The sequence below is a fragment of the Pyrus communis genome, chromosome 7 (genome assembly GCF_963583255.1).
Source record: "Pyrus communis chromosome 7, drPyrComm1.1, whole genome shotgun sequence".
Taxonomy (NCBI): domain Eukaryota; kingdom Viridiplantae; phylum Streptophyta; class Magnoliopsida; order Rosales; family Rosaceae; genus Pyrus; species Pyrus communis.
The window spans coordinates 5,444,452-5,696,011 of record NC_084809.1 but is presented as its reverse complement, the minus strand read 5'-3'; the positions used below and the strand labels follow the sequence as shown (position 1 = coordinate 5,696,011).

At 37.5% G+C, this 251,560-nt stretch overlaps 30 protein-coding genes, 1 long non-coding RNA gene and 6 other non-coding genes across 45 annotated transcripts; 23 read left to right on the top strand and 14 right to left on the bottom strand.

Annotated features, from left to right (window-relative positions):
* Positions 1-16,600: 16,600 nt before the first annotated feature.
* LOC137738677 (vascular-related unknown protein 1) lies at positions 16,601-17,723 on the top strand. The gene is made up of 3 exons (XM_068478150.1): positions 16,601-17,140; positions 17,264-17,335; positions 17,435-17,723. The coding sequence occupies exons 1-3, from the start codon at positions 16,757-16,759 to the stop codon at positions 17,570-17,572; spliced, it is 594 nt and encodes a 197-aa protein (XP_068334251.1). The 5' UTR covers positions 16,601-16,756; the 3' UTR covers positions 17,573-17,723.
* A 9,827-nt stretch (positions 17,724-27,550) lies between these two features.
* Positions 27,551-33,620, top strand: LOC137739942 (syntaxin-132-like). Of its 2 annotated transcripts, none has more exons than XM_068479699.1 (13): positions 27,551-27,933; positions 28,830-28,943; positions 29,203-29,259; positions 29,449-29,497; positions 29,791-29,879; positions 29,977-30,050; positions 30,149-30,191; positions 30,275-30,335; positions 30,458-30,483; positions 30,575-30,652; positions 30,754-30,834; positions 30,910-30,975; positions 33,279-33,620. In XM_068479699.1, exons 1-13 carry the CDS (start codon positions 27,916-27,918, stop codon positions 33,438-33,440), a joined length of 918 nt encoding a protein of 305 aa, XP_068335800.1. In that variant the 5' UTR covers positions 27,551-27,915; the 3' UTR covers positions 33,441-33,620. The 2 variants fall into 2 exon arrangements, with proteins under 2 accessions (XP_068335800.1, XP_068335799.1); XM_068479698.1 differs by lacking the exon at positions 33,279-33,620 and adding an exon at positions 31,084-31,519 and having other exon boundaries at positions 27,568-27,933.
* An 828-nt stretch (positions 33,621-34,448) lies between these two features.
* LOC137738800 (isocitrate lyase) lies at positions 34,449-37,185 on the bottom strand. Its single transcript, XM_068478272.1, has 3 exons — positions 37,156-37,185; positions 34,834-36,436; positions 34,449-34,543 (listed from the first exon to the last, which is right to left on the bottom strand). Exons 1-3 carry the CDS (start codon positions 37,183-37,185, stop codon positions 34,449-34,451), a joined length of 1,728 nt encoding a protein of 575 aa, XP_068334373.1.
* A 21,628-nt stretch (positions 37,186-58,813) lies between these two features.
* On the bottom strand, positions 58,814-60,661 carry LOC137739413 (uncharacterized). The gene is made up of 3 exons (XM_068478981.1): positions 60,415-60,661; positions 59,940-60,024; positions 58,814-59,133 (listed from the first exon to the last, which is right to left on the bottom strand). Exons 1-3 carry the CDS (start codon positions 60,650-60,652, stop codon positions 59,046-59,048), a joined length of 411 nt encoding a protein of 136 aa, XP_068335082.1. The 5' UTR covers positions 60,653-60,661; the 3' UTR covers positions 58,814-59,045.
* An 18,331-nt stretch (positions 60,662-78,992) lies between these two features.
* Positions 78,993-81,934, top strand: LOC137740921 (APO protein 4, mitochondrial). The gene is given in 5 exon segments (XM_068480726.1): positions 78,993-79,060; positions 79,229-80,177; positions 80,515-80,607; positions 80,609-81,275; positions 81,277-81,934. Coding segments are annotated over 4 exon segments (1,065 nt in total). The 5' UTR covers positions 78,993-79,060; positions 79,229-79,923; the 3' UTR covers positions 81,328-81,934.
* Positions 81,935-83,220: 1,286 nt separating this feature from the next.
* LOC137738791 (peroxidase 27-like) lies at positions 83,221-84,824 on the top strand. The gene is made up of 4 exons (XM_068478264.1): positions 83,221-83,442; positions 83,618-83,806; positions 84,147-84,312; positions 84,418-84,824. The coding sequence occupies exons 1-4, from the start codon at positions 83,221-83,223 to the stop codon at positions 84,822-84,824; spliced, it is 984 nt and encodes a 327-aa protein (XP_068334365.1).
* Positions 84,825-89,305: 4,481 nt separating this feature from the next.
* Positions 89,306-90,773, top strand: LOC137738828 (peroxidase 3). Its single transcript, XM_068478300.1, has 4 exons — positions 89,306-89,515; positions 89,619-89,810; positions 89,903-90,065; positions 90,358-90,773. The coding sequence occupies exons 1-4, from the start codon at positions 89,306-89,308 to the stop codon at positions 90,771-90,773; spliced, it is 981 nt and encodes a 326-aa protein (XP_068334401.1).
* A 908-nt stretch (positions 90,774-91,681) lies between these two features.
* Positions 91,682-91,780, top strand: LOC137741232 (small nucleolar RNA Z157/R69/R10). The gene has a single exon (XR_011069260.1). It is a non-coding gene; the product is annotated as a small nucleolar RNA Z157/R69/R10 (small nucleolar RNA).
* Positions 91,781-91,973: 193 nt separating this feature from the next.
* Positions 91,974-92,061, top strand: LOC137741234 (small nucleolar RNA R11/Z151). The gene has a single exon (XR_011069262.1). It is a non-coding gene; the product is annotated as a small nucleolar RNA R11/Z151 (small nucleolar RNA).
* Positions 92,062-92,148: 87 nt separating this feature from the next.
* LOC137741235 (small nucleolar RNA Z152/R70/R12) lies at positions 92,149-92,262 on the top strand. Its single transcript, XR_011069263.1, has one exon. It is a non-coding gene; the product is annotated as a small nucleolar RNA Z152/R70/R12 (small nucleolar RNA).
* A 90-nt stretch (positions 92,263-92,352) lies between these two features.
* Positions 92,353-92,476, top strand: LOC137741243 (small nucleolar RNA snoR80). The gene has a single exon (XR_011069270.1). It is a non-coding gene; the product is annotated as a small nucleolar RNA snoR80 (small nucleolar RNA).
* A 404-nt stretch (positions 92,477-92,880) lies between these two features.
* LOC137738735 (uncharacterized) lies at positions 92,881-96,189 on the bottom strand. Its single transcript, XM_068478210.1, has 9 exons — positions 95,592-96,189; positions 95,425-95,472; positions 95,245-95,304; positions 95,086-95,169; positions 94,885-94,989; positions 94,256-94,369; positions 94,056-94,156; positions 93,568-93,679; positions 92,881-93,297 (listed from the first exon to the last, which is right to left on the bottom strand). Exons 1-9 carry the CDS (start codon positions 96,048-96,050, stop codon positions 93,166-93,168), a joined length of 1,215 nt encoding a protein of 404 aa, XP_068334311.1. The 5' UTR covers positions 96,051-96,189; the 3' UTR covers positions 92,881-93,165.
* On the top strand, positions 96,158-101,429 carry LOC137738733 (zinc finger CCCH domain-containing protein 13). 2 transcript variants are annotated; one of them, XM_068478209.1, is made up of 11 exons: positions 96,158-96,353; positions 97,721-97,831; positions 98,061-98,094; positions 98,345-98,468; positions 98,575-98,631; positions 99,146-99,243; positions 99,357-99,428; positions 99,540-99,754; positions 100,151-100,347; positions 100,674-100,883; positions 101,082-101,429. In XM_068478209.1, exons 1-11 carry the CDS (start codon positions 96,158-96,160, stop codon positions 101,124-101,126), a joined length of 1,359 nt encoding a protein of 452 aa, XP_068334310.1. In that variant the 3' UTR covers positions 101,127-101,429. The 2 variants fall into 2 exon arrangements, with proteins under 2 accessions (XP_068334310.1, XP_068334309.1); XM_068478208.1 differs by having other exon boundaries at positions 98,345-98,474.
* A 164-nt stretch (positions 101,430-101,593) lies between these two features.
* Positions 101,594-105,658, bottom strand: LOC137738732 (histone-lysine N-methyltransferase ATXR2). Its single transcript, XM_068478207.1, has 14 exons — positions 105,375-105,658; positions 105,222-105,307; positions 104,639-104,952; positions 104,373-104,485; positions 104,239-104,270; positions 103,779-103,924; positions 103,478-103,565; positions 103,187-103,235; positions 103,036-103,090; positions 102,785-102,854; positions 102,638-102,707; positions 102,144-102,220; positions 101,945-102,001; positions 101,594-101,837 (listed from the first exon to the last, which is right to left on the bottom strand). Exons 1-14 carry the CDS (start codon positions 105,538-105,540, stop codon positions 101,727-101,729), a joined length of 1,434 nt encoding a protein of 477 aa, XP_068334308.1. The 5' UTR covers positions 105,541-105,658; the 3' UTR covers positions 101,594-101,726.
* Positions 105,659-106,769: 1,111 nt separating this feature from the next.
* On the bottom strand, positions 106,770-110,350 carry LOC137739191 (peroxisome biogenesis protein 22). The gene is made up of 8 exons (XM_068478738.1): positions 110,102-110,350; positions 109,144-109,377; positions 109,006-109,053; positions 108,689-108,745; positions 108,485-108,586; positions 108,231-108,296; positions 107,303-107,404; positions 106,770-107,175 (listed from the first exon to the last, which is right to left on the bottom strand). Exons 1-8 carry the CDS (start codon positions 110,204-110,206, stop codon positions 107,071-107,073), a joined length of 819 nt encoding a protein of 272 aa, XP_068334839.1. The 5' UTR covers positions 110,207-110,350; the 3' UTR covers positions 106,770-107,070.
* Positions 110,351-112,648: 2,298 nt separating this feature from the next.
* LOC137740849 (cyclin-U1-1) lies at positions 112,649-113,913 on the bottom strand. Its single transcript, XM_068480656.1, has 2 exons — positions 113,399-113,913; positions 112,649-113,102 (listed from the first exon to the last, which is right to left on the bottom strand). The coding sequence occupies exons 1-2, from the start codon at positions 113,797-113,799 to the stop codon at positions 112,790-112,792; spliced, it is 714 nt and encodes a 237-aa protein (XP_068336757.1). The 5' UTR covers positions 113,800-113,913; the 3' UTR covers positions 112,649-112,789.
* A 307-nt stretch (positions 113,914-114,220) lies between these two features.
* Positions 114,221-120,169, bottom strand: LOC137740848 (uncharacterized). 3 transcript variants are annotated; one of them, XM_068480653.1, is made up of 14 exons: positions 120,030-120,169; positions 118,975-119,106; positions 118,715-118,848; positions 118,367-118,405; positions 118,138-118,230; positions 117,928-118,044; positions 117,387-117,482; positions 116,985-117,098; positions 116,699-116,752; positions 116,419-116,466; positions 115,640-115,790; positions 115,107-115,272; positions 114,782-114,851; positions 114,221-114,690 (listed from the first exon to the last, which is right to left on the bottom strand). In XM_068480653.1, exons 2-14 carry the CDS (start codon positions 119,054-119,056, stop codon positions 114,433-114,435), a joined length of 1,422 nt encoding a protein of 473 aa, XP_068336754.1. In that variant the 5' UTR covers positions 119,057-119,106; positions 120,030-120,169; the 3' UTR covers positions 114,221-114,432. The 3 variants fall into 3 exon arrangements, with proteins under 3 accessions (XP_068336754.1, XP_068336755.1, XP_068336756.1); XM_068480654.1 differs by having other exon boundaries at positions 119,002-119,106; XM_068480655.1 differs by lacking the exon at positions 118,975-119,106 and having other exon boundaries at positions 120,030-120,165.
* Positions 120,170-125,453: 5,284 nt separating this feature from the next.
* Positions 125,454-128,323, top strand: LOC137738787 (putative zinc finger protein CONSTANS-LIKE 11). The gene is made up of 4 exons (XM_068478261.1): positions 125,454-126,137; positions 126,868-127,098; positions 127,759-128,096; positions 128,197-128,323. Exons 1-4 carry the CDS (start codon positions 125,454-125,456, stop codon positions 128,321-128,323), a joined length of 1,380 nt encoding a protein of 459 aa, XP_068334362.1.
* A 6,804-nt stretch (positions 128,324-135,127) lies between these two features.
* Positions 135,128-139,061, top strand: LOC137740175 (uncharacterized). Of its 3 annotated transcripts, XM_068479994.1 has the most exons (5): positions 135,128-136,072; positions 136,782-137,315; positions 137,412-137,615; positions 137,939-138,089; positions 138,171-139,061. In XM_068479994.1, exons 1-3 carry the CDS (start codon positions 135,266-135,268, stop codon positions 137,520-137,522), a joined length of 1,452 nt encoding a protein of 483 aa, XP_068336095.1. In that variant the 5' UTR covers positions 135,128-135,265; the 3' UTR covers positions 137,523-137,615; positions 137,939-138,089; positions 138,171-139,061. The 3 variants fall into 3 exon arrangements, with proteins under 3 accessions (XP_068336095.1, XP_068336097.1, XP_068336094.1); XM_068479996.1 differs by having other exon boundaries at positions 137,019-137,315; positions 137,939-139,061; XM_068479993.1 differs by having other exon boundaries at positions 137,939-139,061.
* Positions 139,062-139,339: 278 nt separating this feature from the next.
* LOC137741047 (uncharacterized) lies at positions 139,340-141,570 on the top strand. Its single transcript, XM_068480853.1, has 3 exons — positions 139,340-140,619; positions 140,758-141,288; positions 141,396-141,570. The coding sequence occupies exons 1-3, from the start codon at positions 139,831-139,833 to the stop codon at positions 141,507-141,509; spliced, it is 1,434 nt and encodes a 477-aa protein (XP_068336954.1). The 5' UTR covers positions 139,340-139,830; the 3' UTR covers positions 141,510-141,570.
* A 5,334-nt stretch (positions 141,571-146,904) lies between these two features.
* Positions 146,905-149,910, top strand: LOC137738933 (cysteine-rich receptor-like protein kinase 10). The gene is made up of 7 exons (XM_068478397.1): positions 146,905-147,715; positions 148,113-148,235; positions 148,433-148,572; positions 148,659-148,869; positions 148,978-149,215; positions 149,302-149,443; positions 149,581-149,910. The coding sequence occupies exons 1-7, from the start codon at positions 146,905-146,907 to the stop codon at positions 149,908-149,910; spliced, it is 1,995 nt and encodes a 664-aa protein (XP_068334498.1).
* A 16,157-nt stretch (positions 149,911-166,067) lies between these two features.
* LOC137738775 (uclacyanin 1-like) lies at positions 166,068-167,169 on the top strand. Its single transcript, XM_068478247.1, has 2 exons — positions 166,068-166,264; positions 166,483-167,169. The coding sequence occupies exons 1-2, from the start codon at positions 166,096-166,098 to the stop codon at positions 167,034-167,036; spliced, it is 723 nt and encodes a 240-aa protein (XP_068334348.1). The 5' UTR covers positions 166,068-166,095; the 3' UTR covers positions 167,037-167,169.
* Positions 167,170-168,588: 1,419 nt separating this feature from the next.
* LOC137740413 (extensin-like) lies at positions 168,589-169,275 on the bottom strand. The gene has a single exon (XM_068480291.1). The coding sequence runs from the start codon at positions 169,273-169,275 to the stop codon at positions 168,589-168,591; it is 687 nt and encodes a 228-aa protein (XP_068336392.1).
* Positions 169,276-172,056: 2,781 nt separating this feature from the next.
* Positions 172,057-175,902, top strand: LOC137739667 (beta-amylase-like). 2 transcript variants are annotated; one of them, XM_068479329.1, is made up of 8 exons: positions 172,057-172,464; positions 173,103-173,171; positions 173,286-173,684; positions 173,915-174,079; positions 174,174-174,437; positions 174,528-174,737; positions 175,108-175,347; positions 175,428-175,902. In XM_068479329.1, the coding sequence occupies exons 1-8, from the start codon at positions 172,231-172,233 to the stop codon at positions 175,641-175,643; spliced, it is 1,797 nt and encodes a 598-aa protein (XP_068335430.1). In that variant the 5' UTR covers positions 172,057-172,230; the 3' UTR covers positions 175,644-175,902. The 2 variants fall into 2 exon arrangements, with proteins under 2 accessions (XP_068335430.1, XP_068335429.1); XM_068479328.1 differs by lacking the exon at positions 172,057-172,464 and having other exon boundaries at positions 172,939-173,171.
* On the bottom strand, positions 175,740-177,925 carry LOC137739666 (putative pentatricopeptide repeat-containing protein At3g11460, mitochondrial). Its single transcript, XM_068479327.1, has one exon. It carries the CDS (start codon positions 177,923-177,925, stop codon positions 175,796-175,798), a length of 2,130 nt encoding a protein of 709 aa, XP_068335428.1. The 3' UTR covers positions 175,740-175,795.
* Positions 177,926-178,141: 216 nt separating this feature from the next.
* TRNAA-AGC (transfer RNA alanine (anticodon AGC)) lies at positions 178,142-178,214 on the bottom strand. The gene has a single exon. It is a non-coding gene; the product is annotated as a tRNA-Ala (tRNA).
* A 1,107-nt stretch (positions 178,215-179,321) lies between these two features.
* Positions 179,322-184,146, top strand: LOC137738726 (formin-like protein 3). Its single transcript, XM_068478201.1, has 6 exons — positions 179,322-179,939; positions 180,707-181,472; positions 181,561-182,020; positions 182,109-182,311; positions 182,684-182,919; positions 183,029-184,146. Exons 1-6 carry the CDS (start codon positions 179,781-179,783, stop codon positions 183,893-183,895), a joined length of 2,691 nt encoding a protein of 896 aa, XP_068334302.1. The 5' UTR covers positions 179,322-179,780; the 3' UTR covers positions 183,896-184,146.
* A 1,213-nt stretch (positions 184,147-185,359) lies between these two features.
* Positions 185,360-186,887, top strand: LOC137740081 (STOREKEEPER protein-like). Its single transcript, XM_068479881.1, has one exon. The coding sequence runs from the start codon at positions 185,419-185,421 to the stop codon at positions 186,610-186,612; it is 1,194 nt and encodes a 397-aa protein (XP_068335982.1). The 5' UTR covers positions 185,360-185,418; the 3' UTR covers positions 186,613-186,887.
* A 3,134-nt stretch (positions 186,888-190,021) lies between these two features.
* Positions 190,022-191,531, top strand: LOC137739649 (STOREKEEPER protein-like). The gene has a single exon (XM_068479295.1). The coding sequence runs from the start codon at positions 190,083-190,085 to the stop codon at positions 191,274-191,276; it is 1,194 nt and encodes a 397-aa protein (XP_068335396.1). The 5' UTR covers positions 190,022-190,082; the 3' UTR covers positions 191,277-191,531.
* Positions 191,532-194,576: 3,045 nt separating this feature from the next.
* On the bottom strand, positions 194,577-195,777 carry LOC137741061 (protein VASCULATURE COMPLEXITY AND CONNECTIVITY-like). Its single transcript, XM_068480866.1, has 3 exons — positions 195,295-195,777; positions 194,964-195,169; positions 194,577-194,845 (listed from the first exon to the last, which is right to left on the bottom strand). Exons 1-3 carry the CDS (start codon positions 195,391-195,393, stop codon positions 194,668-194,670), a joined length of 483 nt encoding a protein of 160 aa, XP_068336967.1. The 5' UTR covers positions 195,394-195,777; the 3' UTR covers positions 194,577-194,667.
* Positions 195,778-197,370: 1,593 nt separating this feature from the next.
* On the bottom strand, positions 197,371-208,735 carry LOC137738844 (histone-lysine N-methyltransferase ATXR3-like). The gene is made up of 20 exons (XM_068478317.1): positions 208,554-208,735; positions 205,717-208,372; positions 205,491-205,547; positions 204,141-205,322; positions 203,599-203,972; positions 202,957-203,514; positions 202,688-202,788; positions 201,505-202,555; positions 201,322-201,393; positions 200,993-201,103; positions 200,809-200,909; positions 200,145-200,244; positions 199,948-200,043; positions 199,598-199,765; positions 199,379-199,504; positions 199,236-199,289; positions 198,514-198,761; positions 198,311-198,419; positions 197,916-198,218; positions 197,371-197,827 (listed from the first exon to the last, which is right to left on the bottom strand). Exons 2-20 carry the CDS (start codon positions 208,241-208,243, stop codon positions 197,651-197,653), a joined length of 7,515 nt encoding a protein of 2,504 aa, XP_068334418.1. The 5' UTR covers positions 208,244-208,372; positions 208,554-208,735; the 3' UTR covers positions 197,371-197,650.
* Positions 208,736-213,687: 4,952 nt separating this feature from the next.
* Positions 213,688-214,418, bottom strand: LOC137740254 (uncharacterized). Its single transcript, XR_011069153.1, has 2 exons — positions 214,068-214,418; positions 213,688-213,925 (listed from the first exon to the last, which is right to left on the bottom strand). It is a non-coding gene; the product is annotated as an uncharacterized lncRNA (long non-coding RNA).
* Positions 214,419-225,729: 11,311 nt separating this feature from the next.
* On the top strand, positions 225,730-227,288 carry LOC137738852 (scarecrow-like protein 32). The gene has a single exon (XM_068478326.1). It carries the CDS (start codon positions 225,823-225,825, stop codon positions 227,152-227,154), a length of 1,332 nt encoding a protein of 443 aa, XP_068334427.1. The 5' UTR covers positions 225,730-225,822; the 3' UTR covers positions 227,155-227,288.
* Positions 227,289-228,415: 1,127 nt separating this feature from the next.
* On the bottom strand, positions 228,416-228,508 carry TRNAY-GUA (transfer RNA tyrosine (anticodon GUA)). Its single transcript has 2 exons — positions 228,472-228,508; positions 228,416-228,451 (listed from the first exon to the last, which is right to left on the bottom strand). It is a non-coding gene; the product is annotated as a tRNA-Tyr (tRNA).
* A 2,489-nt stretch (positions 228,509-230,997) lies between these two features.
* Positions 230,998-234,426, top strand: LOC137740987 (BTB/POZ domain-containing protein At3g22104-like). The gene is made up of 3 exons (XM_068480796.1): positions 230,998-231,489; positions 232,486-233,604; positions 233,762-234,426. Exons 1-3 carry the CDS (start codon positions 231,427-231,429, stop codon positions 234,221-234,223), a joined length of 1,644 nt encoding a protein of 547 aa, XP_068336897.1. The 5' UTR covers positions 230,998-231,426; the 3' UTR covers positions 234,224-234,426.
* Positions 234,427-237,184: 2,758 nt separating this feature from the next.
* LOC137740100 (geranylgeranyl transferase type-2 subunit beta 1-like) lies at positions 237,185-241,208 on the top strand. Of its 2 annotated transcripts, none has more exons than XM_068479909.1 (10): positions 237,185-237,452; positions 238,573-238,635; positions 238,724-238,874; positions 238,993-239,109; positions 239,303-239,369; positions 239,512-239,660; positions 240,136-240,272; positions 240,370-240,468; positions 240,586-240,661; positions 240,974-241,208. In XM_068479909.1, the coding sequence occupies exons 2-10, from the start codon at positions 238,582-238,584 to the stop codon at positions 241,066-241,068; spliced, it is 945 nt and encodes a 314-aa protein (XP_068336010.1). In that variant the 5' UTR covers positions 237,185-237,452; positions 238,573-238,581; the 3' UTR covers positions 241,069-241,208. The 2 variants fall into 2 exon arrangements, with proteins under 2 accessions (XP_068336010.1, XP_068336009.1); XM_068479908.1 differs by having other exon boundaries at positions 238,556-238,635.
* A 5,543-nt stretch (positions 241,209-246,751) lies between these two features.
* Positions 246,752-249,409, top strand: LOC137738871 (xyloglucan endotransglucosylase protein 6-like). The gene is made up of 4 exons (XM_068478343.1): positions 246,752-247,017; positions 247,440-247,540; positions 247,705-247,898; positions 248,787-249,409. Exons 1-4 carry the CDS (start codon positions 246,843-246,845, stop codon positions 249,205-249,207), a joined length of 891 nt encoding a protein of 296 aa, XP_068334444.1. The 5' UTR covers positions 246,752-246,842; the 3' UTR covers positions 249,208-249,409.
* Positions 249,410-251,560: the final 2,151 nt, after the last annotated feature.

Sequence of the window (251,560 nt, the reverse complement as noted above, 5' to 3'; positions counted from 1 at the left end):
CAAAAGGGATACAAGTGCTTCAATCCAGTCACTAAGAAGTGCATAGTTTCAAGAGATGTGAAGTTTGAAGAAGACTATCCCTATTTTACAAGTCAGGGGGAGGATTTAGTTGACATGTTCCCACTCCCTCAAAACTTTAATTATCCGATGTTGGAAAATAGATCAGTCATTGTAAGTCCAGATTGTGAAGAAGTTCAAACTGACCAAATTACTGCCAGTGAGAGTGAAGACGAGTTCTACTCTGATCATTCTCCGCCCTCTACAGAGTCTCAGGTGATTAAAAGAAATCCTCCTCGAATCAGAAAACCTCCAGTCAGGTTACAGGACTATGTTACATATGCCTCACGACATCCAATCAATGAATGTATCAGCTTTAGTAAGTTCTCAACATCTCATGCTACATTTCTCAGTGAAATTGATAAGCACTATGAACCAAGAAGCTTTCAAGAAGCATTTCTTCTCCCACAATGGAACCAAGCCATGAAAGAAGAGCTTCGTGCACTGGAAGAGAATTGCACCTGGAGCCTAGTTCACCTACCACCAGGAAAGAAGGCTGTTGGAAGTCGTTGGATTTACAAGACTAAATTCAAAGCTGATGGATCTATCGAGAGACACAAGGCTAGACTTGTTGCTCGAGGTTTCACCCAAACCTTTGGTGTAGATTATAAGGAAACATTTGCACCGGTGGCCAAGATGAACTCAGTCAGGGTTTTACTGTCAGTTGCAATCAATTGTGGGTGGTCACTCTACCAAATGGACGTGAAGAATGCTTTCCTTCACGGCGAGCTGCAGGAAGAAGTGTATATGCAACCTCCTCCAGGCTATGATGGTATTAAAGGCAACATGGTTTGTAAATTGCACAAGGCAATATACGGATTGAAACAATCACCAAGAGCTTGGTATGCCAAGCTCAGTTCTGTTCTGGAAAAGGCTGGATTCATGCGAAGTAATGCTGATTCTTCGCTATTTGTAAGAACTGGCACCAGGGGGAAGTTGGTGGTCCTCATCTATGTTGATGATCTTATCATCACTGGAGATAATACCGTGGAGATTGAGGCACTAAAACTCTCACTACATCAAGTTTTCGCTATCAAAGATTTGGGAAGGTTAAAGTATTTTTTGGGGATCGAAATGGCAACATCTTCAAAAGGACTGTTTCTACATCAACGGAAATATGTATTGGACCTCCTTCAAGAAGCAAAAATGCTTGACTGCAAGCCTGCTATCACTCCCGTTGATTGTAAACTGAAGCTCAGCATAGATGGAGAAGCCATGCATGATGTAAGCTACTATCAACGATTAGTAGGCAAGCTCATATACCTTACTATCACTCGTCCAGATATCACATATGCAGTGAGCTTGGCTAGTCAGTTCATGCACTCTCCCACTGTTGATCACCTTAACCTTGTTAAGAGAATCCTTCGTTATCTTAAGGGTTCAATTGGGCAAGGAATTACAATGCATAACAATCAGTCCACTGTCATTAGTGGCTACACAGATGCAGACTGGGCAGGTAATGCAATTGATAGGAAATCAATCACAGGCTATTGTACATTTGTTGGTGGAAACCTTGTCACATGGAAGAGTAAGAAGCAACAGGTAATTGCTCGTTCCAGCGCAGAGGCTGAGTATCGAGCCATGGCAGCCACTGCTTGTGAACTCATTTGGCTTAAAGGGCTTCTTTCAGACTTAGGGTTTCCTAGTTCTACCCCTATGACGCTTATGTGTGATAATCAGGCAGCCATGCACATTGCTGCCAATCCTGTGTTCCATGAAAGAACCAAACATATTGAAGTGGATTGTCATTTCATCAGAGCTCAAGTTCAAACGCAAATCATCCGGACCATGTTCACACGAAGCCATGATCAACTAGCAGATCTTTTTACAAAGGCACTAGCATCATCTCAGTTTCATCGGTTATTGGGCAAGCTTGGCTCAGTGAACCTCCTCGATCCAGCTTGAGGGGGAGTGTTGAAAATAATGAGTTCCTTGATTTAAGGAATGTTTTATTCCTTGATTTAAGGAATGTTTTATTCCTTGTTTTATTCCATGTTTTACTCCTTGTTTTACTCCTTGTTTTATTCCTTGTTTTAAGGGGAATGTTTTTTTGTTTTTTCTTAGTCTCCTTCCTCATATATACCCGAACCATTGTACATTGTACATATGAAATATACATCACAAATTAAAGCTATAATTTCTATACATTCATAAAATGAGATCCAAACCAACTCAACGGAATCCAAAGAATAAGGGTTTTGGACCAACTCAATAGAACCAGACACAAACTCCATAGAATTCTAGACCAACTCACTGGAATCCACCGAATATATGGTTCTAGACCAACTCAACAAAACATAAAAGAACTAGGATTCCAAACCAACTCAATGGAATCCATCGAATATAGATTTCCGGACCAACTCAACAAAATCCCTGCAATGTGTATGGTCCCCTAATGCAGATTAACCAAGCAAAAGCTTATGCATACATAATATAGTGTGGTCCCCCAGTACGGATTAACCAAGCAAAACCATACCATACAACAATAGGTAGGCAGTGATCACCCATCGTGGATTTACCATGATCACCCCAATGCGATTAACCATGCATAACCATAGGCTTATTGATAATAGTGTGTCTTCCAGATGCGGATTAACCAGGCAGCACCATATGCATACATATGATATGATGGTCCCCCAATACAAATTATAACTAAACAGGATCATCCATGTACCATTATGCTACATGATACAGTCTCATTATAACACATCATGTATCATAATTATAATATGGTCTTCGGCTTAGCTCCTCATACTAGCAATCACACATTATCATCTACTCTCATCTAGAAGCCCAATAAACACGTATATTCTGGTAAGGTGCCACTTACACAGAAACCAAGGTGCACATACCTATGATGGAGCACTAACCAACATAGGTCCACTAGGCTCTATTAGATCTCTAGTAATGCTAACTTTAGCATTTAAGAATGATTCGGAACACGTTGACCAAAAGTTAACCCTCGATCAAAGTTGTTCCCACTAAAGTCAACCACCCTAATTATTCTAATTTGGAAGATCCGTAAATTAAATTTATGATCCACAAGTCACTAAGAATATCTCATCAAACGGACAACAAAGCCGAAGTAAGGGCATCAAATTTGGCCTAGGAACACAAGATCAAGTCGCTGACCATGCGCCACCGCACGTGGCATAAACTTCGCTGGATTCTGGCCAGCACCAAATTGACCCAAAATACACCAACATGTAGATCATGGAGAGTGGAGTAAGACTTATAATTACGTCGGAGTCTAGAAATGGTCGGAAGACGGCGAAAAATGTTGTCAAGCCTTTGACAAGATACATCAATTGGATATATCTAACAATTGTATGCACCGATCCAGCAAGCTTTGTCTCATTCAACATTTGTATCAGTAGGTGAACCATGCTCGTGAAAAATGTCGGTAGATATATTTGCTCTAGTCGGCATAGAATGTACACAATATATTCGATCGCCATGTCACCTACGTCTAACTTTTACAATGTTTTAGCACATAGTTACACTTTGCCCGACGATCCTTATAGTTTTACCGACGAAATGGTACGTCTGGAAAGGTCACATAAACCAACGAATGAAATTTTCGTTGGGCAAGAGAGGGCATAATACACGCCAATTTTTCCTTGGGACCAAAACTTTGCCCTTTGAAATTGTTTCATCGCCTAAAGCCTTTGAAAAAAAACCTAAACGTTGACCGATTTTACCCAACCATTTTTTTCGTAGAGTAAAGTTACTTTGCCCGATGAAATTTGGTTCGTTTGACAAACTTCATCAGACAAATTGGTAATTTCTGGTTTGACCATGTCATATTAATCGACCCTTTCAGTTTTACAAATTCATTAGAAAAACATTAAAAAAATGCTCATTAACGGCTTGCTTTCTGAATTCAAACACGGTCTCACTTAATCCTTTCAAATTCCAATAATTCATTCAACTCTTTGAAAATCAATTCGATCAGAGTTTAAGTGAGACCCTGTTAAGAGTATCCAATGATTGTAAATGTGCCAAACAGCACTAATTAGATTAGAGGATTCGTTTGTAACTAGCTAATTATGAGATGTTAGTACTAGTGTTGGTTGATATTAGTTTTGGCATATCTGTTACTAAGACATTCGATTGTAATCACTCCTTCTCTCTTTTGAATGAAATCAGTTTCTTATTCTCTCTAGAATTCCTCTGTTGTTTTCCTACTTTCTGCATCTCATATTGCTTTCTTAACAGACCTGAGTTGAATTTGAGGGTGTATAGATGTAATTAAACATAAAAAATGACTCGAACATATAAACCGGCTTAACATGATACAGTCTTGCTCATAAACCAATGAATAATAATGAGCGCACTTATCACATTCTTGTGTAGTTCATATATTTCTTTCATTCAACAACAGTTGTCCCTGTATATAGGAACTAAGTACAAACTAGAGCCAACTCATCATATGCCCATATTCTATATATGAATTTTCAACACTACGTCCTATGTTATCAAGTACTTCTGGCAAAACAAAAAAAACAAATCATTCTTAATATGTATAAAGTAGTACTATGTTTAATTTTGTATTTTAAATTGGTGCCGTTAAGTTCTTAATTTAAAAGTATATTTGATCTCAATAATGAAATAGATCCTAAATTCGAGTTACTCACTAATTAGAAAACAAGGAAAACAATAGATGCCTGTAGCAGCATGTTATCATCAACTTGATGTAATCTCATGAATTAACTAGCTAGAGTTTGACTGCATTGCATATATATGTGACATGTGAGAACATCCTTTAAAGTGAAGGTTGGCGCATGGCAGTGTAAAACTCTTACATATGTGGGTAGAGCAGAAGGAGTTTTACTAGCTAGCTGGTGATTTCCATCGAATTTATACAGAGTACCCCCTCCCTCAAACAAACACAAACACAAACACTTTCTCTCTGCCTCTGCAAAATCGTCTTTCGCATTAAATTAGAAACTGAACCACGCAGGGCCTGCATGACAATTAGCATTTACTACGTTCATGCCTATCTTGCATATCCCCTTCGATTTCACATAATTTACCAACCATTTATCTCTCCACCTTATCCATATGTTGTATCCCATCCCAATCCCAATCCCTTTAAAATAAAATTAGCATTTTTTAACCATTTACCATAGCAAATTGTCATAACAATTACCACATGTATACATGTAACAAAAAATTAAGTCAATATACACCCGTAAATAAAAAGCTTCTTTTTGGTGCTGCTCGCAATGCCTATTATTGGTGGCCTACAGTTTCATATTTTGCTTCTACCCCTCAAGCCGTGACATTTCTTTTCGTCTTGTTTTTCATTATCATTAAAAAAATTTATATTTGGTTCTAGTTGCAAACCAAGACCCCGCTCGTAGAACAAGGATTGTCTGTCCTCCTGTGCCCTCCTATTTGTGTGGTTACGGTTAAGCAACGTCAACATTTTATATTACTATTTATTTTTGTCTTATTATCTCTATAAAAAAAAATGATATAAGATGTTGACGTGGCTTAACCATGATCACACAAAACAGGAGGGCACAGGAGGGTACCGGAAGTGGGAGGGCAGACAATCCTTGTCCCCGCTCGTATCTCTTTGTTTTTTATTTAAATAAAATTTCGGAGATATGGAGGATAGGAGGGTCATTTTATCGGAAAGTTTGTCATTTCTAATCGCTTTGAGTACGAAAGAAGTAGCCTACTTTTGTAGCTGATGACTAAATCTCAGGTCTTTGTTCTTTCTAAATACTTTGTGTGTGTTAGAGGGCTAGGCTATTTTTTTAGTTCGATGACTAAGCCTTATGAGTAGTTAAACTTGCCAAATCTTCCATCATCCTCATTAAAAAAAATTCTATTATTTGGAAAATGAATTCATAATTAATTAACAATAACACTCAACTTGCTATTGTTATGAATGAAGTACCGGTAATTTATCCAAATTTTCAACTTCTCCATAGTTGTGTAGATCTGTAAAACATTGATGGCAACGTTTCCCATCCAACATCATTAGGGTTTACCTGTGTGTTTCGGTGGCCTCGAAACAGTGGCCCTCGAAGTTTGAACCAAAGTCAAACGCTGCGTTCCATTCAATACAAAATTAGAAACAGAGTGTCATCAGCCAGTCGCAACAACCACCATACTGGGGCTGGTGGGGAGGTTAGCAGGTCCCGCGGTTGAGTGTGTTCATATTTCACAGAACTGCAAGTCAAATGCCAGTGATTGGAATTCGAAAAAATAGACTCTTTCTCTTAATATAGATCATCTCTCATGTGGACTGAACCAGACCTAGCATTGTTTTCCTTTTCCTCTTTAATTTTTGGTATACATGAATTGATTTAAAATACACTTTATTTTTCTTGTGGTATGAAATTTGCTAAATGGTGGTTGTAAAATATTAGTTTTATAGGGAAAAAAATTAATGTGACAAATGACTATCCTGCTACTTGAAAATGATTTGTCATATATGTATAGCTTGTAGAAATAAATTTCGATTTAAGCATGCAATCACGGTTCCTTGCATATGATTAATATTTATGCCGTCCATGATTAATCGGGGTAATCACGAGCCGATTTGAATCGGTAAAATGATACCAAACCAGTTACTACGTAGAATATAACTATTTCGTTTTTTTTTTTACATATAATAAATGAATATTTTTTTTTAAAAGGGGGACAATTGGTGGCAAGTCACGGTTATCTATCTCTTCTAGGGGTCGGAAGACTCACAGAGGCATTTCAACCTCCCCTTGGTGACAAATCTGGTTTCCACACCAACAGTGGGTTTCAAACCCGAGATCTCCAGTTTTTATATTTAAAGAAAATAAATATGTTTATTAAGTCAGTTAATATGTATGTTTTTGTCAAAAAAAAAAAAATTAAAATCAAACCAAACCAAACTATTGTTGAGCGGTTTGGTTTAGCTGATTGGGACCTAATTAATCCCAATACCTTTTTATTTTGCAATTTTTCTTGTTAGTTATCCGAATTCTATAGCTTGACAAAAAGCATCATTTTATAATTTCTATATAACATCCTAAAAATCGTTATTACCTCAAAAGAAAATTAAGCGAGTATAGTGAGTACTCACTAGTGAGTACCGAAGTTTTATCCAATTTCAATTTGGTAGACAATTTATGGAGGGTCAAAACTACAACCAAGTTGAACTAATACGATGTGGTAAAAAAAATCGAATCAAACTACTTCTACAAATTCACCAATTAATCAATCTCTTTTGTTTCGTTTGGTATAGAGGATTGGATTGGATTGGAAATGATAAGTCATCTAATCCTACAATTGTGGGAGAGGATTAAATAAGTCTACAAAATACCAAATAAAAGGTATTTTGTAATTGTAGGTAGATGATCAGTCATATTTTTCATTGAGAGAGGATTAGACATGAAGAATAATTTCTAGCTTATAATCCTCCGTTTGTGGGAGGATTGAACTGGATAATCTTTTTTTTTTTTTTGAACAATTCATCTCTTACATCCAAAATTTTCATTTCTTCTAATCCAGACTTCTATACGGAGGCCTTAGTGCAATATTCAAGTGGATTAAATTAGACATCCCAAAGAGTGATTTGCCCCAAATTGTGTGGAATAAAGTGTATTTGGCTCTTACAATTATGAACATTTCCTTCGTGTTATTTTCTAGTTGAAAAGTTGGTTTTTTTTCCTCTTTTTGATTTTGGAAGTAAAAGTTTACAATACTAAAATTTGTAATTTCGTACCATTTCTTCTTCTATTACTACTGCCACGATCACTCTATTTCGCAGTGACAGTATTATACTACCGTATTAGACTAGAGATTAAGGATATAACTAATTAATTACATTATCATTCTCTTTGGTTTTTGACCAACCGAACCAATCTACATCAAGGCAACCTTATCATGGAATGGTGACATCTTGTTTTTCACAAGGAAATTGGTCCACGTTGTTGTTCTCTCCTCATCGGACGATCTAGGTGCTACCAAGTCTATTTCATCTGCACCCCCCCCCACCCCCCCCCCCCCCCCCCCCCAAGATCAATCATAAATTTTCCTTGGTTCTTGAGAAATTCCATTTTAAAGCTTCCTTTAAACCTCATAAACAATATGGTGGTTTAGTGTAAACGAAGCCATAGAGGAAATAATAGCTCAAGCATCTCTTTCACCCCTCCTTTTCTTTTCTTAACTCTTAGAAATCAACAACAACATTCCAAGAATGCAAAGAAACTCATGAGTTGAGGATACATGTTAGGGAAACCATATTTTGTAAACCACATATAAATCACTTCTTAATAGAGGTAGAGTCCATAACACAAGTAGGTCCATTTCTATTAGAGAGATGGCATTAATGTGGTCTCCTTGGGACTTTTTATTATGGAAACAACAATTTTGTAGAATGTGATATGAAAAAAAATAAAAACAAATTTTTTTAAATGTCATATGAACTTATACACCTTTTTTAATTTGTCATATAAATTAAAATTTTAAGGGATTTGTCATATCAAGTTTCTAAATTTATCATTAATTTGTTAAATCATCCTAACTCCATTAAGTTTTTCATCCAAAATAAGCCACGTCCCTTGCATAGGACTTGGTTTCATGGTTATTTTAGACTTTTTAACTCCCCACACCCTTTCAAGATGATTCCAGACATTTTCAACTCCTTTTTTTTAAGAATGGGTGGACTGCGTTGAATTCTCAAAGCTCGCAATTAGTTAAACTTCATGTTAGTGAGCCTAATACACTTTTTAGTAGTTCACCATAAGTTTTTGAAATGATCACTACATGTTTTTTTACTAGCCAAAATTTTTGAGGTCGTACCAAAGAGAAATAACTTGTGAAAAGGAGGTCAAATATCAAAAACCAATTTATTCCTACACCTCCTAGTGTAACTATATCCTTGTGTACAAATTTTAAAAAAAAAAATTGTGAAAATGAGGTCAAAAGTCCGCAATAACCTTGCACACAAGTTATGTGCAATGCATGTGACTTATTTTGGATGAAGTTGAGATGACAAATCACTTAAAATTTTAACGTATATGACAAACTGAAAAATGTGTATAAGTTTATACGACATTTAAAAAAAATTCCAAAGAAAGAATAATTTGATTGCATAGAAACTATTAAATTACGTATATAAATTAAGTTGCTCAGCAGGAGCAAATTATATCTAAAATTTGAAATTCTCCAATTCCAGTATAACAACCCAAACACATAGTGGACAGTATAATATCCAACATGGTGTTTAGGATCTAAAGATAACTCGTACATGCCATTCTAATTATTAAAGGTAATATTATATACCAAGTTAATAAATCGTACATCATTGTCATACGCGTATACAAAGATTAGTATCCACATATTGTCGTTTCAATAATTTGATCTTATTTAATCATTCAAATTTTCTTCATATAAGAATTTTCGTTTCTACAAATAAATTATATAATTAGATTATATGTATTCATCTACCACAAACGTTATTTTCAACTTTCTTGAAGCTGATACAGCTCCCAAACTACCATATATTATGGCATCGGATTGTGTTCAATACTATTGCGCCTTTAAAAACAAAACACAAAAGGAAACTAACTAAATAGAGACGAAAATAATTGGACATATTTTAGTAGTCTACATCTGTAAGGCCACTTAATTCTTTGAAATTGTTTGATTTTAATAATTTTGCATAATCCACAAGGACCACTGCCATACAGAACAAAGATGGGATTTTAGATAACTAACTAATTTATGTATCACATGATTGTGCCCATTTACAATACCTTTATGGCGATAAGAAGAAACAAACTAAAAACTGTGATGCAATCATACCAAGTCCTGCCCATGCAAGATGTTGCGTGGTGCCATTTGCAACCACGGTGTCACTGTTTACGCGAAAATATTATATGAACTTTCATGTTTTGGAACTTCTTTTAACTCTCCTCTTTTGCAGCCTATCTTGTAATCAATAATTTCATGTGGTTCTTCTCTTATTTAATTAGGCAGTGTCTTTCCAATCCATTAAAACTAGTTTATTTTTCGTGGCCATCGACATGATATGATTATATGATCTCGTGATGCTTAATTTGGTGGCCCAATTGAAGTCTCAAACATCTGTTTATCTAAGATGACAACAAATTCCAATGTATTTATTCCCAGGCAAAAAGACATTCTATTGTGCGTAATTATGTATCTTGGTCTAATGGATTTGTGATAAATTAATCAAATGAATTTTGGATTCACTCCAAAAATTTTATTTTAAATTCCGTGTATTTTCTTTCTAATTATAAAAAGTTAGGAGTGCAAATAAGATTTTTGAAGTGTCAATAATAATTTCATTTTGGATAAAAGATAAATAAACTTAATAATAAGATTAATTAATAATCAATAATACTAGAATCATCAAATTTGTTTATCAAATATTTGTTAATGTTAATACAACTAAATAGGAATGAGGAATTCTTTTTTCTCGAGAGATAAACTGATTTATTAATGATCAAATATGGACACATAAACACCAGCAATAGAATATGAAAGAGAGGAAATCAGCTTAGGTATTGATCGAGTTTAGATGAAAGTGCTTTATATCACTAAAAACACGCTCATATAAAATTGAGTAATGTGTGATTTAGGTCCTGAATATTACTTTACTGAAAATTAAATTTTTAGATTTTTTTTTAATACAAGTCAGCTTATTAAAACTTTTTTTTTAGTAGTTTCCAATACTATAAGATTTGAAGTTTTCATATTCATTTCTTGTCAAATTAACTCACATGACTTGTATGTGATACACTTTAAATGGTAGATTGTCAGTTTTAATTAATGAGTTTAAAGATTTATTTTTTTTCAAAAACAAATAGTGTATAGAGTTAATTTTGGAAAGTAAATTGGTAGTTTCACAACCTTGTGTATAGAGTTAACTTTGGAAGGTAAATTGGTAGTTTCAGAACCTATATGCATTATTAAGGGACATATAAGCAAGAAAATGGCGGTGTTACTTGCTAATGTGTGTCACGTAACTTATATTGATGAAAAATTGGATAAAATAGCATCGAATATAATAGTAAGGATGATATTTATAGTCCATAATAAGTTTAAGAACTTAATTTTCATTTGAGTATTAATTCAAGGACCAAATCCACGGGTTCCTCTACATATTTGGATGCTCAAAGATTGTAGTTCTAGTGACATATATTTGTTTTCATTCAGTTTGATAATTTTACGAATCAACTTTTTGTACACTAATAACAGTCATTATTTGTTATTAACTATGGTCCTTGGTCATGCTATTATTATGTAACATTAGATGTGAACTTTGACGATTAATTATATTGTAACTTTACATTTCGATATTGGTTCACTTTATGTTGGAACGCCACTAAACGAGAAATGGAACCGGAAAATAAATATGTTATATTTTTTTTTTTCAGAATTTGGATTATATAAATGTGATATATGTTATTCTGTTCGATTCAAATTAAATGTATTATATATGGTCGAATGGTATTCTCTCTATTTAAAAATAACAGGTATTAGGTTTGATTTTCGTGAATGACGAGTTTCGTACTAATTTAATATAGTTATCATATTGTGTGACTTAAACTAAATCTTGAACCCCTTAATGTATACATTATATCAAAATATTAAACCAATTTTTTTTTTTTTTACAAATAACTAAAACAACATTATTCCTCATCCATAACAAAAAGTGAAAACAGGTTGCATGCTATGAAGCAAATAGGAATGCTTGATTCATAGACACTAAAACAACATTATTCCTCATCCATAACAAAAAAGGAAAACAAGTTGCATGCTATGAAGCAAATAGGAAAGCTTGATTCATAAATTTGTGTTGTGCCTATCATGATATATGTACCACAATATTCAACCCAGTCACCACATGGCAAAGTCCTGCAAAGAAACCACGTCCATTACTTGTAGGCCATGCTGATCTCAGAGCCATACCCCATTCATATCTGTCTTGGCCCTTTGATGGCGTCTTCTGTAGCTGTCATGCACCTGGGGGCAAAGGCAAGTAGTTGGCTTTTCTCTCTTTAGTGATCGTTCGACCCCAAAAGATGATGATCATTATAGTGGAGTAAAAACCAAACAAGAACACTGCCTTTCATGGCAAAGACAAGTGAGAAGGACTTATATGGTATGAGTATACTATCACCGTAATGTCATGTGTTAATAATACATATGTGGAAAATTCTCTTCACATAACGTTGTATCGTTGACACATTTCAAAGACTATGTAAATATGCCATGTAAGTTGCTCTCTTTCCAAGTTTCTTATTGAATTGATGAGGTCAAAGTAAGAAAGCTTCAGCACACTCCCTTCCTTCTGCCATGGTCTTTGGCCCCTTTAATACTTAAGAGTCTATATATAGCAGTCCACTAGCGCAATTGAAAGTTTCAAGTCTATAGCATCAAATAAGCCGCCTAATTAATTAGTTGATCAAGTCAAACCTAGATATATATACTTTCATAATTTGCAGAACCTATCGATCACCATGAATAAGAAAAGCCAAACTTAGTTTTTAGCCATTTTTTCTTGTTGGTTCAAATTAAGTTCATACCTAATAAAGGATTAGATGTATTATGTAATTGGGTCCCTTTAGCAATATTTCAGAGTCTTACAGTTATTGACATTGATCTCAAGGTCTTGTGAATTAAAGAGCTAGAGTGGCGGCAAGAGTTTCTCACAAACTCGAGTTTACATATTATATATTTTGCTTCATTAATTTAGTGTTACATACTATAAGGTGGACCAAGTGAAAATAACTAAGTATTTGATGAAGACGAATATTTGGATGCTCTTCTTTGCATATGTATGATTAGCATTAACTATGCTGGGAATCCCATGTTATAAATATTATGTTATTTTTTTCATGGGGCTTTTACATTTATGTGCCCATAGAGCGACATATATCCCACCACCCCTCTCGATCGATCAGTATAATAAAGGGCATTGAGCTAGCAAGCCAAGAAAATAAGATCGTACATACGTAGATGTATAGAGCTTTCTTGTGTTCAGATTGATTTCCCATACCTATTCATTTTGACATCATTTTCTCATATATACACCTTAGGCGTGACATGTACCCATAAAGGCATAAATCATGCTATGATATACATTGTAAAAGGGATGTAAAACTGAAGAATAGTAGTTCGAATTATGTAAACTCAACTCGATGATGAGTGAGTGTTCATTCATTTATATAGAATTACTATTGATAAGGTTGTTACACTTGAAAGATAAATACAAACATTTGAAAATATACACAGAACTATTTGAAACTATTTCTTTGACCAGATAAGAGAGTTGTGAGGGTGATGGGTACTGTGTTGTTAGACATCACAGAAGATGTTTGAGATGAAGCCAAACTCTTCTGTTGTAGATTGCAGCAGGAAGATTCAATTTGAATTGGTGACGTGGACTAAGGTTTAGGGTTTTCTAAATTATTTGAAATAGTCTTATCGCATTGGTGAATGGATTTCCGATGAGTAATAAAGGCGAGAAAATCCACAACAAAATTAGCTTCTTGAAAAACGTACAAGAGAAGCTAGCTAAATGTTTGCATTTTCTTTGTTTCCATGCATGTCATGCAGTCTTGCAGAGATTTAATGTTGTTTAACTCGTACAGTTGTAATGAAAGCTTGGAGAGAAAAAAAAAATTATTGATCAAGATATGGGCGTCAACACTCAACAAACCAATATGAATGTGTCTACTTAAACATATTCACTAATATACTTTGTTTATTCTTCTAGTAACACACATTTTTAAATTTCGTGAATATTAAAAAACTGAACCAAGATCAGTTTCGATGTTCCTGATATCTCTAGCAATGCATGTGCATGGCATGCACCTCAGTACTTCAAAAAGAAATAGAATATGCTGAAGTTGCGAAGGTTAATCAATGGGGCTTGGGATGTATTGTCTTACCAACATTAAACTATATTGACCTTTAATGTTTGAATGTTTTTTTTCATTGAAATATGGCATTCTTGGTGGATAAGATTACATTGACATCTCACTTTTATGTCCTCAGGTTGTAGGTCGAGAGACGGACATTTCAATCCCAACACTTTCAACTTTTCCAACCCAAAAGAAAAAGACACTTTAACTTTAGTCGAGAAAGGTATTCGTGCAAATTTTTTTTTTTTTCATCAGATAGATCTTTGCACAATTCGTAAAAGCAAATGCAGGCCTAGAATATATTTGCACAATGATAACCACACATTATTAATTTTTTGTTTTCTACGCACCTCTTTTTATTTATGATTACCGGATTGAATCAATTAAACGAAAACAATGAATATAATTAAACATGAATGTATAAGAGAAAGAAAAAAAAGGTGTAATTATCTTTTTGCCTTTGAAGATGGGCAAATATTAATTATTCCTAACCCTACTTGAACAGCTTCCATAACCCGAAATAAAACCTTTGAATTTGAGATTGGGCCTGGGCCTATGCCTTGAGCCATGGGTGTTGGTATAAAATTTTGGTGGGCCAAAATAATTGGGTGCACCTGGTAATCTGAGGTCGGTGCAACCCTGCAGCAAGAATCAAAACTAGAATTGAACATAAAGGCCTACACTTTTGTGCCAACCCTAAATATGATGTATAGTCGTCGTTGCGCGGATGACTAGTATGGATGTTAGTCTTTAAGTCTCTAATGACACAAAACCCATTCCATTTTTTTGTTTGTCACTAAATAATCAAACATTCATGCATAACCGTACTGGATGTGGGAAAATGTTGTAAATGATGCTTTAGCTAAATTGGGTTTAGAGAGACATTTGGATTCGTAGCTTTTGGAGGAGCCTCCGAATGTTTGTGTCCAATTATTCATGACGAGGGAATAGGCCCGCACTCAATCCAGATTGTTACATGTTTGTCATGAAGAATTTTGATTTTGTCCGTATTATCCATACATGATGGAGGAAGATTGAAACATATTATATCACATATGCAATTGAAAGTGATCCTCTTATGTGAACATATACCAGTTGAACCAAAATTATTTTTTGTCCTAATCAAAATGGCATTTCACTATTTTATTTTATTTTATTTTTGGGTTGGGTTTTAAATAATCAAGTTTAAAGGTGATCACAACTTTGACAGAGTCATATATCATTATAGGTATGTCATATATGTTTGATGGAATTCAAGTCTTTTATTCAATAATCGCTGACCAGGAAAACACTGGCCAAGTTAAAAAACTTTCCTAACCTATAACCAGCTGGTGAATTGAAAAGTATATACAAATTGGTTATCGTATGGTCACCGGTGTTGAACAGAATTGGTATTTTCCAATCACACACTGGCTCAGAATTTGATGAGTTTGTGTGAAATGAGTCAAATGACCAATCACTGGTGTTTGTCTAGGATAACTTCATTTGGATTGTAAGCTTGACTCAAAATTCCAACCTGGGATTTGAAATAGGGTTTGAAGCTCAATCTCTCATACCCTGAATTAAGGCTTCTGTTCCCACTAAGAGAAATTTCCTCTCCTTGACCCCCAAAGTAGCATCATTTTACCGTACAAGCGTTATAATTGGAATGAGATAGTTTATCTTAGAGATTATCACTATTCTAAAAATCACCGCCTAGGCCCTGCCTAAGCGCTAGGCTGCTAGCTACCGTCCTGATTATTGCCTAGGTGTTTGAAAATTAAGAAAGGGCGCCTAGACCGCCTAAGCATCCACCTAGACACCTGCCTAGGTTGCTACTCACTTAGATAGAAAGTAGATAACTTTCCTTTTGCATTTTATTGTTTCCAATAAATTGTAAGAGACTTATTGAACACTTAAATAAACTCACATTATATGTTTGCTCTCCATATTTTCATTATGTTCCAATACTTTATAATATATATGTCATTCTATTTTCTAGTTTACGATGAAATTATATATATTTTAAGTATAAACAGACGTTTATTTACACGAAATACAATAGATTTACTTAAATCCGCCTAGCTTGCCTAGGTGCCCGCCTAGGTGCTAGGCTCCAATCCGTCGCCCGACTAGCGCCTAACATCTTTTAGAACCTTATATTCAGATGATGATAAAGAAAATAAACAATTCAGGTTATGACTTTTGTATGATAAAATAATATCACATTATAGGGCAAGCAAGACTTTCATATTATTAAGGAGCATGAAAGGGTCGTAACTAAAATAAAGCATATACTTATAAAATCTTGATTCAGCCAATGTAGCCTGCAGTCCAAGTTTTGAGATGTTAGTTGGCCAGTGATTCATTAATTGGGATTAGTTGAAACCCATGATGCCACAAGAAGTCATACAAAGAAAAAGTTGGTTACCATATACCGGTGAGAAATGTGAAAATCCAATTTGATCACAACCAGAACGGTCAACTCCTCCCCCCTCTCATATAGTTTGTACTTCTCTCTGCACGTTCTCTCTTATATGTCTCTCTTCATCTCTCCCTATTTCTATCCCCGTTTCTCACCCTTGGTTTTATGTTGCAACTTCTGGTTTTTATAACTTTCTCAACTCTCTCTCCCCACACACACCACCCCCCCCCCCCCCCCCCCCCCCCCCAACAACCTAACCCCGCCCCACTCTAAGATTCTGTATTATAGTTTCTACTTTTTCCTCATTCTTTTAATCATCTCTTTCAGTTATATATAAATCTCTCTTTTTAGAATCAAAAGGCCCTCATCAGGCAGCATAAACCTATCAGCTGCCCTCTCTGTCATGGAGAAGTCTTGCAATTCATCGTTGATCAAAGCTATTCCTTCAAAAGAAACCACATACTCATGCACAGAGGAGGAGAGTGGTTGGACTGCTTACTTTGAAGACTTCTCGAACAACAATAATAAAAGAAAAGAAGAACAAGAACAAGAAGAACAAGAAGGAGGAGGAGCGCAAAGTTTTGGCTACACCTCTTCTTTGGTTTCTGATGCTGCTTCTGGTGCTGCATGGAAATTAGCTTCCCACAACAATCAAAGCAATGCAGGCTCTATTGGGGTACCACCCAATAATTTTCCCAGGAAATTAAGCTTCAAGAAAACAAGAACCAAAAAGATTTCTGGTGATGATTTGGAGGACACTGCTAGTTCTCCTGTTAATAGTCCCAAGGTCCCTTTTTTATTTAGAGCCACACATACAAATTAATTGTTCCCTTTTTCTTTTCTTTTTCCAATTTTTGTTAGTTCTTGGGAATTGACTGTTCTTTTGTGGTCTTATTGTTTTTTATATTAGATTGGTGATTTGAGACCAGTTGATATAAATCCCAGAAAGATAGACGATCATCATATGAATATGAATTCTTTGGTACAATTCTTTTTCTTTCCCTTAATATTTCTTCTATTAATTCTCTCTTGAAAGGAGATTAATTATAATCATTTTGGTTTGGTTCTGATGGTTTTGTAGGGTAATGAGGGGACTACTGTAGAACATTTTGCAGAGATAGAACAGGCACATGATGAAAAAAGTAGTGATTGTACGGACTTAAAGAACAAAGGGTTCTGCTTGGTTCCCATGTCCTGGTTGGTGAACTATATTGGTTAATTTCACGTTTTGCAATGAAGAATCTCACCTTTACCTCTCTGCTAGTTGATGCTTCTTCCGTAACTTCCTGTATAAAGGAAATATCTGTCCATTAGTGTGTGTGTATTGTGTATATGGTTCTTGTAAGATATGTGATCATTCTCTCTCTCTCTCTCTCTCTCTCTCTCTCTCTCTCTCTCTCTCTCTATATATATATATATATATATATCTGTGTGTGTGTGTGTGTGTGTGTGTAACTTCTTCTGTAGTCCAAATGTTTCCCAGATCAATCTTCCATGATGTATATACACTCACATGAACTATATATGGTTATCTCATTGACAATATATAGTACTACACTAGAATTTATGCATAGATAAATCTTACCATAGTAAATAACTGTAAAATGCTTTTTGGCTAGTCTTATGTTGCTTGAATAAATCTAGTAGCTAAGGCAGGTAAACAGTTTTATTAATTAACTTGAAAAATATGTCTCAGACTGGAGGTTTTCCCTTGATGCATCTTAATATCCAGCAACCAAATTTATATATATGACGTAAAACGTATTTATCCTTTGGAAGTTGCCCTCAAAAGTAAACCCCAAATTCAGCCGTTTAATTATCAAAGTAATAAAAGTAGTACAGGAAAGCGATTGTGGTTTATTAACACAGTCATCCAAAAAGGCCGGCCTTTTGAGCCCCCTTTGCTAAATTGCTTCTCATCGACTAATCCACTCCCATATATAGATATAGTTACAAAAATAAAATATGATATTTTTTTCGTTCATTGGTACAAAAGACATTACTATTCTAAAAGTCATATTGAGAAAAATAGAAAGGTTAAAACTCGGGACCAGTAGATTAAAGAAAAGTGCCCTATCAACCAAACAAAACACTACACCACTTGCAAATAAAATATGAAGAAAGGGCATGAGAATATATACATGCAAAGAGCATAAGAATATCGCAACTAAACCCTAAAGGATGTTAGTTCCTAGTACGCTCGAAAAAAGCATTAAAAATAGCTAAAAATAATTAAATACAAAGAGGAAAAGTAGATTGATAGGGTTATATATTAATTCATCTCCAACCTCTTTCAGGCCAATTCATGTATAAAAATACTTAGAAACGGCTGCAATACAAGACCCCTCCATGTGCACGAGCACTAAAAGCAGGTGAGAAGGCATTCGTATATAAGATCTAGCTTGCGTAGTTTTGTTTAGAAACAATATTCACAACAGCTACCTATCTGCTTCCTTTGTGTTTTTCGCAAAGGGGTATCTGAATGAAACCTCATTGATATACGTACGCATTGTGGATTTATTCTTTGAATGTCTAAAAATTAGTGATTGTCTAATATATATGGCGTTGGGTTTTTTTTTTTTTTTTTTTTTGCGAGAGATCCGAAGTTTAGTATGGATGTAACTTTATGCATATAATCATCTCATTCTCTGACAGCTTAAAATTCGGGGTCACGAATGAATTGCGTAATGCTATTTGTATTAGATAAGAAAATATATGGTGGATATGATGGAAAGTATTTCTTTTTGTTTTCTCATCAACCAAACGACGCATTATTGAATATCGATAGCTTTCTTTATCAACAAGAATGCCATAAGTGGGTATTAAGCGACACTTTTAGATATAGACTATAGGAATGCTTGTCACTCTAGTCTAGGAAAAGGTTCGTGGTGCATATACGTCAACTTTTCTTGTTGGCGAAGCATATACGTCAACTTGTTATAAGTGCTTTAGCATAGGATAATAAGGTTCTTGATGCGTTTGTCAACTTAATCATAATGCATAATACTTTCTCTACTGACTATGTACACACCTGGATCACTGTTATTTAATTAAACTAGTTTTTCGTGGTCATAACACAAAAAGAATTCACGCATATAAAGTTGATATATATATATATATATATATATGTTTAGATAATTGTAAGACTCATTGGACGAAAACTTGTGAGAATGTGAGGATAAAGTTCCAAATTGGTGAGGGACCAAACCATGCAAGGACTTATTATAAGAGTTGGGCTACTTCCCATATTTCCAATTGGTTTTATGGGGAAACCTCAACTTTCTTCATGGTATCAAAGCAGGTTGTCTTGCATGTGAAGTGAAACGGCCACACATGCTCCACGTTACCGGTTGTCCACGTGTTCACCATAAGTGAGGGGACGTGTTGAGAATGAATCCAACATTGATGGGAGGAGGAACCTTACATGGGCTTATTATTAAGTTAAGCTACTCCCCATATTGCTAATTAGTTTTACGGTGGAACCTTAACTTTTTCAAAAAATAACTAGTAAGGCTACATGAATTGGAAGAACCATGCATGTATAAATAAACTAGATATACAATGTATTTAAATTCACTTCAGATATAATGTAATATTTTGAATGACTAGCTAGGTGCATTGTAAGACATGATAATAATTCAATTAAACAATTTGATGGTTTTAGAGATTAGCAAAATTATATTTTTAAAAATTGGGTAAGGTAGGTATTCTTTTCTTAATTAGAATTTCAATAATAAAAAAATAAAATAAATAAAAAATAAAACTTCAAGCTCTTTCGATAGTTCTACCACGCATGATGGCAATGCTACACCATATATACTACATGAATATTAAAACGCGAAAAAAAAAAATATTACAAAACGAAGTGGCAACAAAAGACCCTAATCAGGGAAATATACTTTAATTCGTCATCCATAGTTGAAGAAGTTTATAGGCCACATATAGGAGGAATATTGTGGATGATGTGCAATGCTCTCCTTCACACCATATATATGGCCTACCAATGTATAAAATTATGTACATAATTTATATACAACTACCTATAATTTAATTTGTGCGCATGTGTGGCCCTGCCCTTGGCATATTCACCTCTAATATATTCAAATTGAAGAAAATTGAGGTTTCACCAAAAACTAATTGGCAATATAGAGAGTAGTCCAACCTCTTAAGCCTTTGCAAGGTTTTTCATTTCACCAATGTGAGACTCTTTTACCTCACATTCTCATACAAATCCATCATATAATTAATTGCGGACTTCACACTTGTGATTTTTTGTTACAAAAATAAAATAAAATAATTTAAACTAAGTTCATCTGAATTACAGAAAAATAGATTCAAATTTAAATGCATAAGTGAGTGCATGCTATTTGAGCAAACTTGGCTAACACCCAGTTTTCAATCACATGTGATTAATTTAGCTATGTGTGTATAAAGTTTACCAAGTCATAATTATGAATATGCTACCGAGTGCCTAGGTGCTACTTTACGATCTTGTTCTCCAATCTCTCAAAGACACGAAAGATCAAAGCATAGTGCTTTGCTATAAATTAGTGGATAATTGGATTAGACAAATAATTATGGATTTTGGGAACCCTCTAATATTTTCATTTGTTTACATTTAATTGCAGCCAAATCATCACAGATTTACAGTAGGGAATGGGCTAAGCGTCCAATCCAAAAGACAATTTATCTTCATTTTGTGTATCAACACTTTTTGGCGAACCATTCTGGGTTTAATTGAATTGATTAGCATGCAAATCAAAGTTAGGTAATCAATCACATAGTACTTAACGACCACTAATAATGTGATTTCAACTTGTGGAGTGGTAGATTAAAGGTCTAATTCAGTTTATCAATCACTGTCGGCTTAAGAGGATGACTTGCATGCATATATGCCTTCTAAAAGACTTATTCTTTCACCACTTTGGATTGCCATTTTCACTCTTTTATCTAGAAGGATGGTTTTCAGAGTTTGCCTGCACATAGACGTAGTTATCCATTAATTGCAAAGTGTTGTTCAAGTAGGTTTCTTTTTCAACTCATGCATATGCAAATCCCTTAGCTAGTATAGGGTCATGCTCGTAAAGTCTCGTCTTCATGGCTGTTGATGTTTTTGAATTCATGTGCTTAAAGCTTTTTGCCTTGACTCTTTTGGGTTAATATTATTATTTTTGTTCTTTGAGCGTCAAGGGTTCCTTATTTATTTCTGGTGCGTTAGTTAGTTGTGATGTTTTTATTCATGCAGGTGCTTTTGGATGCACATTATTGGAGAAGATTCAAATGCATGCTCTCCAATTATATATGTGAAATTTTCTCTATTTGTTAAATTCGAATTTCATGTAATATATGCTACGATTAGAAAAAGAAAAATGGGAAGAGACGGATGAAGGGTAAAGCATAAAAAGCGAATATATATAAATATAGGGAAGTATTATTGTCATTCCAAAAATCTTATTCTACACTCCTCATAAATGTATTTTTCTTTTCTAATATAAAAAGTTTGAAGTGTATAATGAGATTTTTGGAATGCTAAAACAATTCCCTAAATATAAACACTTCCTCAATCTTCTCATTCTTTTTCTTTCTGTCATATTTTTCATGATTTTTTGTTTGTTTAGTATTTGAAGGAGGAGATTCCACTTTTGAACATCTTCTAATAATATAGATATTTACAATATATCTTCCTAGCGTTAGAATGACTTGGTGCAGCTCCCACTATATTTTGATAAAAGGTTCCATATTTAAAATCTCACATTAAAAATATGTATGATTTACTGAAGTAGATATGTCAAAATACCAGCAATATTCTTGTCTAAACTACACTAAGGAGAGAGGAAGGGTTTAAACTAAGAATGTGATGAGTTAAAAAAAGAAAAATTATAACTATTAGGATAATTCACCACTTGTTAAGTTGCCGAAATGTTTAATGAAGTGTTATGTATTGACATGCGTAGGTTAACTCTTTCTTCCTTTCTTCCCTTCCTTCTTTTGGGTCAGCAATTTAATTAGATTATCCCATATCAGAGCAATGTAACTGTGTGACTAAAGAAGGAATGCAAATATTAGAAGAACAATCTTATTTAATAACGATGAAAATACTTTACAACATTAATGCTAGGTAAATCAAAATTTTAAACCAAATTATAAACTAAATGATATGTCATCAATAAGAAATAAGCATGTTAATCAACACTTAAATAATAATTCAATCATCAACAACTACATCATTTGATTTATAATTTCTTTTTTTTTTAAATTTGGCCTCCCTTAAAAAAACATTACCCCTTTACAAAAGCAACAATTTATTCTATGGAAGAACGAGATGTTGTATGACAAAGACCAACATATAAGATGGTTATTCCTTTTCTGTACCGCGTGATTTTAGGGCATGTCTAATTGTCTATTGTCTTTTGATGTATGTATGGTCAAAGACTATTAAAAGAAGAAGAACAATTCTATTTCAAAAAACAAGCAGGACCCACCCCGTGCTGAAGTTTATCATTCATTGAATTAAAGAGGCAATTAGCCATGTGCTACCATGCCTTGTCAAATTTTTCGTCCATATATTCAATTGATCATTTCACCTAAGTGTGACTTGTAATTTGGTCTTTGCATTAGAAAACATATATATGATTCCAAAACCTAATATGGTAAATACATTACCCGTGATGAGAAAATAATGATGGCCATTTAGGTCCCGTGACAAAATATAAAGAGAAATCAAGATACGTTGAAGAAAGAAATGAAAAAAAATAAGTTCAACTTGAAGGTAGAATAAGAGTTCGTTGAGAAGTGTTTTTAAATAACTGAAAACACTTTTAGAAAGCAAAAAAATTTGATCCTTAGTAAAAATGTAAGTTAATCTTGAAAAAGTACTTGAAGTGCTTCCTGCAAAACTGGTGCTTCTTGAATGAAGCACTTCAAGTGCTTTTGGAACCTAAAAATATTTGCTCTAAAAGAGTTTTCAGTCATTTAAAAGCAATTCTCAAGCAAGCCCTAACTTATAAATGAAACTTATCATATTCAGTTTACTTCCAAAATAAGACGATTAGAAGGGTGAAATTTCCTCCATGTCTAATTCCCTTCTAATTCTTCCAAATAAATAATTCATTTTTACCTTCAATACACCTTGAATATTATGATTTATCTATTTTAATCCGATCCTAAACACCAACGAAGCATTTTTTTTTCTTCTCAACATGAGAATGAAAAAAATGCAACCTTCATTTTTTTGGAGTGTATGATTTCGTATATTCCTCGTGAATGTAATAGTGTGGCTCATTGCCTCGCTAAATTAAGTTTGATAGGAGGTGCTTCAGTTAGTTGGTTTGAAGAACCCCCTGATGCTATCAGGGCACTTCTCAACCATGATATGTATGCTCCTTAAGTTTTCTTCAATAAAATTATCATATTTATTTCAAAAATTGTCCGAATGATCTACTTTTCATTTCTCACAAACCAAACATTGAATAGCTAGAAAAATTTCCCTTTGTCGGGCCTAAAACAACCATTCTATTGTAAGCTAATATTAAACTAGAATATTTGTGAGCATATAATCTGATTACCTAATTTCGTATCTTTGCAACCATATAACTAATACTAATATTTGCGTTTCTGTATAAATAAGTGTAAACTGTAGTCTACATTCATTCATTTTCCACTCAATAATTAAGCCATAATTAAAGAATATTAATTGTACTTATGACGTGATGATTCGTGAATAAGAGCAATGTAGATCGCAGGTGAGGTTCTTCCACCTCATAAGCAATTATATATTTCAATATATATGTCATTAGTCAACAACCTAAGCTATATAACATGTAAGTTTTCCGTTATTTTCTTGATTTAAAAACAAGAAATCTAGTAGTACAACGAATTTTAAAGCTTCATGTTACGGAACGCCGGCGTTAATTAAAAAAGGACAAGAGAAAATGTTGTATTTGTTATTAGAACCTGCGTCAGACCTAGAACAAAATTGGACACTGCTTGTGAGATTATATATTTTTGTTAAGCTTCTGACTTGTCAAGTTGTTCTGTCGATCCAGTAGATTTTGTTTAAGCTTCAGACTCTTGGTGGTGGCACTTTATAACGGCGTCCTGATGACTTTACTGTAGTTCTTCTTTGTTGACGTTTAACCTCGTCGTTAACCAGCACCCAAAAAAAGAACAAAAAAAAAAAACACTCTAACAAGATACGAATCTCTTGATGTCTGTCGTTAGCGTCCACGTGTAGTTACTTCTCTCCTCAGACCTTTTGGTGGTTTTGCTAGAAATTTCTAAATCTATGATTCGAAAGGTACTTATCATCCGATAGAATATGAAGTTCCAACAAATCCAATTCATAGGTGCCACACTTTTAAGGTATTGTTGGAGCCAAATATGCATACCATAGAGAACACAAGAGTTACGCAAGTTTGGCTGCTTGCGAGAAAGCAAACAATAATGATCAATCTCAGCAAAGTTAGTAGAAATTGCTTATTTTTTTAGAGTACAGTAGGATGTGGTATTATTGTTGGTCCGTTTGAACAACTTAATCTGATCAAAGATGTTGAGTTCATGATATAAGGTACATGTATTTCAATCCTCCCCAAAGTACAGCAGCATGTGGTGGCATCGCTGGTTCATTTAGCATCAGAATGTGGTGGCATCGCTAGTTCGTTTAAGTAACTTAATCCAATCAGAGATATTGAGTTTATGACCGAACTTCTGAGGTACGCCCATTCCGATCAGTCTTACTCTGGCTCTAAAAAATAATGATTATGAAGAAGTTGAGGTTTCACTAAAAACCAAGGCAATATGAAGAGTAGCTCAACCTCTTATAAGTTCTTAATAAGTTTTTCCTTTCACCGATGTGAAACTTTTTTACCTTCACATTCTCACATGTTCTATAGGTATATTTTAAGCTTTAAAAGTGATGATAAAAGTTGAAGTTGGGATGGTTTTGTTGGATATCTCAAGGAAGAAGGAGAAGTTCATGCATGTTTTATCATCTACCTTAAATACATTCACATAGATTACGGAATCTCAGGCTTTGCTTGGTGCAATTTATCTCGTCGGTCAAACATTTTTCTTGTTAAAATTAACTAGCAACTTTGTTTATTTAATTTTGATGAATGCCATCAAACTTGCGCGTCTTCAGCAAATACATCACTTCATTACATCCACAAAGTGAAATAGTAAAGAGTTTGTAACAACATTACGTAATTGCTAAATCCTCAAAAAACATATGGTAAATAAATTGTCGAATATCATCATTGATGAATTTATATACCACTCATTTAAGTGACAAATTAAGGTACTCCTTTATCCAAACGGTCAAATTTTGCTACACCAATCTATAGATGATCTCATTTATTATGGTCTAATCATATTCTTTTTTATCACTTATAAAGTATTTATTTAGAAATTCCAACCAATCCAAGGCATCGATTTCGGGTTCTTTTGGCTTCAAGAGGGTGAGTGAAATTGTTGTGAGGACAAAAAAAAACTATGATTGCAGTTACACCACAGCAGATTTTGAGGCCTCTGCGACGTTTTTTTGTTTCTGTATTCTTGATTTATCTGCCAGGTTAGTCTAGTTGGTTTTTTTTTTTTTTTTTTTAGCTGTCATGCTTGGTTTTGTGAGAAAATGGAGGCTTAGTAAGCTTAGATTACCGGCTTAATTTCGATTTCTATTGGGAAATGATGATTAGAGGCAATGGAGATCATAATATTGATTAAAATCATATGTAGGAGGTAAGCATAGGGAAGGGTTGTGTTAAAGTTCTTGTACAAATGCTGGATTTTGTTTCCTTGTAGGAAATGAAAGATGAATGCCAAATCTGGTTCTCTCTGACTGTGACAGTCTAGGAGGCCTATAAACTAAACTAAAAGCATTTGGTATGATTTGGGCCAGGCTTTATGTAATAAGAAGTGTGGTTAAAACCAACAAGGCCCAAACCCAAAATATTGATAACTCATAAGTCATAATACTTCTTGTTCCCATGGGATTTGGAGTCGAGCTGGTGTAATTTAGTAACTGCAAATCATAAGCATTTTGAGGTAGCCTGTATGTTAATTTAGGCCGTTTTGGTTCCCATTTTTCTGGAGAGTTTGATCCGACTTGTAATTCAAATTCCTATGAAAATTAAAAGAAAGTACGATATTCATTAGAAAAATAAAAATATGTATAAAGAGTAGGCTGTATATTTATTGTGACATTGTGTTTGAGTTTTTAGCTCGATTGAATAAAAATAGTATCGTGCACTAGTGTGTTACATAATCACATGATCCTCCTCTAATAATAATTAGGAAACATATCAGGGGTTCATGATCCCCAATGCATCGTTGGGTATTACTTGCGAAATTGAGTAATTTACTTTCTTTATCTGCAAATCATGCTCTTACACAAACAGAACATCTCTTAAGGAAACCCCCTCATCAAAAAAAAAAAAAAAAAAGTGTCACTTAATACTACGGTTAGTTGTAGTCCTTTTCACTTGTAAGTAAGAAGTTTTAGATTCAATTATCGTCAAGAGCGAATTTGACCCACATTATTGCTATCTCATTATAAAACTAAGCTCACCGTCTTCCCCACCGTCTTCCCCTAATGTAAATAATATCGTTTATTAAAAAAAATATACCAATAGCACTAGTAATAGATGGGTACAGAAGTTATGTGATAGTGATTCATGGTACGAATTTGATATATGTACCATGAACGATAAAATAAGCAATGAATAATCTTGTTAAAAAAAGAAGAAGATAATCTTGTTGATTAGTTAGGAATAAGGCGTTTAAAATTAAAAAAAAAAACTTACCATAAACAATTCTCCTACAGCCAAGACTATAAAATAATAAATACTAAATATCAAATACAAATGGTTGACATGTAAAAATATTTATTATAAAAGTTTGACGTGAAAAAAATTAAAGACCTTGATAACAAATAAAAATTAATAAAGTTTGAGTAAATAAACATTAGTGATTAACGACGGAACCTGTTCTCTCTTTCTCTTGGATCAAAACCTTTCAATCAATTTCTCAAAAAATAAAGATTTTTTTTGGTAACCTAGTCAAAAGAACATTTAAAGTACAAATAAATTGGTATTTAAGGGTAACTATCTTTCATGTGCGAGCAATAATCTTCACTAATTAAGCTAGAAAGAAAAGGTTCTTTCTCTTTCTTTTACTGTATTTTGGTTTTCTTAATTTTCTGGAACCCATCTGTTGTCGGAAGAGATGACCAATCCTCAAAGATCACGCAGCTCACCAACATAAACAATGTAATATTAAACAAAATTATAAATAATAAACAACGTAAAATATTTGCTAAAACTGTTGTTTGGAATTTGTATGTAACGCCCCTTTCGTGTAATCGAGTGGGCTGTTATTTGCCTGTCCGTCACTTTTTGTTTTGCATCTTCCTTTCTTTCCTTCTATTTATTTTTTCATATTTCGCCGGCCAACCATCAAAGCCAACGACTTCATCACTCCTCCTACAGCTCTTTCTCTCTCATCCACCATCTCCCAACTTTACTCTCTCTCCCCCTCTCTCTGTCCGGCCATCTGATTTTGTACAAGATGAACGACCTGCTTACGGTAATTGGGTTTTCAGTAAATTATTGATTAAATTGTTTGGTGGCTGTTTTTGAAGTGACAGTTTAGTTTGCAGTCTCTTGGATTTGTAATTCAATTGCACAAGTTAGTAGATTTGATAAATGTTGTGAATTTGGTATGTGAATTCGGGGTTTTTGTGATTTGCTCTAGAACAAGGTTGATGCTTTTTGGATTGGATTGGTACCCTTTTTACTGGTGATTGACTAATGACTACCTGACAATCTTTATCTGAGATTTTTATGTGAATTTTAAGTTTTTGGAGAATACCCACTTGTAATTTGAGACGAATTTTCAAATGGATGAATCAGATATCACATCAGATTTGAGTTTGACTGACTCAAGGGGGGAAATTCTGTGATAAAAACGAAAATAGTCTGATTTTTTGGAGAATACCCACTTGTAGTTTGAGACGAATTTTCAAATGGATGAATCAGATATCACATCAGATTTGAGTTTGACTGACTGAAAGGGGAAATTCTGTGATAAAAACGAAAATAGTCTGAGTTTTCAGACTCAATCTGATTGTCTTGCGTTGAATCCAGTGGTCTCAAAAATTCGGAAGTCTTTGATGTTTGAATATGTTGTTCCGAAGTTTAGTTAGCAACTGAACAGAGAGTTTGCTGAATTTTATCACAAAGACTGCATATTCACTGCATTTTTGTTAACTATGCTAATAACATTGATGTCAGATCGTTTGTCAAACAGTACCATTGACATAAAAACCATCTGCACCTGAATTTCTAAGTATTTTGAATTGAATTTGTGGTCGGTTAATGTGTAACTACGTTGCCTCTTCCTTCGAATGATTAGGAGAAAATTAATGTTTATTTCAGCCAGTTGTGTTCAGTGCTTATATTGTGTACTATGCTATGCTTTAGGATTCATTTGTTGGTGAAGCAAGAGCTCAGACTTCTGGAACAGATGATATTGAAATGGGAAGGCCAGTTCCACATAGCTATTCCGATGCAGGGATGGACACTTTCAATAAGCAGGTCTTTTCCTATCCACAAAGTTCCATTTGATTGCAGACTGCTTTGCAAATTGGAAATGCAACCCATATAATCTATTTGGGATTTAAATAATTTAGATATAGAAGAAAGAAATCCCTTATCGGACACATTCGTTATGTTTCTTCTTACCGTTAGCTATTGGATTATATGGCATTTGCTTTTTTGTTTACCTTTTCTTTTCATTTTCGTCAATGCTTAATCAGTTGCTTTGTCCTGATCTCTTTTGTTTTTTTGAATTTAGATACAAGAGATTGAGAAACAGGTGGATAAGCTCTCCGGGCTTCTTAAAAAACTTAAGGTATGCATACGTGTCGTGTCATTCATTGCTATGTTGAGTTTGTATAGACGTGCTTCTACATTTTAATTTTCCTGGAATTGGGGTCTATTTATCATTTATCTGAATTTGATTGGCACTGGGTGAATGTTTCTGGTCTAGGATTTTCTCTAACAGTTAACTAGAAACTTACTGTTGAAAATTTTCCTATAGGATGCAAACGAGGAGTCGAAGTCTGTTACAAAAGCATCTGCCATGAAAGGTATAAGCTATTTTCCAACTCAGTCATAGTTTCAAAAGCTTGTGCCTAAAAGTGAAATTTCGTGAGTATTTTTGTGTTACAAAAAGTTGACAGTAAATAAGCTTGTAGTCAGCATGGATTAATTTGCTAGGTACAAGAAGTTAAACTGTAAAAGTGACAAGTTTTAAGCAGACTTGCCAACTGCTTGGAACTTGGAGAAATCCCTTGCTAACTGTTTCATGGTGCATTATGCTTTCTGATTTGTTATTCTCTGCTCTGTCTGCTATACGTTAAGACCGTTATCCTTTTTTCAGCAATCAAAAAGCGGATGGAAAAAGATATTGATGAAGTAGGAAAGATTGCACGTGGTGTCAAAGCGAAACTAGAAGCAATTAGCAAAGATGTAATATTTTAATAATTCTTTCTTTGATATGCCAACTTCATCTAATATAAGTTAGGTGTTTTTGGTTTTGCTAATGACTCCCTTATCCTTTCCCCAGAACTTAGCCAACCGACAAAAACCTGGATGTGAGAAGGGAACAGGTGTTGACAGATCGCGGATGAACATGACAAAGTTAGTAGAGTGCTTATATTTTGTGTAGAGTATTTAATTTTGTATGTTGGATTGATGGTCGAGCAAGTTGACATATAGGCTACTTTTCTGTTTGGCAGTTCATTGACAAAAAAGTTTAGGGAGATAATGATCGAGTTTCAGGTATGTGTATATAAATTCTGCTTGTTACCCTTGGACTCATTTATCCCGACCCATTTTTCGCTCATCAATGTTTTATGTTTCAGACCCTCAGACAACGAATCCAAGATGAATATCGTGAGGTTGTGGAGAGAAGAGTCATTACAGGTTAGCATGCCTTTTCAACACAAACAAGTAGAACTTACAAACTACATATTAAGACAATGTGTTATAGTTCTATCTTCGTATTCCTTATTGAGTGATCATATCTTTACACATTACACTTGCAGTTACAGGAACCAGACCAGATGAAGAGGTGAGCTGGGTTTCTAATTACCGAATTTGAGCTTCAAAATTATATTAATTTGAATGTGTTCCTAATCCGCCTAATATGGTGACTGTATTAGACAATTGACAACCTGATAGAAACTGGAAATAGTGAGCAAATATTCCAAAAGGCAGTTCAAGAACAGGGACGAGGACAGGTATACTTCTCTTGGGTTTTGTTATATTTGATTTTGAGATTCCTTCCACTTTGGAAAAATTTGTGAGAATTATATCAGGTACTCTGAACCTCTGATTACAGGTACTAAATACGTTGGAAGAAATTCAAGAGAGGCATGACACCGTTAAGGAAATTGAGAAAAAGCTACTTGACTTGCATCAGGTATGTGTGCCTTAACATGAGGTTTTGTCCGTCTACTTGAGAAACTAAACCTTCTAATATGTTTTAAATTTTCAGATCTACCTCGATATGGCAGTCTTGGTCGATGCTCAAGGAGAGATTTTAGACAATATCGAATCTCAGGTTTTCTACTTTTGCATCCTTGAACATATGTTCGGTCATGCATATATGCTCGCTGCGTGTGTAATTGTGTATTGCTTTGTGTTGTGTGTTGATGGGAATCTTATCCAGGTTACGAATGCAGTCGATCATGTTCAATCTGGGAACACTGCGCTTCAAAAAGCAAAGAAACTCCAGAAGAACTCCCGAAAATGGATGTGCATTGCAATCATTATTCTCTTAATAATAGTAGCTATTATAGTCGCTACCGTCCTCAAACCATGGAAAAGTGGCTAAGGGTGCTTGAGTTTGCCCTTGTCTCTTCACCGTGTAATATTGACGGGTTGGTTGGGAGGACCGAGGAGAGTGTCTTTACTTCTTTGGTTGCGATTTTTCGGTGTGCTTTCCTCATCTTCCTTGGCTATAAATGTTTTATCTTTGTGTGTGTATTCTTGTGAAGCTTTGGTTTATTGATGGTGGTGTGTCTGCATTTCAGACTGCGAATTGAAAACGATTGTAAACTTGTCCTGCGGCAAAGCATTATAATTTCTCTTGATTTTATTGACAATTTGACGCTTTAAAAAGATTCACCCTTTGTTTCTTTTACATTTTCAAATGTGACAAATAGTAGGATGCTTAATAAAAACATATAATCAATTAATTTTTTGTCCTCACGTGACATATAAAAAAATGAATTTGTTTTTTATAGTTATATTATTTTAAAATGTTAATTTTAGTTTAATCTAATCTATCTTTAACATATGAAAAAATGAATTTATTTTCTATAGTTATATTATTTTAAAATGTTAATATTAGTTTAATCTAATCTATCTTTAACTAAGTTTTTTATATTAATAATCTATCTTCATCTAAGTTATTCTTACAGGCAATTTTCAAAACTTGTTTTTATATATATATTTTTTTTATATTAAATTGTGCACGTATTTATCTTATATGCCAGTCTGCCACTTTCTACTTCATCCCTTTCGTGAATCAAAACCAAAAATTGATTCCATATGATTATTCTTCAAAAAGGTTGTTGGTAACCCTTTTGTCTCCTAGTCTTTTGCAAAAATGGCCTCCTTATTCTTGGGGTGTGGGATGAAGATAATGGCAATGGAGTCCAAGCCTAGTTTTCACCACTTCGAAAATTGCAATCAAATCCATGCAACCTAAACCTAATGCAAAGTGACATCTTTCAACAAATGAGTTTTTGTATGAGCCGGTTATATATAATGTTTTTCTCATAGCGTGCATTTAGGTTTCATTGCGAATTAGTGAGATTTACTTTCAATCGGGCAGGTTGTGAGAGAGAAGTTATATATAATCGACGAATTTGACCACCTTTGTTCTAAGTTCTATCCTAAACGTTGTCTATTATACCTTAGCACAACAATTATTGTACTCTTTTTGTTTTTCCTCTCATTCAAAGAGAACCAGTCTATAGTTTATGTCCATATATACGATGGTTAAAGTTTTTTAGGGTGGTTTTAAACTAACTATGATTACTTTTCATAATTTGATTTCTATTTATGCTCGTTTGAGTTGAACTGACAAAGTGAAGAATTTTTGTACATCTTGGTTGCACACATGTGCATATACCACTATGTTAATGTTCTGTTACTCGACAATCTAATGTGCTATGTTGTCATAATATTTATCATGCGCTCATCTTCCTAATTATTTGTTATATTGATTGTGTAACAAGAAAAACCTAAAGTTCTCTTAGCATCAAATACAACTTAGGTAGATTATATGTATATTTCATTATTTGTTCATTTATGACATCAGTTGAATTATGGTGGTTACGTATTGGTAACTTGGGTTGGGTTGGGCTCATAATTCACCAATAGGGCTTGTTAGACCTTGGATTAGTTGCCTTTCATCAAACAGGTCCAACTTACTCATCATCATTGTGATTCGGTTGTATAGTACGAATACGTATTCAATACGAATACCTATTTGGTTGTATAATACGAATACCTAGAAATATTACCATCATGGTCTATTGAGTGGTGTAGCACCACTTTAAGGACCTATACATTACAGATCTGATTGATTTAATACACTATATGATGGCTTATTTGTAAACATACATATTTAATATTTAATACGTGTTTGTACTCTGAAAAAACCACATCAGCTTTGGTTAGTACAAAAATGTAGTCAATGAGATCTAGAAATACAATCGAATAATTCCCTTGGCATAGACTATTGAAAAACACATTTTTTCTTTTTCTTTTTCTTTTTTTTTTTTTTTTTGTGTTTTTTGGTTGGAAAATGGAAAACACATTGATCAGTTGGTATTATCTCTATTTGGTACACAGGTGACAAATGCAGTGGACCATGTACAATCAGGGAATGTTGCCCTACAAACTGCAAAGAGCTTGCAGAAGAAGTCAAGAAAATGCATGATGATTTCCATAATCTTGCTCTTGATTATTGCATTGATCATCGTACTCTCTATTCTCAAGCCATGGAAGAAGTAATCAGCAGTGCAAAGGTTGATAATCTTATCTTCCATCACATGTATATCACTCTATCATTAATCTTAAATTCTTAATAATTACAAGGTGCATGTTATTACATTTTCCGTTTTTTATTCTTTTTACTTTTTGTTTGGGAGGGCAAGATGAATTGATTTCCTGTATTTTATGTATAAAGCACAATATTCAGAAACAATGCAATATGGTATATTGGCATTTGGCATGAAATTTTTGCCTCCAATGTTGTTTCCCTTCATCATAATTCTCTTAATTATTTGTACTTCAAAACAGGAGAACAACTTCATTAATTAATCGATTTCAGGAAATTCAGGCAGGATTATCAAATGCACAATTACGGTTCAATAAGGAGCTGCTTACTCTTGTGGTAAGTAATGAATTTTATCTCTGTCAGCAAAGAAAAGAAATGGAAAATGGTTAATAAAGACAATGAGGCTGTCAAATGTTGAAAAAAGTTCACGGACTCTCTAAAATGTACGTGTCCAACATGCTTTGGGCGGTGTCCAAAAGCATCGTGTCTATGCCTGTGTTGAACACTTAATATCCTATAAAATTGAAGTGTCCATGCAACATAAAGAACGATAGACAATTATAAGTAAATTATGAGAAATAAGAACATAAGATTCATCATTTTTCTTTTACCCAGTATATCTCAGAAGCCGTTTATTGATCATAGCTGATTCTTTTGGGGAATTAGGGTTTATGGTTTATGCAAAAACTTGGACAAAGAAAATGAAGAAACATAGGATTAATAGGAATGGAATGATATATTTCAAACACAGGGAAGAATATCCCATAATACATTACACAAGAACAAGTTTGGTCCTCACATTTGAGACCAATAAAAGAAATACACTAGAATGCACTAGGTAGCAAAAACAAAAAATATACCCAGAAAGGCCAATCACCTGCATTATATGTTATTGCAGCACATTATTCTAAGTCTCTCTCTCTCTCTCTCTCTCTCTCTCTCTCTCTCTCTCTCTCTCTCTCTTACAGTCTTGCCTTGGCAATCACAACATTGCCTTCACTCAGATCAGTTGTTCCTGGCCTGGTCCATGATTCTTTGAATTGCTCTTCAGTCACTCCTGAAAATGTAAAATGAAACAATTTTGGTCAAGTATAAGTTACCAATAACATTTTCAATGTACTAAGAGAATCCGATTATAGGACAGATTTAGGTTAGGCCAGTTAGTTAGGGTAGTATGTCCGACTAGATTAAATGTATATGTCTCACCGCAGTGGAATTTGAATTTGCATTTCCGGGTAGGGCATGTGTACATCCCATGCATTGTAGTTCGAATCCCTCTTCTCATGATTTAGGATAGTATATAAATTCGACTTGTCAAAAAGAAAACTAGAAATTATAATGACTTGCCTTTGCCCATAGCAGCAGTGGAAGAAATGCCTCCCTGGACAGTCTTGAGGTACCTATCATAGAAATTAGCACCAGACCATTTCTGATGAGCAAGTGTGTCAACTCCATTGTTCCTCTCCTCCCTCTGGATCCTCTCAACATAAGCCAGCATTCCCCTCCTCGCGTAGTCCCTCGCAAAAGTGTCGATCACAAGCGCATCAGCGTGGAAACCTGCCAGCGTGATAAACTGCCAGCAGTAGCCAAGCTTGGCGATCCTAGGAATAAAATCCACCATTTGCTGATCATTCATCCCAGATGCATCCCAGTTGAAAGATGGTGAAAGATTATAAGCCAACATGACTTCAGGCTGCCTATTCTTCACCCCCTCAGCAAATTGGGTGCACTCAACCATATCAGGGCTCGAAGTCTCCATCCAAATAATGTCTGCGTGATCAGCAAAAGCCCAGCCACGCACGACCGCTGCCATCAGAGACCCTTTGAACCTGTAGAACCCTTCTCTTGTTCGAGGCAAGTCCCAGTCCCAGAAAAGGTTCTTAAGCCCCAACTTCTCAGCAATTTCTCGCGCTTGCTCATTTGACAAACACTTTTCAGGACTAGAATAGCTCATCCATTCACTCAATCTCCTCCTATTTTCGTGTTCGCCAAGGTTCATGGCCTTGATTGCATCAGTGACACATTCAGAAAATGTCTTCAGCTGTGCCATTGAAGTCCAGTTGTCCTCAATGGCCTGCAGCTCAGCTCCTGTTTTGCCAGCAGCCATTGCTTCAGCCAAAAGGGTAGCCAAGCTCTTCCCTCTAAGATTCGGGTTAGAAGCCCCCAATATGAACTGATGATCCCTAGTGTCCACATTGGTCTGGATCAATGTAGCTGCAACCGCATCGGTTCTAGCCACCAATACAGTCTCAGTTCCCATAACATCAAATTGTAGCCTTGCAGCCACAAGTCTGTTAATATGTTCACTGACAGCAACAAGCACTTTCCCAGCCATGTGACCACATTTTTTTGTCACAGATGACTGGTCCTCAATGTGAACTCCAGCCGCGCCTCGCTCCACGAAAAGCTTGCAAAGCTTAACAGTTGCCGTGGTGCCACCAAAACCGGTGTCACCATCAGCAATGATTGGCTTCAAGTAATCAACATAAGGGGTTCTAGCCCTCTCCTCCCGGCTCATGCTCATCCTCGCCTCCTTTTGCTTGCGGTCGTGGTATTGTTGAGCAAAAAACAAATGCTCCACCTTGTTTGGGACGGTGTCATAAGGGTAGTCAGCAAGGTCGGGACCAGGCTCATTGGTGCTGGTGTGTGTGGACGAGCATTGCCAACCGGAGACGTAAATTGTGTCCAAGTGCTTGGCCATCATGGTGACCTGGACGGGGTCTAGGGCACCGAAAGTTCTTGAGGATGTGCCATTGGCTTGGTGATTTTTGAGAGTTCTCCACAGCTTTTTGGCCATTTCATTTGAGCCATAGCTTTGTCTTAGGGTGCCCCTTAGTGCCACAACGTCTCTAGCTGAGTATGGTCGTTTTGTGAGCTTGAACCTCTCTGAGCCCCACCATGCCTGCACCTCTGCGACTTCTGCCTCAAACCTTCCTTCTTCTTCCATTATCTGTATAAACAAGTCTCACCAGTTACAAACATGTGGAAACCAATTTGCATTCCGAACTTTTTAGCTCATTCTAATTGTAAATTCATTCATTTGTGTTCCAATATCTAGACTTAAAGTGCCGACCAAAATTTTATCCAGCGGTTCTTCAAAACAACATCAACTGCTTACATAATCATCATATAGAGAAATGTAAATTTAGGTACATAATCTTCCATAAAAGAAGGCTATACTTTTTACTTATTAGCAAATTCATCAACTTTTAAGAGTGCTAAGTTCCTCTTTAACCAATTTAACCCCTGTATCTTTCACTCAAATGGCAACTATGCCTTGTGAACTCGAGTGTTTCAATTTAAGTTTCTCTCCTTTTTAAACATAACATTGACCCTGATTAAAAGGTCTAGCTCTCGGCGCAGTGGAAAGGGAGTGAGACCTACGAACAATAATAGGTCTAACACCTAGACTCTGCTACTGTGAGAGCTCGTCAACATAGAAGTTTGTTTAGGTGACGAGGGATACATAACCTACGTCTAAAACTATGAACCAACAAATAAAAACTAGGCAAAACCAAGGACATGAACACGAATAAGTGTTTTAACACCATTATAATGTACTATAGAAATAGCTCAAACTTAGAAAATTCCTAGTAGAGACTCACAAGCAAAGACAACTACTAGAAAATTGGAGGAAATGAAATGGGATAAAGGTTGTTGATGGCCTACCATTGAAGGCACTGAGTAAGATGCGGCCATGGCTAGAACTTGTTTGGGTATATGAGCTTTGTTAAACAACTAGGAGAAGTTGAGGAAGCTCCTCCAAAGTCCCCTCTATTTATAACACCAGTGGGGAGGTAACAATTCTTGTGACATCGATAAAACTCTACCCTTGCGGATAAGAAAGAAACAAAAATCAAGAAATTTCCACTGTGCTTTCTCAAAATTAATTTCTAATTTTTATAATGTAATAAATATATTTCGTTGTTATCTTGCAGAAAAAAAGCGAAACTTGTCCCACGGGAGCTCTATTTGCAGGCACGTAGGGTGATAGCATGCACTTCTCTAACTATCCGGTGTCACCATGCTTAATTGTCTTGTTCTTCTAATTAGGAAATGATGTCACTATTTTTCATTACTTAAAATTAGGAATAACTGATTCTGTTTTTCTGTTATTATATTATTATTGTTTTGTTATTCAACAGCCTCTCAGATGTGCCTAGGCCACTCTTAATTAATCTTCAGTTTGCTTTCTGGTTTCTACAGATGAACTATATTGTTAGCTAGCTAGTCATTGTTTGTCTAATATCCTGTGTGTTTCTGGTTGTGTAATATGCTCAATGTAGACTATGGCATCAGGCACTAGCCACTATATATGGTAATATGGGATTTATCCATTTATGGTAAACAACTTGAGAAGCTAGGACTAGGGGTAATCATAATTTCCAAATAAACAAAACCACACAATGATTATGACAGTTGTTTATCGTTTATCGTGTTATAAACTATTGGCTTGTAAACTTGTTCTTAATAAGTAATTGTTTAAAATGGTATCATAATTTTTAAGGAATACGGAGTTGGATAACCATTCTTCACTTCTTTGTTGGTAATTTATACAACATGAAATTGATAAGATACATGATTTATTTACTTAAATGCTATTCTTAATTAGTTGCATGCGATCAGGGTAGAAATGAAATCACGAATTCTGCTAGCTACCAGAGTTAGTTTGTCGGTTTTGTCCTTCGAAAGCCTTTGTTCTACGGTTTTCTTTTTCTGGGTAATGAGTCTTTCTCTCCAAGTGTCAACCAACGTGTGACACAGTCACAAAGAAGTGACAGATGTAGAAAAAATATACACGGCGCCTGTAACATTACATACATGTGTCAGAAGAGAAAACTATTTGTCTTCTGTAATATTAGGTTGAACTTTCTCTTGTATTCTTCAGTTCTTTGGAATTAATCAATAATTATGTTTAATACCTTACCTCTTTGACTAGCTAAAAAGGGTTCTTGGGGATTAAGTAATTACATATAAAAAGATTGGGTAAAATGGGTTGCAAGTATTTGTTAGATTGGTGGTGATGATTATAAAAGAAGGGTACTTAAGATTTAGGGTTTCCACTTCCAAGGAGCTAGGTGAAAGTTGACAACCCTATCTCCTTAACTAGTTGGCAATTTTATCCTGGTTATTCTTATTCATATTGGACGCGCCACCACGATACTTTTAGATTCAAACTTGTTTCTTCCATGGATCATATTATTATTTACCTTCTCCTTTCGTTTTACACTTGAAAAGAATTATATTTGAACTCATAACCTTTCTCTACACTCATTTAAACTTTAAATATAGATTGTGTTTTTCAGCCCATTGCATAATTACAATTAAATACAGAGTAATGTTACACTTGCCATCTGGTTGTGCCATTATTTGTATCATTTCTCTAATAGAGATAGAGCTCACCAATATGTGGGTCCAATCTCTATTAGAAAGATGATACAAATGTTGGTACAAGTAAATGGTGTGAGTAACATTTTTTGTTAAATGCACGATACAATAACAATAAAACTCAGAGTAATGCTACAACTATACAACTATCACCTATTTGTACCATCTCTCTAATATAGTAGGGCCCCCAAATGCATATGGGTCCATCTCTATTAGATAAATATTACAAATAATGGTACAAAAATGTGCGAAGAGTAGCATTTTTGTAAAACTAAAACGCAATCTATATCATGCCTTCATTCTAGCTAAAGTCTTAATACGCTCTGACAGAGAAAAATAAGTTTTTTTATTTATTTATTTATTTTTATTTTTTTTGTTTTTGTGATGCATGGTGATTTTGAAGTTTTAAATCCTCCAACTAAGATATGACTCGTTCTTCGTTTGATTTCAATTTTAGGGTTTAAGAGTGTACTGCCTGCACAAAAAGACTTTGTTAGCCCATTGTATTTATGCGAAACAAAAGAAAAGAGAAAGGGATTTATGCCAATCACGTGTTTTTCTTTTATTTGATTTCAAGTTTTTTTAGAGTTTAGGAGTCTAAGATTGCAGCTATATGCGATTTATCATGAAGATGAACTGCACGCGTGCTTTTTTGTAAGGAAGCCATGCGATCTTCCACGATGTCTTTTGTTTTCTTGGGTAAAAGTTTTGATTTTTGTTGCAAAGACGGATTTTTTTGTTTTACGATAATTTGTTTATCAATGCATGGTAAATAAAATCGATAATTTCGAACAATTTGGTAGCAGTAGAACTGCTTAACCCAAACTATTTTACTATAGAATATATCCTTGTAAACAAAGAGTTCTGAATATTCAATTATATGACGAATAATTGGGAATCCAAAATTCACTTTTATTCCTTTTTGTTTCTACGGATGCATGTTTTGAAAAACTCAGAAGAGCCTTGTAAATGGGAGATTTCCTACAAAGATGGTAAACTTGTGTTAAATGCTTTCCTATGTGCATATGTTTTTGGAAAATATGTTTTTCCATCTTTAACTTTGCATAATTGAAGGAAGAAAAGAGCTGGTTTACTGTTGTATCTTCTTTTATTATCAATAATATGTTCATAATGTTTTCTCTGCAAGAAGAGAATGATAGCTTAGCTTACAAATCTTGAATCATTATGAATTTATACCCAAGGCTATAATTAGCTCTCTCTTCTTCTTTTTTTATTTTTATTTTTTAAATTTTAATAAAATTGTTCACTCTTGACGTGAAATTTCTCATAGTTTCTGATTTTGTTCTTTTAAACCATTGGGGAGATGAATCTTTGCTGACAATTATATATTGTCAACCTAATAACTTTAAAAGTTCAATGATATACATGCTTTTTTATTTTTTGGGTGGGTATAAAAAAAAATCGAATGTTGAATTGGGTACTTGTGTGGGTAGTTTAGGTAGTTAATTTGAGTTTAAAGAGAGGTTGATAGTTTATTAAACATAATAAGTGTAGAGAGTAAGCTAAGGGTAGAAAGAAAGTATGGTGGATTCAAATAAAATTTTCCTTTACATTATTACCATGTTGCACTAATAGGTTCTGAAAGTGAAATTCACATAAAGCCATATGTAAAACTAGATACAAGGAGTATAGCTAATGACCTCAAGGTCTATATATTTGATAACTATTTTGTTTTTAGTTTTCAGCTTTTGCATTTAATTTTTTTGAAAATCGAAAATTAGAATGTGAAAACTAATTTCTTGAATTTTCATAATTAGGCTTTCAATTTTTTATTTTGAGTTCATTTTTATTTAAATTGAAAATAGTTACCAAATAAATCTTGCAGTATTAAAAAAAATAAAAACTGAAAATGAAATAGTTATAAAACGGCATTAAAATATATGAGGTTACATGTCTAAAAACACGTAGTTATATAACTCAATATTCTTTTGGCAAACTTATATTGTCAGCTTTTTTATTTAAATTTTATTAACGACGAAAGTCAATATCCAATGTTGACTATCTATTTGGTAAAACAACATTTCTCCGCATAATTTGCTCAAAATTGGAAAGCCCGATCACTGATGAACAACTTGGAAAACTTTGTTGAGTAATGCTACACATGGCATAATTTTTATACTATATTTATACCACAATAGAAGTAAATCTATCAATATATGTAGGTCCTATTTTATTAGAGATATGACAAATATAGCATAAAAAATGTGAAAGGAGTAGATTTTTTAAAGAAAAACTAATGAAAATGACTTGAAAACTTTGAGTTTTAACGATAAAGACAAAATAAAAGATAAAATAAATAGTACCAGAATTGACTTTTTAATATAAAAATATGATTTTTTGTTAAAGTAAATAGTACCAGAAATTTTTCATTAAAGTCCTCATTTTTTAACTCTCCATACGTCATGCCCTACACATGCATTATTACACATATTGGTCTTATATAAAAACATAATCAACGTCCTAATATATAACATTACTAGTGGTCCATGGGGTGGCAAGTTGGCAATTATATGATGGTTAGTTTGGTGATGTGCGATAGAAAAGTAAGATTGGGACGATAACATATGTGCATGCATATACGTCATGGATATGGAGGGGATATATTTGCACCGTCCGAGTGACGAAGCACCAGATCAGGATATTGAACTGAGATAAACATATATTGTGAGGAAGAAAGGCTCCTTTGGGAATTGGGATTTGGCAAAGAAAAAAAAAAAATTTATAATTGTCACGATGAGGTAAGATAGAGATCGAGATGGGACTCAACTCATCAACTTATTTCCAGTGGTCCTCGATAGCCGCTGCTGCTAATCCTTGCAGGCGCCATGTTTTGGATTTTTAGCACTTCGAGGTGAATGAAACAAAGAACCTTCTTATCTCACATATCATTGGAATCCCTCATTCCCTCTTCCTTTTCCAATAGTTGCACCAATTCAATAATATTTTCTTTGAGAGGTTATATTTGTTTCGATATTGATCGATGCGAATTACAACTTGAATAGTGAAAAAAATGGTGCAAATAGTTTTATCCTGATACTGCATAAAGGAATAATTTTTATGTGGTCATACAAATTCGATCCTTATTTCACATTACAATAAGTTATAATTTCTTTAGAATCAAAAATTTATTTCTAGGATGTAAAGGTTAAAGGATATCCACATTAATGAAAAGAGAAACTTTACAAGGGCCTATAAGTGAATAATGTTAGGAAACCAACATGTTAATCAACACTTAAGTAGTAATCTAATCATCAACAACTAAGTCATATAGTTTAAAAAATGGTAAATTACAGTTTACCATCTCAGGTTTGGAATCAATTTCAACTCCTTACAACATCTTTAAAACATTTCACTTTCATACCTCAAGTACTATTTTATTTTAATATAATACATCCGTTACATTTTCCATCCATTGATCCGTTAAGTGCTGATGTGGCGGCCACATGTGTGCCACGTGGTTGCCAAATTTGTGCCATGTGGTAAGAAAAAAAATTTATTCATTTAAAATATTATAATAATTTACCCTAAAATATAAAAACAAACAAAAACAAATAGAAACCCACCTTCCCGCAGCCCCCACCTTGACCCACCTCCCTCTCCTCCGCTCTCTTCACCTCCCCTCCCTCTCCTCCACTCTCTTCACCTCCCATCCCATCCCACCCCACCCCCACCTCCCCCGCTACCATTACATTGCAAAAATACAATCCTAAATCAAATGTCAGAAAACCCTAATTCAAAATTTCCAGGCAAAATCCAATGTTTGCTACCCAGTTCACAGATCCCTCGAAAGAATAAATTTAACAACCATAACCCCAAAATTTGAGCACAAATCAGATAAAAAAAAAACCCACATCTGCAAGCTTCAAGCTTTAAAACCCAGCAACCAAAGGATCATGATTTCAAGCGGAGGTCAAGGAGGGTGATACGGCCTTGGCAGTCGCCGACGAGGAGGAGGAGGTGGGAGCTGGAAGGATTGGTGGAGAGGATATCGCGGCAAAGAGGGAGGGCTCGGTAGAGAGGAGATCGTGGCAAAAAGGGAGCAAAGAGGGACCCATGCCACTGTTGTTGATGCGTCTTCTCCAAAGAGGTTGGGGGGGAAAGGTTTTTGGGTTTGTTTGCGGGGGTGAAGGGGTTGTGGGGAGGTGGGATTCTCTGTGTGTGTGTGTGTGTTTTTTTTTTTTTTCTTTTTATTTTAGTGTAAATTATTATAATATTTTAAATGAATAAAAAAAAATTGCCACGTGGCACAAATGTGGCCGCCACGTTAGCACTTAACAGATCAATGGATAGAAAATGTAACAGATGTATTATATTGAAATAAAATAGTACTTGAGATATGAAAGTGAAATGTTTTAAAGATGTTGTAAGGAATTGAAATCAATCCCAAACCTGAGGTGGTAAAGTGTAATTTACCCTTTAAAAAATATGGCTTAAATAGATAGTCTCCTTAGCATTATTTTTTATTTTACGGTGGAATCTTAACTTTTATCACGGTATCAGAGTAGGTTGGTACACATGTGAGTCCAACGGTACACGTGCTTCACATCATCCAATTTGTGTTATGAACGTATATTGCCAATTGATTTTATGGTAGAGCTTCAACTTTCTTTAGTCTCCACATGGTAATAATTAGTTGTCAATAAGTCCAAAAATATGCACTTATTAAAAAAAAATTAAGATGAATAAAATATTTCTCCAAAGTTGTTTGAGACAATGATTTACTGTTACATACACTCGCTAGAAATTAGATGTCTTTCTTTTAATAATGTAACGTCTTGAAAATTGACGTGCTTAATTACTAATGTGGTTTCCATACAACTTTCATTGAGGACACCTACGTAAAAATATTTTATTTTATTTACATGTGATATTCTACACAATCTACACTAAAGAATAAGAGAAAGTCTGAACTCAAGACATTGAGCTAAAGAAGAAAGGCCTTAACGGATGTGTGTTTAAACTAACCTAAATAATAGATTAATTTAAACAACTCGCAAGCACACGATTCAATCGTAGTAAATATATTCAAATACAAGCAAAACAAATTCCTAAACAATTGATGACACGGACTAGAAAAGAATCCTTCTTGGCCTGGAGAACATGTCATATGACTTGTACTCCAATTTTGAGGTCATTCCACCTTTTGAAAGTTCTAAAAATATATGGGAAACATAGCTCTATGTCTTAGCTTTCCAAGCATAAATGCACATTGCTAGAAAAAAAATAAAAAAAGACTTCAAATCTTGATTCTCCAGAGCAGCACAATTCTTATGATAATTAATTTCCGCGAGATTAACTTGCAAAACTGGAACATTTGACTTCATGGAAAATTATGAAATTTGAACACAATGATCTTAAACCTCTTAGCTTTCTTCCCTGAAGTTACATAATGATAAGGTTCAAGTTAATAACAAGGAATGACGTGATTATTACTATAACAAGGTTGGTAGTTACATTGGACGTTCTATTACATTGTCAAAGTAGGTTTTTATACTTCAACGTGATTGAATCACCAAATGAATGTTTATTATACCAATTTTTATTACTGCGTAGACGTAAGTTATGACTAGGCAATGTTATAAACTTACACAACATCATAAATTCGTAATTGAATCATAACATGATATGAAGGTACAAGGTCTAAGATAATATTACACAATAATCGTCCAAGTTCCACTCTAAAGTTACACAATTATTCAAACGTTATATTTAATCCGACCAAATTATGTTGGAATGTCTATAGTAAGGTTTACCATTATGGTGTAGACGCTAAATTACCCTGCTAATTAGGATGTTCTTGCAGTACATTTTAACGAGGGTCAAGATGGCAGATTGGGGACGGCAGGTCCATGCGTGTTTGGGGTGATAGGTGGCTGCCAAACCCCATCCACTTTCCAGGTTTATACAGCGGACGCCGGATGATACGGATATCTCTGGTGTCCGCAACTTTATTATGGATGATTTCAGTTGGAATGTGGACCTCCTAAATTCGGTTCTCTCGAATGAGGAACTGGACCTCGTTCAATCTATTCCCTTGAGCAAGCGTCCAGTGGAGGATAAATTAGTTTGGCACTATGATAAGAATGGGCATTTCACCGTCAAACGTGTTTATCACATTGCTCGAAACTGGATTCTTCCGCCCTCTCTCGCCGCTTCCTCTTCGTCACCGAGTTGTCCATTTGGTGGTCTTTGGGATAAACTTTGGAAGGCCTGCATTCCACCTAAAGTAAAAATGATGGCCTGGAGACTAATATCTAATATCGTCCCTACAACAGCAAATTCAAATCGTAAACATATTCCCGTGGACCCTCATCGTATTCTGTGTAGGGCGGAGAATGAGTCTACGCGCCATCTTCTGTTGGAGTGTCCTTTTGCAAGAGCTGTATGGATTTCATCCCAATGGGTGCCTGCCAGTCGCCTCAGAATAATGAATCTGTCGTGGAATGGGCGTTACGGATGTCATAAAGTTTGAATCAAGCGAATTTTGATGGTATCCTGATGATGAGTGGGCTATATGGACTGAAAGGAACTCTAAGTTCTGGGGGAGGGGGAATCGTGAATCCTATACCCAACGTTGTAGCTTGTCGTGCTTTCAATTGGTGGCAGGAATATCTGAAGATTATGTCCAAGCCATCTGTTTCCAATCACCAGCTGATCATTTCTCGATGGTCTAGGCCCCCACTGGATTACCTCAAAATCAATGTGGGTGGGGCGTGGAACAAGAATTCTGAGGCTGGTAGTGCTGTGATTGTGCAACAAGGAACTTTGCTGATGTGTTCTCTCCCGTCCAGGTGGAGGCGTTGGCTACCCGTGCTAGGCTTGAGTTGGTGGTTCTCTAGATCATCTCAACTTTGAATGTGCCTTCTTTGGATTTGTCTCATGTCGGGCCAATCATTGAAAATGCAAAGTCTCTGCTTCATTTGACCTTTGGAGTTACTGCTTCCCACATCCGCCGCCAAGTCAATTCTATGGCTCATAGGTTAGCTTTCTTTGCCATCCATACGAGTGGCAAGTGTACTTGGTTTGATCACCCTCGAATCATTGTGTATGACCTTTTGGAAGAGTACCGTCTCTATTGTACAAGTTACCTTTTGGCCTTTAATGAAATACAAAATGTCGTCGTTTAATCAACAAAAAAAAAAAAATTCAAATTAAATGGTATCAATACCTTTTTTTATTTTATTATTAAGATACCGTAGACGAACACTTTTTTTTAAAGGGTTTTTTTTTTTTTTTTTTTAACTAACGATAACGTTAATGGGTTAAATTATTAGTTGTTAGGAAAGAGGAGGATCAGTAGAGATCAAACTGTACATTAAATATAAGTATTTTTCTTTTTTGTTACTAACGTAAAACGCCTTGCAAAAAATATAGTTTTGTTGTAGCCTATATTTAACTGGGAGGGGAAGGGGGGCTGGCGGCAGAGAGAGAGAGATGTGTTTGTAGTATTGTGTAAATGAATGTGTGTGTTATTCCCCCTAAGTAGTGCCTTTGTTTATAGTAATAAGAAAGAGAATAAATCATTCTCCTCCAATGAATACAAGTCCATATAGGAAAGAATAACTAGAATCAAATCCAATCTAGGATTTACACAATCATACTTTAACAAGAAGTTTACAACACTCCCCCTTGAGTATGTAAATACTCAAGTAGATTCGGCATCATGTAGTAGTTGAGGAAGTCGACTCATCGGCACTGATTATGGGAATAGGTTATTCTCAATGAGGTAGGAACTTGCATAAAGAAGTAAGTCTCACAAAAAACCCTATGGCTATGGTAAAAACCCGAGTAGGGACAAAATTCATAGTCTAAGGAAAAATGCATGAGTAATGCGAAGTCAAATGAAATGTCTACGAGACGTCATCAGGGATATGAACAATCCAAGGTGAGTGCCTTGTTAAAACCTAGTTAGGTAGCAAAAACCTAGTGGGAAAATGCTCATAATCGTAGGGAAAAATAGTACATTAAGATCAAGCAAGTATACTTCAAGATACTCCCCCTGAGTTTGACACAATTCCAAAGAGAACTAGCAATGTTACAACTCAAAAAGTTTACACATACTAATTCCTTGAACAAGCTTCTGAACATCGCTTTCGGTAGTGATTTGATGAAGAGATCGGCCAGACTGTCTTGTGAATGGATTTGCGTAACTTCAATCTTCTGATGCTTTTGTTGTTAATGTGAGAAGAAAAATTTCGGCGCAATGTCCTTGGTGTTGTCTCCTTTGATATAACCCTTCTTGAGTTGTTCGATGCATGTTGCACTATCTTCATATATCATCATCGGGACGTCAACGACAAGGTAAAAATTGCAGAAGCTTCGAATATGGCCCACAACTGCTCTCAACCAAAAGCATTCTTAAGTTGCTTCATGTAAGGCGAGAATTTCAACATGGTTAGACGAAGTGGCAACTAAGGTCTGTTTAGTTGACCTCCAAGAGATTACGGTGCCTCTAACGGTAAAGACCTAACCCATTTGAAAGCGCGCTTTGTGTGGATCAGATAAGTATCATGCGTTGGCATAACCAACAAGGCAAGAATCAACTCGAGATGAGGGGGTGCGGCATCACTTAAGGATCCGTAAGGATAAAACAAGCCCAAATCCGTAGTACCCTTAAGGTAACAGAATATGTCTTTAACACCAGTCCAGTGTCTACATGTTAGTGCATTACTGTATCTTGCCAAAAGATTAACAACGAAGGGGATGTCAAGTCTAGAGCATTAAGCTAAGTACAATAAAGTGTCTATCGCACTTAGATAAGGAACCTCAGGCTCCAAAATCTCTTCATCATCCTCCTTTGGACGAAAGGGATCTTGTTTTGCATTTAGCGAATGAACGACCATAGGAGTACTCGAAGGCTTCGCTTTATCCTCGTTAAAGCAGCACAACACTTTCTAGGTGTAGTTCGATTGATGTACTAAGATTTCATCTGAACGGTGCTCTATCTTGAGATCAAGACAGTATTGAGTCTTTCCTAGATCTTTCATCTCAAATTCTGACTTTAGGTGCGCGGTAGTTCTCACGAGCTCTTCAGGAGTTCTGATAAGGTTCATGTCATCGACATATACTACAACTATCGCAAAACTGGAATGTGACTTCTTACTGAACACACAAGGGCATAGTTCGTTGTTCACATATCCCTGACTAGTCAAATACTCACTTAGACGGTTATACCACATTCTTCCAGATTGCTTCAAACCGTAAAGTGAACGCCTCAGCCGAATTGAGAGAGTGTTCCGAGGTTTGGAAATATTTGATCCAATCAATGTAAATCCTTCGGGGACTTTCATATAAATTTTCGTATCAAGATCCCCATAAAGATACGTAATTACTACGTCCATCATCTGCATACTCAGTTTTTCGGAAACTACTAAACTGATAAAGTAGCGAAAAGTAATCACATCCATAACGGATGAAGAAGTTTTGTCATAGTGAATCCTAGACGTTGTGAGAAGCCTTGCGCAACAAGACGAGCTTTGTAACGCACAATTTTGTTCTTCTCATTACGCTTCCGAATGAAAACCCACTTGTAGTCAACGGGATTCACATGTGGAGGAGTAGGAGTTACAGGTCCAAACACCTTACATTTCGCAAGTGAATCGAGTTCGACTTGGATTGCTTATTTTCAGTTTGACCAATCTGTTCTACGTCGACATTCATCAACGAAACAGGGTTCAATGTCATCGATCAACATGATCTCAATAGTTACTGCATATGCTAATGCATCCTCGACAATCATCTCATTTCTACACCAAACATCATCTAAGCTAGCATAATAAACCGAAATCTCAAGATTCTCAAGGGGTGGATTTGTCTCTTTAAGGACGCTTCCATAATCTAAAATTTCCTCATACAGTTAGATAGAATGAGTATGCAACGGTCGGATTTATGTTGGGCTATTCAGGTGCTTGTGCCGTGGGTTTCCTCTTCCGGGAGTGTGAATCATTTGAACCAAGAGGTCTGCCACGCTTATGTGTAGGGGCAAATGATTGGTTAGCCGCTAATGTATATGGATCGCCAAAGTTGGTGTCTCAGGCTTCCAGGAGGGAAATAAGTGGTACATTTGGTACATCTATCTTTGCAGGCACATTCGCAGCTGAAATATGTGATATTGTCACTCGCGCTAAATCGGTGAAAACATTTGGCATGCTTTGAGCTATGCTCTGAAGATCTAATATGCGATGCACTTCAGTTTCAGATTGAGCAGTGCGGGGATCTAAATGAGACAAAGTGGGAGTCGTCCACAATAATTCGCATCGTTTATCAGGAACGTTAACGTTTTTATCTCCCCTAACAACGGGAAAACTATTTCATAGAAGTGACAACCCACAAAACGAGCGGTAAACAGATCGTCTGTCAAAGGTTTTAAGTAACGAATGATCGAAGGAGAATCATATCTGACATAGATTCTCATCCTTCGTTGAGGCCCTATTTTTTTATGTAAGGGCGGTGAAATTGGCACATAGACCGCACAACTAAAAACACGCAGTTGCGATATGTCAGGTTTGTATCTGATAACCAATTGAATGACGCTATATGATTGGGTCGCAACAGGCCTCAAGCAGACCAACATGGTTGCGTGCAATATTGCATGGCTCTAAGCAGCGATCGAAAACTTGGTACGTATGACCAACGATCGAGCAATCATTTGTAAACGCTTAATGAATGCCTCTGCCAGGCCGTTTTGGGTGAGAACATGAGGTATTGGATGTTCAACTTCAACACCAACCAACATGCAATAGTCATCAGAAGTTTTAGATGTGAATTCTCCAGCATTATCCCATCAAATAGATTTGATCGGATAATCAAGGTGGTAAGCCCTGAGCTTGATAACTTGAGCCAACAATTTGGAGAATGCAGCGTTCCTTATGGACAACAAGCACACGTGTAACCAATGTGTGGAGACGTCAACCAAAACCATAAAATATCTAAATGGTCCGCAAAGAGGGTGAATCGGTTCACAAATGTCCCCCTAAATCCTTTGTAGAAAAATAGGAGGATTTGAGTGAATCTTGTCATAAGAAGGCTTAATAATAAGTTTTCCCATGGAGTAGGTTTGACATGTGATTCCTTGAATCGAACCTAAACTCCAGGTTAGTAGATGCATGTGTGTGATGATTTGAGGATACGACGCATCACTATTCGTCCAAGGTGTCCCAAACGATCATGCCAAATTGTAATTTCGTGCGTGATCCGAGAGGTAGGCCTGCCACATAATGGCTTTCTATGGGGCGTATGGTCGTAGCATACAAACCACTCGAGATACACTTCATCTTCTCTAGAATACGCTTCTAGCCATATTTGTATGAAGTTATGCACATAAATTCAACTCCATTTTCTACATAGGTTTCAGCGTGGTAATTATTATCTCTAATGTCCTTCTCAACAACGTTTTTCCGGAACGCGGAGAATGAAGTGTCTCATCAATGGTCAAAATGGTACCATTGGACAACATTATATGTGCATTACCGTATCCTTCGATCAAGTTGGATGGGCATGAGAGGTTTGTCAGAAATGCATTTTTAGGTATAAAGTTAGTGAAATAGATGCGTTCATGCAAAACGATGTGTGTGGTTGCATGTCTGCCAGACAACTAGCTTCCCCACTAGTCATACCTAGAATGAAAATTAATTTAAATCGATCACATGTATAAAAGTTCTAAAAACAAATATCCATTCAAAATAATTTTAAGTATTCAAGGACAGTAATTAATTAAAAACTTAATATCCAAAAAACAAATCACCAACAAATAATCCAAACATAAAGGAAAATTGTTCAAAATTAACCAAAAATACAAGGGGGGCCGATGGAATTCGGCCCCATTGTCTAAATTTCAACTAGAAAAATAGTTTACGTCTAAGATTCTAATCTTCCATAGGTGTGGTATCCTCCTGAAAGTTAGAAACCTTCATTTTTGTACTCTATGGTTGATACACTTGCACAAAGTTTGATTCAAACTTCTTACGACGAAAATGATATTCAGCTACAACCTTATGGGGAGCTCGACAAACACGGGACCAATGGTCCTTTGAACCATAGCGATATCACATATCCACATCCATGGTTTCAGGTGTTTTGCCCTTATTCTTGAAGTTTGGGCCTTATGACCGAGGTTAGGGCGCTTATGGGTTTTGTTTCCTCCCTTAGGTGGGCATTGGCTCTGTTAACCTTGATGGGGTGACTTCTGGCCGCCCCTACCACTCTTATTATGGCATTTTGGGCTCTTGTTTGTGTTATAATGTGCTTCAGGCGCAACAGTCGCCCCAGTAGGTTGAACTTGATGATTTTTCATCAACAGCTGATTTTGCTTTTCAGTGAGAAGTAAAACAGAGATCAAATTAGAAAACTTGGTGAACTTCTGAGCTCTATATTGTGGCAGGACAATATTAGTAGCAAAGAAGGCCGAATAGGTCTTCTCCAAAAGATCTATTCGATCAAAGTTTCGTTACAAAACTTAAGAAGTGATCGGATTCGCTAAACTTTAGAATTATATACATTCATAGACTTAAAGTCTTGGAAGCGCAAATATTGCCAGTCATGCCTTGCTTCAGTGAAGAAGATGTCCTTTTGGTGATCAAAAAGATCAGCCAAAGTGACCCATATTGCTTATGAATCTTCCTCAGCAAGGTACTCAGTTTGCAGTGCGTCATGAATAGGTCTTCTAATGAAGATCATAACAGTGGCTTTCTCAGCTTCGCCAACCAGGTTGTCCATCTCATCTTCAATGGCGGGATGCAAATTCTTTGCAGTGAGGTAGAGCTTCACATCTTGGACCCACTTGAGGTGGTTTCTTCAAGAGACCTCCCAAGCAGTGAAGTCAAGATTGTTCAAATTCGATATGTTCTTATCACAAAATAGATGGACAAGATGTGGTTAGTGTAATGGAGAAAAAATCAATCCATTTACATAGGAGTAGGACATTCATGTTCTAATAAACATGTATTGGTTTAAATTCGCATGAAAAAATTTGGGTTTTCATGGGTGATGATTTTAAGGAAAACTTCAGGTTTTCAAACAAGGCATGATTCTAGAAACTTCAAGTTTCGAAATAATTATGAACTTTAGGTTCATATGTTCTTGCAGGCAAATGCAAACATATACAAGAATATGCAACAAGAAAATATGCAAATAAAACTTCAGGTCTATAATAATTGAATTGATTATTTGGACTTCGGGCCAAATTTAAGGTGTGGGTGAAGAATTATAAAACCTATGGGGTCTAAAATAATTAGGCAATTAGATTCGGGGCAAAAAATAAGGGGCCAAAGGCCACATGTGGGCTAAGTAGGTTGATACTGTGCAGCCCTGGCCCAAAAATTAGGTTGGGTATAAAATGGGCCGAGTCATCAGAAGAAGCTGCATACTTTTCTAGGCTGTAGGAGCAGGCCCAACTTTTTGGGCGAAGTCTCCGTGAAGGGCACACATCAAATGCAGTAGGGACACGGAGACACCCAACCCAATTGGGCTGGTGTCACGAGTAGGTCAAGAGGAATTAACAATTGGGCTGGTTTCGCAGGCCCAAATATATTTTTTTGGCTGATAAGCCGAGAAGGGTTCAGGCCCAAAAGGTCGTGGGTCAGACTGAACACAAATCCTAGCCGTGCTGGGTGTGCGCATCGGAGAAGATGCCCGATGCCACCGCTTCTGGAGGTCGTGTCTGGGTTGTTAGGACTCGAGGCGAGTCATGGTGATCGTTGACGACCACGGTGGTGAACAGAGATGGTTTAATCTCAACGTTTCAACAACCAAACCCTAGAAAAATTTGGACAATCACACTTATAGGAAAGAATAATTATAATCAAATCTAATCTAGGATTTAGACAATCGCACTTAAATAAGAAGTTTACAACAAATTTATTATTCAACTGATATATCATAGTTATTTTCTTTTCATCGGAAATGCTTTCAAGTCTTATGACTTTGACTTTGAGCTACAATTGGGTCGCAAGAAGAATTATATTCTTTGGTTGGTGATACATGGGCCATTTATGAAAGTGTCACATCATGATGATGGCAATCGTGTGTGCCCTGGCTTGTTAGCCCAATCAACTTCAGAAAGATGTAACACTTCTATTGAGGGGCCAAGCCCTAGTCCATCACGTTAGGCCCAGAACAATTAAACATTTAATAAGATATTGTCCGTTTATGTTTATTGAATTTCAATTACGAAATATATTGAAGATAAAGGTGAATGACATTTTATTCTATTTTAAAAGATTAGAAGAGTCATACATGAAAGAAATATATCATATTAATCGTTATTGGGGATTGGAAGGTTTAAGTTTTTTGAATGAGTAATTCATATTCAACCTTTAAGTTGAATAAAATTTCTTTATTTCTTTGTTAAAAGTATCTTTCTTTTTTAAAGAAACTTTGGTGTATGAAATAATTTTATTTATATGGCAAAAAAAAAAAAGTTACACTATCACGAATGATATAAATATTACCCCTCAGTATTAAAAAAAACAATAAGTACATAAAAAAGGGGGACTTAAATTTTACCCCTTGAAATGCAACAACAAAAACGCATAAAAAGAGGGGGGACATGTTACTTAGTACTACAGTCTAGTTGTGCTCCCCTTCACTTGTAAGTGAGACGTCATAGGTTCGATTCTCGTCAAAAAAAAAATTTGAACCACATTATAGTTAGCCCATTCTTGCACCCCTTTAGTGTAGATAATATCATTTGTTAAAAAAATAAAAATAAAAAAAATAAAAAAAAAGGGAGGGGTCATGGGGGACATAAACAAAAAAGAAAGCCAAACATGAGAATTTCTTTTTTAGAACAAACGATAGAATCTACACTAAATGGGTTAGGGGAGTGAGCTAAGTCTTACAATGGGCTTGTCATAATAATGTGGTTCAACTTCGCCTTTGATGAGAATCGAACTTAAGATCTCTGACTTATAAGTGAAGAGGAATATCACTAGATTGTAGTACTAAGTGACAGGCAAACATGAAACTTAATCCCTCTAAAATAAAACCTAAAAGATGATAAGAAAGAGAGACAAACTTGTAAACGGGATACCCAAAGCATCATTGTGCAGAAAAGGGAAAGTCGCCAAGAGTAGAGCCACATGCCAAATATTCATTTAACCTACCTTAATCATAATAATAAATATTATTATATCTAATCCAATAATATCAAACCAGCCCATAATGCATGATTACTGATTAGTTATTTGGGAGTGATTAGTTTTCTCTCCTAGATAGTTGTGCATGTTACTGTTGTGATTTTAATTGTGAATTGGGAGTGTTTATTTAATAAAATGATCTCGGAATATTTGATTTATAAGAGTAGCTCCACTGTATTCAATAGCTCGGTGGACCGGCTGTTGCTCCAACCCAATTGCCCCAGCTAGTGGCTCCAGCTCATGCGAGCAATGGGGCTCAAGGAAGGCTCGAGCGAAAGGCCAGGCGCGAGCTAAATTTTCCAATAAATCTGCGGTTCTAAAACCACAACATATAGGATCAAATTCGATCGGCATCAAATAAATCAAACAAGAAATTAAAATAAAAAAAATGAATCGTCAGATTGAACTCACTATTCGAGATTTATGGCTGGGACTTAGAACGAGTCGCGAGAAATTGGGAAGAAATTCTAGTCCCAGCGAGCAATTGCCGCTATGCGTGATATCTTTGCTGGAGAGACGTAGAGAGAAGGGAAGTGGAAGAGAAAGACGAAGATTGGGGAAGAAGGAGAAACCGAGGAGGGAGGGAATGAAAACAGAGAAGATGAGAGATGATGATGGTGGAATGAGGGGGAAAAGGGAGAGAGAGAGAGAGAGAGAGAGAGAGAGAGAGAGGGGGGGGTCAAATAAGGAGAAAAAATGAAAGGCTGATAGGGATGTTTGATGGATTAAGTGAGGAAAAAATACTAATATTTTATTACTAATTACAGGGTTATTCAGTACAGGGGTAGAGATGCAAAAAGCAATTACTGTTCATTAAAAACAATTATTGTTCATTAGGTAAATTAAATAGTGAATAACCCTATGGAGCCTTAAACATGATGGAACTACTCTAAAAATAACCGAATTTATTTTGAAACAGATCGCTAATCTACACTCAATACATATTTATTATAATCTGTAGGATCTAATATATTTTATATAGTCCATCAACTCAATCCAATCCAAATTTCAAAGCAGGTTGGCCATCTCTTCAAAAGTATACATCCATTGATTCCCACGATTTCCATGCTTTCTCGCATGCTTTTTTTTTTTTTTAGGAAAATTAATAAAAAAAGTTTGAAAATTTTAAATTTGAACAATAAGGATAAAATAGGATAAAGTAAATAATACAGGATTGACTTTTTAATGTAAAAATATGATTTTTCATTAAAGTAAACAATACCGGGAATTTTTTGTTAAAATTATCTTTTTTCTTCCTATCGATTTGCTTCATCTTAATTTAGCTAACGGTCTTCGGGCCATGCAGATCATGCATTATATAAAATAGGGAAAATTAATGAAAAATTCTTAAAAATTTAGTTTTAATGAAAATGAAAAAAATAAAGGTGTAAGTGAATAGTATCATGAGTGACTTTTTAAAGTAAAAATATCTTTAATGTTAAAAGTGAATAGTCCAAAAATGTTTCAGATTTCCTATAAAATATGATGAGATGAGAATATAAAATAAGGAATCCATACAGTAATATATCAGGCCAAAAAGTATATGATTTAGCATTAGTGTGTAATTTCGTTTAGTCACTGAGCATAAAAGGTGTATTGCCTTTTGCTTGGTCTTTCTTCTCTTTGGAACACTTTGTTTGACCATAAGGTGAGAAATTTAACGAAAAGTTTTCGAGTTTATTTTAACGAAAAATCATATTTTTACATTAAAAAATCAATCTTGATACTATTCACTTTATCCTTTATTTTGTCTTTATCGTTAAAACTCAAAGTTTTCAAACTTTTTTCATTAGTTTTTCTTTATTTTTATTCAAAGTTCTCAAACTTTTTTCTTTAATTTTCCTTGATTTTTATTCAAAGTTCTCAAACTTTTTTCTTTAATTTTCCTTGATTTTTATTCAAAGTTCTCAAACTTATTAAATTAGTTTTCCTTGATTTTTATCTTGGATCATGATAATGCTCGACAGCTTGGGTTCAGGTTCCACTTCTCCTATAAAATAATAACAAAGAGATGGACTTACTAGAAATTTCACACTTCGATTTCTGCATCTTTTCTAACAGTACTAAACAAAAAAATATTTGACTAATTACACGTAACGAATCGTGTCTTTATGCATATAAATCACAATATATTTTCATATGTGTGAAACCTGTAATTTTTGTAATTTTTAATAAATTACTTTTAAATATGTATTAGACTATAATTTATACGTATAGAATAACTTCTTATTGTGAGGAACCATACAGTGTTTCTATACATTAAAGCCCTCAATAATTAATTTAATTGTTGTAAAGAGTTTTCGAACACTAAAATGTGTCTCTAAATGTTTAGTTTTCTAACACTTTCTTCCCCAGTTTTAAGTTGAACATGGCATGTGGGAACCTAAACATCTGGCTGTCACCATGTGGACAATATCACATAAAGTAGAGTGATCTAATCTAAATATAATAATTAATAGCATCTCCAAAAAAGTTGTTAAATTCACTTTTTAACTAAATATGCAGAGCTAGACAGAATTTCTTTGATCCAAGAGAGTTGCTGAACTCATTCTTCAAATTTATTACTTGTAGAGAGTTTCTAACCAAGTCTTCAAACATTCTTTTTATTATAATTAGCCTTTATGCATGCGCTCACGCGCGTGCAAAATGTATTTTTTGAATTACGATATGTTACGTGCGATTTACATGTTTTAAATGTATTTATTAATATAGATGGAAATGAATAATAAATACATTTAATAAAAATGATCTTTTAACTAATCAAAGCAACTGAATCCATATTAATAAAAACGGTCTTTCAATTTTCATCTACATTTTATTGAATTTACATTAAGATTGGAAAAAAATAATATTTAATAAACAACTAATTGCTAGTCCATTGTGAGGCTAAGCCCACTCCCTTCCCTTAGTATAGATAACATCGTTTGGTAAAAAAAAATGATTATTTGACAACTAATTGAATCACATTATTATGCGCATGCAAGAGATTTTTTTTTTTTTTTATATAACTGGCATTACCCATCTCTTAAGTGTTTAAAAACTGAGAAATAATATTTAATAAATAATCGCGTGCAAAAGACATTTTTTGAATCACAACGCACTAAGCACAACTTAGACATTTTAAATGTATTTATATGCGTGAATTGCTTCAATATTTTTTGATTTTGTTATTTTATTTTTTTATCACCGGCGCTACATGCCTTTTTAGATATTTTGAATACAACATTCATATTTTTTCTTATTTTTTATTATATTTTTCTTCCCCAGAGCACCATCAACTTTGTCAGTTATTTATTATTTTCTCTCTTCCTTTTCATTTTTTTATTATTTTCTCTCTCCCCATTTATATTTATATTATATGTTATAATGACCAAATTACCAACTTACCATTACATAATTTGATATATCATTTTGGGTAGGTTTTGACTTTTTTTGGCTAAGGGGCAGTTTGGTCCAATTATTTTTGTCAAAATAGATGACACCAAAATTTTTGTCTCATGCGTGACCCCAACTGGCAAATTCCATTGTTCATGACCCTGCTCTCCACTGTTCATCAGCCTTCCAGCTTTATATATAATAGATAATGAATCCCTATTAATTATTCAATAACAACAACAAAAATGGGACCAACTTGTTTCATATTAGATAGTATATAATATTAAAATTTGTAGAGTCTGTTGGAGAACAAAATTTGAAGTAGAAAATTTTACTCTTCAAATTGGTACGTAGGTCAGCGAACTTGTGGCTAAAGAGTTATATTTGTAGAAGCTGTTGGAGATGCTCTAAATAGAAAAGATTAATTTTGGGTCTATAACATGGAGAATTCAATTACTGCATTCATTCTCGGCCAAAGTATATCGTCCAAATTTTACTGTATGTCTCTGAAGGGACTCCTCAGCCAAATTGTATGATTTTGATCCTTGTAGTTTATGCTTAGACTTCATGAACTTCGGCTACGTGGATTAAAATCAAACTTTGGCCAAGAATGAACCAAACTTGAAATTGAAAATTAATTTGCATGATGAAGGTTAATTATACTTATTCACGCTTGGCAAATGTGGTGAAGATGAAATTGTCCTCCACCCAAATTCATAAATTGGAAATTTGGACCTACGTACTACCTAAAAATGCAAAAAGTTGAAGGTGAAAACTTTAAGGTTATTTTCATCTTCTTTTTCCTACGTTCAGGGCTTAACAGAGGAACTTTATAAGTTTCCAAAATTTGAAGATACAAATCAAGAAATTGAATTTCAATAATTTGTGGAAATACATCAATTGGTAGAACCGTTGATAAAAGAAAAAGATGCTACTGCCATGACTAGAGCCTTGGCAGACAGCTTAAAATTGAAAGAATCAGGACACAAAAAGCTAATATGGTTCGGCATGACCTCTACTGCAAATGAGAAGGATTAATTAATTAGTTACACCTGTGATACCGTACCACGATATATGCCACTATTCCGAGCTAGTAACTAGCAGACGGAACTCGGAACGGTAAATATATGACAGTGTGATTTATTTAAAATACCGTCACAATTACATCAAAGATACAGATAAATTCTCTAGTTGCAAAAACCATGCCTTCCTTGTGGTCCAAGATTTTGACTGGTGAGGAACAGGGAATATTCTGTTGGATTTTTTTTCAGAATGTGCGCAGGAATCATGAGTTTCCTCCACATGATAATGACAATATTTAATCTCAACTAAGTCAATACTCAGTTCTAAAATTAATAAAATCTGAGAGATTGAGCAGCTTAAACCAACCAAATTTACATAAACAGAAGTTAAAACTGAAAACCCAAACATCATTAAACCAATAACTATTGTACAGAGAGATGGGCACTTGCAGACCCCATTAGCTTCCTTGTTTAAGCAACTGGAAAAAACAACCCATGCATATTAAGTACACCCCAAACATTGTTAACCACACCCCCAAAATTTTCTGCTCTAATAGAGAGAGAGAGAGAGAGAGAGAGAGAGAGAGACACCATTGAACCATTCATTGTTTTTGGCACTTCATTCACTTGTCGAGTATCTTGAAGTCCAGTACTTTTCAATCTCCTCTGCTGATCTTCCGGGGATTCTGCCAGCAATCAGAGACCACCTAAGAAAAGAAAAGATAAGGAAAATCAGGACATTTTTTTTATATATATACAAGCGAAATGCTACCTAAATTCATCTAATTATGGAGAGGAGGATTTGATCTTATTGGGAGCCGAGGAGGAGCAAACTGCTCTAGCCAAGCCAAGTTGGTTAAAGGAAAGGCTAAATAGCTAAAATGATTATTGAGATTTGCATAACACATCATTTTGGTTCTGAAATTGAAAATCAGTAGAAATGGTTTTTGAGATTATCCACCATCCATCATTTTGGTCATTCCGTTATAAACTTCGTTAAATGTCTCGGAGCTCTTGGCCGGAAGTTTGGACAATTTTTAAAGCTTTGTAATTCAATTGTTTTTTAACCAAATTCAACCCATAATATATCAAAAATGAAGATAGGAAAGTGTAGAACAAGATTATTTTCCAGACCAGTGAACTTTGAGGCTATTTTTCAGCCATTTCTGGCAACCATTGGGTTTCCACATAGGTATAATCTTGTTCTACACTTTCCTATCTTCATTTTGATGTATTATGAGTCGAATTTGATTAAAAAACGATTGAGTTACGAAGCTTTGAAAATTGCCCAAACTTCGGGGCCAAAAACTCTGAGACACTTAACGAAGTTTTTAAGTGAATGACCAAAATGATGGATGGTGGACAATATCAGAGACCATTTCTATTGACTTTCAATCTCAAGAACCAAAGTGATGTGTTATGCAAATCTCAGAAACCATTTAGACTATTTAGCCTAAAGGAAATTATGAAAAAACTATACATAAAAAAGTTGATGAAGAAAATAACGGCTCACCTCTCACCAACCAGATTAAACATCCTAGTGATTAGAGTTTCCTCATCTTCTGAAAATTCAAGCTTAGAGTCTTGACTACTCTCCTCTGCAAAAATTTGTGATATATAATTAGGAAAGTGTTATTGGCACTCTAAAAATCTCATTCTACACACCTCACAAATGTATTTTTCTTTCTAAATATAGAAAATTTAGAGTATAAAATGAGAAATTTGAAGTGCCAATAACAATTCCCTATAATTAAGGTGCCTATGTGTGAGTAATTTGTCGAGAAAAACTAAATATACTATTTATAACATATAAAATTCAAAGAGAATATAAGATGTAAAACCAAAAACACAGATTTCAAAGGGTCACCCATAAAAGTATCAAGAACAAGTAGAAAATTGGACAACTAATTGAAATACATAATTTGGAATTGGAAAGTGAAGAAATGGAATATGATTGGAAAAATAACATGAAATTCTGAAAAGGGTACCTCTAGAATCCACAGAGTTGTCGTCAGAAGTGGAGTGGGAGTGATCCAAGTCAGCCATCGGAGTTGAAAATATGAAAAAAATTGGAGCCGCCAAAATTTCAACAACTAGGGGTTTATATATATGGGCGAATATATAGAAAAAAAAGCAAGCAGTGCAGGAAACTGTGTTTGAAATTGAAAGCAGTTGTCGAAGTCGTATAAATAGGAGGAAGAATCCTCGAAAGACAATGTTGTGCATGATGATGGATAGGATAGGTGAAGAATGGGAGGTGAGGTGAGAGAGGAAGACAAAGGGAAGAACGGTAGCTGGAGAGAGTGGTTTTTTTAAGTCCAACCTTTGACAGGTAGTTGAATACTTACCTGTTTGTTGGCATAGAATATTTTATGATTGAGAAAGCTTGGAGTATTTGTCCTCATACGTCTAAATCAGTGCACAGTGAAGCAGAAAACAATGGAGTGTGGGGCTCCAACCGTCCAATTCCAATTTTATCTAAAATGATTGAAATTTATATGATCAAAACACTCTAGGTCCCTTGATTTTAAGCATAGGTCTTTATATGTTGACTCTTCCAGGTTTGGGAAATTTAAAGGTGGAACTGCACAATGTACACATATGTACCATCACAGTGATCATAGAGATGTTTGGGGTGATCCACATGTGGTACAAAGAGTGTTCTTATAATCATGTGGTGGATCTAGTTATGTTCCGTCGAGGGCTGTGCATGGCACTCACATGTACACTTAACAGACTCCATCACACGAGTATGATATTTTATCAGAATGTCATTTTATGGTTTGAGAAGGTCATTTCATTGATATTTTTAGCCATGCATGTGAGCCTTACATGCAACTTTGTATATAGTTTAAATAAAAAATTCATTTTTTTATTAAAATTGGTAACGGACTCCATTAATGCACAAATTAAATAAATATTGTTAACCATTTTTTTCACATGGAGTTGATAACATAAAATTGTGAATTTGTACCAATGATGGATTCATAACTAAAGTGCTTCAAGGGGGGTAAGGTATATGTTTTCTTCCCTCTTTTCTAGTATTTTGTTTTTCTTGCTTTATGAGAGGTAATATTTTTGTACCGTCAAGGTTTTCTAAAAAATAAAATAAATAATAAATAATAAATTTGAAAAGAGAACAATATTGCCCATCAAACTTAATCCCTCAAAAATCACTTGGTTTTTTGGTTCTTTAATATGCAAGGTATGGTAATACTTTGGTATGAGAAACAATATTCTAGTGATTCCTTTGGAGCTAAGTGTTCGGTGAGAATTGTTATCTAGTGGATAAGCTTGGTTGTGTTTAGCAGTAATTAAGAAAATGCCAAATTAGGAAACAGAAATATCAATATAGTACGGCATCATGTTCGATGATATGGCCAATTAAAAATTGCGATGTCTGAACCATCCCTCTCAGCTTCTAATCTTCTTTTGTCGCCAGCCAAATACTTTTATACTGATGTCTACTGGAGAACTTGTACAAAACCCACGCGCCATTTGGAAAAGTTGTTAACACACTACAATTAGATGCATCTATTAGAAAATTAAATATAAAGCCTAATCTACAAATACTACGATTAGTTGCCACACGTGTATCAATTACCAACAATAAACTTAAGTCGACCCAACGATTATCAACCAAATGCGCCCAAAGGTTACATCAAAAAAAATTCCAATAGTACATATATGTAGCAAACCACAACATATGTGTCTGTTTGTCAAACAATTTATACATAACTACTTGACTTCTCGCCTTTTAGCCCTTATTGAGGACTTTTATTAAATAGCTCAAACTGCTATACTCGAAAAAAATCTATTTAACATTATAAGTTATTATAAATAACAGCATAATTAGTACTCAGTGTTATGTAAATCTGACACTGCGTGCACGTGTACTTGACTAACCCTATAAACATTTCTCAATTAATAATGTAGTAACATGATTGATAATAGTGTAGTGATAAGAATCATATGCTGGCATTACTTCATACTGCATTGTAATGCACGTGGTTAAGGTGGTGGTGTGCGGCGGATATCGAACAAGAAAGGAAAAGACTTATTGGACGGCCACAGTTGATCCGATTTTCATTTTTTTATACAATACTCTGAAGTCGACAGGCAATTACTTTTGATTGGATTTCATGAGAGGAGATTAGGGAGGGGGATTGTCATTTTGCAGGAATTAAAAAGTAGTATTATTATTTGACTAATTGAGAGGCACAGTCATATTAGCCAAGTAATTCAACTTATTTATTTGTAGTGGGATGAAATGAAAAACCCGATTATGGTAAGAGAAAGTTGAAATACTTTTGTAAATTTTTTCGGTTTTTAGAAAGTGAACTGTCACAGTGAAGTCATTAGTCGTCTTTTAAAAATAAATTAAAAAAGGAACATTAAAGATATTTAACATATAACAAGTGTTTACTAGTTCCATATAGATGATTTTTTTAGTAGATTAGTAAAGGGGATGAAAATATAATTAAGTTGATTAACATATAACAAGTGGTTCCCAGAATATAGATTGTAATCATTGCATTTTTAGTAGATTAGTAAAACAATAATTACAAGTTTTATTGTGACATTCAGTCCCAAGATTTATTGTATTTTATTTTCGATAGCAATGAAATTCCTAAAATGTCCTTGAGATGCAATGTTCACCTTCCACACAATTTTTCTCTCATTTTTCCACTCTTGATTTTCACCCCTCCAGTATATTTAATGGCAGAACTCTAGTGATGACAAGGACCTCTAGCAAAAGCTGATATCTAGGAAATATCCTAATGGTATAATTATTACTTTACTCTTATTCTATTTTATTTATACTCTAACATTATTTGTGTGATATAAGTTCAATTCCGCTCATATGCGCAGTCTTGTATTAGTCATTTTATATTTTAATTTATTCGCATTCCACATCATTACACTTTATTACTTCGTCACTTTTCAGATGTCGGTCATCACATCTCGATTCGGGTATTCAGATGGATATTCCTGATGCGGGTGTATCATTTATACAAAAACACATAAAAGTTAAATAGGTGAAATATCCTTAGCGAGCTGCTTGTCATGTCTAATTCATTATTAAGGAGCGAAAACATTTTTGTACTATTTCCCCCTTGATTAGTCTATCACGTTGTATTTTGAAACTACTTGACTTGTTATCCGCTTGATATTGAGATTGGATACAAATCATAGTGAAGTAAAACTTTCATTTAGACGCCTAACAAAGATAAAATTTAGATTTAGTTATCAAATTAACATTGTATCTATTCACCTCTTTGTTTTAAACTGTGAACTAAAACATATAGCTAAATAATTTCAATGCACTTGCAATTTATATTAAGTTTAAATTGATATTCCCTTGCCGGTATGAGCGAGTCATATTGCAAATGTGCTCATTCTTTACATCCGAGTTTAAATCCTTTTTCCTACCATTCAGATAAATATTAAAGTTGAATATCATCATAAAGGTTGGATAATTTATCATAAATGGTCTTTTAAATTGATCCTCAGCATCAAGTTGGTTCTTGAAATTAAAAATCAATCAATGTAATCTCTGAAAATAGGTGTCGCAAATCAATGTGGTCATTATATCATAATTCTGTTAAAAATTCCGTTAAGTGCTGATGTGGCACATAAATGGGTCTCATTTTTTTCACAAATGATCCTTGAAATTGACTTGTGACATCAAAATGGTCCCTGAAAATTGACATGCGACATCAAAATGGTTCATGAAATTGAAAATCAATCAATGTAGTCCTTTCGTCACAATGCTGTCAAAATTTTTGTTACGTGCTGATGTGACACATAAATAGATCACACAATTCTAATTAAATTTAAAAAATTACCAATTGGTTTAATAATTTAATAATTAATAAAAAGTTGTGAAACCCAAAAACCCAGTCCTGTAATCAACTCTGATCACAGTCCACATTCATCTACCTTATTCGTTGTCTATTCTATAAAAAAAATCTCAATACACCCATCTTTATACATTTCGACACCCTTCACCGAATTGAACCTGGATCGAGCTCACCTTTGGTGACAGCTTGGCTGATTGGCAATGACTTTTGGGACATCACAGTTAACATTTAGGTGATCAACATCCTCACAACCTTAATATTGAAGAACTTGTTTGACGCTTTCTTGGTGATCTGATGACTCAAAGAACGTGAGGTTTGCCATGAGATAATGAGGTTATAACCGATGACGTCTATTGTTGTTTGAAAACTATTTCCAAACCCCCTATTAGGCCTTGGTTAAGCCTTGTGCCTTTGAAAATTTATGAAAGGGATCTCTATACGGAGTAGGTGTGACATCCCGTCCCGGGATTATTAACACGTACGCGTGGAATTACAATTTTGCCCTAGTGTGTTTTTCGTCACGTTGTGGGGTTGTGTTGTGTGTTGTGGCATGTGTTGGGCCACACACACACCTGCACACTCTCTGCCCTTCCCTTTCCCTCTGTCTCTCTCTCCCGTGTCTCTCTTTCTCTCCCCCGAGCTTCCACTTCCCCTGTAAACGTACGGACACAAACCAAGGACCATTAAACCGTAGCAGATCGAGGAAACCAAGGGTGCAGTTGTGATCGTGAGGTCGAGGGGAGCACGAATATACCATTTTCAGGTAAGAACTTCGACGTTTTCACGTCGATATCGCGATGTCCGTTTTGAGCACTGTTCATGCAACATTAATTTACTTAGTTTTTGGACATTTGAAGCTTGTAGGTGTGTTGGTGAAGTCCTAAGGAGCGTCGGAGTAGCTCGTTGGACGAATTTGGACGTCGGGAAGGCCTGGTTCGAAGTTGGCCGGTTTTCGAGTTTTGAGACAGGTATGATCGCGTAACTTTTAGCCTTTAAAAGTGGTCCAACGTGATTCTACTAGTTTAGGGCTTTCTTTTGGTCCAAGAATCATAGAAAACGGTTGAGAAACGAGGGAGATTAGTGAGTTTAAACTTTTCCCAGTTTTCCGGCGACCGGAGTCCGGCGAGAGTCGATCGGAGAAGAAAGAGGAATATTCCGTTAGGTTTAACGGAATATTCCCAACGGCAGTGACGGCATCCGGTTAGATTTAACGGAATATTCCGTCAAACTGACGGAATATTCCTGACGGCGTCTGTTGACACCGTCAGTGTGCCTGGCACATGGCCGCGCGTGGGGGCGCGTAGGTCCGTGCCTGTGCTGGCGCGTGGGGGCGCGTGTGGGGTCCAAAAATTATTCTAAAAATATGGTTGTGATCCTGAGGGTGTGTAGAGCACGTTGGTATATTCATTTGTCCATTTTGAGCAATGTATGAGAAGTTATTACGAGAAACGGGTTATGTGCTTTAAAGTTAACGTTTTTATAGTTGTTTCGCATTTAGGTGACATGTACCCAGAGGACGAGCGTGCACACGCAAGACAGGGGGGCTACGACCCTTCTACATACCAGTGAGTGGGCTTTTGTTTTCCGTATATACCTATATACATTTATATTCCCAGAAATTGATTAAAAAGGGTTATTTACATTATGCCATGCACTTTATTATTATCGTTTACGCATCATTGCATGCATATTTAGTGGCATACATATACATATGCATATTGGGTGCTGTGGACGCAAAGGTAAGTGCCAGGTAAGTGACATTCACGTTTATGTTTCAGTAGTGGTTGAGGTGCCTAGAGAGCTCATAACCTGCATCCCCGGTGTTAGTGCTCCCGCCCAGAGTAGGGCACAGTCCTTCACGTGATGTTCACCTCCCGCACCACACGCTCAGCTTGGATCCAAGTTAGGTGCATAGGCCTGTCGTACAGACCACATTAGGTGGTTCCGACTCGTAGGTGACCCGCGATTAGTCGCACAGTCTTCACGTGATCGTAGCACTAGAGCGTATATATATGTATTACACCCAGGCCTGTCGTACAGACCACTTTAGGTGGTTCCGACTTGTGGGCAGGTTCAGTTTTAGAGTTGAGATTTGAGCTCTAGATGCAGCCGTACAGGTCACGTTAGGTGACTCCGGCTACCAGATGTTATGATGATGATATGAATTTATACCTGGGCACTTACATTCATATTGAGGTTTTGACATGGCATATTCTTGAGCATGATTAGCATACCCTTGAGCATGTTTGGCATATCTATATATACGTATATATGTTTATTTTTCTGGGAAGTATACAGGTTTTACGGCGAGGGGTTATAATGTATTTTGCTAAATGGTTTTCAAAGAGCTTTGTTTTTGCCCACTCACGCTTTTGTTTTGCGCCCCTCCAGGTTCTAGTTGCTTAGCCGTTGCGGTGGTTTCCTTTGAGGGCTTTCCGGCGTTCTGACAGACACTCCCCATTGTAGGGTCGCCTTCGGGCGTACTACTGTTATCGTTTTGTTTGGACTGCTTTAGACCTGCTCTGATTTTGTATATCACTTACTAGCACTTATTTTAGTACCTTGTATGCTAGTTTTGAATTATTCGTACTTTTATATTACTACTTTACTAGCTTCCGCACGTGCACATGGCTACGTCACCTTTGTGTGACGGCCAGCACGCTCCGACCTCGGTCGGGGTGTGTCAGTTTGGTATCAGAGCCTAGGTTTGGCAGTCCTGTGTACTTGTGAGTATTCTAATAACTTTGGTGTCTTCTGTCAGAACTATGCCGCCTCGTCGGGAACCCCGTCGCTCTTCTGAGCCTAGTTTCCCCGATATTACTCAGTTGGGGGAAGCGTTTGCTATAGCCCTTCAGGCAGTGATGCGCCCTCCCCAGAGGACTCCTCTGGAGACCATGTACAATCTGAAGTTGGATAAGTTTAAGGGCAGTGAGGGGCCCGAGAGCGCAGAGCGCTGGCTAGAACACATAGAGAAGACTTTCCGGGTGCTGCATAATCAGGGGAACTTGCCTATGGAGAGGTGGGTCGAGACGACCGCTTGGTTTCTAGATACGGAGTCGGCAGCTTGGTGGGAGCAGGAGCTTCGTAGGTTGACTCCGGATCAGAGGATTGATTGGAATGTTTTTACGGGGTTGTTTAGGAGATGGTATGTGCCCCCTGAGTATATTGACCGTAAGAAACAGGAGTTTTCCGAACTGAAACAGCGGAAGATGTCAGCGAATGAGTACTACCGTAAGTTTACGGACTTGTCCCGTTATCACCCTGATGTCGCTGGTAATCCGGCGGAGATGCTCCTTCTTTTCCGTCTGGGCACCAGGAAGAAGTGGCGTTCTATGGCGTCTACGGTCCACAGCGAGACTTACCGGGACTTCTATGAGATACTGTTGAGGATCGAGGACTCCGAGAATATGTCGAGCGATACTGATGAAGAGAAGGACAACAACCAGAAGAAGGATGACAAAGGCAAAGGTCAGGCATCGCTCGGGCCCCGTCAGACTCAGAACTTCAAGAGAGGTGGAGCTAGTTCTAGTTCTTCGAGTGGTGGCTTTAGTGCCACTGGACAGGGTCGTGGAGGTAGATTTGCTGGTGGCGCTAGAGGCCAGAGGCAGGGCGATGGTGGGCGAGGCAGAGCCCCAGTTTGTCGTAGGTGTAATAACCGGCATTTTGGTGAGTGTAGACGTGGTAGCAACGGTTGCTTCACATGTGGACAGGTGGGACATAGAGCGACGAATTGTCCCCAGGGTCAGCAGCAGCAGAAACCACAGCAGACCTTTATGCCGCCACCTGCACCACTTCAGCAGATTCAGGGTACTAGTAGCTACGGCCAGACGGGTCGAGGTGGTGCTTACCACTATCAGGGTGATGCTGTCCATTATGCTCCGGGGCAGTATCAGTACCCTCAGGATCCCTATCCCCAGGGTGGCTATCCCCAGTATTCAGGCGGCTATATGCCGTATCCTCCAGCTCCAGCAGGTGGTTCTCAGTGGTACCAGGGAGGACAGTATCAACAGGGAGAGATTGCCACTAGCAGTGCAGGATCTTCGAGACAGTCAGGCCAGCCCAGTCAGGGGCGTGGTGCGCAAGGACGCGGCGTTCAGGCGAGCAGAGGTCGCGGCGGGCGTCAGCAGGGACAGGGGCGTCTTCACAATATTTCTCTGCAGGACGCTCAGAACAACCCAGACTTGATTATGGGTACGTTGAACATTCTTGGTTGTTTTGCTAGAGTCTTAATTGATTGTGGAGCTACACATTCCGTAATTTCTCATACGTTTGCTCAAGTGACGCAACCTCGCCCCACACCTCTAGGTATGATTTAGAGTTTGTTATGCCTAGAGGAGAAAGTTGTGTTGTAGATTGTGTGTACCCAGGATGTCCAGTGATCGTAGAGGGTGTTGCTCTGTCAGCCGATCTTATCCCGTTAGATATTGTGGACTTTGACGTGATTCTGGGCACGGATTGGTTGCACTTCTATCGTGCCAACATTGACTGTTACGGGAAAGTAGTTACGTTTCACTGACCTGGACTACCTGTGATTACTTTCGTGGGTGAGCAGAGTGGGGTGAGATATGGCGTTATTTCGGCGCTTCGAGCGAAAAAGTTGTTAACTAAGGATTGTCAGGGGTATCTGGCTCATGTGATGTTGGATGAGGCTGTTACTAGCAGAGTGGAGGATGTGAGAGTGGTCAGACACTTCCCAGATGTATTTCCCGAGGATTTACCTGGGTTACCACCAGATCGAGACGTAGAGTTCACTATTGAGTTGCTTCCAGGTACTAATCCTATTTCTTTAACTCCTTATCGTATGGCTCCCGCGGAGTTAAGGGAATTGAAAGTTCAGCTGCAGGAGTTAGTGGATAAGGGATTTATCCAGCCTAGTACTTCGCCTTGGGGCGCTCCAGTGTTGTTTGTGAGGAAGAAGGATGGAACTTTGAGGCTGTGCATCGACTACAGGCAACTCAATCGGGTGACGATTAAAAACCGTTATCCATTGCCTCGTATCGATGATTTGTTCGATCAGCTGAGAGGTGCTTGTGTGTTCTCTAAGATTGATTTGAGGTCTGGTTACTATCAACTGAAGATCAGTAGGGATGATGTCCCTAAGACGGCGTTCAGGACTCGTTATGGTCATTACGAGTTTCTGGTTATGCCATTTGGGTTGACGAATGCACCAGCCGCCTTTATGGATTTGATGAACCGAGTATTCCAGCCTTACTTGGATAGATTTGTCATTGTCTTCATTGACAATATTCTGGTGTATTCTAAGTCGAAAGCGGAGCATGTTCGACATCTTACTTTGGTGTTGAAAAGGTTGAGGGAACACCAGTTATATGCTAAGTTTAGCAAGTGCCAGTTCTGGTTAGACCAAGTTGCGTTCTTGGGGCACGTCATTTCTGCTCAGGGTATTTTGGTTGACCCTCAGAAGGTTGCAGCTGTGGAGAGTTGGGAACAGCCGCGAACCGTCACTGAGGTGAGAAGTTTCCTTGGTTTGGCAGGGTATTATCGGAGATTCGTTAAGGATTTTTCGGCGATTGCCTTGCCGTTGACGAGGTTAACGAGGAAGGATGTTAAATTTGAGTGGGATGATAGGTGTGAGCAGAGTTTCCAGCAGTTGAAGCATTGTCTCACTCATGCACCTGTTTTGGCACTTCCAGACGATAGCGGTGATTTCGAGGTTTATAGCGATGCTTCCTTGAATGGTCTGGGATGTGTATTGATGCAGCATGGTAGGGTGATTGCTTATGCTTCGCGGCAGTTGAAACCCCATGAGATGAATTACCCTACACATGATTTGGAGTTGGCTGCTATCATCTTTGCGTTGAAGTTGTGGAGACACTACCTTTACGGAGAGAAGTGCAGGATCTTTACAGATCACAAGAGTCTCCAGTATCTCTTTACTCAGAAGGAACTTAATCTCCGTCAGCGGAGGTGGTTGGAGTTGCTCAGCGATTACGATTGCACGATTGATTATCATCCTGGTCGTGCGAACGTAGTGGCTGATGCACTTAGCAGGAAGTCGCAGGGCTGCATTAATGCGTTGTACGCTAGTCGTGCTCCTCTTTTGGTGGACTTGCGTACTACGGGAGTAAGACTAGAAGCCGAAGATCGAGAAGTGGCATTACTTGCTAATTTCCAAGTTAGGCCGATACTTGTTGATCGGGTGCTTGAAGCCCAAGTAGCTGATCAGGAGACTCAAGAACTTATTCAAGCTCGAGAGCAAGGGAGGAGGCGAGACCTCAGAGTTCGTGATTCAGATGGCATGTTGATGCTAGAAGGTAGAATGTTCGTGCCTAAGAGTGTGGAGTTGAAGAAAGAAATTCTCGATGAAGCACATATCTCGGCTTATGCCATGCATCCAGGAGCTACGAAAATGTATCATACCATTCGACCGTTTTATTATTGGCCGGGTATGAAGAGGGAGATAGCCGAGTATGTGAGCAGATGTGCTGTTTGTCAGCAAGTTAAAGCAGAGAGGAAGAAGCCGTTTGGGTTGTTGCAGCCGCTTCCCGTTCCCGAATGGAAATGGGAAAATATCACCATGGATTTTGTGTACAAGCTCCCGCGTACACATAATGGCTTTGACGGCATTTGGGTGATCGTTGATCGACTCACCAAGTCGGCTCATTTTATTCCAGTGAGGGAGAAGTATTCTTTGAGCCGTTTAGCGGAGCTATTCATCTCGAAAGTTGTGAAGTACCACGGTGTCCCTGTGAGCATTATTTCGGATCGAGATCCACGATTTACATCGAAGTTTTGGGTAGCTTTCCAGGAAGCTTTGGGCACGAGATTACTTTACAGCACAGCGTATCATCCACAGACAGACGGACAGTCAGAGAGAACTATTCAGACCTTGGAGGATATGCTGCGAGCTTCGGTGTTGCAGTTTGGTGACGCTTGGCACCAGCGGTTAGATTTGATGGAATTTGCTTACAACAACAGTTTTCATTCAAGCATTGGCATGGCGCCATTTGAGGCCTTGTATGGCAGGGCTTGCCGCACACCGTTGTGTTGGTCAGAGGTTGGAGAAAGAGTCTTAGTAGGTCCAGAGATTGTTGAGGAGACTACTCAGAATGTTCAGGTGATTAAGTCTAACCTGAAAGCAGCCCAGGACAGGCAGAAGAGTCTAGCGGATCGGCATGCTACGGACAGAACATATGAGGTCGGAGATTGGGTATTTCTGAAGCTTTCACCGTGGAGAGGTGTTGTGCGGTTCGGAAAGAAGGGGAAGTTGAGCCCCAGGTACATTGGACCATACGTAGTCACATAACGAGTTGGTGAGGTAGCTTACAGGTTGGAGTTGCCTCCGGAGTTGGCTAGAGTGCATAATGTTTTTCACGTGTCTATGCTCCGACACTATGTTGCTGATCCATCTCACGTGATACCTCCTCAACCGCTTGAGATTAACCCAGATCTGACGTATGATGAGGAACCGGTGACGATCATTGATTGGAAAGAGAAGGTTCTGAGGAACAAGACAGTAAATTTGGTGAAGGTTTTGTGGAGGAACCATTCAGTTGAGGAAGCAACGTGGGAGACGGAAGACCGATTGAGGGATTTGTATCCTCGTTTGTTCTTTGACCACTAGGGGCTGTTACTTGGTTGTTTTGAATTTCGGGACGAAATTCTATTAAGGTGGGAAGGTTGTGACATCCCGTCCCGGGATTATTAACACGTACGCGTGGAATTACAATTTTGCCCTAGTGTGTTTTTCGTCACGTTGTGGGGTTGTGTTGTGTGTTGTGGCATGTGTTGGGCCACACACACACCTGCACACTCTCTGCCCTTCCCTTTCCCTCTGTCTCTCTCCCGTGTCTCTCTTTCTCTCCCCCGAGCTTCCACTTCCCCTGTAAACGTACGGACACAAACCAAGGACCATTAAACCATAGCAGATCGAGGAAACCAAGGGTGCAGTTGTGATCGTGAGGTCGAGGGGAGCACGAATATACCATTTTCAGGTAAGAACTTCGACGTTTTCACGTCGATATCGCGATGTCCGTTTTGAGCACTGTTCATGCAACATTAATTTACTTAGTTTTTGGACATTTGAAGCTTGTAGGTGTGTTGGTGAAGTCCTAAGGAGCGTCGGAGTAGCTCGTTGGACGAATTTGGACGTCGGGAATGCCTGGTTCGAAGTTGGCCGGTTTTCGAGTTTTGAGACAGGTATGATCGCGTAACTTTTAGCCTTTAAAAGTGGTCCAACGTGATTCTACTAGTTTAGGGCTTTCTTTTGGTCCAAGAATCATAGAAAACGGTTGAGAAACGAGGGAGATTAGTGAGTTTAAACTTTTCCCAGTTTTCCGGCGACCGGAGTCCGGCGAGAGTCGATCGGAGAAGAAAGAGGAATATTCCGTTAGGTTTAACGGAATATTCCCAACGGCAGTGACGGCATCCGGTTAGATTTAACGGAATATTCCGTCAAACTGACGGAATATTCCTGACGACATATGTTGACACCGTCAGTGTGCCTGGCACGCGGCCGCGCGTGGGGGCGCGTAGGTCCGTGCCTGTGCTGGCGCGTGGGGGCGCGTGTGGGGTCCAAAAATTATTCTAAAAATATGGTTGTGATCCTGAGGTTGTGTAGAGCACGTTGGTATATTCATTTGTCCATTTTGAGCAATGTATGAGAAGTTATTACGAGAAACGGGTTATGTGCTTTAAAGTTAACGTTTTTATAGTTGTTTTCGCATTTAGGTGACACGTACCCAGAGGACGAGCGTGCACACGCGAGACAGGGGGGCTACGACCCTTCTACATACCAGTGAGTGGGCTTTTGTTTTCCGTATATACCTATATACATTTATATTCCCAGAAATTGATTAAAAATGGTTATTTACATTATGCCATGCACTTTATTATTATCGTTTACGCATCATTGCATGCATATTTAGTGGCATACATATACATATGCATATTGGGTGCTGTGGACGCAAAGGTAAGTGCCAGGTAAGTGACATTCACGTTTATGTTTCAGTAGTGGTTGAGGTGCCTAGAGAGCTCATAACCTGCATCCCCGGTGTTAGTGCTCCCGCCCAGAGTAGGGCACAGTCCTTCACGTGATGTTCACCTCCCGCACCACACGCTCAGCTTGGATCCAAGTTAGGTGCATAGGCCTGTCGTACAGACCACATTAGGTGGTTCCGACTCGTAGGTGACCCGCGATTAGTCGCACAGTCTTCACGTGATCGTAGCACTAGAGCGTATATATATGTATTACACCCAGGCCTGTCGTACAGACCACTTTAGGTGGTTCCGACTTGTGGGCAGGTTCAGTTTTAGAGTTGAGATTTGAGCTCTAGATGCAGCCGTACAGGTCACGTTAGGTGACTCCGGCTGCCAGATGTTATGATGATGATATGAATTTATACCTGGGCACTTACATTCATATTGAGGTTTTGACATGGCATATTCTTGAGCATGATTAGCATACCCTTGAGCATGTTTGGCATATCTATATATACGTATATATGTTTATTTTTCTGGGAAGTATACAGGTTTTACGGCGAGGGGTTATAATGTATTTTGCTAAATGGTTTTCAAAGAGCTTTGTTTTTGCCACTCACGCTTTTGTTTTGCGCCCCTCCAGGTTCTAGTTGCTTAGCCGTTGCGGTGGTTTCCTTTGAGGGCTTTCCGGCGTTCTGACAGACACTCCCCATTGTAGGGTCACCTTCGGGCGTACTACTGTTATCGTTTTGTTTGGACTGCTTTAGACCTGCTCTGATTTTGTATATCACTTACTAGCACTTATTTTAGTACCTTGTATGCTAGTTTTGAATTATTCGTACTTTTATATTACTACTTTACTAGCTTCCGCACGTGCACATGGCTACGTCACCTTTGTGTGACGGCCAGCACGCTCCGACCTCGGTCGGGGTGTGTCAGTAGGTCCTACTATAAGAAAAAAAAATTCTATTTTGCAAAAAGGTATTTGGACAACTTTTTTAATTAATTATTAAACCCATATCAGCACATAACAAATTTTTTTTACATAATTGTGGTGGAATGATTATATAGATTTGCGACACCTATTTTCAAGGACTACATTCATTGATTTTCAATTTTAGGAACCATGTTGATGTTGTGGGTCAATTTCAGGGACCATCTTGATGATGTGAGTAGATTTCAGGGACCATTTGTGATAAAAACCCGTAAATCTTGTGGAGCCCATTTATGTGCCACATCAGCACTTAACATAATTTTTAACATAATTGTAACGGAATGACCATATTGATTTGCGATACCTATTTTTAGGGACTAAATTGATTGATTTTTAATTTTAGGGACCATCTTGATGATGAGGGTAAATTTCAAAGATCATTTGTGATAAAAACCCTAAAAGTTGCTCTTATTGAACCCGCCAACACGGTTCAACACAAGTTCAAGACAACTGGAGGTTTTAAGCCTAACAAAGTCAAAAAGAACAGACACAAGCCCATCGGACTAGGGATAAAACTGGAGTAGTCCTATGGGCCCATCAGAAGTTGAAGAAAGGCGCCCATTGCCCAGAAAGTAAAAGTCACAAGAGGTTGCTGCTCGTCCTTTGACATAACACAGAAAGCAGCGGAACTAGAACGAAAACAAAGTATCGTAATTGAAAGTTCTAAAATGGGTACTAGTTTAACCTAGAGAGGGGGTGAATAGGTTCCAATTTAAAAAATCCAATTCAATTTTCAATTTAGTTTTCAGTTCTCAAATTAATTCCACATTCACATCACATAACAAACTATCTTACACATATGCAGTTAAAAAAATAAATAAAAAATGCACACAGGATGTAGGATTTAACGAGGCAAAACCCATAGCACGATTGTTAGGGTAAAATTAGCTATTTCTTAACAAAACACGCCTAAGTCTGTAATGTCTTGGACTAGTGCATGTCTCAATTGTAATTGCTTTAGTCTAAGTATGTCTATTGTGCTTTCAATCGGAAAAATAATGAGTTTCAGAGATATCCACTCAAGTAAGTGTGTCATGCATATACATTCATGTAGATAGGTCTTACTTGGTATTTAACTTGATTTAATTTTGGGCTTACCGTTAATTGATTGGTTTGTTTTTGGAGAGCCTAATATATCTTTTAGCTGCAGTGTTTTCTAGAAAGTTAACAGCTATTTTGATATGTTTTGCATATTTATCAAGTTAATAAATTCACGTGTTTATCAATTTAATTTTATAAGGTGTATGCTTATCCTTATATTCTTTTATCTGCACAAAATAAACCCTAGTAGAGGCATATATATATCGAAGTCTTACGTGAGGTTTTTGTGCGGGCTGCATAGATTAGAATAGTTTTCTTGAGTTTTGGGTTGCCGCCGCACTCCCACATTGCTGCATGTTTTGAAGGACAAACAAAAGAGTTTTTGGCTGCTGTCGCATACCACGCTTGTATGCATTAGAATAGGCTTTGATTTTGGTGGCTGCTGCCATTTCGTTTTGAAAAAGAAAAATGCTGCTGCTGTTTTGAGTTTAAAAGAAATTAATCCAAGTCTGACTGTCCGCGAGCACAGAGAGAATCCTTGCGGTTTTTTGCCGAGAAGAAAAATCAGTTTGATGTTGTGTGTTTCCAAAAGTTTAATTTTAGTTTTTGATTATTGATTTTTCACCGTGCCTTAATTGGAAATCAATTATGAAAATGTGTCTTGTGATTTTCATAATTGGTTAAGTTTCAAAAAACTATTTCATCATACATTCATTCTGCATGATCGTGTTAGTATCTTGCAAAATTCGAGGAGAACGTGATTGACAGCCGCGGTAGTGTCATGCCACTTCCACTCAAAGGCTGAAGAGAGATTGAATAGCAAAGTCCGGAGACAAAACTACCTACTAGTATATGTGTTTAGTTGATGAGTTTTGTAAGTATTTCAGTATTTATTTCTCCTAGTGTTTGTTCTAGGTTGGAAGCACGAGGATTTTCCCAGTGGTGGGTTTTGCCTCATTAAATCCTACATCATGTGTGCACTTTTTATTTATCTTTTTAACAACATATGTATAGGATAGTTTGATATGTGATGTGAGTGTGAAATTAATTTGATAACTGAACATTGAATTGGATTTTTAAATTGGAACCTATTGACCCCCTCAAGGTTAAACTAGTACCCATCTTAGAACTTTAACAGACCTTTATAAGGTACATATTGTCAATTTTCAGAGAGACAGGTCAAACGCTCATTTTTAACAATATTGATAATGTCCTTAATTTGGTAATTATCTTCTACACAATCCGTCAGGTGTGAGATTTTATTTCAAAAGATCTTGGTATTTGTTGAAGTAGGCTTAAGATATTTAAACTATTATTTCTCTATTTCTATTACCGATGTGAGATTCGACATGCCCCCTCACGTGGGACCTAATTAGTGGATCACATGCGAGAGATCCACATGTTTGCAACCAAGTGGAGCCAAAGGGACTCACTCGCAAGAAAATTTTCATTACGACCGGAACGCGAAAGGTACACCATGTGTTTTTACACAAGTGATACAAAATTTTATTTTTTAAGTTATTAACTTTTTAACACACATATCCCACCATTTGTATAGTGACACGTGGTGTACCATCCCGTGTACTGGTCACATTGAAAAATTTCTCCTCACTCTACACGCAAGGCCAAGGGACCCATCCATCACGTGGGAGTACGGACCCAATCAATGGCTCTTATACTATGTCGAATTATCAGAGAGATGGACCAAATGTCAACTTCTAACAACACTGATATTATCGCTATCACCTGCACAATCTGTCAAGATTGCAGTACCATTACAAAACATCTCATTCTTAGTCTTGTTGCACGGTAGTCAGGCTCTTCCTCTCGTTGCGTTGCTGTAAACGGACATGCACGTACTCTTTTGTCCCTGCACCTGTGAATCCTCAGCATTTACATCAGCAAATGATCTACACATACGTGCAAATGATCTACACATACGCACAATCACAAGGAGTAGGATTCTCTTCCCTCATATTTTCATATCTTTTCCTCTCCTCATCTCACACATTGTTTTTTGTCTTATTGTCTCTATAAAAAAATTAATATAAGATGTTGACGTGATTTAACCGTGATCCTTCAAATAAAAGATGAAAGAGATTATGAAGAGAGAATCCTCCTCCCAATCACAAAGACACAACAAAACATCAATAAGACCCCTTTCAAATTCCTTGCAAGTACGATGTTTCCAATAAATCATACCATCTAAATGAAATTAGCTTAGAAGAAAAGAAATTTGCCAAAAGCAGATGGGACCCGGGTGAAGAATTCAGACATGAAACTTGACTGTTTGAGGTAGAAGATCAAGTAACCAGCAAAGGGGATTTTTCTTTGAACGCCATATAAAATCTGCTCCACAAAAGGGTAAAAATCCGATCAGCCAAATCCAATAAAAAACATAGGAACAAATCAGCCGTATACATAAGTATATATGTAAATATGAGGAGGGTGGCATCATTTTTTTTTAATGTACTATCCACACACTTTTTTTATTTCTTACACACTCCTTTTTAATTTTTGTTCTTGAATATTCTCTAATTCAGTTGATTCGACTGCGCAAATTAAGAGGGTGTGTATGAAGTAAAAGGGGTATGTGGATATCACACTCTTTTTTTCATAAATTTTGACACACGTTTTTGTGAGGCCCATTCCGTCATGTATTTCAATGATTCGAACCATCTATCTTTTAGATCTTCTATAAAAAATCATGTCTACCAAAAATCACCCAAATTTGAAATCATATAACTGTTGGATTAAGGATTTAGGATTTCTTTGTAGAATTGTATTCATCCATTTTCTTTACTACAAATGTATTAATGGTTTCAGCTAGGCCCTGATTCACAGCCCTAAGTGAGGGGATAATAGCGGACTTTGCCCCATGAAGTAGTTTGTATTTGTCTAATTTTTTGTAAGAATGATCTATAAATGATATTCTAAAAGATAAGCGGTTTGATTTGTTGAAATACATTACAGAGTGAAGCCTACAAAAATATAAAGTGGTGCCATGAATCCTACACACACACATATTCACATATGCTTTATAAAATAAAAAGGCACAATTTGATAATTCCATCATATTATAGGCCACAATTACCAAAGTACACATCTTTTTTATGGGTAAAACAAAATTACTAAAAAGTTATCCAAAATCATCATTTCCTTGACATATTCTTAAGGGAACTCTTGTTGGTTTTTCATTGCCAACGTATTCTTAAGAGAGGTTTGGACATAGTCTAATGTGGGGAGGAGTGAGGATGTGGAGGAGGACCTCCTCCGGGAGATCGTTCAGGTTCGATTGGGAGTTTTTGTGCTAGCTAGGGTTTTCATTGCTTCCCTCTCGCAGGCCCTTGAATTTTTTCATATCGTTTGAGTTTGATTAACAAAACTGCAAGGCTTCGTTTGGATTCATATTTTAACATGAAGGAAGTCTTCGTGTTGCATTCCCTCTTTTAGCAAACAGCGCTTGAATGGAAAGCAAGGATTTTTGCACCATCTTGCAGATTCAATTCTCTCTTTCTTAACAACTAATAATTTAGCTCATTAATACTATTGTCTGTAAAAATTTAAAAAAAAAAAAAAACTATATATTAAAAATAAGTAAATAAAAGGCATTCATCCAATAAATAAATTTAAGTCACCAAACACTAAGAGAAACGACATCGTATCGCTGAAAAGGAATTTCAAGGTTTTCTTCCTTGCGACTCACTGGAGTTGCAAACGAACTGGAACCGTGGAATCTCGGCTTCGTTAAGAAAGATTAGTGTTGGTTGAAGAGGGTCCTTCATTGGCTTTGCGCTGGTATGCTTCTTACTACTCTATCTCCGATCTTACCTTTCAACCATTCCATCTAGTTTTTTTTTTGTTTTTTTTTTTTTTTTTAGAATTTTTGTTTGTGTTTGGCTGCTGAGAATCGCCATTTCTACGAAACCTGGAGGATTTTCTGATTGTTTTTTTTTTTTTTCTCAGCAACCGGACATGGATTGAGCATTCTTCCACTTCCAGATTCGATCAATTTGTTTATTGGAAATATTTTTTGCATAGTCCAGTATATACGAATTACTATCAAATTTGAGGGATATGGTTTTCCTTTTAACACTTGTATTTGAAGGTTATGGTCAGTTTTTGCAATTTGGGTTGTCTATGGAATTGGGTGACGGTGGATTTCGTTTTATGATGATGAGATGAAAATTATAGTGCATTTTGTCCATTGAACTTTTCTTGATACAAACGATATTCTAAACTACTATGATTTGCGGGGAATAGGGATTCAAACTCTGGCAGTTAATGTGGTTGCTTTATGTTCTTTTGTGCAATCTGGGTTGTCTATGGATTTGGTTCACCGGAGGATTTCATTTTTATGATAATGAGTGGAAATTTGAAGTGGATAGTGATTCGAACTCGAGTGCATGCAGGGGACGGAACCGTTGGAAGGCAGTTTTTTTTTTTTAAGCAGTGGTTTTGGGTTGATTAAAGAGTTCTACTTTGGTTGTTAATGTAGTTGTTTTCTGTTCTTATGTAAAAATATTGGTTTTGTTCTAAAAGAATCTCTGAATATGTTGTACTTGTTATGTTTTTTGGATTGACTCATTGGCTTTTTGTCTACCCTTTTGTGGAGCAGATGTGATTTATTTGTGTAAAATTTTTGGCACCAAAAAGAAATTATGGCACTTAGGAAGAAATTGCGCGAGAGATCCAATTTCAATGGCAAAATTATGGACTGCTTTGCAAGGTATTACAGCTCAAAGATGGGCTTAACGAAGCTAAAGCCTATGATTCAAAAGAGAATCCAAAACCGAGCTAAAGATTACCCAGTGCCGGCCATGGTACCAGTTGCACAGGAGGTCCTTGATTCCGGGAGGCTTGTTATGCAAGGTGTCTCTACTCTCCTCAAAATGGTACCACTTTTGGCCTGCAAGTAAATTCCTCATCTGCCAAGTATTTTTTTACTTGTAAAATAAATTCTTTTTAAGCTTTGAACTACTTGGCACTTTATTGTTCCATCGCATAGTTACTGACATGTCCTGGAATAATACCAACTTTGAAGCTCCAGAGTTTATGTTCTGTATTTCTTGTTTAGGAATAATTAGACCACCTTGTCTGCATGTTCCTGACTCCTGAGCTCCCTAAATGTTATTTTTAGTATCAGCACAAGCTATGTTTTCCAAACTAGATTTATCTAATTGACCTTCCGTTCTCCATACAGCTCTTTTTGAACAATTTCTGTGACTCAACGAAAGGCCTACTTTTTGCAGGTTATGTCCAGAAGTATATATAGGTGAGAAAGGCCACTTAATTCAGACTTGTTGTGGCTTCAAACGTCGTGGCAAAAATCGAGTTCATGAATGGAGGTTTGAAAGATGTGCTTGTTCCAGTAAAGGCATTTCACCTCAAGCACACGTTCCAGGATGTTATAAAACACCATCAGAGGTTTGACCTTGAACGTGTTCCTGCAGTTGTTGAGCTCTGGCAAGCAGGGGCAAATGATGGAAATCGTTTAAATTGGAACTCTGAAAGTGATTGTGTTGGCGTTGATGGAGCTGAGTCTTTGTCATCTGATGAACTGATTCTGGTTGCCAGTGGAATTTTGAGGGCATGGGAAATACTTAGAAATGGCGTGGAGAAGTTGCTGATGGTTTATCCAGCGAAAATCTGTAAACATTGTTCAGAAGTTCATGTTGGGCCATCTGGGCATAAGGCTAGGCTTTGCGGAATTTTTAAGTATGATAGTTGGCAGGGAACCCATTTTTGGAGGAAGGCAAATGTAGATGATCTTGTACCTCCAAAGACTCTATGGCGGCGGCATCCTCAGGATCCTCAAGTACTTTTGAATGAAGGGAGGGGATATTATGGGCATGCTCCGGCAGTAGTAGAACTATGCACACGGGCAAGTGCCATTGCACCTCCAAAGTATCACTGCATGATGAAACTGCAGGGTGTAAGTACCACACTTGGAGATCAAAGGTTGCTCCACCCGAATGATCAAATGTAAATGCCGGTTGATTCGAAGGTAGAATATTGAACCTAGCAGAAGCTCCCCAGGACTGTTGGATCACAGATGTGTGTAGAACTGCTTATAGCTGTAACGCTTGATGATCTGAAATGGGAAAACGAAACACCTCAAAAGCTCCCTTTAGATGGTCCAATCTTCATTCTTAAGAATGATTGTAACATCAGATGACTGACAACGGAGTTCGAGATGGGTCGCAAAATCAACTGAACGCGTATTGCCCCCTTCAGTTAGAGCATGAAAGAGCTGATCGAATTTGTAGCTTTGCTTTAGCTATGCACGCAGAAACAGAAACGTGGAAATTTAATTAGGCTTTTCTTGTATTTAATGATGTTTTAGATGGTTAATTCAACTTAACAAATCATTGGAACGCTTATTACTTAATCTTCTCTGTAGATATTCGGTACTATGACTAGTTTACGATTGATTTTCGGCTATAGGATTACTGTTCTTGTGCATATTAATGTTTACTGCGATAGACTGTCGACAGATGCCGCTTGAAGCTGAAGTTTCCTGCTCAGAAGCAATTGCCTCTGCTCATTGACTCTGCTCGAGTCTTCAGTTTCACCATAATGCTCGTCGCATCGAGCGAACTCGAGGCAGTTTGTACCACAAGACTCAATCTCCTCGACGGAGGGTTGCTCTTTATTCCATTCATGATCTTGAGGAACAAAAGGATCCCGGAAAATTCACAAATGCCGTACTTGCTCAAGTTGCGAAATTCGTTTTCCAACTCGATTCCACAGAAAAAAGAGTTGACATTCTTTTGATGGGCCGGTGTGCCTTCACCCGCACACAGTTTCTGTTCTCTTCTATTCAATATGATGCTCCTTTACTATGACCCAAATCAAACTTTTGATCTAACTTAATCCGAACTTATTCTTTATGTTCAAATAATTTTTAAAATATGCATACTTGGTTATGTCAATTGACCCTAGCAGTGTGTCGCGCCCTCTTGTGTTTTGTCAATTGACCATAGCAGTGTGTCCATCCTCTTGCACTCATGTTCAAATCTATCTCCTGGTACATAGATTAGAATATTACCTTGTACATTATAGAAAAAATTATTTCAAAGAATACTAAGCAGTTGAAACAGAATGTACATGCAGTGTATACTATGAGCCTATGAGGCTCTCATCATCCAAGAAAACTAGTAAAATCTAGCTGGTAGACATCGTCAAATACTTGAAAATACATATTGTCCCGTTTACAATTTCATTCGAAGAAGCTGGACCTTGGCTGGAGGTAGCAGAAACTTTGTTTATTTTGGTAGTTTCTTAATGAAAATTATATTTGTGTGTATTTTTTGGATCATGATCGCCACTCGTCGCCCTCTGTGAGACCGTGTCCGAACTCCCATACAACTTGAGACATTAATAAGCTTGACAACGCAGTAGGACGAGCACGATCTTGTGACAAATAGACAATGAGAATATTGCTAGGTCAAATTCATGACTACGTCTTTGTATGTTGCATTATCTTATATATGTATATAGCTGTATCCTAACAGTTTTGACTTTTATTTATTAAGTGAGCAATTTCTTCACGGAATATGAAAGCTACAAACGTATTAGACGATGCAAATAAAATATTTTATGAAGAAAGCTGAAATTAGGATTGGAAATAGTAAGTACTCGAAAGGGGGCATTTGTAGAGAAACTAGGGTTTTTTTTATATTTTTTTTATTTTTTTTTATTTTTATTTGCTGGAGCTTTATTATTCTATTTCTTTAATGTATTAATGACTTCTTTCCATCATTTGTCTAGTCGTTTTTTGGGTTCTTATTTATTTTTTATGAGGACGTTGTCAACTCGATTGTTTGCAGCCTTAACTAACGTTTTAGATAATATAAAGTTCATAAAATAACTTTACGATGACAAGTTCAAAGGCCTAAACATAACTATAAAAACCAGACATGCCTAGCTTCAATCCATCCATCTCTCTAAAGACAATGGCTTTTCAAAAGATCATCTCAGTCTTTCTTCTTCAAGTTCTGCTTGTTTTGTTGGCCTTAGACTCAAGCAATGCGCAGAAACTGAAAGTCGGGTTCTACTACAAAAGATGCCCTGATTTAGAGGCTATTGTGGCAAGGACTACTTATCAATACATATCTAGGGCACCAACTCTTGCTGCTCCTATTCTAAGGATGCATTTTCATGATTGTTTTGTTAGGGTAAGTGATATGTCGTTTGGTTGTGTTACTTGTCTCATAAGTAATCCAGCAAGTCCTGCTAATGACACAACAGTTTCTGTTGAAAACTGTCCTTTAAATTATTTTTTGTTTGCACAACAATTGCTAATTACCGAATTTTGCAAAGCAATTAATTCCCTTAAATTTTAATTTTCAGGGATGTGATGGTTCTGTGCTATTGAATTCCACACCAAACAGTCAAGCTGAGAAAGAAGCAGTCCCCAACCAAAGCTTAAGAGGGTTCCATGTCATTGATGCAGTAAAATCTGCAGTAGAAAAGAAGTGTCCTGGTGTCGTTTCGTGTGCTGATATCTTGGCCTTAGTAACTCGTGACGCAGTTAGAATGGTAATAAATTAAACTCAATCCGCATAAATCAATAGTTATTAAATGTATTATTAGATTAAGAATAGTTATTAAATGTACTATTAGATAAGAATGGGTGTCCGTTCTTTAATTAAGAAACGGACATCATGTGTAAGAGACTTGTAGTTTAAGAGCTAATTATTAGGGATATTTTACTAAATCCCAGATCTTAGGTTCAATTCCTCCGTCTCTCGCTAGCATTACTATCATTTTTATATATAAAAAGAACAAACATCAATCATGCTTCATGCATGCACATAAGACTTTTAGCTCTTAAATAATCATATATTTGGCTTAAAATGAATGAATATTTTTTTTCCAGGTTCATGGCTCATTTTGGGAGGTTCCGACTGGACGAAGAGATGGAAGAGTGTCATTAGCCTCAGAGGCCAATGGAGGCTTACCTCCTCCTTTTGCTGACATAACTCAACTCAAAGCATTATTTGCAGCCAAGGGTTTAAGTGCTAAAGACCTAGCGGTTCTGTCAGGTGAATATTATTACGTTAACATGCAAGTTTCATTTATCTTTTTGTTTTTGGTTCATGAAACCCTAATCAACATGATCTGATCTCACTTTTCTTCATTGTTCTTAGGAGGACACACCATAGGCACATCTCACTGCCCGTCCTTCACAAATCGCTTGTATAACTTCACCGGAAAAGGCGACACAGACCCGAAATTGGACAAAAATTACATAGCTCAGTTGAAGACAAAATGCAAGCCAGGGGACACAACTAGCCTGGTTGAGATGGATCCTGGAAGCTTCAAAACCTTTGATGAAGATTACTACACTCTTGTAGCTAAAAGAAGAGGACTTTTCCAGTCTGACTCAGCTCTTCTTGATGACACTGAGACAAAAGCCTATGTGACAAAGCAAACCACAACTCGTGGATCCACCTTTCTAACAGATTTTGGTGTCTCAATGGTGAATATGGGTAATATTGGAGTCCTTACAGGCAACAACGGTGAAATAAGGAAGCATTGTGCTTTTGTTAATTGAAGGCAATTAACTTCTATATACATTGGGAAATGAATTTTGCGTACTTATTTTTCTCATTTGTATTCTCCTTTGATTTCTACAATTCGAAAGCTAGAATAAGAAGGGGTGAATAGAAAAGAAAAATAGTTCGTGGAAATCACTTCCCGTGCACATTTTTATTCAGCTGGTGATTTGAATTTGCAATTGTGAGTATGAATGTTTGCATAATTGATAATGCATGTATGTGTTGTGTGTTCCAAAAAGGGTTGCAACCAAAATCGGTTAACAAGTCATGTGTGATGATTTTGGACTGCCACGGTGGGAGCCTTTCAACACCATATCCTGTAAATGTATTATTATTTCGTTTTGGGTAAATCTCAGTTTACTACCTTCAAGTTTCGTGGTTTTCAATATTTAGTACATTAAATTTTTTTCGTTCCAGAATCATACATGTTAATTTTGAAACAGTCTCATACATCCGTTAGTCTAGCTGTTAAGTCTCCCGTTAATTGATGATGTGACGCCCATGTAGACAATGACTAGACCTCATTAAGGAATCCGTCTAGAAATTAAAAATTCAAAAAAAAAAAAAAATTCCCACCCAAATTTAAAATATTAAAATATTTAATTAAATAAAAGTATTAAAAAAAAAAAAAAAAACCCAGAACCCCTTCATCTTCCTAACCTCCACCCCTCCATCCTATCCACCCTTGCTTCCACGATGAACATCGACCCCAAAGGCACTGTCGTTTTCTCCACCGTTGGCAGACCCCATTATGCCTTTGACATTTTCGCCCTCCCCATCCTTCTCCACCCCTCCTCCACCAATATCGACCCTGAGCGCCGCCTCTCTGACGGCCGTTCCATCAACTTCAACGCCCAATTCGCCGACAACAACCACGAACCCCACTCCCTCGTCTTCATCTCCGAGCGAACCGGGTTTCCCGCCATTTACTTAACCCGGCCTGGACTCCCCTATCCCTAGTTCTTGCACTCCGAACCCGGATCCCTCTTGCACTACCGACCCATCATAAAAAATCACACCCTCTACTTCGTTTCAGCTCACCAGGATCCTAGTCGGTACTTCAAATCCTGGTCTGCTCTCTACTCCTCCACACTCATCCATGACAAAATCACAACCCGATTGACTCCCTCTGACTCCGTCGATTACAGTCCTGCTCTCTCTCTCTCTCTCCAGAAAATTTGTCGCCGTAACCCATAGGGCGATGAGTTTCACGAGCTCAACACTGATATTCGAAGCATCGCAACCCAGCAAGCGCGTACTTGTCTGCGAGCGCGGTGGCTGGCCCACCTTGTCCGGCGACTCCGCCATATATTTTCACCGCCAACATGACGACGACTGGTGGAGCATTTTTTCTGGTCGATTTCCATTTTCTCAAAGATCTGGGTTCCCAGTCTCTCCCACTCGAGTCACTCCATCGGGGCTCCACTGCTTCACTCCGGCAACTCTCCGCGACGGCAAACAAATCGCCGATGCTACTTGCCGGCCCGGTAAGAATTTCCGACACATTGAACTCTTTGATGTCGAATCCAAGACGTTTGAGCCGATGACAGAGATCATGAACCCGAAATTCCACCATTACAACCCGTTTGTTTCATTCGGTTCAGAGCTCCTCAAGTATCACTGATTCTGGGGTGATTCGACTCAGTTGGGCGAGTCTGATTCCACAATTCCTTATATCGAGCGAGTGTCTTCGCCTATTGAACAACTCCAGATGCTGAGGATTCAGGGTTCATGCCCAACCTTCTCTCTGAGCGGCGATCTGATCGCGTATAATCAGAATTTGGATGGGAACAGCGGAATCAAGCTTATCAAATCGGACGACTTAAACCGCTGGAATTTGATCAAGGGCTGGGCAACGTTCTACAACGCCTAGAGCCCAACTGAGAAACCGTGGAGGAGGTGGAAGGGATGGAGGGATGTCAGGTGGGGAAGACGAAGTGTGTTATGGGTTTTTTTTTTTTTTTTTAATGAATTATTTTAATATTTTAAATTTGGGCGGGATTCTTTTTTTTGAATTTTTAATTTTCATATGAACCCCTTAATGACACGTATCACTCAATTATTGTTTACATGGACGCCATGTCATCAAATAACGGAAGACTTAACTGCCAGATTAACGAATGTATGAAAATGTCCCTAAATTAACGCTTTAGGTATAACTCTAGAACGAAAAAAACTTCATGTATTTAATGTTGAAAACTACAAAACTTGAAGATAATAAACTGAAATTTACCCTTTCGTTTTTACCCGCATATATAACTAAATCCAAACTTCGTGCATTTACTCGCATTTCGCTACATCTAAACCGTTATAACAATCTGTCATTTAAAACATGACATGTCAACCTACAATTGAGTTTAGTTTTTCTTTTAAAAAAAATTATTCCACATGGACGTTTATCATTTGCAGTTTGTGTATCCTTTTTCTTGCGTTACGACTTTGTCTTTCTGTGAATTTATGCGCTCCCTTCATTGTGGCTCAATAGAAAGTTTCCCACGATTAATCCAACTGCAAGTAAAAATGTAATTCCATCCGGATGCATAGTCCCCTGCGTTTTCTTTATTCATAAATTGTTTTCGTGCATGTTTTGGAGAGGAAGGAGACTATGCATCTGCTTGTAATGGCCAGCTCCTCCATCTCCTTCTCTCTACGATCTTCTTATTTCTGCTTTTGTCACATGATGTGACATGACATTTGGAGAACCAGTAAGGCCCTCCTTCCGAATAAATAATCAAGGCCCTCTTTCTATTCGAAACACACGTGGGAAAATAGGCGCCATGATTAATTAAAAGAAAAAACCTATGCTTACTTGATTGAATCTGAAGATTCTTTCAGCCATGAGCGATTTCCAGTGAGCCACAAACAGGAGACGGAACACTAGTGAAGAATGAACACGACGAAGATGCACAAAAGCAACAATTGATGAAGGGGAACAAAACCTAACGGCTTAGTTTGGAATATTTTTTGAAAATTGTTATTGACACTTTAATTTTTTTTATTTTAAACTCTAATTTTTTTTTATAATAAAAAAGAAAAATATGTTTGTGAGGAGTGTATAATAAGATATTGAGACTTTGAGGAGGCCTAAGGCCATCTCCAACGAACGAGAGCCAGAGGGCTCGTTTTAGCCCTCTAGCCCTATCAAATATTAATATTTTAATGAACAATACAGGGTCGTATTTGTCTTCATCTCCAACTGAGGGTCAAGAGGCCATAGGGCTCGTTTTAGCCCTGTCACAAAAAACTGTTTCCAACTGAGGGCCAAATATAATTTATTATTTAAATTTAATGTTATTTAATGTTGTTTCATGTTACTTAATTTAATTTAATGTTATATAATGGCTTAGAAAGTTATAGGAAAAAATAGAATTTAAAAAAAAAAATTGTAAAAAAAACAAAAAAAAAAAGGCCTACCAGTTCTGTTAGATATAACCGACAGGAATACTCAAATTTTTGGTCCAACCCGGGGCTGGCTGGCTCATTTGGGCCAATCGGTTGGCATTTTTTGTCCATTGGGGCCCACAAGCCCTTTGGCCTAGCCCTCGGTTGGCGACGATTTTCGGGCTATTTTTAGCCCTCTGACCCTCTGAACCCTTTGATTGGAGATGGCCTAATGTTCATCAACTCGACTCGATTGATTTGTTGTTTGCCATTTTGTCATTCATTTCTTAATATATATTTTAATTTCTTTAACAAGGGCAGATACCCAATCATTGATAAGAAAATTGGATAGTTGGGAAGAATGATGAAATTAAAAATGCCAGTATATATATATAGGAGCAGGTGAGTATACTGCGTTATTTGGCAAACATAAGATCAAACTCCACCAAATCCACGGTACATGCGCATATGATATATATAAGCCGTCACCATTGAATATTAAAATTTGTATGTACCAAGTTAATCCAATCTCACATTCTTTTTTCCATACGATGATCATATTGTTAGATGATGTTGTGAAACCGTGTATAATATGGGTAAACGACATAATTAAAATTTTATGAATCTAGAGTATAGTATCTCTAACACTAAAATGATACAATGTGCAACAAAAATATATTAGTAACATTTCGTAATAGTATGACAATCAAACCGAAAAATTGATACTCATTCGTAATTAAGGCAAATTTGGTGGCAACGAGACCAAAAAAAATATGTGCTGTCACAGGCTACCTTCAAACATAATCCATCACCAAAGTAGAAAAACATTCGAGATATGGGATTTTCTTTACTTGTCTTACGAGGAACTACTTTAACTGCTCGTACTAGTTACAATATTAAAGAAAGTATATAGAATCGCCTACAAGCATGGTAGTTGGACGTCACCTTGCAATTTCTTATCTTGCACTAGGTCCACAAAGTTGAAGTTGGGGGTGGAGGCCTATAAATTTCAAATCACAGTTTTGTAATTGCCACCACATTCAAATCAAGTTTCTTCCTCCAAATTACTACAAGTTGAAGCTCAGTTGCAACGAAAATGGGGTCGATTCGATTTTCTAGGATTTTGGTTTCATGTCTTCTGGTGATCATAGGCTTCAGTGAAGCTCAGTTGCAATTGGGATTTTATTCCAAGAACTGCCCAAAAGCAGAGAAGATTGTGAAAGACTACGTCGAGGAGCATATCCACAATGCACCCTCACTTGCAGCTGCTCTCATAAGGTTGCACTTCCATGATTGCTTTGTCAGGGTATGTGACCATCTTCTTCTCTTTACAAACCAACATTCTCTGCAACTGTATTGTTAGTGTTAGAGTTGTAATTTGGAACTAATGAATGCTTGTTGCTTATTAGGGTTGTGATGCATCCGTTCTTCTTAACTCGACTTCAAGTAACCAAGCTGAAAAAGATGCTCCCCCAAATCTAACCCTTAGAGGGTTTGACTTCATTGACAGAATAAAGAGCCGACTTGAAGCTCAGTGCCCTGGAGTAGTTTCCTGCGCAGATGTTATTGCTTTGGCAGCAAGAGATTCCATTGTTGCAACAGTAAGATCGCCAACCTACCATCAAAGTTCAAAAACCAAAATAATCAAACGTATTCCCAATTTATTAGATTTTCATCGTTGTTTGGTGTGTAGGGAGGTCCAACTTGGAAGGTTCCAACAGGTAGAAGAGATGGGGTGATCGCAAGGAGGGCAGAAGCCTTAGCCAACATCCCAACCCCATTTTCCAACTTGGGCACTCTCCAAAGAACTTTTGCCAACGTGGGTCTTGATTTGAAGGACTTGGTCTTGCTACCTGGTAAAGCTAATTCTTGAAATATACAGGACAATGTTCTCTTATCAGACTTATGTTATCACATTATAAATTAAGATCACACATTATAAACGATAGTTAACTTGATCAATAAGTCAAATTTTATAGTCTGAATAACATACAATAACTAGTGGCATTAGTTGCACGGAATAAAATGGATAAAAAAATCATTTAGTAGTTAATAGGTTGCTAAAGGCATATCAGTGGCTAATGGGCTTATGCACCTAATCACACCACATGGGTTAATTTGCTTCTTTTTTTTTTTCCTTGTTTTCAGGTGCTCACACAATTGGGGTCTCTCATTGCCCATCATTTTCAAACCGCCTTTACAATTTCACCGGAGTGGGTGACCAGGACCCGGCTTTGAACACCCAATATGCAGCTAATCTCAAGGCCAACAAGTGCAAAACTCCAACTGATAACACCACAATTGTTGAGATGGACCCTGGAAGCTTCCGTACTTTCGACCTAAGCTACTACAAACTTTTGCTCAAAAGGCGAGGGCTGTTTGAATCCGATGCTGCTTTGACAACCAGCTCAACCACTCTTAATTATATCAACCGACTGCTCAAAGGTTCACTGCAGAACTTCTACGACGAGTTTGGAAAGTCCATGGAGAAAATGGGTCGGATTAATGTTAAGACTGGATCGGCTGGTGAGATTAGGAAGCAGTGTTCAGTTGTGAATAGCTAGAAAATGGAAATCTTTGGTTAATTTTCAGTGTTTTTATTTTTTATTTATTTTTTATTTGGTGTGATAAAAATGGCAATGTTCGTGAATTGTTTCGTATTAATAAAGTTGAGGTCCATTTGGAGTGTTGCTTTCTCTTGTCATTGTCTTCGTGTACGTAAATACCAAATCATTATAAAAAGGGGATACTGGGGAGAATAAGGTCTTTGTATCTTAGTCAAACCACAATTATACTAATCACTACTTTAACGACGTGATTTGTTCACTACTTTAATGTTTAATCACGAAAAAAAATCACTTAGTATTGTTTAGCCATAATAAATTTAGAATTTTGGTGAAACGACCATGCATCATTCTATATGCTTAATCTATTACAGATTTCTGAAATTTTAGTTAGTAACTTAATACGATGTTAATTAATTACACATTTGAGCTCATTTCCACAATAATTTCCATTTTATGACTTTTTTTTTTTCAATCTGTATCTATAGATCATTGTTAAAAAAATTCGTCCAAATTGAAAATCATTTATACAGCCATTTGATTATTACAGTGAAATAATATTATACTATAATTTCACAAAAAAAAAAAAAAGAAAAAAGAAAAAAGAAAAATACGAAGGCTAGAACTGACACTGGGCTTTTAGGGTTTGGTTCCTAAAATGGGCTTGAACTCTTTCATTTGGCCCATTTTTGGTATAGCCGTCAAAACCCTAAACCCCACCCCCAATTTCCATCACTCGCGTAAACCCTAAGCCTATATATACAATCAACTTTCATCTCCCATCTCTGCACCCTCCCAACCCTTCGCCTCTGCCGCCATTACTGGCCGAAGTTTTCTTAGATACCAAAATCTAGGGTTTTGAATCGAATTCAAATTTGTGCAATTCCTCTGTGTTTCTGTCAAGTGAGAAGTGTGCGGTGATGAGGCAATTTTGTGGACTAGAGTTTATGATCTGGGTTCTTCTCCCAAAAGTTTGATTACAAACCCTTGGCTGTCTGAGCACACCTTCTCCTTCTCTTCTCTTCTTTTCCCAATCCAATTTCGAATTTAAGAAATTGCTTTTCAATGATTACCCATCTCATCTTTTTGGTTTTTATCAATAACCCATAAATTTGTTTTGTCTAATCCTGCAAAAAATTAGGGTTTTTGGTATGATTTGTTTGGTCTAATCCTGCAAAGTTAGGGTTTTTGGTGAAATTGGGGCTTATGATGATAACATACAATTATCTTAGCGGATTTCAGTGAGCCCTCTTGGTCAATGATCTGATTGTTACACACACTGAGGCTCAAATTCAAATATTTTTTTTTTCATGTACTTTTTTTTTTTAGATTAATTAATTTTGGAAATTGTGAATGTTTTGATTTATGGATTGTGGTTGCAATGATGAGATTAAACACTTGGACGTGTTTTGGGCAGTGGACGAGGCCTCTTTAGGGGTTCTTGCCGTGAGCTCATCTAACAAAACGACTTCTCCTTCCACTGAGCTCCCACTCCCCGTAACATTTTTGAATTTATGTTAAAATATTTTTGTTAATTTTTGGATGAAATTGTAAGAAAGATTTGAAACTTGCGTCCATTACCAATTCGAGAGGATTATTTGGTTCCTCCTGATGTAATGGCTCGGACGCCAAATTGATTATTGTGGCCATTCTGATCAGTGGATTCGCAATGCCATTGGATCCGGGAAACTCCACATACATGCCAATAGTCAAAAGTGCTTTTGCATTCTTATAAAAGAACGATGAACAAATTATCCCAAACAAATCAACCAATAAAAGTGCTTTTGACTAATGGTCTTAAAGATTGTAAACCGAGAGGGGCTTTTCTCCTTTTGTACTTGTACCGAGAGAAGGATTCAAAACAAAACTCAGTGTCCTTGATCTTCATTTTGGCCAAAACGGTGTAGCCAGATGGAAATAACCGTGAAGTTTACTGTCCGGACGTAGTTTTCTGTCGACAGATCTGCTTACCAAGCCTCATCACCGTCGATTAAACTCACGGTTTTAGGGTCGGACCGTGGGACTATTGAAAATTTTGTACCAAAAGTTTAAGAGCCTTTGTAACTTGAACTAGTATTTACAAAATCAGAGAAACATTCTGTTGATTAAAGGGCAAAAACGGCTTAAAAGTACAGGTAAAGCAACACAAACTGTATAAAACGAAAATAACAAAGGCAGTTGGCCGCCTCCAACGGGCAACTGCGTAAATCCATACCAATTGGTTGGCAGTATAATGGATTCAGATATTTGGGTGGGAGGAAAAAAAAATCTAACTTCTAGTACATTTTCCCTCGGGTAATCGGAAGTATTGCTCAACAACAAAGAATCACATGGTGTATATTGGCTGACCTTCAACCTCTCATTCAGTTGTTCAGTATCCATTTTCTGAGCTTTACTTCCTCTTGGATGCAATATAGATGCCTGATACTATGGCCACCCCAGTTACCGCGACACCCAAAGATTTAAGGATCCTTGCGGTGGTAAAAAAGGACTTTTGTGATGGAATTACCATAAGATCCTTCACCTGCAATACATGGAAAAACAGAGCATGGAAGTTTAGAGACAAATTGTAGGAAATACTTGTCAAAAAATGCAAACACATACTTTCTATTCAAGAAACCATCAACGAAAAATCAGATCCAGAAAGCAAATCTAAGGAGCATTAATGGGAAAGGAACTGATTTTCCTGTATAACCACTACCGACGAGTGGGATAAGATAAAAACTATAAAGATTATTATTGTTCTTTTTGAAACGGAACTATAAAGATTATTCAAAAGGAAGGATTCACCAACCACAACAGGCTGCTGCCAATGCTTTTTAATTCCTTGGAGGTGCCCCTTTCCCACTACTGCAACTACTGAACGATGCTCGCTGGCAATTCTCAGTAATGTAGATGACATGTACCTAAATATCCAACCATTAAAATCAAGCAATCAGATCAACAAAACAATAAGAATTTACAAAAATCATTTATGGTCCACAAATCAAAATGAAATTTGTTTATCTAAACACCCCAACCTCCACAAGCATACATGGAGCTCGTATTTGGATCATTTGAAATAGTTAATATAAACCAATAACATCATCAGCATCGTTCCTTAGTCTACATCTGAATTACTTACTTGTTTACTAACTAAACCTCTGTGATCAAGAAAATGTTCACGGTATAAGGGCTGAAATGAAGCAGATTACTGTGATAGGACAAAGTTATACAGATGTGGCATCATCTTTTGATCTTAGCATTAGTTTGATTGAATAGTTAACTCAGAAGAATACTTACTGATCTCGCTCATGTACGAGTGTTTCCATTAGAGTGGGGTACTCCTTGCTCATCTCTTGAATCACAAGAGTCAGCATGTCAACATCGTCCATTTCCTTAAGCTGAATATACGCAAGAACAAATCATTAATCACAAGAAACTAAACATTAGCAGCATGGAGGAGAAGTGGTTGTCTTTCAACAAATCAAGTAGATGTTTACCATACTATTAAGAGCATCGGGACTTGGTAGAAAGACAGCTTGGAAAAGTAAGGAATATAGCAGTTTTATCTTATGCCAAAGTGGCATCTTTGCCCATGTCCTTCGTAAGGTAATCTGTTTCAGTCAGTGTAAAGTCATATATCATAGTAGTTCTTCACCAGGGAAATTATACAGAGTCTGAAATACAGGTAGATAAGTATGGAAAGCCAGCTTGAAAAAGATGAGTTATTGTAGCAGGGTTGGTGTAAAAAAGAACAAAGAAACATAAAAGTAAGACACTTAAGATGCAAATATGCAATAGATATTAGAATTTTGAAACTGCCACCAAATTTGCAAGGAACGGACATGAAAGAGGACTTCGGGAATAAACATTCCAAAAGTCTGGTTTACAGTTTCATCTAGAGTGCATCTTGTCAACAAAAAAAGCAAAGCTATGGCATTCGATTGGAAGAAATCTCATCATAATCAGCCTTTAAAATGAAATTGCACTTTCATTACACATCAAAATTACTTGTGTAGCTGATAAATGTTTCTTCAGTCAAAGGGTGGAATGTAGCCAGGGGTGCATTGGGCAGGCTGCAAATGATAGATATCAGAACACCAAAATGATAAGGTATAATGTATTATACCTGCACTGGGCGATCACCAAGTATCACCCTACCACCATACTTCATTGCTTCTTCATATGCTACACGAAACTCAGCACCGGGAAACACCTCAAGCCTACTTGAAACCTAGCAGAAAAATGACACGAAAATTCCACCGCTTGAATATACTGAGAACATATGGAAATTATGCTTGGTATAGTTGGATCAAAGATGAAAACATGCCTTTGCAAGGAACCAGCTGTAAACAATGCCAAAAGCATTGTGCTTTTTCTTCCACATTTCAATCATTTCTCCCATCGTCGGTACCTGATAAATTAAATGCATTGGTAATCATGTTTGGTTATTCAAAAATTAACGCCGAACCAGAACATAGACTCAGACCTTCAAATTCTGAGGGGTGAGTGCCGCCACTCGACTAGAACACAACTCCAAGAAGACAACCTACATTCATCACAAGAAAATTCGTAAACTTTATTATAATTTAACATAATTTCATGACATTGTTATCAGAATTAATTTAATATAAACCTTATTAAGCAAGTTTCAAAACGGATTAAGCACCTCTGGTTTCAAATAGCTGATCACGGCTTCAACTTCTCTGCACGACTCCTACAAACCACACACAAAACCAAAGACCAAAGCTTTCAGTTCAAATTTTCTCACCAACCAAACAGAAATTGGCCATTTCGAATTTTCTCACCAACCAAACAGGAATTGAATTCTCTTACCACCGAAACGTGTGCCGTTCCAACCAGATGCACGTCGCAAACGCCGCCCTCAGCCGTGGACTCACAAGTGAGCACCACCACGCTCCTCGATAGCTCCTCAGGAAGAAACCTCCTCTGTTCGAAACTCTCAGCCACGGCGGTCATCGAAATGCCGTCGTCGTACTCATCCCTCGGCGCATCGACGCCTACGATGCTATCGGACAAATCCTCAATCATAGGGTTCTCGACGTGGACAAAGTTTTCGGCTGACGCCGGGTCGGGCAAAGGTGATTCCGCGTCCATCAGGGGGCGCATCGGTTCGCGCTGACGCGGACCGCCGTCGATGGCAGAGGACGCAAATCTGAGATTCCTGACGGTGGAGAATTGCGCGAAGGAGTTAAGAGAACGGCGGAGAGAGAGGAAGACGCGGCGGGACTCGGGCGAGTAGAGTGAGGCGACCAGGCGGGTCGAGCGAATCATAACATTTCTGTCAAGGACTGGACCGTACGCTACTGCTGAATGCCTATATATGATCTGATGGGGACACGTGTACGGTCAGTGATGAAGTAGTATTGTAAGTATATATAATGGGCTTCCCTTTCTTCCTTTCTCTGCAACTTAGCTCTTACGCTTCCGATATTCTGATTGGGGAGATGGCGGAGAGGAAGCTGTTCAAGACGAAGCTGTGTGTTTTGTATCAGAGAGGGCGGTGCGCGCGGCAGAGCTGCTCGTTTGCTCACGGGGAGGCGGAGCTCCGTCGCTTCTCGGGCGGATCCTTTCACGGTAATATTAATATTTGCTTCACGTTGGTTTTTTCTCTTCAGTGACCTACTCAGAAGCTCTGCTTATCTTATGAAAGTGGGTTTTTTATTTTTTTTTTATTTTTGGGTTGAAGATGAACTTGTAACTGTATTGGGGTTGCACAGAATTACAATTTACTGTCAAATTTTGATAATTTATAGTAATTTTTGTAGATTTTAAGTCATATGTTTGCATATTTTTCTTTGAAACTACATAATTTACTGTAATTTTAATGAATTCAAGTGATTAACTGCTCTCTCTCTCTCTCTCTCTCTCTCTGTATGTTGGAATTGTCTTCTGTTTTATGATCATCTAATGCAATCCTTCCCATGTTGGAAACAATGATGTGTCTGCAATTCGGATAATATATTATTTTCGTGCGATGGAGCAAATGGGAGCATGTATGTTTACAGACTCGGGAGTCGGGAGTTAAAGTACTATTCCAGAAAGATTGCATATTTAGTCATTCAGTGGTTAGAGCTGCTATCAAAATCTCTGTGGGGAACCCAGGTTCATGTTGACTAGCAAGGTTATCGAATTGATTCAGTATGGATTGTCCCTGATGGTAGCAGATTCCAATTGTGGTGTTTCTGTGGGGAACCTTGTCATTATGTTGCATCTTCGATATGCTATGATGGATCATCAGCGTTACATAGTTCTGGAATATATCTTCTTCAATAGAGTTAAGACACAAGATGGTTTGGTGAATATGCGTACTTTCTATTTGCTGCTTCTGCAGCTAATGAATTTCAAGGGGATTATGGTACTCTCTTTATTTGTTGTCTTGACTTATATCTTCAAGATATTTCCGAGATGGAGAAGAATGCTATTTTTATGGGAGTTCTGTCAGAAGAAACTAAATTATTACGTGTGCTTCAGATAATTTATGTCTGTATCCTTATATGAAACCTTGGAGAATCTCTTGACCTTTCTGATTGCGGCTTTATACTATTGTTCTGATAATTTATATCTGTATCCTTATATGAAACCTTGGAGAATCTCTTGAACTTTCTGATTGCGGCTTTATACTATTGTTCAGCAAGATGACGGGAATCCCAATTCTCCTCTTTCCAATGTTTCTCTGATATATGAAGGTTATCTTTAAGCTCACACATGGGTTTACTATATCAATTTCTTATATAAGACCAGTAGTTTCTACTGTGTATGGCCCCTTTGAAACTGGCAAGGATTCAGCATTATTGTTCATTATTATGTTACTCATGTTATTCCACATGGTAAGCTTAGCCTCATTGTCACATAAGGGTTGCTCTCCTTGATTCTTTAGACAGACGAATTAGTAGCTAGTTATTAGATATGCTTTACTGAAAAGTTTTCTTCACTCTCTGTAGGTGGGCGGGACTCTGGAGGCGATGACTTGAGGGATAGGCTTGACAGAAGGCATTCTCCGCAGCGAAGTTATTCACCAGAGAGACATATAAGAGGCCGTCATATACTTCGTGGTTAGGAAGCACTCTTACTTAAATCTTCTGTTGTATTGTTTTCCATATTTTTCTTTCTTTAGTTATGCCTAACAGTAACACGTATGAGCAAAGTTTGGTGCAGCATCATGTAACTGTTAAGTCTGTTATCGAACGTATTTTGGTTTATAGTCCCTTTTTTTCACTTTTCATAAAGTCTGACTACTGTATTTTTTTCCCTGCAACTGTCTTGGCGGAAATGAAACTACAGAATATAGTCCATCCAGGTCCCTTGAGAGAGAAAGGTAAGTTAAATAAATGGATCCCTTTGCAATTTTCTTCTCTTTTATTTTCTCAAACTCCAGCTCTTTGATTATAGTGGGGAATTCGTTTCTATATATTCTTTCTCTGTGAATGCCACACATGTTGAGCATTTATCCTTCTAATGATCTACTCTTTATAAACAGCACAAAAAAAAAAAAAAAAAAAAAAAATCTTTCACTTTAATTTTTCCTGATCACTTTAATTTTTCATTTTAAATTCATTGGTGAACAGCAAAAGAAGGAAGAAACACTTGGATGGCCAAAGCGATTTTTCTGGAAGTTTGAGAATTTCAAATGAGGCTGAAGATGAAGCTAAAGAAGCCAATATTAAACTTAGTTCGACGGGTGTTCTTGAGGTGCAGGTCTGAAATTCTGTTCAAAAGTTTTCATCACGAGTTCATCTATGCTTTCTAATCTTGGTTGAGATTCTGTTTTGATATTCTTCCTTGGAACTTGGAGCAGTTAAAGCAATTGCAGTCAGAGATCACCATGCTTGATAACCGTAAATCTCAATTAGGGGTCAGTTCCAATTACCCAAACTTATGTTTTTTATTGGTCAACAAAATTGTGATTTTTGCAAGTTAATTTTCATTTATGTAAATGTGAATATGCCAATCTAAATTTCAATGGTCTTTTGGGCAACTTCTTGTGGACGTTGTTACTGAAAATAATTGATAAAAAAAAAAGTTTGTCAAAATGATACCATGCTGTTGTAGCACTAGTCTGTAAAAAAAAAAAAAAATATTTATTTTGCATTTTCGGTCATGCTGTTGGCTCTTGCAAGCTGTTTTAGGTGTATCTTATTCGGTAGATATCACTTTACTTTCATTAAGATGGTGGGAATATAAGGTTGTATTAAAGCTTTTCAGATAGTTATTGAGTACTTTTTTTTTTTTTGAAAAATCTGCCTTTTGGTCTTTCTTTCTGTTTTCTCATTGTTATTAAACTGTTTGCTTATTTCGGATTTCTGCCATGATTTATTGAATGTCCTTTAGTTATACTTTTTGCATGCAATGCGTTTGTTATTTTTCAGGTTCACGTGGAAGAGAAGTCTCAAGAAGTGGATAGTCTCACTTCTAAAATTAAGGAGCTTGAGGCTCAATTATACAAAGAGAAAGAGGAATGTAAGAGGTACTGAATGGTGTGTAAGGAATTTGTGTTGCCTGCTACAGGGTAGCATGTTTACGGAAGTCTTACTCACTGATTGATCTTTCTTCCTTTTCTCCGGGATTTCAAAATTTCAGGATTTCCTACAAGGTGAATAAGTTTGTAAAAGCACATTCTCGTCATTCAAAGATACAAGACCAACTAAAGAGGCAAGTATTTTTTTTTTAATATTGTAAATACCTCTGGTTGGTTTGGCATTCAGTCATTATTGGAGTTTGTAGAGAGCTCTTGGAATTTGATAATTGTATTGAAATCTGTAGATCACAGGTCCGACTTAATAAGTTGGGAGATCAGCTTGCCTTAGATATTTATGTAACTGATGCCAATGAAGAGGATTCAAGCATTAATATTGTTAGTGATGGTGAGACTACTGGTTTTCCAGTCAACCCCCATAATGAGCAGCTGCATGATGCTTCTCCAAGCAAGAAAAGGCTGGATGCTATTAGGGATACCGCCAAAGAATCAAAACAAAGTGGTAGGCATTTACATTTCCATGTATGGGGTTTTGTGGATTTGATGAAATATATAGTTTGTTATTCTCTCAGCTTTGAAGTTTTATATATCAACCTCCTTTTTGTTTGTTGAAAGCAGAATAAGCATAAATAAAAGCCCTTTAGAGTTTAGAGTCTCATCATTTGTGGGTGGTTTTGTTTATTTTCTGTGTGCACCATTCTTAGACATGTTTAGCTTCTTTTCAAAGAACAAATAGATTTTGCTAATTTAATGATTTTTAGCTTATCAGTTTTTCTTCAAAATTCATGTGCATCATTTGATTACTTGGACTTTGGACTATATTGTTGAAGTTGTTTCCATAATGGATACCGTGTGCGGTTTTTATTATGGGTGCTCACACTTTAGAGATGTGTACCAGCTCATCCAACAAGAGGACATCTGACAACATCTAGCAGACCAAAGAAGCTCTCTCGGTGGAGCATACACCCTACTCAATCAAATTTTGACAAGGAGGAGCCAGTGAACAATGGAATTGGTGGTCCAAAGGTTTTAGCAAAGCAAGGCAAACATGACAGGAGAAAGACTGCTTCCTCAGGCATCCTCTCTGCAGATAAGGTGCATCTTTGTACTTTCTATGGGAAATTTGTTTAATTGCTATACAGATACAGTGGGCATAATATTTGCTGAAGCCAGCAGCTATATATTTTAGGCAATTTGAAATTCCTGATTCAGTTTAACTCCACTGACATTGCTGCATGCTCTCAATTAATTTAATCTCACGTCTTTTGTGTCAGAATGAGTTGCCTCTGAACTTCGTCCTCTTTTTCAACCCTGAACTAACATTTTTCCACCTTGAACGAAAGCTATGCATGTATGCCTTAAATAAAGGTGCAGCTGATATTAATACTTGCACTGAAATCTTTTGGACAACAAATGTGTAGTTAAAGAGTTCGGAGTCAGGACCTGTCGTACCCTCTACCAGTATGGCTGCCCACGCAGTTGACACAGAAGTTGAATTTGAACTGGAGGATAAAAGTGAGACGGTTGAGAATGGTTCTGCTAGAATTGAGGAAGGAGCTGCATATGAGAGAGGACGCTTTTCATTTGACCTTCCTCCACCACCTCCAATCCTTAGAAATAACCATTCGCAGGTCAGTATTTTTCGTGCGCTTTTCATTGTTTATGATTGCTTATTGAAGTTCATTGTTCATGCACCCTCTCGCGTGACATTCTGGCTTTCAACGCAGTGGATATCATCTGTCAAGTATTCAGATCATGCCGTCATTATATTTCATTCTTTTGTCAAATGTTCTTTTCAGTGTCTAATGGCATCTCATTTTTTAATGCAGCATGAGGGAGATGATGAGATTATAGACGTGCAGGGAGTTGAGTAGGAGATGGTGCAAGTATTTAGCAGGGAGAAGATAAATTTAGTTCAAGTATTAGCTGTTAGAGACTCGTGTATCTCCTACATCTGATGCCGGCTTTGCAAAGTTGTTGAAGTGAATGAACGCGGGTGGATAAACAGAAGCACTTTTAATGTATTTGGTGTACAATCTTCCTCGTTGCGTTACATGGAGTTTATAACTCTACATGTATATTTTTAAGGCTTGATGGATCAAGCTTGATTGCATAGCTCAGTGTAGTAACATATGACTATATTCATTCTTTTCGAAGATTATTTTCTTTTCTTTTCAGCGTTCGTCGGAGTCTTGTTTTCTAATGCAGTTTAAGGGGAGGGGGATGGTGGGATAATAGATGCGCAGGGAGTTGATTAGGTGTATGAAACATGAATCGAACGATGCTGAAACATGAATGGGAAAACGAGGAAGCACCAACGTAAAACCAGAAAATTAAATGGTTGACAAACATGCGGTTTCATCACCAGAAAATTAAATGGTTGACATATTTATTCTTTTACTATTACAAAGGGATGAAAAATATGAAAAAAAACAATCTTCGTTTTGAATCCTCTTGGACCTATCTAGCAGTGTTTATGGCTCTTCTTCTAAGCATTTCGGGCACCTGCACTTAAAACCATAATCTGCAAGTAATGACTGCCTCTCTTTGTAAGGAAGGTCTTCATCGACATAAGAAATGGTAACCTGGAAAAATTCAAAGCGATCATCAGCATTTGCACACAAGTTCGATAAAAGGATATTGCGATCTTATAAATGGCATACTAGACCGAGTTGGACATTCACTTTCGTACCTCTTCCCCCTTGGAAATCGGCTTAAGTGCAATTATCGTTGCTTGGCCATCTCGGTCCTGGTAATGGAGAACAAGCATGAATGCAGACGCACAAAAATTAATTTAGGAATGCTTTAAAAAGTTGCAGATGGTGTTTGCTTTGAACCGTGGTTTTGCATGAAGATCTCAATTACTATATGGAACTTGGAAGTTTACATACCTCCTCTCTTTTGAATGCTTTCGCATTAGGACTACAAGAATGATTCATACAACTCTGCAAAGGATAGAACGCTGTGCCTAAAACAAAATTGACAAAACATTGGAAGTTAATATTTCTCCTCGCCACACTGAGAGAAACAATTCCACGTTTGTTGACCATTAGCTTTTAAAATAGTTTGTAAGGCAAATATAACAGCAACAAAATTTATATATCCAACATGCAAAGAATGTATGCTCTACAAGCACCAATGATCTCCTAGTAAGAACAATGAGAACTAAATTCCACCACGACAAGTTCACGCTTACTGAACACCCTTAACCCCAAGGAGGTAGTCCAGCACCGAGAATAAATATGTGTGCAGGCAGAAACAAGCATTGAGGTAGTCCAGCACCAAGAAGAATAAAGTACAAAAGAACAGCTTAAAAAATTAATACAAAGTAAATTGGCGAACATATAACGTATAATGGTGAAGAAACTGCAAAAGAGCATGATACCTTGGCAACAAACAGAATAGTCATCACCAAGAGCATCCAAAAATGGTCGTGTAATACCCTCAACTTCTTTCTGTTATGAATAGCAGGAAAATGGTATCAGAACATCCAAATTTTCGAATAAATTAGGAGAAAAGTATGACTTCTAACCTTTTCAGGATTCGGAAGATCATCAATGTACAAAAAATAATCTTCCACTGGAGATACTACAACCAAATCACTGAAACAAAGTGAAATGAAAGTAAGAGCCTGATGACTCAAGCAAATTATTAAAGCAATTTGACAAAGCGCATGAATTACTTCAACCACCATTGCTGGCACCATTTTGGATGCATGCACAGTTTACATATTCAATGGATGAGACAGAAAAGGGGATAAACCCTTGGCAAATTCTGACTTACAGATTATTCAACTCAAACATGGCAATTATATGCCCATAGATTTCGAGGGAGAATACTGGGAAGAGTCAAGGAGTTCAAATTTAACTGTCAGAAACAGTAAGCATGATTCTAATAAGAAAACATAAGTCAAGTTCTAAAGTGGGTAGGATACGTGGTTTACATTCCTCATCAAAGATGGCTGCCTTCAGGAGTTCAAGTGACTGAAAGATTCAAATATACAGTTAGAACTTCAAATAACAGAATATTATACCAGAGGCATCAAAGAATCTGCTAGTAATATTTTGGATCATGACGATTATATGAAATAAACATTAATTTGACTTGTTTGGAAGCTCACAATCCCAAATAAGAACATACAACATTTTCAAGAGATGACAACGGAATATAGTGCTCCAACTAGAATTTCTAAAACAACCTATCTAGTGGAGAGAGAGAGTACTACCGTGAATGCCAACTCTCTTATCTGCATCCTAAATGCAGCTTCATCAGAAGGTTCAACGTCAAATGGCAAGGCAATGCAGTCCCACCACCTAAGAGAAAATAAAATGTGAGAAAAGGAGGAAACAAGAAACCGTCATGTAAACATTTGCAAAACTATTGCACACGTTTATTGCACATGTACTAGTATTCCATACTTCTGCCCTATGCACGGAAAACACTTCTTCCTTTTCAAGGATAACATAAGGAGCAGTTAAGATCATTTACACAACAGCAAGTATTCACTATATACATAATATAGCTACCTTCTCTTGTGTCCCACTGATATTGGTTTCCATGCTTTTAAGAGTAAAGATAGATAAGGGCTGCCTGCAACATTTGGTGTATTCTCTCGGTCTTCAGAATAAGCCACTTTCAACTTCCTGTACTTCAAAATGGTGGAAGACACTGCCTGAAAATAAACCAAGGAACTTGGTCAACTAATTGGACTTATATCATATCACATGGTATAAGACTTATGGAGCGTGACAAGAACAACATGTAACACATAAGGTACCACGTACTCCATCATGCTTTCATATTATTCAAATTTCAAATAGTACGACAGAAAAGTAATGCTACCACCCATGGCGAACCATCCCAAAAACATATCATGACAAACTGAGACCAAACAGTCTAAAAGTATTGATCAGATAGTTTGCTACAAGTTCAGACCCATAAAAATAAGAGATTGGAATTAGAATTGCTGTTTGTCATAGAAGGTACCTTCGCAGCAAGGAGGAATATATCATTTGTGTCTGGTAAAAGCCAAAAAAATAAGGATACAATTAGAAGACGATAGTGGGAAAATGAATAAGAAGGTAGAGAAGATATAACCTACAAGGTACAGCTCATCCTACCATTGGCATGCTGTATAAATTTTACAAGTGCCTCCCTAGAGATTGCCTTGGACCTCTCCCCGGTGCAAAGTAAGGAATGAGATAAATCCCAATCAGACTCTGCACATTGTTTGCTACAAGATATTGGCACAAGATAACAAGTTATTTATTGGGTACTTGATTCACAAAGAGATAGACCACAGTCCAATGAAAGCAAGTTCATTTATTATTCCAGTGCCATTGTCATAGTCCAACATGCTTCAAACATAAAAATTTGGCTTACCCACCTGCAGTAATAAGCTTCTTTACAGCCACCAGGACATGGAACAGCCGGAGGCAGTGAAAACTTATCGGAGTAAGGCAACTTTAGACCACCATTCATTACAGATTCCGCAATCCCTTTCGGAAGAGGAACTTTCTCTTTGTAAATAGAACTGCTAGGCCCTGAGTCATCCAAGTCTTCATCTTCAGCTGAGTAGTCCGCTTCACAGCAATCTCGGCCGGCAGAAACTCCCAATTCTTGCAAATAGAGTCTCCTCCCAATTTGAAGCTCAACAGAGCCAACGAAACGGAAACAGAAACTGCACACCAAACAATCAATCTGCAAAACCCAATTGAAAAAACACACTGAAAACTAAATTTAAATACCCAAAAGCAAAAGATAAAGTCTTTCATCAAAGAAATTCCCAATTCTTGCAAATCAAGTCTCCTCCCAATTTCAAAGCTAAACAGAAGCAATGAAACGGAAACAAAAGCTACACACTAAAAACACCCAATTGCGAAAACAAAAAAACAAAAAAACAATGAAAACTGAAAAGACCCAGAAGCAAAAATTCAAACTTTGGATCAGAGAAAGTTAGAACTCAAGACCTTGTTGGAAGAATGCTGAAGACCCACAAGCATTTGGTCCTTGAGAAGAAGCTCTCCTTCTTTCAAGTCCGAGTCCGCGTACACACCTGAAGATCAAAAAGCATATTACAGATCGAAACGAGTGATGGGAAACTTATAAAATGCGGGTTTTACCTTTCCCGAGCTCTCCGTTTTGTTTAACTGTGATGCCATTGCATTGCCTGCTGCTGGATTGAATGAGCTCGTTCAAGTACTCCTCGACGTCGGCGGGTGAAGGTGGTGTGAGAAGAGCAGAGATTTCAGTACCCAGCTCTGCATCGATCGGGCAAACGATCTCCATCAAAACACACACGGTAGAAACAAGTGAGTTGCTCGCTGAATGCTAAATTGCTAATGGCGGAGAAAGGGACGACTTGCGCCTTTTTTCCTTTCGTAAGTTAAAGGCCAATTTTATATTTGACAAAACCCAGTTTTTTCTTCTAAATATTACAGATCAAAGGAGTCAAACTCAAATTATCCAAGCAAAAGTAATCAAGACTACTGATTAAAAACAGATTTTTTTTCTCAGATTTTCATAACACGTTATTTAGTTTTGAGATTTGAAATCAATAGAAGTGATATGAGTTTGTCTATCATCAATCATTTTGGTCATTCCGTGTAAAATTATGTTAAATAAGGATCAAAATAACAAATATGCCCTCAATTTAATAAACAATAGGTCAAACTGATTTGACAAAAATTAAAAGTATTTTGGTCATTCTATTATTATTTTGATCATTCTATCAATCATTTTGGTCATTCCGTGTAAAATTATGTTATATAAGAATCAAAATAACAAATATGCCCTCAATTTAATAAACAATAGGTTAAAATGATTTGACAAAAATTAAAAGTATTTTGGTCATTCTATTATTATTTAATGAAGATTTTTCGAAGAATAATAAAAATAATAGATGATGAAGAAACTTTAAAAATATTCTAAAAAATTAATCAAGATATGTAATTTTTCTGTAATGCTACATAGCACTAAATAGTAAAAAATTAATAGTTGAATTAAAAATAGAAAATTTAAATAATTTTATAAATAAAATATAACCTCTAACATCTGTAACATTGTCACACCCTAAAATGCGAGGGTTGATATGATTGTTTAATTTTATGTGAAAAAAAAAAGGATATATTTGCAAATTAAAAAAAAAAAAAAAAAAAAGAATAAACCCCTTTCTTTCATTTGCTTTGCCGACAAAATTAAGATATTTTCTTCACTTTATTATAAAGTCAAATTACGATTGTAGACCTTGTAATTTGGACAAACTTTACTTTGGTTTATGGAGTTTGCAATTTAGGGCTAGTTAACTATATTTACAATGACTGAAATTGTTTTTAAAGGAAAACATTTTGAGGTTCTAATAGCACGATTACAGTATATGCTTCTTCTAGAAAACACTTCAAATATTTTTCTAGAATTCGCTCGCGTTTTACTAAGAATTGATTCCGAAAATATTTTCACCAAAAAAACTTTCAGTCATTTTAAAAATACTTTCAAACTTCCACCTTACGCATAGATAATAAGTTGCAAACAATAGCATTAACCATTTCATGAAAATTTGAAGTCGGAGTTTCGATTTGATCCAACAAATTTCAAACAATGGGATTGTCCCTTGAAACAGTGGGGTGATACAGAGCAAGTCTATCATCTGACTACCAACGACAGGATACAAAAATACACCGACACGATGACCGGCGTTTAGCATTGTTAAGCTGCAGCCGGAACTTCAAAAGTACGATCGACACAAAACCCGAATGTGGGGAAAAGAAAACCCTAATAGAAACCTAAACATTGTATTCTTATCTTTCGTTTCTCGGGGCGTCAAACAGGTCCAAAGAACTGTTCCAAGGATGGGGAGTTGAATGCATTAGAAGCAGCCCGTTCCGTTCTGGTAGGAGATATGTGAAGCTGATACTTGATAAACCTCTGTAACCAACAAAAATAAAGGAATAACTCAGATGACGGCCATGGAAATGAAGCGTATGCATCAGAACATGGGGAATGAAATCGAAGAATGTTGTGTGGACAAACTAGGTAAGTAATAAGAATATACAGATAATTGGAATATGATGTCAGGATTTGTGTCGATATGCCAATCTGGTTCCAATTGCCGAACAAAAGAAGTCCGTCCATTCTCTGTGCTACAGAAGAGAACCTGCAATCAAATCACAAGACTAAATAACGCAAGAAACAGAATGAAATAGCAGCATCCTGGCAAGTTGAAATGTACGGAAACTGCTGAAAAATTGAAAATATCAGATGGGCATCTATAATTTGTGTCATGTCCTCTTAACGAAAACTAGATTGACAAGCTAGTAGCCTAGTAGTGAGAGTATATTGCACAGTTCGCTGCGCCATGCAAGACTAGTGATAGTAACTTCATTTATCAATTATAACAAAAACACTTCCAAATCTGACTAGAATATAATAAGACAATCAGGAAAGCACATCTCAATATGCTCGAAAAATATGCCTATTGGAAATATTAGGGCCCGTTTGTTATTCAACTCAAATCCAGTTTTTAAAACTCAAAAACACTTTTTGAGTGTCAGGCCAAATATTCTTGTTTGGTTGATTCATTCAAGAACACAACTCAAACCACAGTCAATTCGAAATTTGAGCAACTATTGGGCCTTCCTTCCAGGGTTGACCCCTAATCTTCTGTAAACCACAATCTCCGTACATTATAACTCTTAATCTCATTCGACCCACATGGAAATAGTGAAATCCAAGATTACAAGTACTGGTGAATTTCCAAGATCATGTTTCATTCCACAAGCTCTATTGTATTTCTTATGGGCTCAAATAAAATTTGTTTGTTCATGGTTGACATTAGAACGAAAAAAATGACGAGAAAGCCAAAAACAACTGCATGCACACATAAACCAACAAGAAGCAAGTAGAATAACCAAAAGAGTTGGTGAGATTTTTAGTGGGATTTTTAAAAGTTAACTCATAATGCTATCAATCCATATACCTACCTTGTCTTTGGCCAGACCTCCAGATGTGAAAATCCCAGCATCTTCCAAAGCCACTAGAACCTTTTTCTGAAAGCAATAGGCAATATCGTTTCATAAATGGCAACGAGAATGAAAAGAAAAAGGCGAGGATAGACCACAACAGTTAAATACCATGAGCAAAAAAATGAAGTAAAACAACAATCAAGGAAACCTATTAAACTCATACAAAATTACAGAGCACAAGTAAAATGATTGAGACAGAGGCTTGCACACACTTCACTTTCATCATCGAGAACTGTTTCCATGAGATACAGATCACAAAATTTTGTGATCTCCAAGAGTACTTCCAGCACTGAGTACCTCACAGTAACATGTTTCTGCCAGGAACAACGTAAAAAGGCAATGTTAATCCTTTTTCGGTACCAATTTCTAGCAGCAAATTTACGGAAAGAATGTTGCTGGAAAGAAAATTAGAACACCTGAAGTTCCTCCGGGGTACTTTCCTCAAGGATTACTCCGAGTAAACGACAAGTTACCTACAGATAAGCTTAAAGGGTCAATTTGTTGATTCAAAATCAATAATTTTCTTGCCTAAAAAGATCAAACAGATTCTCAGTATATTAAATTACTCCACAGGGTATCAAATACCAGCTAAATAGCCAGTATTGAACCATTTGAAGCTTGGCGGTTTTAGTTGTGAAGTACAGCAACATCTAAAAGTAAAACCTTAGGTTCTGTAACTTCACCGTGAAATTTTCACAACATGCAGTGAGACGCTGAAAAGCACTACACTTACCTTTCTTCCTTCACTCAGTTTCTGCTGAACTACTTGCCCCAAAGTAGGCTGTAATTAAAAGAAACGGCTTCAGCATAAACCATATTAATACAAAGTGGTAACCAAACCCATAAGGCAGACTCATAACTTGACAGTTACCTTTACTGGCTGAAAAAATTCATCAACAACGTTTTGGGTTCTGGAGTCCTCTGAAGATGAAACTCCCGGAGTTGTCAATGTTGCATTTGAATTTGAACTGACGCCAGAACTACTCGATGCAGGTGCCTGTCGCTTGGGTTGCCTTCTTTGAGGTCCACTCGGTGATCTCAGCAGCCTCCATGTGAAAACTATTGCGACAGCAAAGCCCGCAATTGCCCCAATAGAACGTGAATTCTGACACCATATAAATTTTCTTTAGACAACTCAACTTTTACATTCCCATTCCAGCACTACTTTGATACTTCTAGACAACCCATCACTTGACAGGGTTCGCATTAGCTTCACCTATCTCATGAGTATCTATCTCTTCACCTTAGTCAATTATACTCATAGCATTGACATTCAGTTCAAAGCCAGTCATTGTCCAAAAAGTACACTAATGCGGTAACTACAGGTTCCTGAGTACTAACATACATGAACCACGGTTCTTGAGTACACTACAAGACACGGTGCAGACAAAGACACAGACACGGACGCAGCTGCATGCATCACAATTCATAAAATGAAGATAAAGTAATGGTGATTAAGCTTCACTAAGTCATTTGAACTGAAAAATCCAATGGCCCAACTCATAACAACATCAAAATGTTCGCAAGTACATATCTTTTTTCCCTACACTACAAAATATCAATATGGTTATATCCCCAAACTCCTCTAATTTCCTGTTATGGACCATTTACACACCAAATTTTCTCAAAAAACCTACATCCCAAATCAATCCACATCAAAACAAGCACCGAAATGGACCCTAATCAAATGAAAAAACAAAATTTGGAACACAAATTGAAAACTCATGAAGCAATTGAAGATAATCGACAGAAAGGAACAATTTTTTACGGGAGATCCGTGAGAAAATTCGAAAAGACAACGAAAACAGGCACAAAATTGAGGTGCGAACCAGATTGTGGAGGGAGATCGGGAATAGACTGGACATCTTGACAGTGAGATAAGCCCCGAAGCGCTTGATGAGCTGAAGCACCTCTTCCTTTGAAGACTCGGCCATGGCTTTAACCAACGAGAATTCGTCGTTTTGAGAAGCTTAGGGCGTCGTTTTGAGAAGCAAGTATTGGTGAAGAATCAGCTTGAAGACCTCAGGTCCTCCTTCCCATCATCGAACATGTATCTCTGGAATTTACAGAGAGCGAAAGCTTGTGTCTTTCGTCAAAGACGAAAGTGAGAGAAACGAGAGAGGTGTTGATGCGAAACTGTGGATTTATTTTTTTTTTTTATTTATCTTCTGCTTTTGTGTTTAAGCTTTTGTTTTTAATGTGTTAATAAAAAATAAAACTTCCTTTGTTTTAAAGGCAAAGTTATCAACGAATCACAAAAGTTTGACGAAAGGTATGAGATATAATTTATGGAGAGATTTGCAAATGACTACTTAAATCACAAAAAAGTTTGATATGTGAAATGCATCATATAGGTTTTGTAATGTTCGACATATGATATACATTTATAGTTTAAGTTTATTAGGCAGTCATTATTCAGTGAACCTGTTAATAGACAAACACATGTAGATTCAACGTGTGGTTAGCATGCGTAGCACGAGACAATGTTAATTTTAATCTCTTTAGTGGTTAATCAAAATACAAGATGGTTGAATACGAAATTTTTATCATTATATTAAAGTGCCGTTCCGATATAAAACGATATACATTAGTCTTTCATGATAGTCACTGTTTAGTTGACTTTCCAAACGATTAGAAACTTTGTTTAAAGACTAAGTGATTCGAAATACAAGTCTCTCTCTTTAATATCGTTTATGACATTGATTTCATACCTTAAATCCTACAGACTCATTCATAGTATATTATCTCTATGATAAAAAGTCAAAACTCATGAATGAATGAAACTTGCCTGTTTAGATTCGATTCTCGTCAAAAGAAAATTTGAACTTATTATTGTTAATCCATTATGAGACTAACCTCACATTGTTTGTTCAAAAAAAAAAAAACCCTACTCTTTTGTTATTTAATTAATATAGAATTGTTAAAATATATGAATTGGCGTCAATTTATCAAATGACACAATAAATCAAAAACTGAAAATTGCATAATGAATTTTGATCTATACCCATTTTTACCAAATTAATATCGTATCTCTGCAGAGACATTGAATTGGGGTTTTTTCTGGCGTTTACTGCTAAGAAATTGGATTTGGATTTCCAGGCTCAATTTGCAAATGAATTATGATTTTATCTCTTTCTCTTTACAGGATCAAATTCTCCCTCCCCTCTCCCTCCCCTCTTAAACCACACGGAAATACCAAACATTATCGCAAATGAATTATGATTTTATCCGTGTGGATTTGGGCTTCTTCATCTGCTTCTTCTTCACCTTCTCCCTCCCCTCTCAAACCACACGGAAATACCAAACATTTTCGATAATACTAAAATTTTGGTTCGGTTTTGTTTTTCAAAATTCTCCAAACATTTTTGATAATACTAAAATTTTGGTTGGGTTTTGTTCTTTTAAATTATGTCCCAAAAGGGATCCATTCATAATTCGAATCCCAGGTGACCAATGGTATAGGGTGGTTTAACTACAATAGGAGAATGTTGGCATTTCAATCAAAAAAGAAATTTAAATTAGCTTAGCATTGTATTTCCCCATTTAGTTTTCTCTAGTATCTCAACATATTTGAATTTATCCATAGTAAACTTAAAATTTGATTCGTTCACCAATGGTATTTTTTTAGTACAACCATATATTTCACACTGAAGCAGATGGAGTTTGGTAAAATCACACAATGAACAAACCTAATTTGATATTGAATTCGTCATCCACGAAATTCGAACTAAGGCCTCTCCCTAATGTATTCACAAATGTCATCTAATATATGTGAGAAGGCGGTGATCGAATGATGATTCATATTAAACTAATTCATACTTACATATCAATCTCATGATCGTTAACAGAAGAGTTTATCCTTTTATATACAAACATACAAAAGACAGGTATATAACCAACTGACCACCCTGAAAATTGAGAAAGGTGCACATCACTTTGTTTATTTTCACCACAAAGACTTACATGACACGGGTTTCGTTACAGTGGCGTTTTGTGCCAATTAAATGAAAACATGCATATATTTTTGTCCATTTTCTTGTTTCATTGGCACAAGATATCACGTAGTGGTGTACCCATTGTGCTATGTAAGTTATTCTCCATTCAAAATTAATATGTCAAAAACCACAGAAAGGTGATACTTCTAAGATATTGACTGCAAAAAATATAAGTGTTGCCTTGTACTCAAGAGAATTGAATTTAGTCCTTCATATATTGTTAGCAACATTTTCTAAATTTGGAAGGGATGTCAAAATGCCTTAATTAGAAGGGGTTAAATCTATCAATGGATGTCAAAATGCCTTGGACCTCATAAGATCTTACTTGCACTGAATATACAACTAGCAATATTTCAAGCCGATCACGTGTTACAGTTTGTATTAACTTTCCCGCACTGCAGTGTCTTATTAGTTTTGAATATTGTCACAGTGACATCTACGTTGCTTGGAAGTAAAGGAAAAAAAGGGTAAATAAAGAAAAAAGGTTAACCAGGAGACATGAAAAAGAAAAATCAATCAGGGTCAGTCCACAATCTGAGGAAGTGAGGAACTCAGGGTAGCTTCTGATATCCGAGGCGGTAAGGAATTACTCTCTGCATTTTCTGGTATTTCAGGCACATCATCCACACCGTTGAGGACTAACAATGGCCTTTCAATCCTTCGGCATGCCCCGTTCTGCAAGTTTTCTTTCTCCAAGTGGAAGCAATAGCTCTCGAAATCCCTAGAGCTCACCGTGACCCCGAAATCCAACAGGAAAAGCAACTCCAGTTCTAGTTTGTTTAGTTCAGCATTGCTCACTCCTCCGACGCGGGCGTAAAACGCATTGTTGTAGTGCCTGCATGTGCAAAATTTTGTAAACAGAAGCACAAACATAATCAAACGTAGAACCTCGGGCATGTGTTGCGAGGGAAGAACTGAACATAAGACCTCGGGAGCAGAGGTGAACGCTCGCTAATATATAAACAGTTGAGCTACAAGCCTCTTATTCGCACGTCTTTTTCTTAGAACTACAACAATTGGTGTCAATCTGAATCAAATGAATAAAAAATTGGAAATTCCAGCAAATCTTTGACGCAAATCAAAATCCCCCAGTTCATGAAAATTAAAGAAGATGCAGGTATAAATACTTACACATCATCGAGCATCTTAGAAGCAACCATAACGCTTGTGACCAGCAGCCTATGCACGTTCAAGGACAACACAAGAGAGTCAGGGTGCTTATGAAGCAGCCTATCTATATACACATATCCAACCACAAAACATGATGGACTGCAATCTGTGTACTTGTACAGCCTCTCCAAGTAATTGGGTATGCTTATGCTCGGCCGCCTCATGCCGTGAAACACATCCAAGCTCTTCCCAATCCCCGCCGAGCCACAGCTCAGCCCATTGATTTGTTGACTCAGGTCATCTGCGAGTGTGTTATTTCGAGCCACCAGTTTTTCAAGAACAAAAGAGAGTAGGGTTAACACTCTCGGGATGCTTGGATCCGGCCGGCTATGGCGGTCGGTGAAATCGCCGGCGGCTAACATTTGGACATTAACTCATGACTGTTGGTGGTCTCTGGTGGGAAGTGTGTGTGGGTGGTTAATACTTGAAGAGGGTTTGGTCTTGCATGTGTGCATATTATCTGGGTTGAGGCCCTGGAGGGGTAAACGAATGACGAATTGGGTGTTTGCCACGTGTGCATAACACTGGAGATGAACTTTGATTGGCCAGCACCAAATGCATGAAATATGTGGTGGAAATTCTTCAACAGCAGCACCATTGCTGTTGGTTCAAAATTTCATACATCCAGATATCGACCAGGAGTCAAAAGACGTGAGCAAAGCGTAGCCACATTGATTGGATCCGATGTGCTTTCTCAGTACACCAAAAGTTCGAATCCTTATCCCTAAGTTGAGTTAGTTTAAAGTAGAAAATCGCTTGTACAAAAATATCAAAAAGGAAGCATTATATGAATGTCGTTTCACAAAATGAGGTGCCGTATATATTCTCTCCTTAATGTTGCTGTGTTGAACAGCCTAATCAATTTATAAACAAGGAACATTTTTCATTTGTTCATGTAAGTTGCAATTGAAGAAACAAAGGGCCCTCTAGGGGCACAAAATTATACAAAACTAGGGATGGCGAGGATTCGGGGAAGGCGATATTTGGTTAATGGTCTACCCGCTGTGGCCATTAGAGACGAGTAATCTGTCTTCCTCATTTGGATTGTCGGCCATGGACAGCTGAATGTTTGATTTAGAGCTCATCTTGTTCAACTCGTTTTCTACACGGAAGAAAACCCATTGGAAGCGGCGGAAAATCTCCAAGGCAGTGATTGCGAATACGGTAAGGTAATTGTGGCGGAGATGGGAAGAGAGCTTGTAAGTCCAGGTACAACGCAGAATCAGGTTGCTACTTATCACCCAGAAGTAAACCTGCAACCCAATTCACATAATGATTTCAAGAGCAATCAATGAATGAGGATTGCTCTAGACACGTTAGCTCTAAGGACGAGTTTAGTCTTACCCATTTCCGTCCATGTACGAGGTTTGACAAGAATTGTTGCTTGCTGAACTTGAAAATCCGAGTGAAACCACTGAGAAAAGGGAAAAAGATATTTAAAGAGCTTGACAAAATTGTATTCAGGATGCAGCAAGTTCTAAGCATGAAGAATCCATGTTCTCATATGCCCCGTAACACCTTTACACTGATTTACAAAGAAGCAAACAATCGTCAAACAGCATGGAAAATTAAGTTTCCCATTGTATGGTATGATCATGAGTTCATTCTAAATCTGGTTGCGTGTGGAGTGAATCTGTGGTAATTGTATGAACAAAAACATTTCACATACCTTAAGTCCCAATCTCTAGTCACGTCCCAGTAGAACGAATACAAAGAGTTCAAAACACCTGAGAGAAGCCAGAGGGGCCGATAAAAGGTCGACCACTTTTCAGGGAAGACATGATATTTGAGGGCTGAAAGAAAAATCACAGGTACTGCAGTAGAATACTTCAAAGCTGAAACCAGAAGCAGATAAAAATTAGTAGTGTAATGAAACAACAAATCCATCAATAATTCATAACAAACCAGCAGCTATTCAGAAACATAGAAATAGAGATTATAAAGAGAAGCAACACAGATATTACAGAGGCCATTAAAGATCTTGCCAACCCCACTTAAGAGAGCGGGTGCAGAATAAGAATTGCAAGATCACATGCTAAAATTCGCATGCACCACACAGTCAAGATAGCCGGATATTTTTACATTATTTGATGGTCACCTCTAATAGGAAGAAATATTGCCAAACAAATTAAGGAAAGAATTTGAGGCCAATGAGAAACATTGAAGGAAAAACGTGTAAGAAAGATGGCCTCGTATGCGTACCATTTAGAAGGGTTGTTTTCTCCCCAGTATCCTTATATTGTCGAAGGCATTGGAACAAACGAAAAAGGTAAGGCAAAACAAGAACCACAGGGATTGCAACAGAGTGACTTCCACAAACTGAGTCAGCTTCAAACCATGCAATAGTGGCAACCTGCTTTCAAATAAACCTCTTAATAAAATATAGGTGAAGTAGCAACACTTTAACAAACAAAAGTGAAACATGAACTGAAGGGACACAGTCAGAGCGTCCACCACAAGATCTCTTGAACAATACAACATAACAATTTAAAATAAATACATAACAAATTATGTGTATTAGCACATGAATCTCCTCATCACTTTTTTGACATATTACTTTGTGCAACTTCAATTACATATTTGTACTTGAATGCATTTTTTCGTGGCACCATAGTTTTCTCAAAAGCATAGGAAGAAACAAGTAAGCAGTTTGGTTGATACAATTCCACCATCACTGCCATTTGTTTTAGCAACTTATACTATGGTCTCCTCAGTCGTCACTAAGAGCTTCATGGCAATGACAGAAGATGAAAGATGGATGCTCATTGGCGAATAAAAGAGAGTGCAAGCTATCCAAAAACGTAGTCCATCTCAAATTTTACTATACCCAAAGTTAAAGATGCTCAGCATAGGCAACAAATTTTCTTATGCACCGAAATGCATTTTACAATCTTTTAGAATAACAATCAATTTTTTGGGTGATTAGCAAAAAGAGAAAAAGATGTAGAAGAAGAATCACAATTAAAAGGTGAAATGCTAACCTGTCGATGGACCATTCGACATACTGATCGCTCCAAATCTGAAAGCACCTGCATAGGAATGACAAACACAATCGGAATCAAAAGGCATGATGACAATCAGATATCATAGATGCCAAACTATTTCTTGATTCTACACTCCTATTAGGTTAACCACAATAAACTTGCACACACACTACACAACAATCAACAAGTTTAATATCCCTTTTTAATCACAAAAATTGCACTCTAGTACATGCAAAATCACTTGTATAATTGTAAAAGTAAACATCAGGATACATACCTTAGACATGGAGGTCAAAATATCAGCCAGGAAAAAGTCAGAAAATGATATTGCCTGTTTTCACCAAATAAATAACGTAACTGTAATTAATCATAATATAGACAAACAACAAAAATCAATAAATGAGACCAGAATATACATCACTTCTAGGCAACTGAGCATTAACTAAATGGGAGAACCGTACTTTCTAGTGTGTATAGTTCTCCCAATACTTTCGAGTAAGTAGAAAACAAAATCAAACAGATGGGAGAAGGTCCACAGTTAGGTTTGAAAGAAACAAACTTGCCTGTAATGGGAGAACTATACGCCAAAGAGTCCTTAACAAGTAAAAGCGAGATGACAAATAGAAAATGTCAAAAGGGAATATCAAAAGCATTGCAACAGCAGCATATAATAGTACCTGCAGAAGAATGCAATTAAAACTTAGCCCAATTACAAGATACTAACAGATGGAAGATAAAAAAAATGGACAATAGCATTGTCAGTATGATAAATAATAGTATGTAGACCATAATCTGAACAATCATAAATATATATCTGCACTGTTTATTCTATAAAATGAAATACTTCACTTAGGCTTGGAAGCTTTGGTCATTCAAACTAGTGAACTATGGTTTTTTTTTTTTATCACAGACAAACGCTATCTCAAATAGGTACTTCAAAATCTATATGGATGCATCTATTACACTGGTTGTGATGCAGCAAGTGACACTTCTCCATGCGAATAGAGATAAAGATAAGCCGTCATGCTTGTCGGCACAACAATTGTCATCCATGTCGCACACTGCAAAACGCATACTGAATGGTAAGAGTGAATCAATGAAACGGGAAAGTAAAGAGAATTTAAAAAAATTCAATGTCAGATATGTCAAAAGTAATTAACCAACAGCATTCCATAAAGAAAACATGCTACCTCCTATTAACAGGAACAGCTAAGATGAAATAGGCCCTCACACCATTACTTTTCTCCAATACATATAGAGAGAGAGTATAGACTTCAAACTTTTAAATTAAGAAAAGTTCTAAAAAAATGCCATTAAACAGTCAAAGCAGATGAAAATTAAAATTCTGTATATTGTTTCCATAAGGAAAAAAAATATACATTGCAATTTCCAAGGTTTATGTTAGTGCAGCACAACCTTTAAAGTTCCACATGAAAACAGAAACAGAAAATAACTCCGTAACAATTAGGCTAATAGTTCAACATGACCGAGTTGTTGCACTGGTACCTTCCATATTTCTCTGTGGGTCAAATGATTTTGATCAAGATCAAAAATTTTGGTATAGTTTACATTGCCCTGAGCAAAAACCCATAGATTGACTCCCCAAAACCAAACCATCATAGTCTGCACATGTCAAAAACAGACGAAAATGTTTCAATAGAAGGATAAAGAATGTTGAAGTATGATAGGATAATCAATTCTGATAAGAAAACTAACCACAAGAAGCAGAGGATTATAATACAAAAATGCCTCATATAGAAATAAATCTCGCAGATCCGCACTCATCCTCATGACAGAATCCCATCCAACCTGTAAATTTGCAGTTAGTTTGGTAACAACATCCTTGCAGCACAAAACTAACGTATTTTTGGTTCTTGTAAATTTTTTTGGTAATAAAATCAGAACCCTATCACCAGCAGTAAAAATAGAATTGTGAAGAACTGACCTTGCAACAAATGAAACCCCAAGCAAAGAACAGTAGGACCTGTACATAAAACCAACTTAGGAAGCCACGAAACTAAAGCCAAGAAATAGAAGATGTAAAGATATATGTCACATGCTATTGAACTGAAACCCAACACAATTGTAAAGCAGAGAAGAAATGATCCACTTCTATCCAACTTTGGTGAGCCAGGCCATCCATTTCAGAATTTTTCAATACAATAAATAATGAAAAATAAACTGAAATTCCCTCCTTCTACCAAGTTGAGAATTTTACAATTATTCAGCAAAACTACGCAGAAAATAACTGGAACGTAATTCAGAAAGACCAAGAATATTATCATAACGAAACCTTAAATCTCCATAACATAGCTGGAGATGGCATTATTGCAGCAGTACTCCTTGGTATGCTTCCACCCTTCATATCGTTTCCCTCTATCAGACGCAAGAAGCCCTCCTCTGCACCATTTTCAAGCTCACTTGTACCTGAAAGATTTTTTACTATAACTATAAAGCCGTGACAAGAGAAGAAAAAAAAAGCCCCCCATGGTAGATATATCTACACAGTATCAATCACAACTCATAAGTCATAACTCAAACACTTAATTGTACCCAGATCAGAGACAACAGGTCTGCTACCCGACTTTCTTAAATGAGGACTATTGGAAGGCACTGTCGCAACACCTCCAAACATAGATAAAACTAGCAACTAGGAAATTTTCCTCCGCTAAGCCAGCCAAGAAACTGCAGCAAATGAAATCACAGAGAAATTTAAAATTTCATTATAAAGTGACCAAAAGAATTCGGAAAACCATTGTCTTAGAGTTTGGGAAGGTGGGATATCAAGCATAACATCTTTCTAACTAATGATTCATAGATGCAATAACTTCATTCTAAGATCCCGGACGCAGTCTAAACTGCATAGCTCTAATATGTACAGTAACTAATTCAGCTGAACAAAATTCAAAATTCAAAGCCATGCATCTGAGCAACAACATTAAGATCTTAACAGTGAAATAAAAGTATGGACTAACAACGACCAGCATTGATAACCACGAGCTGGTGACCGAGTGGTAAAGGACGGATTACGAGGCTTCCTTAAAACTAAAAGCTAGAGGGCTCGGGTTCGAAATCCGATGACGGTGTGGAAGCCAGACTTGTGGCCAAAGGGAGACTGAAATGTCTCTGGAAGTCTTCCCGGCCCCAGAAATGGATGGATAACCGTGGGTTGCAACGGTTGTTCCCCTTTTGGAAAAAAAAAACGACCAGCATTGATGGGCAACTAAAAATCCTATCTTTATGAATAACAAGCACCAAATTCACGATTTAATTAGATGCTAAAAAAACTTATACCAATCCCATTTCGTTAACCAACTAAACAATCAGAATTACGCAAACCACCTTATAAAAAACTTCTGAATTCACCAAAGCACTTGATGAATACAGCTTCTGACAACCCAAATCCAAATTCCCTCAAAAATTCAAAAAACTCAGATGAACCAATCGATACCCAATTTCAAAAATTCAACAGAAAGCAATGCAAAACACGCAGAAAACGCCAGAACGAGCAAACGCAGAGAGGTGGGATTGAAACAGTTGAACATGAATCAGATCCAAACGGAGATTAGAGAGGGAGAAAAAAATGGCTTTGAATAAATAAACGTTACCTTGCAATGCGAACCTTTAACGGGTTCGCTGGATCTCGAACCTGATCTGGTGCAAAAGGTTGATGGGGTTTGAGTGAGGACCAAGCAGGAGGAGGAAGACGTAAAATGGCAATTAGAAATTAGAAGAGGACCTATTTTGAAATTTTAATAACTCGAGGGGAGTTTAGGGATTTAAATTGTTGTTGAAGGCATATTTGGTATCGCAATCAAAAACGCGTTTATTGGTCCATTTTATTCGAGACGATGAAAATGAGAAGCATCAAATTGGAAAGAGATGCCTTTCCTCGTCACCTTCTTCTTGAAATCAAGTATTCTGCAATAATTTTATGACATTTAGTATTGATTAATGTATCTTAATAAATTTAACCCTCATTCTTCTTAAAAATATGTATTTACCATTCGCCTTTTAGTTTTATTTATTTCATTATTTATTAGCATCACATTTTTCATCTAGTGTTACTTTATTTCATTTGTAAGCAATAGGTAGATTTTAGATTCCACTGTCTTAAGTGATTACTTTGATATCAATTAATATTGACCCAATTTTTGGTTCCCCTTCCCTCCACCCTATGACTAGCATCAGAAAAGTAAAATCCTTCTCACTTTGTTGGCATAAAATCCTTGGTCAAGAAGTAAACGCAATAAATACACCAGATTACAAACAATTAACAAGACAAGCCCAAAAATGCCGAAAACTGGAGACTACTAGATGCAGTCAACACGTCAAAACAGCAAAGTATTTTATTTTTTTCGGGTAACACAACCCAACACGATCAATTGATCAATTGATTAAATGGGTGGTATAACATAAGCACGACACACAATTAGTTTGAGAGAAAATTTCTTTTTGTGAGAGAATTATTTTACCACCAATTGGCACCAATTGGTACTTAGTCTAGTGGTTTCACACTTAGTTGAAAAAACGTCTACTGCACATATTCATCTGTTGTGATGGTTTTTTTTTTTTTTTTTTTTTTTTTTATTTTTAATAATCAGCTAGTGATTTTGGCATGGGAGTTCAACTTTCCGAGAATCGTGATGAGTTCGATATATGTAATCAAGCACAGAGTCAACCTTGATCGAGTGTGTTGTAGCTCATCTGAAGTTTGAGAAAACCAAGGTTTATAATTATATGTATCATCAAGTCATCCCAACAATGTAAGCATCATTCCTAAGCCAGTCCAGTCTTCACGCTCACAACATAAACTTTTTCTTCATTTTTTTTTTTTTTTTGCTTGAATTTTTCTTCTTTTTAATTCTTCGTCGCTGGCATTATTCTTTCAATATAATTTTTCAATCTGTTTCTTTATAATTTAGGGATTTAAGGGTTTATGAATCTTTGACGTTACAGTCCTGTGTGGTGCAAAATATATGTGAAGAAGATTTGCTTCGATTGGTTGTGCTTTGATATTAATGACAAGGATTGGGTAGGGTTTAGGTTTTTAAGTCTAATTTCAATCACGCACGTAAGGTGTTATTAAGGTTTTTCAGATCGCTTCATTGATACAAGTAGCACAGCTTACGACTATGCAGGGTGCAGCAACCCAAAACTGCATGCATTACATGCACTAAGCGTTACAGAATTAATTAGTGTAGCAAATTGCAAAGCTCTAAATATTGAACAATAAACAAACAAGTAACCTACATCCGTTCAACTTCATAACGTGAGACAGAATTGAATTACTCGATTAATTACTTATACGAAAAGCGATTACCGATCGAATTTCCATGGTATACGTAGCTATATAAGTTGACTCCACATGTCCACATGATTCCCACCACTCTACCCCAATAAGCAAGCAAGCAACAATGTGGAAGTTGTTGACAATTTTGGTTGTGGTTCTTCTGGCTGCTGTAGCAGCTCGTGCTGAGGAGGCTCACTTTGGGCCTTGTGTCATCGGCAGAGACTCACCATGCAACAGGAAGCAATGGGGGAGGCGGGGAGGAAGGGATTATAACTTCGGTGTTCCAGCACGCACGATTAACTCCGATCAATCAGCAGCCAGCCCCGATAAGCTCAGTTATGATGATTTTGTTGATACTTATTATCATATTCCAGAATCAGAGCCACCATCCTACCTATGATCAACAACTTCTGAAAACATAAATACATTTTCATTTTCTTACATTTTTTCTTGGTCAAGGTCTTGATTAACTTTTTTCTTAAATTTATAGTGAGTGTGGTCATGAATAAAGAAGAAGATGAATTTGTTGAATGTGGTCGAATAAAGAAGAAGATGAATTTGTTAAAGTTCCATGTATGGTGGTGCCTATGGTAGGAAGGTTTTATTTGTGATATGTAATATTATCATTATAAACTGATATTTATACGAATTTCATGTTATTTACAAAAGGAATAACGTTCTTTATAGGGGTCTCTTCTTTATATAGATTATTTAGCGAGCACCTTGTTTATCATATTTTTCTAATTGAGGAAAACAACTTACATAATATTGGTAAATTGCCACATAGCGTCTCATGCAATAAAACAAGAACATTTGGACAAAAGTTTCAAACGTCTTTATCTCTTTGGCACAGAGCATCACTGTGATAATATATTCGTACCATGTAAATCCATCTACTAATAAAAGTGCATGTATATGTGAGATCCAAGCGAATTAGAGTGGTGATTTGGAACCTCACAACTATACCCAAAACACAATTCATCGTTATTGTAAGATCTCGCACAAGAACAAATCCATGAGGGTGTGGTTCAAAGCGGACAATTCTTACTATGTAGACTGAGATGTGACAATTTGGTATCAGAGCCACTCCCCGGCCGGAAGTGTGCGTTTTAGGATGTGTGCGTTTTGGGTGGAAGCCCAAGAACAAATCCATGAGGGCGTGGCTCAAAGCGGACAATTCTTACTATGCAAACTGAGATGTGACAATTTGGTATCAGAGCCACTCCCCTGCCGGAAGTGTGCCGACTAGGACGTCGGGCCCCTGAGATGTGACAATTTGGTATCAGAGCCACTCCCCCGCCGGAAGTGTACCGACTAGGACGTCGGGCCCCTAAAGGGGGGTGGATTGTAAGATCTCACATCGTCCGGGGGAGAGGAGGTGATGTGCCTTATATGTACATGTATGTACATGCACATCACCTCCTTTCCCTCGGGCAATGTGGGATCTTACAGTTTCCATTGCATCTCTGGATCTCTCCTACGTATGAGATGATAAATACCAAATAAAATGTTCAGTGATTACCAAAACAAAAATAAAAAAATAAACAATGATTTTTTTTTTTTTTTTTTTGTGAAAATAAAATGATCTATAAAATGCACAAAAACGCCTAAAGATATGCCCCTAAAATCTCAATGAGCCAAGACCACAAATAGTGAAATTAACATATAAGATTTCACAAAGAGAGTTTGATTCCAGGAGACTCCAACACATGTCACTGCCATATCCACAACCTTATACATTAGAATATTCAAAATGTTTTTCTTTTGAAACAAGAATATTCATATAAACTTAAATGTCCCAGTTTCACATAATTGTTCATCAATGTTATTTGTTCTTAATATAATTATGTTTTTTTTTTCAGTGAGTATTCTGTTTTATCTAATATTAATACAACTAAAGCTGCGGGGAGCCTCACAAGTTCCAACCAACCCAATCGCAAAATTTGATTTACTAATTAATTACTCTACTTACCTAATTAGAGTAACCCTAGGCCTCAATCTGGATACACAAAAGCACAACTGGTGTTTCCAATAGCTAAGAATAGGCCTTACAGTAAGGTCTTTTTGGCTTCGATACTTAATCTCTCACCTGGAAGCAACAGAAAGCAGCAGAGTTATGAACAACGAAATCGAGAGCAGTAGTGATCGAAGCTTCAACCAAGCTGTCGTCAACATTAAGGTTTACAGAGGACTCGCCAAAAGGTTCGACCCAAAGTGGAGCAAGAGCTTCTTGGGTCCTAAGGTCAATTGTTGAGATTAATTGGCAGAAACCAAATAAATGGGTGGGTGTTCATTCTCCTTATTAACTGTGCTTCTCACTTTAATTTGTTTATTTCAAGGATTATGAATTTTGTACTTTTCAGTTATGGAGTAAATAATGATTAACATATTGATTTGAAGAAACATCAATTTTGGATCGGATTTCATGCGGCCATCAAATAAAACTTCGAGATTTTACATTTGCCATCTCATTGAAGATACTTTCAGAGTCTGTTTGATTATGGTGGTTGTTTGTGTTTTCCGATCAGAACCTTCTGGTGGACGGAGCCACAGTTGTGGATGTTCGCCCCATGGTTGATCAGTAACCTGTGGCCTTTAGCACAGTACCTGAATTTTTCACACTGTGGCGAACCAATCTATGGCCTTTGGTGGGGTGTTTTTTTAAGGAATGATCATTTGCTTGATATACACTTCAGCTTTCGTTTTTAGCCCGATGAATTCGCAATTTTGTATTTCAAAAATTGTTTATTTGTTTCTTTAAATTTTTTTTTTTTGGTTGAAGTTAAAAAGATGGATAGATTGAGAGAATAAACCTGCCTAAGATTGGACTCTCCATGTTAGTAACTTCTCAACTCATAAAAGGTCTCTCCTAAATCCCCACTTCACATCTGTGATCTTTGTATTCGGCGCTTCGCTCACTTGTAGATCAGCTTGTGATTGAATTTCTACACTGACCCACACCTCCTTTTTCCGCTTATTTATCCCCTTTGCCAGGCCCACATATTGCCACGTCTCAAACACCCAGAAACCCTAGGACCAGCTTGAATATACACAAACCCTAAAAGAACCCTAGAGATAAGCTGCGTCAATGTCAAGGTTTTGAGTTCTTATTGCTACTGCTACTGCTACCTTCTCACCGTCACTTCTTGTTTTCAATAAAAAAATTCATTTTCATAATCAACAAATTTTGGTTTTGATGCGCATACCGATGGACTGCATGTTTGATCCTGGCTGATTTTGTTTTGATGGTTTCGGCAGGAATTCGCTCCATTTCCGGCCGGTGAGCGCTTATTGCAATCGGATCTAATTAGTTTGTTCCAGTTATGAAATTAAAAAAATAAAAAACATAAACTAATATGTTTTACATAATTTTTTCGAAGTGAAATTAAAATTGATTATAACTATAACCACTACCGTTGTTTTGGAGCATAGTTAGGTCACTGGTTAGATATTTGTATTTCTTGATCTGTGAGTGTTGTGTTGCTGATATGTTTTTGTTTTTTGTTGTTTGAAAATGATGAAGGATAAGAGAAAGCCTTATTGTGGTTGGAGCCTAAAACCATAAACGCTACGGAATCCCGCCATGATCTATGATTTCCAGTCATAGATCGTAGCTAGGAGGAATAAGCAATAACAGTAAGAAGGGTAGTATTAGTAGGTTAATTAGAGAAGACGAAAGCTATTTATCTTCACATTTATATTCAGTTCACATATATTTATCTCCACCAAAACCAAAACAATGGAGCCTCTATGTGAGTTTTGTGGGATGGCAATGGCAGTTGTCTACTGTAAATCAGATATGGCTCGCCTTTGCTTGTACTGTGATGGATGCGTGCACTCAGCTAACGCTTTGTCACGCCGGCACCCTCGTTTCCTTCTATGCGACAAGTGCAATGCTCAACCTGCTATCATCCGATGTATGGATGAGAAGACGTCCTTATGTCAGAGCTGTGATCACTGGAGTCATAACAATACTAGCATTAATGGAATTACTACTGCTTCAGCAGGAGGTGGGATGGGGGGACATAGGACACATGCATTGACTTGTTACACGGGTTGCCCTAGTTTGGCTGAGTTTTCGAGAATTTGGTCGGTTCTTGAAGGATCTTCTTCTTCAGGTGGTAATTTTGAAAGTAGTAACTGGGATCAGTCACTTGGATCAGCTGTAGTGGCAACAAACCAGGATCAGACTAATTACATTAGTAATAATGGTTTGGAAGGTAGAGATAATAATGACAGATCATTTGGGGTGGTTGTCACTGCTGGCAAGTTGAATGGAGGATCATCATTAGATCAGTCTTGTGGCCGCAAGTTTGATACTTGGATAGCCAGTAGTTCAACTTTGATTCCATCGAATCCGAATTGCACTCCTCACGGTAAAGATCAAACACCTTTCTTGCCTCAGGAGTCTAGCCTGCCAAAGGTAATTTTCTGTACTAGCTAGTTATGGTATTTTAATGCAACTACATCTTTAATACAACTATAAATTAACATATTTTTGGTATCCTTCTTAAGACGGTTTGGATGATTGGATCGTATTAAGAATTAGACAGTTTCACAATCCCATATTGAATGTGATTCAATGATCTGAATCGCCTATTTGTTAAGTCCCCGTTCAAGGATCATTCTTACAAGAAGTCAATTAAATCAGAAACCATTTAGTCATCCAATTATGACCAAATAAATTGACGAACATAGTGTTTCCAATAAAAACAAAAATGTTCATATTGATAATCAAATGGTCAAGCGATTTTTCGATTTTTATTGATTCTTTGCAGGGATGATTCTTATATGAGGATCTCAAATTGGACGATTCTGATTATTGAAGCGCATTGCAGTGTGACCTCAACCATGCAATGTGATTATTTATGTATTTTATTTTTTTTATAAAAAGGGATCCTCTTAAGAAGGGATTAGATACACAAGGGTTTGGGAAATGAGTAACAATGCAAGTCAATTTGGTGGCAGTAAGAACTTTAGGAGGGCCTCAAAAGGACAATAATGAAAGCTGCAAAAACCATATAGAGGCACTTTTAAAATAGTTTTCTTCATCTTTATGTGCTATTTAATAAACCCCTTATAAGTGATTTGTTTGGGTTTTGCTTGTTTAAGCTTGATTAATGCATATTGCTATACCACTTCATGTGCTTCAGGGTTGTACCAATTTTAAAGATCTTGCAATTCAGGATAGCAATGTTCTATGTGATGGCCTCAACGTTGATGATGTTCCATTGACCTTTGAAAATCCTGATGGGATATTCTGTCCACAAGTTCCTTCTCGATACCAGTTTGAGGATAGACTCGATAGAGAAATGGATTGCCTGTTAATGGAGAAAAGCTTATCAGTCACTGAATCTAATGGTCCTAATGAGAATGCTGCACAGGTGCTCGTATATTCCAATTTAATTTCATCTTTTCTCATGAAATCATCTTTCTTTTATTATATGATGCCTCTGGTTTGAGATATGAAATTAATGATAATGATTAGTTAACGGAAATTGGTCAAGATGATCGTTTTTGAACCCTTAATTGCTGAAATGGTCAATTCTCAATAAAAGTCGTCACTAGCAATGTTATCAATATTTGATCAATATGTTGTTAATATTTGATTTTGATCAGTTCAACAGTTGAGATTTGATTCCAAATATTAATAGCCAACTTTACAGTAATCAATGATATCTGAGGAATGAAATGATTCTGTTGGCACAGGATATATAGTTCATTTCGTGGTCCATTTTTACACATTACTTGGTGCAGCTCTGATTTGGTAGGTTAAAAACATGTGACTATTAGGAACTGCTAGTTACCATATTAACAAAAAATTTATATTTTTTAGGATAAGACGGCACGAAATAAATATTTTTCTATGCTTTGAAGTTCAAGGAGTGATTCTAGTATGAGCTAACAATTTCATAAAAATGACTGAAAAGAAGAAGGAAAAAAATGACTGAAAAAGAAGAATTATTTTCCTTTCGTTGCAAATCCGGTTGCATTCTGACTTGACCAGATTTATTCACAATGCGCATGACTATTGTTTTCCTTAGGCATCATCATCAGGACAACAAGAACGTGCAGCATTTCAATCCTCTTGTGGATCAGATACTGTTATGCCAGGCATGAATGGTAGTGCAAACTGCTTACTCATGAATCCTACTTGCAGCAGAAGCATCAACCTTGGATTTCCTACCGTGCAACAAGTTCATCCGAGCATGTCACTTACACTGCCCAGCATCGGCAGGGAAAGCAATCCTGATTACCAAGATTGTGAATTGTCAACAGTCTTTCTAACCGGAGAGCCTTGGGAGTCAACTTTGGAGGCTAGCAGTCCACAAGCAAGGGACAAAGCTAAGATGAGATACAAGGAGAAAAAGAAAACTCGCACGTACGTGTCTAACCTATGTATATTAGAATGGCATTTGCACTATTTAAGGCATACTTGCTTTACATTTACTTAAGAGTTTTTCGTGTTTTTGATGTGTTAGGTTTGGTAAACAAATAAGATATGCCTCTAGGAAGGCCAGAGCTGATACCAGAAAACGCGTCAAAGGAAGATTTGTTAAAGCTGGCGAAGAATATGATTACGATCCCCTTGTGACAACGAGCTTCTGAGGCATACATCAGCAGAAAAACTCTATGCAAGGGCTTATTGGATAAAATAATCCACCTACATCCGTGCGCGCATCATGTTCCTAGTACTGAGATGACTGTGATTCCATAATCATAGAAAAATAAACCCCACTTTTATTCCTATGAATTTGCTTTGCATAAATATTCTGAACTCAATCATATTTTCAATAATGATTATCTGAGTCACCATTTCTTTAAGTTGCCCAAATCATTCATTGGCGTTTCTAAATGAAGCCTTAAGTTCACAACAATTAGGAGCATCTGACAACTTATTGGATGAAATTGGTAACTGACTATATACTATATATTCAGCCAAAGAATTTAGTGAAGAACTCCACAAATTCAACGTCCCTACAACGTACCTTTGCTACAAACATCCCTAACTACGACTTACATTTTGCAGCAATGGCCTCTGTCATTGTAATTTCTAAACTATTGTGAGACAGTGGTATACTATACCAATTGTGTGTTGGTAATTGGATATCAGGATTGCATACTAAAAACCTCTCATCTAAGCCATATATATCTACAGTTGTTTTTCTTAAATGCAAGGCACCTTACCAAGTAAACTTTTGCACTTTTGAAATAACCGAGCACAGCCTTGCCAGAACAGGCTACTTATTGTGGAGCATAATCATAATATACTGTTCAAGAATAATGAGAAGGTAGCAAGGTTTGCAACGAAAAATACTGCACAAATATGAACTTGTAAGTAACACCGTTCCAATAGCTCTAAACTTTTTCAGTAGCAATTTACAAGAATAGCTTCAAGTAAAACAATCAAATTGAGATACAACTCTTTTGTGTGAAGTATGTTAATCATCTGAAACTGGTTGTTCTTATAACCATTTCTTAATAAAAATTCGCTCCAACTACTAGTTTTAGCAGAATTGGATGATTAATTTAATTAGGATGAATTTGAAAGGATGCTTACGATAATCAATAACTAAGAAGCATTATCTCAGTAATCTTGGTTCTCATGTCATTAAATTGAAGATTACAAATGCATTAATAAGAATTTAAAGTTAATGACCTGACTAAAACTTTGGGTTTCCTCCTTTCTTATACCTTTGAACTGTTGCTGGCACAAAAAAAAGGTACTTCACAGTTCCATAAACTCAGGACTCCATCTTCAATACCTCACAGACTATATACATTGGTTCTCTATCAATTAACGATTCAAAAAACACAATCCCACAATAGAACAAAATCATATAAAAAGAAGAATAACTCAATAATTAAAATGCATATCATAGAAAATTGAAGGCCGGCCTTTTCCATTTAGCTGACCATGCACTGGTTTCTGTGTCCCCGACAAAGAATGGTTGGAAACATCACCTCCACCGCAATCCCAACAACATATCTTCGAGTAAGATTCTGGCATGTTTTACACAACAAACACCTGGCATGCCTTAGGGCTAAGAAATTAGCCCCATGAACCCATCGGTCACATTTCCGGCACAAAAATGCATCATCTGCTAGGCAATACAATGAAGCCCTTGAGTTGCAGAGTTCACAACAGACCAACCTTCTTGAAGGAGTGATAATTGGTGACAGGGATAAGCCACTCTCGTGTACTCCTTTGCACATTTTAGAAGCACAAAAATAATTTTATGTGACAATGGCCAAGAAGTTGGAACCAAAAAAAGCCATTTATAAGATGAATTCTGTCCTGGAATTTCAAGTCTCCAGTGACAACCAAGCATGCGCGACTAGATGACAAATGTATCATTGTTATTCCTTTACTTAACTTCCACACAAAACTTGGTCTATAATTATTTGTAAAATAGGGCCATTAGATTAACCAAGTATACCACTAGTTTTGTCAAAATAAAAACCACTAATTTAGGAAAAGCAAAAGATAAACATGATTAAGCTATACGGATGCTTTATGAGATGACTTGGTGCGAGGTTTTGAGCCATAATTTTCTTGGTGGGTGGTTAACCAGTCAATTTGATAACCAAAGAAGAAAGCATTTGTTTATATTTGTATGGCCTAGAATTAAAGCCTTCTTTAAATTCGACCAATATTGTCATAGAGGTTGTATATATGCATGGAGAAAATGTCTTTGTTCATGTATTGTTTATGGTGTTGACACATTAATCCACATGTATGGTTGGAATTGAAACCTCCTCAAAAGGCACTTTCTTGTTAAATATTATGTCCACTTGTTTGATAAACCTTTTAATTCACAAATTAATTGTGTTAAAAAAGGAAGGTGATGGATGCCACCAATATGGGTAATGTTTGGAAAAAAAATGGTTCGGTGCTTAAAACATATGGAGTTAAAAACATTTTCATGAAAAGTGCCTATATATATATATATATAGAGGGATAGGATTAAGGGACAAATATTTTTACAAATATTCTTACACTTCTTTGTAGCCTTTAGATTTTATAACATCCAAAGGTTCCTATTTATTCATTAAATGACTTAGATACTTATGTGAATTTTAACTAATATTAAAAATAAAAATAAAATTGAAAAAACATAAAGTTTGGAAGAAAATTAAAACTAAAATTAAAAGGGGAAGAAACCCTAGGATCATGGGCGTTTTATTCCTTCCATGACATGATCGCTGCTACCATTTTCTTTTGTTGCTCAAATTCATGGATGGTAGATGTAGTCGATGATGACCCTTTGATTCCAACTCCCATGATTACTTTGAAAACAAATAATTACTTTGAAAATCTTAGTTGTAATCGTTAAAAAAAAAAAAAATAAATAAATAAAAAAGGATCGAGAGTAGCTAGGTCATTAAATTAGGTTTTGCAAAAACAAAAAAAAGAATAGTCCTCTTCCGTACCACATGTTTATGGGAAACAACTCAAAACCCTTCAATCTAATTTGACTCCACCCAACCCTCACTATCTCCCCATTAAAATCCCAGTTGTCCTTCTGCTCTGGTAATGCGCCGGTTTCGATGAGTAGCCAGGGCCTCTGGCCAGATCCAAAATAATAAAGCTTCCCAATCGGCAAAGAAGAAGTTTCATGATTTTTTTATTAGGGTTCAAAGTCTGAATCCAAGTCTTAATCGAAATGGGAATAAGAGAACCAATTTCAGTTAAATTATCTTCCTTTTTTAATTATATTTTTAATTTTTCAGATTTTATGTTTTTTTTTTCCAATTTTATTTTATCTTTAATATTAGTTAAAATCCACATAAGCATCTTTGTCATTTAATGAATGAATATGGACCTTTGGATGTTTTGTAATCTAAAGGTTAAAAAATGTGTAAAAATATTTGTTAAAATGTTTGTCCCTTGATCCTATCCCATATATATATATATATATATATATATATTTGTATATTAACTGTTCACACATAATTGGAAATAATGTGAGTGGTTCAACTAGTTAGGTAGGGAATATAAGCATTTCAGTCAAACAAGAACGGGTTATATTAGCTTCTTTTTTTCTTTTTTCTTTTTATTTATTTATTTATTTTTTTTATTTTCATATGGCAACAAAACTTTAATTGATAGTAATTCAATTTCTTTTTTCAAAATGAGTTCTAAAACGAGGACTACAACTCAACCGTACAATTTTAACATTGAACCTCACACAGTTGGTTCTAAAGCATTTTTTTTTTTTTTTGGATAGAATGAAGCTTCATTAATGAAAGAGAAATACAATTTGTGTTAAGAAAGGCCAAAAAAGAGAAACCAAGCATAAAATAGAAACCAAGCCCAAAAAAGAGAGCTACAACCCCAGCCACAAAGGAGGTCCACACAAATTTAGGCCCGCATACCACAAAAGAAATGGTGAACAGTAAAACCCTAAGCTCCATGCGCCAAAAACCAGCCACCACTGCTACCTCCGTGAAGGAAGACATCACACCAAACAGAAAAATGCATCCTAACAAAAAACTAGATCTGAGAGTATTACGCACAATCAATCCACCAAGAGCCAAAGCCTCCATAGCCACACCTGCAAGAAAAGTCACCAAAAGTAACAGGAGGAGGGGGAGGGCGAAGGGGGTGTGTAAAACACCCTTGTTCCGACGTGAATCGTTCCACACTTCGCCCAATTTTTCCGGTAAGTCGGATTGACAGTGAGCTTTGAAGGTTAGGCTTTGTGTCAAGATAGAACCCAACACTCCTAGATCTAATTCCTGGATAAGAGTTGGAAAAGATGAAGGGCCGGAAGAGGGAGGTAGGAGAAAAGGGTGTGATCGGGAGGGAGGAGGGGGATGGCGATAAGCAGCAGTTGGTTGAGGAGCGGGTACAAAACTAAGACAAGAGCTCAGATAGATGCTCATAAAAAAAACATAGAAACAGAGAAGAAAAGGAAGAGAAGAAGGAAAAGAAGAAGAAAGGAAGAGAGAATGAGGACTGCCACCGACCCAAAAGCCAAAGGCTAGGACCGGCAGCTGAGAAGGGTTTTCTTTTGGAGCTTTTTCAAAGAGAAGCGAGGAGGGCAGCCGAGAGATACATGAGAATTGCAGTTGGTTCAAAAGCTGATGAAGACTGATGACATCCTGGAACTGCCCGGTTTGAATTCAAGAACATAAATCTTATTAATAACTTGAGCTTTCTCTGCTTCAGAGTGCTCATCCACTTTCTCATTGGAAACGAAGAAGCTTGCTTCTATTTGTGACAAGAACATTAACAATATCATGAGTCTTATTTTGGTTTGCAACAAATAGCTTGAAGACGTTAAAGGTTTCTAACTTGATTCTCTTCTTTGGATCCCTAAAAAGGTTCATGAAGATTATTATGTTATTCCGAGACCACACTTATTGAATCATTACATCGGAATTTGTACGATTCTGGCTTTTGGTGATATAATTTGGAGCCTCCAACAATTGTGATACTCTTGGAAAATCTGGATGCAAAGGCACAAAAGAACATAATCAATAATTCATATATTAATAAAGATCATTCTACTAGAACATAATAAATGTAGAAGGTAAAAAAAAAAAAGAAGTAATTACTATAGCTTGAGCTTTAAGTAATTATATGAGGTTTTCCATTTGCACTGACTTCAATAATCACATTATCAGATCCCTCACTGCCCAAATTTCTAAAAGCCACTCATAGTTTTCAGAAAAGAATTCAAGAAAAGTTGATACGTGCCTCGTCATAAGCTCATTGAAAATAGCGGCAGCATTCAACAATATGTCAAATTTGGAGATTGAATGTAATAAAAAATTTCTTCATGTGGTCTGATTTCAAGACATACTTTGCAATATTCTGACAGCAAATGCATTCCTTTGAAATTGCACCATAAGATAAAGCAATATCACCACTGCGTTCGTAGCCTTTTGTTAGAATATCCATAATATGAATATTCTTCTCCAAAAATACTCTAATGTGACCATACGCAACTAAACATTTTACTTTGGCAAATTTGAAATGACATGAGTCCCCAAGCCTGGAAAGACAAACATTGACGAGCCTGAAAGTGTCTCTTGAAAAACACTTTGGTAACTTGTGCACAAAAATTTATTTGGTTCTGAATCATCTCCATATACAACAATTCTTGTCTCTAATATTACTTATGTGAATTCTTCCATCTTTTACTTGCGCTTTTGCTCATGTGTAGCATTGTTTTGATTATTGAAAATCTGAAACTCATGCGTGTACTTTACAAGTTCTATTGGCGTTTTCACCTTTAGCTTGAAAAGACCCTTCATTGTTAATTTTATTGTCATTATAAGAGATTCTTCATTAAAACCTCATACTGTGTTTCATACTTTGCATTTGTAATTCGACTTTAGAATGCTAGGGTTTAAGGCGAAAGCGGGAAGAAAGAGATGAGATTGTAAAATTTTAGAATCAACAATCCCACAGGTATATTAGCTTAGCTTTCTATTTCAATGGTTAGTTTTCTCCAATATCTCAACATATCTAACTTTATCCTCAGCAAATTTGATTCTTCACAGTTAAATGGTATTTCATATCTACAACAAGGTGTCGATAGAATGATGTTCACGTTAAATCCCGATTTACATGTAAATCTCATGATCATTAATTAAAAGAAGAATTTATCATTTTGCATAAAAACACGCAAAATACACCCAACTGACCACTCTGAAAATTGACAAATTGGAACTGTAATTTTGTCATATAATAAAGATGACCATTATGTGATATTTCAAGCTAATTATACACTATTACAAATTTTATTTTATTTACTTGAAAATGTATGACTAACTTGAGATATCGCTAATGAAAGTACGGCATTCTCATTTTATATAAGTCTTTATCCCCTTGTTAAAAGAAGAATACTCATTAGTTTTGCATTCAATGTTACGTGAGACCATTTGTTTATGTAAACTCTAAATAATGAACAATTTACGCTAAACACTTTAATCTACTGGCATACAACACGCTTACTTTACCACAAGTATTGAAAGTAAAAATGCTAAGAAATTTGGGAATATAAAAAAGTAACGAATGTGAATTGGATCAATAGTTACCTTTGTTGATATAGAATACTTGGTTTGGAGTGTATACAACTATCTGTTATAGAGGGACTAACATTTTTTAATGTCGGTATGAGGTTGCTTCTGGACTATGTTCGATAAAAAACTTGAAAGTGTTATTGTGCAATTGAATGGATTTATCAAGAAACACATATCAGGTGCTTTTTTGAAAAGTACTTTCAAATGCTTTTCTACAATATAATATTTACGAGAGCACTTCTAACGTAAACACATATCCTATTTATAGCCAGACCTAAGATTGAAATAAATTGGGCCTTAGCCCGCATGATATACGGTATATCAGCCTCTCGTAAAAAGTCAAAAGCGCAGAAAGAATCCAAACAAATAGTTTATGTCAGTGCCTCACTTGCTCAGGTGGATCTAATCAAACACACACATGAATTCGTCACCTTCTTCTTCAATCGTCGTCATTCTCCCAGCGACCGCGACTGCAACTGCAACTGGTTCATCATCTTCGCTGTAACTTTTGAAATGTACCAGAAAATCAAACGAAAAACCAACTCCGCCTGCAAAGCAATCCGATACCGATACCTCTCTCTCTCCCTCCCGTCCGTAATGCCCAGAACCTTAACCCTTGCCCGCTTCAAGGCCCTCCTGTTATTCCTCTCCATTTTCCTCAACCTCTACTTCCTCTTACTCCACGCGCCGCCGGCCGTTCTCTCCCGCTATACTTCTTCCCCCACCACGCGCCGCCACCTCGTCTTCGCCATCGCCTCCTCCTCCCGCTCCTGGTCCCGCCGCGAGCCCTACCTCCGCCTCTGGTGCTCCCCCTCCTCCACCCGCGCCTTCGCGTTTCTCGATCGCGCGCCAATCGACTCCTCCGGCGAGAAGTCCGTCGCTCGGGTCGTCGTCTCCGGGGATACCTCCCGCTTTCCGTACACTTTCAAGGGAGGGCTCCGTTCCGCGATCCGCGTGGCGCGCATGGTCAAGGAGGTCGTCGATCGCGGCGAGGCGGATGTGAGGTGGTTCGTGTTCGGCGACGACGACACGGTGTTCTTCGTGGAGAATCTGGTGAGGACGCTGTCAAAGTACGATCACGATCGGTGGTTTTACGTCGGGAGCAACTCGGAGAGCTACCAGCAGAATGTCAAGTACTCGTTCGATATGGCGTTCGGCGGCGGAGGGTTCGCCATTAGCCATTCTCTGGCTACGGCTCTGGCGAGGGTGTTCGACTCGTGCTTGATGAGGTACGGCCACTGGTACGGAAGCGATGCTCGGGTTTTCTCCTGTGTGGCGGAGCTCGGTGTTGGGTTGACCCATGAGCCTGGGTTTCATCAGGTAGTGAATTTAGCTAATTTTATCTGAAATATCAGAAAAAGTAATTAGCTTGATAAGATTTTAATGATTTAAGCATGCATTATCAGAAAAAGTAATTAACTTTATAAGATTTCGATGATGTAATGCCGAAATTGGTTTTCTTAGGAAGGAAAAGGAAAGTAATTGCTTGATGGTGTTGGATGAACTGATTGTGTTTAATGAAAGCTTTGCTAAGGAATGGCTTCGGCTTTCTTCTATAACTCGCCTTTTAGGTGGAGAGGTCCGTTCGTAGGTGTTCCTTAAATTTATAGAGAGCTACGAAATGGGAGGACAAGGCATTCGGCTCATAGGGCTTTCCGAACACTAGAACATTAGTTATATGACTTGAAACAAGTTTATACGACATTTCTGCTCCTCTGCTTTTTTATGTTTGTGTTTTGAATATGATGCAATCGCATTGCTGGTCTGGTTTTCTAGTTTATAGTTTATTTTCATGTGTACAAACTAAGTTAACGATTCAGTCGTTGATAGGTTGAATTGCTGATTGAGTTATGTTGGATTTCGTTAATGATAACCTGAAGTTTTCAGATCATGATATAGTTTTGATTGGTGGTCCTTTGATCATCCGTTGAATCCCATTTGAGCTTTTTAGCAAAGTGTCTTGTTGTGAACTTATTTCAAGTAATGTGCTGCATTTTTGGGCACTTATTACCTTCATATTTCTAACCAGGTTGATATGCGGGGGAATTTGTTTGGAATGCTATCTGCACACCCGTTGTCACCTTTGGTGTCCCTTCATCATGTAGATGCCACAGATCCAATCTTCCCTAACATGAACAACACCCAAGCTTTGGAACATCTTTTTGAAGCTGTGAATGTTGATCCTGCCAGGATATTGCAGCAAATTGTTTGCTATGACATGTCGCATTCATTGACTGTTTCAGTTGCGTGGGGTTATGCTATTCAGGTGTATGATGGCAATGAACTCCTTCCAGATCTCCTTTCTATGCAGAAAACTTTTATGCCATGGAGGAGGAGTGGCAGTATCGATGCAAGTCAGTACATGTTTAACATGAGAGATTATCCTAGAGATAAGTGTAAAAGACCAACTGTGTTTTTCCTGGAAAGCGTCGTATCCAGTAGCCGTGGCATCTTGAGCAACTACTCGAGGCACAATGTGGAAAACTGCTCCAAAGCAAATGCAATAAAGAATCTGGAACAGATCAGAGTGTTCTCACTGAAGCTAAGGCTTGATTCGGATGAGGTATTGTTTCATTAATATAGATGTAAACAATAAATTTTCTTTCATCTTTCAGTTTTAGTCAACGCCATTAACTACTGTCCACTTGTTACAATCCAGATGAAGGCTCAACGCCGTCAGTGCTGCGAAATTTTGCCGTCGTTTAATGACTCCATGACTATAAACATTAGACGGTGCAGAGACAATGAGTTAATCTCCGTGAATTTCTAGGGTTTTCTGTTGGATAGTTGCTCTGAGTACACTTATGTAGATGCAGAATTCAGAGAACCACACACACTTTTGGTGTACCGTCATCTTATCAAGGTAAACACTAATGTCTTGTCTTGTTCCTAAATTATGTTTGAGAAGTGCTTAAGGAAACCCTTCCTCTCTCCTCGCATTCCATTCATTGATGTGATTTATATCTCACAATTAGTTGACATAATGGAAAATCTGAGTTTTACTCGTGTTCTGTCTTCATTATTGGGCTATTAAGCTATCGGACATTGGTTGTTCACTTGGTTAAGAATGCTTGAGATTCCTAAATTTTATTTTTGTGAAATGGACCTACAAGCGGTCTGTTATACGTGATATTATGTGATGTGATCTGCACTTCATAAAGCTTAAGTCCCTTTTCTCCTTGACAGGAGGAGGAAGAAGAGAATATACTTGGAAGAGATGGCTATTTATCTTCTGATCAAGACTAAAATAATTATTCTGGAATGATGTCCTTGAAAACACTAAATCAAAAGAAAAAGATTTGCCAAAAGGGGAAGTCACTGTGAAAATCTGCTGCCAGTTAAGGTTTCGACGTCTGTTAAGGCTCAATCTTGGTTAAACTTTTCAGTGGCTAATTATCTCTGGGAATTTGATGGACAGACAAAAAGGAAGTAGAACGCCATTCACACATCTGCTGGTGCAGACGACCCCAATAAATGTGGAAATCCAGAGGATTGAACTGTAACTAGTGAACTGATAGGTATGTAATGTTTTCATGTTGTAGAGTAACTCACGTTTGAGACATCAAATGACGAGGAATAGTTTCGAGGATAAACATTAATTCGTTGGATAAGCATGCGAGGGAAATATTCTTCAAATGCTTGCTGCGTTTTCATGCCGCAGTTGAGTATCTTGCTGATGAACTGTAGATGATAGCTAGATTGCAGAGTATAGGGTCTGGTTTTGTAATGTTGGAGCTGGAGTGAATGCCATACTTGGCACGCACACCTATTCCATGATCTGCTTCGTCCTTCGTCCTTCCTCGTTCAATTATTCAGGATGATAGCCCTTCTTCCAAACCATTGAAGTCTAATGCATGTGCATCCCTTGAATCTGCAAGTAACCTAGTTTGTCAGATTTTCAATTATTTATGAAGCTCCAGCATTGGATGGTGTCATGTTTCTGACTTCTCGGATCTGGTCGTCATAAAACAACTTAGAAATCAAATCTAACTGGTACGATGTACTACTCGGTTGCTTGCTTTACCATGTTTTTGTGATTAATTAGCTTAATGTATCGGGTTTATACGTCTTAATTAACTGTATCCATGGATCTTGTGTCTGAACATTGCTTGGAGATTTTTCTAAGCAAGCATTTAATTACGAGCTAGTGGATTGTCACTCAAGTGATTAAGTAGATACTTGCACTTAAAGTCCCGTCGTTTTTAACCTTCCAAATATTGTTTGTATAAAAAACATTTAATTTGCATATAAACATATTTTACATGCCATGATCACTCGGGATAATCGCAAGCTACACCGAAAATGCTACTTTTACCGTATATTTGTACTATCATTTGTACTATTTCTCTAATAGAGATAATATAAATAATAGTACAAATAGATGGTAAGTGTAATATTATTCGGGCTGCACAAGAAACCTCAAGTATGTGAGTATTCGTTTCATTGGATTTTTTTTTTTTAAATTACACATAATCTTGGTTATTCATCCAAGAAAAAACAAAAGAAAAGAACTTATAAGCATTCCGCAACACGTTTACACTTTATTTTTGCCAAGCCCGTTAAAGTTATTTTCTTTCTAAATCTTGGGTCTGAAGTTGCTGCTTTCTTCACGTTCTGCATTTAACAAAGATGTACATACTTAAATCTTTGTTTTGCCAAGTCCTATTACGTTTTAACACGTAACCCCTCTTCTTAATCTCTCACACTCCAGTCAATGCCATTGCTGTCAAGTAGTTGACCCTTGATTCTAATCTAACCTAACGCACTATCTTGGTGTAGAAAAATAGTCGCACTGCTCTAGCCAACTTGGTTAAGTTTAAGTCTGCGGTTTTTCTTTATTTGGGTTGGCAAGAAAATGGAGGACTTTTTGCGTGAATTCCGCGCCAACCCCTTGTTCTTTTGGAGATATGGCTAACTAAATAGACTTTGGTGCAGAAATACAGGTCAAAGTTTGCATCTTTCTCTTGCCGCTGATTACGCTTCACAATCAACATCTTGGTTTTGTCCCACACTTGTATTCTCTAGATACATTTTTCTGCATTTCTGTTTCTTTCTTTGTTCTTCTTCCTTTCCTTAAGATGCTGCTGTTTCCTCAGTCGCCTTCAAAAACCCAAAATCCGTCTCGGTTGATAAACCTCTTCATAATCTCGTCTTCAGTCTGCACGCTCTTTCTTCTCGTGTCGTTCTTCCTTGTGTTTACAAGCTCAAAGCTTGCACATATTAGTTCTTTGTCTCAAGATGCGTATTCCCCGCCCTCAACCTCTCTCGAGCACATTGTGTTCGGGATTGCTTCGAATCAGAAATCGTGGTCTGCTAAGAGGAAGGAGTACGTCAGGCTCTGGTGGAAGAACCAATCCATGAGGGGATGTGTATTTCTGGATAGCGTTCCGTCTGATCATCACAGTCACGCCAATGATACCTCTCTTCCTCCAGTGTGTATCTCGGGTGACACTGCCCGTTTTCGTTACACTTACAGAGGCGGTCTCAAGTCTGCTATTCGAGTTGCGCGTGTTGTTTCTGAGATCGTGGCGCTTAACCATACGAATGTGAGGTGGTATGTCTTCGGAGATGATGACACGGTTTTTTTCCCGGAGAATTTGGTGAAGACACTATCGAAGTATGATCATGGGCTGTGGCACTACATCGGGACATCCTCCGAAGTTTACGAGCAAAATAGGGTGTTCGGATTTGGAATGGCTTATGGTGGTGCAGGTTTCGCTATAAGTGCCCCGTTGGCAAAAGTACTAGCGAAGGTGTTTGATTCGTGTTTAGAACGATATCCGCATCTCTATGGAAGCGACTCTAGGATTTTCTCTTGCTTGGCAGAGCTCGGCGTTGGATTAACACGCGAACCCGGTTTCCATCAGGTACCCTTTTCTTCGCTCATCAAATTATATATGACATTCAATTTTAGTAGTTTAAATCGAAATTTCAGTGTGCTTTTTTGTTTGTTTATATATCATAGAAATAATATTTTTGGTTTTGGGCTGGGAAAATTGAATCAGAATGACATTCACGGCGATATGTTTGGTCTGCTGGCTTCGCATCCAGTGACACCTTTGGTATCCCTGCATCACATCGATCACGTAAACCCCATCTTCCCCAACATGACAACTCTCAACGCTCTGCAACATTTGTTTAAAGCTGCCAACGTGGATTCTCAAAGAATGTTACAGAAAACAGTCTGCTATGACAGATGGTTTTCGTGGACTATCATGGTGTCATGGGGTTACGCTGTTCAAGTATACGGAAACCATATTCTTCTGCCGGATGCCCTTCCCGTGCAAGAGACATTCAGCCAGTGGAAAAAGGGAAGTGTTTTGACAGGAGCATATCTTTTTAACACAAGAGAACATCACAAGGATCCGTGTCGAAGGCCTGTTGTTTTCTTTCTGGATAATGTGCCTTCTGGTGCCGGTAGAATCAAGAGCACCTACAAGAAGTCTTACGAAAATTGCACCTACGACATAGCTTCTCCGAGGAGGCTGGAGGAGGTCAAAGTGTACTCGCATAAGCTGGACTTTGATATGAAACAGGTATCGCTTACAATATTTCGGACATACATAGTCGATCACTCGAGCATTGTTATACGTCTTCATGAAACTTATATAATACTAATTCCATGTTTTCGTGAATTAATCAGTTGCAGGCGCCGCGAAGGCAATGTTGCGATGTATTACCTTCTTCGGGCAACAAGGTGATGGAAATCGAAATCAGAGAATGCAAAGAAGAAGAACTAATCCACATGCATCCGTAGGGGTGTTTAGTATTTGCATATAGCCGGATTAATTATACAACAATATTATATCGTACAGATGGAATAGTGTTGATCCTAAAAATTACAAAGCCTACGTGGCGCGCAGGCCGAGTAACTAATAAGCTAACTACGTCCTTCGGTCGAATGCGGGGCGTGCCAACTCGTCGGCCGAGCTCGGCCGAGGAGTAAAATTTGTTGATGTTGCGTTGAGCGCGTTGTTGACTTCTTTATCTTGCGATTGCGGCCGAGGAAGGAACAAATCTCGGCCTTTGGATTCTCGAGCCTGAAGACAAGGCTGCTAGTTCTACGAAGTTTAATATCAAATTCGGCTTTTATGGTGCCGAATGTAGTAACCTGGTAACACCTCACTTCGCCGAGAAGGCTAATGAGATGACCTCTGCCAATAAGGATTTGAAAATCCTTCTTGACCGAGACTTGGATAGATAACCAGTCGGCCTCGACGCAGTGCTGTTTATCCAAACTGAAGGTGCTTCGGGAACGGCTGATTCTACGGCAACAGTGCTGTTTATCCAAACTGAAGATGTTCGCCGGTTGCCTTCACAGTGCTGTTTATCCAAACTGAAGATGTGTCGGCGGAAAAAGAAAATAAAAAAATCTCAAGATGTTTGAGAGGTTTTGCGCAGGGCAGTTGGGTGTTGAATTGGAGGTCCTTTGAATGGTGTTCGCAGGCTTGTATTTATAGAAGCAGATGTGTGGTGCGGCTTCACTTGTGTAGAATTTGATTTTAATTCAAACTCATCAGCTAGAGTCTAGGTCAAAGACTTCTCAAGGTAAGCAACAACCTATCTTTTAGATATCATTTATCTTTAAACGATCCGCTGGATATAGCTAATATTAGGCTTAGATAATCCAATATATATTAAGAGATAATATTATGATTAAAACCACAATATTATTCCTTAATAATAATTGAAAATTATCTCAACCACTTTATCATCCAACGGTCTAGAACTTTACTCATCTAACGGCCTTGATTGTATGGGCCGATAGCGTAAATTTAGGTCCAAACATTGCCCCCCAGTTTCCTTGAGCTTCGGCCCATAAGCCGAATGGTTAAGGAAATTAAGTCTTTCCAGCCAGTCAGGAGTACCTCGACCACCTACTTATCAAGCCGAGAGAAACCTGTTGCTGTGTTGAGCCGAGAAAACATGATCCTGGCTTCTTTTGACCAAAGAACAACTCATGGTTGAAGAGAAGTGATAAGCAATCATGAACCAAGGTCGAGAAGAATTAGGGGGTAGAAAAAATAATTTGGGGTCAATAGTTCGGCCGAACTTTCTTTTATTCGGCCGAAGAATTGTATTCGACCAAATAGTTTTGTAAAGTGGGCCGAGGCCGAGGCCAAGAAGAATTGGGTGTAGAACCTATATATATATATATATATATATATATATCCCATTGTATTCGGCCAAAGAATTGTATTCAGCCATATTTTCTTTTATTCGGCCATACAGTTTTGTAAAGTGGGCCGAGGCCGAGGCCAAGAAGAATTGGGTGTAGAACCTATATATATATATATATCCCATTGTATTTGGCCAAACTTTCTTTTATTCGGCCAAAGAATTGTATTCGGCCTTATAGTTTGGATTGCCGCACTGTAGTTGCCCCCTTTTATTTTCTTTACCTTGGCTTGCATAGCCGTATGTTTAAGAAAATAATTTATTTATTATATATATATTTTTAGCATACGGAAATAAAAGTGGTCGAACCATAAATAGGAGGAGGCCAACGATGTTTTATTCCAAGCCGAGATCGTTTAATATCAAAATTTTCAAATTGATTTCTCTCTAGGCCAAATAAAGAATTTTCTCCAAATATTTGTAACTTGGTGAAAATTTTTCCATTTTCGGCCGCCGAATGTGTTGAACAATTATTATGCCCCACAAGCATAATTTCGGCTTTTAATTCAAACAACTTAGCCGAATGAGATTTCTCTATATCGGTGTTATCACCAATAATCATATTGATTGGCGTAGTTTCGGCATCTAAAACCATGTCTCCAATTACCATATCAATTGATGTGGTTTTATGGTCCGAAGTCGTGTATCGGTATTGTTCGTCATTGGAACACTCCTCTAAAGAATCATTTTCTGAGTCAATTTTTGGCTCAGAAACTTGAACATTTTCTTCTAGGCCTACCACACTTTCAGTCTCGACCGAAAAAATAGGTGGCCTTTGTTCCTCGACCAAATTAACAATTTTCTTAGGCCGATGTCTGATTACGGCCGAAGCGGAAAATTGCCCCCCAGTCTTTTCAACCAACCATTCCTCAAATGGAATTGATTTGTAGTCGAAAACGTAAGGAAAATATTTTCCATCTAGCCAGGCATTAAATCGAGCCCTGTCTTCATTTACCCATTGCTCTTGCAGAGCAACATGAGCTTTTAGTCTCAACATGTAAGCGAATGACTTTTGCAACTCTTTATGGCCACGAAGAACTTTTTCCACTTCCAAAGATCTTTTTCGTTCTTCATTGTGTTTTTTCAATTCCTCTAGGCGCTCGTACAATCGGCTACGTTGAGCCAGATTGGAATCTTGATATATCATATGAACTTCGTAGTTTTAGCAATGGGTCCCACTGGGCGTGCCAAAATGTTGATCCTAAAAATTACAAAGCCTACGTGGCGCGCAGGCCGAGTAACTAATAAGCTAACTACGTCCTTCGGTCGAATGCGGGGCGTGCCAACTCGTCGGCCGAGCTCGGCCGAGGAGTAAAATTTGTTGATGTTGCGTTGAGCGCGTTGTTGACTTCTTTATCTTGCGATTGCGGCCGAGGAAGGAACAAATCTCGGCCTTTGGATTCTCGAGCCTGAAGACAAGGCTGCTAGTTCTACGAAGTTTAATATCAAATTCGGCTTTTATGGTGCCGAATGTAGTAACCTGGTAACACCTCACTTCGCCGAGAAGGCTAATGAGATGACCTCTGCCAATAAGGATTTGAAAATCCTTCTTGACCGAGACTTGGATAGATAACCAGTCGGCCTCGACGCAGTGCTGTTTATCCAAACTGAAGGTGCTTCGGGAACGGCTGATTCTACGGCAACAGTGCTGTTTATCCAAACTGAAGATGTTCGCCGGTTGCCTTCACAGTGCTGTTTATCCAAACTGAAGATGTGTCGGCGGAAAAAGAAAATAAAAAAATCTCAAGATGTTTGAGAGGTTTTGCGCAGGGCAGTTGGGTGTTGAATTGGAGGTCCTTTGAATGGTGTTCGCAGGCTTGTATTTATAGAAGCAGATGTGTGGTGCGGCTTCACTTGTGTAGAATTTGATTTTAATTCAAACTCATCAGCTAGAGTCTAGGTCAAAGACTTCTCAAGGTAAGCAACAACCTATCTTTTAGATATCATTTATCTTTAAACGATCCGCTGGATATAGCTAATATTAGGCTTAGATAATCCAATATATATTAAGAGATAATATTATGATTAAAACCACAATATTATTCCTTAATAATAATTGAAAATTATCTCAACCACTTTATCATCCAACGGTCTAGAACTTTACTCATCTAACGGCCTTGATTGTATGGGCCGATAGCGTAAATTTAGGTCCAAACAAATAGGTATGTCAAAAATAACGAATTATTGTAGATGTTAGCAAAATTATTACTACGTAATTGTCAAATCCAATGTAAATTAAGAATGTCATTGTATTCGACTTTGAAATCTGTTGTCTCGAATTCGACTGCTTTCTTGGATGGAGGTTTCAAGGATCCACAAATCTAGGAAAGCCTAAATTCAAGCAAATTTGACTTGGAATATATACAATGTTGAGTAAGGAGGACACATGAGATTGCTTAAGAAGCATTTCATATGTACCAATACATCAAGTTTTGGCATCAAATATCTTTGTTATATTTATTTACTTTGGCATAGTTGGATTGAGAAATAATGCACCATGTGAAAAAAAAAAAAAAAGGGTGGTTTGACTAAGCAAAATATTCAATCTTTTTCTTTTGTTTATGTTATCTTGAAGTTTAAGACGCTCCTCTAATTAAATTTCATTCTCAGTAAGGGAGTAACGTTCGAATCTTCGATTATTAAGTACACCTGTCTCTCACTTCACGTGGTTGATTTGAAAGTTCCTCTATAGTGCAACATCAAGACACTTCTTACACTCAAAGGTCACCAATGCATTGAACTGTATCGTAAATTGAATCGATGTTAGGTTTCTAGAGTTGTAGCGTCCCATGAGCATATGAAGGTGATTAAACAGAAAATTTTGAACATAATCGAGCAACAAGTCACAAACTTTTTCATCGAACAATGGGGGTGCATCAACGAATTTGGCGTCTTTGTCACGTAAAGAGCATTCTTCGTGTCACCGTCACTAGGTATATGTATGTGCATCTGGTCGGTATTTCACAAACAAACCTTTGTACCAAATAATAGCACCTTGACTTGGAGGACATCGCTTCCGAAGATCTCGATCTAATTTCAAATTAACCTATTCAAGTTGGTTTCTCATGTCCCGCGTAAAAAGCTCCAAACGTATGAAGGGAAAAATAAAGATAAGAGACTCGAAATGGTTAGTATTTTCGACGAAAATATGTTGAATATAATTGAATTAATCCTAACGCGTGTTTGATGCCAAATGCCCTAAACACAAACATGTTGTCTTCACTCGCGCATTGACGACACTCAGCAAGGCGTGTGAACAAAACTCAACAGGTCTCTCTCAGATTTCCCAAATTTCTATTGGCCTATATATGCCTATTGGCCGGCCAGGAGTGAACATCGCATTTAAAAAAGAAGAAAGAAGCCATTGCTTTTTCCAAGTCCTTGCTTAGAAACGAGTACGTACTTGTTTCACTTTTGTATTTCTCTCTTAACTTGGTTGCTGAGAGGATGGTCACGTACGTCGTGTTTACTTTGACTCTTTCATGGTATGCGACATTTGGATTTTATGTTTGGTGTTACTTTCATCTTCGTAGAAACAATGATATTAAATTTAGGGGTTACTTCTTACACACATTTTTAATTTTCGACCGTTGAATCGGATAAATTAAAGAAAATCAACGGACAGAAACTATCAAGGGGTGTGTGAGCTGCACACCCCTAAATTTATGCAGACCTGATGAACTACACGTAGTCAGATTCCGAAAACTACATTATGCATATATAATCTTTCTTCCACCATTTTTAAATATAAGTGCATGCTTTATATTCAAACCATTTTATTGTTTTTTATTTCTCCATATATAAATTATATTTTCGATGACGAAACGTCGCGGAACATGTCAATGCATGTACTAGTATGTTGTTCTACTTAGAATGTTGCAGGGGACAAGTTTATTCAGCATTCATCACATAATCTTTGGTGTTTCATTTGCTGCAATTTTTTCTGCTTCTAATCCTTTTTATCGTCTTTTAAAATGAAATTTCTTGCATTATACGCTTCTTATTTTCTCCTTATTTCATGCATTCTTCAAATTTACTATCCCGCTAAAGCGCAAAAGATTTACTCTTTTTCGAACTGTAACGCCGCTGCCAATTACACTTCCGGGAGTGTCTATGAGCAAAACCTAAATCTTACCCTCACTTCCCTTGTTGCCAATGCATCTCAAACTGGATATTACATCACAAGCATTGGTCAGAACAACAATGTGGTTTATGGCCTTGTTCAATGCCGCGGTGATCTCTCTAAAATCGATTGCCAAGCTTGTGCAAATATAGCGGCAACTGAGATCAGGCAATTCTGTTTTAGCCAGAAGGAGGCTTCGGTTGGCTACATAAATTGCACGTTGCAGTATTCGGACTGGCGTTTCTTCTCTACTTTCGACAGTTTGCCGAGGTTGGCCATATACTACAATCAGACAGCAAATGACCCCGTTCTTTTCAAAAGTCAGGTAGACAACTTGGTTAATAACCTATCATCAAACGCCGCTTCCAATCCTTCAAAATTTGCTATCGGGGTCACCAGTTACACGGATTCCAAAGATTTATATGGCATGACTCAGTGCACCCAAGACCTAGCAGAAAACAGCTGCTTAACTTGCCTGCAGCGGATTGCCAGTTATGTACCGCCGGATGGATTTGTTGGGTATACGCTAATTTCTGAGAGCTGTTATCTCCGGTATGAGATATATTCATTTTTCCTGTCACCAATTCAACATCCACCACCTCTAGCGGCACCCTCTCCATTTCCTAATTCAACTCCTACTGGTGGCACTAATAAGACTACTGGTAAATTTTTAGGCTCTTTTGATGCATTCAAAAGCTTCCTGTCATGCACATGTAATATCTGCAAGATGATTTTCCAACGGGAAATGATTTCTGCACATTCTTCTCTCCTTATGCACGTACACCCTGTTTATTTTTGTTCCTTGATTTTCCTTTGCTTTATTCGATTCCAATGCCAGAAATAAGCAAGGGTGTGCATCAGGAAAAAGTGGAACTCATTTCCCTTTATCCTATTCCGTGAAGTTAACTAGTATGTTAGTCTTGATAAGAATCAATTGCATCAAATCAATCATCAAGTTAATTAACTTTGTCAGCATACGAAACTTTTAGTTTTATGAATTGAGTACTCCTTTAGAGAATTAGATATGAATAGAGAAGTGATAATTTCAAGTTTATGCAGGAAAGGAGAAGATTTCAAAAACCATCGTCATCATAGTTATCCCACTACTTTTGGGATTGCTTGTGGTAGCCACAAGCTGCGCTTGTTTCTTGTTGCGGAAAAAGACCAGGAGAAGTGGAGTTGGTAAGTAGAACATACATGCCTCAATCGCAGACGTTAACTTATGTTATAGTTTAGTTTTTATTTTTTTACCTGCAATATTGGAGAAGGGCAAATCGAACCTAGGACTTCTCCAGCGTATACATTCACTTGAGCTACAAGCTTTCTGAAGACTAACTTATATGCCCCTGAAGACATTAACTTTGCATATTTTCATGCAGATTATCTTTCGGATGTTCGTGAAGATGGTAACAATAGTAGGGATGCACTTTTGATTGGATTAAATACACTTAAAGTTGCAACCAGCAATTTCTTAACAGCCTATAAACTCGGAGAAGGCGGATTTGGTCCAGTTTACAAGGTACTTGTAGTTCAGTTGTAATCAATGCATTCTCTACAATTTCATGACATTTGTGTAAATGACTCTGTCCATATATACACCTCTAGGGAAAACTGCCCGATGGACAGGACATAGCAGTGAAAAGGCTGTCACGTAGTTCAGGCCAAGGTCTAGCAGAACTAAAAACGGAAGTAATTCTAGTTGCTAAGCTACTGCATCGGAATCTTGTAAGACTGTTAGGGTTCTGCTTAGAAGATGAAGAGAAGCTACTCGTCTACGAATACCTACCCAACGGGAGCTTGGACAAGATTTTATTTGGTATGAATTATCAGTCCCTTAGTTGTTTGCTTTTAATGGAGATTCAGTGTTCTTCTTTCTTGATCACAATAATGTTATGTTCTTATTAAACTTAAACTCTGAATATAGGTCAGGGGAGAACATTTAGTTTGGAATGGGAAAGAAGGTTCAAAATCATTGTCGGAATTGCTCGAGGGCTACTTTACCTGCATGAAGATTCTCAGCTTCGGATTATTCATCGAGATTTGAAAGCCAGCAACATCCTGTTAGACAAAGACATGAACCCCAAAATATCTGATTTTGGTTTAGCCAAATTGTTCGGCGAGAGCCAGACTCATGGCAATACGAACCGGATTTCTGGTACTTTGTATGTCACAAACTTAATACCTAGTTAGATATTTAATGTTTATTGCTTGATACATGATCTCTAACACATACATTCGCGATGTGCAGTGGATACATGGCACCAGAATATGCTAAAAATGGAACATTTTCGACCAAATCTGATGCCTTTAGCTTTGGGGTTTTAGTTCTTGAAATTATAACAGGTCGGAAGAACTCCAGCTTCCGCACTTTCTCAAATCTACAAAGTTATGTAAGTATGTAAAAGATAATTGACATGATTAACGATTGAGTTTCACAACATGACAACATATATAACACGTTAACTTGACTGAACAAATTTCTTAAAGTTATATTGACTTGAAGTTAACACTTGAAATTGTCACGTAGGCATGGCAACATTGGGCAAATGGAACATCATTGGAGTTATTGGATCCGAGTTTGGGAGACCAGTGGCCTAGATATGAAGTTTTGAAGTGCATCCACATTGGGTTGTTATGCGTTCAAGAAGCTGCGGCTGAAAGACCTACTATGTCAGAGGTTGTTATGATGCTCAATAGCTACACTATTACCTCCGCCGTGCCTTCGCAGCCAGCATTTTATGTCCGACAGGAAAGCTCCGCCAACTCACAGAACTTAACTGCATCTGAGCTCGATATGTTAGCAGAAGCAGCTCAGTCGGTAAATGATGTTACAGTCTCTGAACTCTATCCTCGCTAGGTTAGCTAGCAATTGCGCAATGTCCTAATAATTGGAAAGATATTAGATATCTCTTCTAGCTAGCTACCTAGCCACAAAGTAGATTAAACACTCAAATTATTAGTCTATGAGAATATTTTTGCTCATCACACTCAAGTAATGGTGATGTTCACCACCCTATATATCACTGTTTGATGAGTTTAAACTTTTAAATTTGTGTCTATTCACCACATGATGATGGTGAGCAAAAATGGATTCTTAATTTGTTGTCTCATTTTTTGTTATACAAAAATGTAGATCCTCGAAGAAACTTAGAAAATTATGTATACATACTTTGATTTGATTTTTATTGATCAGTAGACGATGTCAACTTACTCAAATTGTCAAACCACTAATACCAACTTATTTTCGATGAACTCCTTATAAGCCCTAGTAAGATTTTACTTTCGCTAATGTAGAACTCTTTTTATCTTCACATTCTTGAAAAAAAAACAACCACTAAAGAACAATTTTCTTTGCTTGACGTCGACGTTGCAGGCCAAGGGAAAGGCAGAATTTGTTTACACCAAACTATTAGCATTCATCACTGAATGTTTTCTTTTGCGGTGATCTACTGAGATTTTTACAGTTCTCTCCTGTCCCCATTGTTGAAATCTTGTTTACCAAACCAAAATTTGGTGTACCTTATGTATTTTTGGTAAACCAAACCATAATTTGGTGAAGCTATAATTTCATGTTCTTCCATATCATGCAGATTCCATTAGCTGCTGAAAGTTTGGAGTGGAATATGTGAGCATTTTTTGTTTTCAGTAGTAACTTATAGATTCTCTTTTTAAAGTAATTTTTCAATATATTTGAAACACAATCACATGACGTTATATTCTATATAAATTATAACAAACGAATTTATTTTGTTAATATACCGTAAAATAAGACTTATTGACTCTATCATTCATTCTTATTTCAACATGTGAAAATTTGGTACCATCTTTTCGTAATATTGCATGGGGTCTCATTGAAGCTGCATCTTCGTAATTCTTATGAATCTATGTTTTTTTTTTTTTTTTTCGTGAAACAGAATATATGGGTGCTTGTTGGTTTGGTTAGTTGTGCAAACATGTGGAAATAAAACGTGTCAGTGTTTGATTGGACCACTTCATGGTAATTTTCTAATATACTTGAAACATAACCAATTTACGTTATATTCTACATAAATTATAACAAGCAAATGCATTTGGTACAATATTAACTCTATCGTTCATTTTTATTATAACAAGTCAAAATTTGGTTCAATCTTTTTGTAATATTGCATGGGGTCATTATTTCATTGGACCACTTCACGGTAGCTTCATACTTTTTCTCATTTAACATTCTCCTGGGTTGGAATATTAGATTAGGTGAACGACATATATACCATACGAATGTGAGGTGGTATGTCTTCGGAGATGATGACACGATTTTTTTCCCTGAGAATTTTGGTGAAGATACTTTCAAAGTATGATCATGGTCTGTGATACTACATTGGGTCAAACTCCAAAGTTTACGAGCAAAATAGGGTATTCAGATTGGAATGGCTTATGGTGGTGCAGGTTTCGCTACAAGTCCCCGTTGGCAAAAGTACTGGCGAAGGTGTTTGATTCGTGTTTAGAACGATATCCGCATCTCTATGGAAGCAACTCTAGGATTTCCTCTTGCTTGGCGGAGCTCGGCGTTGGATTAACACGCAAACCCGATTTCCATCAGGTACTATTTGTTGAGAATAAATCTCACATTGATAGAATGAGGGATCTTGCAAGGGCTTTTAAGTAAGTTGGACTAATCTCTATTATCAATTGATTTTACGGTGAAACTCAACTTTTTTTCGGTATTAGAGCAGATTGGCTAACATGTGAAGCCCAACGGCCAAACGTGCTCCACATCACCCAATTTGTGTGTTCACGTATTTGGCTTGAAAATTCGCCATACATGAGAGGGCGTGTGAGAATGTGAAGATAAAAGAGTCTCATGAAAGGAGAAACCTTGCAAGTTTGGGCTACTTCCCATACAACTAATTTGTTTTATAGTGGAACCTCAACTTTCTTTACCCTTTTCTTAGCTCATCAAATCAAATATGACATTCACATTTTAGTAGTTTTAATTTGAAATATCCGTGGGCTTTTTGTTTGTTTCTATATCAAAGAAACAATATTTTGGTTTTGGGTTGGAAAATTGAAACAGAATGACATTCACGGCGATATGTTTGGTCTGGTGGCTTCGCATCCAGTGACACCTTTGGTATCCCTGCATCAAAACAGGAGTTTATACTTTTAACACAAGAGAACATCACAAGGATCCGTGTCGAAGGCCGGTTGTTTTCTTTCTGGATAATGTGTCTTCTGGTGCAGATAGAATCAAGAGCATCTACAAGAAATCTTACGAAAATTGCTTCTACGACATGGCTTCTCCGAGGAAGCTGGAGGTGGTCAGAGTGTACTCGCATGAGCTGAACTTTGATATGAAATAGGTATTGCTTATAATATAGGGTGCTTTAGATTTTGGCCCTTACAATTCATTATTTCTAGATAAAAACTCATCTATCATTATTCCATGTTTTCGTGAATTAATCAGTTGCAGGCGCCGCCAAGGCAATGTTGCGATGTATTATACCTTCTTCGGGCAGCAAGGTGATGGAAATTGAAATCAGAGAATGCAAAGAAGAAGAACTAATCCATATGCATCCGTAGGGGTGTTTCGTATTCGCATATAGCTGGATTAATTATACAGCAATATTATACCATACAGATCATGTAATATTGTTTGGACCTAAATTTACGCTATCGGCCCATACAATCAAGGCCGTTAGATGAGTAAAGTTCTAGACCGTTGGATGATAAAGTGGTTGAGATAATTTTCAATTATTATTAAGGAATAATATTGTGGTTTTAATCATAATATTATCTCTTAATATATATTGGATTATCTAAGCCTAATATTAGCTATATCCAGCGGATCGTTTAAAGATAAATGATATCTAAAAGATAGGTTGTTGCTTACCTTGAGAAGTCTTTGACCTAGACTCTAGCTGATGAGTTTGAATTAAAATCAAATTCTACACAAGTGAAGCCGCACCACACATCTGCTTCTATAAATACAAGCCTGCGAACACCATTCAAAGGACCTCCAATTCAACACCCAACTGCCCTGCGCAAAACCTCTCAAACATCTTGAGATTTTTTTTATTTTCTTTTTCCGCCGACACATCTTCAGTTTGGATAAACAGCACTGTGAAGGCAACCGGCGAACATCTTCAGTTTGGATAAACAGCACTGTTGCCGTAGAATCAGCCGTTCCTGAAGCACCTTCAGTTTGGATAAACAGCACTGCGTCGAGGCCGACTGGTTATCTATCCAAGTCTCGGTCAAGAAGGATTTTCAAATCCTTATTGGCAGAGGTCATCTCATTAGCCTTCTCGGCGAAGTGAGGTGTTACCAGGTTACTACATTCGGCACCATAAAAGCCGAATTTGATATTAAACTTCGTAGAACTAGCAGCCTTGTCGTCAGGCTCGAGAATCCAAAGGCCGAGATTTGTTCCTTCCTCGGCCGCAATCGCAAGATAAAGAAGTCAACAACGCGCTCAACGCAACATCAACAAATTTTACTCCTCGGCCGAGCTCGGCCGACGAGTTGGCACGCCCCGCATTCGACCGAAGGACGTAGTTAGCTTATTAGTTACTCGGCCTGCGCGCCACGTAGGCTTTGTAATTTTTAGGATCAACATTTTGGCACGCCCGGTGGGACCCATTGCTAAAACTACGAAGTTCATATGATATATCAAGATTCCAATCTGGCTCAACGTAGCCGATTGTACGAGCGCCTAGAGGAATTGAAAAAACACAATGAAGAACGAAAAAGATCTTTGGAAGTGGAAAAAGTTCTTCGTGGCCATAAAGAGTTGCAAAAGTCATTCGCTTACATGTTGAGACTAAAAGCTCATGTTGCTCTGCAAGAGCAATGGGTAAATGAAGACAGGGCTCGATTTAATGCCTGGCTAGATGGAAAATATTTTCCTTACGTTTTCGACTACAAATCAATTCCATTTGAGGAATGGTTGGTTGAAAAGACTGGGGGGCAATTTTCCGCTTCGGCCGTAATCAGACATCGGCCTAAGAAAATTGTTAATTTGGTCGAGGAACAAAGGCCACCTATTTTTTCGGTCGAGACTGAAAGTGTGGTAGGCCTAGAAGAAAATGTTCAAGTTTCTGAGCCAAAAATTGACTCAGAAAATGATTCTTTAGAGGAGTGTTCCAATGACGAACAATACCGATACACGACTTCGGACCATAAAACCACATCAATTGATATGGTAATTGGAGACATGGTTTTAGATGCCGAAACTACGCCAATCAATATGATTATTGGTGATAACACCGATATAGAGAAATCTCATTCGGCTAAGTTGTTTGAATTAAAAGCCGAAATTATGCTTGTGGGGCATAATAATTGTTCAACACATTCGGCGGCCGAAAATGGAAAAATTTTCACCAAGTTACAAATATTTGGAGAAAATTCTTTATTTGGCCTAGAGAGAAATCAATTTGAAAATTTTGATATTAAACGATCTCGGCTTGGAATAAAACATCGTTGGCCTCCTCCTATTTATGGTTCGACCACTTTTATTTCCGTATGCTAAAAATATATATATAATAAATAAATTATTTTCTTAAACATACGGCTATGCAAGCCAAGGTAAAGAAAATAAAAGGGGGCAACTACAGTGCGGCAATCCAAACTATAAGGCCGAATACAATTCTTTGGCCGAATAAAAGAAAGTTTGGCCAAATACAATGGGATATATATATATATATATAGGTTCTACACCCAATTCTTCTTGGCCTCGGCCTCGGCCCACTTTACAAAACTGTATGGCCGAATAAAAGAAAATATGGCTGAATACAATTCTTTGGCCGAATAGAAGAAAGTTTGGCCGAATACAATGGGATATATATATATATATATATATATATATATATATATATATATATAGGTTCTACACCCAATTCTTCTTGGCCTCGGCCTCGGCCCACTTTACAAAACTATTTGGTCGAATACAATTCTTCGGCCGAATAAAAGAAAGTTCGGCCGAACTATTGACCCCAAATTATTTTTTCTACCCCCTAATTCTTCTCGACCTTGGTTCATGATTGCTTATCACTTCTCTTCAACCATGAGTTGTTCTTTGGTCAAAAGAAGCCAGGATCATGTTTTCTCGGCTCAACACAGCAACAGGTTTCTCTCGGCCTGATAAGTAGGTGGTCGAGGTACTCCTGACTGGCTGGAAAGACTTAATTTCCTTAACCATTCGGCTTATGGGCCGAAGCTCAAGGAAACTGGGGGGCAATGTTTGGACCTAAATTTACGCTATCGGCCCATACAATCAAGGCCGTTAGATGAGTAAAGTTCTAGACCGTTGGATGATAAAGTGGTTGAGATAATTTTCAATTATTATTAAGGAATAATATTGTGGTTTTAATCATAATATTATCTCTTAATATATATTGGATTATCTAAGCCTAATATTAGCTATATCCAGCGGATCGTTTAAAGATAAATGATATCTAAAAGATAGGTTGTTGCTTACCTTGAGAAGTCTTTGACCTAGACTCTAGCTGATGAGTTTGAATTAAAATCAAATTCTACACAAGTGAAGCCGCACCACACATCTGCTTCTATAAATACAAGCCTGCGAACACCATTCAAAGGACCTCCAATTCAACACCCAACTGCCCTGCGCAAAACCTCTCAAACATCTTGAGATTTTTTTTTTTCTTTTTCCTGCCGACACACCTTCAGTTTGGATAAACAGCACTGTGGAAGCAACCGGCGAGCACCTTCAGTTTGGATAAACAGCACTGCTGCCGCAGAATCAGCCGACCAAGAAGCATCTTCAGTTTGGATAAACAGCACTGCGTCGAGGTCGACCGATTATCTATCCAAGTCTCGGTCGAAGAAGGTTTTCGAACCTTTGTTGGCAGAGGTCACCTTACTAAGCTTTCCCGGCATAGTTAGGTGTTACGAATTACATTGCTCGGCGTACTGGTCGCCGAGTGGTTTTATGATTGGATACTCACAGGTGAGTTTCAGGGTTCGGCATTCCGACGGCCGAACTACGTTTACCATCAAGACATATATCACGTTCGAGTACCTGTGCCCATACACCTTGGTCTCGATTCGACGTGCTTATACTCTCACGAATATAATCACAGTGACCGAATCGGGCTTGGACGATTTGTGAACTCCGCAGAATTAGCAGCCTTGTCTTCAGGCTGTAGAACTCAGAGACCGAGAGTGTTCCTTCCTCGGTCGCAATCGCAAGTTAAAGAAGTCAGCAACGCGCTCAAAGCTACATCAACAGATTTTACTCCTCGGCCAGGCTCGGCCGACGAGTTGGCACGCCCCGCATTCGACCGAAGGACGTAGTTAGCTTATTAGTTACTCGGCCTGCGCGCCACGTAGGTTTTGTAATTTTTAGGATCAACATTTTGGCACGCCCAGTGGGACCCATTGCTAAAACTACGAAGTTCATATGATATATCAAGATTCCAATCTGGCTCAACGTAGCCGATTGTACGAGCGCCTAGAGGAATTGAAAAAACACAATGAAGAACGAAAAAGATCTTTGGAAGTGGAAAAAGTTCTTCGTGGCCATAAAGAGTTGCAAAAGTCATTCGCTTACATGTTGAGACTAAAAGCTCATGTTGCTCTGCAAGAGCAATGGGTAAATGAAGACAGGGCTCGATTTAATGCCTGGCTAGATGGAAAATATTTTCCTTACGTTTTCGACTACAAATCAATTCCATTTGAGGAATGGTTGGTTGAAAAGACTGGGGGGCAATTTTCCGCTTCGGCCGTAATCAGACATCGGCCTAAGAAAATTGTTAATTTGGTCGAGGAACAAAGGCCACCTATTTTTTCGGTCGAGACTGAAAGTGTGGTAGGCCTAGAAGAAAATGTTCAAGTTTCTGAGCCAAAAATTGACTCAGAAAATGATTCTTTAGAGGAGTGTTCCAATGACGAACAATACCGATACACGACTTCGGACCATAAAACCACATCAATTGATATGGTAATTGGAGACATGGTTTTAGATGCCGAAACTACGCCAATCAATATGATTATTGGTGATAACACCGATATAGAGAAATCTCATTCGGCTAAGTTGTTTGAATTAAAAGCCGAAATTATGCTTGTGGGGCATAATAATTGTTCAACACATTCGGCGGCCGAAAATGGAAAAATTTTCACCAAGTTACAAATATTTGGAGAAAATTCTTTATTTGGCCTAGAGAGAAATCAATTTGAAAATTTTGATATTAAACGATCTCGGCTTGGAATAAAACATCGTTGGCCTCCTCCTATTTATGGTTCGACCACTTTTATTTCCGTATGCTAAAAATATATATATAATAAATAAATTATTTTCTTAAACATACGGCTATGCAAGCCAAGGTAAAGAAAATAAAAGGGGGCAACTACAGTGCGGCAATCCAAACTATAAGGCCGAATACAATTCTTTGGCCGAATAAAAGAAAGTTTGGCCAAATACAATGGGATATATATATATATATATATAGGTTCTACACCCAATTCTTCTTGGCCTCGGCCTCGGCCCACTTTACAAAACTGTATGGCCGAATAAAAGAAAATATGGCTGAATACAATTCTTTGGCCGAATAGAAGAAAGTTTGGCCGAATACAATGGGATATATATATATATATATATATATATATATATATAGGTTCTACACCCAATTCTTCTTGGCCTCGGCCTCGGCCCACTTTACAAAACTATTTGGTCGAATACAATTCTTCGGCCGAATAAAAGAAAGTTCGGCCGAACTATTGACCCCAAATTATTTTTTCTACCCCCTAATTCTTCTCGACCTTGGTTCATGATTGCTTATCACTTCTCTTCAACCATGAGTTGTTCTTTGGTCAAAAGAAGCCAGGATCATGTTTTCTCGGCTCAACACAGCAACAGGTTTCTCTCGGCCTGATAAGTAGGTGGTCGAGGTACTCCTGACTGGCTGGAAAGACTTAATTTCCTTAACCATTCGGCTTATGGGCCGAAGCTCAAGGAAACTGGGGGGCAATGTTTGGACCTAAATTTACGCTATCGGCCCATACAATCAAGGCCGTTAGATGAGTAAAGTTCTAGACCGTTGGATGATAAAGTGGTTGAGATAATTTTCAATTATTATTAAGGAATAATATTGTGGTTTTAATCATAATATTATCTCTTAATATATATTGGATTATCTAAGCCTAATATTAGCTATATCCAGCGGATCGTTTAAAGATAAATGATATCTAAAAGATAGGTTGTTGCTTACCTTGAGAAGTCTTTGACCTAGACTCTAGCTGATGAGTTTGAATTAAAATCAAATTCTACACAAGTGAAGCCGCACCACACATCTGCTTCTATAAATACAAGCCTGCGAACACCATTCAAAGGACCTCCAATTCAACACCCAACTGCCCTGCGCAAAACCTCTCAAACATCTTGAGATTTTTTTTATTTTCTTTTTCCGCCGACACATCTTCAGTTTGGATAAACAGCACTGTGAAGGCAACCGGCGAACATCTTCAGTTTGGATAAACAGCACTGTTGCCGTAGAATCAGCCGTTCCCGAAGCACCTTCAGTTTGGATAAACAGCACTGCGTCGAGGCCGACTGGTTATCTATCCAAGTCTCGGTCAAGAAGGATTTTCAAATCCTTATTGGCAGAGGTCATCTCATTAGCCTTCTCGGCGAAGTGAGGTGTTACCAGGTTACTACATTCGGCACCATAAAAGCCGAATTTGATATTAAACTTCGTAGAACTAGCAGCCTTGTCGTCAGGCTCGAGAATCCAAAGGCCGAGATTTGTTCCTTCCTCGGCCGCAATCGCAAGATAAAGAAGTCAACAACGCGCTCAACGCAACATCAACAAATTTTACTCCTCGGCCGAGCTCGGCCGACGAGTTGGCACGCCCCGCATTCGACCGAAGGACGTAGTTAGCTTATTAGTTACTCGGCCTGCGCGCCACGTAGGCTTTGTAATTTTTAGGATCAACAAATATGTATGTCATAAATCACGAATTATTGTAGATGTTAGGGAAATTAATACTACTTAATAGTCTAATCCGATGTAAATTATGAATGCCGTTGTATTCGACATTGAAATCTGTTGTCTCGAATTCGACTGATTTCTTGGATGGAGGTTTCAAGGATCCACAAATCTAGAAAAGCCTAAATTCAAGCAAATTTGACTTGAAATTTATACAATGTTGAGTAAGGAGGCCACAAGAGATTGCTTAAGAAGCATTTCATATGCAACAATATGAAGTTCTGGCATCAAATTTCTTTGTTAGTTTTATTGTACTTTTGCAAAGTTGGATTAAGAAATAGGGGTGTGCTATCCACACACCCTATTTTACTTCTCACACACCCCTTGATAATTTCTGTCTCTTGATCTTCTTCAATTCATCCGATCCGACGACCGAAAATTAAAAAGGTATGTGAGAAGTAAAATGCGGTGTGTGGATATTACACCCCAAGAAATAATGCACCAAGTGAACAAAAATTGTGGTTTGTCTAAGCAAAGATTCAATCTTTTTCTTATGTTTCTTAGAATTGTTATCTTGAAATTTTAGAAGTTCCTCTAATTAAAGTTCATCGTTAGCAAGGGAGTAAAGTTCGAGTCTTCGATAATGAGCGCACCCGTTTCTCACTCCATGTCTTTGATTTATAAGTTCCTCAATATTGAGGCATCAAGACACTTCTTACACATCACCAGTGCATTGAACTGCAACGTGAAGGTGACTAAACAGAAGATTTTGAACATAATCGAATAAACAAGTCATGAACTTTATCATCAGACGATGGGGGTGCATCAATGAATTTGGTGTCTTTGTCACGTAAAGAGCATTGTTCGCGTCACCGTCACTAGGTATATGTATGTGCATCTGATCAATATTTCAAAAACAACTTTTGTACCAAATTATAGCACCTTGACTTGGAGGGCATCGCTTCCGAAGGTCTCGATCTACTTCAAGTAAACAATTTTTGCAGTTTGAGAGGTCAATAGGAGCATTGCGCTAGCCCATATACAATGTACTTTAAATCAATAACCTATTCAAGCTGGTTCCTTATGTCCCACGTAAGAAGCTCCAAACGTATGGAGGGAAAAAAAAAAATATATATATATATATATATATAAGAGACACAAAATTATTAGTATCTTCGACGAAGGCATGTTCAATATAATTGAAATAATCCTATACACGTGTTTGACGAAATGCCCTAGCACATACATGTTGACATCACTCACGCATCGACAACACTCAACAACACTTGTGAACAAAACTCAACAGGTCTCTCTCATGATTTCCCAAATTTCTCTTGGCCTGTATACGCCAGCCGGCCAGGGGTGAATATTGCATTTAAAAAAGAAGAAGGATTGACCAAAAAAAGAAAAGAAAAAAGAAGTACGGGTTTTTCCAAGTCGTTGCTTAGAAGTACTTGTTTCAGTTTTGTATTTATTTCTTAACTTGGTTGCTGGGACGATGGTCGTGTACGGCGTGTTTACTTTGACTCTTTTTGGTATTCGACATTTGGATTTTATGTTTGGTGTTACTTTAATCTTCATAGAAACAATGATACTAAAATTATGTAGACGTGATGAACTACACGTAATCAGATTCTGAAAACTACATATGCATATATATCTTTCTTTCACCATTTTTAAAATTTAAGTACTTGCTCTAAATTTAAACCATTTTATAGTTTTTTATTTTTCCCTGTGTAAGTTATTTTCGATGACGAAATGTCCCGGAACATGTTTTGTTCAGCATTCATCACATAATCTTTGGTGTTTCATTTGCTGCAATTTTTTCTGCTTCTAATCCATTTTATCATCTTTTAAAATGAATTTTTTTGCATTATACGCTTCTTATTTTCTCCTTATTTCATGCATTCTTCAAATTTACTATCCCGCTAAAGCGCAAAAGATTAAATATTTTCAACTGTAACACCGCTGCCAATTACACTTCCGGGAGTGTCTATGAGCAAAACCTTGATCTTACCCTCACTTCCCTTGTTGCCAATGCATCTCAAACAGGATATTACATCACAAGCATTGGTCAGAACAACGATGTCGTTTATGGCCTTGTTCGATGCCGCGGCAATCTCTCTAAAATCGATTGCCAAGCTTGTGCATATATAGCAGCAACTGAGATCAGACAATTCTGTTTTATTGTACTTAGCTCAATGCACTAGACCTGACATCTTCTTCGTTGTTAATCTTTTGGCAAGATACCGTAATGTACCAACACGTAGACACTAGACTGGTGTTAAGAACATTTTCCGCTACCTTAAGGGTACTACGGATTTGGGCTTATTCTATCCCTATGGATCCTCGAGTGATGCCTCACCCCTCTTCTCGAGTTGATTCTCACCTTGTTGGTTATGCCGACGCATGATACTTATCTGATCCGCACAAGACGTGTTCTCAAACGGGTTATTCTTTATCGTTGGAGGCACCGCAATCTCTTGGAGGTGAACTAAACAGACCTTAGTTACCACTTCGTCTAACTATGCTGAAATTTTTGCCTTACATGAAGCAACTTGGGAATGCTTTTGGTTGAGAGCAGTTGTGGGCCATATTCGAAGCTTCTGCGATCTTTACCCCGTCGTTGATGTCCCTACGATTATCTATGAAGACAACGCAACATGCATTGAATAGCTCAAGAAGGGTTACATCAAAGGAGACAACACCAAGCACATTACGCCGAAGTTCTTCTTCTCACATCAACAACAAAAGCATCAGAAGATTGAAGTCACGCAAATCCGTTTACAAGACAATTTGGCCGACCTCTTCACCAAATCATTGCCGAAGATGATATTTCATAAGCTTGTTCATGGAATTGGTATGTGTAAACTTCCTAAAGCGAAGCCTTCGAGTACTCCTATAATCATTCGATCGCTAGATGCGAATTGGGATCATTTCCTTCCGAAGGAGGATGATGATGAGATTTTAGAGCCTGCAGTTCTTTATCTAAGTGTGATAGGCGTTTTATTGTACTTAGCTCAATGCACTAGACCCGACATCTCCTTCACTGTTAATCTTTTGGCAAGATACAGTAATGCACCAACACGCAGACACTGGATTGGTGTTAAAGACATTTTCCGCTACCTTAAGGGTACTACAGATTTGGGCTTATTATATCCCTATGGATCCTCGAGTGATGCCGCACCCCCTCTTCTCGAGTCGATTCTCACCTAGTTGGTTATGCTGACGCATGATACTTATCTAATCCATACAAAGGCATGTTCTCAAATGGGTTATGTCTTTATCGTTGGAGGTACCACGATATCTTGGAGATCAAGTAAACAGACCTTAGTTACCACTTCGTCTAACCATGCAGAAATTCTTGCCTTACATGAAGCAACTTGGGAATGCTTTTGGTTGAGAGCAGTTGTGGGCCATATTCGAAACTCCTGCGATCTTTACCCTGTCGTTGATGTCCCTACGACGATCTATGAAGACAACGCAATGCATCGAACAGCTCAAGAAGGGTTACATCAAAGGAGAGTGTCACATCCCGGCCCGGGGCAGATCACTTCCCGGGCCCGTTCTACCACCGTAGCACGATATTATCCGTTTTGGGCTTACCATTCCCTCACGGTTTTTTTTTTGGGAACTCACGAGCAACTTCCCAGTGGGTCACCCACCATGGAATTGCTCTAGCCCTTTTCTCGCTTAACTTTGGAGTTCCTACGGAACCCGAAGCCAGTGAGCTCCCAAAAGGCCTTGTGCTAGGTAGAGATGGGAATATACACTTAAGGATCACTTCCCTGGACGATGTGGGATGTCACAATCCACCCCCCTTAGGGGCCCGACGTCATCGTCGGCACACCACGGCCAGGGTTAAGCTCTAATACCAAATTGTCACATCCCGGCCCGGGGCAGATCACTTCCCGGGCCTGCTCTACCACCGTAGCACGATATTATCCGCTTTGGGCTTACCATTCCCTCACGGTTTTGTTTTGGGGAACTCACAAGCAACTTCCCAGTGGGTCACCCATCATGGGATTGCTCTAGCCTCCTTCTCGCTTAACTTCGGAGTTTCTACGGAACCTGAAGCCAGTGAGCTCCCAAAAGGCCTCGTGCTAGGTAGAGATGGGAATATACACTTAAGGATCACTCCCCTGGGCGATGTGGGATGTCATAGAGAGAACACCAAGCACATTACGCCGAAGTTCTTCTCACATAACAACAAAAACATCAAAAGATTGAAGTTACGCAAATCCGTTCACAAGACAATTTGGCCGACCTCTTCACTAAATCACTACCGAAGACAACATTTCAAAAGCTTGTTCATCGAATTGGTATGCGTAAACTTTCTGAGTTGTAATATTGCTATTTCTCTTTGGAATTGTATCAAACTCATAGGGAGTATCCTGAAGTATACTTGATTGACCTTAATATACTTTTTTCCCTACGATTAGGGGCATTTTTCCTACTGGGTTTTTACTAACTAACTAGGTTTTAACGAGGCTCCCACCTTGGGTTGATCATATCCCTGAGGACGTCCCGTAGACGTTTCATTTGACTTTGCATTGCTCACGCATTTTTCCTTGGACTATGGATTTTGTCCCTACTCAGGTTTTTGCCATAGCCTTAGGGGCTTTTTTGTGAGACTTACTTCCTTATGCAAGTTCCTACCTTATTTGAGAATAACGTGTTCCCAGAATCAGTGTCGACGAGTTGACTTCCTCAATCAACTTCTACATGATGCCGAATCTACTTGAGTATTTACACACTTAAGGGGGAGTGTTATAAACTTCTAATTTAAGTGTGATTGTGTAAATCCTAAATTAGATTTGATTCTAGTTATCTTTTCCTATATGATCTTGTATTCCTTGGAGATGAACAATTTCTTCTCTCCCTTATTACCATAAATAAAGGCACTACGTTGGGGGATAACACGCATTCCTCTACACATCCCCACAAATACATTCTCTCTACAACCTCTCTCCTTGCCGCAGGCCCCCTTCCCTAGTCAGTTAAATATAGGTCACAACAGAAACAAAATTTTTATTGGTTAGAATGTTAGTAGAATAAGGGACCCACTATTAAAATGAATTAAAAATAAATTGACATTGATGTCAAATTTGACTCCAAATCACAAAGCCTTCAAATCCAGTCAACAAATAATATTTCGGTTGGAGAGACTTTTGACGTCAAATATACACAATGGCATTCCACCTATGATTTTGACATCTCCTTTGGAAATACTCTTAGAAAGTGATGTATACATACCTTGATTTGATTTTTATTGATCAGTAGATGTTGTGAACTTGCTCAAATTGTCAAACAAGTAATACCAAAATTATTTCTTATAAACAGCTTATAAGCTCTTACAAGATTTTACTTCGCTAATGTAAGACTTTTTTTTACCTTCACGTTCTCGTAAAAACAACCACTAAAGAACAATTTTCTTTGCTTGACATGCACGCTGCAAGCCAAGGGAAGGCACAATTTGTTTACACCAAACTACTAGCATTCATCACTGAATGTTTTCTTTTGTGGTGATCTACTGAGATTTTTACAGTTCTCTCCTGTCCCCATCGTTGAAATCTTGTTTACCAAACCAAAATTTGGTGAACCATTTGCTTTTGGTAAACCGAACCAGATTTGGTGAAGCTATAATTTCATGTTCTTCCATACATACAGATTCCATCAGCTGCTGAAAGTTTGCATTGGAATATGTGAGCATTTTTTGTTTTCAGTAGTAACTTATATATTCTCTTTTCAAAGCAAATTTTCAGTATATTTGAAACACGACCACGTGACGTTATATTCTACATAAATTATAACAAATGAATTTATTTTGTTAATATATTTTAGGAACTGTTATTAGCATTCTACAAATCTCATTCTACATTCCTTACAAGTGTATTTTTTTTTCTAACTATAGAAAGTCGTCCAAAATAAGATTTTTGGAGTGCCAATAATAATTTCCTATATTTTAAAATAAGACTTATCGACTATGTCATTCATTATTATTATAACACTTGAAAATTTGGTACATTCTTTTCGTAATATTGCATGGGGTCTAGTTGAAGCTGCATCCTCGTAATTCTTATGAATATATGTGGGTTTTTTTTTTTTTAGTGAAACAGAATATATGGGTGCTTGGTTTGGTTAGTTGTGCAGACATTTGGAAATAAAACGTGTCGGTATTACATTGAACCACTTCATGGTAGCTTCATTTTTTTTTCTTATTTAGCTTCTGCCGGTTTGGAATATTTAGATTAGGTGAATCGATGTATACCTGTTCATTAACTGTTTAACGTGGAAGCCATAAACCACTCCATTTGCAAAAGTTAATTTGGCTTGGCTCTTTTGTTTTTCATGTCTACTTTTTTGTTTTTGTTAACAATATTTAAACATCAGATTCAGTTTAACACCGCCACGTAAAAGTGTTATTCAACTCAAATCATAACATCGTGTTTTTTTTGTTTTAATGTACTCTAGAAATGTAATATATCAACATTTATATACTTATATTGTAAAAAAAATTACACCACGATACGTATTAAAATTTATCTCCACTTTAATTGTTCATAGATTTCAATTATGTATTCATTAAAAAAAACATTAAATTATGTCAAGAATTTAATATATGAATCCACATTCAAAACAATGCTTGAATTAATAATTCACATTAAATAGTGACAAGAAAAAATTGAACTATTTACTCACTATGTTATCTACATAAAAAAAGATAGGTAGTACTATACACACAATCATTTTTACTTCTCATAAAATCTTTATAATTTTCAGCCGAATCGAATAAATTAAAAAAGATCAATGATAAAAATTTAATAAATATGTGCAGAAAGTAAAAATAAATATAAAAATAAAATATTCGAAAAATATCATTGTAGCGGCAGAAGAAGAACGTATATTTTTACCAACATGAGCCTACAGCCTATCCTTGTCTAATCATCATGACACTTGACCAACTAAAACAACTAAACCCTAAATTAATATTATCTTCACTTTCTAATGCCTCTTCTTTTTTCCTTCAACCTCTATATATCTATGTGGTTGGCTCTCTCTACTACTTAATTCTATTCTTCAACTTATTCGCCCTTTCATTACTAATTAAGTAAAATATGGCAGCTCCAAGAACCACATTGATGAACCTGGTTATTGTGACCATGCTCATAGAATCGGCCATGGCAGCCACTTACACAGTCGGAGGTCCGAATGGCAGGTGGGATTCAACTACTGATCTTAAAACTTGGGCATCGTCACATTCATTCTTAGTCGGAGATAATCTCAGTAAGTTATTTACAAACCCAAAGATATTGATTGGAAATATCTTATAATATAGGAGTTGATATTCGCACACTTCAACTAGTCAACATTCCCTTCTAGTGAAACAAAAAAAAAAACCAGTGAAGAAAGGGAAGACCGCATGATGAGGATTTTGAAGTGCTACTACCATAATTTTATCCGATATTTACTTAAATTAACAAATACTTTTTGTATGTACGCAGATTTTCAGTACTCACCAAACCATGAAGTGATTGAAGTGCCAAAGGCAGACTATGATTCTTGTCAAGCAAGGAACTCAATTCAGTCTTACAGTGGTGGAAGCACTACCATTCCTCTATCTTCTCCCGGCAAAAGGTATTTCATCTGTGGAACAGCTGGGCATTGTAGCCAAGGAATGAAGCTTGAAGTCCACACTCTTGCAACTTCTGCCGCACCAGCAGCTTCTCCTATAAGCCCTTCCCCACTAGAATCTCCTTTAGTTCCAACTCCTTCGCCGGCAACTCCTAGTTTGGCTCCGGAACCTTCTATTGCCTCGCCGGCAGAACCTGTACCACAATCTGCTCCCACATTGTCCCCTACTCTGCCATCTGGATTACCCATCAGTCCTGCATCAGACCCTACTGATCACATTCCTTCAACTGAAGCTCCTAGTTCCATTTCTCGAACCGGGTCTTCACCGCAACCTTCTGCTTCATCACCAAACTACATAGGCGGTCTCCCAATCAGTCTCACTGCCGGGTTCAGCGTTTTGATCATGTTGTTGCTAGCCCACTAGGGTTTTAAGCAAGGTATATTTACGTGATTGTTCATGAAGAATGTATTTATTTTGTTTTCTGTGTGACAAAATTTCCTCAGCATTTTATTCCAATTTTATACAATATTTATAAAATGTTCAAGCTATAACTAAAAATCCAGTTTTACTTGGAAATTATAAGTACTACTAGCTAGCTACTACATAAGTTGGTTAATTAACTTGCCTCCACTTTTTTTTTAAAATACATTAAGAAAAAAAAAACCAAGATTATTGGAATATAGAAATACCCCATTGATTGTATGATTTTAAAGATTTTGAAACATTCCAACCAGATTAGTTGAAGCAGACCCAACTGCACCAGCAGTTGATCTAACCACTCAACATCTATATTTAATAGATAGATGAACAGTTTATCATGAATTTGTTACTTAGTAAAAATGCCGTCTATTTGTTCAATATGTATGAATGACCAAATAATCTCTTATTTGATTGATATTTAATAGATGTGATACTTAAATGAAGATTATGAAATAAGCAGCTCCAACTATAAAATTTGTACAGTCAAAATAAATTGATCACAATTAATAGATAAGGTGATGCATCTTTCATAAGAGGTGAATGAAAAGTATTTTCTTTTATAAACTATACATCAATAGTATTGACATATTGCATGATGGTTATTTACAGACTATGGATACTTTCTGTTATAACAAGTTGAATTATTAGGGTATTTGAGTGAAAACCTGTATGCAATTTCGCATATGTATCGAAAGCAAATATTGCAATTTGCGATAAGAAAATGCAAATATTGCAAACAAAATACTCGTTTGCAAGTGTACTTTTGCAACCAAAATACTCATTTGCAAGTGTATTTTTAAAGTAACCGAAAATATTTATGAATACCAGAAGTACTTAAAAAAAAATTTCGTAAAAAATAACTTCAAATTAGACCAAATATTGTATTCCTAGGAATAAGACAACAGACAACGTAGTAAACCTGATTGACTGGTCAGGATTGTCAGCCCTTTTGCTTTCGGTGTTCTCCTCTTTCTTTCCGTTTGTGTAATTCACGTCAATATTTTATGTTATTATTTATTTTTATCTTATTATTTTTATAAAAAATAAAAATAAAAATATTGACGTACCGTGATCACACAAAATAAAAGACCACAAAAAACATCAGAAATAGAATGGCAGACAATTCTTATCCCTGATTGACAAGGGCATACGGAGACATCGAAATCCACAGAAGAAAACAGAAAAAGTAGGCATCACCATGGTAAAACAAGAAACACTGGTACACTGACTGAGACAGTCTAAATTCACGAAAAGTTGTCGAATTGCGTGATAAATGATGCTTGATTCTGATCCGCTCACCGATTGAGATTTGTAAAACGATCTCGTTCGGATTTCGCGAATCAAATACACAAAAATTCACAAACACCTTTATATACAAATCCAAGTACCCAACCCATTGATGGTCAATCCAAGAATATGAATCAAAAGAATAAAAACAGCTGCTCTCCAAAATTCGAAATAAATTGGGCCAAATTTTTAACTTGTACTATGGCAGCTAAACACGGGCAGGACCTGGAGTCACCTGGGCTTCACTTGGCGGATTGAACGGCGGTGCCGCCTTTGTAGCCGGCGGAGACGGCTGAAAAGATGGCGGATTGGAAGTTGGGTTAGGCGGAGGTGGACTCAGAATTGATGACGGCGGAGGTGGACTCAGAATTGATGACGGCGGAGGTGGACTCAGAATTGATGTCGGCGGAGGTGGACTCAGAATTGATGACGGCGGAGGTGGCCTCAGAATTGATGTCGGCGGAGTTGACGGAGGTGGACTTAGAATTGATGTCGGCGGAGGTGGCCTCAGAATTGATGTCGGCGGAGTTGGCGGAGGTGGGCTTAGAATTGTTGTCGGCGGAGTTGGAGGAGGCGGGCTTGAAGTTGACGTCGGCGGAGACGGGGTTAAATCTGGGTTGGGCGGCGGAGGCGGGTTGAAATTGGCGTTAGGTGGGCTGGGCTGGGTCAGAGTTGGATCGGGATTTGGTGAGCTGGGCTGGTTCGAACCGGAACTGGGGTTAGGGAATTGAATAGGTGGGAAGGGGAGAGGGCTGCAGGAATCCGAATCGGCGGAGCATTTGTGGGATTTATGGAGGCCGTGGCGGAGAACCCCTAATCCGAAAACCAGCCCGAACACTACCAACACTGTCACCAAAAAAATGAAGATCTTTGTTGCTTTTCCCACATAGCACATTTTGGTTTGCTGGGTTTCTGCTGGGTTTTGCAGGGTGTGGGTTCAGAGAGAATGGCGGTGGTGGTGGGGTTTGCTGGGTGTTTTTCGTCGTCTTCTTTTCATGGCGAAGAAGGCGGAGGAAGAGAGTGAGGGTAGTGACGGTGCATTTTTCGTCCTTTTTTTTGGAGTTACTAGAATTGAGAGAGAGAGAGAGAGAGAGAGATAGAGAGAGGGAGAGAGAGGGTAAGTGAGGCACGTGAAGGCTAATTTTCAATGGGAAAGTGGGTTTCTCCCGGTTTTGGCCATTTGCCAAGGCCAACTGCATTGGCTGTTTTCTCAAAAAGCACATGTTTCAGGAGAAATTTTTTATTGGAATGGGAATACGAGTGATACATCACATGTTTTTATGTAAGTTGTGGAAATTTTTATTTTGGAAGTTATTAACTTTTTAACATATATATTTCACTATTTGTATGGTGACACATGATGTACCACCTCGTGTGCCAGTCACACTGAAAAATCTCTCATGTTTCAACTTTGCAGAATGATTTCCCACAATGCCCTTTCATCTTCTTGACAATAAGTAGGGATGCAACTCGGTCGGGTTAGATAGATTGGATGATTAACCGATCCAACTCTATATTTCTTCCCATTCAGTAATTCAGGTTCAATCGGCTTGGAAAATATTAACCATCTCAATGCAAAGTGAATTTAGTTTAACTTTACTTTAAATTAAGGAAATTATAATAATGATTTCTCAACTTTAACTCTATTGAAGTAAGTTTCTCAACTAAAAATTCGTTGGTTTTTAACTCATCAAAACGTGCAACCATGGTTCTTTTCGTCAAATTCGTTAAAATTTCTGTCAAAATGAGTCACGTGTCACGCACATGAGACTAAATCAAGGGGCAAATATGGAAAACAATATAAGAAAAATTGTAGCTAATGGTCTCCCAACTTTAATCTAATTAAAGAAATGGTCTCTCAACTTTAACACACTTGGTGTAGTGGTCCCTCAATTTTAACATAATTGTAGAAATGATCATTCCAACATGACTAATTTTGATACAATTCTGACGAAGTTGACAAAAAAACTATAGAGGCATGTTTTGATCAAGGTTCTAAAAAACGCTAGTCGGGCAGCAGGCTGGCGCCTAGTGCCTAGGCGGCTAGGTGGCCTAGGAAGATTTAGGTAAATTTCTTGTACATCTTGTAAATAAGTGCATATTGACACTTACAAAAAATTAAACTTTTATGAAATCCATGGATAAGATAGTAAAAGAATAATAAAATGCAAAAAGAGTATCCAACAAGTCCAAAATTTAAAAATATATTAAGCATATATGTCATAGAACCATAGTGAGGAGTATTGTAAGATAACACATGTACAATAACTTCCCAATTTTAGACCACACAAAATGCAAAATAGGAGGAAAATAAGGAAATATAGTAATGTAGATAGGATTTAAAAGAAAAAAAAAACTCCTAGCCTCCTAGCCGCCTAGCACCGCCTCACCCACCTAGGCGCTGCCTAGACCCCAACCGATTTGCAAGAAAAAACCTCGGGTCACCATCGCCTAGGCCGTTTTGTAGAACATTGGTTTTGATGAGTTAAGATACTAATGGTCATAAATTTTTAATTAAAAGATTATTAATCCAGTTAAGTTAAAATTAAACAACCATTATTACAATTTTCTTCGTTAAAAGGAGGTGAGCGGTGTAGAAAGTTAGTACATATGACTAAATTAAGGAGATAGATTGTTTGCCCCCTATTACCGTGCCCTTCCCATCTCCTTCTATTTGTACCGTCACGGTTAAGCCACATCAACATTTTATATTCTTATTACTTTTTGTCTTATTATCTCTATTAAAAAAATCAATATAAAATGTTAACGTGGCTTAACCATGACCACACAAATAAAAAAACATGTGAAGAGTACGGTAACAGGAGGGCAAACAATCTCCCTCTCTAAATTAAAGCCGTTGAAGATGATATATTGGGAGTCTGCCTGCCAGAGTGCCATGTCATTTCTCTTTGGCATGGAGCTGGATCACTTGATTGTGACACATTACCCTCGGTTTCGCTCTTATTTACAGCTTTTTATAATGGGCTCCAATCCTTTTGAAGCCTTTTAGTTGTGGGCTTTTTCTAGACTAAATTCAGTCTCTATAATGAATGGATCGATGCTACCTGAGCCCAATATGGCAAAACCATTGCTTCACATCACAATTAACAAGTAAGACGCATTTGATTTAGTAGTGGTTGTCTCCATTTCGTTGAGGATGTCTCCAATTCGATTCACTTGAATGTATGGACGAAACATATTTATGAAGAGTTTGTTAACTAGCCATGGCCAAGGGAAAATCTAGGAACATTCCCTCCCAACGGCAAGATGAAGCTCGCACTACGTTTCGGTTAGTTTCTCTTCACTACTTACATGACCCTTAAACTCTCTGAAGCATTTTGTCAAGCATCTTGCCTTCATAGCGAGTAAGGGGACATTGCATACACTTTATCGTTTATGTGGATCTGTCAGTGGCCGTGACTAGCCTACTAAAGTGACGAAGATTTGTTATGAATAAATATCCTGTCATTCGTCAAAAAAAGAAAAGGCATGCCTCTTTTCAAAGGGATACAAACTTTTTTTTTGTTTGGATGCAATTTTTTTGTTTCTATCTTTTGAACAGATGCTCTCAAGTCCACAGAAAAAATGGAGAAGAAAATGACTTGAAAGAAACAATAAATCATCAAAATAAGCATGGCCAGAAAATAATGTGGCCTCTGTCTTCTCTTTCCCTCTCCCACCAAAACTCTCTAGAAAATCTTCCATAACCATAACCTATATATCGTTGCAGGCAACAAGAAACCAGAGTTTTCATGCTACATCACGTTTCATGTCGTACGGACTCCTTTTCTGCTCAATAATGTTATACAAGTGTCGTTTTGGTGACAATTAGGCCATACATATAGTCACCATGACAACATTGACAAGAACAACAGCTCTAGGTGGTTTGGGGGAGAAAATAAGTGCTTACCACAGTAGGTGCTTCTTCTGCCCGCATTTTCCATTTTTAAACGTACTCGAGAGTACAGAGGGAGCAAGTAAAGTATGGAGGCAAGGAGTCAATTCAGCTCCGGCATTCTGCTCCCGCAGTGCAATCCAAAGTCCTCGAGCTATTGCATCTGAAATCTCCACCACAGAACGAAAGGTAAGTGACTGCCTCAAAATCTTCTCATGTACAAATTCTTCCATAAATATCTTTAAGGATTGCAACAAGAGAAAAACTTCTCTAAAATAGGAATGTCACTGTAGCAGTATCTCAAGTCAATCATTAATGTAAAAAAGTTAAAACGCATAATAATACATGATTGAGTTGAGATACTGAAACAGACACAAGAAGCATGACGTTGCAGTACTGACCAAACAAAAAAGCATGAGTTTGAACTAACTTTTAAAGCCTTGAAGGGCAACTTTACTTTTCACTCTAAGATTAATGAAGCTGTAGGTGTCCCATGGGCTAAAATGACCTTAATACCCCTTGTAAAAAGGCATTTATGACCTAATTTTGTAAAGTTGTTTGAGGGCATATATGGGATCAGACCTCAGAATGCAAACAAAAAAGGCATGTGGACTTCAGCTGATAGATGACCCCCCATTGGGACTACCAATACTGTGTGTGTGTGCAAAGATAAGGTGCAGCAGAAGAAGTCCTTATCTTTCTTTTTTGGGTTACCAAGGATAGTGATATATTTCTATAAAAAGGCAGCTGGGAGCAGTAAAGTTGCACCGACTCCATCCTTCAGACAAATCAAACCCTAAAAAATCTTCTCTTACACAACAACGCAGGTTGCAACCACTCTCACTTATCAAGAAAAAATGCTCAAAAACTATGTGCCGATCTTCGTGATGCTCCCTGTAAGTCATGATGCTTCTTTTCACTCACACTATGTATGCATTATGGTATGAAATATAATGATCATCACAAAGTAAAAGTTCTAATTTTTCCCTTGGGGTTTTTCTTCGTACCAGTTGGGAGTTGTTACGGTTGACAATGTTTTGGAAGACGGGGACAAACTCGTTAAGGATCTGAAGGAGTTACGGGCAGCGGGTGTTGATGGGGTCATGATAGATGTGTGGTGGGGGATCATAGAATCAAAGGGGCCTAAGCAGTATGACTGGAGTGCTTATAGGAGCGTGTTTCAAGCAGTTCAAGATTGTGGGTTGAAATTACAAGCTATAATGTCATTCCACCAATGTGGTGGGAATGTAGGAGATGTTGTAACCATCCCCATTCCCAAATGGGTACTTGAGATCGGAGAATCAGACCCCGATATCTTTTATACCAATCTCAAGGGTAATAGGAACCCGGAATACCTCACTCTAGGTGTGGATAACCTGCATCTCTTTGACGGACGAACCGCTGTGCAGGTAAGGTTCACAAGATTTCTATATGTAAAATGTTCATGCCATCAACTAGCATTCATTTTTAGGAAACTAACGAAAAAAACTTGAAAACTTTGAGTTTTAACGATAAGGACGAAAATAAAGAATACAGTGAATAGTACAGGATTGATTTTTTAGTGTAAAAATGTGGTTTTTTTGGTAAAGTTTCCTTCATTTTTATCAAGGTTACTTATATGTTAATCGTTCTGTTACAGATATACTGTGATTACATGAAAAGTTTCAGAGAGAACATGTCGGATTTTCTAGAAACTGGACTTATTATAGACATTGAAGTAGGGCTTGGACCGGCAGGAGAGCTCAGGTATCCCTCTTATCCGGAAAGTCAAGGATGGGCTTTTCCAGGGATGGGAGAATTTCAGGTGGGATTGATTTATTAGCATGACGATCCCATGGCTTACTGGAAATATTCGAGCAAGTTTAAGTTTTAAACACGTTACCTATTCCATATTGCAGTGCTATGACAAGTATCTCCAAGCAGAGTTCAAAGAGGCTGCAACAGCTGCAGGTCATCCTGAATGGGCTTTGCCAGATAATGCCGGAGAATATAATGACACTCCTGAATCCTCAGAGTTCTTCAGATCAAATGGGACATATGTTACCGAGAAAGGGAAGTTCTTCTTGACTTGGTACTCTAACAAATTACTGATCCATGGTGATCAGATCCTGGATGAAGCCAACAAAGTTTTTGTGGGCTGTAAATTAAAGCTAGCAGCCAAAGTAAATATTCTAATGTCATAAAAAAAACTCTTATTAGCAGTACCTACGATCTTTCACCCAATGTTAATCCGAGAATCTGCTTGATTACAGGTATCTGGAATCCACTGGTGGTATGAAGTTGATAATCACGCCGCGGAGCTTACCGCAGGATACTACAACTTGAAAGATAGAGACGGGTACCGACCTATAGCCAGGATGCTGTCAAGGCATCATGCCATTTTGAATTTCACATGTTTAGAGATGAGGAACTCTGAACAAAGTGCCGATGCCAAAAGTGCGCCTGAGGAACTTGTTCAGCAGGTAAACATCATGAAATTTATTAAGACCAGCTTTCCTACTTCAGTCTCGTTTCTCATTGAGAAAAAAAAAACCGTTTTACTGTTGTTTTCTTGTACAATTCCCTCCATAAAACATGTCGAAATGATTGTCTTGGAAAACCATACAAAAACTAATCTTTCTTTAGTTTGACAATTATACAGTATCTAGTAAAACCCAGGTTCTAAATAAAACATGTTTCTTAACGAATTTATGCTATTCAATTACAAAAATATGGAAAGTAAAAAGCACATCAATAACAAATTTAAAAAGGAACAAACAAGTTAAACTAAGGATGGATTGAAAATGGACAACTGCATTCTTGACAATCATGTTTTGCAAAATACATGTGCAGGTTTTGAGTGGAGGTTGGAGAGAAAACATAGAAGTTGCCGGAGAAAATGCACTTTCTAGATACGACAGTGTGGCTTATGACCAAATCCTTCTAAATGCTAGACCAAATGGCATCAATAAAGACGGCCAACCAAAATTAAGGATGTATGGGGTGACATACCTTCGTTTGTCTGATGAACTACTGCAAAAGACGAATCTTGATATATTCAAGATATTTGTAAAGAAGATGCATGCTGATCAGGTAAACAAATCTTCATGTATGTGATTTAAGAATATGCTCTTTCATGGTGAAATATGTCATCGGATCCCTCATTTATGCAGGATTACTGTCCAGACCCAGAGAAGTACAATCACCACCTAGGTCCTTTGGAGAGGTCAAAACCAGAGATTTCGATTGAAGATCTTCTGGAAGCAACCAAAGCAGAGAAGCCATTCCCATGGGATAAAGAAACAGATATGAGTGTCAGTGATGGAGCTGGTGGACTTGTTGGCCTACTTTCTAAGTTGATAAGCAAAATCTTAGCTCTATTTAAGTGATACAACAGCAAGGCTGGGAGAAAAGCAACCTATAAATTGGCATAGGGTGGCAAACTGGCAATGTGAAAACAATTTGAGATGTTTTCTGTTTGAATAAAAGAATCTGTATTTCCCATAGAATGAATGTACAGACAATCTCATGACAGAATCATTCACCAGTAATCCCCACAAGAGCATACTCCATGTCTAAAGTGGTGGAACCTGTGGATATCTCGCATTATAATCTCTCGATTCATAAGCATAGAGATCATTTTTGTTACTGTGTGGCAATCGTTACATACACGAAGATTCTTGGTTATCCTGATTGTTGTCCCAGGTTGTGTGTTAATAAGGGCAAAAGCAATTGCCAGTCTCTCGCTATGATCCCAAAGCATTTTCTCCTTTACTTCCTCTTCAACGTCATAGAACACTGAAGCGGTGTCTGGCTTGTATCCAGCCTCCTTGAGCTGCAGATTCAAGTCTGTTAACTTGGCATAAATATCTCGTGTCTGTGGGTGTGACTTATCTCCAACTAAAAACCTATGAACCATCCTATCTAACTCCACAAAGCTGCAGCCGGGTGGTTTCTTCAGTCCCTTCCTTCTCACCACAGCTCTCACTCTTTCCACATCATCCCATCTCTTCTCAGAAGCATAAATGTTGGAAAGGCAAATGTAGCTCCCCACTCCTTTTGGGTTCATTTCAAAAACATTTTGTGCAGCAATCTCCGCCAGCTTAACATTCTTGTGTAACCTGCAAGCAGAAAGAAGTGCAGCCCATATATCACTGCTAGGTTCTACTTGCATGGTCTTAATGAGCTCATATGCTTCATCTACGCGCCCTGCTCTTCCCAGAAGATCCACCAAACATGAATAGTGAGCAAGTCCAGGCTTCACATTGTATTCTACCGTCATTCTATTAAAAATATCTTTACCTTCATTGACTAGGCCGGCATGGCTACATGCTGACAAAACAGAAGTGAGAACCCCTTCATCTGGAGTGAAATTATTTGCTACCAGTTCGTGATAACAAGAGATTGCTTCTTCTCCCCTCCCATGAGCACCATATCCTGAAACCATAGCACTCCAAGAAACCAAGTTTTTTACAAGCATCTCATCAAAAACACAACGGGAACAAGACAAACTTCCACATTTAGAATACATGTCTACAAGGGCAGTTCCCACAAAGATATTTCCACGAAACCCTTTCTTGACAATGCATGAATGAACAGACATGCCAAATTGCAAGGCGCTGATCTGGTCACAAGCTCCGAGCACACTTGTGACAGTTACTTCATCAACCTCTGCACCTTCCATAACCATTTGGCAGAAAAGTCTCAAGCTTTCAAAAGCATCTCCATTGTGCTCATAACCACTGATCATAGAGTTCCATGACACAGTATCTTTCAATTTCACCCCATCAAATAATCGCCTCGAATAAGCCGCAGACTTGCACTTACAATACATCTCAATAAGAGAATTGGTCAAAAACTCGTTATGTATTTCACCACTGTTTCGAACCACATATGCATGAACTGCTTTCCCCTCCTTCAAGGCCATCAACTCAGCACAACCAGAGAGTATCCCAAGCAAAGTTGTCCCATCTGCTCTCAATCCTGCCTTCCCCATTTCCTCAAAAACTGCTAAACCCTCTGTCGGGTCACCATTTCTCACACAACCCGAAATCATTGTGTTCCAAGAAGTTAGATCTCTCCCAGGCATTCTATCGAACACCATCCCTGCCAACCTCATATCCCCGAACTTGGAGTACATTGCCAGAAGAGCATTACCCACATAAACATCCGACTCCAACCCACTAACCACAACCTCCCCATGAACCCTCCTCCCAATTTCCACAACCAACAGATCACCGCACGCCTTGAGAACAAAAGGGTAGGTAAAATTGTCCGCCTTCTGTCCAAAACTAAGCATTTCACGGTACAAAACCAGAGACTTGAACGGACATCCATTACAGGCATATCCCCTGATCATGAAATTCCACAGGAACGAGTTTTTCAGTAAAATCCCATCAAAAATCAGCTGCGCTTGGGGCATTTTACCACAGTTTGCGTAGAAAGCGGCGAGCTTGGTGCTGAGATAGGTGTTGTTAATGAGATTTCCGGCGGTGACAGCGATGGCGTGGAGCTGCTGGCCTTTTGGGAAGGATTTGGTTTTGGTGAGGGATTGGAAGATGGTTCCGCATTGGAGGGAAGTGAATGGTGGGCTGAGAGATTGGTGTTTGAGATGGAGAGTGGAGGAGCAGATAGATTTTTTGAGGCGTTTGAGATTGCCATTGCTGTTCATCAGAAACAAGTTTGCAAAACATGAAATATATATATATATATGTGTGTGTGTGTGTGTGTGTGTGTGTGTGTAAATATATATTCACGAGCTTTCAGAGAGTAGAGAAGAAGGAGGTGGCGGGCATTTCAATTTCGCTATCTCCCGTTTGTTTATGCAGACCGCAGTACTAAAGGGGTGAAAAAATATGGATAAAAAAACGAAAAGTTTTTTAAAAAATGGAGAAGTGGGGTATCGATCCCCATACCTCTCGCATGCTAAGCGAGCGCTCTACCATCTGAGCTACATCCCCTATTGACATATCTATGAACGAATTTATTTATAATTGTTTCAGTTGTTTAAATGTATACAAGGAGAAAGATACATGAAATAAGTGCCCGTCTATGATTTGGGATTGGTTTGGCTTGGATAATCTACTAAAAGATTATTATTGTTAAGGGAAGGGAAGGGGAGGGGAGGGGAGGGGAGGGTTTGAAATTAATATAATAATTTAGGGAGATGGAAGTTTCGAACTTGGGAGTTCGGGATGCATAGGTGAAAACTTAATATCCTACCCACTAAGATATTGGACCACATGCCAAATTATATTCCTTCTCCACGATACTAGCCTTCTAACCCGAGACCATGAGGCCCAATGCAAGAGCACTTAACTATACGGCTAGTACTAGATTCAATGAATATTGAATAAAAATATGGATGTCAACTTGCATATTATATTTAAGTGAACGTAAAATATGGAGAATTCATGAAGAAACATTGAATTTGGTTTGATTTTATAAGAAGGGTGGTGAGTGGGGATGGCTTGGGTAATGAGTTTGGGGTTATGTGAGAGAGGGGAAGATGGTGGGTAATTAAGATTAGTAATGAAATGAACTTTTTACTCCTGTATGTGGATGAAATTTTGTCTCACCACACTATGAGAAACAAAATTTGCCAATTCAAATTATCTAAACTATGAGAAAAAATTTGAATTCAAGTGCATAATAAAAAGAATTCGTTAAACAAAACAAAATAATTCGTAACTCAATTAGTTAACATCATTTATCACTGAACTCGATAGCGGATGTTCAATCTTCCCTCCACTCCAAATATAAAAAAACATAGATGCTAAATTTGGGATAAAAAAAATATGAAAAGTAATAGATAAGAATAAAATGAGAAAAACAAAAAATTGGATGAAGGCAAGTGTTGTAAAAGCCAAAGGGAGGTCAAGAGACAAAAGACCAAAATAAGTCTAAAGACAACCATGGACGTCCCACATTGTTCTCCTCACATCTATATCACGCGTCATTCTCTTTCTCTCTCCTCCTAAACCCCCGAAAAACAAGAAACATCCCGACGAACAAAAATCTAAACAGAAAAAAATATTATCACAAAAAATATCCAGATTAGCTAAAATCCTTCTAGGTTGAATTAGATTAGAGCCCCCACCCCATGAATTTGTGTTTTGATTCAGCTTTTTTCTTGCGTTTATTAACGGTCGTGAAAACAGCAATGCTTTGACGTTTTAAAATAGTATAAAGTTTTGCATGCGTTGTTGTTTTTGGTCTGCTCTTGCATGTTCGTATCTCGACGTTTGAATCTTCAAAGTCTGTGTTTTTCCGATCGAGATGGTAAAAAAAATTGTGGGTTCTTCGCATAGCTGAGAAACTTGACGTGGGTTGCCGTCAAAATTGAAGATTTTAATCACGTGGGGATAAGAACGCCGAGCAGAAGGGCGAGCGGCCGCCATTGTTGCAACTTGCAGGTGGAGCTTCGAGGCTGCTTTTTTCTCTTTTGGAAACGTTTCGTTTCTGTTTGGTTGGAGAGGAAAATTGAGGATTGTAAGACAAGTTCGATGAAATGAGAAGGAAAATATATGGACGGGATGGAAATGAGAAGAGGCAGCTATGCGGTTGTTTTTGTGATTCTGCTTTGTGCGTTGGTGATAGGGGCGTCGGAGGGTGTGAGGAGGACGAGAGAAACATTTTTCGGCAATGGTGGCGATTGGCTCTCGGAGGAGATAGACGAAGACATGGTATGAACATAATTTGAATTACCCTCTTAATTCTTTTTCCTGCTATTTTCTTCCTTCGTGATTGTTAGCTACGTTGTTGCCAAATTTAGCGTTGAATTAGAAATTAATTAAAATTTTATTCGAAGTAAGTTTTTTTCTCGCTTCTGCAATGCGATGTTGTATTGAAAGCAAGAAAGAACTAGTCTTGGTTGCTAATGGGAAGAGAAAATTAAAGTCAAATTTGCGATGACCTGGGCGTACCTAAGTTGGCTAGAGTAATGTGTTTCCCCTCTGCTCCTCTGCATGATGTTGATTAGATTAATTAGAATATGGCTCGAGAAAAATGAATTTGATCTTCAATTTCCGCTTGTCATGTTTGTATGTAACACTAGCAGGTTCCTGTTCTGAAGAAGCTAAGAACCTATTTAGGTGACACAATCCATTTTTTGTTTTGCTAAAACATGGAGGGATGAATTTGCAAATTATGTGCACTTTGTTCTTCATGCTCAAGCTATATATGCCAACATGTAACTCTACATTGAGTTAAAGACAGATAGGAGCAAATGGCTTGTAGAAAAGATAGAAAACTCCACCAGCAAAAGCAATAGCAGACTGTATACCGTGAAACTGCATTCGGCTGTGTGAGAAATGACAACTGCGTTAAGGCAAAAGATTGAAATTTTTTGTAATTGTTGTATTGAAAATTTGAACTCATGATAGCTACTTCATTATTGTACAAGAGGATTACATGTTTATCACCGAAATTTGACTAGATCTTGTTACTGCAGGCAGAGCAGGCATGGATCCATTGCAGGAAAGAACTGATAGATGAGAAAGATGCTATCGAAAATTTTAACTTGTACATTCCACAGGAAGCAGCCGCTGACTCTGAAACAACATTCTTAACAAAAAGCAACATACACCATGCAATTTTAGTTCTCCCTCATCATGTGAAACAAACACTTTTTGATTGCTTAAGAAAGAAAGGGCTTCTGTTTCATGCTTCTGATGAAAAGGCTACCTCGAAAAATTGGTTCCTCACCTGCTTAGAGTGGCTTTTAGGCTGGCCGGATGCTCCTAGAAGACATTTGGCCAGCAATTCACGTAAGCCAACAACGCCAAGCCCTTCTCCTTCTCCACAACCAGGGCATGCTCCAGTTCTAGCTCCCGGCCCTGCAGCTAGGTTGCCTAGATATCAAGCACCTTCACCTTCACCTTCATCCTCTATGAAAACTCATACTACTTTTCGTGCTAGTCCTAATCCCACATCAAAGGATCCCTTGTCGAAAAAGAAAAATCCACCATCAAAGGATGCGAAACCCTCACCAAAAAAGAAAAATCCACCAGCAAAGGATCCCTCATTTGGTAAAAAAAAGGCGCCACAAAAGGATAACAGCAATGTGATTAAACTAATTGCTTTTGCCGGAGCTGCAGTTGTAATATTTATCATTGTTGCACTTCTCTGTTTCTGCTGTATTAAGAAAAGGAGAAGCCGAAAAATTGGTCCAAGAAACGGACCAAATGATGATAGGCCTCTTCTCACAATATCCGCTGGTATGTACACAATTATTAGCCTCTTCCACCAATTGATGATGATTTTCTTTGCATTCTAAGGCCTGTCACAATCTTTGTAATGCCACAGGTTCTTCTCAGAAGTCTACTAGTTTAGGAAATTCCAGTAACAAAGAGTTCGGCACTAGTGCAAATTTTGCAAACAATATGGCCCTGAAAAAAGGAAATGAATCTGCACCTGATGATGCAACTACATCAGAAGCCGTGGCAGGAGGGTCAGTTCCTCCCCTAAAACCTCCCCCTGGAAGACAAGCTCCTCCACCACCTGAACCACCAGGTCCACCACCACCTCCTCCTCCTCGTCCTAAGGCCCCACCACCTCCGAAAGTTGCACCTCCACCGAAACCATTGCCTGGCAAGAACAACCGTCCGCCTATAGGACCTCATCGCAAAGCAAACAGTGGAGGTAGTGGTGATATGGATGCTGAGGGATCTCAAAAGACCAAGCTAAAGCCATTCTTTTGGGATAAGGTTAATACCAATTCGGATCAGTCAATGGTCTGGCATGAGATCAGTGCAGGATCATTCCAGTAAGGCATTAACTTTCTCTTGAAGGATCTAATTTTTCATCAACAATTAACTTTAAATACTCCAATTTAACTTCCTACTTATTTACAGATTCAATGAGGAGCAGATAGAGTCGCTATTTGGTTATAACGCTGCGGATAAAGCCAAAAATGATCGGAGGAAGGAAGCATCAGCCTTAGAACCTGCAGTCCAGTATATTCAAATTATCGACAGAAAGAAAGCACAAAATCTTGCAATTCTTCTACGAGCATTGAATTTGACAGCGGAAGAAGTTGCTGATGCCCTCCGAGAAGGTGAGTCCCTCTCTCATCGTGAGAAAGTTCTCTAGGAGATATTTACTTTGTGTTGTTTACATGGGAAAAACTCTTCATCATTGGCCACTTGTCTCTCTGAAGTTCCATGTTATGTTTTTCCAATTTCGATTCAAGTGCTAAATTGAGCAAACAAAGAGAATAAAAACTCTATTATCATGTTATAAAGAATAAAAACTCGAAATAGAAGAACATAGCGTGGAACTTCAGAAAATAAGAACTCGGAAATACCATGTTTGAATCGAAAAAAAAACAAGAAATACCATGTTTTGAATCATTTATCCTGGACGATGGGCTAATCTATGTGTTATTTCTTATCAGTAACATGGTTCTTACCTTTATTGATTGAATCAGGTAATGAGCTTCCTGTGGAGTTCCTCCAAAACTTGTTGAGGATGGCACCAACTGCGGAAGAAGAATTGAAGCTTAGGTTATTCACAGAGGATATTGCTCAACTTGGTCATGCAGAGCGGTTCCTCAAAGCCATGGTCGACATACCATTTGCTTTTAAGCGCATGGAGTCACTGTTGTTCATGTGTTCCCTGCCAGAGGAGGTTTCTACCACTAAAGAGTCCTTCATAACTTTAGAGGTGAGACTCTTGATCTGCGAACGCAATCTATCTATTGAACAATTATAGTTAGTCAAAGCAACCTTCAATGTTTCTGTGTTATCCAACTATTCCTCTCCGTAAATGTCAGGTTGCTTGCAACAAACTCAGAAAGAGCAGGCTATTCCTAAAACTTTTAGAAGCGGTTCTCAAAACTGGAAACCGTATGAATGATGGCACCTACCGTGGTGGTGCGCAGGCATTTAGGCTTGATACGCTTTTGAAACTCGCTGATGTAAAAGGCACTGATGGCAAAACCACACTCTTGCACTTTGTAGTTCAAGAGATCATGCGTTCTGAGGGTCGAAGAGCTATTCGCACAGCCAGAGAAAGCCGGAGCATGTCCAACTTGAGTACAGAGGACATAGCTGAGGATGTCAATGAGGACTCAGAGGAGCACTTGTGTAACCTCGGTCTTCAGGTTGTCTCAGGTTTAAGCGATGAACTTGAAGATGTGAAAAAGGCTGCACTTGTAGATGCTGATGGCCTAACGTCGACAGTTGCAAATCTTGGCCAGTCCTTAGTAAAAAATCGAGATTTTATAAATGATGAGATGAAGAATATGGACGAAGATAGTGAATTCCAACGGACACTAGCCAGTTTTGTGGAGCGGGCGGAATCTGATATTACATGGCTGTTGGAAGAAGAAAAGAGGATAACTGTTCTTGTGAAGAGCACAGCGGATTACTTCCACGGGAACGCAGGGAGGGATGAAGGCATTCGCTTGTTTGCGATTGTCCGAGATTTCTTGGTAATTCTAAACAAGGTATGCACAGAGGTCCGAAATTCAACAATGAAGGCGGCAAAGAATGCCAAGAAAGAGGCCCAGGCCCCAACGGCGACAGAAACAACTCCAGAAAATCGTCAAACACCACCTACAGATATGCGTCAACGACTATTTCCAGCAATTGCAGAACGGCGGGTGGAGGAGGGTTTCAGTTCAGATGATGAGACCTAGCTTTTCATTTAGAATAGGTGTATTTTAATTTGGAAGAATTTCGCCCGCGTATCACTTATGCTTTGGTTGCGTTTGCAAGCACATTAACGGTTGCTTGGAGTTCAAGTAATGCAGTAAGTGCCAAAACCATGTGTGCAGTATGAAATTGGCCTTCAAGTTTTTGTGGCATTCTCTCTGTGACTGTATAGTCCACAATTCAGACGGCATTGAAATCGGAGGTGGATTGTCTGCCCTCCCATTTTCATACCCTCCCCGTGTCCTCCTGTTTGTGTGGTCACGGTTAAGCCATGTTAACATTTTATATTCTTATTACTTTTTGTTTTATTATTTCTGTAAAAAATTAATATAAAATGTTGACATGGCTTAACCGTGACCACACATCACAGAAGGGTATGGGGAGAGTATGGAAATGGGAGGGCAGACAATCCACCTCCATTGAGATCGCTTTGGCATGATGATTTGAGATGGTACTTTCGCGAAATCACCGGTATCTAATTTCTTTCGAGCCCTAGAATTTTGTTTTTGAAATTTGTTGGTTGCACAAAGGTTGTGTATTTCCAGGAAGAGTGCTTGTTGAAAAGGGACTCCATGGATCCAAGGGCAAATGGGATATCTTATGTACAGAAAGACTTGTTAAGTTTAAAAGATCAGAAACTTTGTTGTTATTCCGATCTATCATTTTACACTCTCATACCAAAACATAATTTGGATTCTACAATGTCAGGTTTACAGTACTAATTCGAGAACTTGAAACATGCTTAATTTGACTCAAAAATTACTTGTCTAAATCTTATTTCTCTGATCGATTGCAACATTGTAAGGCTGTAAGCGAACAAGCAGTATGACTAATGTGAGTGCTCAGGCGAACATGCATTGATGTGAGTGACTGGTCAATCATTGAAATGCGTACAAACATGCACTCATATTTTGCAGCCATCATGAAACAATATACCAATCGAACATTGAAAATTGATTGTATGTATTGCCATATCAGCATTTCTCTCGTTTTAGGATAATGTTTGAGAGACTATCTATTTAAATTATAGTATTTAATCTGTATAACGTTGTTGTTGATGATTTGCAAATATAATATAAAAAATCAGTCCACGCAACATTACTTCTCGTTTTATCATATTTCCTATTTATAATTTAAATTGCATATTAATAAAATCCCGATTATCAATCAAAATTTCATATAGTACCTTTCTAACTTTCTAATTAAAACTAAACATAAATAAAAATTAACAATCATGTAATTTCACACAAATCAAATTTTGTTTTATTATAAAAATTACCGTTTAATTAACGTGGGATAAACTTAGGAGCGTAACTCAAAACAAGGTGGTCCCACAGTCTTCAGCCAATAGACTACCGACACGTCACAAAGTTTCTGGTCAAAACCCTACTACGAAACTCTATATAATCCCTCTGTCCACCATGTAAAGGCTCACTTCTGACTGTCGCTCGGCTGTGTTACAGAATCAAAGCTTTCCCAATTCAAGACCCTCACTTTCTCTCCTCCGATGGCTCCGAAGAAACTTGCAGAAGACCCGCCGGCCGCCGTGGTGGAGGACTCCGACGATGAAACCGTCGACGAAGAGGAAGAGGAAGAAGACGACCCCGTTGAAGTCAGCAAAGCAAAATCTGTGGATCTCAATGACGATGATTTAGAAGAGGAAGAGGAGGAAGAGGAGGAAGAGGAGGAGGAGGAAGAAAAGCCCTCTGCGGCGGTCACGAAGTCAAATCCCCAATCGGGTTCTGCCTCCGAAGACGATTCCGGATCCGGTTCGGAGACCGAGTCTGATAACCACTCGCCGTCAGCTTCCGACTTCACCGTCAAGCCGATCGTCTCCAAGCCCGCGAACAACGCCGTTATGCCCAGCAAGAAGACTGCTTCGGCGAAGCCTGCGGCCGCGCCCAGTTCCGGGTCGAAGCGACCGGCGGAGACCGAGGCCAACCCGAAAAACTCCAAGAAGAAGAAGGTCGGCGGCGACGATGAGGATGCTAAAAAGGGGCAGCGTTTTTGGAGCGAGGACGATGAGATAACGATCCTGAAGGGCATTATAGAGTTCGAAAGCAAGAAAGGTGTGGCGGCGAGTTCGAATGTGGTCCCATTCCTTGAGTTCATCAAGAATGATTTGCAGGTCGATTTGAGCATCGACCAATTGGTTGAGAAGTTGACTGATAAGATCAGGAGATTGAAGAAGAAGTACCAGGCTGGAGAGGATGGCGAGGACCCGGTGTTTTCGAAGCCCCATGAGCTTAAGTGCTTTGAGCTGTGCAAAAAGATTTGGGGTTCTGAGGCTAATGGACTCGATAGCAATGTGAAGGGCGGTAAGAGGAAGCCGCCGAGGAAGAATAATAAGGTTAACACTGATACGGTTCTGGCCTTGCCGGTTTCAGACGTGTCTGTGAAGAAAGAGGTGCAGAATAATGTGACTAATAGAGGAGTTAAGGCTGACCTGGATGACTTTTGGTATAAATATCCATGTCTGGGTGGTTCTTTGAGGACGGGCAATTGTGCACCGAGGTCGGATTTAACTAGACTTTTGATTGAGAAGATGCCTTCTTTGGTTGGGAGTTCCAAGGCTAAAGAGTTGGAGGAGAGGTGGAGGGCATTGCAGCTCATTGAAATGGATTTGTCTGTCAAGAAGCTTGAGTTGATGCAGGAACAGACTAAACTTGTATTGGATTCGATGAAGTCTCTGAAGGATTAGAGGTTATCTTGAAGGTAGTTCATGGTTTTTCATGGATTTTATGTTAATATTTTGAGTCGAAAACTTAGTGGTATAGGTTTTCTTGTGATAGAACCTGTTTTGTTTGATCCATGGAGGTTCTCAAATTTTGGTAAAGACCAATGTTTTGCTCTATACATGATGCGTCACGTGGAGATCATTTTCGTACAATTCAAGTAGTTTTCTTCATGGCATTGTGGCTCTATTTGTTTTGCAGTTTACCTTCATTGGAATTGAATTCCTTTTGATTTGTTGTACTGGATGATGTCGGGTTATTATATTAAATGGTTGCTGAGAATTACATCAATAGAAATAGTTGTCCACCATTCATGATTTTGGTCATTCCGTTAAAAACGATTTTAGGCAATTTTCAAAGTTTTGTAACTTAATCGTTTATTAATCAAATTCGACCCATAATATATCAAAATGAAAATAAGAAAGTGTAGAATAAGATTATACCTATTTGGAAGGTTGCCAGAGATGGCCGGAAAATAGTTTGAAACGTGATTGGTTCGCGGGAAAATTGAAAAACTAGCTGGAAACTGAGTAAACTTTAAACCTTCATAACTTCTTCAACACTCAACCAAATCGAGTGATTCAAAAACAAAAATAATACTTCTTGATGACACGAAGAGAATGATACATTTTTCGAAGGCTAACCTGCCGTGATTTGGTCGGATAATGGCTCGAAAGTGGCTAACCATTTTCGAGTTAGCCACTTTCAAGCAGTCTTCCGGCCAAACCACCACGAGTTAGCAGTAAAGAAAGATACCATTCTCTTCGTCTTGTCGAGTAGTATGATTTTCGTTTTTGAATTACTCGATTTCGTTAAGTATTGAAGAAGTTATGAACGTTTAAAGTTTATCTAGTTTCCGGCGAGTTTTCCAGTTTTAACGCGGACCAGTCACCTTTTAGGCTATTTTCCAGCCATCTCCGGCAATCATTGGGCTTCCAAATAGGTACAATCTTGTTCTACACTTTCTTATCTTCATTTTGATATATTATGAGTCAAATTTGGTTAAGAATCGATTAAATTACGAAGCTTTGAAAATTGGCAAAGAGTTTTTAACGGAATGACCAAAATCATAGATGGTGGACAATCTCAGGGACCATTTCTATTGATCATGCAAATTTCAGGGACCATTTTGTATAATAACCCAATATAATATTACAAATTGCTCGGTATTTGATAAGACTGGCAAGTCCGGCCTAGGATGATTGTTGTTTAGTTCGTTGGCTTTGCCTTCATGTAACTGGAAAAGAAAATTGCATAGTATGAATTTGTTTTATTGGTGGTGGGGATGTTGGTAGGACTGTATATCTGTGGTCTGAAGAATCAGGTAGGCAATTTATCAAGTTGATATGAACTCAGGGGAAGATTGGTCCCTGTAAAAAGGGAATGCTGTCGAATATTTCACATATGCACTCTAGTCCCAATCTTAGATATAGAATCATAAGTCGTACCATAACATTCAATCATGTTCCACAATTGTTGTCCTGGAGGCCCCATCCTTCCATGTTGGGTGACTTCGGCAATCCTTCTGTTCTGTCTGCAGATATCAACCCTCCCTAAGGTTACTTCACCATGGAGTTGTACCGTGTACCCTGCGTATGGATGCTATGGTACCAAATGATATAAACTTGTCCCTGTAAAATTAGCTTGCTAGGGAGTTGTGTCCAAGAGTTTATACAATTTTGATGCATTTCAAAATCCTGCTCCTAATTAATACACATTCTTGCTGGTAATTAGAGTCCATCTTGAAGAGTTTCCTTGTTGTCTGAAGAATAACATTAACCAATCAGTAAGCTTCTTTATGGATACCAGAGACCCATCTATCCGAATTTTTCACTTGCTGTATGTTCTCAAGGGAGATTAATGATTTACGTGTAGAACTATCATACTGTAGGGGTCTTTTACTTTGATTGTGTGTCAAATGGTGAAAGGTGGCTACAAATCCCTTCTGCATCTGCATTGATATGAAACTTTTGACTGCATCCACTGTTGCCTGGATCCAAAGTGATGCACTTTCTAAGTGGCAGTGTTTGCCCCGCTGATCTATTTGAAGGATGTTTGAATTTGGACCTAGGTAATCTTTTGGTGCAGGTTTTGCTAACGTAGATTCAAACTCCATTGACACGAAAAATGCTGTTCTAGTCTCTTTAGTGTTCTCTTCACCTGTGCTGCTCCATCTACGTGGATCTGCAACACTATGAGCTCGAGCATTATGTTCCGAGGCGAGCTCCTCCCATACGCAGAGGCGAGTTAGCCTTCTGTGTGTTCCTTTCTGCCTGTTCTTCTACATCCACTCTGCCTTAGCTCTGGTTCTGCGTTCTGACCACTCCTGCAGAAACAAATTTTAGTTCTTTTCTGCATACATCCAGAAAGTGAATAAACAAATCGAGTTGAATGGCTCTTTGATGATGCACTTTGCATATGGTGAAAGATGAATGAACGACTGAAACCCTAGAATTTTGTTTTTGAAATTTGTTGGTTGCACTCTGACTCCATGGATCCAAAGGCAAATGGGATTTCTTATGTACAAAAGGACGTGAAGTTTAAAAGATCAGAAACTTCGTTGTTTTTTCCATCGTTTATAATTTTACACTCTCATTACCAAAACATAATTTGGATTCTATCATGTGAGGTTTACTGTAACTCGAGAACTTGGAGCGTGCTTAATTTGACTCACAAATTACTCCTTTGAATCTTAGATCTCCGATCGATTGCAACATTGTAAGTGAACAAGCAGTATGACTAATGTGAGTGCTCAGGCGAACATGCATCGATGTGAGTGAATCGTCAGTCGTCATAATTACATACGATTATGCACTCATATTTTGCAGCTATCATGAAACAATATACTGATTGAACACTGAAAATTGATTGTATATTACCATATCAACATTTCTCTCGTTTTAGAATAATATTAGAGAAATTATCCATTTAAATTATATTTTTTTAATCTGTATAACGTGATTGTTGATGATTTATAAATGTAATCTAAAAAGCCATTCTACACAACATTACTCCTCGTTTTATCATATTTCCCATTTATAATTTAAATTACATATTAATAAAATCCCGATTGTCAATCAAAATTTCATATAGTACCATTTTAATATTCTAATTAAAATTAAACATAAATAAAAAATAACAATAATATAATTTCACACAAATCAAATTTTGTTTTATTATAAAAATTCCCGTTTAATTTCACACAAGTCAAATTAACAATAATATAAACTTTGAAAGGTAACTCAAAACAACGCGGTCCCACCGTCTTCGGCCAATAGATTACCGACACGTCACAAAGTTTCTGGTGAAAACCCTACTACGAAACTCTGTATAAGCCCCTTGTCCTCTATGTAAAGGCTCTCGCTTCTGACTGTCGCTCGGCTCTGTTACAGAATCAAAGCTTTCCCAATTCAAGACCCTCACTTTCTCTCCTCCGATGGCTCCGAAGAAGCTTGCAGAAGACCCGCCGCCCGCCATGGTGGAGGACTCCGACGATGAAACCATCGACGAAGAGGAAGAGGAAGAAGATGACGCCGTTGAAGTCAGCAAAGCAAAATCTGTGGATTTCAATGGTGATGATTTAGAAGAGGAGGAGGAGGAGGAGGAGGAAGAAGAAGAGGAGGAAGAAAAACCCTCTGCGGCGGTTACGAAGTCAAATCCCCAATCGGGTTCTGCCTCCGAAGACGATTCCGGATCCGGGTCGGAGACCGAGTCCGATAACCACTCGCCGTCAGCTTCCGACTTCACCGTCAAGCCGATCGTCTCCAAGCCCGCGAGCAACGTCGTTATGCCCAGCAAGAAGACTGCTTCGGCGAAGCCTGCGGCCGCGCCCAGTTCCGGGTCGAAGCGACCGGCGGAGACCGAGCCCAAGCCGAAAAACTCCAAGAAGAAGAAGGTCGGCGGCGACGATGAGGATGCTAAAAAGGGGCAGCGTTTTTGGAGCGAGGACGATGAGATAACGATCCTGAAGGGCATTATAGAGTTCGAAAGCAAGAAAGGTGTGGCAGCGAGTTCGAATGTGGCCCCATTCCTTGAGTTCATCAAGAATGATTTGCAGGTCGATTTGAGCATCGACCAATTGGTTGAGAAGTTGACTGATAAGATCAGGAGATTGAAGAAGAAGTACCAGGCTGGAGAGGATGGCGAGGACCCGGTGTTTTCGAAGCCCCATGAGCTTAAGTGCTTTGAGCTGTGCAAAAAGATTTGGGGTTCTGAGGCTAATGGACTTGATAGCAATGTAAAGGGCGGTAAGAGGAAGCCGCTGAGGAAGAATAATAAGGTTAACAATGATACGGTTCTGGCCTTGCCGGTTTCAGACGTGTCTGTGAAGAAAGAGGTGCAGAATAATGTGACTAATAGAGGAGTTAAGGCTGACCCGGATGACTTTTGGTCTAAGTATCCATGTCTGAGTGGTTCTTTGAGGACGGGCAATTGTGCACTGAGGTCGGATTTAACTAGACTTTTGATTGAGAAGATGCCTTCTTTGGTTGGGAGTTCCAAGGCTAAAGAGTTGGAGGAGAGGTGGAGGGCATTGCAGCTCATTGAAATGGATTTGTCTGTCAAGAAGCTTGAGTTGATGCAGGAACAGACTAAACTTGTATTGGATTCGATGAAGTCTCTGAAGGATTAGAGGTTATCTTGAAGGTAGTTCATGGTTTTTCATGGATTTTATGTTAATATTTTGAGTCGAAAACTTAGTGGTATAGGTTCTCTTATGATAGAACCTGTTTTGTTTGATGCATGGAGGTTCTCAAATTTTGCTCTATACATGATGTGTCACATGGAGATCATTTTCGTATAATTCAAGTAGTTTTCTGTATGGCATTGTGCCTCTATATTTTGCAGTTTACCTTCATTGGAATTGAATTCCTTTTGATTTGTTGTACTGGAAGAGACGTCTGATGAATAGTGTGGTTGATTGGGAAATATAATATTACAAATTGCACGGTAACTGATAAGACTGTTAAGTCCGGTCTAGGATGATTGTTGTTTAGTTCGTTGGCTTTGCCTTCATGTAACCGGAAAAGAAAATTGCACGGTATCAATTTGTTTTATTGGTGGTGGGGGATGTTGGTAGGACTCTATGTATCTGTAGTCTGAAGAATCAGGTAGGCAATTTATCAAGTTGATATGAACTCAGGGGAACAGTTGTCCCTGTAAAAAGGGAATGCTGTCGAGTATTTCACATACGCACTCTAGTCCCAATCTTAGATATCGAATCATAAGCCATCCCATAACATTCAATCATGTTCCACAATTGTTGTCCTGGAGGCCCATCCTTCCAAGTTGGGTGACTTCGGTGGTCCTTCTGTTCTGTCTACAGATATCAACCCTTCCTAAGGTTACTTCACCATGGAGTTGTACCGTGTACCCTGCGTATGGATGCTATGGTACCAAATGATATAAACTTGTCCCTGTAAAACTAGCTTGCAAGGGAGTTGTGTCCAAGAGTTTAATACAATTTTGATGCATTTCACAATCCTGCTCCTAATTAATACACATTCTTACTGGTAATTAGAGTCCATCTTGAAGAGTTGCCTTGTTGTCTGAAGAATCAGGATGGTAGCTGATAACATTAACCAATCAGTAAGCTTTGTGGACACCAGCGACTTGTCTATCCGAATTTTTTAGTTGCTATATGTTCTCAAGGGATATTAGAGTTAATGATTAACACGATAGAAATATCATATTGTAGGGGTCTTTTACTTGGATAGTGTTTCAAATGGTGGACGGTGGCTAGGATATGTAATTTGTGCATGTTTACATTCATCAATTAGAACTTGTGCATCTGGATAGGAATTTGTGTAAAGTTTATGGTTTCAAATATTCAGGCTACTAATCCCTTCTGCATTTGTGTTGATACGAAACTTTAGACCTGTCCACTTGTGCCTAGATCCAAAGTGACGCACTATCTAAGTGGCAGTGTTTGCCCCGCCGGTCTACTTGGAGGATGTTGAATTTGGACCTAGGCAATCTTTTGGTGCAGGTTTTGCTAATGCAGATTCGAACTTTCGATTCACACAAACTGTTTAGTCTCTTTAGTGGTTTTTTCTGCCTGCTCCATGTACATGGATTTGCAACACTGTATCGAGGCGAGCTCCTCCCATACACAGAGGCGAGTTAGCCTCCTGTGTGTTTCTTTCTGCCTGTACTGTTCTCCTACATCCACTGTGCTTTAGTTAGCTCCGGTTCTACGTTCTGGCAACTCCTGCAGAAACAAATCGTAGTTTCTTGATACATCCAGAAAATAGAGTAGCATGGCTCTTTGATGATGCACTTGGTGAAAGATGATTGAATGTGTCCTCGGGACTCAATTCCCACCAATACCCCCCACCACCCCCCCCCCCCCCCCCGGGGCGGGGGCAATTCTCCCCCTCCCGTCCCAATCTCTCTTCCCTTCTCTCTGAAGGGAGTGTTCTCGCCAGTAACATTTCCCCTTCTCTCTGAAGGGAGTGTTTCTCGCCAGTAACATTTCCCAAAGATTAATGTGAATTTTGCTAAGCAATTGCCATACGCTAAACAATAAGCAATTATTTTGATGCTAGAATCACTTCTAGGAAGAAACACTTGAGAGGAACACTCCCAAGCACTTGAGAGGTAATTTCCTTATAATCACTTAATGAACACCATAAGGTCTCGTTTGGTATACAAAATTGGATTGGAATGAGATAACACTCCATATTTAAGGTATCCTGAGAAGATTAGAAGGGAATTAAACATGAAGAAATCTTCTCCCTTCTAATCCTACTATTTTGGGGAGGATTGGAAAGGATGTACATTTTGCTCTTGAGCAGTCTAGTGGTTTATCCATTCTAATTCAATCATCTGTACCAAACGAGGTTTAAGTGCTTTAATAAGGCACTTATCATGTAATCCTCCCCTATATTAAGAAAGAGGTAACCAACAACAGACTTGTAGCTTAGTTAGTTAAAAACAGTTACTTTTACACTAAAAAATTCTGAAGTTCGACTCTCTATCCTCTAATATCGTTTGTATGTGCTTGCGCTTACCATCTTTGTACATCATTTTATAGTGAATACACACCAACCCTAGAAGAGTACCTAAAGAATGCATGGACTTCAATGGCTGGTCCTGGAGCAATTCTGCATGCTTATTTATGGGCCATTTGATCCATAACTGCTCTTGTAAAGTCCTCATTGTGAAGCCCTCTTTCATATGAGCCTTAGATTAATCTTATGGTAGACTAAGCTTTCAATTTAAATAATTCATGTTACACCGAAATATAAGTTTAATGGATATCTAGCAACGCCCTAGCGTGTGTGGCAATTTGCTTTTTACGTAGAATTCTTTTAATTTTTTAGAATTTTTAATTAATTTTCTTTTAATTCAAAATTTAGTCATTTTACTATTTTATCTCTACAAATTACCTTCTTTTTTTTTCACATTCTACGCGTTTTTAGTATATTGAAAGCTTCACCGTTTTGGAATGCTAACTTTATATATAGAGATTATTAATATTTATTTCAACCGACTTTATAATATTAAGTTTAACGGATTATTGAAAGTTTTACCATTTTAGAATGATGGCTTTATATATAAAAATTATTAATAATGTAATTAAAGAGATCCGTAAATTCTATATTTATATCTCAGGGTTAGAACATACCACACATGTTAGCGCATACGCAATTCATATGCATCCTTTAAAAGAGAAGGGAAGACAACAAAATAAAGAAACATCCAACATTATCGTTATATTATTTATTATTATAATCTCCATTCCGTATCCTAAACTAATCGGTGGAAAAGAAAGATTAGCGCATTGTATTAAATTAATCAAAGTAGTAAAAGAAAGATTTGCACTACTATTGTCTCGCTTGGAAAGAGGGAGTAAAGGGTTCGGTTTAGATGATAGGACGTTGCATGAAAGGGATGGATTAGTAAAGTAAAACAGCAAACGAACAAGGTAACATTAATCCTTAATCACGGCTTAATTAACGAAACTAACTAGGTAACATTAATCCTTAATCACGGCTTAATTAACGAAACTAACTAAAGTATTAACCAGTAGAGGCAGTGACAGATATGTAATAAGCTACACAAAACATCCCATGAACAAAACACACGATGCCTCCAATCGACAGAAAATGATGGTGTGTGAAACCACATGAAGATCTTGACTTGTGGTTTGACCAAGTCCCTATCACCAGCATCGACAATCCAACGGCCAAAATGATCCTGATCATCAACAACGAACAAATTAAGAACATGAAAGAAAACTGAAAACTGAAAACGATCATGGTTATCAAACACAACCGCTAAACGATTAACCTAATCATCGATTATCGACATGTACCAAGTTAAGACGAGGCAAGCGACAGAGAGTTGCTTATTAGGAGGGGCCTTTTGGAGTTCATCCTGAGAACAAATGCAGTTGCATCCACCTAGCAAGTTTGCAATAACATGTGCAAGAACCAGAAGTCCGGCTGCAGCTAACCCTAGCTTGAATGCTGCATGGCTTGGTTCTCTACACTCGAAGATCCAGAGTCTCAAGTGTTTCACCTATTGCACGCAACAGTATTATGGCAAGACGCTTTTGTAGCTCAACTGATTAAAAACATTTACTCATGTACCTAAGATCTTGTAGTATCGCTTGTGTAAAAATAAGCGAGGCGATAGGTATGTACCTTGTTTTGTTCGAGTTCTGCTTCGATGCCAAGAATCCCGGCTACGATGTCTATTGCCACGATCAAGAGGCAGACGAAGAACCCTCCAATCTTAACCATTCTCTCTCTCTCTCTCTAGATCTCTCTTAGATGATGAGGAGGGTGGGAGGAAGGGGAGTTTGTATGTAAGGGGATAGACTAAACAGTCCACACTGCAGGGAAAAGTATGTGTGGAAGAAAGGATTACAAGGAGGTGGGATAAGTGGGTAAAAAAGCTTCTTTTGTCTACACAGTGCGAGCTTTAATTTGCTTTAGGGACTTCTTTCACTTCTTTTTTCTTGGGTCGTGTCGTGGATTCCTTTGATGGGAAGCAAGCAAGGTAGGGCATAAACCAGCTCATATAAACCAGCTCATATCAACCAGCATAGAGCAGCGTGCCTCAGCATCTTTCACCACCCCACACATTCCCCAAGGTCAATCTCTGAGTAATTGCAGGACCCTTTTTTGACTTTTAAGTTTTAACAAAGCAGGATGTTTTGGCACCATTGAGAATTTGGATTAATATGCCCTGCTGTATGCCAATAATTGGTTGGTACTCCAATATATTGCCAAGATAAGGATGAGTGGTTTTCACACTCTCGTTTTTTCAGTCTATCCTCATCTCTTCATTTCTTTTTCCTATTAGGGAGTTGATTTCCAAACATCATTTTTAGCCTCTCACAAATCTCACTTTATTTCTAGCTATCAGAATAAATCAAACACAAATAACAAACAAAATTAAACGGAATACTGTAAGAGGAGGAAAATTGCATGTTCATCATTTCTCTTTTCATTAATCTTTCTTGAATTTATTCAAATTCAAAAGTTGAATAACATGTAGAAGTGCGATGAGATATATGAGTGTGAAAATCATTATTTATAAATATGGCTTAGTCTTATTTCAATCATTTTCTTTAGAAAGGTAGTAAAAATACTCATAAGTATATTGACAGAGATATTTATGTTCTCCATGGTGAAACGATTTCTAAATTTTCTCAAATTGGGGGACTATTCCTTTCTTTTTAGGTCGGCAGGGGACTACTTCCTTTCCTTTTGGGTCGGTTGGGGATTATTCCACTTTAGGATAGGAAGAAGTAACTGAATTTGAATCAGGAATAGTTGGGCTTTGCAGGTATGTATATGGATCTTTACGTCTCTTGGGTTACATATTTTGGTGATCCACAAATGTGCAAGTTCATGAGCTGCAGGAGAGACACTCTTTGGGCCTTGGGCCTACTTTTCTATTCATCTGGACCCAGATGCGATGGGCCTTTCACTTCTGTGGTCTCTCCAATTTTTTGTGGATATTTATAGGACATGATTATTTGATGAGAAAATATTCCGTAGAGGTGTCAAGTGATTAGGTTTGTTCGACCACTTAATAGCAAGGTATTGTGTTGCTATGCATAGAACCATGGTTGGGCTCAATGAATGGAACACACTGTTGCTCTTTTATTTTGCCAGGGAGGCTAAGCGAGCCGAACACAAAGTGTTTCCAAATACCATCTGATTCACATAAGTACAACTTTCAATGCATATAAATCCGTTTTCTTCTCATGAGAGAACAAATTGACTCATTGGAAAAGTCTAAAAAATGCAACAGAACAACGTGGATTTGTAGTCGTCGTGCTGGAGATGACGCGGCGGAGCAGGCGGAGTTGGAGAGAAATGGGTGGTGGGCAGCAAGTTGAGATGAGGCGGACAATGGTAAAACGTTGGGGTTGGGAAGTAATCCCTGCTAGTCCGAAATGGGTTCGTGTATGGGGAACCTCAGGAGTTGGGAGTAGTCCAAGGCGGCGGCGTTGCAACGGTGGCGGGGCTATCATTGGTGAGGGTGACTTGAGCGAAATCAGACTAAGGTAGGGGATTTTGGGTGAAAATCATAATCCGAAGAACATTCAAGTCTAGAAACTGCATTATTCAAGCCTTGCCTCAACGGAGTTTCGCCAAGGGTCATCGGAAAAAGAGAGTCCCGGCTTCACAATACGCGTGACAATTAGGATAAAAATGGTCCAAGTAATTTTGGAGAGAAGGAAAACAAAATGCAAAGACAGGAGCTAATGCATTGGACTACTTCTCTACTTTTCATTTCTCTCAAAAATTAGAAGTGGAGGTGAGAAAAAAACAGCTGTTCTACTGCTACGTAATGAATTACAAATTACAAAGATGAAGAGCTGTACACAAGAATTGGAAAAGCTCGCTGTTTGGGAATGATTACAAACTCCCCACATTGAACGGGGCAGCAGTAAACTTTATATCGAAAAATCATTCCGAAACAATTGGGAAAAAAGAGTTAGGGCGAGTAATCCGGCTGTCAGTTCCTGACGCTTGCAAAACTTCACCGATCCCACATAGCCTGAAATATCGCGGGTCTGTGCTTTAACCAATGCACCATCTCCCTGTCCAAATGAGATTTATTCACAACAGCGTCCAGCACTGGACTGCCGATAACTCTGGGAGAGTTATCGAACGACCATATTCGATCCTTTGGCCAAGGTCTCTGCGGCTGCTTCTCCTGAAAAGCAATCGAATATATGAGCAAAGCCACATCTCGAATCAAACGAACTTAAAGGCATATAGATATATGAGAGACCGAAACTCACCATCCTTGCTAGCATAAACTTCACTGTCCTTGGGCCATAAACACGCTGCCGTGAAGGTTTCTGAACCTTGGCGAAGAAAGAACTGAAGTTCGGTAATGACAAGCAACCCCTACTCGCTCTTGCCAGGCTACAATCCGGCTCTGCACTAGTCTGGTTATACCAAAAAATAAGCTGCCCTAAACAATAGTTTTCCCCATACGTCTTGCAATACTCCTGAAAACCTGATCCCAGTTTCTCGGTGTACTTGGGGCCTAGGTCAAGTGGACTAATGTATACTGGTGGTGAAGTTACAGTTTTGTATTCCTGAGAGTAGAATGAAGCTCGCTTCAGATTCAGATAGCAGAATTGCAAATCAATTAGAAAACTTTTTAGAGGTTCTCATTAGAAGGACGTACCCGTATTCTAACAAAACAACGTGTGTAAGCATAAATATGGATCAAGTCAGCAGCAGCATCGTTTCTAGACTTGTATGTACAAGGAAGATTCCGGACTTCATCTCTCAACCTTCAAAAACAAACCAAAAATTCCCATAAAGTTGGAATCGTTTACCGAGTCAAAACCTAGCATAAGAAAATTAACTCATGTGTATGTTACTCACCATAATAAAGATCTTTTAAGTTCCTTCCATATGTCATCTGAACCTGATGGATCACGAGCAAGGATCTTCGTCCGTAGATCATTTAGCAAGTGTTCCTCCACATGAGGAGCCATGCTCTGAAGAAGCTCCTGTACAAGTGATCCTTCTCCCTTCCATAGAAAGGAAACAGCTTCTTCAGGACTTAACCTTTCTAGCGGAGGTGGAGCATCCTTGGGGTTGCCAAAAGCGCATCTCATAACATACCTCACCTGTAGATATCATTCATCAGATCTTCATACAGTGGAATAGAATACGACAAAACGATCACTTATTGATAGCAGAGAATATCAGAATAAGGATTTAAACATTAAGCCTCATTAGGTGTAGTTTCTCCGTACAAAACAGTCTAGATAAATTTGAGAATCAATTAACATGCATAAATATAGACAACAATCAAATCTGTGCAGAAGTTTGGCAACGAAAGTGAGAAATTGCAAGCTAAGCAAAACCATTAATTTCGAAATCTTCACATCATGCAACATTCTATTGCGAAACCAGTATAACGAGGCCCACCCACGATAAGCCTATACCACAGTAAGATTCATTATGTCATGATAATGTGCTAGACCACAACCTCTAAGTACTACAGATATCTTACTAAATATGTTTATCAAATATTTAACAAAGACAAAAAGAAATAAAAGGATGATAAGTCTCTTTACACATAGGAAAAGGGTAATCACCTTGTCAAGAGTTACAGCCAAATTCTGAAGCCTTTGGTTGTACACACCCTCGGCCTATCATGCAAAAAGAAATGGTAAGCCAGGAGCAACCACAAAAGACATGATCTTAAAAGGACACACTTTAAGTAAAAAAAAAAAATCACCTGAACCTCAGCATCACTTTTCTCAACCTCAAGGCAAATATCTGAAAAGTACTTCCTCTTTTCTTCCAAATTGTGCTTTAAAATCTCCTCAGGAAGCTTTGTTCTTTCAAAATTTATAAACCTCACCTTCAATCAAAATGAAAGGGAATGAAAAAAAATGACAGTTGATTTCCATAATTACTAAAAAGTAAAAACAAAGGCAGCAGAAAAACAACATACCAAGCGAGCTGAATATGCAATCACCCAATCTGGCAACCCACCCAGCAAGCAACTGCCTAAACCAGCCCTTCCCAACTCAAGATAGTCCTCCTCAGATACTGAATTTAACTCGCAAGCCTCCAGCATTAACTGATGACGATCAAGAGTTCCATGCCACTCTTTTAGCACCTGATGAATGGACAATAATCCAGTTAATAAAACTAAAATGACTTTAAAGGATAAGGGAGAAGAATACCCATAGGAATTCCTATCTTTGGGGACCAAGACTGAGGTTGAAAGAAAATATCTTAGTTCCCTCAAGAGGAATCTGATCCTCTAAGTATTAAGTGCAGCCATTACTTTTCTCTTACCTTTTGAAAAGCACCTTCGCCTGTTAAATTCAAGTAGCTTCCCCGGCAAACTTGGCTGCCACACAAACAAACTGACGCTTCGTATTCTTCCTTACTCTGTCATAAAAATAGATGAGCACAATCGTTACATGTGTACTTGTGTAGTTATGTAAATTGCAATTTAGTGTACATGAGACCAAGAGGAAAAAGAGTCACACCTCTGTAACGGAGTTGTAATCGAATGTCACCTCCTCACCATATTGAATCTTTCGTACAGTGTAGATTCCAATTTGGTAACGGCCATCTACAGCAGTAACTCTGTATTCACCAAACACTAGATGTTATAGAACTAGCAGGAAAAGTTCAAGCAAATCTTGCAATTACAAAGCAACACTAGATTACTACAGGTACTTCTGTCCAATATAAGACAAAGCCTTCTCGTTATCATCATATAAGCCTTCATAACACACAGAATCAAGCCATATCCTGATAATACTCATATATTGAACTCCAGTGCTAAGCAAAAAAGAATTATTGTTACAACCATTAAAATTCCAGCAATAAAGATCTGAAAAGGCATGTTCTGACTTCTGGCAGCCAAACATTAAATGCTCCTCAAATCATAATACAAACCAAGACACAAAGGTAACAATAGTACACCATTAGCAACAAAGGTAACAGTGGTGCACCATTAGAAACAAACTACAAAAAAAAAAAAAAAAAAAAAAAAAACATCTATATGAAGCACAATGTTTACAGAGATATAATAGCTTAAATGTAAAATATGTGAGTGAATTTATAACTAGCAAGGTGACTCTGTTATGTACACCGGGAAGTTGAATTGAAAGTCCTGACTAACAAAACTAAAACAATAGAACTTACTTTGCTTCACAATTAGGTCGGCATGAGTGACAAATTCTACTTGCATAGTTTGCCTTATGCATGGCATCAACAACAACTAAATCATACCCATCAGCGTCACCCTGACAAACAATAATGAACAATCAGATGCTAATCCATAAAGCATGTACATAACTATGTATGAACTTATGCAAGTGAAAAGCACCTTGGGCCTTTCGAGATAAATGTTGTAAAACTCTGGAGCTGGATCTTTGTTATTTTTCTGCAAAGATCGAATCCCATCTTGCTTCTCGAACCATTTCCAAACAGGATAAACCTATATTATATTAAATGTAGAAATTAGCCAATCACAAGATCAAAAATCAGTTTAACAAAATTTTATCATATGATTGCATGAACAAGTTATGCACTACTTTTCCATGGCGTTTAACTAAAAATTGGACGAAAGTATAAGATAAGGCAGCATCATATAAAAGTATGGGATGATTAAATGACTGAGAAAACAACTCCACAAAAAAAAAAATGGAGCCATACCTCCCCCAAAAACTCAACAACAAAATCTTCTTCTCCAAAGCCTTCTTCTTTGTTGCAAACAACACCAAGCCCCTGGTCATCATAACAAATTAACGATTACACAAGATTAAATAGTCATCACCTTATTGCTTGACATAAATCCACGAAGTAACGCATCAACAGGGAATAAGGCAAAAAGTTTACCTTCCTATAAGCAACATACTTATCATCACGTCGGCTCTCTATGGCCTTCAAAATACTCTGACACATCCTAACAGTTCGGACATCACCATCCTTTTCAGCACCTTTTAGGATTTCTTCAACAACAGGATGCAAGGGATAGATCATAGGAGTATTTCCACTCCCAGTGTACCGCCTGACTTGCTTATTCAATGTGCGAAGGAGCACATCTTCAACAAACATATGCTTCTCCACAAGATCCCAGTCCAACTCCTCTGGCATAGAGTCAAGTAAAAGATTGTGGCTATATGGATCAATTCCGTAAACTTCTTGCTCTATAACCTCTTCTCCAAGCATTTTCCTTGGCTTGTAATCCTTTACTTCAGGAAGCTCCATATCAGACTCCTCAGTTCCATTCTTCTGAGAATTAAGTTTCTCAACATAGTCATCTGGTAAAGATACCTGCATTTTCCGTTTCACATCCTCCTCATTGGATACAATAACATATTCCTCAATAACTTCATATTTCCTCGTAACAGGAGGAACCAAGCTTGATTTTGTCATGCGAGCACCCCACTCCCGATCATCAGTCATAGAATCAAAATCCTCATCAGGTGTAAAGCTTCCATCTGCTCTTGACTGCCCCGTTTGACTTTGTGACTTCAATTCGGTGTCACTTTCTGTATCGGAAGAAGTACTATCACTATTGCTCTTGCTATATTCAGAAGACTTGTCCATATCATCAGAGGTTTCACTTTCTGAATCCATAGATTTTTTATTCAATCTGGATAAACGCCTTCTGATTTCTCGATCAGATGCATACTCTCCATAATCCATACTACCATTCACAGTGCCATTACTCCTATTCGAGTACTTCCTTTCAGTAGCTACTTTACTGAGCTTCTTTCTACACTTGGAGGATGAAGAGAACCCTGCAAATGTATCATCTTCCCATGACTTAATCAACTCATCTCTTTCATGAGAAGACTTAGAAGCAGCTTCTAAACGTGTGGCAAGTTGAATAAACAATGTTATAATGTGATTCATGTCTCCAGCATCCCCCCGATTCTTTGCTCTGCAGCACAGAAAAATAAAATGAGAGAGAGAGAGAGAGAAAGAAAAACTTTTATCACATTGTTAAGTAAAAAAGGTTCTGAAAAATACATCATGAACCCATACAACAATCAAAAAGTGAAATAGAACTCACTTTATTGCATCCCTGCACATTCGACTGATATCCTCCTTCACAGAACTCAATCCCCGGCGTATGTAATGACCATTTCTCATTCTATCCTGAATTTCAGCAACCTGGTAAAGAAAAGGAGGTAACAAAGTTTCAGAACATATTTATATGAAAGTGAACGTAAACATAAAGGACAAAAAAAAGGGAACCAAATCTAAAAACAAGACAAAGATAAAATACGATAAAAAAGCATCTCAAACATGAAAACAATCAAAGCAAATGACTACCAGTACCTTGGGCACAAAGAAATCATAGGTATTCTCCTTCATGATATCCTTCAGACTTGAAGCAACAAATTCTTCCATCTTCTTGTAACCATGTTCAGATTTCTTAATGGACAACCGCCTCATGCGAGCATCCCTAGATAGAATGGATGAGGACCGTCTAGCATCAAATAGTTTTGAACGTTTGTATAAACTTCCCCGGAATGAGAGATTTGCAGTCTCTCTCTTATCCACGCTATCGAAGTACACTTTCAGTTCACTAAAATCATCCATATCATTGCCTAGAACCTTACTTCTAGAAACAGATGAAGATTTCTCACTGATCTGTTTCAGACTCCTAATTTTCGAATGGGATTCCTCAAATATCTTCGCACCAGATGAACTTCGGCTCTTAATCCAGTTCAGATTCTGAAACTTAATTACCAACTCGCCAAACTGGTTGCAACCTCTGATATCTATGGTAGATAAACAAGGAAGTGAACTAAGGATCTCTTCAAGAGTGTGCGGGGTGATGTTGGTGCAACCAATCAGAACCATAGAGTTAATCTTTTCTTTGCCGTAACCACTCTGCAACCAAAGAATTACATTAGATTTATGAGGATGTACATAGATGCCTAATGTTCTGTGATGCAAAAAAATAGCAAAACCTACCATAATGTTCACAATCACGGAATCAGTGCAGTTGGGACCCAAGGATGAAAAATCAACCTGTCTTGAAATATCCTTATAAAACCTGACAGCAGCTCTCCAGTGCTTACAGGTCATAGAAGCAAAGGTAAGGGAATTCATGTCTAATCTCAGAAAATGAAAGATTCGCGCCAGCACTTGCCCATCTAATAAACCCCAGCTTCCCGTCTCTGAGCCATAACTCCTACTCTCTTCTGTGTAGAAAGAAGCATCACCACATAGATCCTCAAATGTGGATTCATCCCTTTCAACTGTTAGCAAATCATCTCCCATGTCATAGTCATCTTCACTTTCATCAACCAGCAACCGGGCTCTCTTGGCAATACGGGCATCAACATCTGAAGCAAACCCCAAATAGATTAATGCATGGATAAAACGAAACTTCATGACGAACACCAAAGTTCAAATTGAAAGGAAATCAAACCAAAATGTACATACAAAAAAGATTGAGGTCAAGGAAAAGAGAAGATAGAAGGCAAATGGACATTAAATTGAATAGATCATACCTGTTTTCCAGTACATATGCTTCTCCACCTCTTTCTTTGGCTGCTTTGCATTAATCCATGGATCTAGAACATCATTTATGGCCGCAGCAAACTCCCGGCTTTTGTAAGATTTCATCACCAGTTCATGAAGCTTTCCGCATGTATAACCAATGAATTGAGGGTGCAGGTTGTGCAGCCAACTCGACCTTGTGGTCAACTCTTCAAATAAAGCACTTTTAGATTGTGATGAAGCAAGTCCTGAAGTATCACGAGATCTTGTGTTCTTCTCCTGCCGATTCAAATTAGTAGCTTCCGAAGTCTCTGCAGCAGATGTCACTGGAACCCAAACTTTATCAAATTTCCGGAAAACACTGGTATGTTTTAAGATCACTCCTTGATCAACCAAGACCTGTAGCTCAGAAAATGATGAAGGTCCTCGTTCGTGCCCAGCACCATCAAGGTAGTACCAGTCACCCAAGTGCAATTGCAGCTCATCGACTGTGCAAATACGGTCTTTTTTGGTGTTAATAGATGTAATGCATTTTGAAGACCCCTGTGACTGTCGTTCACAAACTGGTTTCAACTGGGTATCACCTTCTCCCGATGATCTCTTCCCATCACTACCTGAAGTATATGACCGAGAAGACCTTGACGTATACCTCTCCATACCACGGGCTTTTATGCGAGGCTCAGAAACAAATGAACCATGGTCTTTAACCACACATGCATTTATCCTGACTACCGGAAGCATAGTTCCTATTATTCCTTTTATGACAGTAGGCTTAATTTGAGTTGTTCTGCTCATGCCACTAAAATCACTTATCTCATCTGGACATGAAAAAGCCCAAGTAGGTAGATCAAGTCTTCTGCTTTGCGAAGGATAATACAATTCATCTTTTTTATGCCATCGAGGGTCTTCATAACCAGACTTTGGCATCTGGCATAATGGGAAACCATCGTTTACAACAAATTTCTTTCTAGAAGACCTCTCTTGTGATGCTTCATCATTCCTCTTCCAATCACCACCCTTGCATGACCACCGACCAGAAAACCAGTCATCAGAATCACCACAAGCAAACCCAGCATCCTTGTCAGAAGGTGCAGTCAGCCTAATTTCTGCAGCTTCCTTTATTTTAATGTCAGAGTATCCAGGTTCTTCGGTTTTCTGATCATGCTGTTCCGCATTGTGGCCTTGACTGAAACCTGTGCATGCCAATAGATGCGTAAGTAAAATACTTCTCGTAAATAAAAATACAATTTTTAACAACAATTTCACGTCCTTTCTAAATTTCACATTCTATGTTGTCTGAACATCAACTTGACGTCCTATTTAACTCCTAAAAAAACTGAAAAACCAATGTAAACCACTACCTGCAGTGTTTTCCCATCCATCTCGTTGTGCATATTCAAACGACATCTGCAAAACTTCTGCAAAATGACAAATATAAAAGAGGACAAAAAATGAGATATCTCCACACAAACATATAAATAAATAAATAAATAAATGAGGTAAAATTTGTTACTTCACAACAGCAAAAATCAAATTTCAAAAAAATAAAATAATAATAATAATAATAATAAATCAGATAAAACATACCTCCAATAGCTTCAAGCTCCCTGCCAGGAATAACTGTCAAACCCTCCATCAGAGCTCCAACCCTTTCTTCAATACGGAGATCTTCTAAAGGCTCAGAAGCAGCTCCACCAACATCTGGGCCAAATCCTGGTGGTAGCAAAGTGATCGCTGCCTCCTTCCCACTCTGAGCATCATATTGCCCAGTATCTCCAGTATCTGCCAAAAGATTACCGGGAGCTTCTGGAGGGCTTACTAGTCGAGTTATAGAGTCTGATACAATGGATTGGAAATGTACGGTCACCAGTGGTGAAACTGCATTTTCAACAGTTACCCACCTATCACTATCTGAGTGCTTGACCATGTGGTCAGACATGAGAGCCCCTTCTTCAACAAGTGATTTAAGCTCACACAATTTTGAAGGTCCACGTTCTACACCATAATAATCGAGGTAGAACCATTTCCCGGTGGATGAATCAGCAATAACCGGGACATGTGGTGGTGTGTCACATATATCCATATCTTCTTCCATCGAAAGCAGCTCTTCAGGAGGGGCTACACTGATAGGACTCATATGAGAATTTTCGGTGCAATTTACACTTGGAATTTGAGATGGTTCTTCTTTGTGAGACTCACTGGTGGTATTTGTCTCCACAGATACATTAATATCAGGGACAGTGCTTCTATCTAGAGATTCTTTAGCAGTTGAATGTGAGTCTTTTCCACAGGGATCCTTCTGCGTCAGCTTATCTTCTTGCCCCCTATTACCGTAATGGGAGTTGCGCCTTTCACTTGCTCCACCTTTTCGACTTGTGTCTCGATGATTATTAGGTCTAATCCGATCATGTGGGGACCGCTCCAAAAGATTTGGAGTGTGAGTCCTGCGGTCGTGGTATCGAGGTCGATCTTGTGGAGACAGACTCCGGTTCCTGTGACCATATTGACGGCTCCTATCATATGGAGATCTCTCCTGACCATATGGAGATCTCCCACGTCCATATGGTGATCTCTCACGCCCAAACGGTGATCTCTCACGCCCATACGGTGATCTCTCACGCCCATATGGTGATCTCTCGCGGTAGTATGGTGACCTCTCATGGACGTATGGAGATCTCTCATGGCTGTATGGAGATCTCTCACGCCCGAATGGTGATCTCTCACGGCCATGTGGAGATCTCTCACGGCCATGTGGAGATTTCTCACGGCCAAGTGAAGATTTCTCACGGCCATGTGGTGATTTCTCCCGACCATATGGTGATTTCTCATGACCATATGGAGACCTCTCATGGACATACGGAGATCTTTCACGGCGCATTGGGCTTCTATCCCGGTGATCAAAATAACGGGCCCGATCACGTGGGGATCGCTCAGAATGACCTGGAGGTCCTGGACTTCTCCCATGCCTGTCATAAACTACTCTGGAAGACAAAGTAGATTCATAAGGCCTGGAGGAGTACTTGTCTGATGCAACTCTTGACGACGAAGAATTCCGATAAGACCTCTCCACAGAACTGCGTGAATAATGCTCAGAGTGGGCAGAGCGATTGGTGTCATCAGAAACCCTACGAAATTTTGTACCTGGATAATCGCCATAGTCTCCATAGTTCTTCCGCTCACCGATACTTGTATCAGTACCAAACCTTTTTAACCGATTAACAGACGGGTATTCTCCAGGGTGGCACTTAGCATTGCTGTGCTCATTTCTGTAAGCACCGTCCTCATCAACGATTTTGGAACTGATCCTCGTCTTCCTGTCAGGGCCACTCTCCCACCTGGCATTACTCTTGCTCTGCTGGCTTCCACTTCTACTAAAGTCTTTCCTTCTGAAAGGATCATCATTTGAATACTTCCCGGGAGGTGGTGTACGCTCACGATCAAATTTCCAGCTCTTCTCCTTACCCATATCATACCTGCGGAATTTACCGGGAGTGTAGTCATCTCTGGCCACTTCCCCTTTCTGCCATCTATCTGGAATGAACTCACCTTTCTCAATTTCATCCTTGGGAGGTCTCCACGACCCAAATTCAGCTTCGACTCTTCTGCTCCTCTCTGGAACAATCTCTCCTTTCTCTACGTCCCCTCTTCGCCATTTCCCTGAAAAGGACTCTGATTTCTCCACCTCACCTCTCCTCCACTTCTCACCAACAATCTCTCCCTTCTCAATTTCACTTCTTCTAGACTTCTCTGGCACGAATTCACCATTTTCCTCTTCAACTTTGGGCCACTTCAAAGTCCCCAATTCACCCTCTTCCACTTCCTCCTTCTTCTCCTCAGCATTTTCACCATTCTCAGCTTCCTTAGTAGCACTGTTAGCACCTTTATCCAATCCCAGTTCACTTTTTTCGGACTCCTCGTTCTTCGAAGACCCGGGGTTCTTAACAACTTTCTTCTTGGGCTTCATTACCTTCACTATCTTCTTCTTCTTAACCGTCTTGGAATTGAAGCCATTGTTACCGTTCTTGCCTCCGCAAAGCGTAGTCTTCTCCTGAATTGGAAAGGTGTCCATGATATTATGCTGCAAAGGCATGCATGCGACGCCTCCATCGCCCATGGAAATCCCAACCCTCCGCACCCAATCCGAAAACCCTATCTGTCCCCTTCCCCGGGGCTATGGATGCTCATACTGCAATTCGGTTCAACTGGGTCTTCCCCTCCTCAATCCGCGCTCCAATCGAAAACCCTATTTCCAAATATTCAACAAACAGATCAATACAAACCCAATGTAGGGTTTCAATGTCGAATACAACGCATGCATAAACAAACAAAATATGAAGAAAGACCCAGTATTCCAAAACCTCTGTAATTCAAAACTCTAACCCAGAATGCTTACAAAACAATCGAAATCGAAAGGGGGAAAATACCGAGAAATTTGACGAGCTGAGTGAATAGATCGACGAGAAAATATAGCTTGACGAAGCGAAGGAGCGCGCAAAAGCAAGAGACTTGACGAATACAGATCAATAAACTGCGAGAAATCGAAAGCTCGAAGGCCAATCTCTCTCTCTTTCTCTCTCTCTCTCTCTGTATCTCCGCGTCTGTGTCTCTCTGTTCGTTCCTCTTTCTCTCGTATGCTGTTGTTCTTGGTCTGAAAGACGAAACCTTCGTGGTGGTATTTATTTATTTTTCCCTTTGGGCTTGTACTTTCATTGCGAGAGAAGTGTTGAAATTACCATAATAGCCTTGGGGAGTTTGGTCCACGTGGAAACGGACTCCAGTTAGTAGTTTCAATAGCACAAGAGGTCCACTTGAACGGTGACTCGTCCACATAATGGATAACCTAACCATCTACGAGATCCGAACCTAAACCTCTCATTTCTATGTGAAGTGGAATACCACCAAAGTATAATACTGAATGACTGTTTGAAAATTAACTCTATGTTTTCTTGTTTTGATAGATGGCTCATTTGAACTTTTAAATAACTAAAAGTGTTTTTTAATAAAAATATTTTTGGAATCAATCTTTAGTTAAAACACAAGTGAGTCTTGATAAAGCATTTGAAAGTACTTTTGAAACCAAAAATATTTTTTTTTAAATAATTTTCAATCATTTTAAAAGCACTTCAAAATGAACCAAACATCATTGCAAATACAATGTTAACTTCTTGTTAAATATTTGCATTCTAATTCTAAATATATTTATTATAATTTATTCTATTCACATGCTTCGTTAAGCAAATGAAATCTCTCATTGCCGAGCTTGCTATATCTTTCTTGGAAGTTTTAACGAAAAACCCGCAGTACTATTCACTTTAACGAAAAACCATATTTTTACACTAAAAAGGCAAACATGATACTATTCACTTTACCATTTATTTTATCCTTATCGTTAAAACTCAAAGTTTTCAAGTAATTTTCATTAGTTTTCCTCTCTTTCTTTTGGTAAGTGTTATGCTAATTTGAGGAACTCCGACATCTTCTCAAATTTATTATCGAAAGTTCTTGTAATTGGTTCAATGAAAAGCTATCAATTTTTTACAAAAAAAAATATATAAAAAAATTGTAAAAATACAAATATATTGAGGGGAATTTTAACAAAAAGTTCCCGGTACTGTTTATTTTAACAAAAAATCATTTTTTTATACTAAAAAATCAATCATGTTACTGTCACATCCTGACCTGGGGCGGACGATATTGTTTGTTTTGGGCTTACCATTCCCTCACGGTTTTGTTTTTGGGAACTCACGAGCAACTTCCCAGTGGGTCACCCATCATGGAATTGCTCTAGCCTCCTTCTCGCTTAACTTCAGAGTTCCTACGGAACCTGAAGCCAGTAAGATCTCAAAAGGCCTCATGCTAGGTAAGGATGGGAATATATATATAAGGATCACTCCCCTGGGCAATGTGGGATGTCACAATCCACCCCCCCTTAGGGGCCCGACGTTCTCGTCGGCACACACGCGGCCAGGGTTAAGCTCTTATACCAAATTGTTACATCTTGGCCCGGGGCGGATCACTTCCCAGCCCCGCTCCACCATCGTAGCACGATATTGTCCGCTTTGGGTTTACCATTCCCTCACGGTTTTGTTTTTGGGAACTCACGAGCAACTTCTCAGTGGGTCACCTATCATGGGATTGCTCTAGCCCCCTTCTCGCTTAATTTCGGAGTTCCGTAGGAACTCGAAGCTAGTGAGCTCCCAAAAGGCCTCGTGCTAGGTAAGGATGTGAATATACATATAAGGATGACTCCCCTGGGCAATGTGGGATGTCACAGTTACTATTTATTTTACCCTTTATTTTATCCTTATCGTTAAAACTTAAAATTTTCAAGTCATTTTCATTAATTTTTCTTATATTAAGATGTACAAAGTCACTTTAAGCAAGTTATAAATTGACTTGGTTCAGTATGCTAATAAAACACATAAGAAACAAGGAAAAAGGAAATCAAACTCATCAATTCTTGCACCTTCGACACTGAAGCACACGACAGGAAAAAAAACATTATAAAAGTAACTTGAGTAAGATCATTTTTTTTGTTGATGTATAACAAAATTAACGTTACAATATTATTATTTTTTTTAAATAAACTTATAACTCAATTGATTAATAATATTTACGTGTGCAATAAAATTAGTTTCCAATAAGTCAGTTGTATTAGCATTCGAGTCGTAACGCATAGATTTGTCCCGAACTACCCTCCTGCACCTTGAAGAATGAAAGATGGTCCAAAAGTAAATCACATGATTAAGCATCTAAAACTACATTAATGAAATCCTCTTTGTCAACCAAAAGATGGTGAAAATACATTTTTGTCTTTCATCCCAACAAAAAAATTAAGAACAGTGACGTAATTTTATAAAGCAAAATTTTGCTTTTAAAAAAAAAAAAAAAAAACTTCACTTACATGTAAGTTTATCATCTCTAATTTAACAAAAAAAATAAAAATAAAAATGAAAAACAACCTCTCTCCCTCCCTCCCTCCCTCCACTTTCGCTCTCACTTGCTTCCTCTCTCCTTCAATTTTAATAACCAAAGTAAAAATTTTCACACACTTCATATGTGGACATATACTAGTATTGAATAAGAACGACAATGATGCATAAACTGGGGTTTAGCCTAGGTAATAATACATGTGAAGGGTGGAATTGTCATTGTGGGTGAATGGTGGGGTCCATGTGGGGTAGGGAATCATAGAAAATAGGGCAAGGTTATTTTGGTAAACGTGGTTTTGGCGCTCAACTGAAGTTGAGCAAAATAATTTTAGGAGGCAGATTGCAAATGTGGAGGGAACTCCCAACTCCCTGGGCGATTGTGTTTGTGGTTCTCAGGCTTTGGAGTTGTACTGTGTTGGGACTCCTTGGACCAAAAGCAGATTAGGGCAAATTTGAAGGACTCGTTTCCAAAATATTTGGAACTTCCCAAGTGTCTAAAGCAATTTAAGCCCATCATGACAAACCCACTGTTAACTAGGATGATTTGCACTAACCATACAACGCACTAGATTAGTTATCTCACACGGTCATGTCAAACGAAAACATATCATGACAAACCCACTGTTAACTATGATGATTTTAAATGCGATGAAGAGCACAATTCCAATTTTTGAAGATCTAACTATTGGCACATGTTTTTTTTTTTGGTCTACTAGTTTCCGCAATCCTCATCTCTGCTATATTTATTTTTTGCATGATTCGATGTTTAACCGCTCAACATTACGTGTTACAAAACATTACTAGCCTTATTGTCATCTTATAAAATTTTCATAGAGCTTTATTGGTCCCTGGTAAAATGTAAAATAAAAATCATTGGTTTCTTGAATCGTGGTGATCAATGAGTGAATATTTGATCAGATTCTTTATTGGGTACTCACAAGGCCCACATACTCGTGCAATTTGACTCTACCAATAAGTCTCACGGACCCAAAGCTGAACTTTGAAGCTCAGAGCCTCTCTCCACCGCAAGATGGGCAGCATGGGCTTCGGATTCCAAGGGGGAAATAGCAGTACCCTTCTTTGCACTACCAGCCACCAGAGAACCATTGGAGTCACGAGCCACTAGTCCCCAGGCCCATGGAACCGGAAAGGGATCATCTCTTAATCCCTTCTATCAAATCTTACCAATCAGCAAATTTAGCTTTTAAAATTGGATCAAATTTCAAAAACCTGGATTTGTTGATTGGTAGAATTTGATGGAAGGGATTCAGAAAGGATCTCTTTCCCATGGAACCATCCTCCTTAGACCATGCGCCATCAAAATTTACTTTGATGATATTAACTGGACATGAACACCAAAAAGACGTGTCATCCTCACTCGAAGATAAACCATTAGGACTATTACTAGAGGCTTCCACAAGGGATGAATCCAAAAACTCAAAAGCTGCTTTAGTAGCTCGAGAAGCCGTGTTCCGCTCAAGGCCGCTGGTCGTTGAAACTACAATGGCGTCGCGATTTCCAAATTTCCCGGCAAACAAACGAAGCAATAGTATAGACCCTCTCTGGTTTTCCCTACAGGAGGCCAGCCACAACCTTGAGAGCTAGGAACCGCGTGTCAAAACTTGTGATGATTTGGTGGTCAATCCGCTAGTTAAGAGTACTAGCAAACCAAACACCACACGTCCATGGACGCAAAAACGGAACACGTTCATCTGATTCGGGGTAGATTTGGAAGGGTAATTGATTCATCTCACATCCAACCTGCACTGCTCTTCCCTCATCAATGGATCAGAGCCATTTGTTTTAGACCTCAATGGCACACATACGTGCTCTTTGACACAAAAAGACACAACATTTTTGTGTCATTTAAAGCAAATAGCATAAATAGGTATTGCGTATATCTGAACTCACAAAAAAACAAGAAGAGAAAAGAAAATAAAACCAGTCATGTGGCATTCGATCAGTGGCCTCATTTTTCACATGGGTTGGTATATTTGTAGTAGTCAACCATGCGGCAATTGATTTAGTGGTGCCATCTTTTCATCCACAACTGTAACTAGGGTTTGTTAAGCTGAGATGAGACATTGAGCCATAACACACCATATAGTTACTCCATGATCCATTATGCTGTGGATAATCGAAATTTGAGCTGAATTTAATGCATTATAGAAAAATTGGAGAATGTTACAAAAGCAAGAAACTCTCTCTTGCAATCATGACATAATTTTGACGACGTTATTCATTCGATAAATACTCATCACGTGTTCAAAAAATATATTATCGATTCAATACTTATCATGGATTCAAAAATGAACCACCTGTATAATACTTCAAAAGTGGTCAGTCTATGATACCAAGGCTTTGATGAATTTACGCAAAACAAGAAAAAACCAAACCCAGAAAACAAACTCAACCAAACAACAAATACACAGAAACCCTAGAAAGAGGGATTTACAAAACACCCAAGCAAGGGAAAACCAAACCCTAGCTAGATGCCTAGCTTATATCTTTGTTGAATCTTATTGCCATGAAATATAAAACAGCATTCCGACATATTTGGACCCTTTTTCTAGTAAAACTGTAAAATCTTAAAGCAATCAATTAAAAAAATTACTGATTCGTCAAGTTTAGACAATAATATAATCTTTGGCTATATAGATCTTTAAGTAATCGCAAGCATTGAAAATACAGATGGTTCTAAAGAGAATTAAATCCATCGTTCTTCTGTACCGATACAGTACATATCTAACTCCGATAATACATAGTTACATCAACAAAAAGCACTTAAAAACAGAACACATCGTCAAAACATGAACGGCGTTGCTGAGAACGCTGCAGGTACCATGGTCGGCCCGTCGTTTCTCCTGAAAATATTGGTAGAAATGAACAAATTAAAATTCCATAAATGAAAATATATATGTGTGTGTGTGTGTGTATATATATATATATATACGCACACATACAACCTAAAAAAATCAAACACTAATCCTGTGATAATATAATTACCTCGAGTAGTACTGAAAATCATCACTAGTAGTATAACTGAAACTTGGAGCTTTGGCCCTTGGCCGTCGACCTTTGGCTGATGTCATCTTCTTAGATTGAACGTTACCCTCATGACCAGAAACAACCCCATCCTCTGAGATTGCAACAAGAGCTGGCCTCCATTGATGACCTCTTCCAGATTTGGAGCTTCTCTCATGAGTTGATCTCGTCACATGATTTTGGGTTCGCGTCGACGATGAACGGTAACACGAACCCAACTCCAAGAGGAACTTCATAATTCTGGTTTGGTTCGGATCAGTTTTTTTTCGAGAAAACTCAAGAACATATGCTTATGGTTTTGTTTAATTTGTCAGGTGTTGTAGAATTAGCGTGGGATGGAGGTACTCGTAAAGGTGTGACATTTGATCTGTTTCTTTAGCTAGTATTTATAGAGAGAGATAGGGTTAGGATTTTTTATGCTGACGTGTAGTGTCTCTATTTTTGAAATCTAAATGGATATGTTACTGTGTTGATTTATCCTTATCTTATCTGCGTAATCCGAAGGGGTCTAATACGTTTGGTTTGCCTAATCCAATTGTTACACCTTCCACAGGTACTGTGCACCTCTTGATTACTACTTATTACGATGTGTGTTAATTATCGTAACATACTATATTACCTATGGTAGTATGGTTATTAGTTAGGATAATTACTATGTTAGGTTATATACATGTGGCCAGGATATTGGATGGAGCCCGAATATGTTCGAATTTCAGTTTTTCACAAAATTTTATACGATAAGGAAATTTAATATTATTAAGAAATTCTAAAATAACTGAATTTTTGTTTTTTAGAATTTGTAAATTTTCTTATTTGGTTGATCTAAAAGAATAATGGAATTTGAATACGAAATTAGTGTTTGTATAGAGTCATTAACATATAAATGAAGATAGTAGTTACGAAAATGTGTCAGTAGTGGTGGCGGCTATGGGTGGTAGCGGTGTCAGTGATAGCGATGAGTTGTGGGGCCCACAACAGTATGCGGTCATGGCGGCAGCTGTGATAGTGATGATGATGGTGGATGGTGGTGCATTGGTGGTGGTGGTGGTCACTCATGGTAAGTTTGTTTTATATTTTTTTATTTTTAAACTCCCATTCATAGAAATTTGTAAATGACACATATTTATATAGAATTTAAACTTGAGAATTGGAGGTCCTAGATTATTTCTTCTTCTTTTTTCATTCAAAAATTTTAAATTTCTATATTTATGAATCCAGAGAAATTGATGCATATTAATTTAAATTCTAATTTTTTACTAAATTCCAAATTTAATATTTTGGTAATCTTTTTTATTTATTATTGTAGTCTAGTACGAATCTTCATGAAAGTTTGACAAGATTTTGGAGTCTTGAAGATGTGTAATCTCTAGCATAACATCGACAAAAAATACTTAATAAGAAGAGTCTATGATATCGTTTGTAGGCTAAATTATTAGTTGTTCGAGGGAATGGAGATCAGTGGGAATTTAACTTGATTATATATTACTTTCATTTTGGTTTTTATATCTTCAAAACATTTTATTTCAATATTTCCTCCATGATTATAGTGAAAACTATATAAAATTTGGATTAATTTCCAATTTTCCTCCATTACAAGGAATATTCTCTTGACTGCTGTGTCAATTCTATGACTCTAAGTGGAATATCATGTAATCAAATTTGAAGATATATGTCAATTCTATGTGAATAGACATATGAGAAAATGTGATGTCAAATAGTTTTTTAATTATTTGATTGTGTGAGTCCCATTAATGCACTAATTATAGATTTTGAAATTTTATTTTAATTGATTTCTTTTCAAAAATGGGTCCTGCAAATATCGTTTATAAAAAAAAACATATAATTTGAAGGAAGAAAAAAATCTGACTTTACCAAGTTAGCTATCAAATTAATAATTGATATTTATCTTTTGATATCTCTATCAGAGATGATGTTAAAGCTATTAATTAGTTAGTCTCATTGGTGACCACCTACCCAAATTGAGAAAAATTGGTGTTGGGCCCCTATCTGCACATTGGAGTCTTATTGGTCTATCAATTAGTTGGCATGGGCCTAACAGATTTAAGGCCGAACATAGTGCTAGAAGAAGAAAGAAGTACATATGAAAAATAAATGAGTAAAATGCCGCACTATCGAGGGAAGCACTGACACTTCTCCACCACAACAATGGCAGTTCATGCGCCCTTTCCCAGATATTTTATTCCCAACAACAATCAGAGCCTCAGGGAAAAACGAATAGGAAAAATTGTCCTTCCCAACCTCCAAATCTCCTGACTAATGGGGATGCCTGTAATGGTGTTGGCTTAATTGTCGAGCTTAAATATGAGGATGAGTGCATGTGCGCTTAAATATGTCGTCTGTCTGTTCAATTCAAAGACTTCATATAGTAACGTAATAGATGGGAATTAGGCCAACTGATTAAAGTAGTATGCATGTTTTATTGTATTCAAGTTTGAATTACATTCATCTTCACTTGTAAGTGAAAGGTTTTAAGTTCAATTATCGTAATAGGTAAATTTGAACCATATTATTATTAGTCTATTGTAAGACTAAACTTTCATCCTCCGCCTATTGAAAAACTCTTTAGTCGATGGATGGAAAATTAGAATATTGCAGTTGTCAAAAGAATAATGGGAGAACTAAAAATCCTGAGGATCATATGATCATCAGCAGTGGAATATAGTGGGAAAAGATAGCTCGATTACCCCACTTTGTATCCCCAATGATTGCTTGGATCAGGAGCATCAAATTCCCTCCTTCAAGAAAAAAATTTCAAAGCACAACTGCTTCATGTGAAAGAGAGAGATTCATAAAATAAATGTCTATTAATTCAAATGGTAACTACAATGGAAATGTCATCATTTCATAGAGTAATAGGGGTTCAACGGTCCACTGCCATATTGTTCTCAACTTAATTAGGTGTTGAGCACTTGCATAACAGTGTGGATTCGATCTGTCAGTGGCTAATTTAACATATAATTTAACAAAATTTATTGTTTATCCCAAAAATTAAAAAATAAAAAAAATAAAAAAATTACCTGCTAACTCAATATGTGTAGGGTTATCACATAAGTAATCAGTATGGATCTAGTCCATTGGAACAATTTGAACAATTTGAACAATTAGAGTTAGTTTGGGTCGAGTTCCGCTCTAATGTCATGAAGAAATTTGAGGTACACTGTAAAACCAATTGACAATATATGAGCTAATCTACTCCTTATAACACTTGTAAAAGTACCCTTATTATTTTACGTGGGATTCATAATTTCACACCCTCAAACAAGAAAAACCTATTATTCAAGAGACTACTCTATATATATATATATATATATATATATATATAAGCTAGATTGGTTGGTAGGGTGAAAATCACTATGCTTAGATGAGTTTATATTTCACATAAATTAAGTAAGCAGAATTGCCTAATTGTTTTGACGTGGCATAAATGTCGTCTCACCCTACTGATTAGAGGGCACATACATTTCCATCTTCTTCAATCGTTCCACTACAAACAGAACAGAGTTCGAGAGTTCTCGGTATTGTTTTTCTTCATGGTTCTCATCACATGCATGTCTGGATTTGGGGTTGGATAACCTGCAAATTCCGTATATACAATACTGTGATCTCTAAGCACTATGTTCTCCACAGGTGATCTATAAGTTGAATATTGATCTTGGAGAAACTTTTGACAATATAGTTAAACTATATTCCGTGAACTTAAAAATTATAATATAACAATATATACATGTTATAACATGAATGAGTCGATAATGTACTAGGTGATAATATAATCGTCTTTAATTCCTTAATCAGTTTAAACTTTTAATTAGTTTCCGCATGATATCAATTAAAGTAAAAAAATTCTGCATGATGGACTCATGGAGAGTCGAGGCGTCCATTACACATAATACAATTCCCTTTACCCTAGCCTGTAAGGGAATTATGTAAAATCTAAACCACAAGATTTTCGTCGGATTGTCAAAGTAAAGTGAGAGTGACTTGTCTCTTATAACTGTACAGCAACCTGCAGTCCAGGCAAAGCCCCAGCTGTACAGCTCTTTCAGCAACAAATTATTCCGGATAAAAATATGTATCTGATTTTTATGAATCATCCTCGATGGTTCAAATCAGAATCGAAGTAACTGCATTGTTTTATTTTTGTAGTTTTCTTACCGTCTAAATGCATGAAGAATATATATAATTGTCCCAGAGCCAATAATAGTAATACGAATGTACTATATCATAATTAGTATTGTTCTATATGAACATTACTTGGCTACTTAAAGATGAGTAGAAACTCCTACTCAAAACTCTTATTATTTGAATCACAAAGTTTTGTGCATATAATCAAAACCGTTCATATTATCAATTATACTGTAAAGATCATCTATGCAAAATATGAATTAAAACTAAGGTCGTTGAGTCAATCTATTCTAGCAGATACATAGATTATGGCTGAATTTCTTTGGTTGCCCTAGCATCGGTAGCACGCGCGACCAGCAGGCAACTGAGTTGTGGATATCAATCTAATATGCAAATTAAGTCAATTAATCCAATGCCAAATACAAATAACGGGGGTGTGTGAATCAATTTACTTACACAGCTTTAACCATGCATGCATGCAATTATCTGTAATTATGTATCACTCTTCTCTTCTGTGCTCATATGTGATTTTGATAACCTCCACATCTTCTACCCATGAAAATGATTGCTGACCAACCAAAAAAAAAAAAACCCATGAAAAAGCTTTGCATTGTGTCTTGATGGTTTGGGGTTCATTTGTAATGTGCACGTACGTAGGTGGAATGTATATCTACTGATGTAACTTCTTCTGCGTTTAGTGAATAAAGCACCCCTTCAAAAAAAAAATATAGGGATACTTTGGATACGGTCCTTAATCTTTAACATTCTTTACTTAAAACCTTAATAGTATTCAAAGTTTGATCAAGGTCATTTGACTTTGTACATCTCATTATATTACTATTTATATTTATATTTTTATAGTTTTGAGATTAATTGTTTGATATTTTATGAGATTTATAATCCTATAAATTTAAAATCCCTCATTATAATACTATTAGAAACGGTTACAATAAAAAAAATTCAAACATTTTGATTGAATAAATGCATAAAAACTATGTAAAAATAAGAAATAATAAATGGAAAATTAAAAACAAAATTGGTACATTTTACATAAATTAGGGTACATATAAAAGATTAAAAATTATGAGTACAAATGAATTTTTAAAAATATAGGTACTAAAAGAAATTAATACATGGGTACAAAATAAAACTAAAAAGAAAATACTACAAATTAAAAAAAAAATGTTGCAAATTAAAAGTGGGTACAAACTAAAAATATAAATATATGATACAAAGTTTAGGCTTAAAACATAAATATACCATAAGTAATTTTTTTATCATTGATTAAATATATAATATCATGTGACGGTATACACATGGGTACAAATGTAGTATCACACATCGCCCGTGAGGGCGTGGTCTTTGGGCCTTATATATCCATGCCCAGAGCTTTAACTTCAAGGAGGCCTTTTGGGGCTACGGCCTGCAAAAACAAAACCGTGCGGTAGCTGGGTGGCTGCGACCTAGTCCAGGCCCAGAATGCCAAAGCGGACAATATCCGAGAGGTTGGAGTCTGGGATGTGACAATTTGGTATCAGAGCCAGACTCACGGCCGTGGTGTGCCGACGAGGACGTCGGGCTCCCTAAGGGGGGTGGATTGTAGTATCCCACATCGCCCGTGAGGGCGTGGTCTTTGGGCCTTATATATCCATGCCCAGAGCTTTAACTTCAAGGAGGCCTTTTGGGGCTACGGCCTGCAAAAACAAAACCGTGCGGTAGCTGGGTGGCTGTGACCTAGTCCAGGCCCAGAATGCCAAAGCGGACAATATCCAAGAGGTTGGAGTCTGGGATGTGACAACAAATACAAATAAAACTTTAAAAAATAGGCGCACAAAAAGAAACTAATATATGGGTACAAATTAAAAAATATTTGCAAATTAAAAATAGGTACAAACTAAAAATAAAAATATATGATAAAAAATTTAGCCATAAATATAAATATACTAATTGTAACATTTTTAACACTAAAGGAATATATTTAAAAATAAAAATATTTTATTATTCAAATAATTAATGATGTTATTAATACCCAAGAACCTTAATAAAAAATTCAAAATGAATAGAATTTTAATCAATGGAGTAACAAAAAGAAGGATTTGAATCTAATTTTCCCAAAAATATATATATGCTAATACATCAGTTTACACATATATATATATATATATATATATATCAAATCTAACTCTTCATGTCAAATTCAAAGGTGATTAAGAGTGATCATGTATTTTTGGTGACTAAGTGACTAAGGTGACCAAGCTTACGAAAAAATTGACGTGTATGTATATACATTATATATACTACACATAATTAAAGATGAAGAACGACCCGAGTAGGATTTGTTGATCAGCCATTATATATACATATATGGTCATTTTGGTTCCGGTCCCTAATTCCCCAATCAACTTAATTGTTAGACTAAAATCTTATTTGTTTAAATATTTTGATCAAGGTCCTAACATTATTTAAGAGATTTAAATCATGCATTTATGCATTTAATGTCCCACAAATTATGAAATTTAAACAAATTCAAATAATATTTTTAAAATATAATAAATATTTGAATTGACACACCCCGACCGAGATCAGGGCATGCTGGCCGTCACCCGAAGGTGACGTAGCCATGTGCGCGTGCGGAAGCTATGAAGATAGTAATATAAAAGTACGAATAATTAAAAACTAGCATACAAAGTACTAAAACAAGTGCTAGCGTATGTGAGACACAATTTCAGAGCAAGTCTACAGCAGTCAAAAAGGAAAGATGCGACATATATACACCCGAAGGTGACCCTACAATGGTGAGTGTCTGTCAGAAATGCCGGGATGCCCTCTGGGAAAAACCACCGAACTTGCTAGACCACTAGAACCTGGAGGGGCGCAAAAACAAAAGCGTGAGTGGGCAAAAACAAAGCTCTTTGAAAACTCTTTAGCAAAATACATTCTAACCCCTCGCCGTAAAACCTGTATACTTCCCAGAAAATGAACATATATACGTATGTATAGATATGCCAATCATGCTCCAAAATATGCCATTCATGCTCGAGAATATGCCACAACAGAATCTCATAATCAAATGTAAATGCTCAAGCGTAAATCACATCAATAACATATAATCTGGCAGCCGGGAGTCACCTAACGTGACCTATACGGCTGCATATAGAGCTCCAATCTCAACTCAATAACTGAATCTGCACACGAGTCGGAACCACCTAACGTGGTCTGTACGACAAGACTGGGTGTATCATATATACGCTCTAGTGCTACGATCACGTGAAGACTGTGCGAATAATCGCGGGTCACCTACGAGTCGGAACCACCTAATGTGGTCTGTACGACAAGCCTATGCACCTAACTTGGATCCAAGCTGAGCGTGTGGTGCGGGTGAACATCACGTGAAGGACTATACCCTGGCCACGGGCGGGAGCACTAACACCGGGGGTGCAGATTATGAGCTCTCTAAGCATTTCAAACTACTATTGAATAACAACATGAATACCGCTTACCTGGCACTTACCTGTGCGTCCACAGCACCAAATACACATATATATATGTATGCCACTACTAATACATGCGATGATGCGTAAACGACATTCATATGATGCATGGCATAAAACAAATAACCTTTTCTATTTAATTTCTGGGAATATAAATGTATATAGGTATATACGGAAAACAAAAGCCCACTCACTGATAAGTGGAAGGGTCGTAGCCCCCCTGCCTTGAGTGTGTACGCTCGTCCTCGGAATACGAATCACCTATACGCGAAAAAACTACGAAAACGTTAATTTAAAAGCACATAACCAACTTCTCGTAATAACTTCTCATACATTGCTCCAAATGGACAATTGAATATACCAACGTGCTCTACACAACCTCAGGATCACACCCATATTTTTAAAATAATTTTTGAACCCCGCACGCGCCCCCACGCGCCTGAATAGGCACGGACCTACGCGCCCCCCACGCGCGGCCACGTGCCATGCACACTGACGGCGTCAACTAACGCCGTCAGGAATATTCCGTTAAACTGACGGAATATTCCGTTAAACTTAACTGACGCCATCACTGCCGTTAGGAATATTCCGTTAAACTTAACAGAATATTCTCCTTTCTTCTCCGGCGAGACTCCGGCGCCGGCGACGGCGCCGGAAAACTGGGAAATTTTCAAACTTAGTTTTCTCCTTCGTTTTTCAACCAATTTTCATGATCTTTATACCAAAATGAAGCTTAGGACTAGTAGAATCACGATAGGCTAGTTTTAAGGCCTAAAAATCACACGATCATACCTGCAACAACAATCCAAGTTCGGCCAACTTTGAACAGGACGATCCCGACGTCCAAACTCACCCAACGAGCTACTCCCAAGCTCCTGGGAACCTCACAAACACAACTATAAGCTTCAAATGTCCAAAAACTAAGTAAATTAAATTTGCATGAACAGTAACTAAAACTGAGCTCGTGAAATCGACGTGAAAACGTCGGAGTTCCTACTTGAAAATGGTACCACTGGACTCCTCTCAGCCTCACGAGCACGAGGGTGGTCTTGGTTTCTTGATTTGTGAAGGTTTGAGTATGTTTTTGTGTGTGTCCGTATGTTGAAGAAGAAGAAGAAGAAGAAGAACTCGGGGAGAGAGAGAGAGAGAGACAGAGACAGAGAATAGACAAAAGGGTGAGGGAAAGAGGGAGGGAATCCCGGGAGAGAAAGAGTGATGTGTGAGTGTGTGTGGTCCTACAACACCACACTACACAACACTAAGCGTAAACGAACAAATTAGGGGTAAAAATCGTAATTTCAAATGTACGTTTCGATATTTCCGGGACGGGATGTTACATGAATCATATTGTTCTTCACAAAGTTATAGCAAAGAAAATAATGTACCCACATAATTATTAATATATTTTAAAAAACAACTACTGACATATTTTAAAACATAAAATAAATACATATAATTAGCATGGGTACATTTAGTAAAATTAAAAATGGATACAAATAAATTAAAAATAATGGGTACAAATACAAATAAAACTTTAAAAATATGGGCACAAAAAGAAATTAATATATGGGTACAAATTAAAAGTGAAAAGAAAATTGGTACAAATTAAAAAAGGGTTGCAAATTAAAAATGGGTACAAAATAAAATAAAAATATATGATAAAAAATTTAGTCATAAATATAAATATGCCAAATGCAACATTTCTAACACTAAATGAATATTTTAAAAATAAAAAATATTTTATTATTGAAATAATTAATGACGTTTATTAATACCTAAGAACTTTGATAAAAAATTGAAAAGAAATAAGGTTTTAATAAATGGAATAACAAAAAGAAGGATGGGAACCTAATTTCTTCATATATATATATATATATATATATATATATATATATAAACTACTATTTTCTAGGGTTTCCCTCTGTGCAAACATTGCAAAGGACAAACATTTTTCAGCCTAAATAAGCCTGTTTAGTTTGTGGCACGACCTTCCCGTAGTGGACTTCCATTCCCTTTACTATCAAACCATGATTGACGAACAATTATTTCTTTTTGCCTTTGCCATTTTTAAATAAAAAACCAACATTATTCAAGAGTTTATGCAAATATTCCATGGTTTTTAACCCTTATGGGAGTGACATCTTTGTGAGATAACCAAATTTTGTCCTTGTAGGAAGAGGTCTGGTTTGTTTTTACCCCTGGCTTCACATGGCGCAAGAAACCAAGTTGAACTCTCATATGCATCGTGTATAAAAGTGGAAGGGATGGGTAACCATCATGAAACTCAAAGCAAATCCATACTAATTAAATTTTAATGTTATATTACTGTTGTAATTTTGTCTTAAATCATACTGCATGAACACTAATTTGACAAAAGACTGGCCGGCAAAGACAGCTTCTTTAACCTACTCTTTACTTTCTTCAACAAAGTGGCCACAATAACTAGTCTCTTAAGAAAATGAAGGGTGCGAAGTAATAATCAATTAGCAATATGCCAATTTGCTTGGAGAGTTAGCCCTAGCAGAGCTCCATCTATGCAAGTTCATTAGATTCTTATGATTGTAGTGTGACTAATTGTAATGTGACTAGTTGTAAATTTGCAATCAAGTGAAAGATATAAGAAAATACCAACATAATAATTTGGATTATATGAATTGACTTAGTCACTAACTCATTTGACACCATGTTAATTTTTTTTTAATCTGTGTAAATGAGAAATTCATGTGACAAATAACACAAGAAATCGTATACAAAATAATATTTGTACTAATGAATTTTGGGTTACAATCTTTTTACAAAGTTGAAATCCTCTGATTCGATATCTGGGTTTGTAGGATATATATGTGTGTGTGGTCGTCGATCCAAGGGTCGCAATGACTTAATCTCGGATGAATGAATGCGGCAAGGTTTGGCTTGTGGAGATGGAAGAACTAGCATGTGTAGTGGTAATTAATGATTCCTTATAGATTTGACGAAGAACGCAGAGAGTTTTCTGAGTGTTTGTGTGTTTTGGGAGTTTGGAGCGTCTAGGTGTGTGGATGAATTTCTAGCCTCTTTCTTTGTCTTGGAGTCTCATATTTATAGGCTCGCCAAGTCTTGCCTATAGCTGGATTTGGCCTTGATTCATTGACGAAAGAACCAGAACTTGATTTGAGGCTTGGTTCATTATTTCACTCCATCAATTTATTTAAATCAAAATTTGTTTGATATATATTAAAATTAATTAAAGAATTAATAAGGATAATTCTATAACTATTTTCACCAAATGTCAATGGGTGACATTCTTAGTGACTCGTTCGGTTTTGATTAGTCACATGTCATATGTATAATGTGAGACACATGGTGCATGCTACGTAAACCCTAACATGTCCAAATTTAATGTGTTAGTCAATATTTATTTCACAGAAACTTAGATGTCTACACTAAGTATGATTCAAAATTGAAATCTCTTTCATTTAAGTGGCGAGAAATATAGCCAGTAGATCATAGATTGTTGGTTATACACTCATGTAATTAACCTAGCACATGATTATGTTCTTATAGACTTTTCCGGATCCTTATAGCTCACTCTCTGTCATCAGTTAATATACCACTAAATTTCACACGTCTACAACTTATTAAATTTGTCCGGAGAATTCAAGAGAAATGTCAATCTACAATCATACGTGCAGCCAATTATCAATGCACTCTTGTCATTTTATAATGAATCTGAAAGTCCTTTTGCATAGTCACTCTATTTATGTAGGGATATATACATACTCTATTTAGTATATATATGGTGCGAGTAGCAGATAAGCTATGGATCCCAACCCTCTGCGTCTGTGCATGTCTCAGAGACAGAAACGCACCTAATACACAAAAGCCATGGACAGATTTCCATTGGCTAAGTACCTTCCATATTTCTCTTGAACTTAGAAACTCGCATACCAACAAGAGAAAACCCTAGCTCTTCAATCCAATCCACCAATTGCAGTCTTCACCGGCCGCGGCCGGGTGTCTGACACCTAAATATCTCTTTCGTCCACCGTCTCCTTCCTTCCTCAAACTCCTAATTTGTCACATACCTCCAGTAATCAACAGCCATGAAAACTGAAGTTAGAGGAAGCATTACCTCCGTTTCTCTCCAAAATCCAAGTACTGCTCTCTTCACCACCTCTCAGGGGAAGTCTCTCACCGGCGCGCTTACAGGGTGTCTCGGAAGCCTCGACGGGGCATGTATTGAGAAGCTACTACTTCACTGTGCAAGTGCCCTAGAGAGCAATGATGTGACCTTGGCTCAACAGGTGATGTGGGTGCTCAACAATGTTGCCTCTTCTGTTGGTGACCCTAACCAAAGGCTCACCTCATGGATCTTGAGGGCATTGATTTCAAGAGCCTCCAAGGTTTTCCCTACACCTATGAATTTTAATGGAAGCAGTAGCACTAGTACCATTCCGAGTAGGTTGATGTCGGTGACTGAGCTAGCCGGGTATGTTGATCTAATCCCATGGCACCGATTTGGATATTGTGCATCAAATAGTGCAATTTGTAAGGCAATTGAAGGGTGCCCAAAAGTTCATATCTTAGATTTTAGCATCACTCATTGTATGCAATGGCCTACTTTAATAGATGCATTGGAAAAAAGGCCTGAGGGTCCTCCTTTGCTTAGAATCACTGTTCCCCATTGGAGGCCACAAGTCCCACCTTTGCTCAATGTTTCAAGCGAAGAAGTTGGTCTTCGTTTGGGGAATTTCTCTAGGTTTAGAAATGTCCCTTTTGAGTTCAATGTGATTGAAAATTCATCCTCTTTGGAATTGCTTCTGGGCACTCAATTAAACCCTTCCTCACTAGGGCTCCGGGAAGATGAGGTTTTGGTTGTAAATTGTCAAAACTGGTTACACTATCTTTCCGATGAGCCGCTTGGTGGTATCCCCGGCCATCAAGATGGTTCGATGCGCAACACTTTCCTTAACACCATTAGATCCCTTAACCCTAGAATCATAGTTGTGGTAGATGAAGATTCTGATCTTACTGCACCAAGTCTTAGCTCAAGAATAACAACTTGTTTTAATTATCTTTGGATACCCTTTGATTCCTTGGAAACATTCTTGCCTAAAGATAGTACTCAAAGGATGAATTATGAATCTGATGTTGGTCACAAAATTGAAAACATTATTGGTTTTGAAGGGCAACAAAGAATAGAGAGGTTGGAGTCAGGTGTCACAATGTCACAAAGATTGAGAAACATTGGTTTTTCAAGTGCTCCATTTTGTGAAGAGACTGCTAAGGAAGTGAAGGCCTTGTTAGATGAACATGCAAGTGGTTGGGGCATGAAACGTGAAGAAGATATGTTGGTGCTCACATGGAAGGGACACAACTCAGTTTTTGCGACAGCTTGGGTCCCAAATCCAAATGCGTTGCTAATTGAGGATTAACTCGGGCATGTGTGGCCTAAGTGATTTCCGCACTTTCGTTTACTTGTTCTACGCTTTCCTTGACCTACCAGGTGGGGATTAGGGTTTTGCTTTCCTACAGAGGTCCAGGAGATTAAAGGAGAGGCAATGAGATGACAAGGCTTTTGTGGTTGCTTTTTCTTCGTCAAAAAGCTGCAATGAGCACAAGACAAAAAGGAAAACGGCAGGCATTTTGTGGAAAAATAATTTTCACGAGTACTTTGTATTGAAGCTTTAGCTAGCTATGATCTGTCACATGAAAGGCAAAAGAGAGACATGTTATTGTCTGTTGTATTGTATGAGACGAGATCTAGCACTTTATGCAGGCTTTTGTTCCATATGACTACTGTGAAATTAACTTTGTTACCCTTTTATTTAATCATAATTGTAATTGTTTCCTTAAGATTTGCTATTTCTGGTAATACTTCACACTTCTAGCGGAAAATGTGAAAGGAATGACTTGGTGGTTAGTTCTTCTTCTTACTCAAATTGGTAACCAGGATACATCTTACATTAGGTAATTTGCATGCTTCAATAAGATCAACTTTTTTTAAAGGCGACATCGTGTAACCTAGAAGTATTGGTTATGCATCTAATTTGCGGCTTGTGTGAGACAATGAACACGCACGTGTGAGTAGCTGTCAGTAGCTGATTAGTGTGAACTCTATTGAGACTCATGACAATCACATATAAGTTCTTACAATTTAAACTTAAAAAGTAAATCTATGAACATAAGCATACATATGAACGGAAGTGTATAAGTATGAAAAGAGAAATAAAAAAAGGACCACCACATTACCTTTTTATTCACCTTTTTCTCAAATCGTAAAATTAATATAACCGCAATCCAAATACGATCATATGTTACGTGTCATTTTTTTTTTTACACAAAAAACAAGATTTTTAATGCTTTTAGCTAGGAGCCTAGGAATTCAGGTGTTGGTTTTTTGTGTAAAAGAATGACACAAGACATTTGGTAAAGTGAGAATGTTGAAATGCAAAGATTAGCGTAAAGTTTGCTAGCATTTCTCCATGATTTGTTATGGTTAGAAACTATTTTGTGTCTCAACTAGACATTGTTCAAACCAAAATATGGGCAATAATTTGGAATTTGATTTTCTCATTGTCATTAACCGAAAAAAGGATTTGATTCTCTGGATCGTGCGTTGTATAATATTAGCTGCATATGTTTGTTCTTTTTAATAGAAAAAAAAATTTAATAAATAAAAATTGAAAATAGAAATCCGACCTGCCGGATTCGAACCAGCGACCTAAGGATGGCTGAGAGCATGTCACCCACTACAGTCCTCCGCTCTGCCAACTGAGCTAAGGTCGGACTATTGACCAGGGAGGGGTTGCAAATATATTAACTTCTGATGCCTAAAATGTTTGGCCTCCATGTTGAATCCTACGATTAAGTTTTGGGCCTTATGAATCCTACATCATGTTTGGGCCCTATTAAATTGTACCTTGGTGAAAGATTACAGCAAAAAAGAGGTGATTTTAGCACTCCAAAAATCTCATTTTACACTTTAAATTTTTTATATTTGGAAAGAAAATTACACTTATGAGGAGTGTAGAATGAGATTATTGGAGTGCCAATAACACTTCCCTTTGAATATACAACTTTTATGTGATGAACAGTAATGTATTGAGCTTCCATATTTATATGTATTTAAAAACAATCATTATCTAACAGTTAGATATAATCTATGTGAATTATGTATTCAATATAATCATTATTTGACTTCCAAGATTGTATGATTATAACATTGTAGCATCTCCCGGATGTGCACTTTATTGCATTCGACTCATAAAGCTAATGAGCAACTCATATCGTTTTATGACTCAATTCAAATTTAGATCGTTCCTTAAAGTTTTACTTATGAAGGTTAAACATTTGGATCTTTATATTTAAAATAAAAATGTCATAAAATTAGGGTTTTTTTTATACCAAATGGTCTTTTACATTTTGGGAATCTAGTTCAATCAATTTGGTCGGTCATGTTTGCTCCCACACATCGATTTGGTCATTGCCATCCAAATTCATTGAGAACTCTTCTAGTGTGCTAATATGACACATGTGTGGACTTACAAGTCTACTTATTTATTGCCATGTGGATCAAACAAAATTCAACTATTCAAAAACTACGATCTAAAATTTTACAATAATAAATAATAAAAATAAAACCATCTTCGTAGGTCCCCCGCCGTCATGCCCTCCCCCTTCCCCTCGAGAGATTATTCAGTGTGTTCAGAACACCGAATGAAACACCACATGTCATGATATAATTAGAGGGACACTTAAAAAACATTTTCCTCTTATTTTATAATATGTGGTGTTCCACTCCTGTTTCGGACACACTGAAAAATCTATTCTCCCCTCCTTCCAAATTCTCGCCCATTCAACAGATCAATTCTCCTCAGTCTAAAAAATCTGAAACAATGAGATGGTGTCTCAATAGATTCAAATACTTAAATTAATTAATAAACATAAAAATACAAAATGCAAAAACACCAAGTCATTCGTTCATGGGTTATAATATATGGAGACCAATGAGGTGGTCTTGCAGTTTGGGTTGTGGAGGAACTCACCCAACTCATTGTTGCAGCAACTCATGCTAATTTTGGATTTGAGGCGTAACATGACATACAGAGAGAGACTCAAACTGCATGGGGGGTGGGGGTGGACAGTCGGGGAAATCTGCAGGGGGGGATGGGGGTGGTTTGGAAGGGAAGAACCAAATTGACATGTGGAGCAAACATGCTGAAACAAATTGATTGAATGGAAACATAAATGACGAAAACGAATGATTCTCAAAATATAAAGGATTATTTGTGATAAAAATCGTAAAAATTATATTGAAACATTATATTAATGTAGTTAAAATCTAAAAAGTTTAAGGTGACTCAAAACTAAAACTTGAATTATTTTCACAATTGAGCTTAGCAAAGCTAATCCAAAAGCTCAAGCTTTGTTCACAAACGAACCAGGCTGAGCTTGAAAATTCATTTGAGTTGAGTTTGAGCATAGATATACGAGTATTTTCTCTGAATCAAATTCCCCTTCCCTCCCGTCTCTTCAAATTTAAACGGTCACGATTAGACCACTTCAACATCTTGTGTTAACATTTTTATAGAGAGAAAGAAAAAGAGGAAAGTGAGAGAGGAGGGGAGGAGAGAAAATCCTACTTTGCTTCATTCAAGTAGGATATTTTGGTAGGCCTAACTACACGGGTGATTTTGCACTGTGCTTGGAACAAGGACATATATGTAATATATCATAATACAAATTGATGAACACTTGAAAAAAGACTTCAATCCACTTGTATATTAACATATGATATACCGCTCGATGTTCCTGGCACATTAAAAAATCTCTTTAACTACACAGAAATGGGGTCCTCCAAACCCACCCCCCAATAACAAACGTCCAAATATAATCCCACCATAACAAAATAAATAATTAGAAAGGAGAATCTGAAATGGTCCCAATGTACAAATAACAAATCCCTGCTAGAGAGGGAAATTCAACCCAATTAATAAAGTAGTGGAGGGGAGAGATGTAATGGGTGCACTGCACACCTACAGAGAGACTTGCAGCGATGAACGTGACCCAAAAACCAAAGGGAGGGAGGGAGAGGAGGGGAAAGCGAGCCAGCAACAAAGCTTCACTTCCAAGCTTTAATGGTCTTCCCCCCAAAAAGAATAATCCCACTTCCAACATTAACAATTATGCACTAATAATTTATACTTTCACCTAATCAATTAATTAATAGATTTCCTAAGCTTATAGATGCATTTTCTCTGGGAATGTCCAAAATGGCTAGTCGTCTACTATATAGTAATACACACTTCAGCTGCTCTCTCTCTCTCTCTCTCTCTCTCTCTCTCTCTCTCTCTCTATATATATATATATATATATGTATATGTATAATCTGCCTTTACACTCTTTGCTAATTCTCACTTCTCTAAAACCCCAGTCGAGAGCCACCACCACATTGCTTCTGCCTGAACCAATAGCGTCCAATTCTTTTTTCCAGTAATCAAAGCAACCTCTTTCCCTTTGTCTTCTTTCCCATTCAGAATATGGTTTTGTGTCCTCTTCCTCCTCCCCATTTGTCCTCCTCGCCTCTCTGTCTCTGCTGCACCCTTAAAAAATAACTTCTTTTGCTCTTCTGATTGCAAGTCCCCAAAAATAACTCTTGATCTGAAGTGGGTTTTTGTTTTTAAGCTTTTTTAATCATTTGGGTTATGGAAGTTCATTGTGATCTTGAAGTGGATGTCAATGGGGAAGAGTCTTTCATGGTGGACAAGGTAATAATTCTGTGCTTGCAAATGGTTTCAACCCCATTTTTTTTTTTTTTTACAGAAAAGTTCCATACATTTTCATCTGTCCAAATGTAATTTTATAGTAAACTTTTGTGCTTGACTTGTCAAGTTTTATTCATAAAGTCTGTAAATTTCATACATGCTCTGGTAATTTTTATCTGGGTTACTTTCCATTTTTATCCATCTTGACTGATGAATTGCAAAGATTTTCCCTTTTTTTAATAGCAAAAACCTATCTTTTTCTTCTGTTAAATGTAATTTTGTCATAACATTTTTGGTACATTCTCTGGTAAATTTTATCCGGGTGACTTTCCAATTTATCCACCATGGCTGATGGATTGCAAAGATTCATCCTTTTGTCCCCAACCATTTAATTTTCACACCTATAATGCATTGATGTGGGTCATGAACTCATGGCTGCCTTAGCTTTTTGTTCTTTTGGTTCTGTCTTTTTAATTCAACAAATTGCACGCCTTTTCCGTTTTGCTTCATTCTCTCCCATTTATTGCTGCTGTTATGGGAATTGGGAGGCTCAAATCTTCACTTATTTTGATATGGACTCTGAGAGTGAGAGGGTGTTACTTTCATGGCCGTATTTATTGCCATTTTTCTGCCCTCCATTGCAGGGAACCTTGGATGATTGGCAGACATATTTTTCTCAATTGCCACACCACAATTTATTACATATAACGACCTCTTTTCATTTCTTTGGCACCTTCTGGCTTTCTGGTGTAGAATGTAGATTCCCACTTTTTTATTTATTTAGTTCATTTTTCTATTCAGTGAGTTCATCCTTTTGGTGGGTTTTGCTGTAAATTGGATTTTTTGTTGGGATTTTTTTGTGCTTGTTGAATTTCTTGAATACTTAAAAGTTAGAACATTGTTCTGAGTAATTTACTAGCTCTCAACTGTTTTTTATTACTTTTTAGTGAATTTTTCAGCAAATGAGTGGTAATTCTGGTTTCATGAACATTTTTGCAGACAGCTATTGCCTCCTACTGTGGAAAATTGAGCAAACTACTTGGTAAATCAAAAGTTTCCTCAAGAAATCTTAAAGTGGTATTCCATGATTTTCCCGGAGGAGCAGAGAGTTTCGAGCTGATTGCGAGGTTCTGCTACAACAATGGCAGCATTTACATAACTCCTTCCAACATTTCCCTCCTTTACTGTGCCGCGCAGTTCATGGAAATGAACAATTCTGTCGCCGGTAGACATAATTTGTTACAAAAAGCGGAGAATTCATTTGCAGAGATCAGGTATTGGTCATGGTCTGAGCTTTTGACGGCTTTGAAGCAGTGCCAGGATTTGCTATCGGTTGCAAATTCTTTGAGTCTAGTTGAGAAATGCTTGGATACCCTTGTTGCAAGATTGCCTTGGACAAGTGAAGCGAGTCCCTGTCCTTCGACTTCATCTCCTGACAGCTCTGGAATTCGGTTTTCGTGCGACACTAGAAGCACCGAGAGTTTGAAAACCACCTTGTCTCGAGCAACCTGGTGGTTCGAGGATCTTCTAGTTTTAGGTCCAAATTTGGTTGAAATGCTGGTCAAGGCCATGGTTTCGCGAAAACTCGATCATGTTATCATTAGTAGGTTCCTCTTTTACTACCAGAAATCGAAGTTTTACACTGTCAAATCTGATACCAAGCGCACCATGGCTGAAATGGTCATTGAGATGCTGTATATGCTTGATCAGAGCTGTGTTTCATGCAAGAGCTTATTCGGGATTCTTCGAGTTATGCTGAATTTGAACTTAAACAAGAGTATTAGAGATAAGTTGGAGAAAATGATCGGTTCACAGCTAGATCAAGCAACATTGGACAATTTGCTTGTTCCATCCCCACAAGGAATGAATTATTTGTATGATGTCAATCTTGTGCTACGGTTCTTGAAAACATTTCTGCATGACAGAGGAACCCGTCAAGCTGACAGGCCCCCAATGCTATTAAGGAAAGTTGCTGCTTTGGTTGATTTGTATATAGCAGAAGTAGCCCCAGATCCTTGTTTGAAGCCTTCAAAGTTTCTGGCTTTAGCCATCGCGCTGCCGGATTCTGCAAGAGACTCTTATGATGAGCTTTACCATGCCATAGACATGTATCTACAGGTATTAGATTTATCTCAAAATAATTTATGCTCTTGTAAATTTTGTTTTAATAACTTATGATCCAAGAATTCAAATAGCACATTTCGAAAATTTAATTACACCAGACATATTTTGAAGATTATTCATTTGAAGTTGGTTTTGATCTGCTTTGACATAGGTACACCCAGGACTTTCTGAGGACGAAAAGATGAAGATATGTTGTGTGTTGAACTATGAGAAGCTCTCAGCAGAGACTTGCGTACACCTTTCACAGAACACAAGGTTTTCATCAAAATCTGCAGTCCAAGCTCTTGTCTATCAGCAATCCAAGCTCAAAAGCTTACTCCACGCTACCAACAATCCCAAGTCCTACACTGACTCCCCTTATAGCGCCATTTCTGAGGCCGAAAGTAGGGGATTAAGGAAAGATGATGCCAATGTACAACTTGTGCTTTATGCCGGGAAAATCGATCTCTCAGATGACAATGAGAAGCTCAGAACACATCTGCAAGGCATGCAGTGCAGGGTCATGGAATTGGAAAAACTTTGCAAGAAAATGCAATCTCAAATGGTGAAGTTTACGAAATCGAAAGCACCAAGCCACTACCATACAAGATCTTTGCCCAAACTTTGTTCATGATACAAGTTTTGCATTTCATTCCTTTAGTTTTAATCATTATCTCATTTGTGTATAGCTCAAGGAAATTGTTTTTCTTTTATTTATTTTTATGCGTTTTTAGCAGATTCTTCTTTCTTTGCTGCATAACTAAAGTTGTTTCACTTAGATTGTAAAATCTTTGGTTGTACAGTTACAGAAAGAGAAACTGTTGATTCATTTTTTATTCGAATTTTCTTAAAGATACGTAGTACTTAGAGCTAACGGAAGACTTGGCGCATAACCGAGCGCAATGACATTCAAGGATTCATGCAGTTGGCCCTACTTAATGGGATAAGTCTTCAGTTGTTGTTGTTGTTTGAATGGCCCCTCTACTAATTTTTTGTAGTGCTCTGGGTAGATAAGGATAAATGCAAGGTTAAGTCATTTTCTTCCAGTCACTCTCACACTTGTGGAATGCAAGCTGGAAAGCATATATTCTGCATGAACATATGAGGGTGGAGCGAATGAAAGCCGAACGTATTTCATGACATACGTACTTTTCTGTTTTGAGCCACCGTATTTTGCACATGAACTAGGGTAGTTTGTTCATACCACCAAGGAGAGGGGAGAGATAATGGCACATAACTAGTTACTTCAGTCTTTTTACTGAAAAGTATATATAATCAAGATGTAGACAATATGAACATCTCGATGGTCGATAACGTGTCGATATATTGGTTAATGTTGAGTGGTCGGACATGTCACGTGATCAGACAGGCTGACCTAAAATTTTTTCCACCTGATACATCACACCATCATGTGACCGATGAGTTCCATCGGGACATGGACTCGTAGAGATGACAGCACTTGAAAGTTTTTGTCGATGAAATAGCCCTCTTTTGCCTGATCAACGTTTATCTGCCACCATCACTATTATCACCATCGCCGTCATCATCGTCATTGTTAATCTCTGCTAAAGATTATAAAAAAGTAGTTTTCTTTGTCATATGGTTTCAATTATATGTCAACCAATAAAACAAAGAACAAAAGTAACTTAATAGTAAGACATATAAAAAGTCAAGTGTAGTTGTTATTGACTTGCCCTAAAATCAATGGAAGAATGAGTATACAAATTGTCACATGGTCCACTTATGTACTGCAAGTCATGTATATGCCAAGAAAGACAACTGTTGGCTGTTGACACGAACAATTCTTTTCTCCTGAGATTCCGCAACATTCTTTACCCAATTAACCAATGGCCAAACTCTTGATTTCATGAGATTTTAATTAAGAAATTCAGATTAATATGTAGGTCAATATTTTACCAAATACAATACTATTAATGTGAGTGAGGAAATTGATGCCTTGGTAACAACTTGACCATGTGCGCTTACTTCTACATTCTGAAGTTCTGATGTTGTACAGTTCTTTATACAATTGTATTGGGAGGAGGGTTAAATTCGAGATTTAGAGTGTTCGAGTGAATGCTTTTCATCAATTGAGTTAGGCTTTTTAGCCAAAATAGTCTATGAGTTTGCATAACACATCACTCTGGTCTTTGAGATTTGAAAGCAATAAAAGTGGTTCCTGAAATTGTATAGACTTACAAGGAGTTACGCTAGTAGAGCAAACTAGCCTATGTGTGAAGCTCAATGGTCATATGTACGCCTGATAAGTATTGTCTGTTTGTTTGACTTGAGGCTCGCCAAACATAAAGCGTAAAAGGTGTATTAGAAAGTTAAGCAATTTTGCACACAAACATATAATGAAATTGATTTTTAGATAAAACTTTAACTTGTTTAAGAGTAAAAGTCTACGGGCAGAAAAATACTACTAAACAAAAAAACTAGTAGCTGATGATCAGACGTAACGTAACATGCAGGATTACTATTCACGTGGACATGAATTGTACGGTCAATGGTGTTATAGGTAAGTTAACCGGGTCAGCCTCAAATCTTGATGAAACCAAGATGATCTCATATGAACGAAGAGACAAAATCCCACAAAAGCCTTTTACTTAGACGCCACTTTTCCTCTCCTGCTAATTCCTACGATACCTTTTATGGAAGCAATATATTTAATAAACCCTAACATTATATTTGGATAAAGAAATTTAAAATTACTAAAAAAATTTAAAATGACGAAAATTGAAACGACGAGATTTTATTTTCTATAATTTGCGATTTTTCTTGTTTGGTAAATCTAAAAGAATAGTGGAATTGAATATGAAATTTGTTATTTTTAAACTTTCATTCATAGAAATTGGGAAATGACACATATTTACATGAAATTTAAACTTGGAAATTGGAGGTCCCAAATTCCAAGTTTTTTTTCCACGCGGAAATTCTAAATTTCTATGTTTATGAATCCAACAAGGTAATTGGTGCATGTTAATTTATAAATTCTGATTTTTACCCAAATTCCAATTTTATTTCCCTCATCCAAACATAGTGTAACATTGATTCTACAACAAAATTTTGGTAAGATTTTGTTTGATACAAGCAATAGTGGAGAGATATTAATTCAACACGAAACGTTAGGTATGGACAAAGCCACAAATAGTTTTGTGGGGGCAATTTTCAGTGATGAAATTACCTTAAAATTTTGATACAATGCTATTAGGTTATGTCGAACAACATGATTTTGGCTAATTGATGTTTAGAATGCAGTAAATCCTTAGCAAAGCAAAAATTTACATAGCTCGGAAGGGTAAAAGGATAAGTTATTCAATTGAATGACAAAAAAAACAAGAGTGCATGAAGATAAAATAGGGATGTAAAATGTTTTGTTTTTTATTTATTTAACACATTCTAAAGAAATCGATTTGAGCTAAGTCATACACTAGGCTAACCATGACTAGATGTTGAACTAACCACAATAGATACTCATTGACAAATAATAGGAGACAAATAAAAATTGTAGGAGATTCATGAAAAGAAAATAAAAATAAATGATTAATCGACAAGAAGTCCAGGCCCAAAACAAAATAGAGAAAATAACAGCCCATAACCCCACTCAGTAAAAAGCCCAACCCGTTTCTTACATCACGCAAGAATTACCGGGAAATAACTCCTGCCGGTTTTTTGGTTCGTCCTCAGTCCTCACTATTCCTCCGCTCAATCTGCAACTACGCCTCCTCCGCGCCGTCCGCGATACCGCCGCCTCCTCGCCGTCCGCGATAACGCCGCCTCATCCGTCTGCGACAACGCCTCATCATCCTCTATTCTGTTGCGTCTTCTGGTTTCTCAGGGCAAGCAAATAAAACGAAAAGGTATATGCTTAAATAGTGTGATTTTGCTTGCAGGGGTTTCTAGTTAGGGCTAATGGAAATTTACGATTTGGGTAGTGATTAAGTAGTGTAATTTTAATTGGTTTGATGGGTTTTCTGTATTTCATTTGTGATCTGAGAAGTGGTCCTGCTGGTGTCTAAAGTAATGGTATTGATTTGTTGGGTTTTACAGGTTAGGTCCCTTTCTACTGATTTAGAACTGCAAGAGGTTTCTGGGGTTTGATTATCCAAACCAATTTTCAAATCTGTTTATTTTGATTCTTCTTCCAGCCCAGAATTAGTGGCCCGGCAATCCATATTTCGATTGGAATTAATTTTTTCCTACTTATTAGAATTTGCTCTTGATGATTTAATATGTATGCCCTTCGTCTATTCCATCGAACTGAAACCTTGCATATCATGTTGTTGTTTGGTTGGCTTTGTATTGTCATACGCTGTTCAGCTATTGGGCTTTGGTATTAGTAGGATGAAACTGATTTTGGCTTGTAAAGTTAAAAGAATATTGCTGGTCAGTAAGTCGTCTTTCTTTTCCCTCTAGTTTTTATTTTTATTTTTTTTTCGCTTTCTTATAAGGACTATTATTTATTTTTCATAATTTAATGTTGCTCTATGTTCACGATTGGGTTGTGGCCGATAATGGATTGTATGAATTTCACTTGTGTTAATTGAACAATTTTGTGTCAAGCTGTGAACTTGTGATTAACTGTAAGAGCATGTCTTAATACATAGTTCAAGATTATTGCTTTCATTTGATTTGCTTGTGTGATCGGTTTAGAGTTTAGTGCATCTATGTTTGAGACAATTTGAGCTTCGGAAGTGATTTTCGCACTCCCCTTTTCGTGCCATGCACTCCTCTCTCATTTTCTAGCGTAGGATTGAATGAATCAAAGGGAATCGAGGGACAAATCCGAGGGGAGGAGTGTTGGAAGGAGAATATGGCAGTGTGAAATTTACCACTCTTTGGTTTTTTATACTTGGAATTTGTCTCTGGGGAAATGTGTAGAGTTTGTGAGTTACTATGTCATGTTACATCACCGTTGACCATCACATTTACCAGTTTCTGTTTGCACACATTGTTAACACAGCTTTGCCTGTTTTGAAGTATAAACTGATGGGGGAGCTTGCAACTCGGAAACATGTTGAATTCATTGTATCGGTTGAAAAGGTCTGATTTTTGTGTTGGAGTAAAATTTTCAATGCTTTTGGTTTGTACATTGAAGCTAAGAGTAATATTACGGTGATGCTGTACTCAGAGAAAGGACTCTTTTGAGGCGGTTGCGATGGAGCATATAAGAATGAGTGGGGCGTACTGGGGTCTGACTACTCTTGATCTTTTGGGAAAGCTCCACGTTGTGGATGTTGAAGAGGTTGTTTCCTGGGTCATCCAGTGCCAACATGATTCAGGTTTTTACTTTGTTTATATCATTAGTCCGACAACACTGAACTATTGTTTTGATCTTCATTTGTTTGTTTGGTTATTTGGGGTTGTAGAGAGAATGATGTTATAGTTGTGTTTGTGCAGGCGGGTTTGGAGGTAGCATTGGGCACGACCCACACATACTGTATACGTTAAGTGCTGTGCAGGTTTTGGCCTTGTTTGACAAGCTTGATGTTCTGGATGTTGAGAAGGTTGTAAGTTGTATCCTTTATCACATCTATTTGTAAATTGAAAAAAGCTCTTGCTACCTTTGTATGCATTTTCTATTGATGAAAATGGATTCAAATTAATTGCAACACCTTCTGTTGGGAGGCTTCTTATACAAAGTTAGAATACTAACTGTATAAAGGATAGTGAGCATGGCCAGTTTTGTGCAACTTAATGTGTAATTCAGATGTTGCTGGGTTGCAAAATGAAGATGGATCATTTTCAGGAGACATGTGGGGTGAAATTGATACACGGTACTCTTTTATGATTTCCTTTGAGTCTGGAGACTCATGATTTTTGAAGTCATCTCTTTATATAGAACATGATTTAGTTACAATTCTTCGCTTTTTCTCATAGAAGGAATTAACAAAGCACTAACACACGTTTTTCTTTTAGGTTTTCTTATATTGCTATCTCTTGTCTCTCATTACTACATCGTTTGGATAAAATCAATGTGGAGAAGGCCGTCAGCTACATTTTAAGTTGTAAAAATCATGATGGAGGGTTTGGATCTACGCCTGGTGCGGAGTCTCATGCAGGTCAAAGTAAGTTATTTACTCACATAATGTCTCTACAAAGTTTTACTTTCTGACTAGTGCTTAATAAATCAGTTGTGTTTTATAGCCATTTCATATTTTCTGTATTTTGCTTGTTAAATGAAATTTATGTGGGTTGTGCTCAGCAAATTCATGCTTAGTTCAGATTCAGTCATTATCCATCAAATGTATTACTTGAACATGTTAACTTAATAGATAACCGGAGCTGTTTCCCTTTTGTTAATTCAATGGAAGTTAGCAGTTATTTTTGCATTGCACATAACCTAGTTAGTTTTAAGCTAAGGTTGTTAATACTATTTTCCTTATCACATCATTTAAACTCCCAAGTCTATTGATGTATCCTTAATCTTGCTTTTCCACATGTCGGGTCCAGCGATGACATAATTATTTTGTATTGTCTGTGATTCTGTGTGTCCAAATTACACACTCAAATACATCTTCGATCTGCCCATTGTGACTGCAGTTTTCTGTTGCGTGGGTGCCCTTGCCATTACGGGGTCACTACATCATATTGACAAGGACCTCCTCGGTTGGTGGTTATGCGAGCGGCAAGATAATAAAACTGGAGGTCTTAGTGGTCGGCCAGAGAAACTTCCCGACGTGGGTTTTATTTTTGTTTGAAATTGAAGATTGAAACTGAATTTGCTTCTACTGACATTCTTGGAATCTCCCTTACGACATTTGTGCTGCACTTCAGGTCTGCTACTCATGGTGGGCTCTTTCCAGTTTGATCATGATTGACAGAGTTCATTGGATCAATAAGGACAAACTCATCAAGTTCATTTTAAACTGCCAGGTTACATTTACCTAATGAGCTATTTGTACATTTGCATTATTCTTTAGAAATGGCCATTCTCCCTGTTTTTGTATTTTCAGAGTGAAAACTGTAACCGTGCCTTGTTCAAAACTGCAGGACATTGAAAATGGAGGAATTTCTGACCGACCAGATGATGCCGTTGATGTCTACCATACCTACTTTGGTGTAGCTGGTATGAAATTGCTTTGGTTCCACCTTTGTTTTTTTTCCAGTTTCTTTACATAGTAATTTGGCAACGTTAGTTAGAGCTTCTGAGCTTCCAACTAGTTTCACAAGGGTTGCTAGTAGGAAAAACTACTTATGATGGAACATAACGCCAAATGTTTTTATAAGATGATTTGTATTCCTCGCGTATTGTCTTTCGAGAAAAATATCTTTTTGCAAAATGACATGGGGGTGTAAACGAAAGCAGATAACTTCCAACTTCAACAGTTTGCTATTTTATTCATGACATTACATCTCAGATTGATGTTTTTTGATGCAGGACTTTCCCTTCTTGAATATCCAGGGTTAAAAGCTATCGATCCGGCATACGCTTTGCCAGTTGATGTCGTAAATAGGATTATATTGGACGGGTAGAAGGCTCTTGTTGCAATGTAATACCTCATTGTTTCTCTAATATGTTTCAAAGCTCACCAAAGTTTTGCGTATTTGGTTAATAGGACTGGACTAGATTGAAATGAATCATTTGATTCTGAAAGATAACTATATTTCAAGACTTTCATTGTTGTCGGTGTCTTTCGGATCCCAAGTCATGGGTAGACCTGTAAACGGGTCGGGTTTATTGGGTTTGGGTCGTGTTCAACCCGACTCGTTAAGTTAACGGGTCATCCAAATCCAACCCGTTAAGCTAACGGGTCATCCGTTACCCGTTAACAATTATTATTATTATTTTGCGCAGAGTTCATATTTTGTTGTTAAAGACTTGACTAAAATTACTAAAACATCATCAATTAACGGGTGCTAACGGGTTGACCCAAAATGACCCGTTAGCGAGCCGATCCTTTAAGCATCCACCCAAATACTAATATTAATGGGTCGGGTTCAAAATGCCAAGTCTAGTCATGGGTTCGGGGTCACAAGGTCGGAGTAGTAGAACATACTATACCAGTGTCATATTTTATCCGCTGCGTGTCCATTTCGAGTACCGAAACTGAGACGAGGTTAAACTAATCAAATCCTACTACTTATCGTGCCCGGCCCGAATCGTACGGTACACAAAACTGAAAATTTTTCAGGCATCATTTGAGTCACGAAACGGCAGACAACAAGAGCCAAATCTCTTTAATTGCATCCAGGGTGTTTTTCCACTTGCAATTTCCAAACAAACATGAGAGAAAAAAGAGAGCTGAAATGTTTGTCTTGCACGTGATCCTTGCGTGACAAGGTTCAAGATATTGGGCATCAAATATAAAAAACATCACGTGTTACTAGGTGGGATTTGGCTTATCCTTTTGGCTCCTTTCGTTTGTTTTTTTTAGAGATTTCCGATGACAAGACAGCCGTCACCACCATCCAATCAAAAACCCACCAAATTGTTTCAAACGCATTTCATGTGCACACTGTGCCTCTTCCCTCATGGTACTCGAAATTGAAAACAACTTCTATGAAACAAGTTTAAGTTTAATAATGAAGAATAATGTGTTAGTGTTTTGTAAATAAAATTGGGTTTTTAGATCGAAAAACTATAACAATAATGAACTTGTTTCATATAAGTTGTTCTCGTGAAAACTAGACAACGAGAAGTTGATTGTCACTTGATGTTTAAATCTAATGGTGTATTTTTATGTATAAGTTTCTCTGCAAATAACAATACATTATTGATTAAGTGCGTCGCAAAGATAATGAAACCATTTCATAAAAGTTATCTTGCGAAAATTGGACTAACTGAAGCAACACATTGCCACCAATCAGGAAGAGCCACGTAAGGGTTCAAATGGTAAGTAGGGATTAATAATTTTACGATGGTGTTATTTACAAACACTTTTTTAACTCTCACATACTTTTATTACTTTTTAATAGTCAAATCCAGTAAATCAAAAAAAATTGAATAATAAAATAAAATAAAATAAAATAAATGTACAGCACCCTCTTAATTTACTGGAATTTAAAAATTAATAGGGATTTGAAAAAAGGGTGAGTGTGTGAGGATTGAAGGCGGCATGATCGAAAAGACATGTTCACGTCAACATGCGTGCACTCTTCACCTTATTGCCTCTGCCTCCCCATAATTCATTTCTATTTTTAATCTGACACGTGATTTTTATATTTCATATTCTCTTTCCTAAATTATTTTAATTCAAGCACGTCTGATTCGAACGAAGTGGAATTCTTTCTTATTTTATTCTCATTCTTTTTACTTTTTTTTCTTTCACATTTCGATTTGTGTCTTATTGTTTTTATAAAAAATTAATATAAAATATTAACGTTGTTTAACCGTGATCATTCAAGTAAAAGGAAAAGGAAATGAAGAGAAATTAAGAAGGAAGAGAATCCTCTTCTGATTCGAACTCGAGTACTCGGAGGCCAACACACTACTTTATTCAAAGAGTTGAGTCATTGTAAAATAATAAAAGTTCAAACATTATCGATTACTAATTTAACATTTAATCTAACAAAATTTTTCGTTTAACAAAATAAAAGAAAATCACAATACGATATTTCCACACCACACTTAACATAATGGGAGAATAAAGATTTATTGTCATGCTGTTTTACTCTACCTGTTTGGTCAGCAAAGGCTCCTACTCCACTCGCCTTCAATCCATGGCAGCACATTTCCCAAGCTTGATCACCGTTTCCCCCACCGCCACAGACACTGGGGTCCGGTTTCACCGACCTCGTCGTTTGTTGGGAATCCGGATCCTCCATGGCTGATTGGCTAGCCGTGTGCGAGAGACTAAATTTAGATTTTAGAAAAAGAAAAATATCTATCTATATATCTATACAATCCGTAAGAGTAGATGAGAAAAATTAGCTAAAATTAAAGTTAAACGGAAAAATTGGCCAAATTCCACAAATTTAAGGTGAAAAAAATCGGCAAATACCTCAAAATTTTAAGTGCTTTCATATAAAAAACGTAACAAGTGTTTTAACCTTATTTTTCCAAACAATCATAAGCGTTTCTAGTAGTTATAAAACATTTTAGTAATTCAATATGAAATCTCAATCTCACCCTTAAGTACAATTAAAGATCGAATATTGCTAAATCAACTGATTCCTCGAAATTGCTTTGGATTCCCCTCGTGATAAATTTCAAATGGGTTCCAGCAAGAGTTTGCCTGGAAAGCTACACCATAATCCATACATGGATAGAATCTTGAATCAGCATTTCAATCTGAAGAAACTCTGATGCGATTCAATGGGGGCATAAATGCTGAAGTGTACTAAAATTGGTAAGTTTTTCAAGTTGCAAGTGAAATTGTACGTAGAACTGTTTTGCCAATAATCTGGGAAACAACTTCGCTGCTGATGGTCTGTCACACGATGACACAAGTTTTGATTAAAAAAATTAAAATTTGAACACTTGTTCGTGCGTGATTTGCTACTAGCAACAGCTGCTAATCTTTTAGCGGTAAAGTCTTGTTCAATAGCAGCTGTTGATCTTTCAGCAACGAACTCCAGAGCCCCGACCAGTCTTGACTGAAAAGCTTTCAGACCGCAAGTTATACTAGCAGCCTGGAAGGGATGCCCCTTCTATGCAAGAAACCATCAATGCCATTTCACTTACTCACACAAGATATTTTTGTATAATTTAATACTCACTCACATGTATACTTATTGCTACTTGTCTTCGTACTTTTTTTACAACCATTTAGGATGATGCGATCTCCCTATTCATTTTTACTTTTATAGATAATTTTTAATTTTTAACAGTCGAATCAGATAAATTAAGAAAAAATTATAGACCATAAATCACTCCACATCAATAATAAATGAATTTTTTAGCATTATAAACACTCATGTTTAATCCAGTATGTTGATTTCGATTGATTTATTCAATTCGATTAATGGAATAAAAAGTAGTGTGTAAATCACCTCTCTATATGCATAAGTGGTGGACAACTTTTTCCCTCGACTAAGGAGAAGTTTTTCGTTGCAATTGTTAAATGTTTATGTAGGATTACTAATATGAATGAACGATACAAACACTTTTACCCATTGTTCTAAAAATTTCCGTCTAGCACCACTTAGCTCTCGCATAGGCGCTAGGTGATTGGTCATCGTCCCGATTAATGCCTAGGTGTTTGAAAATTAAGAAAGGGCGCCTAGACCTGCTGAGGCGTCCACCTAGACCTCCTCGGAACTTGCCTAGCCCACCCAAACTCGTCTAGGCACCTGCCTAGGTCGCCACTCATTTATACAAAAAATAGATAACTTTCATTTTGCATTTGATTTTTTTCCATAAATTGTAAAACACTTGTTGCATACTTAAATGAACACACATTATATCCTTATTCCCCTTGTTTTCATTATGTTCCAATAATTCATAATATATATGTCGTTCTATTTTTTAGCTTATGATAAAATTATATATATTTAAATTATAAACAGATACTTATTTATACTAAATATAATAAATTTACTTAAATCTACCTAGTCCGCTTAGCCACTTAAACGCTAGGTCTCAACTCTTCACCCGACTAGCGTCTAGCGTATTTTAAAACCTTGCTTTTACCTTTGCGAAATTTTTACATCAATGTTTTTGAATGAGTCAACTACTACCAATATTATGAAATGGGACATTGCTCTTTCATGATATGGAATTTAAATACTGATTTTATTTCCAATTTTTCATTGCTTGCACATGTTTTCTTTTGTTTTTGTTTTAAAATAAAGCAGTTTAGACTGGAGTCTCAGCTCCCCCAAATCATATTGATCTCTTTGTAGAATAAAACAACGAGGGATGGCAAAGCTTTATAAAAATATCAAAGGCTATCATTGTCACAATCCTTCTTGCAGCATTTCTTTATGGATTCCCAAATCTTCCAAAGCCAAACTTTCGTCAAAATGAGTCTTAAAAAAATTGATCCACAATATAATTTTCAGGTAGCAATCAATTTCAACTCATTACTTACGTATCTAACTTGAGTAATTTATGTATAAATTTGTACGAGACTGAATCGTTGATGCACATAAATTTGAAAGAATTCGTATTACATTTACATTTGAGTCAAATATCGATCAATCTAAGCTTGTTCAATCTAAACGAACTCAGTCCATACCAAATTTGATCCATGTGATCATGCTACGTATAAAATTATCGCCCCGTAGCATTCTTAAAAAGTTCCGTACACACTAATTCCCTACTAAATTTTAAAAAAAAATGCAAGAAAATTTCTTAAACAAAGGGGACGCATCTCAATAACTCAAAAAACAAAGGTTTTATTGCCATTATGGCAAAATATAGTGCGATTGTACTGAGCTGGCAGCTGGCACTGTCATTACACAAAGCATAAACAAAAATTAAAGATACAAAGTAATGATAGAAATATCATATTTTTTAAGCAAAACTTCCAAATCAAATTATGTGATTGTAAATAATTATATTATTATTTAAATATAATTAACGTGTTTATTTTTTTATTGATGACATATTATTTAATTTAAAATTTGATCTTCCTAGTATTATTCAAGATAAAAGTGAAGGAAAAACCAATTTCTAACCATGACAAGTGGCCTAGTAAAAACACTACTGACTGCAGCTTGCTAAAGAAAATAGCGGAAGGTTTTGAATTCGATATTTTATAAATTGTGAATTTACTTAATATGACTACTTAGAGGATGTAATTCCTAACTAATCTTCTCTAAATCTGAAAGGAATAGGTAATCTAGTTCGACATCGATCATTCCTTTTAAAAGAAAAAGAAGTAAAAGCCATTTTCCCAATTCCCTATTCCCCTGCTTTTCTTCCAATACCACCAAATAGATGCTTCACTCACAGCTGGCCTGGACAGTGAACCAGCTGGCCTGCTCACTGAACCAGCTGGCCTGCTCATTGGGTTAGGTCTGTACCCTGCTTTTGGGTAGGGACATGTCCTATACCTTAAGTGGGGAGCCCACTCAGAGCGGAGCAAACGGCTACATTTTAAATCCTTTTGGCTCTGTTCAGTCCACGCAATTATCGAAATTTGAAATCCTACGTGGTGGCTGATGTGGTGATGGACCTGATGACGTGGACAGTGAGTCGCTGTTGTGAGAAGTGGCTTCTGAGAAAAGCCGAATGAAAATTGGGCTATAAAAGCCAGTGTTTTTGGTTTGTGTTTCCACAGACTCAGAGCAGTTCAGTGAAGAAGCTCCACACTTTCTCTTCACCCTTCTTCTGCTCAACTCAACTCTCTTCTTCTGCTTCCATGGCTGGTTCAGCTTTTGGAATAATGGCTTTTTCTCTAAGTGCTTGCCTGAGTCTTTCAATGCTGGGTTTGGTCAGCTCAGCAAAATTTGATGAGCTTTTCCAGCCAACCTGGGCTTTCGATCATTTCACCTACGAGGGAGAGCAAATTCACATGAAACTCGACAACTTTTCCGGTATATTAAAATCTCCCACACAAAAAAAATACCAATCGATACCATAAAATGTTTTCTTTCCAGTTTTCAACCAATGAAGCTCTGATTTTTTCTCTCATTTTTTTTTTTGGTTATTTTCTTGTTAAAATGGTTTCTATGCCTCTTGGCTACGGAAAGATTGATGTGGTCGTGTCAATAATACAATATTTAATACTTTAATTTTCTCACGTAGTATTGTATTATTAGTCCGAGACACCGGCCGTCACTAGGATGTATGTAATCTGTCTTTTTTTTTTTAACTAATTAAATGACGGGCTTGAAATTGTAGGTGCTGGGTTTTCAATTTAAAAACTTTTTGGGTGTTTTGATTTATTTACGCAAAAAAATGCAGTGTTTCTTAGTTCTTTGCTAGGTCTAATATATTGCTGGGTATGAAATTTCAGGAGCTGGGTTTCAATCCAAGAACAAGTACCTGTTTGGAAAAGTGAGCCTTCAGATTAAGCTCATCGAGGGCGACTCTGCTGGAACCGTCACTGCTTTCTATGTAAGTAAACACTTTCCCTTCATTCTTAATTTAATTTAAAGTAAAATATTTAATCTTGCATTCGATGATTTTGTTTCCATCTATTGATTTAACTAAATTTAATTACTTCCGGTAAACAATATAATCTTTTTTTTTTTTTGTTTAATTTTTTTTTATCCTTGTAGATGTCATCGGACGGTCCACAACACAATGAGTTCGACTTTGAGTTTCTGGGGAACACGACAGGGGAACCTTATTCGGTGCAGACCAATTTATACGTGAATGGCGTGGGAAACAGAGAACAAAGATTGAACCTTTGGTTCGATCCCACCACGGAATTCCATTCCTACTCCATCTTCTGGAATCAGCGCCAAGTAGTGTAAGCACTCTCGCATTTTCGATTACGGATTAATAAACGCGATATTATTTTAGCTACGGATTAGTAAACACGATATTATTTTAACTACGAATTAGTAAACGCGACATTAATCCGAAACATTGGGCCACTCTCTGCATAAATATATAAAAGTTGGAAAGAAAAACATAAGGCAACCCATGAAAAAAGGAAAAGAATCTTGCATGATGGATGTAGGGACAGAAGTGTTTCTGCTGTGCTTTTGAGCCATTGGCATTTTGCTATGCCCTACCGCATCAGGTCTCGCGTGTTAATAGAGAGAGCACTGTAGGTACATGACAGAACTTACTTACAAGCTGAATAAGAACGATGATATTTCAAACTAATCAAGCATTGTCGTCTGTTTTAATTATTTTAGATAACAATATTTGATCAGTTTGAGATGTATTCAATCGAGTATTGTTAGTTTAGTATATAGTCACAGTGAAATTAGATGTTCCCAAAAGAAAACCCTTTAATGTGTGTTTGGTGGATTCTTTAAATTAAAATTGTATGTGGGGTCTGCATGAGTGGTTGACATTAGCCAATACTTCTAGACTGTAGTGCATGACAGAATTTACATCCAGTCGGGACGTCAAGTAAGACGAGATTTCAATTCAGTCAAATATTGTTGTCTGATTTAATGTTTTCGGACAATAATATTTGATTGGTTTGAGATATCAATATTCAATCAGGCATTGCTCGTTTCATTAGTTTAGAATATTGTCACAGTGAAATCAGGTATCTAGCTAACCCCAATATAAATAAGAAGGGAAGTATGATATTCTTCTCGAAGTTCTCTTCTTTGACATTAGACATTGCCTTGTCTATTTCTTTACAAATTGTTGACGTTTTTGTTCTTGTTTTGGTCAGGTTCCTAGTGGATGAGACGCCCATTAGAGTCCACACCAACATGGAAAGCAAAGGGGTGCCCTTTCCCAAGGACCAAGCCATGGGTGTGTACAGTTCAATTTGGAATGCAGATGACTGGGCCACACAGGGTGGTAGGGTCAAGACAGATTGGTCCCATGCACCCTTCATTGCAACCTACAAGGGCTTTGAAATCAATGCCTGTGAGTACCCAGTTTCCATTGCAGCTGCAGATAAGGCAAAGAAGTGCATCAGCAATGGTGACCAGAAGTACTGGTGGGATGAGCCTACTTTGTCAGAGCTAAGTGTCCACCAGAACCACCAGCTCGTTTGGGTGAAGGCTCACCACATGGTCTACGACTACTGCACCGATTCCGCTAGGTTTCCGGTGACTCCACTCGAGTGCGTCCATCACCGCCACTAGTTGATGGTGCGAGCAATAACAGTCGGGAACGAGAGGGGGAAGAAAGAAACATTGTATAAAGAAATCCAGGAGTGGGGGTTTAAAAACTAAATAAACATGTGCTTCATGTTTTGTTCAATTTATTTGTTGTTGTGTCTGTTGGTCTTTGTATGATAGGGCATGGTAATTTTAATGTGAAATATGAAGTTCTTTTTAGCAAACACTTTGGGAGATTTTGTCCACTACTACGACCAAAACATTTTGTACAATTGTGCTGAGTTGCATGCCACGCTACTACGACCAAAGCATTTTGTACAATCGTAACGTTTTGTACAGTTGTGCTAGGTTTCATGCCACCCTACTACGACCAAAACATTTTGGACAATTGTGCTAATTTGCATGCCACGCTACTACGACCAAAGCATTTTGTACAATTGTAACATTTTGTACAGTTGTGCTAGATTGCATGCCACACTACTACGACCAAAACATTGTGTACAATTGTGCTAAGTTGCATGCCACGCTACTACGACCAAAACATCAAAACATTTTGTGCAATTGTGCTAGGTTGCATGCCACGCTACTACGACCAAAACATTTTGTACAATTGTGCTATGTTGCATGCTTTTCACTGTGGCTATAGTTACATGTAGGTCACGGGAAAAACAATCATGTGTTCAATGGTAGGTGGGGGTGGAAAATGAAAGAAATAAAGAGTGGACCCCAGAATTTTGACTTTTTGCGTGGGGATAAATGAATTTGGATCTTTTTCGGACCTTGCAGTTTGAAGTCTTAACGAGTCGGGAGTTTGAATTGTTTAACAGAGAGAAAAAGAGATCCGGACTCTTGAGTTGTATGATCCGGATTCTTGAGTTGTATGGTCATAAGTCCGGTGTCTCTAAATTTTGTGTCTCTAGCGTCTCTTCTCTAATCACTTGACACGTGTCTACCAACTTACTAAAAAGTTAACACTGTTAACTTCATTATTTTGATTATTTTGCATTGGAAATTAAAACCAAAAACCCAGAAATACCAAGGTAGAGTAAACACCAAATTCTTCAGTTCTATCGATAGCCATCAAGTCACCCAAACCCACGACCAGCCCTCCTCGTCAACGACAACTCCGTATATTCATAGACGCCAACCAAGTCTCTCTCCCTCTCTCTCTCTCTCTCACCCCCAGGATTTCATATGGATTCAACCATCAAAGGAGGAGGATGTTTTGGCTGGGATTTTGCATGATAATGATAGTGAGAGAGATTGGAGGAGGAGGATGTTGGATTCTAATGAGGGACTTGGTGGTGGCCTAGCTAGCCGCTGTTGTGGGGTGGATAGTCTGGTTTCTAATCAGGCCAGATGCTCACAGTCGGAGGATTCGAGTGGATGTTTCCCCGACGGATCTGCGGATGATGGTTGAAATCGAGTCGTTTTGTGTGCTCAGAGAGACTGGAGGGGGAGGATGTTTTCCCGGTCATGAAATTGGAGGAGTAGGATGTTTTTCCGACCGTGACATTGGAGGAAAGGGATGTTTTCTCGGCGGGGTTGCGGTGGGTGTGCCTGGAGGATTTTTGGAAATTCTCCTTTTAATGAAAGAAATAATAAAGTTAACATTGTTAAATTGAAAAACACGTGTTATGCAATTAAAGAAGAGACATTGAGGAGACACAAAATTTAGAGACACAAGACCTGCGGCCGAGTTGTATGAGGTGAATTAGCGGAATGAATTAATAGGAATTGCATGATTCAATTTGAGTGGTCTAGATTACCTGCTCCTTGACAATGAGAACTCTAGGGTAAGTGAGAAGTGATTCAATCTTTAAACTCGAATTTTGAGTTGTTGAACTAAGTAAAAATAACTTACTAAATGTGTAAACAAAAGTAATGGAATAATTCAGTTGGTTAAGAACATTCACTCTTACTTAAAAATCCTAAAATTAATTCTCCATCTTTTAATCATCGTTTTTACAATAATAATATTAAGTTCGATAAAATTGTTAGGCACATGTCAAATTATAATTCATCTGTATCTTCCATCAAGTATAAAGGAGAATTGGACCATTTGGTAATAAATAATTGGAGTCTATGATTAAAGAGAAGTTAAAAACAAGCCAAAAGTCATAGGCAATATGTGTTTGTGTGATTCAAATTTCTGTGTCACGGACTTCACATCACATTCCTTGTGAAAGAGGAATGTGGGAGCTAAAGTCATTGTTGGTAGTTGTTACCTTGGATTTATCACCCTGACATGACACTACTCGACATTGTCTTAAGACAACACAACAGTTTTTGAGTCTTTAAGAGGAAGAAATCAAAGAAATATCACAATAATACAACTTAAAACTTCTCCTTCAGCTTTTCTCGAAGTTTCGTCGGG

Excerpts from the sequence above, each read along its gene's own strand:
- LOC137738677 (XM_068478150.1), top strand. The coding sequence starts at position 16,757 with ATGGAGAAGTCTTGCAATTCATCGTTGATCAAAGCTATTCCTTCAAAA. Across the intron at positions 17,141-17,263 it reads CTCCTGTTAATAGTCCCAAG|ATTGGTGATTTGAGACCAGT; the intron begins GTCCCTTTTTTA and ends TTTTTATATTAG. Across the intron at positions 17,336-17,434 it reads ATATGAATATGAATTCTTTG|GGTAATGAGGGGACTACTGT; the intron begins GTACAATTCTTT and ends ATGGTTTTGTAG.
- LOC137739942 (XM_068479698.1), top strand. Across the intron at positions 30,192-30,274 it reads AGATAATGATCGAGTTTCAG|ACCCTCAGACAACGAATCCA; the intron begins GTATGTGTATAT and ends TTTATGTTTCAG. Across the intron at positions 30,336-30,457 it reads GGAGAGAAGAGTCATTACAG|TTACAGGAACCAGACCAGAT; the intron begins GTTAGCATGCCT and ends TTACACTTGCAG.
- LOC137738800 (XM_068478272.1), bottom strand. The coding sequence starts at position 37,185 with ATGGCCGCATCTTACTCAGTGCCTTCAATG. Across the intron at positions 36,437-37,155 it reads CTTACTCAGTGCCTTCAATG|ATAATGGAAGAAGAAGGAAG; the intron begins GTAGGCCATCAA and ends TTGTTTATACAG. Across the intron at positions 34,544-34,833 it reads CACTGCTGCTATGGGCAAAG|GAGTGACTGAAGAGCAATTC; the intron begins GCAAGTCATTAT and ends TTACATTTTCAG.
- LOC137739413 (XM_068478981.1), bottom strand. The coding sequence starts at position 60,652 with ATGCACAACATTGTCTTTCGAGGATTCTTCCTCCTATTTATACGACTT. Across the intron at positions 60,025-60,414 it reads CAACTCTGTGGATTCTAGAG|AGGAGAGTAGTCAAGACTCT; the intron begins GTACCCTTTTCA and ends AAATTTTTGCAG. Across the intron at positions 59,134-59,939 it reads TTTAATCTGGTTGGTGAGAG|GTGGTCTCTGATTGCTGGCA; the intron begins GTGAGCCGTTAT and ends TTCTTTTCTTAG.
- LOC137738791 (XM_068478264.1), top strand. The coding sequence starts at position 83,221 with ATGGCTTTTCAAAAGATCATCTCAGTCTTTCTTCTTCAAGTTCTGCTT. Across the intron at positions 83,807-84,146 it reads CTCGTGACGCAGTTAGAATG|GTTCATGGCTCATTTTGGGA; the intron begins GTAATAAATTAA and ends TTTTTTTTCCAG. Across the intron at positions 84,313-84,417 it reads AGACCTAGCGGTTCTGTCAG|GAGGACACACCATAGGCACA; the intron begins GTGAATATTATT and ends CATTGTTCTTAG.
- LOC137738828 (XM_068478300.1), top strand. The coding sequence starts at position 89,306 with ATGGGGTCGATTCGATTTTCTAGGATTTTGGTTTCATGTCTTCTGGTG. Across the intron at positions 89,516-89,618 it reads TCCATGATTGCTTTGTCAGG|GGTTGTGATGCATCCGTTCT; the intron begins GTATGTGACCAT and ends GTTGCTTATTAG. Across the intron at positions 90,066-90,357 it reads GGACTTGGTCTTGCTACCTG|GTGCTCACACAATTGGGGTC; the intron begins GTAAAGCTAATT and ends CCTTGTTTTCAG.
- LOC137738735 (XM_068478210.1), bottom strand. The coding sequence starts at position 96,050 with ATGATTCGCTCGACCCGCCTGGTCGCCTCACTCTACTCGCCCGAGTCC. Across the intron at positions 95,170-95,244 it reads TCACCCCTCAGAATTTGAAG|GTACCGACGATGGGAGAAAT; the intron begins GTCTGAGTCTAT and ends TTAATTTATCAG. Across the intron at positions 94,157-94,255 it reads CCGATGCTCTTAATAGTATG|CTTAAGGAAATGGACGATGT; the intron begins GTAAACATCTAC and ends GCGTATATTCAG.
- LOC137738733 (XM_068478208.1), top strand. The coding sequence starts at position 96,158 with ATGGGCTTCCCTTTCTTCCTTTCTCTGCAACTTAGCTCTTACGCTTCC. Across the intron at positions 98,632-99,145 it reads ACCGTAAATCTCAATTAGGG|GTTCACGTGGAAGAGAAGTC; the intron begins GTCAGTTCCAAT and ends GTTATTTTTCAG. Across the intron at positions 99,429-99,539 it reads ATACAAGACCAACTAAAGAG|ATCACAGGTCCGACTTAATA; the intron begins GCAAGTATTTTT and ends TGAAATCTGTAG.
- LOC137738732 (XM_068478207.1), bottom strand. The coding sequence starts at position 105,540 with ATGGAGATCGTTTGCCCGATCGATGCAGAGCTGGGTACTGAAATCTCT. Across the intron at positions 104,486-104,638 it reads AAAGAAGCTTATTACTGCAG|CAAACAATGTGCAGAGTCTG; the intron begins GTGGGTAAGCCA and ends AATATCTTGTAG. Across the intron at positions 104,271-104,372 it reads ATTTATACAGCATGCCAATG|ACACAAATGATATATTCCTC; the intron begins GTAGGATGAGCT and ends GGCTTTTACCAG.
- LOC137739191 (XM_068478738.1), bottom strand. The coding sequence starts at position 110,206 with ATGGCCGAGTCTTCAAAGGAAGAGGTGCTTCAGCTCATCAAGCGCTTC. Across the intron at positions 109,054-109,143 it reads AATTTTTTCAGCCAGTAAAG|CCTACTTTGGGGCAAGTAGT; the intron begins GTAACTGTCAAG and ends TTTTAATTACAG. Across the intron at positions 107,405-108,230 it reads GAGGTCTGGCCAAAGACAAG|GTTCTCTTCTGTAGCACAGA; the intron begins GTAGGTATATGG and ends ATTTGATTGCAG.
- LOC137740849 (XM_068480656.1), bottom strand. The coding sequence starts at position 113,799 with ATGTTAGCCGCCGGCGATTTCACCGACCGCCATAGCCGGCCGGATCCA. Across the intron at positions 113,103-113,398 it reads TCTAAGATGCTCGATGATGT|GCACTACAACAATGCGTTTT; the intron begins GTAAGTATTTAT and ends TTGCACATGCAG.
- LOC137740848 (XM_068480653.1), bottom strand. The coding sequence starts at position 119,056 with ATGTTTGGAGGTGTTGCGACAGTGCCTTCCAATAGTCCTCATTTAAGA. Across the intron at positions 117,483-117,927 it reads CCCACAGAGAAATATGGAAG|TGTGCGACATGGATGACAAT; the intron begins GTACCAGTGCAA and ends TGCGTTTTGCAG. Across the intron at positions 115,273-115,639 it reads GAAAACAACCCTTCTAAATG|CTTTGAAGTATTCTACTGCA; the intron begins GTACGCATACGA and ends TTCTGGTTTCAG.
- LOC137738787 (XM_068478261.1), top strand. The coding sequence starts at position 125,454 with ATGGAGCCTCTATGTGAGTTTTGTGGGATGGCAATGGCAGTTGTCTAC. Across the intron at positions 126,138-126,867 it reads AGGAGTCTAGCCTGCCAAAG|GGTTGTACCAATTTTAAAGA; the intron begins GTAATTTTCTGT and ends CATGTGCTTCAG. Across the intron at positions 128,097-128,196 it reads GAGAAAAAGAAAACTCGCAC|GTTTGGTAAACAAATAAGAT; the intron begins GTACGTGTCTAA and ends TTGATGTGTTAG.
- LOC137740175 (XM_068479994.1), top strand. The coding sequence starts at position 135,266 with ATGTACCAGAAAATCAAACGAAAAACCAACTCCGCCTGCAAAGCAATC. Across the intron at positions 136,073-136,781 it reads ATGAGCCTGGGTTTCATCAG|GTTGATATGCGGGGGAATTT; the intron begins GTAGTGAATTTA and ends ATTTCTAACCAG. Across the intron at positions 137,316-137,411 it reads TAAGGCTTGATTCGGATGAG|ATGAAGGCTCAACGCCGTCA; the intron begins GTATTGTTTCAT and ends GTTACAATCCAG.
- LOC137741047 (XM_068480853.1), top strand. The coding sequence starts at position 139,831 with ATGCTGCTGTTTCCTCAGTCGCCTTCAAAAACCCAAAATCCGTCTCGG. Across the intron at positions 140,620-140,757 it reads GCGAACCCGGTTTCCATCAG|AATGACATTCACGGCGATAT; the intron begins GTACCCTTTTCT and ends AAATTGAATCAG. Across the intron at positions 141,289-141,395 it reads TGGACTTTGATATGAAACAG|TTGCAGGCGCCGCGAAGGCA; the intron begins GTATCGCTTACA and ends TGAATTAATCAG.
- LOC137738933 (XM_068478397.1), top strand. The coding sequence starts at position 146,905 with ATGAAATTTCTTGCATTATACGCTTCTTATTTTCTCCTTATTTCATGC. Across the intron at positions 148,573-148,658 it reads GATTTGGTCCAGTTTACAAG|GGAAAACTGCCCGATGGACA; the intron begins GTACTTGTAGTT and ends ATACACCTCTAG. Across the intron at positions 149,216-149,301 it reads AACCGGATTTCTGGTACTTT|TGGATACATGGCACCAGAAT; the intron begins GTATGTCACAAA and ends CGCGATGTGCAG.
- LOC137738775 (XM_068478247.1), top strand. The coding sequence starts at position 166,096 with ATGGCAGCTCCAAGAACCACATTGATGAACCTGGTTATTGTGACCATG. Across the intron at positions 166,265-166,482 it reads CTTAGTCGGAGATAATCTCA|ATTTTCAGTACTCACCAAAC; the intron begins GTAAGTTATTTA and ends GTATGTACGCAG.
- LOC137740413 (XM_068480291.1), bottom strand. The coding sequence starts at position 169,275 with ATGTGCTATGTGGGAAAAGCAACAAAGATCTTCATTTTTTTGGTGACA.
- LOC137739667 (XM_068479329.1), top strand. The coding sequence starts at position 172,231 with ATGACAACATTGACAAGAACAACAGCTCTAGGTGGTTTGGGGGAGAAA. Across the intron at positions 172,465-173,102 it reads TCTCCACCACAGAACGAAAG|GTTGCAACCACTCTCACTTA; the intron begins GTAAGTGACTGC and ends ACAACAACGCAG. Across the intron at positions 173,172-173,285 it reads CGATCTTCGTGATGCTCCCT|TTGGGAGTTGTTACGGTTGA; the intron begins GTAAGTCATGAT and ends TCTTCGTACCAG.
- LOC137739666 (XM_068479327.1), bottom strand. The coding sequence starts at position 177,925 with ATGAACAGCAATGGCAATCTCAAACGCCTCAAAAAATCTATCTGCTCC.
- LOC137738726 (XM_068478201.1), top strand. The coding sequence starts at position 179,781 with ATGGACGGGATGGAAATGAGAAGAGGCAGCTATGCGGTTGTTTTTGTG. Across the intron at positions 179,940-180,706 it reads AGGAGATAGACGAAGACATG|GCAGAGCAGGCATGGATCCA; the intron begins GTATGAACATAA and ends TTGTTACTGCAG. Across the intron at positions 182,021-182,108 it reads ATCAGTGCAGGATCATTCCA|ATTCAATGAGGAGCAGATAG; the intron begins GTAAGGCATTAA and ends ACTTATTTACAG.
- LOC137740081 (XM_068479881.1), top strand. The coding sequence starts at position 185,419 with ATGGCTCCGAAGAAACTTGCAGAAGACCCGCCGGCCGCCGTGGTGGAG.
- LOC137739649 (XM_068479295.1), top strand. The coding sequence starts at position 190,083 with ATGGCTCCGAAGAAGCTTGCAGAAGACCCGCCGCCCGCCATGGTGGAG.
- LOC137741061 (XM_068480866.1), bottom strand. The coding sequence starts at position 195,393 with ATGGTTAAGATTGGAGGGTTCTTCGTCTGCCTCTTGATCGTGGCAATA. Across the intron at positions 195,170-195,294 it reads CAGAACTCGAACAAAACAAG|GTGAAACACTTGAGACTCTG; the intron begins GTACATACCTAT and ends TGCGTGCAATAG. Across the intron at positions 194,846-194,963 it reads GCTTGCCTCGTCTTAACTTG|GATCATTTTGGCCGTTGGAT; the intron begins GTACATGTCGAT and ends GTTGATGATCAG.
- LOC137738844 (XM_068478317.1), bottom strand. The coding sequence starts at position 208,243 with ATGGGCGATGGAGGCGTCGCATGCATGCCTTTGCAGCATAATATCATG. Across the intron at positions 199,505-199,597 it reads TTGCATATTCAGCTCGCTTG|GTGAGGTTTATAAATTTTGA; the intron begins GTATGTTGTTTT and ends TTTTGATTGAAG. Across the intron at positions 197,828-197,915 it reads AGTTTATGCTAGCAAGGATG|GAGAAGCAGCCGCAGAGACC; the intron begins GTGAGTTTCGGT and ends ATTGCTTTTCAG.
- LOC137738852 (XM_068478326.1), top strand. The coding sequence starts at position 225,823 with ATGAAAACTGAAGTTAGAGGAAGCATTACCTCCGTTTCTCTCCAAAAT.
- LOC137740987 (XM_068480796.1), top strand. The coding sequence starts at position 231,427 with ATGGAAGTTCATTGTGATCTTGAAGTGGATGTCAATGGGGAAGAGTCT. Across the intron at positions 231,490-232,485 it reads AGTCTTTCATGGTGGACAAG|ACAGCTATTGCCTCCTACTG; the intron begins GTAATAATTCTG and ends ACATTTTTGCAG. Across the intron at positions 233,605-233,761 it reads CCATAGACATGTATCTACAG|GTACACCCAGGACTTTCTGA; the intron begins GTATTAGATTTA and ends GCTTTGACATAG.
- LOC137740100 (XM_068479909.1), top strand. The coding sequence starts at position 238,582 with ATGGGGGAGCTTGCAACTCGGAAACATGTTGAATTCATTGTATCGGTT. Across the intron at positions 240,273-240,369 it reads GGCCAGAGAAACTTCCCGAC|GTCTGCTACTCATGGTGGGC; the intron begins GTGGGTTTTATT and ends GCTGCACTTCAG. Across the intron at positions 240,662-240,973 it reads TACCTACTTTGGTGTAGCTG|GACTTTCCCTTCTTGAATAT; the intron begins GTATGAAATTGC and ends TTTTTGATGCAG.
- LOC137738871 (XM_068478343.1), top strand. The coding sequence starts at position 246,843 with ATGGCTGGTTCAGCTTTTGGAATAATGGCTTTTTCTCTAAGTGCTTGC. Across the intron at positions 247,018-247,439 it reads GAAACTCGACAACTTTTCCG|GAGCTGGGTTTCAATCCAAG; the intron begins GTATATTAAAAT and ends ATGAAATTTCAG. Across the intron at positions 247,541-247,704 it reads GAACCGTCACTGCTTTCTAT|ATGTCATCGGACGGTCCACA; the intron begins GTAAGTAAACAC and ends TTATCCTTGTAG.